The 288,358-nt window shown below is 37.3% G+C and overlaps 1 protein-coding gene across 1 annotated transcript; it reads left to right on the top strand.

Annotated features, from left to right (window-relative positions):
- The first annotated feature begins 59,861 nt into the window (after positions 1–59,861).
- TRDN (triadin) lies at positions 59,862–277,473 on the top strand. Its single transcript, XM_074151019.1, has 39 exons — positions 59,862–60,382; positions 90,313–90,522; positions 97,449–97,490; positions 103,936–104,073; positions 105,925–105,951; positions 119,738–119,788; positions 127,388–127,447; positions 130,011–130,070; positions 131,440–131,499; positions 134,030–134,089; positions 135,422–135,613; positions 140,363–140,422; positions 155,133–155,204; positions 166,621–166,683; positions 167,566–167,628; positions 186,829–186,864; positions 189,787–189,840; positions 202,615–202,647; positions 202,751–202,783; positions 204,009–204,035; positions 210,496–210,543; positions 213,461–213,484; positions 214,749–214,799; positions 215,305–215,355; positions 217,945–217,995; positions 219,765–219,815; positions 220,405–220,455; positions 230,042–230,071; positions 242,658–242,684; positions 244,154–244,201; positions 249,387–249,431; positions 251,488–251,505; positions 253,242–253,289; positions 254,161–254,181; positions 257,909–257,935; positions 258,998–259,033; positions 259,248–259,292; positions 260,020–260,067; positions 276,347–277,473. The coding sequence occupies exons 1-39, from the start codon at positions 60,361–60,363 to the stop codon at positions 276,487–276,489; spliced, it is 2,226 nt and encodes a 741-aa protein (XP_074007120.1). The 5' UTR covers positions 59,862–60,360; the 3' UTR covers positions 276,490–277,473.
- Positions 277,474–288,358: the final 10,885 nt, after the last annotated feature.

Below are 288,358 nucleotides of genomic sequence, written 5' to 3'. Positions count from 1 at the left end.
GTTATGACTCCTAAAATGCTTTATAATGTAATGAGCACTCCACAGGGAGCAAATCATACACAAAGGTGACACTGGTTGTCCTCAATTCCATAAGGACAACCTTCTGATTGTCAGCTTCTGTGCTATCCGAAACAGTTTTGGCCTGTCAAATCACTGGTCATGCAGAGCACCAAGCACAGGGAACACATTCCCTTTAGGACCTAAGGAGGCAACCACTTGGGAGAGCTGTATCTAAGAACAAAGCAAGCTGTGGAGCTGTTGAGGTTCAGAGAGCCGAGATGTCCAGCAAGTGGCAGAGAATAGCTCAGGTACCTCTGGACTCAAATAGTCTTTCTTGAATTGTTCAGCATGCCATGCGTGCATTTTATAGAAGTGACGTTGGTGTGCAGTTATTAGCTGGCATTATGGTTGTTTGAACTTCAGATTTGAACCAGACAAGATGTAGCAGTAGACTCTGCAGTTGCTGTATAATAACTTCTGTCTTATCCTAGGCACGTTAGCCTTTGCGTGCTGATGTCATCTAGTGTGGTGAATCCTGCCCAACTGAGCAGTCAGGGTGGTCAAAAACCAAGGGAGAACACTATTTATCCACGATGATTCTCTCCTGGTAAAACTTGCAAAGTGGCAAGAACAGTGTATCTGATTATCTGAGTCTAGGAGCTGGGAAGCTAACAGGAGAAAGGGCAACTTGTACTCATTTAGACTCTTGAGAGGAAGGTAACACTAATGCTCTCTGTGTCTCCATAACTGATATGGTTGTTTATTACAGTGAGAGGTTTCCTAAGAAAAACGTGGGCAGTAGTGACAGAGTCCAAAAGGATGATCTCCATGGACTCCTATAGCTTCCAGTAGCTCCCTGATCCTTTTATTTTCTCAACACCTTCTCCTATAGCTTTGCTTTTTAGTAAGAATCTTTACTTCTTTGCCTTCTCCTGAGCTTCAAAGTAATTGCATCTCTGCCACTGTTCTCCAGTTCCGCCTGGGCTATGGCTTACCTTTCCCAAAAGCTGCCTTTTTTCATGTGATTCTTATCTGTTCAACATCTCCTGGTGGATGAGGGAAAGGCTGTAGATGTTGTTTACCTGGACTTTATTAAGGCCTTGATACGATTTCCCACAGCATTGTCCTGGAGAAACTGGCTGCCCATGGCTTGGATGGGAGCACTATTCGCTGGGTAAAAAACTGGCTGGAGGGCCAGGCCCAGAGAGTGGTGGCGAATGGAGTTAGGTCCAGCTGGAGCCAGTCACAGGTGGTATTCCCCAGGGCTTGGTACTGGGGCCTGTTCTCTTTAACATCTTTAGCAAGATTAAGTGCACCCTCAGTAAGTTTTCAGGCAACACCAAGTTGGGTGGGAGTGTTGACCTGCTTGAGGGTAGGAAGGCTCTACAGAGGGATCTGGACAGGCTGGATCGATGGGCCAAGGCCTATGGTCTGAGGGTCAATAAGGCCCAGTGCCAGGTCCTGCACTTGGGTCACAAGAACCCCATGCAGCACTACTGGCCTGGGGAAGAGTGGCTGGAGAGCTGCCTGGTGGAAAATACCTGGGGGTGTTGGTTGACTGTCGGCTGAAGATGACTCAGCAGTGTGCCCAGGTGTCCAAGAAGGCTAACAGCATCCTGGCCTGTATCAGGAACAGTGTGGTGAGTAGGACTCAGGAGGTGGTTGTTCCCCTGTACTCAGCACTGGTGAGGCCCCACCTCAAGTACCGTGTTCAGTTTTGGGCCCCTTACCACAAAAAAGATATTGAGGTGCTGAAGTGTGTCCAGAGAAGGGCAACGAAGCTGGTGAGGGGTCTGGAGAATAAGTCTCATGAGGAGCGGCTGAGGGAACTGGGGTTGTTCAGCCTGGAGAAAAGGAGGCTGAGGGGAGACCTTGTTGCTCTCTACAGCTACCTGAAAGGAGGCTGCAGAGAGGTGGTGGTGGATCTCTTATCCCAAGTAACAGGCACTAGGACAAGAGGAAATGGCCCCGAGCTGTGCCAGGGGAGGTTTAGATTGGATATTAGGAAAAATTTCTTCACTGAAAGGGTTATTAAACATTGGAACAGGCTGCCCAGGGAAGTGGTTGAGTCACCATCCTTGGAGGTGTTTAAAAGACAGGTAGACATAATGCTTAGGGATATGGATTAGTGATGGTTTTTGTCAGTGTTAGGTTAATGGTTGGACTAGATGATCTGAAAGGTCCCTTCCAACCTGGACAATTCTATGGTTCTATGATTCCTTTAGGCTTCTCTGTGTTGTGTCTGCCCCATTTTTCAGCAGGAGCTGGGTAGCCTCTTTCGCTCTGTCCTACAATATTAGACATATGGGTATGGACTGAATTTTGTCCCGTCTCTGCTTTTGACCACAGCTGCTTGGGAAAGTCCCTCTTAGGAGCAGAATAAGGCCTCAGCAGAGGCACGTCAAGTCAAAGAAGTCAATTTTGTGAACTGCTCTGTTCCTTGACCTTTGTTTGAGCTCTGGTGCCACCTCTGTCTCTGTTTCCCTCTGCTGCTGTTCCAGTCTTTCCACCTTTCCGACCATGAACCTTCCCAAAAGCTGAGATGTAAAGAGAAAAGTATTCCTCCGTCTCTGTTAAATTTTGTTGACAACAGTGACATTTAGATTCTCTGTAAGAGTCTCCAGCCGTAACCTGCCGTTGAGGTGTCAAAGAGGATTCCTCCTCCCCGTATCCAACAGACTCACCACAGTTAAGTTTGCTGTGGGCTTGCCTTTGCTTGCTCAGTGCAATTAGAGAAGCTACAAATTATATATTGTGAGGGAAAAAAAAGTTATGTTTGATTAGGTAAAGCAGAGGGGGGAAGGATGACTAAAGCACTACCTCTAAACCCTTATTAGGCTGCTCCCTGAGCACTCGAGAAGAGCCACAGGAAAACTAGATTCAGCTCTCATTAGGTCAAACGCTCAGGGCCTTTCCCAGGCCAGTCTAAGCCTGTTTTTGGGGCCCTGCAGCTTCAGCATGCAGCAAGATCAGCTGTGTACATACAGTAATATTGTTTTGTAGGTTCCCAGCTAGACTTAACAAAAGGCCTGTTGTGTGTGCTCAGTGAGTAATTTCCAAATGTTCATAACTTTGTCAAAACAAAACCAATTTTCTGCAAAGCCAGGCTGTGCAGTGCTCTTCACTGAAGGTTATTCCATGCAAAATATTAACTTGCAGATTTCAGTGGTTTCACCAGTTGGTTTATAACCATAAAGAGGCCACAAGGAGAAAAAAAAACCCAAACATAAAAATAGGTTTCTCTGTTTCCCTTTGCTCTTCTCATATTCAAGTGTGATTTTATTCTTACTTCTATAACTCATCTCTGGGAAAGAGATCAGTTCTAAAATTTGTGACCATCACTAATGACTGGAAACAGGAGGCTATAGATTCATTTTATGGTCCCAGTTATAAGAGCTCATTGCTAGTGCCTGTATACCCACAATGTCTGCTCTTTTGAAGGAAGCGGGGAACATGCCTTGCAATGGCATAATGGTGAAAGCCTGTCCCCACTGCAGTGCCTTCCCTGTGATTTCACAGGACTTACTAATTGGTTGTAAGCATGTCCCTAGCCTGTTCCTTCCCTGAGCTCAGGGGATTGCCTGGGGGAGAGGGGACCCCAGGGAGGGCTGCAGCTGCCAGCCCACTGCATCAAACCTGCAGCCACAGGGGAGAACGAGGACTTCCGAGAACAAGCCGCAGGCCAAGCGAACCAGCATGAAGGGCCACAAGTGGCTCACAAACCGTAGCTTGTATATCCCATTCCCTTAACAAAACTTTTATTTGAACTCTGTCAAAGCCAGCACAGCACGGATTCGGCAGTGCTTCATCCCAAGCATTCTAGCCATGTAGGAGCTTGCCCTTCCCCACTGCCAGCACCCTGGCTGCCCAGGCTGTCACGGGCGCTGGTAAATCCGCATGGGCTCCTACCTACTGTATCTGTTCTAATATCAAACCAGTCTGAGAGTGATTGGCAACTGATAATGTTGTCATCAATAGTAAAGGGAAAATACTGTTTCAATTTAACCAACACCTTGTTAACAGAGCAGACCTTGCTGTGTGATATGCATATATATTATCTGGGGAAAAAATCAATTAGGGGGGAAAATACATGATCAAAACATAATACAAAATTATTGCAGGCTTAAGCACACTGCAGTAAGAATTCTATTCAAACCTGTAAGACTGTAGCAGTATTAAATTATTTTTTGAACCTCATCCCCACCATGAAGATTGAGTGTCAGGTACTTTTTTTTCCTCCTGCAGGATTTCAAGACTTGATTGCCCAAATGACAGTTTACTTATTTTACTGTCACATACTTTTGTGAAATGCCATAACAAGTTGATTACAGGTTTCACATTTTGCATAGTGACAAAATCATCTGTCATATAATAGTCTGATGCCTGAAAGCCATTTAACTAAGAAGCAGTTTCTACTGAAAATAATGATATTTGAAACATTAAGGTGGGTTTAAATGTGTAGATTTTCTAAGCAAGTCTTTGTTTTAACTGAATGAGAACACCAGTATTATCCCTTTCAGGCATGAATTTAAGACTTGTAAAAGTCACCAGACAACAACTAGCCAGAGGGTGAGGCGAGTTAGGAGGGGCATCGTTTCATGAATGAAATGAAGGACAGAAATAGGAAAGCTAGTGATACATCCCAGCTGCTGCAAAGACAAAAAAGTGCTTGGTTCCTATTTGGAAAACCCATTATTCCTAGCTATGCTGGGGATCTGAGGCCATGTCATCCACACTGGCTACTGGAGAGAAAAACAGGCTCCCTTTCCCCTCTGTGCAGAAATATTGGTTCACTGGAACTGGTGTGAAGAGAAGAATAAGATTTACCTTCCTTTATCAACAATATCCATACCTTAGATGAGGTATAAGTAATAAAAGTAATAAGGTTAATCCATTCATTCAATGTATTCCTTTTCTCAAGTGATTCTGAGTGTCTGGATTTTGTAAATAATGTGGTGTATCATTTCTAGCTAGCAATGCTTACCAGTAAAGGAATTTCCTGGGGATTTTATTATTGCTAATGAGTGGATGAAGTAGCAGTAGTAGCATTCTAACTTCTTGTATGTGGGCAAAGTGTAAGCTAGTTTTCAAAATGTGAAGGGAATAGAACGGGAAGCTCAACAAGCTGTTAGATGTAAGAAGAGAATGATGTGTCCCTGGCACTCTGTCATAGACGGACTTTGTAGACAATGTAGCCGTCACGTACCTGCCATTATGAATGCTAGTAGAAAATAATAGTAAATTTTACATTCGGCTGAATGCTGAACCTATCTTGAGGGGTGCTGCAGCCAGGTGCTCAGCTGACCTCCTGCAGTTGGATGCAGCACAGGGCTCCCATTATGTATGAGCAGAACAGTGCCCAAGGGTGTCCTTGACCTTCCTGCCACCAACTGCAGCACATCACAAGTGGCAAAAAACCTGCTCTGGGGCCACAGAACAATAGCAGCCAAGTGCTATCACTGCAGCCTCACTGCTGAGTTTGTTCTCCACCCAGGCTGGAGAGACAGTAAGGATACAACAGCTCCGGCAGTTCTCAGACAGCTCCACTGTCTGTGGGTGAATGGGGAAAAAGAGGAATTGGAGGGGAGGGGGGATCCTTGCCATGTTGTCTTGCTTCACGCAGGGGCAGGGTTAACACAATTGTCAACCTGGAGGCTTACCACTGCTCTCTGTGAACATCGTTTGTACAATGTTTTCCTTAACACCATAATTTTCTGTGCTTTTATTAGCCTTTCTGGGAGAAAAAAAAAAAAAAAGTCTAATAATTCTAACACTATTTTTAGTCAATGTTTTATCACCTGTGGATGTTAAAGCGTTGTATAGGTAAATGAATATTATTGATCCTACATTTCAGCAGATCTGAGCACAGTGTTTTGAAACACTTCATATGTTAGGTACTTTGGACATTGACATAGTAGATTTTTGTTATCTATTTCCTATAAACTTGTGTAACCTTTAGCAAGTTGCTTAAACATTCTGCTTCCTATATACCTCATCTGGAAAATAAATGTGTTCTCATTTTGCCTCAGGCAAGGTAACACAAGGGAGAAAAAATTTTCCTAGCATTGGAATTCCCTTTTGCTTTTAAAATTGGCCAACGTGGAGGTCGAATTGTTCTTTATGACCATTGTTTTTTCTATTTGCTTCATTGTCACAGAATCATTGATCTGTTTCCATTAGCAATATATTTTTAAGGATTCTACTATTCATATTCCTGAAAGTTGTCTTTTCCATAAGCCACTGTCAACTGTAATCAATTTATTAAATTTTTATTTATCATAATCTATTTAACAAAATATTTTAATGTATTTTAATTCTGAAATAAACAGGCTCTGTTTTCAGTGACTATTTTGATTACCATTGAAACTAGAATCCTGACATTTGAATAACACAAGGATATTTTCTTCTGTGGTGAAGCTGTGGCAGAAGCGTGATTGCTGTCTTAGAAATGGAGAAAAAAAAAAAAGTCCTATGGAAAAAGAGAAAAAAAAAAAAAAAGGCTTATCTTCAAAGAGGAAACTTGGTGGGCAAATAGAAAAACAGAAGGAACCCTCCTATTGCCTTTGTGGAGAGATCTCATCTGAGCATCTGGAAGAGCTGTAGTAGTTCTCATCCACAGCCGAACCTCGGTATGCTTTATAAACTGCAACCCGTCAAAAGAGGGCACTGTGCTCATGTATAGACACAGCACCCGAACTCGGAGGCGGCCGTTCCTGCGGATACCTGCGGGTGCACTGATTTCCAGCCAGCGAGCGCCCTTCCCCGCCCTGCCCGCCGCCGCCGCCGGCGCAGCCGCGCACCCCCTTCCCCCGGCCGCCGGGGAACGGAGGAAGCCGGTGCAGAGATACCAAGCTACAGAAGGCAGCTCGTTGCACTGGGTCACGCAAATCACGAATGGACTCCATGAAGAGGAAAGCATAAGAAGGAAATGTAAAAGAAATGCAGCAGATCTCATGGTCTCTTCTGGTCTCTGATCTTGGAAAACCCTTCTGTTTTCTTGAGAGCATGGGTGTGCTTGTAACTACACAACTGATCAGAGAGAAGAATACCCCAAATTGTGTTTGTTTATAACATTTTGATGTCTTTCTAGTTGAAATGGAGTCCCTATGTTGACTCAGAGTAGCCTTCTGCGAGAGGTCTTAAGTCTTCATGGGAGTGATTTCTGATTAAACTAAACTTTTGGGAAATGCTGATCCAGACATGATTTAAAATTTTCTCAAAATGAGGAATGCACAAATCTTTTTAAACTGAAAGATTAGATATTAGGAAGAAATGGGTCTTTGAGCAACCTGGTCTAGCACAATATGTCCCTGCCCATAGCAGGGGGGTTAGAACTAGATGATCTTCAAGGTCCCATCCAACTTTTACCATTCTGTGATTCTACGTAATACATCCTAGGGATTCAGTAGAAGCAATAATATTTAAAAATTGCATTTTAGTTCTTGCCTAAAGCTCATTTTTCAAGAACTGGTTCTTGCTCAACTTCTGTCTGCAACATTGAAGAGTTCACTTCAGAAATTAAAAAAAGTTAAAAGTTTTGTTCTCTCCATAAGCTTCTCTAGACTGCTACCATTTCAATATGTAATCTTTCTAGTGATAAGCTAAAGAGCTTGGTCTCCCTGTGTCTTATCCTAACAGGTAGGTTTTATAATCCTTTAATCATTCTCTCAGTATTTCTTGAAGTCCTCACTAGTTGTTAAACATTTTCTAGAAATGTGGATAGTGGAAAAGAATAGAGTAGGGAATGTGACGTTATCAAATGCAAAAGGTCTTGTAGCATTTTTGCTTGTGTCATCATGATGAGATGTCCTGTCCATTTTGTGCATCTCCCACGACGTCTAAGGCCTCTTCTCTTGTTCTGTTTCCTGGGACTGGCTCCCCCATGGGTTCCCTCTGATTCACCTCTGTTCTTGGCTATGGGACTTTGCATTCTGCTCTGCTCAGGCAGATATGTTTCTTTGTATTCAGCTTGCCAAGTTGCCCAAATTACATAGAAAGTAGCCAGTTCTCTTCATGACATGCCACTGAAGCTATTTTTCATCTTCAAACTTTATTCATCGGAATTTATTTTTTTTCTTTTTATGTAGAAATAATTAAAATGGAAAATAGTACAAGGTACTTTTGACATATTCAGTGGTTATTTGCCATTTAAAATTACAATTTAAGACTTATCAGTTAGCTACCTTTTTGACTAACATGATATGCTCTATGTTTACTTTTCATCATTCTAGTTTTCTTAATTGAATGGTCATCAAAATGAGCTCACCAAAATGTAAACTTTTTAAACCAACACAATTACCATCATCATCCAAACTTGTAATCTCATCAATAAAAGCCATCAAGTTAGCTTGACAAGATCTGTTTTCCATGAACTTGTGTTGATCAGCATTAATTATATTATCCTCCTTTAATTCTTTATTAATTGAGTGTTATATCAGCTGTTTCATCATTTTGCTTTGGATCAATGTTAGACTGACAGGTATATAATTGTCCAGGCCATCTCATTTACCCCTTTAAAATATTGGCACAACATTAGCTTTCCTCCTTTTCTCTGGGGCTTTTCTGGTGCTCCAACGCTTATTGAAAATCAACATTAATGGCCCAGAGAATTTCTTTGCCAGGTTTTTCAAAAACTCCTCAATGAAAATCACCTGGACCTTTTTCATTTCGAAATGTGTGCTGTTAGTAACTGCCTTTTAATTCTCGGGAGTGACCACTTGAATGGAAAGTACTTCACCATTACCTTATGATAAAATTTCTACTTTTTCCCCTCCTAAACACAGAATAGAGCTATGCACTGAGCACACGTGGCTTGCCTACATTACTATTCTTATTCTGTAATTCCCATCTGCTAGTACAAAGCCAATATTGTTCTTCTCATTTTATTTGCTTTTAATATCCTTTTAAAAAGCCCAAATAGTCTCTCTTCCTATTGACCTTAACAGCCATGGCAGGTCTTATTGCCTTTTCACTTTTGTAATTGATTCGTCTTGATTTACTTGGATCTGGAGAGGTCCATTATAAAATGATTGTGTATTCTTTTACTTTTGTTTCCTTTATCTATTTTCACCAGTTCCTGCTTCAATGTATGCTCATTATATTGTGATACTCTTCCCCCCTCCCCCCCCCCCCCCCATTTAATTTGACTCTTAATTGCTATCAACTCTCTGAAATCAACCCATTTAAAGCAAAACATAAACTGTGCTGGCTGGGCTTTGTTCTCTGTGCAAATAGCAAATCTAGGAATTTGCATAAATGTAACCATGATTTTTTTACCCAGTAATATGTTAGAAATTTTCACTTATAACTTTTTTTAATTCTAGAAAAGTTTTAACGTTGGCAGAAGTTCCTCTGCATGTGTCACTCAGGCTGAAGTCCCTTTGATAACACAGCCACTTACTCCTGCTGCATTATGGACAGGTAGTCCGCTGAGGACCTGGCTTCCTGCTGCGATACGGTAACTTGCAGCAAATCCCAGCTGGTACTTTGCATTTTGCCAGTTAAATATTCACCCATAAACCTTCAATATTGGTCGCTTCTACACTGTCAGCACTTGGAAAGAAGTAGTGCCATTTTTGACACGAAGTGTCATTTTCCATTTTTTTTCCCTGCTTCATCATTCCTAAATAGATTACAACCAGTGATTTCAACATTCTGGTCATGCAGATCACCTGATCAAGTCTCAGTAATGCCAGTGAGGACAAATTCATGTTCATAAATGACGCATTCTTGTTTACTAGCCAGGCTCCTAGCTTTGGAGTGTAGGCAATTAAAGATTTATTTTCTTCTTCACATCCCTTGGAGCTTTGATTAATCTTGCTTTTTGGGCCTTGATTTTGTGCTAAATGACTGCTCTATTCCTATTCCTCCTCCGTCCTACCCTTTTGTTATTAGTTTATCATCCTCAGGCAACGGTTGCAAAAGGACCCTCGTGCTTTGCTGCCTGGTAAAATGTGTAGTGGAAGTTAGATATTCCCAATGCAATGCATATCAAGAGGCTGAAAGGGAATTCCCAACAGCAAGAGCAGAGTGCAGCCAAAGTTAGGCAGCAGGAATGTCTCCAGAATCATCACCTTCTTCTGCCATGATTCACATCCATTAAACATCCTTTAGGATACAATTTCCCATTATATTTCTGCTAGTAGCGAGACTAGTTGAAGAAGTTCCTGCTTTCCCCTCTCACCAAGGCCTTGCCCATGATTGACTACCTCTCCAGAGATGTTGTACAACTCCACATGGAATCAGGCTGTAAATCAGAGCTGTGGAGAGATCCAGATTTCCAAAAGCCTTCCTCTGAGGCAGGCTGGGAGGTTGGGAAAGTCTGTGGGAGACAGGGACAGCAAGCATGCAGGCGGGAGCACGGACCCTGATAGTCCTTGCCCCAGCCCTGAGGTGGCAGGGTCAGCTGCCGAAAGTCCCTTGGTCAGAGCCACAGAGGCAGGAGCCGAGCCTTCCCCTCTGCACAGTGACAGCAGAACACTTCTGTGCTGGGGGAAAGCAACACTCAGTGATGCCGACTGAATTTGCAGGTCTTCCTGGCACTTAGGCAGGAGTCCTTGGCACTGTATGATGGGAAAGATATAGGAAAAGAGGTCTTTCTTGTGGTGGTGCTCCTCTCCTGTGCCCAGAAAGCTGGTATGACGAACACAGGAACAGCTTCCTATTCATAGAGAGTAGGGCAAAGGCTTTAATGGATCACGTTTTCCTCAGTGGCTTAAAAAGTTTATCAAATATAAACTTATATAAAAAGTTTATCAAATAAACTCATAAATAAAATATAACAGCAAATTATGCTGTGGTTTGTATGTGCTACTTGAAGAAGACCCTTTCCATTTATCTTTCATGAATGGTGATTTTCTTCAACCATATAACTGCCACAGAGATTTGGGATAGATTTAATATGTGGAGATGATAGTGGCAAGATGTTATTGTGCCAAAAGAAGATACATGTTGGAAGAATATTAACTTTTCAGACCACTAAATGTGTATTAGTTTAGTTATAATGATAACCCTGAAATAGTATTTTTTTTTTTTTCAGATTTATTTTCTTTTTCTGTCAGAGTGAAATAAGAAAAGTTTAGGTCAAACAATTCCTCAGAACAGGAATTAGATCTTTTAGTGGAAGGTAGCTATAACAAAGCTGTAAAAAACCCTATCATCTCATCATAAAAACTGTGAAGTAAACCTCTTCCCTGCTATCACCAACCTACCAGAGCCGTGAAAGTAGATTAAGCTTTGATCTTTATTATGATTCTTTTTTCTTTATAGTAATGGGCTCCTGAAGTTTTCACCAAGTGCATCATTTAGAAGTAACAGTGTCTGATTATTTTTAGAAATTTAGGGTCTATTTTGTTCGCTCTCACTCATCCCATAAGCTTCTCCTTCTTTAAACCTTTCTTTAAAATTAATCTCTGACATGCTTTTTCCAACATGAAACATGAATTTCACAAACCACTGAGACACACATAAGCTTAACAAGCAACCACCTGAATGGTGTAGCCTGATATTACCAATTTCAGTTCTTTTTGTGAAGTAGTTTTGTTCTAAGCTATGCTTTAAATCTAAATTGAATTCTTCAGAACAGAGATTGGGCCTTTAACTGTATCATAAAATGTGTAATACATTTGGGCATTTAAAAAATGAACATTAAAAAGGCTAGAACATTAAAGAGCTGTGTTCTTTAAGCTCCTGTTTTGTGTATACTGTTAAGATTTATTGCAGATTTCTTCAGTTGCTCTAAAATTCACTGAGTATTTCAAAGGGATTTCTTTTTTTTTTTTTTTTTCTTTAGCTGTGGCAGCTGTCTGGTCTCTCTTAGTTTTCTTGCAATTAATGCTTTTTCCAATTTTTCATGTTCTGCCTTGAGGTTAGATTTGAACAAGAAAGGTTTGTCAATTCCTGCAGCCACTAGATCTGGGACTTTATTGTAGCTTTCCTACATTTTGTACTTTTTCTTTAAGATTTTTTGTTGCTCCCTTCTCCCTACGCCTTTTACTGATGTTCTAGGGTCTTTATGTTGTCTCTGGAGAGAGCCATCCTCCTTGAGTGACCTGTTTCATTCTCTTTGCAGATGCAAGTCACCTGTCTCTAATTATTTTTTTTTTTTGGAAATTATGTGTGTTGTTTCTTGTTCAGTATTTAAGTTCTTGAGGTACATTTTAGTTCCTCATGCCCTCACCTAACAATACATATGCACCTCCCATGTGTTCCCCATCCATGCCTCCAGCCAGCTTCTGAATATTGCTATCCCATGTGCCTGTGCTCGAAGCACCACAAACCAAGGCAGACTAACTTGAAGACATCTCAGTAAATATGAATTTTACCAGCATTTTCCTAAAGTTCCCTGGAAATAATAAAAAAAAGCTTTCTCTTTTTGACTGACCCTCAAGAAATGGTGTGGTAAATGATATTGAATAAGATGGTTAATAATGTAAAAGAAAGAACCATTTCTTTCTGAGGATGAGAGTTCAGTACTATTTCTACCATTATATTCAGTAAAAGCCCAAAATGAACCTCCCCTTCAGTCTGTTTCTCAGGATTATTTTGTCTAAGATGGTTTAACCAGCCTGGAGTAATCTTTCACTACTTGTTAGGAAGATTTCACATAAATAAATCATCCATAGTAAAACTATATTCTCCAATCACATTTTATTCCTGTTCCTGTTCTTTTTTTTTCTTTATCACTTTTTCTTCAGCTGTTTTACTCCCTGACACAGTGCTTTTCACACATATTGACTCATTTTCTTTTTGCTCTCACTGCCTGTAGGTGTTGCTTCTATCACTGAGCTTTCTTCACGTCACTGAAGTTCTTTCTTCACTTGCTAAAATCCCTTCCATACCCCAAACTTTCTTAAGAACTCTGTGGTTCATTTGCAGATAATTCCTGCAGGAAACTCTCAAGGTGATCTTTTTGCTAGTCCTGGAGCTTTCTTTCCCATTTACTTGATTTTCTTGTCTCTCAAAACATTAGTTGGAGCATTCTGATCATTGCTTGAACAGCACTGGGGGACAAAAATAAATGCAGCTGTACATTCAACATGTGGCTACAGGCTAAAATAGAAGACTCAGAGATACTGGAAAATCTTCCCACTTCTGCTATTTTCCCATTGTATCAGTTTGATCAAAAAATATTGAAAATACAATCAAGAAATGAAGATACTTAAGTCATGCAGGTTTTGACATTGCCAAGGTTCCCTATTGTAAGTGAGTCTCCAACTTGATTCTATTTGTAGCTTTCTTTTTAATTATCTAAAAATGAGATGGGAAATGAAATGCAAGTGAGAAAACCCAAATATCACAAGTGAATACCCAAGCTATAAGCCTTCATTTTTCTCCTTATAGTAAGCAACTTCTCTTGCAAATGTGCAGAGTAATAAAGTTATAACATAAGAATAAACAATCTTGTTCTCCATGCCCTCTACAAACTATATTACTAAAGCGACTTTCATTTCATCAAACAAGATTCTAGGAGTGGATAGAGCTGACTGGGATAATGCAAATCATTGTGAATAAAGGAATATGATCAGTGTTACTTTTTTTTTTTTTGACACTGGCTTGTATGTGTTGAATTAATTTCTCTCCAAATTTTCCTGCTTTATCTCTCCTTAATGTGCTTATTTTGGATGATTCACTCAAGGTGATCTTTTTACAGCATACACATGGCAGCCACCATCTTGGTCAACATAGTGTTTAAAGAACCACTACCTAACCAGAAGCATATTCAGTCTGTAAGACCATAGGCTTCCCTTCTCTCCCTCGTATCTGCACATCCACCCCACACACCATGCAATCGGCTTACGGGTACATCAATTGCACAGCCATAATCCGCTCCCCCGTGGGCTGTGGCTTTTGCAAAGGAGTAAGGCCTTCTTTTTACATTTTACAGATGTAAATGGAGCTCAGCCTCCCACCCCTTTTCCGTCTTGATTATTCCTTTCATGCAGGCCCACACACTTTTTAACAACATTGCAGCCAACTGAAACTTCTGAATTAACAGTTCCGCCTTCGTGTGCCGGGAAGCAGAGAGCGGCTCTCTGCTTGCGGTGGCCGCGATGGGTTTCTGAGCTGGTGCCTGCAGCTGCACGGGGATCGCAGTTAGCACTGGCTTTTCCTTGGTTCACGGGCTTTTTGATTAGCTCAGATGAACAACCAGCAGAGGGGAAAAGTGACTTCTTGGTGGTATAGGCTAATATTTGATGTTAAACTGTACCACATGTGGATTCTAAGGCTGCACAGAGAAATGAGTAAAAAACTGGGTCTCAGAGAAGCACACTGTCTTCGGGGGCTATTCGTGGGATGTCTGGGTTTAAAAGGGGTACCTCGGCTGTTGTCTATATTGCCAATCCTAATCCTGCCTGCAATAATAACCTGTGCATGTTTCTTTTTTTTCCTTCTTGTTCACACAAATGGAGTAAATAGACACAGGCAGGGAAATAGACACACAGAGGAGCTGAGATGTGTAAGTATTAAAAAGCTACCTGGGCTTCTTCAGTTTGCAGAGCTGAGATGCATAGACATTTGAGATCTACTGCATTCATTGCCTAATATCCAGTTGGTATATTTTAAATATGGATGGTCAACAGAGCATAAATGTGTTGTGCATGTGCATTCTGACAGCACATATATCAGAAGAAAGTTTCACTAAAAAGCGCTTAAAACAATTGTCACAAAAATATTTTTTTATATCACAGCTAGTCATCTGCCAGCAAGATGCCAGAAAAAGTGTTAAAAATACTGTATATATTCAGCTCAAAGTGTGTTTACATTTGCAATATGTTCTTTTATGTGAAAGAACAGAGACAGAATGAAAGGAGAATCCTCCCCTTGGTAATGACTATTTTAATGTCTTCTCAAAGCTTTGTAAATAATGCAGCACTATAAAATTTAGTCATAAGAAGTAATCATTATCTCTCAATAAAAGAGAATAATTTTTCCATTTGACCTGCCATAGAAATGTCTATAAACATTTTATTTTTCTTGAAGAGTGTTCCTTCTATTCATTTCCTAATACAAGCAATGTGAAGATTTATAACATCTCGAAAATTACCCTATAGTATACCTGGTTCCCTGTTTTTCTCCAAAAACTGCAGTTCTCAACAGGGATTTTTAATCTTCCAACAGATTGGGTCAAAGTCACAGAACAAATAGGCTATGAATACTTATTTTGGTTACTTCTGTAAACTTTCTTCATTAATATATATTATATTATTAGAGATAGAGATATATTAGTGAAACATACTCCTGTTCAAGAGGCCAAAGAGGCCAAAACCTCTTTTCACAAGATTCTCAGATGTTTCCTTGAGGAAAAGGCATGATGAGAAAATCATGGAGGGGTACATTTTATCTTAAATGAGAAGATATAAGTGTGGCTTATTAAAAAAAAAAAAAAAAGGCAGCAGGTGATTGCTAAGCAATTTTATATTGCACTGTCTTGAGAGAGAGGTGGTAACTGATGACATATATTGCCAAGGAATTTTATCTTTTTGTTTATATGTAGTGTGCTGCTGTTATTTGGTCACAAGATATGACACATGCTCTGTGTGCCAAACTGGGAAATATTTGCATTCTATTTGTTGGCATAGTGAATAACAGTGCTTTTTGTGTGATAAATTACTTACAGTTGGGTGAGATCAAAAGATTTAATGTAGGAAAGGAAAAGAGTAGCAAACCTAGCATGATACAATACAGAATACCAACACAACAAAGCATTCTTCTGAGGCTTTCTCCACGTTTTTAATTCTCAGGTCAATCTTAAAATGAAATATATATTAAAAAGTTTAAAGGTTTCCATTTGCAGAAAGCAATGAATGATGAGGTGGAAGTCGTGAGTGGTGTGTCATGACTCAGGCTTGGCGTCCTGATTTACAGAAAGCAAAGCCCAAGCATGGATGCATCAGGTTATGCTGGTGGGGAAAAAGAAGGGCGTGCACCAGCTCTTCTCCAAGCTTTTTTTCTCCTCCCCACACTTCCACACAGGCTCCAGTTTCCCTGCAAAAGAAATCTGAGTGCATTTTCCAGATGGGATCCCTGATGCACTCCAAGCAATACCAGCCAGCACGTTGCAGGCCTCAGGGCTCAGCATGCTGTGCAGCAGAAGGCAGCAGAGATGCACCCTAGAGAAGTCATTAAGTCATGCCTGTGTAGGGGGTTTTAGGGAGTTGCAACTGTAGGTGAGACAGCATACTGAAAAGTCTTGCTTTACTGTTATTGTCTGAAGATTTTATGGGTATGGTTTTTGTTAACGTTGATAATTGGGGGGAACAACCAAGAGGTTTGATCTCCTGTGCCCTACCTCCAAGAGTAGGAAAACACTGACAGCTTCAAAAAGAACCTCAGTAAAAGGTCTGAAAGAGGTGGTCTGTGTACAGATCATGTAACATAGTTATAAGCAATAGTTTCTTAGATCTTTTGTGTGAATAAAAATCAACAGGAAATACTACAGAGAGAAGATTATCTGAAATCTTCCTAACAGCCACCTCCCTGCACTCTTCAGTTGCCATGTATATGAAGATGAAAACAGAGAATTAAAAAATATTCTTCTGCAATTAGTCTTGTATGAATTTAATTTAGAAAGGTATATCGGGTCGTCATCTTTTAAAGTGTGAGCTAATGATTGAATGTCTCTTGTATATAATGTGGAAAAATATATATGTATGTATATGGTATGGACAAAAAACTTTTTTTCCCGCTTTTAATCAAATAGTTGGTACTGTAGCTTGTAGCTACTAGATCTTATGTGACTAATCTGGAGAAACAGCTACATACTACTCTGTTGTCAAGGAAACTGTCCTAATCACCAGTTATACCATAGTAGTAAGATGTTTCTCAACTTCATGGTAAAAATGGGCCATTCTGCAAACAGAGAGCAGAAATGTGAAAACCAGCTGTAACAAACCATTTACAAGAGTCTTTATCTGAGAGGGAAGATATTTCCAGCTTCTGCTCCTAATACTGTTGGTGTATTTTATCCTATTATTATTAAATACACAGTCTTGGAGCAGGGAGGTCTAAATCTCCAACTCCGTCTTGAGGACTATGCTGGATTTCAACTACAGTGTTGCATTAGGGACTGCAAACCTATCAAAATAACTTGAAAATATCTTAAATATAATCACTTTTTTTTTCCTTAATAGATACAATACAATTACTTTTAAAACAAAGAAAGAGAAATAAAATCATATAATGATTTTATAAGAGAAAAATCATATAACCATGAATTGAAAAGGTTATTCACCTTGTCAACAGCTAAAGTTATTAAGATGGCTCCTACTGAATCAGTGGTAAGTCAGTCTTTTTTAATTTCTAAAGCAAAAGCTCAGAAGAAGTAGAATAAATGGCATATTCATGATATGGGAGACAATACATTACATTTTGCAGATACCACTGAAGACATATACAGTTTCATTTGGGGTACAGTATAAAACAATATAATCCATAGAAGGTAATGGCTTGATTTTCATTATTCTTCAAAGGAAAGATGAAGGGTGTCGGTAGGCAATTTTAATACTGGGTCTACGAAGGGAAACAAATACTTGCTTGGCATATGTAAAGAACATGCTTTAACAGGGACATAATTATTCTTGTACTGGCTACACTTGAAATACTGTGACCAGTTCTAGGCATCTCTATGATAGGAACATATTGCAAAAAATTGAAGGCAGCTCTGAGAAGAATCTTTAAAAGTTTTTAGACAGCTTTCAAAGAAAAGTCACCAAGAGAAAGTCAAAGATCATTGACAGTATGCGTGTAGAAATAAGGACATACAAATCATTCAGCAGCACTGAAAATCTGTCCAGTATAAATACCAAATTTAACTCAACATTAATTTTTCCTCCAAAATTCTTAAAGAATCTAAATATCTGGAACCTAATCCAGTGTGGACATCTATGTAAATCCTTCAACAGACTGCAGTAGGCTCTGTGTAAAACTCCAAAATGGAATTGAAAGTTTTAGATACTTGTAGAAAAAAGAAAAATGTTAAATTAGACCTGAGTCTAATACTCCAGCTCTGATTATCTCTGAGTTTCATGGATAAGAACTTTACCTCTTCACTTGTGTATGCTCTGATTTTGTAAATGAAGATCAAAATGAATTCAGAAAGTCACTTTGATATGCAAGAGTGAAAGAACTTATGCTTTAAAAAAGCAGCCCTTCAGACAAAAGTCAAAGGAATGAGATAAAGTTTTCAACTTTTTTTTCCAGCTGTAACTACACTGAGCAGTGCGTTATTATTAGTCAGATTGGGGTAATTCTGGGAGTCATCTGGCAAAAAAAGGATTTCTGAAAAACCATCACACAATATCACTGTAGTCAACAGAGACCTGGTAATTACAATGAAAAGAAGCTACAGATGCACTTCCTCCTCAAGTAGACTCCATGTTGACTACATAGACTAGCTTTCCATGAAGCCGTTATGTTTAGAGTGATTATTTCATATATAGACATCTACATTGTGGGCAGTTAAATTTTGGGTTGGGAAAAGATGCTGATTCTGAGCAAACAGCATTACTGAATTAGAGTTATGAATATGGGGTAAAGAAGGCAACCTTTTTCATGTTCTCTGCTGTAAAACTAGGAAAATAAAATGTCAGGAGAGAAATCACAGGGAAATTATCATGAATATGAATGCCTTTCAGTCAGTAGAGCATCAGTGGAACTAGCATAGGAGCCTGGACATTTTCCTTTCAGGTCAATTGGCTGCAATCTGGCTTCACTCAACTTCTCCCTATATGCTGAGATCAGATATTTTCTCTCTGAATAGAGTCAGGTCAGTCTTGTTGCTTTACTCTATGCAAGGGTATACCACAACAAGGGAGTCTTTGCATTACACTATTCTTGTAATAGGGGTGGTAAGTACAGGAATAAAATGCCTGTACAGGTCACACTTACTCAGATGTAGTGCCAAGCCCTGTAGTGTTTGTACTCCTGTAACATAGTCCAGAAGAAAATGTCTACTTCTTGAGAAAGCAGTAGGCTTTGCAGAAGCCAAATCGTAAAAGCCCTGTGGAGTTTCTGAGTCCAAAATCTGGAGAAATTGAATTTAAGCCGGAACAGATAACTACATAAGTAAATAAGTTATGCCATAATGGCCCATTACAGTATAACAATATGTTGCCTTTTAGATAACTTTTAGTTGCTAATTTGAAAATTGCAACCATATGAAAGCTTTCAGAGTGACAGCACATTTGTTTGTAGTTTGAATTTTGAATATGCCAAATATTGGTTCTATTAAGCTATTATAAAGCTAAACATCTACATCAGACACATTTTCTTTCTGCATGAACACAAAGGCATAATGTTCCATGTTTTGCTGATATCTGCATGATTAACTACATTTGTTTTCTATTTACTACAGAAAGCTGTGCTCTGGAAAACCTATTTGAAACATTCAAACTTTCACTCAGGGACATTTCTCCCCACATAATGACCAAAGAGCAATAGATGTCAGTAATCAGAAATCTCTAAGGACCCCGACTTTTACAGCCTCATTAGTAGTATCTTAATTAGTTGTCACCAGGTTAGCATTGACTTGTTAAGCTCATATGGAATGCACCGAAGGGCAACTGATGTGCTCTCAAAATGTCACATCCTGTATCCAGGCTCCATTATATGATACTTTTGTTTAAAAAGGTTGGTCTAAGTAAAAGACAAGTGGTCTTATCTTTTGACCTCTTAGCTTTCTTAGTAGGCTCTGGGGTTTTGCCTTTATTTAAGGAGGAAAAGAATATTATTTTAGAATTTTCATGTAAGCATATTCCGCTTTACAAATGCAATTTCTGCTACATATGTATATTTACACATCCTTTCATATGTCTTTCCAGCTTATCTGCTTGTATCTTTATATGTGATATGCATATATATATTTATATATGCATGTAAAGAGAAACATGTATATGTTAGGTAACTGAAAAATGGTGTTGCATTATGTACATAATTGCAACCTACCAGATTATTTTATCATTACCATGTGTCTTTTTTGTAGATGTCCTGATGCTAATATAAATAACTAACTTGCTGTTTCTAGCCTAATTAATGAATGTATGTCTGTCTTGAGCAGGGGGGCTGGGCAAGATGACCTGCAGAGGTCTCTTCCAATCTAATTTATTCTGTGACCCTGTTCACACACACAAAAATATACACACATGCACACAGATTTCCCAAGAAAAAATGGCTTACAAAAATGCCTTGAAGATAATTAATTGCATATTTACATGTCCCAGGTGTCTTGGTAAGGTGGAGATTAAAAACCACAGTCACATAAAGGGAAGATATATACAAGTGGAATATGTACCACAGGAATAGGGCAAAACTTTCTGGTGATCAGAGACACGGCGCCTTTTGTGACTCAATTTTGGCTTCCATGGTTTGGAAGAGGAAACTTTTGTACAGAGAGTAAGGTATTCCAAAAATCTGCACAACAGATGGAACAAACTGTTTTACTTCATATGAATGTTATACACAAGTTGTTTTTTATTATTATTATTATTATTATTATTATTATTATTATTATATCCTGTTAGACTTCTGAATGGCTTCAAGTCCTGATTTGCCTATGTCAGCAGGAATCTCTACATCTCTATGGTTGGATGACGAATTTGTCGGAAATGAAAGGCAAAATTTATAATATGTTTAAATGATGAGGTTTCTTATAAAAGAATTATGAGTGGCTTGACATCAACTATGCTAATTTTTCTCTTATAAATATAATCTAGAACAACTAAACGATGAAAGCTCAAAAATTTCTCTCAAGTATACTACAAATCTGATCCTTATAAATTACAAGCTATAGAGATACAATAGAAAAGCTACATTGGAGATCACAGGGCTATGATGAAAGGCTTTTTTTTTGCTTGCTTCTTCTAAATGATATTTGAACTTCACTGATCTAAAATTTCCCCAATGTGTTTTCTGACTGTGTGTCAGCTGCCCCTGAGATAGACCGGACATACATTCCTTTAAACCTTTAACCAGTAGTGGTAAAACTACTTGACAGATGAAAGAGCTACGCTACTGCAGACAGTGAAATAGCTCAGACCATTACCAGCGTATGACTCACACAAAAATATGCTATCCTATCTCTTCTTCACTGGTTTGGCAGACACGTGGAATGAAGTAGGTTACTGAGGCAAGGGAGAGAAGTTCTCAGTGAAAGAAAAGGTAAAGAATAAATTAAAACTCACTTGAAAGAAACTAATAGAAGAGGCCTCCACCTGCCCCATCATCTGCTGGAGTGACATAATGGGCAATAACGCCCAGTGATCAAAAGTAGTCTCCTGGGTTGTTGATCTTTTAGGTGGAATAGTAGCTGGCACTAAAACATGCATTTTCTAGTAAAAAAGATTTTTTTTTTCTTTCCTGGGAAATTCAGTGATGTGTTGCCAATATCTTGAAGGGATTCCACTCAAAAAAATATGCTCCTTACCCTGTGATAAATTCTTTCAGTAAGGATTTTTATTACTGAGAATAAAGGCAAGGTAGCGGGAGGTACGTTAGCTTATTTGCTTGCTTAGGCAGAAATACTTTATTAGAAAAAATAGGAAAAAAAGAAGGAAAGCAGTACTTGACAAACAACTAAGCAACGTTAAGTTGAAATTGTTTGTCATATGTCTTGTGTCTGAAAACACCTCTCATATATTTATCTTGTACAACAATTGTCAGCTGGTATGGCTTAAAAGGTCACATATGCTAGGACAATTCTTAGTACAATAAATCAAGATGATCTATTTGGACATAAGAGCCCAAACAAAAGTATTCAGTTGTTCCATGGTAGTGATCTGAGCCTGGGGCTGCAACAGGTTTCTGTCTTCCTGGATGATGGCGCTATGAAGTGATTTTATATAGTGACAGTGTGCTCTGCAAGTGAAAGCACATCATTATTGCTACGCCATCAATCAAACATTTCTCTGGGTAATGTTTTGGCCCCTCTTTGAGAGCAGTGCTGGCTGAGATGCTGTTTTGGGAACCCAGCTAACAACTCTTGAGGTAAATACCTTTTTGTCTTTAAGATTGCAGTAGGGCCAGCAGCTACCAGAAGAGCGGCTGCAGCTTCGCACACACAAACTCATTTCTGCTGTTGAACAACCATCTGCTGCATGTGCTGTTGCCACTGATTTTCACCAACTATTGCAACAGATTTTCTAAATCTAGTGGACTCCTGGGGCAGGATGAACTCTTGCACTCACTCCCGCATTTAGTCCTTTTAGCCTTCCTTTACAGTCATAAATTCAGCTAAGCAGGAAACTGTAGTGAGATACTTACTGAGAGTTATTGCTATTTTATAGCTTAATTAGTACAGTTAATTATATTTCGTAATTATACTATGTTTTGTTTCTATAAACATGGAGGTCACATTATGTGTAGTCAGATCTACTGTAGATTTTAAACTAATGGTTATTTAATTATGAAGACAATTTATTTTTGCAGTTTAAGGCAACATACTGTCAAAAAAATTTGGGATAATGTCCTGTATTGACCCAGTTTTTCATCCATTTTTTATACAGGCTCTGTCCTTTAATATTCATTACAGTGTTCCTCTTTTACTGAAGATGATTATATTCCATTTTTAAGTTTTCTACATGGTGGCTTAAATCCGACATGGGAATCCAAAGTTATGAAATAATTACACAGTATGAGTTATTTTATTTACTCACCTGCTTAAAAATGAAGAAAAAAAAAGCAAGAACTGTTGAGCAGATGACTGGGTTTTTTTACTATGTTAATGTCCTATTAAAGCAGTCTTTTTGTACATTATGTAGAGAGAGGTTTTTTATGCTCAAATGTTCAAGTTAATATTCATGGTACTTTGATAAAAGAAGTTGCAAAAACTAAACAACTTTTAAAATTATCTTTTATTTTATTAGTAGAACAAATCATGGTTTTGCATTTAAATGCACACTGATAAATATACCACCAAAAAAACATGCCTTCCTGAAAGAATCTCAGCATATGAATGTGAATTTGATTCAGTTTGGGGAGCAAGATTTTAATTATGCAGTTCTACAAATTCAGCTGACATTTTTGATTGCTATTTCAGTTCTATTCTCTTGATGATTTTGATCACGATAAAGTTTTTAATTTCATGACTGTATAGCATTGGTGAATATGACACTATTCTTTAATTAGAAGAATTTAGTAAAAAAGAAATGTATCTTCTCTGAAATCTCGTAACACTGAATTCATCATATATATTATGTAATCTTGTAAGAGAAGATGTTATGATAATGTACATTGATATAATCACATGAATGGATGTATCATGCAGAGAAACTCTGTCAGCATAATAGGTATAATATATTATAAGAATTGACAAAAAGATTGTAAGCAAATTTGCAGTCAGAATGGCTTCACACCACAGTTCAGTACACAGGTTTGCTGTAACAATGCTTCTCTAATTGCTTGCTTGTCTAATGTGAGAGCATCTCACATTGCTCATAATATTTTACAACCTTTTACAGTTTAATTCCTCTGAAGACATTAAATTTCACATGTAAAAGCAAAACCAAACCAAAACAAAAGAAATCACTGCCATGAAAGATAAGGAGTTAAATAATTGCAAACTTCTAGTTCTTTCTTGAAGCTCTTTTGGTGTTCTTACAACAGCATAGCCCATCAAATGTTCCATAACCAGGTACAGAGGAGAGTAACTACTACAGAGAAATTTCTAGTAAATATAGTAGATAATACCCTTGTTTCTTTTCAGTGACTATGGGATAATTTTTAACTGTTTTTCAAAGAAAATATTAACTTATATTCTGTATTTTATGCAATTAATGTTTGCATTTAATATATCCCATGTTAATAAATATTTTTTGCATAGTTTTGTTAATGTATAATGCAAAGAACTTTATTTTCCAGTCACACATGTTGGCTTCAGTCAACTGAAAATATTGTGATTCAAGCTTGTGACTCGTATGAACAACAGTGACCTCATGTGGCTATTGCTTCAGGGATACATATACCAGGCAGTACAAAAGGAACACATCTGTCTTCATGGCAGGAATATAAAAACAGTAAGTGATGCCTGTTGTGGTTCATTGTAGTTCGGTTTTTTGGTCTTAAGACAATATTAACTACAATAAGTTCACTACAATATTCCTTGAAAAAGGAGCTTGATGAATGCAGAGATGAAATTGGCAAACAAGCTCTGTTATACATAGTTAAGGTTTACCTAACATCATGCTCAAGAGTTTCTGACTACTTCCCTGATAGCCCTATATCAGCTAGAGATCAAAAAAGTTTTAACTTGTTATCTAGAAGTTTTGGGTTTTTTCCTTATGAGGAAGCTCTAACCAACTTGTGCTTTTGCAGACCCTCACAGACCAATATGGAACTGGTTAGACCTATCTCTGTCATGGTTCTCAGCTGTTGTGGTGCTGGGAAGGAGTATCACCTTGGGAGCTTTGCTACGCAGAGAGCAGAGTTCTTCTGGACCTAATGTGGCTCATTAAAAAGCCATCCCATAAGCTGGAACAGACAGAAGGAAGGTATAGATCTTCTGGAAGAGCAAGAAGTGGTAAGCTTGTGACCTCCCCTGTAAGGGGCTTTCTACCATTCTGGAATTTATAGAATGGTTTAGGTTGGAAGATACCTTAAAGATCATCTAGTTCCAGCCCCCTGCCACAAGCAGGGACACTTCCCACTAGACCAGGTTGCTCAAAGCCCCATCCAGTCTGGCCTTGAGTGCCTCCAGGGACAGGGCATCCACAGCTTCTCTGGGCAACCTGTTCCAGTGTCTCACCAGCCTCACACTAAAGAATTTCTTCCTAGTATCTAATCTAAATCTCCCCTCTTTCAGTTTAAAACCGTTACCCTTCATCCTATCACTACGCTACCTGACAGAGTCCCTCCCCATCTCTCCTATCCTACCCCTTTAGGTATTGGAAGGCCGCTATAAGGTCTCCCCAGAGCCTTCTCCAGGCTGAACAAGCCCAACTCTCTCAGCCTGTCTTCATAGGAGAGGTGCTCCAGCCCTCTGATCATCTTCCAACATGCTGCCAAAAAAGACATTGAGTAAATGTAATGAATTAATTTGAGGACCACCGAGATGATTAAAGGCTGGAGTTCATGATGTATGAAGGAAGATTGAGAGAACTGGCTTTGTTTAGTTTGGAGAAGACTAAGGGGGCTGTTACTGCTGTCTTCAAATACCTAATGAGGGTGAATAGGGAAAAGCAGCCAGACTACTCTTGGAAGTCAGCAATGAAAGGACAAGAAACAACAGGTACAAGTTACAAGAGAGGAAATTCTGAGTATATATTAGAAAGAACAACACCAGAGTGAGTGTAATCAAAAACTGGAGCAGGTTTCCAAGAAAAGCTGTGAAATCTTGCCCTGAACAACCTGCTCTACGCTGCCTGTACTTTGAGCAAAGATGATCTCCAGAGGTGGACAACCAAATGCAGAAATGTTTAAATTATATGTAGCAGATGACAGTTCCACCAAATTACCCTGATTTGAAGATCTCTATCAGCAGTATAAAAATATTGCATTTTTGAAGAACATTATTGAAACTGGTGAGTTTAATGGTTTTGTTTTACCAGGAATATTAGTGGGAGTGCTTTTATGGGAGACAGCTGAGTAAATAGCAATCTCCAAATCCCCAGTAAAAAGCATCCATTTTCACCCAGGTCAAAAATAGGACGACATTGCTAACTATTTTCTTGAATAGGTACAGAGAGAAAGAGAGGGGAAAAACGAACACTTGGAAACACAAGCAGCAAAATTAAAAAGGGAGTGAAAAGTATCATCCCAGCAGTGTAAGTGTACTTGAAAAGAAAGCTGTGCAGTCAGGACACTAGATGAAAGAGCCTTTGGATTGTGAAAACATAAACCTGCCGGTGCTTTAATTCTTCCTGTATTCAAGATAACATGATGATCGCATTCAGATTAATAGGATACTGTGAAAAATGCTTGATTCTGTCAATAGAGCATCCTCTGAAATAGAACTACCAGGTAGATATTTATTTTATGGGTAGTCAGGGAGGAAATAATAACATGTATTTATTAGAACTGAGAAAAAATATCTCCATACCTAAATTGTCCAACCAGCTGGATCCTCTGATCCAACTTGTTCAAGTGAATCCTGTCATTTTTATTCAAACTCTCTAATTTTAAGATTCTCACAGTATTTATTGAGAAAGTGTTTCCTTTATCAACACTCACAAAAGCAGTTGTGAGGCAATGGCCTAGATTATGCATCTGCTTCGGCAGACAGCTATGAGCTGCTGAATTCCAGCTGCAGAGGGAAAAATGTAAGTTGCCAAAAATATTAACCTGTCTTTATGGCCAAAAAAATCACTAAATTTGTTTCAGATGAATGCTTGCTTTCCTTTTCTCTCTCTGCTTCTTGAGCTAACGCTCTTAAGCTGGGAAGGAAAGACAGCGTGAGAGTGTCTGCAAAAAAAAAGGAATAATATTGCTTTTCTTTGTTCTTTCTGACTCACAGTACAAATCAGCCAAATCTGGCAACTATTTTTCTACTATTCTCCTAAATCGTGAGATTTTTGTCTAACAAGGATTCTTATAAAGTGGTGGAATTTGGCCTTGATTAAGCATTTGATTAATTGCAAATATGTGAGAAGTCTCACAAGCAAAAAACCTTTTATAGACCAGGGTTTTCTGCAGTTTTTTGCAGGTTTTCTTCCTCAGCTCAAAACCTTTCCTATATTTAGCACAACCTTTGCAACAAGGGAGCGATCTGAATTCTAAGATGACTGATATCAGTATACCTTGTTCTTTAAGTGGTGAAATCTTCTGCTCTCCAAGTTTTCCATTTCAAAGAAGAATTAGTAGTCACGTCCTTTACCCCTGAAGGATTCTACCTGATGATTAAGGGAAACAGGATTTCACCCCCTGTCATACAAAAGAGCTCCTACATACTTTTACTGGCTGCTATATTGCGCTTCAAATGTAAGAAATAAGTCTCAGCAGTACATGCACATAAAAGATATTTCTCTGAGAGAACATTAGTCTTATATCCATAACCATCCATCCTCTGCAAGACTATGGGTCTTTTCTAGATGTTGTGACAGTTTCAATTTTAAAATAAAGTAAAATATAAAATATAGACAATGAGTCATATCTAAGCAGGATAACAGGAGAATGGAACATCTAGGTTTCCTCTCCCTTTCCCATGGAAGTTTGCACCAGATGGTCTTTCGAGGTCCCTTCCAACCTGGGTTATTCTGTGATTCTACAATTCAGTGACCTTCATTATCCTTTAAAAACTACAGGGATGCTCTTTTCAAACTGAATTCAATTGCAAAATTCCTAGTGACTTCAAAAGGAATAGGACAATGTCTGCAAGTTATAAAATTACATTTTCAGACAGAATGGAATGTAAATTTAGGTAATGATTTGGAACTTCTCCAATTGCAGCTTAAGCCTTGAAAACAAGTGATTTCCTCTGAAAGTCGTTGTAGCTAAACATGAAAAATCTTGTTATAGTATAGCAAGTTGACATCACACAAGCATAAGTAATGACTTGTGCACCAAAGAAACAAAATACCTTCCATTTTTTAGTTCTAAAACAGGAAAAAAAGAAGAGGATAATCAGCTTTGCCTAAGTGAATTATGAATTAAGGTTTGGTTTGATATGCTTACTTCATTTTTTGTTTGCAATTTATTCCTTGACACATAAAATTACCTAAAGAAAAATTATCCACGCTGTTTTAGAACGGTATGCAAAAGTTACTCAAAAGACAGGTTGATGCTACCAATTAATAATTTGTTTGAAAATTAGGAAATAGTAACCCTGAATCCAGATAATCCCTAGTTTTCCTTTTTTCCTTCCAGTTTCATGGTAAAAAAGGAACGTTGGAGAGGAATAGATGTGAATGAATTACCCTACCTCTCCTTACTAGTGAAAGCAAATGTCATAGCATCAACGTGAATTTATCAGAAGTAAGAGCACAGAATTTACAATACTGAAAGAGACAATTTGTCCATCAGGTTCTATAAGTATATCTGGCTGAGCCCACTAACTGAAACATTACAGAAAAAAAGAATGTAGAGACATGGAATATCCAAATAGATAATGCTTTCCTTAATGCTGTCTATGCAGGTTTTATTTTAAATCTGGTGCTTGGAGATCGCCACTTAATATATTACAATAATCATATGCTGAAGAAGCCAGCTGCTTTCACAAGCAGCAGCCATAGCAACCAATCTCTTACTGGGTTGGGAGCCAATTCCACAATTTATAAGTAAATCCATGGGTTTTTTTTCCTGTATTATAAAGCCAGTAGCCATTCAGCAAAATCTTAAACTTCAAGTATATACATTTGGCTATGTTAAGGCAGTTTATACAAAAAGGAAATTCTGCATCTTCAGCATGACTAAAGTTGCAATACCTATGTATGAGGAAACTGTATTACTATTTTTTTTTAATCTTTACAATGATATCGCCTGATAGTATAATTGAGCAGTGATAGTCTTATGGTGCGTTTCTAAATTCAGTTTTGCAAAAGTTTAAAGGTGGAATCTGGTAAGATTATTATCAAGGCTGCATTGACGACATCAGTGAAGCTTATACATGACAATTTTGGCTCAGGAATCCGTGAGAATAATGTCCTTTTCATAGAAAATGAAAAGTGTTCAAAGGCTGATTTTGATTCCTAAGCATTGTATATAGTAGACATCCGAGGTGATTTTCAAGACAATAGTATCATGGCTTTGTTAAATAGTACTAGTCAAAGAACATATCATGACAATTCTTCATTTAATATTACATTATCAGGTTAATAGCTGTTGGGAAAAAACCTCTACATGTAGAGAAAATCACTTATTTTCCCTCAAATTCTTGGTATAATTAAACAGTTTTTCACTAATCTTTAGACAGCTCAGATACATCTTGGGGAGAGAGGAATTAAAAAAAAAAAAAAAAAGAAAAAAAAAGAGGTAACTCTCCATGTCATTGTTTTGGAAAGTCTCCTGCTAAAGAAAAATGTACAACAGGTAAATTCATCTCAGAGACAATGGTATTGCAAATCTCAAAGCTATTGAGTCAAATGCCCACTGTGAAGACACAGGTTCATAACTCCAGAGTAGAAGCTGCTCTCACCATCTATTATATTGTGTTCTGAGGCAGGGGCACAGTGCTCTTACTCATTTACTTACATTTGCTCTGTATGAATTGAAATTTTGCCTAGCTATTTGAGTCTGGAACCATGATCATCAAAACTCACAGTTGCAGAATATTTCTTTAAATTTTCCTTTCATAGTTTTAGCTAGGTTTATAAGCCTAGTAAAGAACTTGCATAATAATTTAGCCCAATTTCTAGTAAATTGTTATGACAGAGGGCAAGCCAAATCCAGACTTTTACTCAAGTAAGTCATTAGCAAAGATCTCTGAAACATATCAAGATGACTAGAATGTTTATATCTATGATATCCCTGCTTTACGCAAACAATTATTTTAATAAGTGCCTGCGATACAGCATACATTAATTTAATTAAGAGATAATACGAATTGAACAGAACATTGTCACAGGATAATAGTCTCTTGCTTCTACCTGAATGCTAAGGCATTTGAAGAAACAGTGAAGGCACACTGAAACATTTATATTCAAAGAAGACATAATAGTTGTTATGTGGTTCTTGTTACTTGGCTATAATAATTTCTACTGCAGCAATATTTTTATGTAAATCTGAAGCTTGAGCTACATCTAGCATAATTTGGTGCTTGCAAAGTAAGGATTTTAACCCTACTATTGTGCTAGAAAGAAAACACAGAATGCTTGCCTTGAGTGAACTCAAAGTTCTCATTTTTCAAAAAACCTATTGCCCATTTTTCCTTGATTTTCCACACTTGCAGAAATTACTCACTTGGGTCATTTCTATCTAATAAATGTGTTCATAGCCTCATCTCACTGACTTTGAACTTACCTCACTGGCAGATTTATTGAAATTTTCTATGGAAGACATTATAATAATTTTATATTTTCCCTAAAAAGCTCTCTTTAAATCTCAATGTTATTTTGTTATTATTTATACCATGTTAGCTGTATTTGATTGAGACTCTTCTTTGCTGTGTCCAAATATATAGAGAGAAGATAATTGCTGCTTAAAATTTAAGTATGTAATGATAAACAGCAGACCAAGTGAACAGTTGACAGGAGGGTTTGGTTTTTTTTTGTTTTGTTTTTTACTTTCTAATTGCTTCCCAGGATATGAAACCATCATGTTACTACCCTCATAATTTTCTCATGTTCCAGCATAAACTGGATTATTTTTCTGGGCCGCATGCTGAGCCTTTTAGAACCCTGCTCTCGAGATTGTTAGATAGCTTCTAATTTCCAGCCTGAATTCATTCCTCACAAATGTACACTGATTTTTTAATGCCATTTCTGTCCTTATTTTAATAGCAGTAGAGAGGTCTCTAGCGTGAAGGTAGATCATACCTGTAAAACCTTTTAAAACACCCTCCTCAAGGGAGTTTGACTCACATTGCTTCTGTCTCTTCTTGTCCCACTTATTTCTCTGCAGTCTCCCATGGCTTTAACATTCCCTGCGATGCCCTCTTACCTGCCCTTACTTCTACCTTTTCTGGTCAGCCTGTACCCTGCAGCATCTATGCTGCACCACGTTCAGATAATATTCAGCCTCAAATGAAGAAGTGGTACAGGATGTTACACTGAAAGAAGCACTGTTAGTTCAGTAAATAGCCTAACTATCATTACAGGGAGCTTTTTAAGAATTAAAAACCGCATGAAAACAGTTGACTCTGAGTGTTCTCCCTGGAGATGGAGTATACACATGGGAAAGCATAGTGTTGAATGAGGACAACCAGATTAATAAGTTAGGAAAGGTGACATTATGGGCCTAAGTTCTTTGCAGAATTAGAGCTGCTATACAGATGGTGTTATTCTGCATCTGCTCAGCTTGCAGGTACACACTAGCTCCTAATTACTCCTTGCAAAAAATTCCTTCTAGGCTGTTCTCCTAGGGAGGACTTTCAAAGGCACTTCCAGTGGGACTTTAACATCTAAATCCCTTGACTGTTTTTGAAAATTCAAAGCAGTGTATGCAGCAAGAAACTTTGGAGTAGAAATCTTCCAAAAGAGAGAGCTTATAACAATTCCCTCTTTTACTTGTGATTATTTGTCCATACTCTAGCAGATTTGTGTAACTACTTGATATCGTTATGTGAAATGTATAATTTCCTTTCATTTTATTTTATTTTTCAATATATTGCTCTTTGAAAAGTATCTAATTCTTTATGGCATTATGTCACCTTGAAATTCAGAATCATCTAAGAGTCATTTAATGGAACTTTCATATTCTCTGAGTACAAGGTGCCAAACAAATGACAAATCAATGCCTAAAATACTTAAGATCTGATATGCAAAAGTCATCATGTGGAATGAAAATGACTCAAGAATAATCTTGGTAGGGTTACTGTTCTGATAAAGAATATTATCGTGAAATAGCTACATTTTAGAAATGGAGATAAATAAAGATACTTCACCACATAAAATTTAAAACAACACAGAGTAATTAAAAAAGTAGTTTCCTACTGCAATTAGAGAAAAGTAGCTCCTGACACAGCATCAATTTTCCATTCTTGCTGCTTATCAGCCAGCTGCTGAATTGATTCTTTATGCTTTGGGTGATGCCCAGCCACGGAATAGAGACATGCTGCAATACAGTTGCAAGAATCTCATTCTACCTTCTCTTCTGCTCCTTTGTTCCCTGTCAAGTATCCCAAGGAGCAAATTGACTGTGCATTTTGGGGTATGCCAACACACCCACAAAGGAATATAGATCCAGCCAGGTTTACCCCGAGGGGATTTTTGAAAAATATGGATTAGCTTCTTATCTCAGATTCACTGTAAAATGTGAGAGATAACTCAGTTATCATCATCAGATTTAAACTAGTCTACATTGCCAAGATAGGTATCTCTACTCTGTATTCTTTCTAAGAATGCTCTATTACTTTTTGTTATCACCAAATTTGGCCCCAAAATATTGTCAGAAAGGCTTTGATTGTAACTTAAGTCTCTCTGTGTGTAGAGAAATGTGAAGTAAATAACGTAGGCAAAATGAAGTTAAGGATAAAACAAATGTTATTCTTCTCCCTCCATGCACACAGTAGATTAAAAAAAAAAACCAAAGATTTCTGATTTAATGTTAGTTCCTTCAAGCATTTGTGTTATTCAATTAAAATGCATTGATCAATAAAAAATGCATGGCATACACATGGCGTACACAATAAAAGTAGCTAAATAGGCTAATTGGAAACTTAGCAGTTGTAATGACAAATGGCTCCATCTCTTGCTTTTAATTCATATATCATTATATATCAATAGGGACTAATTTGTAAAATGCCTCACAGGCTTTGACTGACACTAACTGACTGGCTAGCTGTAGCTGCCTTAATGACAGACATTTGCAACAGTCTCAAGGGTAAAAAGATCAGTATTATGCAACTTGTGATATAGCTCACTTGCATGTTTGAGTCTATGAAAAATAATAAGTTACAGCAATGGAACTTAATGTGGATTACCATTCTCTTCCCAACTCACATGTCATTGGAAGGATTTGCTTTTGTCAGAAATATTTAACCTCATTATAATTAAAGGCATTATCTGCAAACACAGGTTCTTCAATTAATGGTTTTGGTTTGTCAATGTAATTATTGCAATTGGTTTACTATGCAAATTCTGTGACTTTCTGAATTCATCTCGTACTGAGATTGTTAAACCAGTATTATACTGACTGTGCCAAGCTGTTCTTTTCTTCCAAAAAAAAAAAAAAGAATTATCACAAAATTATCCACAGAGGACTGTGCTAAGATCATGTCTGACAGACAAGAGTGTGTGAACAAAAATTACTGCACTTTACTTGGTGGACAAAAAAAGCTGAAAGGATAGGATATTCACCTTTTCTTTACTGAAAGAACTGTGAAAATCCTGCACACAAGATTTTGGGGGTTCCATCATAACACCCAAAACTTTTACAGCCAGTTGTGAGAAATGCCATGAACATCCTAGACCAGATGGAGACAACTAAGTGCAAATGCCAGCTTCACAGTTATGAGCTAAAGCCCTAATACCACCACTCTTTCCCTCACATGTCTTTTTTAATCTTTTCTCCTGATATTTTTCTCTTTTGGACTTCTGAATAAATAAGAGCCTGGTTTTGCCAGCCACAGCTTCATCTCATAGAGGTTACTAAAGAAATTTTCTGAAATAATCTCCTGCTGGTAGAGGTTTTCCCAACCCCACACAGGGACTATCTGCTGAGAAATACTTCATCCTCTTTCGGATGATAAAAGTAACCTCATCAGGCAGCACAGCTGTGAGCAGAAAAGGACGTGTGTCTCTAGTTCAGTGACTGGACATTCTGGATTAGCTAAGGCAGCCTCTCAGTTCTCCCCGTATCCAAGTATGCTAATGAATTTGAGGAAAATTCATATTTTAGAAGGTTCACATCATCTTTCTGAAGGGCGGGTTAGAACAGCATGACCTCTGTTCAGACCACAGGATTCTCTTCTCATTATGGGCAAAAAAAACTTACCCATTCTCAAACACTTTGCAAAAAAACAATTAGGGAAGGGAAGCCCCAACCCAGGCCTTCAGTCTTACAATGGGTCATGCATGCCCGAAGGAGGAACGTGCCCTCTTCAGGTCAGCCAAAAGGAGAGCATGGCCTTCATCATAGTTAAAAACTTGTTAAACTCTAGTCCATAATTCAAAAGTGAGCTCAGAAGCAGAAGCTGCATTTTCCGTTTTTTGTTGCTCTTTTTATCTTCTTTTCGTCTGTGTTTATCTTCTTTTGTTCTGAAGGACACAGACTGCAACAACAGCATCTATCTAAACCGCTTTTCCTTTTTTTTCTCTATCCCAAATGGACAGCTATTACCATCTAAAAGCTGTGATATAAGAAGTCTATTTCTAAAAGCTTTAGAGCAAAAGCAGAGAGTAATAGAAAAAAATGCTGTTTAAAATTAGCCTTGTTTAGTTCCTTATATGTCATAAAGTTTAACTGTTTTCTCTTTTCATTTCTGTATCTTTAATAAAAGTTAAAAAGATTTTGGATAGCCTTTATTGTCATGGTACTCAAATTCTGAACTTAGCTGTTCACAGTATTTTAAAGTAACAAGGTTATGAGAACAACTTTGTAAAGCCCAGCCAACCTATTCCATGTGAATTAATGCAGCACTTCTATATTTTTCTAGGTTTTCTATTAGTACCTGTCATTGTAGTATCCAAGCTCCTAAACAGTCTTTTTAGAAAAAGAATGCCATTAAACAACTTTAATAACATGCTGGATATAAATTAACCTTATAAAATGGGTATTTTAAGGTTTTCAAATTGTAGTACCCTCTCTGATTTCAGAATCCTATTAATATACATTTTCCTTTATCTCTTCCTTGTAAGACTTAAAATTAATTCCTCTTCTAAAAAGCTATATTGATTTCAATCTCCCTGTCTCCATCTCTTTGTCCACCCTAGAAGAAAGCGTTTACGTTGGTTAGATGCACACATATCTTGTTCACACATCAACTTTTTATCTCCAGAACTAATTTAACTGATTTTCAGAAAGTAAAATGCTGATTTTAGGAAAGTTTCATTATTTGAAGCCATGTACCTAACATAAACCAAACTCAGTTAAGCTCAGAAAGATTAACTACCAGAATAATGTATAAAGAAGGATATACTCTGGAAAGCATCGAGCCATTTCCTTTCATAAACATTATTTGTGCTTCAGTTAACTTTTCACTTTTTTTTTTTTTTTTGGTGGTGTGTTTGGTCTCAAAAAGTTAAATTCTAATGAGAAATATTCCCCCCTGAAGATGACTTCCAGCAGCTGCTTCCAGCAGGACAACAGTGGCTCCAAGTTCTTGCCCAGCTGGTCTTGAGAGGAAGAAAATCCCAAGATGGGGAATGATGTAACCTGAACATTTGTGATGGCTTTTTAAATGAGAAAGACAAAGTTTGGTGATTTTGTCTTCAGTTAAATGAAAATGAAAGTACTTGGTGCAAAATGGCATGTTATATATGGGATGGAAGCTGAAAACTTCCCATATTATCTCTGAACTGGGATATCCTAGTCTGGGCTTTATTGTTTAAATCACTGAAGACTGGGGTTTAAAGTAAATCTTTACCTCATATGTCTTGGGGGAGTCTTTCAAGCATTGCAGTTCTGGGAAAGAGATGGCAACCACAACCACTTTTTACAAACCAGCCTTTTATTTCTTCTATATAAATTAACAAAGCACTATCTATTACTCTGCTGTTAACAATGAACATAATTAATAATAAAAATTATTATTTTACCTGAAGTGAATTTCTTCTGTTTTGCTTTTTGATTTAATGAAATCTAATTTTAATTTCTTGCATTCATTTCCGGGACAGCTAAAGTGGAAAAAACCTCTTATTTCCCAATCCCCACTTTGCCAGCCCAGCCTCCCCTTTGCCATCCTGAGAGAGCAACCTGGTAAGCTGTAGAAAGGAAGATATTGACAGGAACATAATCCTTAAGAGAGCAATCAGATTTAAAATATGTGTGCTCTAATTTAACACCATCAATCTTTCTGGAGTTCCATTTATGGGAATGGATTTTAGAGAACAAGAATTCAAAGCATGAACTTAAAAAATACTCATTTTGTAACGTAACTAGCAGTAAACACACATTCATTCATCATGTAAGTATTTACAGGAGTAAAGTGGCTCTTTTGAAGGCAATAAGAAGGCTTGGGGAGAATGCTTTGGCAAAAGCTATCAACACTCTCTGAATTCTCCTAACTGCTAGAATAACATAAAACTTCAAAGTTTGCCAAACATTTGCATGAAAGAATGAACACTACTCAGAGATAGGAAGCATTAATAAAATGAATGGATACAGCTAGTCATCTGAAGACTGGTTATTTGTAAGGTTCTCGGGAGATGTAGCAGGAGAAGCTTTACATATCCGAACTTTAGCTCTCGGATATATCAAGACTTGAAACTCGAAAGAGTGCTACAACAAAATTTAAAGGTTTTTACAATGCCAGATAACTTAGTACGTAGGGCCATTGTGTTTAATAAGAATGTTCGAGCCTTCTGGTGTGTCAGCCACTCCTCCCAGCTTTGTATCATCAGGAAACTTGCTGACGGTACACGCTGTCCCCTCGTCCAGGTCACTGATGAGTATATTAAACAAGACTGGACCCAGTACTGACCCCTGGGGAGCACTTTTATTTACAGGCTTCCAACTAGACTGCACTGCTGATCACAACCCTCTGAACTCTGCCATTCAGCCAGTTCTCAATCCATCTCACTGTCCGCTCATCTAACCTACACTTCCTAAGCTTACCTATGAGGATGTTATGGGAGACATTGTCAAAAGCCTTGCTGAAGTCAAGGTAGACAATGTCCACTGCTCTCCTCCCATCCACCCAGCCAGTCATTCCATCATAGAAGGCTATCAGGTTGGTCAAGCATGATTTCCTCCTGATGAATCCATGTTTACCAATCCATCCCCCGAGTTCTTCAGTTTAAAGTCCATCCCACCAAGTTAGCCAGCCTGCTGCCAAAGATTCCCTTACCTCTTCTAGACAGGTAGATTCCATCCCTCCCTAACAGGTCATAGTCATCAAAGGCTGTGCCATTGTCATAAAATCCAAAACCCTTGGGACAGTCCCAGCCACAATGCCAGAAGTTGATTTGCATTATATGTCTATTTCTACCTGCCCCCTTTCCTCCAGCTGGTAAAATGGAGGAAAAGATAACTTATTCACCAATGTTATCCACTTGCACCCTCAGGGCTTTATAGTCTTAATTCTGCCCAGGTTCTGGCTTGGGGTGTCATTTGTGCCCACATAAAAGAGTAGCAGTGGATAGTAGTCTGTGCTCTTGACAAGTTATGGCACCCTCTTGGCAACGTCTTGGACCTTATCTCCTGGAAGGCAGCACACGTCTCCTGACCCCCTGTCAGATTGGCAGATGGGCACCTCAGTGCCCTTTAACAGAAAGTCACCCACTCTGAGCACTCATTTCTTTTTACAGTATCCGCAGTGTGCTGCTGGTAGAGTTTCCCCTTGTAGATCTTGCTTGTGGGTGTCTATAGCTGTTAAAGCTTCATATGTGTTTATGGTTGTGATGCTGGAGGGTGGGGACTGCAGCAGAGACCTGCCTTTGTGGGTCACTAGGGTCCAAGGTGCCTCATTCTCAGTGGTGTCTGCTACAGGAACATGGTTATGGAACCATCGATCTACCTCTGTCTCAGCTCCTCAAATACTGCACAGCCTTTTACCTGTTTCCTGCAACTCATCCACTTGACGCGACAGACCATCAGCCTGTGCACGCCTTATGCAGGTACTTACCTTTTCACCAGGAGGAGGGTCTGGGCACTCATTGCCCAGAAATTTACTTCCACCAGTACCGCCTGGGTGAACACTTCAAGCATCTCAGTGGCTTTCTCTGTAGGAGCACTGGTTTTAGCACATAATACTTGTTTGTGGGTATTCGGGTATTAGTGTCACAAATGGTAGAATTGGCTTGACAAAGCAATCTTACAGGGGCAGAAGTCCCACCAGAGCATGAAAAATACTTGCAAAGACAGGCTTCTCAGAAAAATATTTTTTTCTCTAGGGTTACTGCCAAAATTGCCATGGCATCCTGTCACAAACACAGAAGAATAGTACAATTGCTTAAATAAGAAATTATGCAGTCTTAAGCCTACAATTTTTTCCAGGTCTGGAACGTTTCCAATTAGGAGCCAATGAATATAGGTTTCCATGGTGATTAGCTAAAATTTGGAATGAACTTCATTTCATGATAACTGCTACATATTTGCAGCTGAAATGCATCTTTCAGTTTCAGCTTAAGATTTTCAGGCCCTAATCACAGCTCTGGATCTGAATCTACTGATGAAACCTATAATAAAATGCAGGGCTATCCTGCATTTGTTTTGGAGGCAGGAGGGTTTACAGGAGACTGAATGTGATTTTTAGTAATATATTTCATTCTTTTGGCTTTTGTTTGATTGTTTGTGTAGTCTTTAAAGTAGCAGTACATACTCTACTTTTTTAAAAAAAGAGAAGCTTTAAGAGAAAATCCTTTCTTACAACACTTGTGAAAAGCGGCCAGCACTTTGATTATCTGTCAGTAACACAGAGCTGCATATTCCCATGTTCCTGTTACATTTTCCTCAAAGCTTATATGTATGCTACAGTAATTGAATTTCACTATAGTTCTCTCATACCCTATACTTCTGCACGTTTTACATCACAATACACTTGCCAGCAAAAAGTAACAGCATACCCTTTCACAATTTTATGGCATTGTGAATGTGTGCAGCAATTAGACTGTAATAATAGGATGTCAAATGCTTCTTTAATAGTGATTCTGAAAGCTATCTTTTCTTGGTGGAATGAATGACTATTTACAAATCCGTTTATCTTACAAATTCTGGTCGAAATTGAGGAGAAAGATTGACCTGCTCATTTAGGCCCTCCTGCTGGTTCAAAATTAAAAGGCCTGCTTCTCTGTTGAAGGAAGTTGACATACTCCTTAGATTAAATCATATCCCATTTTGGATCCACTGGCCTCTAAGCTGTGTAGCTGATTGCAGCGATTTCTTTTAACTGCTAAAAATTCTTCTCTGAACACAGCTTTTAAGGATTAATATCAGGGAATTCTTCAGTGACCCATTCATTGTCATGCTGAATCTGATTTCTGTAGACAAAGATGGTGGAAGAGTTGCAGATCCACCCTGGGCTAGTGAGAGATGCTGGCTGTGGGGTGGCCTTTGAGAAGGATGTTGGAGTCAACTGTGGGGCTGCTGATCTCCAAAATGCTCCAAAATGGCAAAATCATGACTGTATGTGAATACCAAAATGTTTTTTGTCTTTATATGCTGAATTATGTGAGTATAGTATAAAGCTGAAGATGTCTGGGAAGATAGGATGAATTTCACAGACTTCTGAATTTTTAAAATCTGAGGTATATGCTATTCACTAGAGGATTAAGTTTTGTATAATTTTTCTTTGTGTTATTTGTGTGGAAAACTTCTGAAATTTTTCATGCATAGCTCAAAAAATGGATGGTTTGTAATACCAACCAATACTTTAATTCTGACTATTAATAGCATTGCTTTAGTCTCTATAAACTTTGGGTTCCACTATGGAGTTAATTTCTTATTAGGACCCATTACAAAAAAATACTTAACTCCTCATGTCTATTCTCTTTACTTTGCATACATGGGCCACGAAACTGCAGCACAGTGCTTTTTAAAGTAGTTAACAAATAACAAAATAAAATATTCATCTGCATTGTTTTATCCTTTCTCTTTTCTTTTCTTTTTTTTTTTTAATATTAAAAAAAGAAAAAAATAATAGTTATTGCTCTAAAATGAAAGGCCCTTTACATGGAGATGGAAGAGTTGCTAGACTGGATTGGTTAGAACAATAACATTTTGCAGGCTGAAAGGCAAGAAAAGTGGTGATGCAGTTGAAATCACAATGCACAATTTTTGAAGCAAGCCTCTGGTACCCTTTTATCTATGACTAATGTGTCACAATGATCAGTAAAAGGATGCACTAATGAAATAACAGCGCTCTTAATCACTTGATTAAAGTTGCGATAGGGCTGTATGCAAGGGGTTGTGAGCCAAATTAACATCTGGCATGTTACAAGAAAAGGAAAATAATAACTGAAGGTAAGTGGATGTCTTTGCAACAGGAAATTATGTTCCTCCTGTGATTATTTAAATTTATTTTCTGAATATTTTTGAATTATTTTTCTTTAAAACTTACAAAGGAAAGTAAGCACGTGTTTTGAGGAAAAACAGAAATGAAAATAATTTATGAGTGGATTTGATACAGTGACAAGCTTAGCACTACAATGAAATATCAAATGCACCTAGTTTGTACTTAATAATCTGAACCATAGACAATAAAGCATTTCTCGTAACTGTTTATTGAAGAGTACGGAGGTGATCAGAGAAACAACTCGAAACAGTGTCATGGTATAAGACCCAAAAAATCTGGTTTGTATTCCAAATTCTATTGTTTAGTAATTGATGATCTTGATAAATATATATATATTCCTCTCTGTGGTTTCATTTCTCATGCCTGAAAATGGCAGTCAATAATGTCATCTCATGATACAGAGTTTTGAGAACCACTGATGAAAAGCAACCTGTAAGAGACATACAAATTATGGCCAATGTTTTCATATTATGCACACTTTATTTTTTGTTAATAATGAATTTTAAGTTTTATGTCTGGGCTGAGAAAACAAAAAGTGTCTTCATAAGTTATATGCGCTTCTGTTCTGGTGCAAAATTATAATTTTAGAGTAGGAAGAAGTAGTCTTTTCTGGCATCTTTGCTGAAAGAATAAACTTTAAGCAAGTAAGTGGGGCTACCTTTCATATCTCCATGCACGAGACACAAGATGAAACATGATAACAGGACCACTGGACCCTGTCAAACGTCTCTGAAAGCTACTGAGGCCATATATTAATCGGGATATATCAAGTTTGATCACCCATGGTACACTGTGCCTCTAAGGAGTTCCAGTTTGTCATGATGCCTTCCTCACTCATTTTTCTTGATTCAAGAATTCCCAAAGATTATAGACAGCCCGGTAAATAACTATTTAACACGTTTTTAATCTATATTCTTTCCAGCTGCTATACAATGTTCTTCTGTAATCTGGGTACAAAATATAAACCCCAGTGGAAATATGATGATGATTATTATTAGATTTCTGGTATTCTCATAAATATTATTCAGAGGTGGAAATACATTGTTTACACTTTGTATATGAAAGAAGGTGTGAGATTTTCCATAACAGCAGCTTCTTCTATTTCAAAAGTTGTTTTTAAAAAATCAGAATGTTTTTCTCTCTAAGACCTATTGTTCAGATCCCCATCTGAAATTCTACTCATTTTGCAGAAGGACATGATGGACATTGTCAGGCATGCATCCCTTAAGATCTGCACAGTGATAACATGGAAAATGAATGTGAAACTCAGCCGTTAGCATTTACTGTGATGCTATTTATATCTTGGATTGAAAACTGCTGGGAAGGCCTGGGGGAATTATTATGGGATAATCAAACTCCCTGTCGTGTGTCATCAATTAATTATTTTCCCTTTTTTGATATTTAAATTTAAGGAAGTTTCCTAAAAGTTATTTTAATTTTCTCTTCTTGCATTCTTATTTAGACATTTCTGCATACTTTTCAATATTTACCTATTTTACTAGATATAGATATTTATCTATTTTACCTTGTATTTTACTTGGTTTGATTTAATGTTAATTGATCATGAGAATAGTTAATACATTAACATATAGGAAATAAAACGAGACTGCTAATCTAACATAATTAATGATGATATAAATGGCATGTTCCAGTCTATGAATATTATTTCTTTTATGTATTATATATATTTTAAAAAAAAAAAAAGATAATCAAGAAAAATATAGAGAAGAAAAGTAAATCTTGGCTATTTGGCATGAGCTTACCCCAACTAGTTCCACGATTTCAAGCTCAAGACTGAGGTTAGTTCTTTATAAGGGCTATGAAAACTCCTTGCCCCAGCTGAGAAAAATTCCTGTGACTCAGAAACTAAGGAAAACAGAAACAGTCAGGATTTTACAAACTTTACAGCAGTCCTGTGGTATGTTGGGGACAGAGGTAGACAGAGTATGACAGGCACGTGATTGATCTGGGCCATCCCACTGCCCATGGTGGGGATCACTGGTGGTGGGCAGGCATCATTTTAGGCTATCTTCTAAGAGTGCCAAAGGTATTCAGGGGCTTATTACTAGCTATTACAAATCCCTAGATTAGTATGCAACTGTAAATAGAGTTGCCATGAATCTCTACAGAGATTTTTAGTCTTCCTCAGAATTTGGTCTTCAGTCATTAATTCCATACCATTTCTACTAGCCCTTGGAAAGATTTTCAGAACATATATACTAGTGCTGTTCTTTTGCAGTGCATATTACAATCACCGAGGAGAGCAAATCCTGCCTTCTCAGGCTCCTGCAGCATTTCTTGGATCCCGAGTCTTATTCCAATGAGGAGGTCAAGGGACACTGTTTTCTAAATTAAGTCAATTCCTTCTGTTACACAGCTGACAAGGACCACTCAGTATCAAGCTACCTGACAATACGGCATCCTGGCTTGTATTAGAAATAGCGTGACCAGCAGAAGTAGGGAGGTGATTGTGCCCCTGTACTCAGCACTGGTGAGGCCACACCTCGAGTATTGTGTCCAGTTTTGGGCACTTCAATACAAGAGAGATATCGAGGTGCTGGAGCGAGTGCAGAGGAGGGCAACGAAGCTGGTGAAGGGCCTGGAAAACAAATCATATGAAGAGCGGTTGAAGGAGCTGGGACTGTTTAGTATGAGGAAGAGGAGGCTGAGGGGAGACCTCATCACTCTCTACAACTACTTGAAAGGACACTGTAGAGAGGTTGGTGCTGGTCTCTTCGCACAGGTAACCAATGACAGAATGAGAGGGAATGGCTTCAAGCTCCAACAGGGTAGGTTTAGACTGAACATTAGGAAAGAATTTTTCACAGAAAGAGTGGTCGGGCATTGGAATAGGCTGCCCAGGGAGGTGGTTGAGTCACTATCCCTGGATGTGTTTAAGAGACGTTTAGATGTGGTGTTGGGGGATGTGGTATAGGGGAGAACTTTGTAGTGTAGGGTAGATGGTTGGACTCGATGATCCCAAGGGTCTTTTCCAACCTGGACGATTCTATGATTCTATGACATGGTTCCATAGTACTGACCCTCCTACTTGAGAATTACCACTCCAAGTTACTCTTTGTCCTACCCTTGGCTCAAAACAGAGAAATACAGTGGCCTATACCTGATTTTTCCTAGATTTCCCATTCACTGAGGATCTTTTAACATTCCTACCATAGGCTGATCTTTTGTGAAGGGCTAAGAGACAAGTTATACTGCATATCTACGGCATAGAGTTGGAAGTCCCGCCCCCATTTTCTCTAGTCTGTGTGCAGGACAGTGAGCAGATGCTGATGGCCAGTAATAGCCACTTCTGCGAAACTCCATCTCCATCAACAAACTCTTTGTACCAGCGCACTGTGAAATGGGTTGGCAGGGAGAAGAAATAATGAGTGATACAATCTGTTACCCAGTGTGAGTGAATAAATACAGTCACTTAAGGCTAACATATCTTCAATATTCTAGTCTGGAGCAGCTAATGGAAAATATGGAAAACTTTGATCTAGCATGGAAGAAATGTTCAGTACTGAAATATTCTCAAAGTTTAGAGCACTGAAAAGACCAAGTAGAGGTATTTGCCTCATTCATAGCAAAATATTCATCCCCTCTTTTTCATGTTTTACCTTTTCTTTAAACTGATTCTCTTCCTTTGGGATGTAAGGACAAGATTCTTATAGACTCGAAGCTATAGTTATTAATGAAAAATGATAGATCAACCATCTTTCTTATCTGTGCAAGAAATAGAAAAAGAATGCACTTCTGACATGGTTATTTAATGTTTTTGGGGAAAAGATAACAAAAATACTCTCTTTTATATCTATTGTTCTTGCATACTCAAAAAGCAATCACTCTTTCAAAGTCCCCAGGCTCAAATATATATCTAATATATTTTAGTAAATGTGACATAAGGTATTTCCTATTCTTTGCAGACTAAGTAATATATCATAGAAGTCTCTACATGGAATAGTGACAGTCTTGTAGAACAAGAGAAATTGGGGTGCTTGAAGATCTGAGGAAATGGTTTTTTTCATGTCTGCCATTGCTTCTCTTTCTTCTAGCTGTCTAGAACGGAACATCTGGTTGTCACTAACACATGAGAAATGAATTTCTTATTACTCAAGCTGTTTTCTGTTACTAGAAAAACTAAAAATATCATAAGAAATACCCAATGGGAAAAAAAATACAGTTTAATTCAGGATGCAATTTAGGTTGACTTTAGAAATGACATTGAGACACTTCTGCTGTATTTCAGGCACTGTAAACACTTCACTTTTTACTGACCCTAACAGGTTCTAACCCATCTTTCTTAGCCAGTGTTTACTGAACCTCTGGACATGCGGTACCTGTAGTAAACAACTTTAAGACGGCTTCCTCTAATGGAGAATATGCAGATGGAGGATACAGCAGCTTACCTCCAAAATGAATTCCCATCATTCCCTGTTATGACATTGCCTGCTGATATTTCCTACTGTTTTCTAAACTGCACTTTACTCCAATCTGATTTTAATAACTTTTAAGAAATTGTATTTAGTTAGTTCTTTCTTGGGGTCTTTCCCGACAATAAATGCCATGAAGTGCTTGCAATGGTGCTATTGCTTTACTTTCTCTAACGATTAGAAAGTGCAATGCCAGTCCTGATACATTGAAATAAATGGTTTCTAACCTCTTCGAAGTCTTTCTTTAAACCCACAGAAGTCAAGTTATGGAGTAGAGCTTGATGATGTCCTCTGCAACTCTAAACTTTAATGAGGTCAGGTGAAGTCCACTCCTCTTGATTTGTGACTAAATCCCGTTAGGGTAAAGTGAAAACTGGTGTGTGCCATTTAAAATTAATTGATCAGCCAGCAATTAGAGAGCCATACCATCTTTGGCTAGGTAGAAATGTTTGGTATTCACAGTTTCTTGCATGTCATTTAAATAAGGATACAAATGTGTTTTATTTCACTAGTGAACGATCACAAAAGCTGGTCTCCAAATAGAAGAATATCAGATTCTTCAAGAAAAGGTGAGCATGTGTAAGGAGGACAGTGTTTTAGTACCAGTCTTGCAATGCGTCCTTGCTTAGATCTATCAGTTTCCTTTTCTTATGCTATCTTTGTCCATAGTCAAGCTTAGAAATTCTACTCTGAAATAGGATTCTAGCCCTGGAGATTGCTCCAATGAAATATGTCTTAAAGTGGATTTTTTTTTTTTTTTTTTGGGGGGGGGGGGGGGGGGGCAGTTGTTTGTTTGTTTTTGCCAGAGTCAATGTTGCAGATGTATGTTATTTTCTCTCTTTTTTTCTTTACTGGGGATGAGAGCTTCCACTGTTTGTTCTCTCTGTACTTCTCTCATATTCTCTGAGAGGTCAGGGACGAAAAATGGGGGCTCTGTTGCAGGGTGGTGAAATCCACCTTTTTACCAAAATACTAGGCACTGTCCTCCTGGGTTTAGGTTTGGAGTAATACAAATATAATAAAGAAATCTCTTTAGGGTGTTTAACTTTGAGCTACTCAACAGTGACCTGATAGGAGACTGCTAAAAACTAATCCTTTGCCTTCAAACTTTCCTTTTCATCCCCTGTAACTTTTTATTTCCTTTTTAGTTGCACTAATAATTACAACAACAACAACAAAAAAGATATACTATCTATAAATTCAGTCAGTTTCTAACCACCAAAGATTAACATGGATAGGGGGTAGGAGGAGAACCCTATGATTTAGTCTTTAGTCAGTGAAAATGAATAGAATTATTTCTACTCAGTTCCCCGATATCCCAAGATGGTTTCAGCCAAGTGGTCTGTGCATATTTAAAGCAGAGAGTGTGAAAGAAAACTTACATGTTTTCATTTGATGAAGAAATACAGCAGAAGTAAATCAATTAATGAACTTGTTCTATCTTGGTGCAAAGAAACGCATGTCAAGCTGAAATCTTTGGTATTTCAGCAATAGGCAAACTATTAAAATAGTTAATACAACTTAAAAGGAATCATGTCAATATCAGAGGCATCTTCAGTATGCTCTGAGTTGTAAGGATAGTTTGAGTCAGGGGTAAACTCCATGTAAGAATCTGGAATTCTGAGAGAAGACTAAATGAAGGACAAAGCCAAAGGACTGCTTTTGAAGGGAGTATTTGTGTTTATCGCAATTCTCATGAAAGTTTTTTTCCCTTTTAGTTAGAGTGTTAGAATGCAATAAAGCGTGACATGGGTGCATTAATAGCACTACTCATCCATGTTAAAGTTAAAAACTGGCACATTTCAGATCCTTACAGTGAGAGCAGGAATAGGTTCATAGGCCCCTTTGGTCCTGATATGCAGTTACGTGTTTTGTTACCAGATTGTATTTAAATCTTTACAATGAAAGATCAGTATAGCTTTTAACAGTTGACTAGTGGTCTTATAGCAAAACTTTTCCATGGAATTTTTTGCTAGTCTCCACCGCTGATCATCAGTGCTCCAACACTTGGTTCAGAATGATAAATCTTTCCATCTTATGTGAATTTTAATTTGCTTTTTGACTTTCTCTTTTATTTAGTTTTCAGTCTCCACTTTAGGCTCAAATTTGAAATATAGAGATATCCTTATCTTGCATTCTGGGTTTTGTTTCTTAAGGAGATTTGACAGAGACCACTGAGGTGAGTGTGCTGAACCACTAAAATGGAAAGAGTGGAAACGGTGATGCAACTGTCTCATAAATTAGGCAAGCTATTGAATCAGCTTGAAGCAGGTAGGTGTGAGAAGGCGGCAAAGGTCTTAAAGGAGGGATGGAATTACAAGGCCCATAACTTTTTCTTTCAAAAAGACAAACCTGAAAATTGGGGGAACTGGTATTTTGTGGCCTCTGATTTTTGGCTGTTTCTTATATTAAACTTTATATCTCCAACTGTTACTGGAGACTGCAGTCACTAGAGAAACTGAGATCTCTATATGAGAACAATAAGCATAAAGACACTGCAGTGGACCTGCCATCTCCCTACCTGGTGCTGTGGTCACCCAGGGAGAAGCCGCTTGTTGGCAATTGGCTCTATATTCCCTGATACAGTGATATTCATAGAATCATAGAATGGCATTCAGAGCACTGGGCAGAAATCACATCGCGTCAACACCCGCCGCGGGCCTTCGCGATGCTTTGTTTTAATTAAACAGTCGGATTCCCCTGGTCCGCACCAGTTCTAAGCCGGCTGCTAGGCGCCGGCCGAGGCGGGGCGCCGGCCCGGGGACCCCCCCCGGGGACCCGCCCCCGCGGAGAACCGCGCGCCGACGCCGGCGGCCGCGGAAACCACCGCCGCCGCGCGAGACCGCCGCGCGCCGCGGGAACCCTCCGGTATATTATCCAAGTAACAAACAAAGTCTGCCTCAGGTGACAGATGGAAGCTCTATGTAGCAAGAAAGAGTACCTGGAGGCTCACAAGGGGAGAGAAGTGTTGTCTGTATCTGCTGAATGTCTGTAGCTGGAGTTTTGCTGATAGAGACTGAATGAACTGCATGAAATTAATTAATTTCTTCTGCCACCAAAAAAGAGTTAGCTTAGTTGAACTACTGATATACTTCTTTTTGTGTTGTGCTGATCATCTCCTGTCTAAGCTACCATGCCAAAGGTAATTGTACAGCTTATTTCTGAAGGCCCTTGCAAGACAAAGCAATCCATTGCTTAACCATCAGCCTGCCTATGTGGGAATCCACCTCCTTTCCATACAGTTAGGGAATAGTTTTTTAAGAGTAGTGGAGGGCTTTCACTGCAGCAACAGAGCTCAAGAGGGTACCAGTCTGAAAGTCTGGTATCAAGTGGCACTGGTGCTGATGCTCCCAAACAAGTAAGGGCAAAACCTCATGGGACCAGACAAAGCACGTCTGTAGAATCAGTCAGAATTGCTTGCCGGTCTCTTCTGACCTTGCAGCGTACTTAACTGCCAGAGGAGGACAGGGGTAGCTGTGTGAGAAATACTGGGGGAATATTTGTTCCAGTATTTCTTTTGTGCCAGATGATTTCTAAAGCTAAAGGAATAAATTATAAGCACAGGGGATTTTTAATAAAAACTTTGAGGTAGAATAGTGAAATAAGGATATCAAGAAGTGATTAATTTCATCTCAAACTCCATGACAGAATCAATCTGACATTGCAAAGATTCAGGAGATGTTTGAAAATCTGGAAGAAAAAAGCTCAAATTTGTGAATGCTAGATTTTCTGGAGGGAAATGAGAGAGAAAAGAGGCTGTCATTTTATACATAACTTTTAAAGGAAATCTTTGCAATCAAGTATGTGTGTGCCTGTTTTTGCAATAAAAAGGCAAATCCTTCTGATGACAAGTCAAGTGTAGTGACGGACTTTCTGATCCTCCAAAATATGGTGAAGGTTTTAAAATTTGCCAGGAAAGAAATGTAGATTAGATATTGGTCTGTGAAGTAGCTGAAGTTTATTGGTATACTCTGAACTGGCATTTTGGCTACAGAATGATTTTTCTAGAAGCAGTAGAAAAGCATCAGTCTGCTCACATCAAGTATCTTTTTTCTGCCATTCTCTTGGTGTTTCTTGGTGGATATGGCCAGACAACCTGTTTCTATACTGTGCTGGATTCATATGGTAGAGTTGCTTCCCCTCTTTGTTAGGCTATTCTTGAGAATGTTCTCTCTTTGCAAAATTGGTGTACGAGCTTCATAGCCGCCAAGGATTCAATATGCAAAGGAGGTGCATTTTTTCTGCTACCAGTGTGCCTTGGTCCATTGGGATCACAAGGGCTCTAACACTAGATTATCTTAAAATGGGTGGGTGGATAACAGAAATTTTCAAATTCTATATTTTCTTTGTCTTTTTTCAAGTAAGAAAGGATAAGAGAAAACGAAGTGTGCCGCCCTCATCTTGCATATACTGGTATATCCTGTCCTTTTGGTTTTGCACTTTGGCATTCACACTTTCTAAACATACTTTCCCATACAACCAAGTTTCTTTTGTTCTGAATTGAACGGGTACAAAATACTGGGCTTTCTCTCAGCAGTGATTAGGTGTGAGCAGCGGTCATATGCTGTAACAACCAGTAAAATTGCAATTGCCACTGTAATTCCTCCACATTAATGACACTATATTGTGTAGCTGTCAGAAGGCTCAGGCATAGTATTTCCATCAGCAGCGGCTCCTTCTGAACAGCCTCAAAATAATCTCTCTTATTCTCTGTGTAACATAAGTGTGGACAGTATAAAGAGCAAGACATATATATTTAATTATGCCCTACTGGTTGTGAATGCAAAAATAGCAGCTTGATTTGAAAGGAGAACCTTTAAAAACTCTTCCAAGACTAAAGTGTTCATACAAATCACTGTGTTAATTATATATCCTAAAAATTATGCAAATAATCTTTAGTGGTGAATTAATCAATGTTAATCACTTGAAAAATAGCTTTTAAGTGTTTTTTTTTTATAAAAATGTGTCAAAGTATTTAAAATTCTCGTGGTGAGCTTACATTTTAATAGTTCTGTTTTATTTCTTTTTAATAGTGACAGACGAATACTCCCTATGTTATTTTGGTGTTGAGCAACAGACACAGTAGGTGATCACAGGTGTAAACTTCCTACACTGGGTTTCAGATTCTTGCAAAGGTTTGTAAAATAATCATTTGGATTTCGTATCTTAAGGTTTCATTTTAGACACCTTTGGCACAACAGAAATCACTCTATTAGGAATGTAAAAAGTATATAAACTGAGACGCATTCAAATGAGGCACTTGACCTCTTTAGAGTTGTGGACATAAATTGCTGTCTAATCTGAAAATATGGCAGAAAACAGTTCTCAAGAGCAGGGTGTGGGAATGCACTTGGATCAGAACTTTTCATTCCTAAATTATTTGTTACACCCATATCTGTTTGCTGCCCCAAAGGTGTATTTATTTCAAATACCTCCACTGGTGAAGGCTAGCACAAGTCTAGAAAGTGAGGTGACCAGCTCTTGATCCTCACTGTGCCTCCCCCAGCTCTGCTGTAGCACTAGATCTGCTCTTTCAAGCCTGCCTAGCCACAGAGCCAGGAACCTCAACGCTGCTAATGTTCAACCTGGGGCTATATATACTTCTACGTCTGGGCCCCTGCTTGAACTCGAGTCCCAGAACTTTCCAGTATTTTGACTTGGGATTTGAATAACCCAAATCCCACACAGTTAGCTAGCCATCACAAGGCAGCCTCTCCCAGAACACATCCAGGAAGTGCCAGCAGAAGGCTTTAGGCATCCTCTCAGCCTGATCAATAGCTCTGACTAGATGTTTAGGCAGATTTGGAGGAATGTAACAGTTCCCATCCCCACAGTAACACAAGGCTTATATATTGGTTACATGCAACATGTCAGGATCTAGCCAAGAACTAAATCAAAATTATTAGTGTAATATTACTGTGAAAATAGAATCCCTATAAATTGTCTGGAAATGTATTTGGTGGTGGTGGGAATATATTTTGCACACTGTTGTTCATTTTCTTCCTATCAGTGACTATGATAAGGTAAGGTGCTGCCACTAGCTAACACTCTATTGATGAACTACAGGATTTTATACGGTATATCTGTAATGGTCCAAGGAAGTGCAAAACAAACTACTTAGAAAGTTTACAAAATTAAGTTGAAATCTGAGAGCCAATGTCTTGATACTCTCAGTTACAGAAATAGTTTCAATTCTGTTGAGTGTACTACAAGATTATTTTAGAAGTAAATAAAAGAGGACAGCAAGGTTTGCAAAGAAATGTAACAAATATTACATGTCCTTTTACATTGAGAATACCAACTAATAAAGGACTAGACCTTTAAAACATGTGGCTACTATTCATTCATTTACACGTTCCTTCCATGATCTGACTCAAATTAGCTGCTGTTGTCCATCTAATGAAAGACAATTGGTGAAGTGACTGGAAAACTTTGAATAACTTAATGAAATGATTGTTTTTCACTATGGTCACAGCATATGCAGTTTCAATTATATACTTACATTGCATCACAATCACTAATTGTAAACATAAGTATACATGCAATACAAGAACATAGCCTGCATTCTGTTTTAAAAATTTGCAGCATTTCTCACTTGCTTTAACTGAGATCTTTGACACTCTGAAAACTGGGCTCTAACTGATCAAGTTGGGTGAGCAAGACAAAGAGGTTCTTTGGCGCCAGAACTTCTACTGCAATGCACGAGCACCAGGTGATAAAAAAGCTTCTTCCATCCATTCTGTAGCAGGAAAGGAACTTCTTTCCTTGAAATGTTCTTGTACTTCACACCTGACTTCTGTCTGATGAACCACTGAGACAGCTACGCTTTTAAAGGGGTGCATGATTTGTTGTGTTGGTGCCGTTCCATTTGCAAGCAGCAGAATGAAAACCCAATGTCCTTCATTAATGCCTTAAAACAGAACCAGATAATTATCATAAATAACTTTCGTAGCCAAATATTCTCCATCTGGCATCATACACGTATCATGGGAGACAGGTAGACTGTGCCATAAATAAGGAACTAAAATTTGGTTTTCATACTTTTTAATGCCCGTTCTGTTTTCCTGCCAGTGATAATTCACTGCTGGTCTGCAAGTGAAGACTGTTTTAAATGAACCTGGCCACATTACCACCACCACAGGAGGGGTTTATTAACATAAACTGTAAAAACTTTTTTTTTTTTTTTTAGTTAGTAGATTGTATTCAGTGCAGTTCCTTGAGTTATTGCATTAGATATTATTGCTCTTCATCAGGCTCTGACAAACATTTTGTAGGATCAATTTCTGCCTTCTTGAAAGACTTATATCACATCAGACTGTTTAACTTACCTATGCCACAGTCTTTGGTGGTTAAAATAAATAGTTTATCAGAAATCTTTCTGAAATATTTTTGATCTTTTTATATGAGATTCTGCTCAGGAAGGAGACTCCATACCTTTGTCTGATTCATCACTGATCAAAAGGAACAATGTGAAGGAGCCTGTAGGCTGGGTTTTACATGGGAAGGTGAAGGAGAGCTGGTAACCTGGCAGAATCTTTTACACTCAGGACTTGGAAATACTGATAAATGTTAGCGATGAAATCCTAACTGCCCAGCAACGACCGATACAGACGTTATTTTTGCAGATAACAGCCTTATGGTACCTGAAGAATTAGTCATGTCTTTTAAGTAATTCAAGAAAATATTAGTATCCTCTAACTGCCTAGTACTTAAGAGTGACAGGTGTGTTTAAATGAACCTCTCAAAAAACCACCTGGACTATTCAAGACATGAATTCACTTTAGGACCATGAGCTTTAAGAGCCTGATCCTCCACTCCTTTTGACCCCAATGAAAAGGCTGATGGGCCTTGCATGGTCAGACAAGGCAAAAAGATCTTTTTTTCTTTTCCTAATATGTGTTGATGGCAGTCTTTCAGGGGGAAAAGATCAGGAGCAAATTTATTTCCCAGCCCATTTGTAGTATGGAATGGAAGAATTGGTAACATTATTCTGAGTGATTTAGAAAGACTGCTAGGATTTAGTCTGCCAGTAGCGTTTGCCGTTCACCGTCAGGGCACTACTGTGACAAGTGAAGAGTTGCCTTTTAACTAAGAAAAGAAATGTATTGATTGGGAAAGTAGGATAAGAAGGACTCATCTGACAAATGCTGTAAAGGAAGCAGGATGGTGTCATTTTCAGAGTAGGTCTGTCAAGACAGGAAGCAGAGAGGGATTGGGACCATAATCCTGCTTGTGGTGTGCACTTCTCCCTGCTTGTGGACATCCTGTTTTTCTGCTGGGTTTTCACACTGCCTCTGTGCATAATCTCTCCCAGGACTGCGCAGCACACAAATTTCTCTCAGGACCTCTTTTCAGTATGTGGGATGTAAACATGATCATGAACATTAACTTGCATTTGGTGATGAGTGAAAAGTGCACATTCTGGTTGGTTGTGCTTCCAGCCCTGCACCTGTGTAGTTTTGATGCTGTCTTGCTTTTGTTATTACTGCAGCTGAACCAAAGCATTGCTTTCTCCAACTGTCATGCTCTGTTTCTTACTTGCAAAACGGATAACATTTTTTTGTTGTTGCTCTGAGATGCGGGCGATAAGAGTATTGCTATATCTGCCTTCTGCAGAGATTAAGTAAAACTGTAGCTATCTTCCCTCTCTCAAACAAAAATAAACCCCTCTGCTCTCAATTGTCTGTTACCGAAGTAACAAGAAACATAGTTTTTCATTGTTCTTCATATGGTAGTGTTGTTAGGTGAGGCAGAATCCAAATATCCGGGTTACGTGTCCTTCAAAAAACCTTTTGCCAGTCACAAATTTGAGGACAAGTCTAAACTGTCCAGGTGGCTCAGGAAAGGGGAAGACTCACAAGTGATCAGAGAGGAAAATTTTTAAGACACCAGGGATGTAAAATGGGATTTTATAGCCAAATGCTCACTTTGAAAAGTGTCTATGAATTTCAAATACACAAGTGCAGATATAATAATTTCCAAGACCCACAAAATAAAATCAAGCATAAACCTTCATACTGGAGGTCAAATCCCCCTGATGCAGAAAACACTTGTGTCCCAGTCTGGATTGTTTTACGGTGGCACAACAGCTTGACGTCCTGCTCTGCTGAATCTGGCTCCCGAGCCCCTTCGCCCCACAGGGAACACCTGCCAACAGCTCCTTGGCAGCTGCAGTTTGTGCCAGTTGTACCAGAGCAGCACGGTTTCCTCAGGCCCTGGGAATGCAGCCGGGAACTTCCAAAAGTCCCCGATGTCCTTGCCTTGCCTTCCGAGCTCTGGGAACGCAGCTGAGGATCTTCTACTCTGTGTCTCTGGGGTAATACTTTTTATTTTTATTTAAACTGTGAATTTGAAAAAAAAAACACCATGGTTTAACTGTCCCTTTAGAATCATTGTATTCCTCTGCATTTGGTCTATCTCTGCTCTTTCAGGGAGAGAGGAGCAAGGAAGACTTAGCAAGTCTTTTCAGTAACTGCTTCTGAGACAAATATTCTTTATAGTTTGCACTAGGAAGTTGACTTTCGACATATGTTGGAGCTTGGACAGGAATCTAGTGTGATTGACAGTGACAAATGGTGATACGCTATTCAAGGAAAATTAGTATATATCTGCTATGATGAGTGGTAAAAATATTAATGCTCAAACTGATTTCTACTTTTAAAAGATCTGTTATTTTTTAGACATAACTTTTCCAGTGCAGTTGCAGCTGTCAGCACCGACAAGGTTGAATTTACTAATTCATATGTTCCACTTTCATCCTGTAAAGAGGCTAAATTGCCTAATGAGAAATCTTCCCATTTAGATTTTTTTTTAAAATAATAATAATAGTAAAATGGATTCTTCATCTGCAATTCTGACTTTGATCTGTCCAAGACACTGGCTAGAATGAGAGAGGAAGGAAAAAGGAAATGCAAAGAAAAATGATAGCTATTGTTGAAACAAACATATTTTTATAAATCTGGTTGCTGTCATGTAATTTCTTTCTTATAGCTGATAATTAATGAAATATTTTGCCTGCTTTATATTTTTTTTCTCCTTTCTTCTGTATCTGTCTCTCTGTATATTTGTGACAAATAACAGATGCCAGTTTTTCTTGAGTATTTCACATCAAAAGTTTGTGTTGCTGGGTGGGTGACTGACTGAGCAACTTGGTCTGGTGGGAGGTGTCCCTGCCCATGGCAGGGGAGTTGGAACTCTATGATCATTAAGGTCCCTTCCAACCCGAACCACTCTATGATGATTCTATGACGACGGTAGTAGACAAAGGGTTAGTTCTAGCTGCAGACTTCTGTATTACAGAAGTCAAAGAATGATTTATCCACTGCCAGGAGCTGATATTCATCCCATCTGTGGAAATGCATAAGTCAAGCAGGTCCTAATGTCCCAGGGCAAACAGAGACCTAGGAGTAACAGAGAAACCTGCTGTTAAAAACCCACAGGAGACACACACAGTCTGCAGGGCCCCTCTTAGAGATGCAACTGTATCTTATACACAGGGACATCCAGGACAAAAAGGCCTGCTTAACTGTGCAGGAAGTTTAAACTTGCAAGATTGAATAACCTTCTGCTGTCTTGAGCCTGTTTCCACACTACTATTGCATTTCAAAAAAAATGATGCTTAGCTTGGAAGTGGCTTTTAGTTCACTGTGCCTGGATCCTGAGAGCCTGCTCTCAGAAAAGTTAAGAAAGAGTCAAAATCCGGATGGGCCTCCTGAGGTTTTGACTGGAGTTACTTACAAGGAGAATCCTTTGCTAATGTCACTACGGGAAGTCCAGTCAAGTCTGAGTGTCTAAGAACACGTGGTACATAACGTAACATATCAAGCAGAAGAATAAGCCATTAAATGGAAAAGAAGGTGAATTTTCCCCGTGTGTGCGTGTGTGTGACCTTCACTCCCCTTGGCTGTGAAGGTCAGGCTGAGCCACTCTTTTTGAATGTTCCAAAAAGGGTTCACATTATTGAAGATACTTGCCTGTTAGTTTTACCCCATCTTTTTTCCAAAGCACTTGGCATAAGAATATATATTTGCCTGTCTTTTCACATCAGACCTTTGTCCAAAATTGTGTTTCTTTTCATCTTTTTTTGGCAATGGATCATATCTGAAAAAAAAATGTATTTTATATGCTGATTTCCATTGAAACTTTTTTAAGAGTAAGGTCTGAAGACAAACTTGAAATCTATCAGTGGAAATTTGGAGCTGGGTCTGAAATTTGAAGTTCAGGAACAATTTAGTTCTTTTGCTACATATATTTGTGTGATATATTTCTGATCCTTGTTCTTATTCAGTCACACGCCCAGACTGAGGTTACATCAGCAATTTTTCAGTGTGATGTCTAATCGGGAGTATTGTCTATGGTAAGGTGGAATGCTCAGTATCATAGATATTTTCTTTTGTACCTGCTGAGTTTCTCACACATAGCTTTGGAGTAATTTCCTTTTGTGAAACCTAACCTACCAAATGCCCCTTAATGAGCTCAGAGTGCCAAGGTGATGTACCCCTGTGTGCTTGTCAGCTGTCACCAGGCAGAGGCTGCTTTGCATTCAGACCAGTCTGCCTACAGAGACAGGGTTTCTTAACTGTCTGTCAGTTGTTCACATTAAATACAGGACAGATCTACTACAGAGTTCAACTGTCTCCTACATATTAAAGAAGAAATTGTTTAAAGGTACTATGTATGCAACTCTAACTGAAAAATGATGCAGACAGTTTTATGAGAATGTTTAAACATATACCAAGCTTTAACCTAAATCAGATACAACACCTAGGTCTGGTTTAGTTCTGTAATTTGGGTGTACTTTATGATATCCAAAATAAGTCTATAATTTAGTCATGCTGATTCCAAAAATCTTGCAACTGTTACTCATGAAATATCAATCACAAATGGAAAACAATTACTTTAGAGTTGTGTGATGGTCCATAGAAGGTCACAACTACATCTCTGATCAGGACTTCAAGGGCATCAGAATATGAATGTGTGCCCCTATTCATACTGAAAAACACAGGGTTTTACCACTGAGACTGAATGAAAATTTCATCTATAAGTAACAATATTCCTAAGCAAAAATCAAACAAAAAAAAAAAAACAGGAGTGGAAACGTCTGTTTCAGTGGAAACCAGCTGATGCCTCAAACAAATACTAGTATTTTTCCTCATATGCACGTCAAAGCTCAGTGACAGACATCACTCTAATCCTATATTTGCTTCTGCATGTGTCTTTACAATTCACTGGATTCAATACCATACACCCACTCCCTAGCGTTATATCTCTATCCTATATTTACTTCTTATCAGTTGATTACTTGCTGTTTCTGATAACTATGTACTCCCAGGATTCATCAGATAAATCAGAGTTAAGGTTAAGTTTCTTTTCCTTGACCCTGCTGTGCTGCTGAGCCTGCGCCGAGATACAAAGCCCTTTTCTTTCGCTTAGTTTGATTTTGTAGGACTGAACTCTGAGAATTCCTTGGTAATGTGTTAGCAGGCAGGCTCAAATATTGTTCTGCATTTTCTTGTTGACTGACGGTTTTACTCAATTCCTCAAATACTTCCTTGTATCAGTATGAAAGTCTCTGCTCTCATTACTTAGTAATTCAACATGATCTATTGTCTTTCCCTATTCCCTTTTTACTAATATCATCAAGGCAGTCCAGAAATCAGCTTATAAAGTATTTGTGTACTTATTCGATTATATGAACAACACAACTTTTCATCTAAAAGAAGAGTTCGTATTATATTCTGTAAAATAGTCAACCTCTGACATTTTCCTAAAAGAAAATGTTCAAATAATTGCTTTTCTTTGATTTATCAGTTAGGACTCTCACTGAAATACATGTTACCTGAGATCAAGGCACATGGTTACACACAGACATCTGTAGCAGCACAGTACTTCATTCTCCCCTCTTCATAAGATTGTTACTTATTCCCTATCCAGCCAACTACATAGCAAACAGAACCCTCATTTTTTATTTTCTTTAACACAAGCTTGTATATCTCAGGAATCTGGTGTAGGGAGGGACAATTATCCTGCTGCTACAACTCCCTCCATCACCACTGAATGTGAGATCTGATGCCAGGACACTTGAACCAAGAGCATTTTCACATTGTGCCTGAGACCTGATGGGAAGGAAACAAGGAGAAATTGTGTGTGTCCAGGTTTGGATATCACTTGCAAGAACCAAAGTAATTTTACATTTTTGAATTTTGTTTTTGTTTGGAATATGGACAAGGAGAGAGAAAGGGCATTTTACAAAAGAAGCTTTCTTATTGGGTTTGACAGAGAAGGCTCCCACCAAAATGCATTCTGGGTCAGGTTCAATATATAAGCTCGGTAAGGGAATTAATGTTTACTTTGTCAGATGAAGAGCTGTATAGATTTTGTGCTGGCCTTCTGCATAATATGAATTTCACAAATGAGTGTAGAAGAAATTCCTAAACTTAAGACAGCTGCTAAACTTCAATTTTAACAAAACTTCTAAGCAGCCCTAAAAAAAAAAAAAAAAAAAAAATTCCCCTTGCTTAGGCTCCCAAAGAAGAAATAAGATATTCTGTATAATTTTCAGGTGGTAATGTTCATTTTTCAATGTATGCGCAAATACACAGAAGCAGAATGTGGTTTACCTTAGTTCTGTATATTTTTGCAAATGCCATTATCTCCAGTAAAAATGACATCCAGCACCCTTGACTTTGCCCCCCTTAAAGGAGGCATCTGTGTAACTTCCAATGTAGTTGCCTAGAGCTATACCTGTAAGATAAGCAACCTGGTCTACTGGGAGGTGTCCCTGCCCATGGCAGGGGGGTTGCAACTCAATGATTTTTAAGGTCCCTTCCAACCTGACCCATTCTATGATTCTATCACAGTTGTGCATATGACAGCTTTTGCCTGCTTCCCAGAATGAATATTTTGCCTCTACAAGGGATGCAGAGACTACCAAGCAGTTCTCTTTCTGGCCACTAGGCTGATGTTGTGGAAAATTGATTTCCAGATGAATTCTCTCACTTCCTCTGCTCTTACATTTTGGTTTCAGAATATCAGCCCATGATTGAGGGTGAGCATAAATAGCAGCAAAGGAAGTAAGGCATGGAGGCGAGAGGGCAGGTGGTAGGAGCTGAAATGGAAACAGTGAGGGACAGACAACCATACAGATACAGTTATACAAGCAGATATGTGTGGGTATAATCTCCACATTCTCAGGAGCTTGCTACATAGAACAAGAACAAAATTCATACATTAATATCTTCCCCAGTTCTCCCTTCTCACATACTCATACTGAGCCTTTATTATTTTATTTTACTTTGAACGGTAATACAAGTGAAAGCCATCCTTGCTTCACAATATGCATTAGCTCTGTGCTTGGAGTATTCATCTGAGATGATGCCTCTCACATCTTAAGCAAGTAGCATAGCTGTCAAAATACAGATGACCAAAATATTTAACTGTTCACGTAAAATGGCACTGCTCCAGCAGAAAAGAGAGAAGTAATTACAAAGGACAAGGGCTTTGCCTTAGTATCACACATCCTAGCACCCTTTACTAACCACCGAGCCATTGTAGGCAACTGTTTTGTTGATGGGAATGTGATTCCACAGAATATTTCACTATTCAAGAAAGGGGTTTTTTTGAAGGACTAAGGTTTTGTCTAAAATCTTTTCAGCAGCTTTAGTGAGGAGGATCTTCTGAAGGACAGGGTAAAGGAGCAAATGGAGGGTTAAGAGGATGATCAGAAAAGCACTGACTACTGAGCACTGAGTAATCAAAACTTGTCAGTGCAAAAGATTTGGTCAGTGGAGCTGATGAAGAAAGGGGATGGAGCACTAATTGTAAGCTTTGGCTAGAAATGACTAACATTTCAGACGTGGCAGATCTGAAGCGTGTTAGAGTAGAGGGAAGAACTGTTCAGTGAGCATTCACTTCTGCATCTTGTGCACTGGATAAACAGATTCCTTTCCTTATACTTTGCCACAGAGCCAGGTGCTTCTATCTGCTGGGGGGAAGATGAGAAGTGCAAATGCCAGCCCATGTAGTGGAGACGAGCTGACTATAGGTTCCCTAGTAAGAACTGGTTAAGATGGTTTTTGATTTCATGTGACGATGACATTTATGTAGAGGTATGCTGGCTCAAAGGCACTTTTTTGCTAATTTAATTTTCAAGCTCTTGCCCACATACATAATTCCACAGCTGTGAAATTGCCAGCAATGCAATGAAAAGATTGGTCAGGTTTTAAAATTATTGATATTTAAATTGCTAATATTTTCGTTCTTCTAAATTTATTTAAAAGTCTACTTGTTTTCAGTTTGGTAAAACCTGATTTAAAATCACAGATTTTTTGCCCTGTTTGTTTCCATGAATTAGACCTGGAAAAAATCTTATCTGCTTAATATTTTCCATATATATATATATTTTCATGCATTCAGGGTATATCAACTATTACTATTTACATTTTTAACAGTGTTCTGTAATACTTAGATGAACTTCACAGGTATGCATGATAATTTTCAGCAAAACAGCAGAGTACCAAAAAAAATCCAAACTGAAGAAGTTACCAATTTAATAGGTTTAAAGTGGTGTCTTAATTGGCTCTGAACTGTGACTAAGAATCGAAGTGGAGAAAACCACCTAAATTTACCCTCCCCCTTAGTCAGCAGTAAGCTTCATAGGACCCTCCCCAAACCAAATAAGGCCAGGAAGAATGTGTGAAGCACTGAGTGTGCTAAGAATAAAGTTGAGCTGGGGTGGATAAGGTTACTTTGAACTCTATATTTCATGTTTCCTGACATACCCTCCAAAGAACTACAATTATGTTAGCAAGGCTGCAGGAGCATTAAACAGTTCTTTCCCAGTTCTTTTGCTTTTTGCTGCCTTTCCATGTGTTCCTGTCCTGTTTAGAGCTGGGCCTTTTTATTTGTAGCGTGCATGGTTCTTAGGATATTGGAAAAAAAACATGCTGAAGATTCACTGTGAGGCATGGCTATTTTTGTTAGAAGCTGATACTTTAGACTGAGCTTGAAGTGTTGCCTCTGGAAGGCCCTAGGTTGCTCAGGGAGGGCAGGAGTCTGCAGAGGAAACAAAGTTCAGAGGGGCGCAAAAGAAGAAGTAACAGAATTAGAAAAAGCAGAGGACCTCCCTCTTCTCATTCTGCAGCTCCTGCAAGAGCCAGCAACCCAGAAGTACTATCTAAGCTGCCACAGTAGATCTTGACCTTTTTTAACAGAGTATCTCTTACCATCATCATCATGGCCGAGATTACAGCAGAAGGTACGGTAACTATTTTCAAATATAATTAACCAAAAATTATACGTACTTTGACAGTGTAATTGAGCCAGTGTGTCAATATGATTTGTTGCTCTTAGAAAATAATGTTTTCACTCCAGGATCATTTCATTTCGGTGGCTAAATTGCTTTCTACTTTTCTTCCCTCTCTTTTCTTTTTTTCTTTTTTACTCCTATAGTCTGAGTTTCTACTAGTTACTGAAGCTAGATCTCTGTACACCTCTAAAAATAGCGGTAGAATCATTTGCAGAACACTGTTCAGGCAGCTCCATTAGAGTGATACAAGAAGGAGAACATCTGAATGTCAGGTGGTTCCACCCTCAAGCCTTTGCTCAGGTAAAAATTTGGTAGTCCGTTATAATCAGAGGTTTGCCAGAGTCAGAATAGCTTCATTTGGCGGCCCTGATTTTTCTATAAAGAGCACGGAGTATTTGTGAACTGTGGATGAAGTTACTGAAGGGTAAAAGCTATTCACTCTGCAGGTAAACTTCTAAAGGAGTCACTGAAAGTTGTGCTGAAATAAGTACGCCAGAGCTAGGCCTGCAAGAATGAAAACGAATTGTATTAACCAATAAATACATATTCTAAAATATGAATATTTCATGTACTTTAATATTTCCTGACCATTCATATTTAAATAACATTTTAGATGCATAACAATATTTTATCAGCCTCAGTCAGACAGGGGATATATTTAAAATGCAACTTTCTTTAAATTTAATCCTGAATATTTTAGTTAAGTTTCATTCCAATCTTTTTTTTTTTTTTTTCCCCCCCGGTGTGGATTACTCCACTGTTTATCAGAATTTAATAATGACACACCAAAAAAAAAAAGCTTTTAAACAGTCTTCTGAAAGTTATTTTTATTCTACTTGTCAAGGTTATGTGGCATTTCAGTGTATGAAAGTTGTACTTTTCATCTTCCATTTTTCATTGTTAATATTTGTGAGAGGATCTGCATTTAGCACTATTAGAGAGAGAGCGAGCCCGTTGTCTTCTAAAGTATTCATGTTAGGACTATGTCAAATTGTATGCTCCTTGCCTAATGTCTAGTTAGGCACAGCAAGGAGACGATGTGTGTATGATTTTTTTTAATCAGCAGTTGGACGGATCTATAATTCGCTTCTGGCAGGAAATACTGTCAAAACAGGTGGTTCAGCCTGACAGCCTGAACACAAATGCTAGCACTAGTTTATTTGTGTATTCTTAAACTAGGTTTGGTGGAAATAGTCATTATATTGTAGCTGCTATCAGAGAAATCTGTGAAATTATATTTGTTTTCCAAAATGCATGTATTAATAACATCAGTGTCAGAGGAGCAGTATGGAAGTACATCCAAGTGAAAAAAATCAGAATTAGCAATATTTTTAGTCCAAAATTAATAGCAAAACCAGAAGACTTCAATCAGTCTGCATCTGGCTTTTCAATCACTTAGCTTATTAAAGAAAGAAAATGAAAGACCCTAAAATAAAATAAAGAGTCTGAAAATGTTTTTATAGTGCTTTTATAGTGTTTCTACAGGTGTTCCTTAGCTGTCATATTCTGTGTCTGTCTTCTGTGTTTTTTCTGTGCAAAGCAATAGACTTCAGGTGACAAAGGGCATCAGCTCCACAGTAACCTGACCTTCAGCATGACAGGTAAATAAGCCATATAATTTAGGTTAGGTTAGGTTAGGTTTGGTTTGTTTTTATATTTGGAATGGACCTATGTTAATTGGCTGTTTTTGAAACTCTGGATCCACTAGATGGAAATTTTACTCATAGCAGAAAACTAAGAATTCAGCCTGGGGCTAATGTTTCACAGCAGTTTATTTTCCTCTGGGGCTACTGCGAGCATTCACAAGGCAATCTGAAAGTTCAAATCTAAACTTTAGCAACATATAGTTTGGACAAATAAAAGACAATTAAAATACCTCTTGCTTCACACAATTCCTTTTTGATTTTATTTTGTTTTATGCTGCATGCCAGCCCATGATTTGCTGGGGTCTTCTTGACTTTATTGGGATTAAATTATTTTCTCCTTTTGGTAGGTATTCTTAACTCTATTTTATGCTGTCAGCCACACACCAGCTACCCTGTTGGGCTCCTTGCCTTCTGGAGTGCCATGCTGACACGTCAAAGACCAACCAGCATGGCTGCTGGTTTAGAGAGACGGTCCAGCCCTGGCAGACTGATACTGTTGGTGCACATCTCAAGCTATCTTTTTCTGACAGCCCATGTCAATACTGTAGTCTGTTCAGAGACAGATCCATAGGGCTGGTGGGGTGCTCTTTCAGGTCAACATCACGGTAGTGACAACGAGACTAAGTAGCTTAAAAAAATAGCCAGCAAACAATGATCCTGGCCTGTCTACTGGCATCGCAAGCTACATGTGCTGCCTATTCATTTCCACAGCTACAAATTATTAGTTGTGGAAATACTGGTGAAGTGTACCCGGTGAAAGACAAAAGGAGATCTCTGAAGGCAGCAGTTTATAAATGTCATTAGAAAGTTGGCAGGACCTAGGTCTCCTGCTGGCAAATATTTAGGAGAAGATTCCAAAGGATTATCTTCAGCATCCTCATATTACATGTAATTGCAACCACAAAAATGTACTGTTAAAATGTGGAAGTCTTTGAGATTGTATACAAAAAAAAATCTTAGTACAGATACTAAGTACTCTGTCTTTGCAACATTCTCAGGATATTATTGTTATTGTTGTTGTTATTATTATTACATTTCAACTGTTACTGAGTATTCTGTAATCGTCAGGCACTTTACTGTGATCCACTTCAGAGCTTGCCTAGAAAGCCACAGGTAATCTAACTGTGCTACTCTGCTGTGTTCGTGAACACGGGGCTTGAACTGGACTCAACGGCAGATGTAGTTAGAGCTGCCACCACTGAAATACGAATACAAAGCCTGGCACCTCTTCTGCCAATGTACAGCTTAATCTGTGTGTACGCAATAGCTCCAGCAGCAGCCCTATAGTTGGTCCCTTCTAGTCCAATCTTCTGCAGGTCACAGTGCAAGGCTGATGGCTGTCCCCTGGCACTTTATCCTCCCACGCAGGGAGGAATGAACAGAGGCTTAGCTCTGCCTGATGCAGTGCACCGGAGACTGTACACTGATCTAATCTGGAGAGGTGAGGAGACAAGAAAGACAAGGTTTCTATATGCCAGCTGTTTGTCTGCCACAACTTATTTCCCCAGTGGAGCAAGAGGGAAGCAGGAGTCAAACAGAAATGTGACAATGAGTCATGATTTGGTCCTTATTTTGCTGCTGAGAGCTGTGCAACTGCTCTGTCTCGGAGCAGGCTGCAAGGAGACAGGCTAGCCCCGGGGCCACACACAGCTTGTCAGTGACAAAATCAAAATTAACTTCCGGATTTCAGTCTTTTTCTCAGGCTGTTTGGTAACTATGAAAAGTTTTAAGATGTAAACCTTTTCAAAAGGTAAATTTAACAAGGTCTGTATGCTTGAAGATTAATATACGTGGAACTGATAAAGTATGAGAAATAACGCATAAGAGCCAGAGGTTAAAATCATGACGGCTTCGCGAGCGTGATGGCCAGAAGCTATCAGCAGTCTCCAGTTGGCAAAAAGTTTAGCGAAGTCACACTTTGGGCAAGAGGGAGATGATAGCTATTTCTCATGGTAATTCATGAGTTGCTGCTAGAGGTGCTAGTTGTGCCGACTGCAAAAGGGGTCTAGATGAATAAATTGGATTAGATGATTCATTTTGATGGCTAAAGGTATGTGAAATATCTCCTAGTCTCCAGTCAGACTGCTGTTTAAGGGTTGAGTTAAGAGGTTTCTATAGAATTTATTTGCAACAAGTGAATTTGCAAAATGAAAAGATGTCGTCTTTTTCTGGCTTTCAATATTGATAGTATGCCTTTTGCATCAGGGTAAGGAAAATGTAACAATTTTGGCAATAATTTTTTGAAGTAAGCAGTCTGCTCTTGTTCAGGAGTACCAGGTAAAGTCAACAGCCTAATTGCCTAGAGAGACAAGAAGTCAGAAACTCCAGGACTGCCTTAATAAAGTCAGTCTTTGCGGGGAACAGAAGCTCCCAATTCTCACTGAAATTCTGCAAAACTTGGATTCCGCTCTGTCTGTGGACCTGGACACCCAAGGCTGACTGCAGCCTGGTGCTTTCTTGTAGCCTGTTGAGGCAAGTAAGTATGAAGCCAAATCTGTTAGCTTATGTTTTAGGTTTAAGAATTTGTGGACATTGCTACTCACAGCTGGTATGGTATCTGTGCGTGTTCGGTTGGTACAGAGAAACTCTTAACGTATCATTACCTTAGGTACACCATTAGAAAAGTCGACTTACTATGGACAGTAGGGATCCTTAAAACCTATAAATCAAAGGTTTAAGCTGATGAGTCATGATGCTAGTCCATCTAAAGTGCTAAAAGTGTGTGTGCAGTTAACAAGTGTTAACTTGTGTGCAAACAGCTGGGGCTGTGTGTCTGACCATCTATTCATGGTTTTTTAAAAGAACCTTGTTCTTATAAGTATTAGGAACATATTTTAAGTTTACTTGTATAATGAGAAATATATTTAAAAGCCTAGTAGCATTTTCAAGTTATTAGGGTGATCAGTTCCCACTGATGTAAAAATTAAGTCTGTGCAACTACTTACATTCTCTAAAGCCCTACTCTACAACTTCAGGTACCTACTCTGTGAAAAAAAAAATCTAGTCTATAGATATTTTGAGTACTTTTACCCATTGCCTACAAAGTAAGCACTGAGTAAGAGGTGGATTCATGATACTTTTACTGCTCTGCTCTAGAAAGCAGAAACCGGTTTAGTTTAAAACACGTTTCATAATGCAGGTGTGGCTTCAGTCCAGGACACACTGAGGACGGAGAAACCAGAGTTACCCTCTTTGAGACAGATCAGCTGCTTACAGAAATGCGGAAGCTTTCCTTTTCTTTCTGAGGCTGATATTGGCTGGTTTCTGCTCTGTTTAAGCAGACTGAGCTAGTGGACAGTGCTCGTTTTACGAGCTTAGACCATGCTTAAAGCAGTAGGAGATGGATTGCTTTAAATCAAAACGATTGAAAAACCTTTAAGTCACCAATCTTAATACTGATGTAAATCAACAAACAAGAAACCTAGATTTCAAAACAACAGTTTTAGTCTTTTTGGTTGTTTTTTTTTTTTTTTTTTTTTTGCATGAGTCCATCGTTCTTTTTCCCAAAAGAATGGAAAAGAGGCGCTGATTCCCATTGGCTGATTACTACTATGGTGACTGAATAGAGCCTTTCTCACTAAATTTGTGCCATTTACTCTTAGAGAGAAAGATAACCTAAATGTCTGTCTAGTAAACAATTCTATAATTCTGGAGCTATTTATCCAGATTCTTAGTCTTTACATGTTTTTTTTAAATGATAGAGAATGGTAAATGGTGCATTTCTTCTTTACTAGATAATGATTTCATTTTCACTTGTGATTTCTGTCAAGGCTCATTAGGATGGAAATTGGAATTCAATTAAAATGGTGCAAGCCCAGCATTTTAAAATTGTTTATTTGTGTACTGTAATTTTACTGGGTATGTAGGAAAAGTCAATTTTAAATAGAACCTGTTTTGATAAGCTAAGTGATTTATTAAGCAAATATAATACTATTTGTAATTTGGTTTCTGGCCATTGCATCCAACAGGAATGTATAACTGATAGACATCATTTTCTTTCATACAATGTTTATTCAAAGGTTAGAGAAAGAAAACATATTTTCTACTTAAAAAAAAAAACTAATTACTTCTTGACATAGAATAAAATAATAATTGAGTTCAAATAGTAAAATAAATTGAAATTAAAAACGTATTCTTTGCCTTTGTAAATAGATTATACTCTCAAAACCACAACTAGTTTAATTTGACTACATATGCTTAGCCAGTGATTTCCAACAGCTCAGTGATTTCTTTAACTTTCTTCGCAACTATAAGGACTTGATCATAGCTATTTGTTTACATAAAAGCGATTTCAATAAAGAGTAGTGTAAAAGTGTTGTCCTTAGCACAGGTTTTCTTAATTTCATATTATTTTTTAAAAGCATTTAAAGAAAACTTCAGCTTGTGATTCAAAACGGACCAACAATTATATTCCCTGCTTTCCCCCACTGCAGTATCACTTAAGTGGGGCTTAAATAGGAGAATTATTAAAGATTAATATTGAAATGTCTCCAGTAGTTGTAGATGTGTAGATAGGTGTAAAACACTAGCAATGTTTCTTTCTACAGTGCTTTGGCAATAATTTCAAACCAATGCAAAGGTATGGTCAAAGAGAATTTACAGTTACAGGCTTAATATCCTTACTCCTTTACATTAGCAGATCAGACTGGTAACAGGGAACATGAAGCAGATAAAGTCACTGTGAAGTCGCTGCATCTAAAGACTTAAAGCAGTGGACAACTAGCTATACTTCTTATCCGTATGATCCCACTGTCATGTTCTCTTGTCAGCTTTAAACATTTTTACCAGAAATTGTGATTATTTCATATTTTAGACTTATCCCTGTGTCTTTATATAAATCTTGCTTTGGTGCAGTGAGACGTGACCATTCAGACTTTAGATCCCTGAGTAGGAATGTGTTTAAGCAGTATGTGGTCAAAAGGGACCAGCAAGATTTAGCGTCTAGTTTTATTCCTAATATGTGCCTACAGCACAGTTGATTTATGTAAGTAAGTTTATTTTAGGAATTATGAAGCAAGTACATGGCTACCAAATATTTGACTAATAGAGATAGCAACACTAGTAGGTAGCAGCAGAGACACCAGATGACACTGCCAACGCATCTTGTCCCTATCCCACATTCTGCCCTTTTCTTCATAGCCTCTGGCACTTTTTTTGCTCTGTAATAGTTTTCCTTTTTATCTTCCCCTTCTTCTTCCAAGATCTGATAATACTGCAGGTAATATGCAGGAGATGAAACTCTGGTCCCTTCTCTAAATGCAAAACATAATTGCAGGAACATGGTAAAGCACACAGTAAACAGCTGTACTGTTCTTCAGACTAGTTAGAAAGAGCTGAGCTAACAAAACAGATGATATAATGCACAGGAGGCTAAACAAAAAAAAAAGCTGTAGAAGATACAATTTTGTGTTTTTTCACCCTGAATGGTCTCATATGCCAAGACCTATCTATGTTACAATTTCAGTCAAATCAGTTCAGGTGCTCAAAATCATGGTCAGTGCTGGCTTTTGCCCTTAGAAATCAGAATGAAAAGCTGTAGCGTTAAGTCCTGAATAAGCCTCACTTGAGTCCTGTGGCTGATTTGGGCTTTTTTTAGAATCAGTCCTACAGCACAGTATGAACTTGTCTCTGGCCTAAAAGTTCTGCTGAGTGCCATGCAAAGGCATTTACCATAAGAAAGGAAACTATAAAATGCCAGGCACAGAAAAGCTTTCTCACTGGAGAAGTCTCCTCTTCCTATCTTAAAGGTAGTTTTAAAAAATCCTCTACAAATATGTAATGAGTGAAGACCTGCTTCTCCCTGTACATACTTATGTTCTCACAGCTTCAAAAGTATCTCTGTACCTTTGCCTTGTCAAAAGCACAATGAACCCAAGCCTTTGTAGACTTCTTTGGTATGCAAATGAGCTCATTTTTTTCCTATATTCTTTTATGTAGATTTAAGTTGTAGTTCTCTGTGCATGTCAGGAAGGCTAAATCTTGTTTCAGTCTTTGCTGAGAGGTTATTCACAATTGACACAATTACCATAAATATAGTTTTCTGGTAACTCTTTTACTGTTTTTATATGCATAATTTAATACATCTGTTGAAACGTTAAGATCTTCATTTTGCTTTGACCTTTTCCTCCTATAACAGGTAGAACCTTTATTTGGGTTACAGGTCTATCTGTGTAACTCCTGCTGAAGTGAACTGAATTGGTACATGAGCATATATGATATAGGATACAACTTAGCATCCCAAAGAGGTGATATCATATGTATATGATAGAGTTTGGGATATATACATTTCATAGTTTTATAACACCAATATTTAAACTGTAATCATAACATGAATTCAGTATAATTGCAATTGCTTTTTTTTTTTTTAAGGGAAAACTTCAACTCCTCTTATTCCTAGAGATTTTGTTGCAACACAGTTCATCATACGATTAAAAAATGTGAGCATTTCACAAGGAGATATCCAAAGTTAGACTCACACCTTTAAATATTTACTATTCATTTGGTTTGGTTTTTCATCAGGACTAGTATTATAATACTATTTATAGGAGAAGATCCATGATAGAGGTTGAATGTGACCCCTGTCTGCCTGGGACAGCTACACGACTAGGTGGCTGACTACATCCTATCACTTGGAGCACTACATATTCTGCTCTTAGTTTGTGTCACAAGCTGTAAAGCCAATGAAGGTGTTCTTTTGATAGTAAAGAGTGAATTCTGACAATACAAGGTTTTCTCCTCCTTCAAAAAAAGGAATGGCTCAAAAAGCTTCTTTTCTCTTTTTTTTTTAATCTGTAAATATGTTTGATAACTTTATCACTTTAGTAAGAGGCATTTCAACTCAAAACTAAATACAAGCTCTTTTTTTTTTTTTTTCCCACAGCAAGAATAGCCTTGTTATCAGACACCCAAGCAGAATTAATCCATGTGGGATATGTTTATCCTAAAATGCATCTCTTGTTCTAAACATTGTAATTTGCATAAAAGCCACCTGAAATACTCTGGGGAATGTAATGCTTTATTCTGCTGTTAATAAACCAGATGAAGTGATGAATTTCCAGATCAGTAACAGCCAAAACTCTTCTTTCCCAACCTAGTCTCTCTTTCTGCCCTTTCCAAAACCAAGTGCAGCAGGACCCTCTGCCCAGAGACACACCTCCATGCCTAGTCCCTGCATTCATCACAAGTGAGAAAGCCATAGATTTTGCAATACAATTTATATTTTGCCTGAAAGTTGCTGTTGAAGGAGAGGTTTCCAGTGATTTGTTGTTTTCTTTTAGTGAATTATACAGAGCTCCTGTAAGAAAGATCACAAGGGAAACTGCTAGGTGGCTGTTATTTTGGAAAGAAGAAAACTTAGTAATTCTGAAATTACTACAAACATGCGACAAATATGTGAAAATGCAATTTCAGGAAAGCCTTTTTGCTTTCCAAAGTTAACTACAAATATTGACAAGGCTTCAGAACGTGCATATGCGGATATTAGTGTATTGGGGTGGAGGGGGGCAATGTGCAATTTTGCCTGAGTTAATGAATTAAGATAATTTCAACTATACAGGCAAAACAATGATGAGGGCCAGGTTTTTGTCTTAAAAACTAATTAGCGGGAAGTTTCTTTTAAGAATATATTTGCCATGGTTTCATTTGTTGCCCAGTATAGGCTAATGCATTTCACACTGTGAAGTGCTAAAGGCAGTTGCACAGAAGAGATGCAATGACTAAGTTAGTTTTGCAACATGGTTGCTCTCCTCTCTTCAGTGTGTCATGCTAAACGTAGGAAACCGGAAATAATACCGCATCTGCAGAGGCTGCCAGAGCTATAAAGTGGCAGTGGATCTACTTTTTTTTTTCTGTTGTTTATGTACTGTGGTAGTGCCTGGACGTCAGGACTACATTGAATTAATGACTTTACTTCATGTGGCAAGAAACAGTCTCTACACTAGAATCTTACAATAATTTTAACTTGTAAAGATTCTTTGATTTCTTTAATACTTCAGAGAATAAAGTCCTCCTGGTAATAATGTTAAGCTTTCATGTTCTAGTAAAGTAAAAATTAAGCTATACAACTCTCCAAAAGTTAACATTAAAATTCTTGAGAGAATTTTTAGTGCTTACCTGTGCTATTGTGGTATATAAATCATGTGTTGTATTTTCTGCTTCCTGGCTGGGTTTTTTAACATAAGTAACCCAAACAAGAAGAAAAGAGAATACTTCACTCTGCGTTCTGCTGGAGGTGGCCATATCTGGTGGGCTTCAGGACCTACGAGCTTCCTTACTGCCCCATGCCAGTGCCATTTGCAGTGGGACACCTCACCTCCCAGTGCTAGCCGGCTGTGGTGGCCCCACATCCCCAGCTGCAGGGAGGATGGCGGCTGAGCCCATGCTTCCCATAGGCACACACCTCTCCAACCTACCATCATTCTTCCCTTTCTCCACCTTTGGTTCTTCCCCTGATCATCCTGTCTACTAAATTATTAGTTTTGCTGTCTCAAATCACCGCTACTCCAAGCAGGACAGGCAGCAATAGTGCTTCTCAGTTCTTGTACGTACAGTGATTCTCGAGTCTCGGGAATCTTCATATTCTGAAAGAATTTTTCACCATAGCAGAAATTGCTCTTTAAATAAATGTTTTAACAGTAAGGCTTCAGACCCTGGAATATAGGTCCCTAAATTTAAGACTAGACAAGTCTTTTTGCAGGCCTAAAGCTCAAGATTTCTTTCATAATGTGATCTTTCTTTAGATACTGCATATAACCCATGTTTGCTGTTCTCTCTGTGGCCTTGAGCCGCTCTAAGGGATGTTGAATGCAACTTAATGTTTAGTTACAGGGAATCGATGATGTTTGTATCTGCAGATTCAGCCACTTTTTCCTTTATTCTTTCATTAAGCTGTTTACATTTTCTTGGCATTTCTCAAACATGAACACAATTTTAACTTCCAGATGTTCCTTCTTTCCCTGAAAATGCCCATGTACACAGATATGGATTGCATCTTCTCTTGAAAAAGGGATGTACATCAGTTTCATCGAAGCAATTCCAGTGTCAACTGTATCCCACTAGAGGAGGCAGCTGTTTGCCAGGTGAAATTATTTAAGTGGCTACAAAAACGACCTTCTAATGCTATTAGGTGTCTGTTTTCTAGCCCAGCAATCTCATTTTCAGACAATTCTATCTCTCCCTGGTTTTCAATGTTTATGTGAATAAGCAGGAAGGGAGATCTTTCCTCTTGTCCTGTAGGATGCCTGCAAAAATTATGCAGAAGTCTGAATTCCAGGTCACGTAGGCACACAGGACATAACAAATGGTTACGATTAATAAGAAGAATTAGAAATCAACAGTGAAATTATTGTCCCTAGAAAAAATCCCTAGATATTCTTCTGCAGTACTCATTTTCTCAGATACCTGGTGAACAGCCTGTAGTTTACTATGTACTATGATCAGTCTCTAAACTGAAAAAAAACCAACCAACCAACTGAAAAAAACCCCAGATATTTTTCTTTTTTGCAAAAGAATAGGTATCAAAAAAAAAAAAAATGTGTAAAGTGTGCTAAAAAAGAGAGTGTTTACAAAAGCCTGTGAAGTCCTGGTTGTACACCATGTTCCTCTTTCTTGTCTCAGTTCTTATCTTTGAATGTAAGTGATACCAAAGGTATGTACATTCCTTTTTAGTGCATGCGTTATTTAAGTAAATTTAAATTAAACACAAGATACAACATTAATGCACTTTAAAATATTGTGCAGACAGAGAAATGGAGATGTTAAAACCTTCAGGCTTAGTGGCCTTCATAAAGAACTGCACCTTGTCTTAAGTTCTGTGATTTTGCAGAATCGTACTGTAAACTTCAGAAACTTCAGAGTACTTTTTAAAGTTTATTTTATCATAATAGTTGTTTCAATAATTTCCTGACTAAACCAACTTTTGTCAGCTGTCTCTAAGGAATATACAAGTGAAAACAATCTTCCCACAGATTCACTGGCTTAAGTTAGTGTGAATGAAAACTCAGCTAGCACGTTTGTGCTTTTACAGGATACATTCTCTAGACTCATATTCTTGAAGATATCATTCCACCTTTTTCTCTGTCAGTCCTCTTTTTATTCCACTTCTTACGTTTACTGCAAACTCTTTTACATTTGTGGACTCATTGAATAAGTCCAGTCAATACCTTTGAAATCACTATTGTTGCTATTACAGCTAACACAATCCTTGTTATCTTTAAGGTTTTGTTGAGAATTATTTCACGTTGTCTAATTGAATAATTCTAAGTCTTCAAAAAGTAGGTGCACTTAGTCAGGTCTTTGATGCAAGTTGCCTACATGAAGTTTGCTAAATCTGAATTTGGGTTTGGAAAAGATTCTCTTGTTTTCAACTACAGTCAGGACTTCATATCTATGTTTGCTTTCAATCTTTCATCTTCTTTTATGCCTTTCATTCTTTCAATTGGAAGAAACAAGCTTTTCTGCTGCATTAAATGTAGAAATATTACCTTTTGTTGTCACAGTGATTGGAAATGATATTTTCAATGATTTTGGATAAAACTAGAACTACATTAGTGTCTCATCAGCTGAAAAAGAAGAGCACATTCTATGTGAAAGAGCATATATTTTTAGTCTATTATCACTTGATAAGTTGCTGATTGACTTTTGGTTGCAGAAACTTTTGTTTTTGTTTCTGACTTGCTTAGATGTTAGGGCAATGAAGTGGGAAGGTAAGGAAGTCATAAAATCAGTGAAGAATAAAATAATTTATAACCAGCATTTCATGAACACTTTTTTTGGACGTAGATACGAATAATGTGAACTTTCCAACACATGGACTATTAATTTTTTGTGGATCTCTTGTACTAATACCATTTTCATGGCTTGTGCCCTTCCAAAGTTATCACCTGAATTTATTCTATATGAAAGTTACCTGCCCCTAATTTCCACTCGATGTATCTGCAAGTGCTTCAGCACTCTAACTCTTTTTAATCTCAACTTCTTTCTGCAGAGAAGTAGCTGCTGACTAAAGGTGATACTTCAATTCACAGGGTCCTGCAATTAGTATCAGCTGGGACAGAACTACATTGTGCATAGTACAAATCCTAGCCATTTTTTTCCATGGCGAGAAGATCTTACACTTTCTTAGCTTGCAGCCTTAGTAATATTTTCAGTACTTGACCATTGGAATGGTCTTTAAGAAGCTCCTGACGTTTAATGGTCTTCCAAGTCTATTTGTGTAGTGGTTTGCTAAGGAACAGCACCCTCTGAGGAATGAATACCCAAGGGACTCTATCAGATTGTAGTCCACCAGGTCTGAGCATTCCTAGAAATGGAGGGAAGAAAATCTAGCCTGCACCTGCCTGTTTGGTCACAAGGAAAATGTTCTAGCTCTCTGCCCCAACAGATGTCTTATGAATATCCCTTAAAAGCTAACAGTACCACTCCTGCCCTGATCAGCAAGATGAGCAGGAGAGACCTGTTGATCTGGACTTGGAAACAGGCTTAGCTGTAAATAAGACTGATGTCATGTTTAAGTCTTATTTGCCTGGTTAGATAGTGTGAACCTTTTGTCACAGTTCCCAATGGTGGAAGAACCCTAAAGGCACTTTAGCTTTTCTCCACTTACCTGTCAAAAGTACCCTGCCTGCGCAGGTCCTGGGGAGCGTACAGGTTGCTTTGGAGTATGTGGGTAGAGTTCTTTAAGAATTACATCCTATAGAGTTTCTTTCACACTTCCTGTATGGCGCCTAGCCTGAGATTTAGATAAAGCACTACCTTAAATAAAAAGCCAAGAAAACTTATAGTAAGTATAGTACAATGTCTTATGGCCTACTTCTATTTCATATTGTGAATGTTATTCATTATTAGTCATTCAATAATTTTAAATACACTTTGAGTCTATTCTTGTCTTCCACCATAATACTTTAATAGCATTCTGAATGTATTGTACTTTTTTGGGAATGAATTGTGCTAGTAAGATTATTGGTTACGTGACCATAAGAATATATGTAAGCTGCAAGGCTGAAATATCGACTGTAATATAAATGTTCTTCTTCAATAAATGTGAAAGTACACATTTTTTATTTATTAGCACTTATCTAATTACAGCTGAAGCTGCATTCTATTGATATAATAGAAAAGGAAATTAATAAAGAAAGGTTAGATGATGAATAGGCCTTTGACCAGAATGTAACAGCCGGCAAAATCTTGCGAAGATGTATACAGAATAACTAAGTAGCTCTCAAGCTTTCTTAAAAATTTAGAAAGGACTATCAACTTATACATCTGCAGAGGACATCTCTATCTCTTTTCATTATACTGACAAAGTTATAAGTTGAGACTGCTGTATTAATATTAAAGCAACACCAGAGAATTGCTTGAAAGTTTTCTGAAATGAGAAAATAGCAGTAGTTTTAGTATTCTTAAAATCCAAGATGGAAATATTTCAAGAAACTTTATACTTATGCTGAATGTGTATAAATGGCTTTAAAAGATGTGCAAAGAAGACAAACTACACTCAGAGGAAGCCTGTGAAAAAATTAAGTTAAACATTATGCAATGTAGAGGAGCAATGAGCCAGAAGTTAGAACAGGAGACCCAGGTTCAGCTCTACCTCCTGCCAGACTTCCAGTATGGCCTTCATTCTTCACTTAATCACTCTGTCACTTCCTTTCTTTCAGATGAAAATAGTTTGGCCTTACATCAGAGGGTGAGCTGGGGGGAAGATAAATGTTAGAAGACTAGGTGCAAATAAATCCAGATTTGGAAAGCTATAAAAATACCCAGAATAGAATTGCACATTTTGAATATGACCTGAGACTATGTGAGGCTTTAGTAAATAGGAAAGCATTGTGTTTAAATGGATGCATTTGAGTTTACTAGATTTGTGAATACAGCACAGGGAGTTTTGAAAGCAATACCAGGCTGAAAAATGACCTTTCAGCTGCTCTCTCTGTTTCATTGCTAAGGAACAAAAGGGGTTTTCTGTTGGATGAAAAAGTGGGATGAAATCAGAACCGATATGCTGAGATATCGTTTTCAGGCATGCTGGTTGAACTTCAGGCATAGGTATGCAACTTTGTTCTTCTCTTTTCCTATCACCATGAGCGTCAGGAAGTGAAGCACAAAAGAACTAAGGTTGGGGCGAGATGCCAGGGACATCACAGAGGTCCTGCAAGTGTCTGATGAGTATGCAGGCGTTCAGGCTGGGTGGAAGCTTTGCAGCACCTGCTGTTGCTGTGGGCTAGGAATACTGGAGCTCCTGCTATTACAGAGTACATGGGGAGGTGTTACAGCTTGTGAATGAGAGCTGAATGGTTTTGTGATGACTTTGTGCATGTGTACAGCAGATGCTAAAGGTTATTTGATTTAGAATCCATGGGAGGAAATAAGGAAACTGTCATCCAACCAGGTCAAAATTTTTCCCTGGTGTAGCTCATTTTCTGTTCCAGTTAGCAAGAGCAACGTGGAGGGGCACCTTGAGATGGAGGCTCTCCTTAATTCAGAATAAAATCTGAGGTGAATCTTTAACATTATGAATGCTTTCTGGACTGATGCCATTAAAAGGTGGAAACATTCTCATCTGTTCTAAGATATGTCACTGAGATTTGAGGACTGCTCTTGTGAAGTTCGCTTAGATGTTAATCAGTCTTCCATGACCAAATAAGGTGGAAGTCTGTTTTGTCTCAGTGTCTAGTGTTTTAATGCAGACACAGGAATTCAGAGGGACTATGAACTTCAGAAAGATTCACATTCCAAAAATATAAGTAAATAGATGCCCCATCCATGCATAAGGCAGAGACGTGCCCAGAGAGTGCAACTAAGAGGTGTTTCAACACTTTTATTCCATTTCTATGCTAGTGCTGATTAGAAAAATCCAATGAGAGTGAATTAAAATTAATGATCATTTTGCAACATGCTATGCTCTGCACAAGCATGTGTAGTTTGAATTTGTTTTCTATAATTTTGAATCTTACATTGTTAAAATAATTTCACAAATATGTCTCTCAGTAGAGATTATTTTTGTTTCATGCATATTACAAAGGCACAGGGAATGCATTAATGCATTCTCCCTGTTTCGGGTTATATGCTTAGAAGCTTAATGTAAGTAGGATAAAAAATATTTTAGACATATTCTATATAAATAGATATTAAAAATAAATCCTCTTCTGATTTAGATATCTTTGAATTCAGAGAAGATTTTTATCTCATCTGTCACTGAATATGTTTAAAGGACTGTTACCCTACAAGTAAATCTTTCATATTAATAATTTTCAAGATTAAGATGTCACTTCTCTGAGTAACTTAACAATTAAACCATGGATCAAAATTCTTTTTTCCTTTCTAAGGCCTGAATCTTATACCAAAACCATGCTCCTCAGGTAATATAACTTTCATATGGATAAATATTTACATTTTCAAGGAGGTAGGGAAAAAGCCATTTTTACTTTTATGATTCAGCAAACTAATGCTGAAAAAATAGAGATATTTACATTAGGAACATGTACTAACATTGGCAATTTTTTGTTTAGTGAAAAAAAGTTGCTTCAAAATTATGTCATTATTGCTTTGTGCGGAAAACTAATACAGAATGTTGCGGCATATATACTTGAAAAAAGCATTCATTTAGGATGTGGATTTACTTTATCATGTGGGAAAATTACTTAGCGCTTTTTGTAGGAAACAGGAAAGTTTTGAGCTACGTTCATCAGTTGATAGTTCTGTCGATTCTTTCTCTGTAAATCACAAAAGTTGTATAATGCTATTATTGTACACCAGAAAAGACTAAACAAAGAAAATATCCTGCTCATATAATAACACTGATATAAGACACACACACAAAAATATACTTTAATAACCTTGTACTTCTTGGTGTCTTCCATGCATATTTCCATGGCTATCATACAACTTACATGACATTTCAAGTTATATTTGATGTAGAAACTGGAAGTTCACTTACAGTTTGGAAATAAAACAAGTAGCTTTTTTAAGTGTACACACCAAAATACTGCTTTTCATGCACTCAGTTTTGCAAGAAAAGTCATAGCTGACTCCCAAAAGCTGAAGTTGGATTCCATAGTTTCTTCAGACAAATAGTAGTGGAGAGGCATGGAACTGTACTTCCTCATGAATACATCTTAATCCAGGCTTGCCAACAATTTCAAGTTTCATTTTATATGCCACATGGATAGCTCAACACCTGGTGATGAATATTTCTAGGAATTGTTGTAGAGAATGTCTCAATTTCTGGAGCTAAATAGTGTAGCCAGGTAACCACTTCTTGGCGTTTATCTCTGGGATAAATTGGAGACCGTTCAGTCTTGTATCTGTTTGGTCAGTTGAGATCTTTATTATTTTATCTCATTTACTCTGCAGAAATCTGAAGAGGTGTGATAGGAAGATTTAAATTGCAGGTCAATCTCTGGTCCCTTATAGTAGATAAAATCAGATGGGGAGAGTTTGGGGCCTGATTTCCAGCTCACAAAAGCAAGAGTCCCTGAACCAATCTGTAGGCTACTCATTCTGCTCTTGAGCAACTCTCTTGGGTTTGTTTGTTCAGAATATGGTAGTGTGAAAATTAGCAATATGAGAAGTTCCCTAGGCTTAGCTATGGGTACAAGACAAACTCACTAATAGTCTCATTTGTTTTCAATTTACTTGTGGGTGAAAGTCAGTTATTGCTAGCAATTTCTCAGATATGGTCACAACCACTGACAGGTTTGGGCTGGCAGGAGGAAGGATGCAGAGTATGGATACAGTCACTGAAGTGATTTGGTTTTTTGGTTGGGTAACCTTCAAAGAATCCTGAATCTTCTTGGTTTTCCTTTTCACTGTGTAGATGGGGTGCCAAAAATATCTGCAAAGAGAGAAAAGATACCTGTACATGAGTACTATGTAGTGATCTTTTTTCATCAAACTCAAATTGACAAGTTTTTCTGACATTTCAAAACTTGGCCAGGGTATAATACCAAATAAGATGGATTAAGACATGGTAGCTGGTTCAGGAATGACTGTGAGTAAGGGAGGGCACAGTGACATTTTCCTACTTGGTCAAAGATTTTGCTACTTAGAATGGGTATTAATAGTCTCACATACCTCATTTTCACTAGATTACTTAATACTCATTCAAAACAAAATTTTCTTCTAAGATGTGAGTATCTGTCATTTGCTGCTATTAAAGAAACCTTTGTAAGATACTGTAAATATTTCCAAGCTCTTGAGAATCTCAGAACACGTTTTAGATGACAGATGTATTATGAATACGTACCCTCAACAAAGATCAACTGTTCTCACTGTGACAGCGTATCCTATGTGTCTCAGCTGCCCATAGACATCATGCCTGTTTCCAGATAAAGATCAGAGATGTCTGATAATATTAATTTAGTCTATCAAGGTTAAATTTCAACTTCAGATTACCATTTTTGGAATCAGTATTGCAAAAAGAAAATGAGAAGACACACCATTAACTTTTACCTAAACACTGAATTCTATTCCTCGGTGTCAGTTCGAGAGCCCTCTCACGCCCTAAAACTGAAGGGATATTTTCCAAAGGATTCTTTCAGGGCGAAAAAAAAAGAAAAGAAAAAACAAAACAAAACCTTCAGAGGACCCATTCCTATCATGACTACCACTGCTTCCTAGAATTCTTTTCTTTTGGGAACACACACAGAATCAAATAGTATATCAAAAAGCATTTTGGGAGTATATTTTGACAGTCCGATAAGTTTCAAAGCAAGCTTTAGAAAACTTTGTTTCCCTAGTGTTTTAGGTGCCTATGTGGTGGACTTGCCTTCAGCTGTTCTGTAAGTATACAGATGGAGAACTCTCATATTTATTAGAAAGTCAGTCCTTGACAGAAGATGGACCTTGATTCATCTGTTCCTGTTTACTACAGACTATAGCTAACTACTGTCTCTCATGAAATTGTTTATACTGTTTTGCAAGCCACACAACAGTTTTCTTCAGTAGATCTCTCTTCAGTTTTCTCCCCGACAGCACAACCTGTAACAGTTTCATAGCAAATTGTCATTTACAGATGATATATGTCAATGACATAGATGACTGACTTGCCACGAGCACTTAGTTTTCCCCTCTTGTCAGATGAGGAATTTTGTCTCTCCGTTTTTTTCACAAAGTCTTTTCAATATATATATATTTATTTTTTTTTTACAACATAACTCTTAGTATAGCAATTCCTGTTTTCTTGTTGGCCAAAAATGCCTTTTTCTTCTGCCTCTGGTCAGACAGCCAGGGACAGGTCTTTTAAATATGCTTATCCGTATGTGTATATATATATGCATATATATAACTGTATGCATGTGGTGATCTCTGTATTTGAGTGCTGTAATGACTGGATAGCTCAATATGGATGACCTGGCAAACTTGCAATGTGAGACACCACTTCCACTACAAGTTGTGGAGACTCTTGAACTACTTTCATTTTCAGAGTCTGTAGATATTAAGACGTTAAGACATATAAAGTTGGTCCTACGTCCAGTGTCAGGATAGCTTGGAATAAATGAAATCAAGCAAATGATCTTATTAATCATTCCTAGACACACTTATTTGAGAGATAGCAGTAGTTCCACCAGAAGATTCAAAGACCTGGAATTTTCTTTACAGAGTTTCTTTATACTGACACACTTGTCTGGAATGAAGACAGAGCTATTTGTAACCTACTATTTATCCTAGTGACTTTCAATATTTATTATGACTATCATTATTTTACAGATGGGAACAGATTTTTTTTTTTTTTTCATTTTTCCCATAACAAAAAAAAAAAGTGTTTTTCTCTAATCCCCTCTGAAGGCTGCAGGGATGTGTATGGCTGAGTTTCCAAAACAAATAACAAAGGGAATGCATACAGTGCTCGCTGCAGAAGGTTCATGCTATTTAAAGATAAATGGCAACCATTTTCCTCCAACCTTCATTTTGACATTTTAAAAGATAAGATGTACCTCTCAGCTTATATCAACTCACAAGTACATCTAAACACCCCTTTGGCATCTCTTTCAGAAATGTCAGATTTCTAAGACGAACAGGAAGGTAAAACTTTTTACTGTTTTAGAGCACCAATTTGTTTGCAAAGAAGGGAAGGTATTACTATTGATTAATAAAAAAAAATCAGGTGTGCAACCCAACAAATAATGGATTTCCAGGGTGCTGATAGTTTAGTATTCAGAATTCAGAATGTTTAGTGTTCAGAATCTAGTTACACTCTTACCTCATCTACATACTGAGAAGCTGGAAATAAAACAGTTGATTTTTAAACAAATCTCAGCATTTCTAAAAGAAAAGGTAAAAACTTATCAAACTGAATAGTTATTTAAAGAGAAAAATTTAATGCCCAACTTCTAGATCATGAAAAGGTGAAGTCTACTGCCTTTTGAAAAGGGAGCAGCTCAATGTCCCTTTACCATATTTTTTTGCTGCTTTAAAGTGCCGTAAATGGCATTTTTCTTGTTCTTATCAACTATACCTCCTCTAGCTTTGATTTTATAAAAGTATTTATTCTGTGTTGATTGTTGTTAACCCCTGAGGTCTTCTAAGTTCTCAAGAAATTACTACACAAAGTGGTATAGCTGTAAGTAAAATGATCCATAAAATTTCCCAATAAAACCTGCTATTTTTTAAGCCTGGTCCTCAGGGCTTCTCTTACTTTTCTTCCAAAGTCATTTCAGGTATGAGTTATTGCAGAGAGGCCCACAATAAAATCAGTCTTATAAGACCATTTCATCAGGCTCAACAACACAGATCTGTTAACTACTAACTAACCAGTAATTCCTTCTCTGTCTGTTGTACTTGAAAGCTCTTTGAAGTACATACAAACACAAGAAACAACTGCGCAGAGACAGAAGGTTAAAGATTATATCAGCATAATGTTCTTTATAAGCAATTTTGGAATGAAGTGAAAGTAGTTTTTACACTTCCTTGCAAAGGTGTATGAGACATTTTTCCTCCCCTTAATTTGAAGTATCAACTAATGCTCTACTAGACTATGAAATTCAAACATGTAAGGAAAAATGGAAATTCGGCTCCAGATCACTGAAGTTCAACTTTTCAAGTGATTTAGGACTCCTCTTGTTTGAATTTTCAATGGGATGTGGGCTCCTAAATCCTGCAGACATCTTCTGACCTAGCTGGGCTCTCTGAAGTCCAAGGTTAGAAGTATGTCAGCTGAATTGTATTTTACTGCTTATTTTACTGCTGATTGTATTTTAAAACACAGTGTAATTGGAATCTGACTGAAACTGGTTTCCACTTCCCCTCCTTGACGTTCTCATATTGCTTCAAGACATCTGTACAAATAGGTGGAATTCCTCTTCTTCATAGGTAATTTATCCAATACTACGGTTCATACCTTTGCCTATTCGGGAACAAGTAATAGCTAGTATTAGTACATCTCCAAGGGGATGCAATGATGCATTCCCCCAAATGCAGATGTTGCCTATTAGTTTTGCAAGTATCAAGGCTTTTTTTTTGGTGTTGGGAGGAAGTGTTTGGTAAAATTTTTTGTTCCCAGTCTTCTCTGCAGGGGAAATCTGTCTGAAGCAGAGAGCTTTTCTCAGTTATATATCCTTATTCCTTTTCAAAATCTTCTGAAGACCTTTTTTCTCAGTTACACTTGTTGATAGAGCAAATTGAATTTCCCAACTGTAGAAAACTGACTTCCCTACTATCCCATTCCACTCTCTGAGCTTTTCTAGACAAACCATCCTTAATTGCTACTACTTAGATTTGTCCCCTTAATCAGGAGGGCTCCCTGATGAGGGTGAAGACCACGTTGCCCTCGGGGGATTCTGACTTCTTTCATATAGCAGTGGTCCAAATCCACCATTTGAATCTGCATAGCAACAAGTTAACCACGTGTGCCAACCTGTTACATGAGGTACAACCAATCTTTATACACAAAAATATCTTCAAAGTAATCTTTGTAGCAGCCCTCAGGAAAAAAATAAAATAATAATAATAAAAATAATCAGATGCATGCATTCAAATAATTGTAGCCAGATGGAAAATGTGGGATTTGGAAGCATCTTGATTTGGTATTCCTGGAGCGTGATGAAGAACTGCTGTGCTTCAGCTGATTAATTATTTCAAAAAAATGATTCATACCAGGTATATGATGCATTATATAAGAAGGAATAAAATACAGTAAGGAACTTATTTAAAAACATTGGAGCTTAGTTTCTGAGTTTTCCATTTTTCTTTTATTGAGAGTCACTAGCTCTTCACAGCAGGTTTCAAAAAATTGTTCCATGCGAAAATAGATCCTCCCATACATTTTCTGTTTCTCCTTTTTATTATAAAGGACATTTGCATAAAAATAGTAGATTTGTTTCTTAAAAGTTCCTTTTCTCTCACCATTCCCTCCCACTTAGAGTCATCATAATCCTCACAATAGATTGACATGGAAATGGTTGTAATGTCACAATGGAAGAATTATGACTGCAAGCAGCAGGTTCTTAAAGTGAAAAGATCCTGTTCCCGTACAAGTAGTATTGCAAATAAAGAACAGTAGAGAAGTAGTAACCTAAATAAAATACTGTCTAAAATGGGCATTTATTTGACTTTGATATTTATTTGATATTTATTTGATGAAAATAAGGTCAGCAAGAACATGAGAACAACCAACCTGTCAGAGGATTGATCCATCTGGTGCGTTATCTTGTCTTCATCAGCAGCCACTGATGGAGGAAAAAGCGTAAGTTCAGGCATTAAGTCCTTAACCCCTGCCCTGCCAGAATACTTGCTCAGCATTTAGGGATATGAAATAAAGAAAATTCCTGAGTCAGAGATTATGCCTCTGTATTCAAAAGTCCTTTTTTCATTCAGGCAATTGCATGGTCTCTATCGTAATCTGGCCATACATCCCTGGAAAGTAATTTTCTGTTCATAGTGTTATGGGCATTTTATAATTAGTCTTAGTTAAACTATTCTCTTCAATTTGTTGTTTTGTTGGGTTTTGGAATTTTTTTCCACATAGCACATGACAGTGTACTGTATCCTAAGAAACAGTCATTATTACAATCCCAAAATATATATCACACCTCAGAATGCAGCATTAAAAACTTCTAGTTTTCAGCTCATAGTATTTATTATTAGTAGTACTGCTATTAGAATTATTTACTGATAGTGTATGAAGTACACATTTTCTTTGAACTAGATAATGAAATGGCTTGATAGAATGTATCTTTTATTCTACAAACTTCTTACTGAAATCGATGAGATCAAAAGATTAGTGAACATAATTTCTTGGAGAATGAATAGGAAAGATTAATACAATTTACTTCTCTAAATTATCAGATGCTCTCTATTGATCAAAAATAAAACCAATACAGATATAACAACAGAAAAGGAAATTAAAAAAATACACAGCACCACATGTAATTATAAGTGCCTCTTCTGAATTCAATTGTTCAGTTAATTTTCATGTACTATCCTCTCCATATTCCATGGTCTCTATTTGATTTCTTTTGTCATGTAGAATTGGTTGCTGCATAATCCCCAACCCTATTTTCCACATTTCATAAAGAATATTAAATTTTTATAACTATCAGTCACCAATAAATCTGCAAATGTTCCCTCACAGGCAGTCCCAGTCCCAGCTTTCTAAGACTCTAGTCTGCAGAAAGACCATCTTTTCATTTTAAGGAGTTTGCCAATATATACATGATAGGCATTGAGAGGTTTTTCTTTTTGCACTTTAATTACATAAACTGTAGAGCAACAGTTCAGTACTCTGTGTGATGAATTCTGAAGTCCATAAATTCTGGTATCAGTTGTGAACCTCCTTTTATATATTATTCACTTTTAGTTATTCCAGTTGCATTCATTCTTATGTACAGGGGTGTAATATGATACAAAAGAAAAGAAATAGCTGAATGTCAGCCATCTCAAGGGAAGATTTATGGTCTACATAAGCTAGCGTTTCATAAAATTGTCACATTTCTGCTCAACAGCTTGCAGAAGCTTGTTTGTACTCAGAAGACCTACACTAAGTGCCCACCACCCACTTCTGGGCTGAACTGTAGATTGCTGCCCTAATCACAAAGCCTGGTGCAGATAATGGTGAGAGAGAGAAGATTTCAAAGATAAGCTGAATTTGCCCATTTAAGGTTTTTTCCCTGTTTCCATCTGCCTCTCTATCAGTGCTAGGAAGAGTCTTGCCTTTATGTTTCCATGTATGTCCAGTAAAAAACATGATCCATATTAATGGATCTAACTAGGTTCCTAACCTATTGAAGGTTACCATGGCTGCAGATCCTCCATAGTAAGTAATTTTAAGTCCACTGTAATCACATGCTTTATCAGCATTTGGAGGAGAGAAAAAGGTTTTTCCCAGCTGGACTCCTCTTCTTTCTCTGAGCTGTTCTGCATTCTGGTACTCACTGTCCAGTACCTGCATCTCTTGGCCTCTGGTGCTGGCTGGATAAGATGGTGGAAACTCTCTGTTCAGGTGCATACAGTGGGTTCTGAGGTTCTCTCTTCTCTCTGCTCAGCATTTTGTTCTCACATAAATGTACAAAGGAGGCAAAAGGCATAAGTCCAGTAAGAGTTTCCAACTCCCTGTGCCTATAGAAGTGGCTGGGAATTGGCTACATACTTGATGAAGCAAAAGCTTTCTGGACAAAAGCCAGTAGACCACTTCAAGAAAGAATATTTCTACTGTTATTCTATTGCAAGCTACTGACTATTAACCACAGCAGAAATTCTGCCTTTTCCTTTCTACTTGTATAAACCAAGGGTGCAGAAACCACAACAGACAAATTAAAAGAGAGCAACTCCGTAGTCAGGCATCAGTATCACCCGAACAACAGGCGTAGGCATAGTCTTCCTGTGGTAAAAAGCATTTTCCCCGCATGGGAAAAGAGTGATTACTGTGAGAGCTGCAGAGGTCTGTGGACTCACTAAAGGTGATATGCTGGTCCTGAAAAAATGCAGCAGATTATTGCATATCCATTGCTCAGTCCTTCACTGAAGGGTTCTAATCCCTTGTCCTCTTCTCCCCAAGGTACCCTCCTTACCAAAGGCTGAGATGCCTGCCTGCCTGATTGCAACAGTGGTGGATTGATAAGGTCACCAGGTTAAAGCACAAGGCTCAAGCCAGTGCTTAATATACAGTGTCGATTTCTACAGTCATTCTTTCTCTTTTCTGCTCCCTTAATTAGTATTTAAATATTCCAAGTGAAGTGGAATAGGTCGAACAGGAGCCATTAATGACCTGAATCCAGAATACTCTATAGCCTATTTATTGGAGTGTTCATCTGGGGAGTGGAACAGACAAGTCAAAATCTACCAGCTCTTTCATTTAGAGCAGACTGTGCTGAGGCTTCTCACATCCCAGCTGAATTGCCCTAGCAACAATATTATTGTTTTAAAAGGAACAACTGCTCTTTTTTAATAACGTGACTAGCTCTCTGCTTTTAATATACTCAGCCTTAAAAAGGCATTTCACATTAAATATTTTACTTGACTTTTTTTTTTTTTTCTGCTATTGGCGGAACAAGGACTGTAATACATAAAATAACTGTGACATAACAGAAATACAGAAAATTACTATTTTACATTTTCATGAGTCTGAATGAAGTAGGGGTATTTTTTGTTTTGTTTTGTTTTGTTTTGCTTCTGGGGTAGTGGGATAGCTGCTGAACTGTAAAATCAAGTGCCTGTCCTTAACCATGGATTCCTATGCATTTTATGCCTTAAGGAGAGCTCAGCTCACAAATACAGAGTATTTTATCTAAGCTTCCAGGTCTGCAAACTCACCTTGGACTCTGAAAGTCACACAGTGTTCTCCTCAAAGTTGTCACCAATTGTCAAGGTTTATTTATACTTATGAGACTGTATGGGTCTTCAGATTGTATCCTAAGTGACAACTCTGAAAGCAGAGGAATAGTAGGAATCTCAGAGTTTGAGCTATTTGGAATTTAGTAAATCAATCTGTTGACATAAAGGTGACATTTGTGACCTGATGGGGCAGTTCTGTGAGCATGAGAAATTGTGATGTGGAGTCAGAGGTATATAACCCTACAGTAATCTTTTTATAGAAATGTATATATAACTTTTTAAAGTACCCATCCTCATTGAAATTCAATAGCAATCACAACCCAAAGTGCCAGGAGGGTCTAGTAGACATGTGGTTGTGGATTAAAATTGGATGGCTGAAACTGTAACAGCCTTCAGTTGCACCCTCCGCTCCTGTGACGGATGTTGCCTCCCCCAAAAGAGGGACAACTGATCTGCTCATGAATCTCCTGATCCACTGCAGTGTTCACCTAAGTATACTACAGTAAACTGACTTGGGTTCTGGTTGACTGTAATACAGACAGTGAAATTTGAGAAATGAGAAATGAGTGGAATAAGAGGAGGCTGAGGGGGGACCTCACTGCCCTCTACAACTACCTGAAAGGAGATTGTAGAGAGGTGGGTGTTGGCCTCTTCTCCCAAGTGAATACTGACAGCACCAGAGGAAATGGTCTGAAGTTGCGGCAGGGGAGGTTTAGATTAGATATTAGGAAGAATTACTTTACTGAGAGAGTGGTCAGGCACTGGAACAGCCTGCCCAGGGAGGTGGTGGAGTCGCCATCCCTGGAGGTATTTAAGAAACGTGTAGACATGGCACTTGAGGGCATGCTCTAGTGCCTGAGATTGTTGGTTTGTGTCTGTTTGTGGGTGGCTGTGGTGTGTGGTTTTTGGTTTTTTTGGTTTTTTTTTTTCAGTTGGGCTCGATGATCTCAAAGGTCCCTTCCAACCATGAAGATTCTGTGATTCTGTGAAATTTGCCTTGGGAGAGAAAATGTATACTATATGGGCGGCAAGAATGTCTGGAGAAGTTCAGGAAACTGATTTTAACCTGTTGCTGAAGGATCCCTGTCAATTTTACAAGTAAAAATTGATAGGCTTCATCAGGTGATTTCAAAGCACCAGAAATGCCTGTCTTTTTCATTCCCCCACTGGGCAGCTGAGGCCTCGCTGACCTCTTGGGTAGGAGCTTTGCAAACTCTGGCATTTTTCTAAGAAAGAAGAGAATTGCTGCTGGCTGAATTGATGGAAGCATTGCCCAAGCATAGGTCTCTTCTTTCTCTACTAGTCTAGCTGTGCAAATTGCATCACTGTAGATTTGGGGGGGAGGTTAACACTGGTAGGAGATGGACAAAAATGCACATAACAACTGGGAACTGCAAAGCAGGGACCAGGCACAGAAAAGCATCAGGACAGCACCATGGATACTGCAATAACAGAGTGGTTGTAGGGGGGAGGGCAATCATCTTGGTGTTATTGTCTCTTCTTTTTTAAGTTGTGAAATTACAATGGTATCAATATACAATCCTCCTCACATGATATAGTGTAACAGCAAACAGTCTTCCTCAGGAGCCCTCAAATAAACTCCTCCGGACAATTTTATTTATATTAGTAGCTATGCACATAAACATCTAATTTCTATTTTCAGTGGTTTAGGGCATCCTGTCTGGGTTTCTCCAGGCAGTTCAGAAGTTACCTTCCTGTAGATGATGCCTGCCAGTCCTGTGAGGATGTCTCTGATAGCATAAAACACTTAAAACAACACTGGAGATCTTTCTTCGGCACTTGAATCATACTGCAAGCATCTGCATTGGGAACCTCTAGCAGTTTAGCAACATTTTTCATTGCTTGTCTTCCAGGCAAATTTGCATCAATAGCTGTTCACTCCCATTTCAATGAACGTAATGATGGTGATTTTATTGTGTGACATCCTGAGTTTTTAAGGGGAAATCTGAGTTGGCTTCCTATACTAAATAGGAAGGAAATATCTTTTACATAGCATTAGACCTAGAGGAATGATCCTTTGAATGGTAATTACGTGTATATGTCTATACCTGTATACACACAAAGAGTTTTAATTGCTTGCGTTATAACAGTGCAAATATCTGCCATTAGTATGTCCTTTGAGGTATGCTGTGATACTAATCAGATTTGTCAAGATGAGGCAGTACTTTCTATTCTCTTTTACACATCATAAACTCTGACTGATATCCTCAAGGGAAAAAGATGCATAATGTGTCATTTATGACCTGTTGCATGCACAAATCACTTGTATTTTGTATGCAGTAGGATAACAAAATGCTATCGATTCTGAATTTGACTTTAGGAAACTGATCTTTATTGCTAGTTGTCACTTGGCAGATTTTTCCTCCTGCTGTGAAATGTTTGATTCAAAATTTATGTTTGGAGAAATGGAAGCAGTGATGGTTTTATAATATATAAAGAAAAGCATAAATTCTATCTTAGTAGATAGACATTATTCATAACCAGAATAAACATTCTATAAACAAGACTAAATTTCAAGTAAGTAACAAAAAACATGTAATATGCCAATCTTGTTCTGCTTATACAACCTTGCTGTTTAGCAGAGCAGCTTTCTAGGGCTTGAAGCAAGGCACTGATCAGTGTCAGGATGCTTGTGCAGAAGTGAACTTAAAAGGTAGAGCTAAGGGAAGTACACACAAATTCAATGCAGTACATAATAAACAAAAGAAATGTAGAATAATTCAGGGCATGAATTTGAACACTCTATGGATATGAAAGATTAAGAGTTAGGGAACCTCTGATACCAGAATTGTCCTTTCCTCTTCTTCATGTGAGATACATAAAGGTCATTTCAGTATCACTTTACAGTATTGTTCTCACTTTCTACAGGAAAAGAAACAGACTAAATATTCATTGCATGAGGATTGGAAGAATTATACCATCTTTTTTTTTTTTTTTTAGGGATAAATATATGTATGTATGTATGGGTAATGTCAAGGATCTAATTCTTCATTTATTTCTTTAACAATATCATTGTAGTGGTTTTCAAATAGAGGCCACATACATGTTTTGATGGCAAATACCTGAAAGTCTTCAACAGCCTTATACCTTAGCTCTAGCGATAAGTTTCCAATGGCATATTTACAATTTTATTTGTGAACAGTTAAACTAAATCTGTTTATCTTTGTATAGATAGATACATATATCTGTCACATTCCTTACCTCCATCATCCTAGAAAATTACCATCTTTATAGGTTGTATCAGCTGTGACAGAAGGTAGGTGATCTCAGAGTGAAAAGCAAAGGTATGAGCAAACCAGGCATCACCTGATTCCTTGAAATTTCAGTTGTCTGTGGGTAACGGTCCCTGAAATCACTGACGTTAATTTATGACTGGGTATCATCAACCAGCCCAGGAACATATCTTTTAATATTGTAACAGTAACTTACAAGCAGATATTGTAAACTAAGCTAAGTGGAGGTACCGTGCTCTTCTACTGTTGTTGACTGCGGAGTTATGAATATTTTTACTATTATTATTGTATATACTGAAAAGTAAATAACAACCAAGATTTTCTAGGCTATCACTTTCTTTTGCGAGGAAGGCTAATATGAGAATTTTCAAATGTTGTCAGGTTTCAGTTACCATAGTTTTGGTTTTTGTCCTGAATTAACATTTCTTAATACTCCAGGAAGTAGATTAAGCCACTACTGTTAACCGTCCATTAAACACTTTATGTGTGTCAACTGTTTACTTAGCTAACATACGTACTCACCTTCCTACCACCTTTCTAGTACCAAAGCTGTGCTTTCTGGAATTAAGTCTGTTTTGGCACTATAGCTCTTGTTTCTTAGGAGATTATTCCATTAAATAAAAAATGCCACAAAGAAAGATATTTAAAAATCAACTACAAGCCTCTTTGCAATTTATAAGGACATGGAACATGTAAATAATTTCTGTTCCTGTTACATGAAATGGAGTATGTATACATCCCTGTTGCCATTGATATGTATCCTTGACAGCAGAAGTCCAGCCAAACCTTGAGTGATGTAGACACATTAGCTCCATTACAGTCAATGGAAGTACACTTAATCAAATCACCTGAGACTCTGGCCTACAGCCCATAACAAGAGAGTCCTTTGGAGAGCAATAATATGTTATACTTTCATCAATCACTCTTCTAGGTTTGTAGCTATTTATGGCAGACTAAAAAATGTCATTTTATAATTATTGAGGCCAGTTGTGGCTATTTCATCATGTTTGCTCCCAAATCAACTTTACTAAAAGTGGCCGCAGCTCAGGAAAAACTCCTTCCAGAAAGCAAAAGAAACTGTCTTTCATAATGCAATATCTACATTTATTTTCAATACTCTGAGTACAGAAGTATTTCAAAACAACGTTCATATTCTTGATTTTTAGGCTCCAAGTGTTATATTCTATTTCCTCTGCTTTGACTATTTGCCTAGGACGTATGTCTACAACCACGACGATAATAGATGGTAAGAACGGATCCATTCCCTCATCATCCATGAAAGTGGGCAAGAAATCAGTTACAGAAGACCTCGTGACAACATTCAGCTCACCAGCAGCATGGCTTCTTGTTGTTGCTTTGATTGTTACCTGGTCAGCAGTAGCTATTGTAATGTTTGACTTGGTGGATTACAAAACCTTTGCAGGTAAGATTCAGCATATTCTGTTTGACGTCTTGTATATTAAAATTTAAAAATTTATTAAGGAGTGTGTATTATGTAAATTTGCATGTCTCTCACCTTCTTGGAGCCAGCACAGTGTCTCTGCTGAGTTTACTAAGAGAGGAGATATTGCGAAAAATGTCAGAACGTATTATTTTACACTTCATACATCTTTGTAATTTAAACCTCTCCATTTTGCAGCCCATTCTCATCCTGGAAAATGTGTATGTTGACAGTAATATAAGCATGTGTGGTCAGATTTCTGTTTTTCAATTTCTATATAAAATTATTTCAAGAAAAGTAAAATTAATTATTAATTCACATTTTCTGAAATATATTTTAAAATCTTTCATAGTTGCCTCGAGTCTTCTGACATCTGCTTACACAGTTCAATGACAAGAAAGACAATTTCTAAACATGCTAATCCTAAATTAATCTTCAAAACAATAAGCACTGAGGACTAGATTCTTAACATCAGCTAAGTCACACCCTTGTCTTCAATGAGACAATAATTCTAGCTTAGTTTAAGACTTGGCAAACTGATTGAACAAGAGAAAGTTTTGGGGTACATATTTGTTACTGAGGGCAAAGGTAAAAATGAAGCGTGTGGTACAAGGGCTGTGATTGTGGTTCAGGAATGGGAAGAAAGAAATGAGGAATAAAAATTACCTCATTGCTACTTGATTTTTATGCTTTGTATATGGCAATGATATACAATGGAGAATAAAATAAATTACCTATGTTTGTAAAGGGTGCATAACGTTCAGCAAGCCACTTCAGCAGCAAAACTTCTGGGACGTAACCAGCTGTAATGACTGGGAAACATCTAAGTGAAGCAGAAAACAAATGATTAGGGTCCTTTTCTTTCTTAAATAAGAACTCTAGATCTAAACTTATCACATGTCTCAGAATAATTAACTAGGAATTTAAATTCAGACTTCAGCCTTTTAATTCAAAACAAGTTGAGTTGATGGTTCAAAGTTAATTTCCTGGACTTTATTAGTTTACTGATAAATCCATAGTTTTTTGTTCTACTATATATCAATATTGACCTCAAGATTTACTTAAAAAGCTTTTGAGACAGAGACAGAGCTTGAGAGAAACTGACCAATCCTGGATCAGTGGATGACATAGAAGCTTGAAATGTGGAGAAAATGTAACGTAAACCTCTCTTAATTTTTTTGCTTCTCATTTGTCTTTGTTTTCAGAAGGAATTCACTTGAGTCACAGCAAAATATAAAGTTCCTTTTGAGTGATCCTCCCAAAACAGCCATCAGATTTTAATTTGTACACAACACACTTAATGTTACAACATAGATGTAAAGCAACAGGGAGAAGGCATACTCTGCTTTTAATTTTCCATATTTACTATCAATGAACCAGTGAATCAATCAAGTTCTTAATAAGTTTACAATTAGCAGGATGAACCAGGCCATAACTCAGGCAAAACTTCTAGACTAAGTGATTCCTGACCTGGTTGTCAGCTCACACATGCTCAATATACTAGTCAGGGTAATGTTAAGCAGTGAGAATGCATATTTGTACTGGAGGCTGAAGGAAACTTTCTAAGCAGATGGAAATCTGATGTTCATGTTGAGCTTAAATGAGCTTGAATCCCAAAGATGTTGATGGAAACCAACATTTTCAGACCAGGCTGTAGAAATAAAAAAATGTAAAATTTAATCTGCAGGATGAGTTCATATTTAGTGGAGATCTCTGAGAGATGATACTTTAGTATTTTGAGTTCATGAGTTCATTTATTTTCCTTCCCAAAGTTATTTCTGTCCCTAAGTGATTAATTAAGCCAGCATTTAAATCAGGTCTCAGTGGTGAAATATTAGAGAAGGAACTGCTGTGCTCCTTCAGACCAGGAATTATTAGGCTGTTTTCTGTATTGACATAATGTAACAATGGCTACATAGGTCTTATTTTGACCCCTGGGTTTCAACTCCTGAGTTCCTGCTCAGTATGATTTTTCTAGGTGAAACCCACTGATTTATAAAAATTTCATGGAAATAGCTGAAGATTTCACATAGGACCAGCTTGCTGGTGCTATTGATACTAGAATGATTTTCACTCTTTGACAGTTTGGCCCTTTGCCTCCAGTGGAGATAATGCCATCTTTACATATAGAAAGTAGAATTTGGAGCGTATTTTTAAGTGACTCCTTAATCTAAAACCTAGTGATATTTCTCTTGGGTTTGACACTGCTCTTTGAACAAGCAGAACAGCATAAAAAAAGTGAATAGTTATTTTCAGGACTGCAAGTTTAGTTTTGCAAGCATGATTAAAGTTAATTTCCTAGTTTTTAAATGTAAATTAAAGAAGCCAAAGAAATTGTATTCAACTGTATATTTTTTAACCTGTAAAACAGAATAATCAGTGTATTTTTTCCTTAAATAACACCTTCATAACTCAGTGCTTTCAATTTCTTTCCCATTTCTTTACCTGAAGTTCCATGAAGTTCAAGTTTAGAAAGTATGCACAGCATATGAATGAGGCAAGCTGAGAGAGCTGAACTCGGTTAGTCCAGAGAAGCGCAAACTAAGGGGTGACCTAAGAGCAGCTTGCAGCTTTTTGAAGGGCAGCTACAAAGGTGACAGGGGACAAACAGTTATCAAGATGAAGACCTTGTTGTATCTGGCAATATAATAAGGGAGATATGGCCAGAAATTGCTGCCTAAGTGGTTCATGTGGAACGCTGGAGGTGGGGAAGAATTCTTTACCAGGAGGGCAGTGCAGCACTGAAACAGGTTGCCTAGAGGGACTGCAGATTCTCCATCCTTGGTAGTGTTCAAGACTTGGCTAGATGGCCATGGCTGACCAGGTCCAGTGTTGGCAACAGTCCTTTACTGATTAGTCCTGCACTAGATGAACTTTAGAGATGCCTACTGATCAACATCTGCGTGATTGCAAGATTTCATTGAAGTGTCTGTTAGATTCACATAAGGCATCTAGAAAACACCTAGCCAGGGATCTCAGTGGAGACACAAAGATAACTAAGTGGCAGATTCTCCCATCCTCACATGTGAGGAATGGATCTGTGGACCTTTGTAGTCAGGATTTCACTCACTCATTCATACAGTTAGTCCTGTTAATTTTTGTGCAGGTTTTTCACAGTGATTCGTAGTGAGATGACTTAAAAGCGTACTGTGCACATCTGCAGAGCCAGCCCTTTGCCAGATTTGCAGGAAGTGAGGACCTGGGCTGGGAGAGCTCTGGGAGAGCTGGGTTAAGTGCCACACGCCTCCACACCATCTTCATAGCTGAGCCACTAGTGGTGACTGTACTGCACAGGGCTGACTGCAGCCAAAATCAGGAGAGGGTTGACATAATAAATCAGGCTGGAAACCGTGTGGCTGAGGAATATACACAGGTTTGTTACTCCTGATTACAGTGCAGAGCTGCTAGCCTCTAAAGGAAGTGCAACAGCCTACAGTATGAGTTTGGACCCTGAGATTACACAGAGATTCATGGAGCTAAGTGGAAACACAACAGAATTGACCTCAGCAGAGTAGGAAGCATTTTAGACTCAAGCGTTGTTTTCTTATTTGAACAATTAACAATTTTGCTGTCATTATCTTAAAAGCAAATAATTTAAAAAATTACATATACTACTAGTATATGTATTTTATCTTATGTATTCTTTTTATTTATAGACTTCACATTGCCTCTGTGATTACAGACTGCCAACATAAAGATTTTGCTTCTTGATTACTATGGTTTCGTGTTATTTTAGAAGTAACCTATCAAGGTCGGGAATTTTGACAATTTATACAAGATGAAATTGGCCCCATGAGTAACTATATGAAAATGAAGTGTTTGATTTCATCCCAAAATAGATGTGGTAAACTACTTTTTGGTGGGCCCTCTCTGCTCACTGTCTGAAAAGGAGCCTTTAGAACTGAGAGAGGCTGAGGGAGGATAATGCTTAGGTTTTAGGTAGCCTGAGTTAGATGACATGAATTCAAGCTCCACTCGCAGAAAGATTTATGATATATTTTGTGGAATTTTACACATCCAGAATATGATTATTGTAAATTCTATAGCACTACTATTACTACTACTATGTAGTATTTAGGAGATGCTTGTTATGATAGAAAATATTGCAGGAGGACCCTGTCTTATGGGGTGCACATATAAAGCTCTGCGTACTTGGTGATTATGTGTCAATTTGTTCAGAGGTTAGAACAGAGACGGGATCTGCAAGTCAGCTTTGGCCGTGGAATTTGAGGAAAGCATGAGCCAAGAATTAGATCAGTGCTGAATGATTTGCCCCTGTTCTATCTACCCAGAAGAAGGAAATTAAATTTTGCAGTGTTTGGCTTTAGTATGTTATGTCCCTTCTTTTGAGGAAAGAAATGAAAGCTTGCATTCCTATCATGTTGTAGGGTACAACTATAAACATGACTTAAATATTTTTAATGTGGTATGAAGGTGACATGCATCACAAAAGCCTGAGATAAGAAACTATGAATCTCATGCAGTATGTAGCGTGTATGAGTATGCAATAAGTAATATATTGCTTTAGAAGATCTCTACATTCTCAGAATTTTCAGAAATGCAAAAAAAATTTTTGTTTAATGTGTGCTTTGCAGCAGTTCGTTATTACTACCGTCCTTTGTGTTAGAAAATACACCTTGTTAATTGGCTTCATAATTCATGATTGTATTTCACGCATTTCTTGTACACATAACTGGATTATATATTTTAATTGGTAAATGTAACTAAATAATTTAAGATTATTTTAGGCCTAAAGATTGATTGCCCAGGAATCCACATTTGCTAATGGGGTAATAAAGTGTTTAGAATTCCCTGCCATTTCTGTGACCAATTACAGCTAATTAACACCACCCTAATTTCAGCTCCAGAGTGTTCAATATTTGGAGTAAATTGGTAGTGATTTAGCCAGTCACCTGAAGGCCAGACTAAATCAAACCTAATGAAATCTCACCAAATCTATGAAACCCCAAACTAGCCACAAAATAATCTAAGTGAAAATCCAGCAGAGCCACACAGCATGGTGAGCTTGCTGCCTTATTGTGACTGTTTTCATAAAAGAAAAAAGAGCAGGCTCTTTGTTGTGGATAATTCAGTTTGCTCAACCATAAAGAGGCTTTTTAGAGACCTGCAGCAAAGGCAGATCTCTGTGGAGGTAATGCCTGTCAATGTCAGGAATGGGGAACAAATAGGATATGTAGGCACGGAGCTCCCAGTTCCACAAGAAGCAGCAGGGATTCCAGTCAGATATTCTGGAACCATATATTCAGAAGAAAAAAAGGCATAAGAGGGTAAAGAACAGGACCCCAAACAACTTGTGCACTATAATCAACACACAGACGTTTGTTTTCCCGGTCTTCTGCATGAAAAAGCTGTAAGGTGCAAAACCTGTTAGGTGCAGGGTGTTTGTTTCGTCATTAAGGGAAATGGAAGTCAGCAATATATGGCTATTCTGCTAGGTTTATTTTGTGGGGTGTTTTGGTGAAATAATCATTATTAGGAATATACACATCCATTTCTCTCCAGGAATGATCATGCTGTAGTCATTCTGTTGGGCTCATGTTCACTGGAAATTTTTAAGAACTGTGAAAAGAATTATATTATATTTATAATATATTTATTCTTGTATTTTATGCCAATATATCCACCAGTTTTCAAACTGATAATACTTTTGCACTTATTCAGGAAAAAAAATAAACTTCTGGCTTTGTTTGCAGCACCAGCAAACTTAATGGAGCAAATCACTTTGTTTCCTGGTTCAAGAGGTGTTCCACAGTTTCACCAAACTGAAATAATTGGTAGAAGCTTTTTCATACATGCAAAACCCTAGATAAATCCCCCACAGAACAAAGGAGTGGGATGTAAAAAAAAGGTGTTGGCCTTGCTGTGCTTACTTTGGAACTCATCAAAACAGTGCTATAGTCTTTTGAAATACAATATTTACGTTATTTACAGGTGTAAGTACAGAGCATGAGTAAACAGCTTACATATTTTAAAGTTCTTAATGAAATTCTTAATTGAATTATATGGGACTTTCACTAATGTATCCAAAAGCTACAAAAGAATTTTTTTTCACTGTCTTCCATAATGATAAAAACAATTCAGGGATTTAAACACAATTGCAGTTCAAAGAAGGGCAGCCTAGTTGACATCTTTCTTCCCATGTTTCACTCTGCAACAAATCTTACAGCTGAGTTATAAACCCCTAGAAAATGAGTTTATACTGGAAAGAATGACAGTCTATGAAGTACTGTAGTGCTGCAAGTAGTGTGTTCATCGCAAATGGTCTAGCATATACAAGATGATAAATTGTGATAGATCAACTTCATGAGGTCATGAAGTTGAAAATATGAAATTTCAGAAACTGAATTAATAGGGAAGGATCTAAGAAAATAAGTCTTGCATGCATAAATGTGCTTCATGGGGTACAAAACAGAAACCAGATTTCTGGCCCATAATGGTATCTGTGAAATTGCTAATTTTAAACAAATAAACAAAACCAGTAATTCATTTCAGTAACAATTGCAGTAATGTAATTCTTTGGTTATTTGCTGTTGAAGCAATCAAAATAGTTCAACCAGAATAAACTATACGTAATACATTCTTTTCAGCAATAGAATATGTATGTAACTTGTGAAAATACCTGTGCCTTATTTAACCGTTTTTACGTTGCTCTGATTCATACTGTGCTATCTCACACGTACAGAGTATTGTTTTTCTTTTTAATGAACTCCAGTTTCTGCTGCATAACAGCAGCCCCACAGAGATGAAATAACTCCTCACTTCACTCTGTAACTGCTTCCTTTAGTCAAGCGACAACTGAGGATGTTCATTGTTGCTAACGGTGTTTCTTCCTTTTTTTTTTTATTGGCCTTTCTGGGGTTGGTTCATCCTGTTGCCATCCGCTATAGCCACCTATTCACAACATTGCGATGATCCCTGTTTACCACCTGGTAAAGATGTTCTGCCTGCAGTGTTCTGAACATGCGTGCGGTCTGCTGGCCAGAGATAACCAAGCACGGGCACCAGCAGAGTGCCAAAGATGTGGCAGCACTGCTTCTCTGCTAACCCCAACTCTGGCTGGCTGGGGCTGCAAAGCTCATTGCAATCGCCTCCTCCCCATTTTCACATCGTGCTTGAAATAGATCTGTCAGCTAAGAGATGCCCTCACTCAGGAGATTCCCAGGAAATGGTGGCAAGCTGAGATACACTCATTTTACCCCCATAAATGCCCTTTAAAAATGCCAATGTACAATTATTTAACAGCACTGGCTTTTTAATCTGAAGTTAAGATCTGTGTTCTTCATCAGATAACTGAATCCTTAGAATGAGAAAAAAATAAAGTTTCAAATTATCTTAGATAAAATATCTGGCTTTTTCAGAAGACACCACCTAATTAGGGTCTGATCCATCAAATCAGAAGCCTTTCAGCTGTTATCAAATCAAATTATATAAATTACATGTAAAGCCCATCCTAAATCTACATTCCTGTCCATGAGTATGGCTATATCAAAAGTACCTGAAATTACTGGATACTTTGTGACACTGTGAATTTCTTTCTAAATTTTGGCAAGTGGATTTTAGTTATACCTACTTTGTTCTCATTTTGGGTAAAATGCCTTTGTCCACTTTCAGGTGAGGTTTTCTCTTTGGACTTGACCTCAATATAATTGTTTAAGGCTGATATTATAAAGAGTCAGGGAAGATTTATACTACAGACTGTAGTCTTCATATCTACAGTTTAAGTACCGATAAAATGGAAATTACTGGGTAATGCTGAATCTGAGCTTTCTTTGGCATTGTTTTTGTACTTATAATTCAGTACACTTATAATTAAAAATTAAATTATTATTTTTATACTTATAATTCAATGATACCCACCAGAGTTTGTCCTGCAGCTTAGTGCTGTAACCATGACAAAAATGTTAGTCTATGAAATAGGAAGATAAGACCTAAGGACACCTATGCTGATAAACTGGAATATTAATAAAGGAAGACTTTATGTGTGCATTGAGTTTTATATGTTAGATACTACTCTTCAGAAGACTACAGAGTAGAAACAACCTTGTACTACTAATAAAAAATCTTAAAAATATATAAACTTTCAAATTAAAATGCAGCTGTGTATATTTATAAGATAATATTCTACTAAAATTAGGACATGTTTTATTATCACAAAGTAGTGTTAGGCTTTTGCATTTTATCAAAAATGACAGAAATTCTTTGTCTTCATCAGCTGTACCTTGTCAGTATCAATGAATTAGATTATATCTCATAGATCAATCTTTACACCGGATAATTACCGTCATTTGTAATTTAATTGCATTGAATTCACTGGAGTCAAAATATGTAACTGATGAAAATCCAGCAATTATTAACTAATTCACTGCAATTCATTAAAAAAACCCCAACCAACCCAAGTTTAAAATAGGTTGAACTCTGAGTATATATTTAACTATTTGACAAGCAAAAAAGATTGATAGGAGACTACATTCCTGGTAGAATTATTAAGACTGGAATAACGGCTGAAGTGATTTGCACAGATAAATCAATTAGTCACTTTTTGTTGTGCACTTCACAGGAATAAATGACACAGACCATGAAACATAACCAAATTTGCTTGAGGCACTACAACAAATCATACCGTGTGATTAATCAATCCCCATTTCCAGAAGCCACTGTTAAAGGACCCATTATCAGTCCTGATGAAAAAAAGGTTTCTTCTGTTCACAAAATACCACAATTTTCCTGAAGTTGAAGTGACTTTGTCACTTCATCAAAATTATTTTCTGCTCCATGAGCATACCTAATGCTGATTGAAGGACTTCAGCAGTCTGTCATTGGTTGATTTCAAAGAGCTGTGTTAAGCGTGAATTTTTAGTTACCATTAAAGGTATGAATTCTATTTTCAAATCAATTGGATTTAAAATTGTGAGCCAAGGAGAGTTCAAAACTGAAGAAATTAGTTGGTGAGAATTCCTGTTCTCACATTTTGAATTAAATTACCATTCTGTACCAATAATGCTGGAGAGCTACAAAGAATTGTAGCAGTTTAATTTTGATGTAATGATTGTGAAAGCAATTTTTCTTGCAGACATCTGCAACAGGTAATAAACATTTTCCAACCAAATTCAGTTGAGTTTTCCTACAATAAGGTTTTGTTGAAAGGTAATATACAAAGTCCTTTGATTTGACTGGGATTCTTTCTCCATCAGCTTTAAATCTTCCAAATTTCATCATTTGCCAGAAATTCTAGAAATTTTTATAGTAAAGCATTGTTGATGGTACCAGTGTTTTGGAATGCAAGTTATTTATTGAGGTGAATAGTTATATTGGCCTGGAATTAATTATGAATGTAAAGTTACAAATCTAAGTGCTTAGCCAAAGTGCACAATGGCAAGAAAAATTTAAATATGAAACAGTACCACTAATAGGGTCCATGTCACCTACCTCAGTCATGAAAATAAGGTGTCATGTCCATGCTAATTTCTCAGTCTTCGTTTCCTTCCTAGTTAATGAAAAGGGATGGGCATCTTTGGAAATTAATTCATATAACTCTAAAAATCATGTCAGAGGAAGGCAAGAGACTTGCCTTCTGAAGGTCACAGGATGTCTTTTTGTGTTGACTTTTGAGGGAGTCTAGAAACCACCAGCGGTTCAACACCTGGCTTTCAGGTACATTTGGCTAGATAGGATAATCTGAATTTAAGCTGTGATTAAATGAAATTACATACTGTCAACAAAAGGTCTTCAATATTAATTGCATGTTTCATCCCTGAGCTTAACCTATGAGTAACCATTCACTTCCTTTCCCCTCCTTCCTACTTCAACAGACATTTAGTATTTTTCCACTACATTATCTAAGAGGAACAATTGGCTCAGTCCCTATTTACAAGTTCAGCAAAAGGTAAAACTTCACAGCCTGTATCTGTCTGAGAAATACTCTGTATTCATAAAGGCTCTTTACAGTTTAAATTCAAGATCCCGCCTCTGCTACTCCCAGTACAATAGATGATATATGATATATCATCTATTAATTACAGTTTATAGTTATAGGTTAGTTACAAATTATATATTACATACTGTATAACATATGCTAGCAAGAGAAGTATATTTTGAGCTTAGTTTTAAAATAATTTGTGTTCTAACGTCTGCCAAGAAATGAAGTGTCAGACAGAGGACAGCTAATCCAGTCTGAATGTATTGAATCCAAGACTTCGAAAAAAATTCATCATACTGTACCCTTGCTGGGCATCTGTAAATAAAAAAATAATCAAAATTACATCAAAATATGAAGCTCAAACTTTGTTGTGAAAATCTGCATTCTCTCATCTTCAGTCTTGAAGCAAGAGTATGCAAATCCTCTGGAGATGGTTGTCTTTTTTTGCATGTGTGTGAGGCAAATGGCATTTTTCTCTCTACTTGTTACCCCCTGAATTGCTTTATTTCCGTTGTTTCTTGTGTGTTTCGTTCTATAAGGAAAGTACCTGCTATTGTCAAAGTTATGGGGAGAGCTAAAGCATGGATTTGATCAGTAGTAATTTTCACTTCAGCATTACCTGGTGTGATGCTTTTAAGCATTTTAGGACACTTTGTTACTGTTAGCACTACTGTTTAAAAACGTAGGAAATACAACAAACGAAGATCTATGCATAAGGAGACAACTTTTTAGGCCTGTGTCACTTGCATCAGACCTCAAGTGGATTTCACAGTATCTGTTTGTATACAAAATTTAATTTTTCAACTACCACTAAAGTGTCCTCTACACAGCCCCAAACTGATTTTTCTAAACTTTTTATGTTAAACAGGATTTGCAACTTGGGCCTGTTAGTGTAGGCGTGACTGGGGAATTTCGCCTCCGGACACTTAACAATTTCTAATCCTTTTTCATAGTTCGCTATGAAGTTGTTATGAATTAAAGACCAGGATATGACGTTGAGAGCTCTGATTCATCAGCAAAGATGGCTTGCCTTGGGGTGGTTGGAATAATTTCCTCTGCTCTTGATCATTTTCTTCTCTGAACATTTCCCTTGTCTGCCCGGGGGGACAGCTCTGCTACCTGTAAAGCAGTTCTTGAACTGCTAGTTGATAGACCAGTATATTAAAATAAATTGACACCAATTCTTGTTTAGTTTACAGCTGTAGTCCCTGTGGTTGTAAAAGCCTCTGGCTGTAAAAGCAACTGAGCCATCCCTAAGCAACTAGTGGGTAAAGGGTAGGTGGCAGCAAGAGTGGAAATCAAGTCAGCTGTCCGAAGCTAAACCATCCCTGCTTGTGAATCAAAACCTCAGTTATGCTAAGACCCCTCTGGCCATGTCCACTTGGACTTCTCAGTATCTCTAGATTCAAATGAAGTAAAAGTAACATCAAGGGTCGGGTTGCAGATTTACTTTTTAATAGCCTAAATATAGGTATTCATTCTCCTGGTAAACACTTGACAAAGAGTAAACGAATGTCAAATGACAAAAAATAAAATCTCTACATCTCAATGCATGAGGCCAATGCAAATAAATAAATGCCTTATAACAAGAAAAGTAAATATTCCCTGTTATGCTTCTCAGTCTTTCTGAATACAATAGTGCACACAATAGTACACTTAACAAATAGATCATGCATATTTATTTGCAATTATGTCATTTCATCATGGCACATGATTAATTTATTTGATGTGCCTGATTGTTCAGTAGCATATCTCTATATAATACAATCTTCATAAAAACATTAACCAAAATATTTCTTTGGTTTACATTATTTATAATCAGATCCAAACCAATAGAAAATCTGGTCTTTTCTGTTTCGGATTAGTTAATTAGAAATAAAAGGAACTATGTAGTGATACATTTAGATTTCAAATACAGTTACCTGTATATTTCATTACAGCACTTTAGAAAATAACTGTTCATACTGCTGCCATAAAAGAAATTGCTTCAAGCCTGCACTTTGCCTGTCTTTGTAACCTGCAAGTCCATATGAGACTACTTCTGATTACTGCTAAGATTTGGCTTGTGAGTCAGAACACTGCAACCAGAAGTAGTTCTGAAGAGACTTGTGTTCAACTTCCTACTAAAATATTTGCATACAGAAAGATCGTGGTAAACAGAGATATGGTTCCTATTTTGATACTGTTAAATTCAGTGTCTATATTTCTATTGAAACTCCTAGGAACAAGACTAGGCCAATAACTCAAATCATATTTGTGATCTATTTTCAATTGTCTACATTTGTGGGAAACCATCACACACACAGGGCAATTATTCTGTCTGCCATTTCAAGTACAGTGAACAATCTCATAGGCTGAAGGAGAGTTGTCCCTCTTCCTAAGCAGTGTTTGGTACAGATTTCAAGAAAATAGAATTCTGCTGGACATAAAGGTCAGAAGAAATATTCTGTCAGAGACTGAACAGTTACTCTGAAATACTGTGTCAGCATAAAGAGGGTAGGGAGAAATCTGGTGAAATGACAGTTGGAAACGCCATGAAGGGAGTAATTGTATTGGCCACTGGTGGTTGCTCTCCCTGGTGGATACTGTGGTGAGCAGGGGCCTCGCTTCCATCAGAGGTCCCAGGAAGGTGCAACACATTAAACTGCACAGCTTCCTTGTATGCCAGTTTACTTGCCTACAGCAGCAGCAAAACCAAAAAACTGGTTAAGTGTGCAGATGTGCACAAGTGTATGTGAAATACAGTCTGGGAAAGTTGTAAGAGAAGAACCAGATACACAGGAGTACCTGTTTGGAAGTAGCCATCTCTATGTCACAATTTGACTTTGCATCCCCCTTCATTCTGGACTCGGGATTATTTTGGCCCAAATATGCACAGCTTTCTTCTTTCCATCCTTTACATGTATTCCATGGCAATGACACAACCTATCTGTGGTTAAACCAGGGGTCAGAAATTTCCTCAGCCAGGGCTTGTGTGAAGGATGGGGCACAAGGGGAGATGTGACAAGAGGAGTGGGACACAGACGTCAGTGAATCCTAAACAGGCATCAAGAGGCAGAGCACCTGGACCAGAGAAAAAAACTGGTCTGAAGGGAAGAGATTATCTAAAAAGGATGAATATTAGGTAGAATCAAATATGTATTTATTCTTTGCCCAACCAAGCCTCAGAAGAGGCAGAACTTGGAGCCCAGTATCAGACCAAATTATCCACTGGGTTCTTAATCACTCTGCGAACAGCAAGTACAGTAGGATATAGTTTGTACTAGTCCCACACAGGAAGGAGAGCTGTCCTCAAACCCTTGAATAATAAGTATTAACAGTCACAGTCTTTGTTTCTGTGAAAGGAGGTAGTATAATTAGCCCTGTATAAAATGAAGATTAACTTTAATCACTGAAGGAGGTTTTTTTGTTTGTTTTTTTTTTTTTCAAACCGCTTTTGTTTTAAACTCTGCACTCAGGAAGATCTGTTAACAAGCTCAGCACAGAACCACTGAGAATCATTCATGAGACATTGGAAGAATCCACTGATTGGCTTTATGGCTTTATTTCTTTTCTGTCTGACATCGTATGGAGTGATGATGATGACAGTGATGAAGGTATTTGTAATGTAAAGACTTCTGTAACTGCTCTAGCTGCTGTTTTACATGCATTATGTTGGCTTCCTCAGCTTTTAACCTCACAGACAAGAAGGTCAAACAAAATGAAAAGTGAACGTTGTTGCTAATAAAGCATCTACTGGCTATTGCAATCAGTAAATTGGCCTCTTTGTTAGCTTTCATCTCATGTTTAATGTACCATTACAGAAAAGCTGTCAGAATTAAATATTACCATTAGTACATCTCGAAGTAAAGAGCGCTAATTTATACAAGACTTCAAAGCTGCAACCAAAATACGCGTCAGGATATTGCTTCAGAGAATGGCAATAGCTATTTTCTTTTAATCAGCAAGAATCTAAAGAACCCTGGTAAATATACAAGATAGACCAAGAAACTTATAACTTTTTTATTTGATATATTGATGACAGGGCAATTTATTGAAACACAAAATAAAAAAGGAAAGAAAAAAATAGCATTTTGGCTGAACTAAAGGGCTTTTGGATGGCGTATTGCAAATAATTCAGTTTACTATAAATTTTGGTTCTGCCATTATAGTAACATTCTTCATCTGACATCATCTGATAAATGAAAGTAAACTGCTAACGCTTCAAGTTTGGAAATAACTATCCTTCTGTTATAAAATAAAGTAGTTTCCTGGTATGAGCAGAGCAGTAGTGGATCATCATGTCACATCATATTGGTCATTGTGACAAGCAGTGAGTGTAGGAGTCACATCTTCATTTCACGGTAGTTCATTTTATATTCTATTTGGCTATACCAGAATATAATTAAAAAGCAACATGTACTGAAACTGGCTTCTACCCATTTGTTCATAAACTTGAGATATTGTCAAATTTCTACCTTTTAAATGTGTGCATGAGCTTTTTATATCAGCACCATAAATGAATACTAATAGATAGGCTGCTACATGTGAGTCTGTGAACTGGGCATCCTATTCTGAGATATGATTTACAACCAGCAGAAAGCCAGTCTCTCATATGGTTGAGAAACAGAAAATATGAAATACGGAGAGCTTGCTAAAGTTTGGAAAGTGTTCATTTTTACCGTTTCATAGCTCCCAAAGCACCTGCAAGCTCTCAAATACTTGAGTGGAAAAGTGTCAATGCAAGTAGGACATACAAAAATTCAAGATCTGAATGCTCACTATGAAGTGTTTGGAAACCTCAGGCCCACCAGCCTTTAGTCCAAGTGGAATTTCATCAATATCTACCAGAAGTGTGAAAAGGCAGTAGGCAACTTACTGCATTATTTCATAAAAAGTAAGTGCATGTGAACTCCCTGCCCACTGAGGCTGAACACTTGCCACAGTTGTTCAGGCTGACTCCTTTAAATTCCATGTCCTACGTGGAGGTGGAATAACGTGTTGCTGCACAATCAAGTGCTTGTAGTTCTGCTGAAGTTGAGCATTTTTTACCTTGGACTTCACTCAAAGTGTTGCTAGATTTACAACCTTGCTAACCTGCATATACATTTTATTATGTGGAGCTAAAATAGAATTGCTGGGCCTTTCCTTAAAACATGGAAACATGCATAAAATCAAGCAAATTGTAAATTGCAGTCACAAGCTAACATTCAGAAGCGCAAACACAGATTTGGATGTTTCCTTGGTTACTACTGCACATTGAATTTATCTACCCCAGACCCAGGAAAAACTCTATGGTAAGAGAGATATGCTATGAAAAATCCAAAATCTCAGAATAGGGTGCTTGCCATTTAGCATATAAAGAATAGAATAATTTTTTCTATTAAAATGAGCCAAGATGAGAAAAAAATATGATTTTTTAATGATGATATCTCTCCTCTGATGTTTGTTCTTTTCTCTTGGTTTAGGTGAAGTGGAACCTTCCCTGAAAAAAGGTTGGTCAGTTGCCTTACTATAGAGAGCAAATATTTTGCAACCATTTTAAGAATTAACTAGTATATCTGTGATGTTGATTCTGTCATTAGTTACATTGAAGTCTACTAACCATGTAAGCTGTGCTTTAACAAACTCATTAAATAAGAAACTTGAGTAATAATACTTGCTGTACTGTTTGCTGCTCTGTAAATTACAGAAATATTTTCTGTACCCCTGTCCTGCATGTGAGACTTTTATTCATACCAATACCAGTTATGTGTATGTCTGGGTAGAAGTAATATTTAGAAAGAATAGTATAGAAAGAATATTTAGTGAGAAATAATGGTGAGGTGATGTAAAAGCATTTTACCTTGTGCCAATGCAGAACCTTAAAATAAGGACTACTTCTGAATCTTCTGAAAAAAAATACTTATTTATCATTGAATTTTTAAAGCAGACAAGTGAAGCAAGTAGGATTTATAATATAAATCTTCTCAGACATGAAAATTGTTATGCTGAAACATAAAACTTAAGTTCAACTTAAATTAAATCAAAATGAAAATTTACTGGAAGGCTTGAGATATTGGTGGTAGGATCTAAAGCTTTTCAAAACAAGGGTGTGTTTTTTTTCTCCAAATTGAGAACAGCTTGATAATAACAAGATGTGTAACCAGCCCTCTGTGATCTGAATTTGGTATCCATCAAATTCTTAGTAGGCAAATGCCTGTATTGAAGAATCTATCAATCCAGTTGGTGCTGAGATTACAATACAGCTTTCTCTGAAGTTAATTGGAACTGGATCAGCCTTCTATTTAATGACACATTTTGTCAGTCTCAATAGGACATGCAAGGAATTAATAGGCTTGAAGACCAGAACCATTCATCTTTTTATGGATGATCCTTCATATTAGGACTGAAGGTAACTTATAGACAGTGTAGGAAAACATCTCTTTACTCCATCAGTAAGGATCACAAAAGGTTCAGCATTGCACTCTCTCTTCTCCCAAAGAGAGAAATGCATTGTTAATTTTACAGTGGGTGCAGAGCCTGAAGCTGTAGCACATTCTTATTAGGGTTGCTGGGTACATGCATGGAAGATGTCTACTCACCATGGGCCAGTGTAGCTGACCAGGCTGGGAGTACTGTGAAGGTACTTCACTGGTGGGAAGGCTTAATCCATAAAAACGTTATGGACATCACCATGCTTAGCATTGCAATCCCTGCTTCTTTGGAAATCAGCAACATACTCATGCCTTATACTTTGCATTGGGACACTCGGCTGTAGAAATAGAGTTCAGAGAAGCCATCAAAATAAGCTGAAAACTGATAAAACTAGTCAGTTGTAAGTGATGAGATGATTGTTTGGACCTAAAAGTCTTCCATCCAAGGAGCTGAGTATCTAACTGCCAACTTGAAATGTTTTCCTCGGTATTCAAAGCTCACAAGCCTGCTCGAGATAGATGCCTGAGATTCTTCTATCTTTGGTGTGAAGGAAATCGACAAGGAGCTGGTGGTCAAAGATGCTTTCTGGGTATAGCCTTAAGCTTTCACATAGCAACATCATCAGATAACTTGTTACCACCTCCAGATGACTAGACGTCTCCATTTCATCCTGGCAACTAGGATATGGCCTCGATTATACTTGATTTTGTCACCTCTTTTTCTGGGCTACAGAAATAAAACAAATGTGGCCTGAAGCTGCCAGTCCTTTAGAAATGCCAGTGTATTGTGGTTGTCTGCTCAGTGAGAGGCAGCTCTGAGCTTCTCAGAGCTGTTACTCACTCTCTTTGCAGACTTCTCTTAAAATTGTGTAAACATCAAGGAGCAGGGTCTAAGCCTATGCAGAAGTTTTCTGAGAGCTCTGTGATGAAGTCTAGAGTCAACAGCTTTTCTGCTTAGGCTTAGTGAAATTCAGTCCTGGGGCTAAAGCTCACGAGCGCAGAAGACAAAGCACTGGGAGGGGAGGGAAGGAGAGGGCTCAGACAAGCTCGTGTGGGCAGCACTCTCACAGACATCACAATCTGTTCCTCTGAGCACAAGGTGCACGTCTCTTTGAGTAGCTTTTCCTAACTTATGTGTGCTGTCATGACTGTGGCCCAGAAATAAGACTTCCAGAAGAAAAGCTTGCTAAAACAAAACAAGATATTGTGTCTGTGATTTTTCCCATGTGGCTGCTCTTAGGGCTGGACCCAAAGGAGGGCCAGCTATACAAATTGGGACACTTTTGGGGTATCAAAATGCTAGCAGTTAGATCCACAAAATCAGAACCAAATTTTTAGGCTGTGTAGCATTCTTTGCTTTCTTGTAAAGGACCATTTCTGCATCAAAGTCCCTTTCATTCTGCACAGCATTGTTATCTATAGCTTTGTGGATTTTCCTTCTTTAGGTGGCTCTTCTTATGCTTGTGGCATTTGAACATCGTAAACAAAAAAATGACCCAGTGAGATTGTGCAGTACACTACTGCCATCTCCAGAAGATGTATTCATTAGACTTTTTGCACATATTTACAGGAAATTTCACTCAAATTGCACCCTGGAAATATGCATTATGATTGCTGTGCCTGATTTTTACGTATTTATAATGGATCTAACCTACAGTTATTGTGATATTTGTTCATAGGCTGAGAGATTTTGAAAAATCTCCATACCTATTTTTTGGTGTATGGACAATCCTTCAATTGTTTGTTTTGTAGACTAGCAGATTTTATGAATGCTAAAATGATAGCACAAAATTTACTTTATAATGGAATATAGTAATAGTAACTGAAAAAATAAGAAGACTGCTAGTACCACAATACAGCTACATATTGAAAAATATTCAAGGGGAGTGGTAAGGACACTGTGTAGTGACGAAGGAAGCAGAGAAAAGTGTAATGATAATTACAAGCCCAAAGAAAGCAAAGATCACCTTCCTAGAGATGTAAATTGAAAGCAAAGATAATAAAAGTACAATAATGACAATGGGCTTGCACATGCAACAGGACTAATATCAGTTTCAGAATCCTTTAGAAAGGATGAAAATGCCTCTCAAGTGCGTTTTTTATTGCAATTATTTTTGCCAGTCTGAGTCTTATCACTAATATTTATCTTTAATAATTGGAAAAGAGTGAACATTTGATATTGTCTAAAAAAAAATGTGTTATTCAGTGAGGTAGTAAAAGATTATTCTGTAGAGGACTTTGCAGTCCTTAACAATGCATATTCTCAACATGCTAAAACTGCAGCGTATTTTCACAAAAGGTATTGAGAAGCCTAATAACAGTTTCTTGCAGGCTTAATATATTTTTGGCTTCATTTGTTTCTAGAACAATGGTTATGACTGATAGTCTTGTTCATTTTTTCAGGGTTAGTTTAACCTTTAGAGACAAATCCAATTATTTGGCAGGTGTATGTTTTCTCCTATTTTGGTCCTTTTTACTAGAAATTATTGTTATAGACAAATAGAAAAATATGATTTTTGGTGGACATTACTGACATCAGTTGTGAGTTTGGAGAAGCGCTGAGAAACTTGGTGCAAAAAATTGGAAATAATGATTTGTAAAATATAGGCAAGTGCACTCATTCCAGTGTTGTCAGTCAGGGCTGAAAAATATCAGCCCTGTAAAAAAAAAACCTGTTCTGTAACTTCTCTTCAGTTTACATATGGGTAACGGAAATTTAAAATCTGAACACGGATTCCTCATTTAGCTGGCCAGGGTACACCTGACAAGCTGTGCACACACAGCAGTGGCTTTTGTATGTTAAAGTAGCATCTTCTTCTGCTCCAAAACAGCTGACGCGTTCTGGTTGGGAAACATAAATCTGGTATGTGGTTTTAGGAGTAAGTTGTCCGAAACCTTTGAAAAAGATTCTGAGGGCAGAATTATTTCGTTTTTTACTTTATACTTTGAAGTTTAGGAAGTTATTTTTGTCAGATATCCTTCCTTGCTTTTATATTTGAGCTTAGATTAAATTCTCTCTCTGTCTTTCTCTTGCACTCTTCCTCTCTGTCTCCCTCACACAAGTCAGCCACTATGTAAATAATTTTAATTTCAATAAATACAATGAACCTCGAAAGCAGAGTAAGAAATAAAGCACTGTTAACCATCTTTGTATTACCAAATAGGTTTTTATTGGCATAAGGTTATTCTATGCTAACAGTCAAAATAAACTCGATTTCCTTGAGGTAGAGATGGATGTCTAAATTTCTGTGAGTTAACCTATGTATGAGATAGAAAGATTTATACAATAGTTATATGAAATTATTCTATTCTTCTTACTTGACTATAAAGCTCTTTTTTTTTAGAAAAATGCAGTTAAAAATCAAAAAGCTACAAACACCACACATTTCTGTTAAAGGTTGTAAGAAATTTTGTTAATTACAAATAAAATTTTCAGCCAAGCATCTTATCCTTCTGTCTTCAGCTTAAATGAGAATATTGTTTCCTGAGTATTGGACTGGTTATTAATATGCTGAAGACAGATACATCATGCTCTTCTTAAATGATGTGGCAACTTTTAAGGGTACAGTTGGTTACAACAATGGTTGTGCTAACAACAACAAAATTCTCCCAAAAGGAAAGGTTCTCAGACCAGATCATTTCCTACATCTCTTTTTAAAAGTGATCAAGCAAACATCTGTGACAGTTTTTTTGGCAAAGGTGAGAGGGAGGAACAACCTGCTTAGAGAAGACTGGTAGGGGATTTGCTAATTTGGATTTGAAAGTGGTTTTGATATTATGGCCTGTATTAGCCTAAAAAAACCCTGGATTGAGTAGTAAGATAGGGTAGAGAAAAACATACCAACAAATATTTAAGGTTTTAGTCCTGGAATTTATAATGTGTGTTAGATTGTTTTTATCTATTAAGTACCTAAGAATCATTATATATGATCAGACAAAAAAGTCCAGTTTACCCAGTGGATGGGACAGAAGTCCTTATTGTTGCCCAAGAGCGACCAGTGCAAAGGCCTCAGGAATGATATAAGAACTGTTAAAAATGCAGTGATGATTTTCCAAAACAGTTCTATGCTGTACTATAGTTTATATCAGAAGAATAACTGGAAAAATTCAAATAGCTAGCTGATATGGCAACTGACTTTATTTCTGGGCAGAATACTGAAATTAAAACATTGCCTTTTATCATTTAGAAGTCCTTTTTTCATACAGTAACAAATCTGCAAGAATGAAGAAAACAAGTGGGTTTTCTAGAGGTAATATTCAAGTTCAGAAAACTATTTCCAACCAAAAACTTTGACATGGACTAGAGAAAAGAAACAGATGCAACCTGAAAACTGAGTTGCTGGTGTGGTTGTTTTATGTGTGACTTAGAAATTAATTATGCAGTTCCATTCATCCCTAACGTATATATCTATTTGTACTGGTAATGCCTTCTGAATCCAGTTTCTTTTATGTTGCCATATGGTAATGTTCACTTTTCTGTGTATGAGCTGCTATTATAGATCTCTTTAAAAGGCTTTCACTGTCTCCCTAGGCTACACTTCACTACAAAGCATTTTGCATATCTTTGTGTAAAGTACACCCTGTGTTAAAAGATGAAAATCATTGATTGATTCAATTCTCAGATGTTAAACTGCTTTTCCAGATATCCATTTTTTGCATTTTGCATTTTTGTGGTGTCCATTTCTGTTATTAATGTTATTTTTAAAATCTCATCTTGTTTTACTTACTCTGATCAATACAGTAATAGCATATCCACTATAAAATAGCATTTTATAATATAAAGAAAATATTTTCTGTATTATCCAGATGAAACAAATCTATATACCACTAGAGAACAGGGATGTTCAATTATAGTTCTTTTGCCTATTGAAGAATAGTGATTGAGTTTCAATTTGAGTTTTAACATCTTAATCTAAACTTGTCAGCTGTCTTTTAAAAAGTACGGAGAGAACTTTGAGCGACAAGGCTATTAGGAGTCCTGGGCAGAAGTGTAGCAGCACAGAGGTTTGCAGCTGCTTAAGCCGTCCTCTCAAGTCAGGGAAAACCTTAAGCAGGGCTATCCCCTTTATCTCGGTGGAAATCTTCCTTTGCACCCCAGAAGTGGACCACTGAGGAGGTTCTCACCCTAAGAGAAGAGGAGAGTGTTAGGCAGATGCCCCCTTGTCTGGGAGCCTGCTGTGCCTGAGACAGAGCAAATGCCTGACCTGGTGAGACGGTCGTCCAAAACTCAGTTAAGCCCACAGCACCAAACTGAGGGTCCTGAATGCTTCTGGGAGAACTCAAACCCCCTCACAGCTACTGTGAGCTACTGCTGTGCCAAGGAGAGGATAAAGCAAGTGGAGCCACATGCTCATGACCCACAGAAACGGTATCTCTCTTCTGCGTACCAGGCCCCTAAAAAAAAAATCAATTGGATCTAGAAGTGATTGAATTTATAAGAATATGTATTTTCAGACTAATACATCAAGGTAGGATCTGCAGAGTTGACGTTTTTTAAAGCTGAGCAGAGCAGCTATGGTTAGTCTTGTGATTTCTTTATTCTATTTTTTCCTCCTTTCTCAAAAAAAACCCTATTGAATAGTTTTATATGCGAAAAGATTTCTTTGATGCTAATCAAGATTAGAGATTTTATGTATTACTGTATATATAATTTTGCTCTAGAGGTCTACAATTTTTGTCTACATTTTGTCTGCATACAATTACGTTCAATTAAATGCAGACTGATAAAATTGATTATGAAAAAAATAATTTAACATAAAAATAATGAAAAAATAGTCTTTGCAGGGTGGAATCCATAGAGAAACATGTCAAGACAATTTTACTTTCCACAGAAAGAAAAGAAAAACCTGTTTTTGATCACATGGCTCTATCTCTGATTCATTTGGATTGGGGTTTTTGGTGGCTATTTTTTGTTGCTGTTTTTTAATCAAAGTGTAATTAGCATTCCTTTTACATTTCAGAACCAAGCTACAGAACTGCAATCTGGGAATGAAAAATACAGTCTTAACATATTTATATACTTGGAATAAAAAATACTTTTATGTAAAAAAGGTTTAGGGCTGAAGATCTTATAGTAACTTCCACTTCTAACTCTTTCAAAAGCTCGGTCGTTAGAATTCCTCCATATAAAACAGTCTGTGTAAAGTCTTCCTGAAGGGTGCCAATGCTGCTTACAGGACAGTTAGTCAAAGATAATTGCAAGTACCCTCCTCCCCTTAAGAACCTTTCTGTTAAGATATTGCCTTTCTGCTGTAAATGGAAATCTTACCAGAGGGAAAAGTAAACCCAAAACATAAAATCAGTTAGGCTTTAGAAAGAAGAGAAAACAAGTGTTTGTGCACTGTGTCAAGCTCCATTTGCCTTGGAAAACTGAGGCTTTCAAGCTGTAATTAGCCAGAACAATTTCCTTTTTCCTGGTGGAGGATGTAGTACAACTTTTGGATTTATCTCAGAGAAACAAATCTTAAGAGAACTATATAACAGCTCCCATGTTTACAGCTAATTCTTCAGCCTTGGAGACTTCTGTCAAACTTTCCCTCTCATCTCAGCTCCTCAGGAAAAACAAAAATTTTCCTGTTTTGCTGAAAGACAATTTTGTATTGAAAGACTTTGCAAGATTTAGTTTTTGTGCAGCCCTGGTAGATATATGAAAGTTCCCAAATTAATAAAAAGCAAAGGGGAAGGGTCAACTACACCAATTATGGGTTTTCTGATAAAACTGTTTTAGTAAGTACCTAGTAATATACACTTTTACTCACCATTAATTGCTAGAGCTATTTTATTCTATAGCAAAAGAAATGCTATTATTTCAAACATAGTAATATGGAAAAATATATACATATTTAGTTGTCTTTAACATGATGAGAAAAGGAGGAGTAGAATAAGTCCATGCTAGAAAGCTGGAGATTATGAAAGAGTGGCTCATAATAAAATCTTTACACAGGCTGGGTTGTTTTCCTGTTCCTGCACACGGTTCTGAAAATGCCTTCCTCACAATGCATGTCCTTTGCTGTTTAGTCTTGTAAAAATAAAGATAAGATAAAACATCATCCTGGAATCACCCCTTAGCAAGATGATGATGTCAGGAGGTCACCTATAGTGAATGTCTATTATAGACCGGTGGAACTACAATAGTGTGGAAACAATTGAATATCTCTTGAACTGGAATCTAATCTATTTATTTTTGTTCTGTTCTGGGGTTATAAAGGAGGCTTAACATATATCTGGAAGGCCATGTTAAATCCCTGTATCCTTGCGGGAACATAAAGCCTACTTGTTTGCTGTATGCTACTCAAGATAGGTAAATTGTTCAGAAATATTTGAGGGTCATGTTCTCTGTATCACTGGCAGCTGTTTAGTGATGTCAAAGAAAGTATCAAGTGGAGAGAATAAAGGCAACTAAGGTAAAGTAGCTGACCTTTGCTTCATAGGTTGAGGACCAAACAACATCACTTCACAGCAACATTTACAGTTTAGAACATGTTGTTTTGGGTAAATATACACCAGAGCAGAGAGTTTTCACCAAGAAGAATGAGAAATGGTCTTCTGTGACCTCTGTCAAAAGTCGTCTTAGAAGAGCAAATGAAAGAGACACTGTATAATTCTGCAAAATACAAAAGGAAAATTGTGTGCTCTAAATGCTCTAAATTGTAGTTGTGATTTCCAAAGAGATGGATAAACAATTTTGAAGCCATACTTAAGAGGACTGTGGTCTGGTATCTCACTCATTGGATGAGCACACAAACCATTCAGCATTTTCATCGGTAAAAGGCAATTCAACTCCTGTCACATTTTCCAGAAAGATCTTAGACACATGACTTAGAAAAAGTTATTCTGTACCCCAACATGAAATTGCTATGAATCTCAGAATAGGACAAGATCTAAGAAAACACTGGGGATAAGACTGTGCTACTGGCAAGCTAGAAGGAAAGTCACGTAAATTAGTCATATGTGTCACTCAGAATTTCAAACACTGGATGCTGGTACTTAAAGCCTTCAGTTACACTGTCTTTTGTTCCTGAATATAGACATACTACACCAATTTAATTCCTCAACTAAATATTTCCTGCTCTTTTTTTTTTTTCCTCCGTGTTTTTTTCCTCTTGCAAAATTTGGGTTTGTTTTTTTCCTCTAGAGTACAGTTACACCATCTATTAGTAGTTAGCTGGAAGTTGCTCTAATGCACAAATTCCTTTATTCTCCTCCTAGCCCCACAAGGATAACTGTCACCCTAACCAGCTGGTACTATCTTGATTAAAAATAGACATCAGCTGCACAGTTGCAAATTTCTCCTGAGGATATCAGCAGCAAGAGAGTTGACTACAATTCTTCATACAGACAGCATCTAGAAACACATTAGAAATGACATCCCTCTCATCTTCTAAAGCTCTTAACGCCATTCACTCTTGCCTTGCCCTCAGTATCTGTTTCCACCAACTCTTCAGGCTAATCAGCTGCCTGCTACCAATTAGTCTTGTTAAACTAGCAAGGATATAGCCCCATTAAATTGCTGGCAATAGCTGTAAGGGTTTTGACTGCTCAAAAGCAAATTATTAACCTCTATTTCACCAGGCCTCTAAATAGAACTCATTTTCCTTTTCACTCTTAGATATTTATAAAGATATTTATAAAAGAAAGAATGTTAAAGCACTAAAGGTGTATATCGCTGTGTTACCTGTACGAGATTATGGAAAAGACAACCAACTGGTAAGATTTGCTTAGACAGAACAATGTACTATCATTTCAAGTGAAATTCCATGAGTTTAATTATACCTTTTAAAGAGTAGATACATAAAAACTACATTGCATCCTGACTACAATATTTAAGTAGAAACAGGATGGCTTTAAGCATGAGGGAATAATATTGAATGTCAGGGATCAGAGTTAAATTCCCAGTTGTCCTTCTGACTTTATGCGTTACCTTGAGTAAAGCATTCTTGTGTTTTAGATGGGGACAATAATCCCTTTTTTTCTCACTTTGCCTCTCATAACATTGATGGTTTCTATTTGGTCTGTTGGGTTTTCTTAAGGTATATTTCATCTGTAAGATGGAAACTCAGCACAAGGTGAGGTCTAGGAGCTGTTTTAGCAATGCCAAATTTCTACTTGCCACTTCATCCTCTAATGAAGCAAGATGCAGGGCTGTGCTTTCCCACCAAGAGAAGAAATACCGCCCTCCTTAAGTTTGAACCCTTATGTGACAGAGGTGGAATATCATGTGGTGTTACAACTCCATGTGGTACCTAAAGCAGTTCACGTGGACTGAGGCCCACAGGTGCTATCATAGCACAATACAGTTAAAATAGCTAAGAATAATGCTATATGTTTTACTGTGTTAAAAAAGGAGATAACAAAATATCAAGATCAGAAACAGGAGAGCAGACAAAGAAGGGAACTCCGTTTCAGGAACCAGGACAGTCTCCTCATGCCCTACCACGAGAGGCTGTGCCTCTGTGCTCTGGCTGATATAACCTTGTACTGCCCTGCACCACTGGCTCATGCTCATTCAGGGGACTGCAATTTTTTTCTCCCGGCCCGATATTCCTGAAGGTGGGACTTTGTAGTGCACAGTCAGTGCCGAGCTGTTGTTAGACACTGTGAACTGCTGTTAATGAAAATTGGGTGGGTGAGGTGGGGGCAGCCAGTGCCCAAACTGCACGTTGGGCAAGCAGGGATTTTCAGTAAAGCTGCCTTTGGGTCAACAGTACATGAATATACCAGCCTGCTAACAGCATAGTTGAACATATCTCCTCTCAGCCTCTTGAAATGGTCAGTGAGGAGACTACTAGCTTCCCTTCTTAGAGTTATTTAAAATAGTCACCCTGCATGTTCTCTATATCTGCAGAAGACTCGAGATCTAGAGAAGCTGGTGTCAAGCAGTATCCATATTTAAGGAAATAAAGTACTTATCCATTCAAAACCCAAGAAATGCAAGAGGAAAGATAATTTTTCATGTCTGCTTGATAACTGAAGAAAACAAACAATGAAATACAGCTTTTAAAATACGTACTCCCTTACAATAATTTAATAAACCGTACTGTCATCTCATAAAGAATCGGGATGGTTGCCGTGGTGACAAAGATTATCCTTGCTGCTCCTTGATTCTGTCATTTTTCTAAACATGAATTCATAATATTTAGGATTTATTAACAGTGTGTCACATTGATAGAGATAAATTACAGGCTTTAAACTGGCCATGTAAGTCTTTTATGATATTACAGCCACTCTGTCAACTCAGCAATAAGATATGATGCGATTACTAGAAAATTAAAGCTATTTGTCATAAAAGATGAAGCAGACAGTATCAAAACTCTCAGAACAGAAAAAAAAAATCTCCAATAATCTAATGTGTTTCCCTATTTTAAATATTTTGGAGTTAGCAAAGAGTCACTATTTTCTGTCTTGTAAATTGATCAAGATCAGCATATGTTGAGACTAGATTTATTTGTGCTGGGAAAATTTAGGTTATAGTGTATCAGAATTGAAGTGTTCCGGGCTGCAATTTTTTATGATAGTTCAAACTATAATGGGGAGCTTGTGAAGAGATCTTAATGATGGCACATTTTGTAGTATATAAAAACATATATACACACACTTATGTATTATGAAGATGTATTTAACTTCAAGGAATTTTTGTAGGGTTTTATGTGGTGTGCAGTGTCCTAATTGTAGCAGCAAGTTAGATGAGGTTCTCGGTGCAGCTGTCTAGAAAATATCTTTTTTATGTACCTTACTGAAGTATTTGTGTCAAGTAAGTTTTACCGCTGATACAGTGTGAGGTCGGTTTAGATGGGCAGCTCTACTGTCATTGCTTAGTATATATTTTGCAGTCAAACTAGCAATAAGAAATTCCCTAAAACCACAGTAATTTTAAAAGCCTTTTTTAGAAATAGCAAAGCTTTATACTTACTTTTTCAAGAAAAAGAGGCCTGTTTTCTGTAGTGAGACACCTAATAGATGGTGGGAACCCAGCAGAGCTGAGGCATCTTAATGCAAGCAAGGAATATGTGTTTGCATAGATGACTGCCTGAAGAATGTGATTAGTGGGCCACATTCATATCTGTGTGCAGGATGTCCTCTTCAGCTGGGTGAGGTATGTCTCTGCTGTACGTTGCAATGCAGAGGAGGTGACTCAGCTTTCTTGAAATGCATGAAGTCAGGGTTTGGAGGCAGTCTGGAGCAGCAGCATGGGAACTGCTCAGATGTGCTCAGAATCAGAGAGCAATCCTCCAGCTGTTCTTGTCTTGCACCATTTCCACCACTTACGCTACCTAAATTAGTTTATGCATCCTTTTAAGTAGAACAGGTGGGAAAAGTTTGAAAATCCAGTAACTAGATTCTCTCAGTTGATAGAAAAGAAATCCTCACATAGATGCAGAAAGAAAAATAATCCAGGTTCAGCTGAAATACAGTAAATCAATATGGCATGATTTCTTCCTAATCACAACCTTTGAGGTTTATGGAACAATGAATGAACTACACACCCAGGCTGCAAAGAGTAAGATGAAAAGAGAAGAGAAAGTCCTTTTAGCTTAATGACATCATGTAATTAGCTTAGTTATGCTGCCATACATAAGTGGCTAACAGTGATACGTATTTTGGCCTTTATTACCCTTTATCTCAGTGAAATATTCTCTCTATCTGAAGACAACACAGGCTGATGCCATAGGATAGCTATGTTTCTTGCAAACCAGACACAATCATTATTTCAGATGGCAAATACTAGCCAATAAAAACATTCTGTATTTATTTTCAAGGACCTATGCAAAGATCAGGGTCTGTATCTTTGAGAATGTGCATCCTGTTACAACCTGAGCAAATAACTAAGGGTATAAGTGGAATATTTGAGTTGTCTTCAATAGGCATTAAAGTTTAATTTTTTGTCAAAGGTGAATTTGATCCAGTAATTAATACCAGTTTCCCACTGCAGGAAATATATGCACAGTACCGTAAACCAGACACTCTATACAGTCTTAATGACTTTATTGCATATCTATAATAAATGCCCTTGAAATTTCTACCAATATGTGAAAACAGTGCTATGCAAGCTTGATTTAATTCTCATTTGCTTTTTCTCAAATTCAACATTTTGCGTTCTTTATGTTATCCTGGTTTTGGCACAATAGGGAGAGTAGGAAAAAATCGGTTACAGAGGTATATAGCAATAATTTAATATCAATGTTACAGGCAAGGAATTTTGTTTGAAAGAGATAGCATAGCAAGGGCAGGAAAATATTGTACCACTTGCCTCTTCTAACAAGGCAGATCTCAGTGCGTTGGTATACAGCATGATTAAAATGAGTCATTCTCTGAGACAACGATCCCTAACCTGAGAACTTTTATCTCTGTAATTGGTATACAGCATTGAGTCTACTTTTATTGTGTTGGAGCTACCAATCGAGCATTTGAGCTTTAAAAATTCGAGAAAATGAAGTAAAAAGAACATTTTTTTCCCTCCAAAGGTAATTTGAAAACCATAAAATACTAATCCCAGTAAACAACTCAAGATACATACAGGAAAAATGTTCAGTAAAAGCACGGTTTTTCTGATTCATGACAAACACATTACTGTATAGCTGTTACAGATCAGCAAAACCTATTCTTGACTTTAAAAGTAGCTGTGTTGCTCAATTAAAAACAGAATAAGTACTGAAGTCACTTAATGTTACGATTTTTCCCATACATATTGTCTGTATATATATGAAATTGAACTTCATTGTACATAATTATGAATATGAAGATAAAGGCATGGCTCTGCTAAAATGTTTGAAGCACTTAGGTGTTTTTTTATTATGAGAATGCATCTGATATTTTAGTGTGTGAAAATTATTTTAATATTGATAACTCTACATTGCTTTATTTCCAGAAATTCATAAACAGAAAGCAGAGAGACATGAAAAAAGAACAGCACCGAAGGGTAACTTTGGTTGTTTTTTTTTTGTTTAACTACATATATGTATGTAATATACAGTCTATTTGTTAACTACATACGTTACCACTGTTGAATTATGGAAGCGTTCAAAGATCAGTTGGCACAGACTGTAAATAATCAAAAATTCATATATACTTTAACATTAAGAAATAGTGTAATTTTATGTTTATGTGACTATATTGTAAATGCCATTCTCATGCCCAGACTTATCCAGGAATCTTTTTTGTAGCAAAGGTGCAGGAAAGTAGAGTGCTGATGAACTTCCTCTGGTGCAAAAGCCATGAAGTGTGCTGGGCAAGGACGAAAGCAAATTTATAGGCCAGTGGGTGCCAACCAAGTTAGGAAGTTGTAGCTAACAGTGAGACAGGTGTGTATCAGAGATAAAAAAGACTCCATTTTAAGAACCTACTCTTTTTCAGACTGTTTAATCTTCTCTAACTGGCACTTTTCAAAAATCCACAGAGGAACTGGTTTGGACTGGTTTTCAGAGGTCGTGTAAACAAAGACATTTCCTGGGATGTATGCAAATTTTTTTGCCTAAGAAAGCCTCCTCTGTAAAGGCTACGCCACATAAAATTTGATGAGCATCTCTCTGATGCACCAGTGCTGTGCTTAGTAATGGCAGGAGGAAGCAAGAAGGAAGCTTATTAAAAATAGTATGTATATACATACACTCTCCCTCATACAATTATATTCATTTCTGTATATATTCTTTATGTGGTTTTATAGTACTTTACACCTCTAGTGCTATCTTTCCAGTTCTGTGCTAATCAGGGTCATCTGGAGTGCCTAGAGCTGCTTCCCAACTACTTAATAAATCATGTTGTATGAAAATGAATTTTTTACGGTATCAGTGGGCTAGCCTGGCAATAATGAACTCAGATCCATTAGCCAGGGATCCCAGTTAAGGTCTTTTCAAGCACAGTATTCTAAAAACACAGATGATTAATAAGAAGTTATAAGAAGCCAGAAAAAAAGCATTCAGGTGTCGTTAGTTAAGTCCCTTTATGCTTATGTCTGATAATGTAGTCTTTTCTTATACAATCACTTACTGAAGCACAGGACAAATTTTTTTTCTGTTTTTCATTTTCATATTTAGTCCCAAAAATGCATCTTGTGGATAGGAGGAACAATTACAAGAAAACATTCTGTCTGGCCTCAAGCTAGAGCATAAAGGCATGAATCTTCAGGGAATTTTATTGTTACCTTCTAAAGAACCTCAAGGAAGCATGTGCAAATACAATCTTTTATTGTTTTTAATAGGAAAAATCTAGAGGTAAAATTAATGTTTTTAATAGAAGCAAACACCCTAAACAAATTTTAGTCCTCCACCCAAAAATATGGGGACACTCCAGTTTTAAAAGTAATTTAAAGTATATTTTTGAATAGTCAAACCTCCTGAATCCAAGTCCCATTACAAGGGAGTTCCATCCATAAGCTTCATTTTTAAAAGATTGAACTGAAATAGGAGGAACAGATACAATGAATGCAAATCCCAGATGGAAGTAGCTGAAATTGTAAGAAAGATTCTTACAGTATTAAGAGCCAGGCAAACTTGTGCCCTAAAATTTGCTTTTAATTAAATATTTTTATGAACTACTGGCAATTAAGTCCATTTCAATTATTGTTCTTAGTCAATTTAATCCTGAAAAGAGGAAATACTCTGAGAAATGATTCAACAGAGCATTTGCTCATGCTTAAGAGCACTGAAGTTAAATTATTTCATGATTACGTGTACACATGAGAACAAATTCAATACAAAACAGTAGTGTGGTACCAGTTTGGTATTTCATGTATTAGTACTTTCGCAAAGGGCCAACAGCACTTGAACTGCATGAGCAGGAGCTCGGCCAGTCAGTGGAGGTAAGGGATTAATTATGCCCCTGTACTCAGCTCTCTTGAGACCACACCTAAACACTGTGTCCAGTTCTGGGCTACCCAGTACAGGAAAGACATCAGTAAACTGGGGAGAGTTCTATGTGGGGCCACTGCAAGGGTGATGGCTGGAGCAGTTGCCCAGAGGGGAGAGGCTGAGGGGTGGGACAGCTGTCCTGCAAGTCTGTCATTTTGTGCCATACACAGACTTTGCAAGGCTCTGAGCTGCGGAAGCTGTTTAAGAAGTAGGTGTTATAATTCTTACTATTACTATCAATAAATATGAGGTAACTATGCAATACATTGACGACAAGGAAGAATAATGAAATATTTTGAGATAAAAGTAGATATAAGTATATAATTTCTGTCTAATAGAAGGTCCAAGGATAATCCAATGAACTGATCATTTCTGATTTTCATGGAAAACTGATGTTAACAGTGAAATGGATTGACCTGCATTTCTGGGAAATATCTCTTATTACAACAGGCCTTGAGAAGGAATGGGAAAAGGTTGATCTACTGTATGACGTTTCCCAAATACACTTCACTAATACATTTTTGTTGGAGTGAGGGATGGAAGAAGCCAATGTGATGATGAAACGCCACCCTGGACAGCCATAGATTAAACCACAGTGATTTTAGGACAGATATTTGCATGCCTCTGAATTAGCACTAGACTCTCTGGTTTTTTTCAGAAAGTATCTCTGAATTCAGCCTGATCTGAAAAATCAATTCCAAGCCTTTCAAAACTATTTCATTTGCTATGCGTAGCACATACCTGTCCCTCCCATCCCTACCAGCTTGCTATTAGGGCCGTACTGATAGTGCAAATATTAAACATCACAGATTAAATCTGCAGGTGTTTTAGCATATGGATAAATTATGAGATTATAAAACAAATATAGTGTATCCCCATAATTTAATTTGCTGTAGCCAAAAGATAAGGTATTTGGCAGAGCTAAATAGATACATAGAGCTGAACCATACAAATCCACAGTATACTAGAAACCCAAATAAGTTGACAAAATTAGCGAGTTAAATGGCATATTTACATTTGACACAGTCTACCCTGATTTCTAGAGGTACGGCTACAGATATACCTGAGTTAACTTTAAACTAGGTAACATGGTACAGATAGTGATGTAGCTGTAGTGGCTCAGGTATAGTCGTCAAGTATTTATTTAGCTGTATGGGCTTACAATAGCCAAGGGTGAAGCCAGTGCTGTGGGCAGTTTGACTATCACCAGTACCTGTCAAACCTAAGTCTCAGTTCAGATGGAGGTAACACTGTCTGACTGCTGCACTTAAATCTAATGTTAAATTGTACAAACACGTATCTCATGAGACATTGTTTCGCTCTAATAGGGGCATTTAAGTTTGGTATTGAAGGGCTAAACCCAGCACAGGGTTAGGCGCTGCAGTGAGCAGCGTGTGTGTCTGGTGCCAGCTGGGGAAGATCTGGGCAAGCTGAGAGACAAGCATCTTCCCCCTCCACAGGTAACTGAGGTGGTTTGCAATGAGTCCAGGTGCCTCCACAGTTCATTAATTACTAGGATTTCCTTAGTTTATTGGTATGGACCTGGAAGCCTGTGCCCCTCTCCAGATCAAGCCCTTTCCTTTCTTTCTTTGGTGTTGGGTTTGGGTTTTTTTGAGTGTTCCTTCAAGAAGAATTAAGTTACAGCCATCTAAGGTTGCTTTACTTTTGAATAAAAGCATCTACACAGAGATTTAACGCTCTCTGACTAATGCACTCTAACTTCATTGTATTAGTTCATTTATCTTAACTTTCCTGAGTGTTGCTCTGTAGACAAGCACTTAGTCAGTTAGCTGGAGCAAGCAATCTCTGCTTCACGCTTATTGCACTCATCACCTGGCTTTATACTAAGCAGCAGACTTAAGACTTACTCAGCTGGAAACTATTTTTACTTCCCTTAGGTATGGAATTAGTGCCTCCTTATTACATGTCTTCTTTTTGCACTTGCTTTATTGGGATGGGGAATGTCTCTGTCTCAAACAATTTAATGAAGAAAAGCTAAATCACATCCCCCTTCACTATGTCTTCCACTTGATGAAAATCAAATATACTATTAGATGACTGAAATTTGGAAAAATCCCTCACATGAATGCTATGCTTCTTGTTTTTTTTTAAGTTTATGTGAAGTAGATAACAATATTCTTATATGATTAAGTTTGGAATACATTGTTAAATTACCTTAAAATTTTCCATTATAAACTCCTATTTTAGATTATTTATAAATTTACCACACTCCAGTCATTGAGGATGAAATTTTTCATGCTCATCTTTTTGCCTCAGGCTGAATTTTCATTCAAAGTCATATAAAAATGTTTCAGCCATTTTCAAAATCTAGGTTAGTGAAAATGAGGTTGGGGTGTTACATTTTTGCCAGTGCTAATAACAGTTCATTCTGAGCTTATGCTTTCTTGGTATTTGCAAGGAAGTCCAAGAAAATTTCTTTAAGTTGTGGAAAAATTTAGCTTATGCAAGTGTCATAAAACTATTTTTACTTATTATTCTTAGTTTTTCTGGATGAATCCAGCATCCTATTAAAAAAAAAAAAAAAAAACCAAAAATGGTGATCTTTTAATTGCAAAGTATATCTTAAAGCAAATAAAATAGTTGAATTAAAGTTGAATAAGCAGTTTTAGTTCCAGCATTTTTCAGCTGAAGAATACTTGACTTTGCAGCCTTAAAAACATTTTTAAGTGCTTTCTCTTTCTTTTTTTTTTTTTATATATATGCAAAAAGAAAAACTTATTAACTCTAGTTTGTTTCACAGAAACATGGCAGCGTGGCCAGCATGGCTTATTTCTAAAACCTAATGCTTGCACCTAAGCGCTGTGGGCTTGAAAAAGGGCATATATTAAGTCCTTTACAAAGAAATTGATATCCAAGTGACTAAATCTGGAAAAGATCTGTGGACAGTGAAGTATTTTCTGTGACAGGGGTTTTGGACCACATATGAAGGTGAACATGAAAACATTTCAAGGGGAAAAAATAGAGTTAATATGCAAACGAAAAATCACATTTGTCGGATGAAATGTGGACTTTGGTCCCTTCTGTGGACTTTGGTGTCCCTGCTGCACTGTTACTGAAGAGTCAAAAATGGCCAGTCATCACACCCCTGAAACATGAACCCTTTAATTTTTGGCAACACCTGCCCTCCCCAGATAAGGTTCTACCCAAAAGGCTTAGCTCTGACAGTGTCTCCAAAAGAGGCAATGGTAAACATTACACTCTGAGATTAGCACACTCTGAGGCTATGGGGATATCAACACACAGGATAGGGTTTTTGGACTAAGCGGAGATCACCTTCAGCCTATCACGGGAAGAGAAAAATAGCTTATGCTTATACCAGCCTGGTCTCTGCTTATCCACATTCCAGGCTCCCTGCCCAGATACATGAAGTTACTTTTATTTCTCAAGGAGCCAACTGACCCCTGGTCCATGTTTTTAGCTTGGAGTCCACACAAATATTATTATTTCCCTGCATTTTAGCCCTTTATACCATTGTGATGATGTGAAGGACCCTTCAATTAGATTTTTCTGTCCACTTTAAGGTCTACTGACACTCAATTCAGTTAGTGTCATTCAAGGCTTGTTTTGTGTTTTTTTTTCCCAATGCATGAAACAGGGAAACGCTATGGAGAATCATAGAATCATAGAATAGTTTGGGTAGGAAGGGACATTTAAAGGTCATCTACGCCAATCTCCCCTGCAATGAGCAGGGACATCTTCAGGTAGATCAGGTTGCTCAGAGACCCTTTCAAACTGATCTTGGAAGTTTTCAGGGATGGGGCATCTACTACCTCTCTGAGCAACCTGTTCCAACGTTTCACCACCCTCATTGTAAAAAAATTTCTTCTTCATATCTAGTCTAAATCCTCTCTCTTTTAGTTTAAAGCCATTTACCCCCTGTCCTGTCACAGCAAGCCCTGCTAAAAAGTCTGTCCACATCTTTCCTGTAGGCCTCCTTTAAGTACTGAAAGTCCGCAATAAGGTCTCCCCAGAGCCTTCTCTCCTCCAGGCTGTACCACCCCAGCTCTCTCAGCCTGTCCTCATAGGAGAGGTGCTCCAGCCCTCTGATCATTTTTGTGGCCCTCCTCTGGACCCACTCCAACAGGTCCATGTCTTTCCTATGCTGAGGACTCCAGACCTGGATGCAGAATAGAATAAATTTTTAAAAAACCCACAACAGTCTCCCTTACACAAGTAAGATGTTCTGTGACTAAAAACAAGCTTTCTGATTGCCAGTCTGTTCTGCATAGTTCAGCTGTATTTTTTGGCATAGAGAGCACAAGGGCTTTTGTCTGATGTGCGGAAGTTCATGTTTCACTGCCATTGACCATCACAGAGCTATTGTTTGCAAAACTGTGCTATCGCCCCATCCAAAACTGACAACAAGCTGGCTCGAAGCGTTTTGCACAGAGCTAGCACCTGCTAATACAAATATAAGATGTAAAAGCATGCTACAGTTTCTGCAAAAATATTCAAAGTTCTCCACAGTATAGGGAGAGAGGAGACTGCTTTCCCTTGGTGTGCTACTAGATATCCTAAAGCAATTGAATGAGTTACAGTCTGTAATTCTTTCAATAATACATTGCTGGTGCTGCTGCATTCTTCACAACCTGTCTTTTTAGTCTAATTTGGTTGTCCACATTCCTTAAAGGCTTTGAAAAATCTCCCTTCACTCTCTTTCCACTGTACTGCTAATTGTTATCAACAATAATTTACCTGTTATGACTGGAAATGTATTTGGATAATGCAAACACATGCAAGACATAATGAAATTACCAAATGTTTGGAATAATTTTTCTTAAAGACATAGGCCTATTTTTTAATGAGGAAATATTTAGCCAACAAAAAAATGTTTGCACCTCTGTGAAATGACATTTGCTGCAAAGCTGGTGAAATGATTGTATGCAAAAACATTACTGTGCTTATGCATAAAACTCACAGTTGTCTTCTAGTCAGAGTTGTATTTTCTGAGGCTTACTTGTTGACAGGAACTTGACTACTGCAAAGAAAAAAAATTAGGTTGTGGAATAGAACCATGTCCAAAAAAATGGTCTGAAAGTTGGGTGGGCAACAGAGTCTGTAAGGATTCGTGGTTGCCTGCTTCTAGCAGGACGTATACTTGGTTATGTTTTGAACAGCTGCTCCCCCTGAAGTTGCACTCTGATTAAAAGACATGTTTTCTTGTTAATCCATCTTGTGGCTGAAGTAACAGCTAAAAATAAAGAAAAGAGAGCATGGAAAGCAATATGCTAGCCATTTTTGTTAAGAATAGAAAGCAATGCTGTCAGGGACTGAAAATAATTTCCTCTGTCAGAAATCTTAGAGTCAGAAATCTTAGAGTCAGGGTGCTTATGTAATGGGACCAAAAGAGATTCCACAGATTAGATTAAGGTTGCTGAATAATCACTTATTTGGCAAAAGTATGATCTAATATCTGAAGACATATTCAAGGAAAAATATTTCTCTTGGACCTGGAACTAAATATTGACGCTAAGAAGGTCTAGTGTCAATACATCATCTACTGCCTGCGACTCAGAGCTAGAAGCTATTATGTGATTTTACAAATATTTTTCCTTGATAACTTTGGTGAAATAATAAGCATGCATAATACGTCCAGATTACAGATTTATTGTGGGGTTTGTTTATTTGTTTGTTTGTTTTATTGTTTCTAGTAATTCACAGAGACAAACCTGAAAAACAAGAAAAGATTGAGAGGAAGGAACCCCTAAAGGGTATGTATTCAGCATTTGATGTTCTTTATCTTTTCACCAGGGTTTCAAAACAGTCTAATCTATTGACTCTTAGACCCTTCTTGTAAATCCCAATTATGTTTAAGGACGGAGGACGTATTGTGAAAGCCAACTGGAAGGAGAATGAGGATTTTAAAAGCACTTCGAATTCATCGCTCTGGAGAAAGGCTAAAATTATATTCAGAGATTAATGAATAAGTTTTTACTGTATTATTAGCTTATGTAAAAGATGCCCAGAGCATAAATAGGTGCCTTTTTTATTCTTCTTTAATAAATCCAAGCATAATATTTGTCTTTGGGAATACTTCTGAGCAAAACGTAATGAGTAAATTATAACATACAGGGCACGGTCCCTGGAGGCATTCTGCTTCAGAGACCTGCCTTAGAAAAAAAAATTCCCCAGACTCATTTCAGAGACGTTGGAGAGAGGGTGTTAGAGAGGATTTACTAATTTGCTGTTGGTGTACGCCAACAAGTTACAGATCCGCCTGTTGTAGGAGTCAGAATCAGGATAATGCTTCCTCTCCACCCACGACTCTGGGCTCCAAGAGCCATGATCTAGTTTGCCTCTTGTGAGGAATTTTTTGGCAAAATGGAATTTTGTTTGAACACACCTGCTTGTCAAAACACTTAAAGCCTTCTGAGAACATGTCCTTTACATAAAAATGTGATTAATGAAGTCTCAGACTGGAGGAAAAAACCCATTCTGAAAGAGCAAGTAGGCCAATGGTCCTAATAAATCACCCAAACAAAGGGAAGACCCAATATCCAGACACAGCTGATTTATTTCAGATCAAGAACATGAGTCTCCCAACCCAAGTGAACGTGCACCTTCCTGCCATCTGTGCTTGACTAGGCCTTTCTAATGGTCTGTGATTGGAGCTTTTCCATTCTGTATAAATAATTCAAAATACATTGAGTTGGCAAGACTGCCTCTAGAGGTTAATGGCAGACACATAAGTTCAGGTTTCTGTTTGAATGAATATTTATTACTAGAAAACGGAACAGTGGTAGGAAGAGAATTTTTTTCTGAGATTTGGAAAAATGACAAAGCAAAGACTATGATGCTCCATATTAAAACATGAATGTATCATTAAGACTTCTCTTTTTATTTTGTGGAATCTCTTCAATTTGATTGGATATGTTCTTAAAATTTTCTTAAAACAGGAAAAAATTATCCCAGTCAATCTCAGATAGCCAATGAATAAGAATAAGAATTGTTATACTGCCTTAACTTGTCATAACTCCTCCTAATATTCTGTCTAGCTACCTGTATTTTATCTTAAAATGAATGTATTACTTAGTTTTGTTTAGTGAACTATTGCTACAAATGCTACTAAAACTGTACTGCGTACAGAGATTCTCTGTATTCACCTTTTGAAAGTTTCACTGCATCCCTGTATTTTAACTGCTTATTTTGTCTTGTAAATAAATTACTTTTTCAAGATTTAGATAACAGAGAGAGTAAACAACATCCTATTCTAAGTTCTAATCAACTTCTATAATGAAGTTTAGGAGAGTTATCTAATGACACGGATAGTATTTAGAAATGTCTCAGTCACTTAGAAGTGACCCAGTCATCTATGTCATTCTCATGTATTTCTTCACTATATTGCTAAAAAAATGTGAAAGCCTAAATATTCCCCACCCATCTTCTTTTGCTTCCAGTTAGATATGGGATTCAAGATACTGTAAAAAAACTTCCTTATTTTTTCATGTTTGACAAAGGGAGCTTTACTAAACTGGGATGAAATCTCCCCAGGATTTAGAGTTAAAGCTAGCTTGCAGTTTCACAGCTGATTTTTCTGAAGTGCTCTAAAATCCACGTGCTTATTTCCCCTTGTGTAAAACCCTAAGAAAAGCGAGTGGAAAATGTTATGGGACTGAGTGGATAGCATAATACAGCTTCCACTGTCGTAATGTTAGCTTTTACTTTGCACATACTGAGCATCTAATTATGGCTCTGAGATCACGATTGCCAGGGACTGATCTCAGTTAGTGTCCATTACTAGCTATCTCTGTCCATTACTGGCTATCCATATCCATTACTGGTTATCCATTTCAAGCCAGCTGGCAAGTGACAGATGTGTCATTTGTCCATGTGATGCTCTTACGCTCCAGGATTGATTCGAGGGATTTTATGAGCCTTTGCCTGACACAGTATGGGGTGGCCCAGGTGATGTCCTCTTTCTAGTGCAGGCAGCAGCATTTACTGTGAGCTCTGCCTTAGTCCTTAACAGAGTTTCTGGAAATCTCTCTTCAGGAATGGACCTACAATTGCAAGCGATGGTGTTATTGTAGTAAACATCTGAGGCATGTTACCATGGCTTGGATGGTAAGCAGTATCTGGTCAGCCAGAGTTGTCTGCTCACACCCATCTCACATGATATATGCTGTACAGATAGGCACAGGATAGATCAAGAGGAGCACAGCTTGCCATTTTGTCTCTTAAGGCTTATCTTGGTAGAATTTTTTTTGGTTCTTAAGTTTTTCCACAGGTGTTTTGTTTTGTTTTTTAATAAACATGAACACATTTCTTTCCTAGTGATGCATAAAGACAAGCTGGAAAGACAAGAAAAATCTGAAAAAAGGGAAAGGCATGCAGGTAATGATTTAATGTCAGAATTTATTTTACATTTTGAGGTACCCCAGCACTAATTTCTTACTGTTTTTCCATTTGTCTATCCCCTTGATTGGAAAAAATGTTATAGAACTTTATGAATAAAAATCATGAAATCAGACATACAGACTGAGTAGCATTTTGTATTCCTTCTGCATGTTTTTTTTTTTTTTTTTTCTGAGGAAGGAAGTTAATATATTTTACGCTCTGGATGAGTATAATCTCCTAGTAATCTCTGAGTATTTCCAGCAGTCACAGTAAGTATGGTTGGTTAGAGAATATGGTCATCCAAGAAGAACAGCTGACAACCTGTAAATAAAGGCCATGCAAAAAAATCTTTTTAAATACAATACTGAGTGGGGTTGTTGTATAGGCATTGAATAGGACAGGACTAATTCTTTAAGTAGCTACTTGCAATAAATAGTTATCTAGCACTGCTTTATCTTCCACAATTCGTACTTTTTTTTGAAACACCAGCACAAGACTGGAGAGTACATGGCAATGCTCACGCATACATTTTTGTGCTCTTAGTATAAATTCAGATGCCAGACTCAAATAGGCAGCTGAGTGTTTTCACACGCCTGGTCTCTCTAGGCTACCTCAGGGGATATGGACACATACAAATATCAGTTCTGCACACCCGTGGACAAGTTACTGTGTGAACATTAATTGCAGAAATTTAGCAAATCAGAGCCCACATGAGAGAATATTCCAGACTACCCACCACTCAGTGACTATTGCACAATTCAGGTGTATTCTGAAACCTGAGCCAGAAGGATAGTCACTACAGTGTACTTTATTTCAATTTGTAAAGTGGAAATTAAAAGCAAACAAAAAGCCCCAAAGAGCATTAGTTATAATGCCATTGCAATTAGATTTGTAATTAATTATAGTGTTTAATCATTCATAGCTGGAAAAACTATTAGTTGTTATGTGGAGTTCAGAAAATACTTCAGAAATGAACCAAAGTAATAAACAAGATCAAAAATAACAATAAATCAAAATAAACCAATAAACAACAGTATAAACAAAACAAACAAAATGAACCAGTAAACAACATAAATAAGCATGACCGTTCTTGACTTCTTTTATGGGATTACAGTTGTGCAAGGAAGGCCATTCCTCCACTAGTCGATGGCGGAGACCTCAGGGATGGTAGATGAGTTTTTGAAAGTTCAAATTGTGTTTTGGCTTCAACAGCAGACAGCAGCAGCTAAATCAATCTTTCTAGTTCTTTGCATGGATAGCCATGGTGCCTAGTTGTGTTTCTTGATGTTATTTCCCCCTTTTCTCTCTTAAACCACGACATTTCTCCTTTTTAATAACTGTTAATGTTCTTGTTATTCATTTCTAGCTACTCACAAGGAGAAACCTGAAAAGCCAGAAAAACAGGAAAAGAAAGCACCTTCTAAAGGTAATTAGTATTAGATGTTGTATAGGTTTAGATTTTTACTGCTTATATAGTTTGGGAGAGTGTGGAGATGAGTACTTAAAGTATAAATCTCATGTAGTCCATGCTGTAAATTTTTTGGGTGCTCTCACTTTTGCTTGAGTATGTCTTGATCATACCCTGAGTGAAACCTTGCTCAGCATACATTTCTTGCTTAGTTCTCTTGTTTTGATGCACAGAGGTAATTATAAATCATTCTTGTGCAGCTAAAGAAATAAGCCTATGATTGTTACATTTCCATTCCTTGATGTCTTTTCCTCCACAATGGGATTCAGTAATTTCCCTGTAAAGAAGGCTTTCTCTTGTGTATCCTTCAGTCTGGCACAGACCTAATGCAAGAGTGTTTACTAACTCTCAGTCTGGGTCTTCATCATAAGCAAAAATACATTTTCATTTTCTTGCCTTTATTTTTTTGCAATAACATTTTCATTTCAATACATGATTTGTACTGCCCTCCATGGCAGAAGTGGCTTAGGTTAAGATTAACGTATCTACTAATTATCATATATATTCTGAAGCAATATCATGTATAAGAGATGATTTTCAGTATTCTTTTGACTGATAATTCCATCTTTAACCATGACTTGGACAGGGGGATTTAAAAATCCAATCATCTTGCCCTGTTATGCTTTTTTTTAAAGCCTAACACTTATTATTCCTTGGCATTTGAAGGCATTTGAATGCTTTGGCTCTGAAGTTTTCTTCTATAAAGAAGTTAGGTTTCAGTCTTTACCTCTTCTTACTTTTAGTCAGTTAACTATCGAAAAAAAACCCTATGCAATGTATCTTAATATCAGTCTACTATGGCATTCAGATTAATCTGATGATGGTGGGACATATGAATTAATTACGTTTAATGTGAATCTGTTCAGACAATACAGATTCAAATGTAGAACTCAGTCTTTATTGGACTCGACCTTACTCTAAGTAGAAATGTAAAATAGAAAGTAGGGAGTGAAGAAAAAGTGAAATGAAGATTTAAAGCCTTGAAAGACTTTGAAAGGTAGCCGTTGTCCAGTCTCTCTTTAAAAGGGATATTTGTTCATTTTTTCTACTTGAAAGTGTAGGATGTTTTTAACAAAGTGAAATCACACTGAAGTAATCTGGAGAAAATAAATGCCCACGGTCTGTGTAGATTTGAAAAGCAAATAACTTCCAAGAATCACTGAGATATTCCTAATGAGCAGCCAGCCTGTTTACCCATTTATCTTCCGCTAGCTAACCAAATAATCGCTTAGAGCTTTATTGTGTTTAATAGCAGCCATGACTCTAGTCACTGGCTGGAAAATTTTATGAAGAATTTGGCCACTTTGCAGCTCGGGAGATTTGCTGCTGCGGAGTGACATGCTACCCTCTCTTGAATAGTTTCCATGTCGTGTGTGTCCTGGTGGGTGGACTCAGTGCATTAGGGCACTCGTTGCCTTCAGCACTCCCTAAGGCAGATGGATGCCAGCAGTGTGCTGAGCTATCCATTGCCAGGCTCACCTCCTTTTTGTCTGGGGTCTGCTCTAAACTGCATCAGCTACCAGCAGTGCTGAGGGGCCATTTCAGCTGCTTGCGGTCCCTAGGAAATGAGGATGCTCAGCTCCAGGACAACTTGCCAGGGAACAGGCATACTGAAAATCGGGTAGCTGCTTCCCACACAGTCAGGAGGTTTTCTCTACACTCAATAAAAAGACTTAGGGTACTTTTTCAGCCTCCGTTAAAGGCTCCAGAAAGCTTCAGTGATATGAATGCTATTTAAACACGTCATCTACGAAATAGCTATCTTAAAAAAAAAAAAGAAAAAAAGAAAAAAGTCTAAATATCAATCATAGCTCATAAAGGCAGCAATTCCAGGCTGGAATTCAGTTAGAGAGGATGTTGCTATTATGCAGTTATCACTTGAAAGAAGTGTAATTAACTCTCAAGGCTGTTTTGTTCTGGCAATATGTCTGGATGGCAACCAAGAGAGGAAAGATAGAAGTCTCTGCGTAAAATTTCAACAGACTTTCTGGGACATAGGACTGTGTGTGTTTACACAGTGTATCCTGTACAGACATGAACTCACTCAAGCTGGGCTCTGAAGTGAGCACCAAGCTTGTGGCTGTGTTTTTATGACAGTGAGCCCAAGCTAAGAAAAAACCTTTCCTGTAAGATGAATGTAGCTGCACAGCTTCCCGTTGGCTGGAGCACAACAAGATCAAGCCCGTGTCTGCTCAGAGCTTGAGCAGAGCAAGTTTCTGTCACCTGGAATATGCAGTAAAAGCATTCCCTACAAAGCTTCAGATCTGTGTCATTGCCTCATGTCCTGGTTAACTGAGTCTCAACAGATATTTTGAAGCTTTTTACCTCAGTGTGTGTGAACCTGAGAGAAAAGAAGCAAGATTTTTGCAAACCAAAAAACAGGAATCATGAAGAAATGTGAAACTTCCAGTGATGATGTTGTATTTTAGCAATACTTTCTCATTCTTTGTTGGGTTTTTTCCTAATATGCAATTGTACTCATTTCTAGTAATTCAAAAAGACAAGCCTGAAAGACATGAAAAAGCTGAAAAGAAACCTCCTCCCAAAGGTATTTATTTATTTATGCTACATTTTTTACCAGAATTTACATTAAAATTCATAAACTTTATTTTATTGGAGCAGAGAATACAATATGTATGAAAAATCAGCTACATGACATTATAATGAAATTAAAATAAAATTCAGAAGATCCAGGGTTTAGTTCTATGCATGATCTCTTTTAAAATATGTGGAAATTTTGAAGATGAAAATTAAAGGTATGAACCAACACTTCCCTTAAAAAAAAGTAGGCCCATCTGTAAGTGATTTGACATACACATTTTCACTATAACTAGTTTAGGAAATTCTTTCTTCACTAGCCAGTAATATATTTGGTCATGCCATGGCTTTTTTTGAAAATAGGAATTGACCCTTATAAAAATATCTGTATTCTGTTTTAGAATAGGTTGGACTATTCAGTTTATATATTGATAAAATCAGTTTAGTCTTCCCAGTGTCTTAATAGAAATAGAGGTCCAAAGTCTTACAGAAGACATGGATTTTGTAGTATTCAGGTGTTACCTCAAGGATGGAGACCTTCAGAGCTCTGAAGAAAACAGGAGTGTGAACACCACACTAAACAGATTAATTTAAACTATATTCAGTGGCCTTTTAAACGACTGTTGTATTTTCTACTGAAGTGAACTAGAAACACAATTACTGACAGCACCCATGTCTCAGATGAGAAAAAGCTGCCGATACATATGAGCAGAAGGAATACTCCTTTATAGCTTCAGCCACTGGTATTTACAATTCAGTAATTCTGCTTGGAAATGTTCTCACTCTGCTGAGTTGGCCTGTCTCAGACTAGTCTTTCAGCACAGGGAATTGGTGTAGAGGGAGAATCAAGAACTCAAGAATTCTTGGGCAGAGACCTAGAGTTGGTGCATAAAAGCAACCCTTACAAATAGCCACACTTTAAATATACGACACTTACAACTTACAACAGAGCTTACCTCTGATCTCTGAAGTCTAAAGTTACTCAGATTTAACCTGGAAGCATCTCCCATATTTGTTTGCTCCGTGACCAATATTTGTCTCCCTAGTTTATGCCATAAAAGCTAAAACATTGTCATTATAAACATTGAATATTATTTGCCGTAGCCTACTATCCTTAGTATTAGCCAAATACTTGGTACAGGGCTGAAGACAAAACATACTTGCATCTCATATTTCTATCTGTCTGTCTGGTTTGGGGGGATTTTAGCTTTCATCAGTTCTGAAGAAGGTATCAATGGTGAAGAAATACTCATTAGTAATAGCACAAGATAAAATAAATGGTATTGTGTATTATTCTGGGGGGAAAGAATGATACTGAAAGCTTTTTCTTTATTACCTGCAGAGGAGAAGAAAGTAAAGAGCACTAAAGTGGAAGCAAAAGTTAAAAAGGAAGTGAAGGATGGAAAAGGAGAAGCAAAGACGACTGAGAAGGTCAAGCAGACAGAGACTAAAACAGAAGTTGGGCTAATAAAGGCCAAACCAAAAGTTAAGGAGGAGAAAGCACTTCAGACTGTAACTAAATCGGAAAAGAAAGGTAAACAAAACCAGGAGGAAACAGATGAAGATCTTAAAAAGGTAGTAGGGAAGAAGCAGAGAGAATGGAGTTGAAGATGGCAAGGACCTAAGTCCACACATCAAAAAGAAAAGTACAGTACAAATAAATTACAGATTAATCTTAGACCACTAGAAGGAGGCTATTAAGAATAAAATAAGTTTAATCTAAATAACCAGAATGTTCTAACTGTTTGTCATGGCTAAAAATTCATTTAAGTTTAAATTCCTCTTTATCAAGGACCAATATTTCTTCAGATAGGCCTGAGACTTCATGGATTTGCTCAGTAGATACTATGTAGTGTGAAAATACAGACTGTCCAATGACATGTTAGGAATTATGTTTTGTTTCTACATCTGCGTATGTCTTCAGTAAGATTAAGGAAAGTAGCAGCAGAGGAAAGGGAATGTAATAATTTGTATTACATCAGATTATATGAGGCATTGTCATGTTGTCAGGAATTGTAAGACATAATGATATACCTGCCTGGTGTAATTTGATGTGAACAGCTTCCAAATTTCTCCTAAAAAAGAAAGAAATGCCATCACCCTGGTGAAAGGAAGAAATTAAGTGATAAAACAAAGAATCAATATGCATCAACACCAAAGGGGGTTTTTAACTATATGCTTCTCTTTGTCAGAGCCAGCCTGGATTCTTCCATTCCCAAGATGCACTGACTGGTTCTCTGATTTCCCTGTGGCTATTCCATGGTGTTAGGTACAATTTTGTATGAGTGAAGGCGGCAGGACCTGTGAATTGCCACACTGCAGGCACAGGATTATTCTGACATCAATAGAGGCAGCTCAGCCTTGCGTGGTGCACCTATCTGATCCCTTCTGCTGATAACCACCGACAAATCGTTATGCCTGAGCATCAAAACAGCCATCCCTGCCTGGATATCTGAATCTGCCAGAGCAGATTCTGTCAGAATTTCATAGTCATGAGCTCTGAACTCCTTAGGAGTTGCCTAAATTATAAATTTCTATAAATCTGAGAGATTTGGAGACATGGTCTCCTTTCTGGCATACATAGTGTGCCGAACAAGTATTTTTTATCATTTATTTGTATTCTAGTTAATTTTGGTTCTTACTTGAAATACTGGAGCTTTTGAGGCATAAAATCAAGGGAGCATCTTTCATGCTGATTGCTGTGATCAAGGGGAAAGTTCAGCAAATTGTTGAGCTCCTCTTGTGAGGTGCAAATCTCTCTCAGTTTTTGTTTGCTCTGACAGTTTTCAGTGCACTGTGGGATCCAGTCCACATTGTTCAGGATAAGGCTCTCAAAAAGCAGTGGTGTGCAGATGAGGCACTTTACTCCCTGACAGCAAAGTATTTTAAGTATGTAGAGGTCAAAGATTACAGAGAGCAATAGAGAGGGGTGGTGGGTTTTTTCTATGTTTGGGTTTTTTTGTGGGTTCCCCCTCCCCACCCTTAACTAATAAGTATTAGCAAAATGATCCATCTTAGCATTAAATATTAACAGATCACTTTGTAAGTCCGCTTTAGAGTGTGACTGCAGTGACTGGGCACTGAACCGTGGCAGGTGAAAGTGGGAATGAGCAGCTGGAGTGGAGGAAGGAAGGAGCCTCTTAAACTGTCCTTATCGCTGGAGATAGGGCTGCACACATCCAGTGAACGATGCCTTGTCTACTTTCGTCCTTCCTTTTTCCACCATAAGCTGCTGCTGCCCAGCTGGGTGCTCTCAGAAAATTCAGTTCTGCATTTCAGTCCCACTGTGACCCAAGGGGAACATAATTTTGAAGTCAGTATGGTTTTGCCGAGATTTCCTGACCCTGCACTCCTTACTTTTCCTTGCTCAAGGGAGCAGTTCTGCCGACTTTTCTGCAGCAATGTTAAAAAATATAACAGTAATCACAGAGGGGTTGTTAGGATGTCCCTGCTGTTGCATCATTCCTTACTCAAGTTAAAATTAGAAAATATAGGTCATCTCCTAGGGTAAATCAGATGAGATCCAGTGACAGAAATACCTATGACAGTTTTTATCAATAATAATCTAGTCCCAAGCTTTGACATGATTTATTAGTACTTGGATGAATATCTTTGCCACTGTTAGAGAGTAATAGTAATAATAGTAATAGAGAATAAAAGTGAAAACTATAGTGTGAAATTTTCTTTTTAACAGGAGAGTTTAAATTAAAATTAATTTTTAGCCATGAAGAGACATTTGGAAATTCATATTAACTTAAAATTCCTTAGATTTCAATCTTTGCTGTTTGACAGAATTCCCATGAACTTCAATGGGAAGTTACCGTGCACCTTATTATGTCATATACAGTAGAAATGCTGCTTTTGTTATTCAGACTTTAACATTCTGCCTTCATTATTTTTGATAAATCCCAGTTTTCAGGGGTTGTTACTGAAGAAATCTTATGAGAAGAATATAAAATCTTTCTTCTTAGGCACAATCAAGATTAATGCTTTTTTTAAAAAAAAGTTTATTCAAATAGCATTTTAAAAAAACCACCAAACCACTAAAAAGAAACAAAACCAAAGCAAACAAATCAACCCCAAAAACAAACCAAACAAAAAAAAATACTACCAACAACCCAAAACCCCACAGTCTATTTTAATCCTGGTCTATTTTACTACGTTTTAAAAATCTATCATTTTAGTATCAATGAAATGGCGTGAGCTGCTAGGCCCTCAGGCCATGTCTATGTCAGAACCTAAATAGACCCATCATAGGGTTGTGCTCTGTCCTGTGAGCATCCACACAGGTTGTGCCCGCTGACGCAGTTTTGTCCCGTGCCATCCACCAGTCTTCCATACAATGCCCCAGGACAGTCCAGGGGCTCTTCCCAATAGGCAGCATGGATGAAGGCAGCTTGTTTTGGCAGAAGAGGGGTAAGGAAAACTCAGCTTTGTGGGCAAGAGCTATGCCCTGCCATTTCCTTTCTGGGCTGAAGAATTGGCATTAGTCCATTTTAATAATGAACACAGGCTCACTCACTGAGGCCCTATTTGCAAGTGCGTTGAAGTCAGTGCAAGCTGACTTCAGTGGCTTTAGATGGGCTTACTGAGACTGTGGATTTGTGCATACTTGTTTTCTCACATACACACTGCTACTTTCAGAAAATTAGCACATAGACTCAGGGGAGATATTGCAGCCAAATTTTTCAGATTCCTGAAGGATGGAATCCAAAGCTGGAGCCAGCCAGAATGATAAATTTGAATTCCTAAATACAAAAGTAGAAACTATATTGAATATTTATTGAAGGTTTTAAAAGCTGTGTTTATAGCCACAGCCCTGTGCACATCCTGAAAGGTTTGCCTCAGATTCTACAATACTGACTAGTATAACACTGGCCATCTCAGTAACAGGAAATAGCTGCATGGGCTCCTATTGACTAGAGAAGCAATTGGATATTTGCTGAGCTTGTAAACCCTTTCCTCATTTCTACAACTGCATAGGAAATCATGACATAAAAGCCGCAGTTCTCTACCCAAGGACTTCTATGGCAGTCAACATAACAGAGCAGCAACCACATAAATGCCTCAGGAACAACTAAACCAATGCTCCAGTGAACTATGTATGAAAGCAAATAATACAAGTGTTATATACTCGGGAACGTCATTTTGCATTTAAATGTAACAGTTATGACATTTAAAGAATCTTAAATATTCCAAAGTCTGCATAATTTTGTTCTGAAGTTGGCAAAGAGAAAGTAAATGCCTTTGTAGGTGAGTGGGAGACAGATGTAACGGGAGGTGGTGAGAGAAAGAGATGTAGCCGAGGAACTGTACTAGAATAGTCTAGGACAGATGGATGAATATGCTTAGATGGATGAATATTCCCAATTATTAATGGGAATTAACTTAGCTAACCAGAGTTGGCATTTAGTCATCAACATTAACTTTCAAAACTAATGTCCCTTAGAGTTCAGTGGGGCAACATGCTTTTTCCTGGCCAACTGGAGAATCCAGCAATAATATTGCAATTCTTTTGCACTCAGTGACAGCTGGTAACATTTCTTCACCATTCTTAATGTTAGAACTTTTTATTAAGGTCTTTAACTCTGCTTATGTATAGGAGAAATCAATAGACAATCAGCATTTCTGAAATCCGAGTTTCATTTAGATTCAGAAGCTTTAATTTCTGAATAGCATAGTTTTAATATATATACACAGATTTAATATATACATAGATATATATTTATAAGGATTAGTATTTTGAATATAATTCTGTAGTGAAATGATATTCCCATTCTCTTTATATTGCCATTCACTAAATGTACATATTGATTATACTGTTAAAACAATATTATCAAAATACTGTGATATAACATTTTTCTATCACCTGGCTGTGACGATTTGGAATAGATCTTCAAAGATAAGAAAAAGTCCTTGGGATCTGTGGCCTGGCAGCAGTTTGCACAGGACTTGTGCGTGGGGTCAGGATGTGTGCCAGAACCAAGGCTGCGTGCTGCTGACCTGGGGCACACGCTGTGCCCTGCTGGCCCAGGGGAAGAGTTGGTAGCTCTGGGGCAGTGGTAACTCTCAAGTTGTTGGCTGGGAGGCTTGAATTAGATCTGGACAATAAGCTGTCTCTTTCTGAACATGTGAATTACTTGAAGATCAGGAAAAAAACCCAAACATATAAGTAAGACTATCCCTGAAATGTGTCTTTGCACTGCCAAGTTTTGTCTTCACTGTTAAATAGAAACAACTTTTTAAATTTTCTTTCTGCATTACTCTTTTTTTCCTCTGTTAGATCAATATGCATTCTGTCGCTATGTGATTGACATGTTTGCGCAAGGGGATTTTTATCCAGGTACTTTCCTACATCATTGAACTCTGTTCTAATATTCTGTTTCCCTGAAAGTTTCTGCTCCTTTATGTATTAAAAGCGTGTTTTGTATTGTTGAAAGGTCTCACACGTGCAACAAAGAGTGTGCAAATAGTTTTAATAAAGCATAAGAGCTAATGGCTGTATTATTAAAGCTTTTAATTTTCTGTCTACAATGCATGAATTAAAATTAAAGTTATGTTAAAAGTAGAGTCAATGGAAGGCCACAGAAATTCCTAAAATTTTCCATGCTTTTTTTTGGCTGAGATGCAAGAGAAAAGAGCTTATTGGTAACAGCTTATTGTTTTTTTTTTCCCCACAAATAGCAAGCCTTAACCCCAGAATGCTTCAAAAATAGAACTGCCATTGTTGTTCTTAGTACATAAAATATCTTAGCTGATCCATCACTTCTGTGCTTCACCTTCTCTCTTCCCACATCTCCATGCTCATCTGTTCTAAGGCAGACATTTCTTAGCCAAAAAAAGAAGCTAGAGCTACTGATAATGTCTGAGCATCGTCTCATAATATTAAGTCAATCTACCTTGACCTTATTTAGCGGACACTCCTTCTGAAATCCAGTGCAAAAGGACATATTACAGAGAGGACATGAACCTAGGAATGATAAGCAATGATATTTATGAAAAGAGTCAAGGATAGAATATTTAAGGACACACTAAGTCTTACAAGCTTTCTTTAGTCAGTTATTTGCTCAAGAAGCTCTCCACTGATACTTCTCTGAATTGGATGTGTTTTTGTATCTCTACCTTGTGGCTTAGATTCTCTCTTAACGTGCCGAGGTCCAGTCAAAGCTGGGAAGTCTGAAGGATGTAGCTAAGAAACAGAGACTCCCAAAATGGGGAGAGGAGAGCACAGATTTTTGTGGAGGAAAAACGAACAAGATTGGGATTTTGGAGGGAGAGGTTCTGTATGGCCTGTTCTCAAAGAGTGACATGGAGAGACAGGGGGTTCCATTAAAAGAGAGAAAAGTATTATATCACCTCTAGGACTTCTAAAGACAGACAGTTACAAACAGAAGGACTGGTCTAGGCTCAGAGTGGGAGAAAGGTTGGCAAAACCTTCCAGAGACCTTCAGTTACGCTTTGATTTAAAAAATAACCCCCTGCGCCAGATGTGATTCACCCAGTTTCTGGCTTTACACAGCTGTACCATTAATAAATCACAACACCAAAACTTGCATAGAGATCTTCAAGATCTCTCTTATAGTTCTCCTGACATTTGCAAGCAGCTTTGATACACGTAGGAGTCCTTTTTTCCAGATGGCTCCCTGGACTCTTTTACATTCACCTAAGGCAGAACAGACATGCTGTGGCAAGGGAGTTTTGGAGAAGATTGCTTTTTGGTTTTGACTTTTTGAGCTATGAGGAAACTGGGAAGACCGTGAAGGGGAGCAGGGAGATAGAGAGGGAAGTTCATAGTGACTTGAATTTCAGAAGATAAAAGACATGACTGTCTGCCTCCCAGTGTTTTTCTTGTGTCATTTCAGTGTGCTATCACAGAGTTGTGCTAAGAAACCACAGATTAAACTGCTGAAAAATGTTCAACGGTCACTGAACTGTCACCTAGGTGAACAACTAGGGTAACAGCTTGAGGCCTTAGAAAGTGGAAATAAGTCATAAAGCAGGGTCTTAACTTAGGGTCTCCAGAAGTCCACCTGTAGCTCCGCCTTTAGAGCGATTGCTTTTTGACCTGCTAAGTCATTTGTCAACATCTGAAGTTGAATGCTGTGAATGGTTGTTTTGATGGAGCCTTATACATTTTGTAGGAGGTAAAATAAAACATTGCCTTCAAAACAAGCTGTAGTCAACCCACAAGCTGTGAAAGGCAATGCTGAAATATCCAGACTGTGTCTCTGAGGAGCAAGGTAAAGACCAGGTACACCCAGCTCTGTGCTCTTTACAGAAATCATTGAAGAGAATGCCACCAAACACTGCTCAGTTGGTGTTTGTTACTGCCTTTCTCAGGAAACGTGCTCATTTCACACTGGCCTTTGTGAACTGAAATATTACTGTAATTCATTTTCTTGAATAGATAAATGTGGGGGAAACACCAGCACGCTAAGTCCCTTTAATACCCCTAATATCCAATTAGCTTTAAAGTCTGCTATATTTTATCCTTTTATCAGTCTGTATATTTTATCGTAAATTACATTTTCTAAACAAAGAGATCTGAGTGCAATTCAGCTAAGGAATTTAATTACAGTTGCCCTGACACCACAATACTTTCAAACCAGGAATCATTTCTGTCAATCCCAATATTGCTATTTGTGAAAGAGAAAAAGCACATTTTTCTCATAGAAAATTCCTTCACATAGTTATATTGGCTTTTTGTAGGATTGTTTACACCAAATACGAATTTTTGTCTTCTTGACTTTGTAAGAGCAGTGTCCCACTCATTAGATTCTTTAGGAACAGTATATGGATTTGTGATGTCCGCAATAACAATACCGTTCAGTATTTATTCTTTGATAGTATTTTTGGAATATTCGTATTATTGAAAAATTCATGTTCATTACTGGCAACATTAGATTATTTTAGGTTTATCCTTGGGTTTCATTAATTACATACACTTTTCACAATGTTTGACAGTCTCCTGAACAATCTATTGGAGGTCGGTTAATGCTCTTGTGTCGATTTTAACAAATAAGGCTGAAATGTCATTCATTTACTCAAAGTTTTCTCATGTTACTGCAGTCTTATCTTTAAAAAAAATGAATAAAATTTATGTAAGAGGTTAATTCTTGGTAAGCTGCTTCATGAAGCATTAGCTAGTTTTCTTGTTTCTCTGGCCAGCATTTGTTGCTGATACTGACTATTTTAATGCAGGTCCTCCTGTAAATTGCAATAATTATATCAGTAAGTTTGTTTTTTAAGAAATGTTGAGATACATTGGTTCTGACTGGCACCTCTATTCTTCTACTGGCACTGGTATTTCTGAGGTCCCAGATAGCCTTTCTGATACAGAAGGCCACTGACTTTCTTTTGTCTAGTTTCATGGATATAGTCTATTCCATTTATTTGGTAATTTATTTGATATTCCTGAATTCTGTTCTGAGTAATATTTCTAGTATTCGTATTCATATTTTTATATATTATTGATAGGAGAAAAGTTTCTATTTTAGTAAAATCCTTTAACTTGATTTTCATAACTTTTGTTTTGCCCTTAGAAAGTTTGAAATCCTCACCCATGTGGACAGATTTCAGGGACACTAGCTGGTCAATCTTTTAGCATGTCACACATGCTTTCCTAAGTTAATTGGATCTGCTCTGTTTTATTCCCCCTGAGCCATACTCCTGTTTTACCACTCTTCCCCTGCTTTCCCTACAATATTTGCCAGCTTGCTTTACATTTACATTTCCAGAACCACTATGGCAGATCAAGAAGTTATTCCAAAGAAATACCTTTTTTATTTTGCAGCTACCTAAAGTGGATTCTTGCGTGTTTGTCTTTTTGCATGCCCACCTCAGCATGTGGTTGTGCATGCTGCGTACTGCTGAACTAAGAGTGATAAGCATCTCTTGGGTATTTGGTCATAACGTGGTATCCTTGTTTCCCGCAGCCATACTGTATATTTATGGTCAGATTTTGTTTTCATTTTAGTCACTTCAAAGTTTATTTTACTGCGTTCTATTTTGGGCTAAAGAACTTACATTTCAGAGTACACTGGACTCACTATTGGATGATTTACAGTTACTTGACAACAAAGACAGTGGGAACACAGATGTGATATTATTGTCAATTTAGCCTGTCTAAAATCTTTGCACCCAGTTACCTTATGTACCTTATACCAATACAGGACTGTTTCTAATAACAGCTAGACTGCAAAGGAATGTGGCCATACTATTTCCTTTCATCAATTTACCCTCATATGTTTATTGTGTATTTCCATGCCAGGATCTAAAAACCAAAGTGATATAGAAGATTTTGCTAATCTTATACTGTTGAAAAAATATTTACCTTGGAGAAATTCATCAGGATTTCTGGCATGTTGACATGACAAGAGTGTATCCTATAGGGTAAATCAGTCATCCTACCTTCTCATTAAAAAATCACCTCACCCTTTGTACATATGCTTATGAAAAATTAAAAAAATTAAAAAATTACAAACATAGTTAAGAAATTCAGGTAAATTGTGGCAAGAATCCATAGGAAACCCTACAATCTGCTTGCTCCCGGCGAGAAGTGGCAAACAGAATGTCCGTCATGTCTACAATGTTCTTCCTAGGCTTGTCCCTTCGCTTCCATTGCCGAGAAGTATTCAGTCAAACAGCAGGGATTATTGTTATTACACAATGTGGTAAGAGAGCTCCAAGGCATTGTCAGTATGATATCCAGAAAGAGTTATGGAGATACTGGTGTAAACGTACATCAGTATTACAGTATCATGGAATATATTGCTGGAAAAAACCTGAGAGCATTAAGTGCCTAATTTTGAAAGTAAAAATGCCTGTATTTGCTGTGGGTGGGCTGTAGCCATGGATTTAAATACTTGCCCTCTGCTGTTCAGATAGCAAAACACTTTAGGCTCTTGAACTATTTTTAAGTGTCACTCCTACTTGATTAAAGACTAGGATCTGTTGTGGATATATCAATGACAGGGTGTAACTTTTCACCTTGTTACTTTACATTTACATGGGGACAACTTTGATGCCAGTGTAGTTTCTCTGGGGACATATTTGACACAGTGCAATAAAAAAATCAGTCATAATAAATAAGAAAGTAACATGTTACTTGTTTCATGTTTGGAAAAATTCAGCAAGAAAAACTGTGGAACGAGTGATATGTTTTCTCGTTTGAGAAATGAGTATATAATTTTTTTCTATGGAGAGATGCTTTCTGATGTGTCCTACCCAGTAGCCCTCTTCCCTACAGTAGAAAACAAGCAAACCATATATATATATTTTTTTTAGTGAAATGGTAAAGGAAGAGTTTGAGAGCTGTGAAACTTTTCAAGTTTTACTTTTTAAACAGGAAGGGTACCTAAGAATGAACATGTCTTCTCCCTCTGAGGGCAGTACTGTAGCCCAAAATTTGCAGAGATTCATCTGAATTCCTTATCAGAGTTGATAGTTAATTGTCCATGAATTTATAAAAAAGGTGTTCATATGATGAAGCCCTTGTCAACACAGTTGTTCCTGCTAATGACATAAATGGAGATGATTGAATGACAGAAGCATTTATTCCTCTAGTGATCTCCTGGGAAAATTCTGAATACTTTTCAGCCTCAAAGGAAAGAAGTAATGAAGAGTAATTTTAAATATATGTATGAGAAACTGAAAATTAAGTTTTAATTATAGAAAAAATCTAATTAATTTGTTAATGTGCAATTCTTGCAATAGTTTTAAGCTGTCATTTGGAGTCTAAACATTGCTTCTTTACATTTCTATTCAGTCATGTAAAACTATTAGAAGACATCCACTGATGTCATTTTAACAAGGTTCTTGTCTATGACTCCCCTGTCACCCCAAAAGCTGTGTCTACTTGGTCAAACTCTGAAATGACATTGATCTCTTAATAGGGACATTATCAGCACACAAATCTGACACCATCCCACAGAGGCAAAACAGCTATCCATTATTCCCTGTTTATATCATCCCACCGTGGATCAGAGCCAGATGCTGGCACAGAAAGCTGCGTCTATCAACACTCTAATGACACTTTATTGTAACTTTGCCAAAAAAAATTTCAAACGATTTTCACTCTCTCAGAAGTTGCTACCCAGGGAATGTGTGGTATTCTGCTTCTACAGAGAGAAACGGATCTCTTTCTTTGGTAGGTCACTGCAAGCCACTCTGAGGAGTCAGACTTACACGATACAAAAGAAAGCCAAAACCTTTGCTGGTGTTAATGAGTCTAAATCCTCAGTTTTAATGAAGATTAAACAATCTAATCTGTGAAGGCAGAGAGACTAGACTAAGAAAAGTATCACACTAGTATTATATTCTATTACCACTATTTCATATTCTAACCATTCTAACCATCTCCCTGCCTTGCTTATGGCCACTTCCTTCTGCATCTAGCCCCCAGCCACTGTGGCAGGTTGCTGGGGCAGGTCCATTCCTTTCACCATTCTCTATTCAAGCACTTCTTTCTTTTGCCATCCACTTTCTTTCTGCATGTATCTGCTTTGTCAAAAAAGACATGCAACTTACTGACATATACCCAGAGTGAGTCAAGACTAATGTACTTTTTCTTCATCAGGAAACGCTGTTCTTCCCTCTGGTACTTCACTTTCTTTCCTCTTGTTTCCCTTTGTCCTTCAATACACTAGTACTATCTGACAGAGTAAATGGCACATAGAATTCAAAAGGCATTTGATGCCCACACACATTAAACCTAAACAATGCTTTTATTATTTTTTTTTAGTTAAGCTTGACACAAAATCCTTTCTCTCTATGTGACATTCATTCATATAATTGCTGGGGATTTGGGGAGCACTGTGTTACTAGGCAGCAGTTACAGTGTGAAAAATCATGCACAGCTCTTGATTTTAGTCCTGGAATATTTTGGTGGCACATAGTGTCATCTTTATGTAGAACTGCAAAATGAGATGTTTGCAATTCATTGCACCTCACTTAGACACCCAAAAGTTAATTGCCAAACTTTAACCTTTAGCTGTCTTTGTAGTCAATGGTATGAAATGGAGGCCTCCAGAGGACAATTTCATCCTAAAAAAGATGCCTAAGATAGAAAAGATGAATCACTCTTTTAAAGGTACCAATTTCTCTCCATTGACTATAAATGGATCCCTTGGGTGACTTATCTAGATTTGACTGTCTAAAAGTTAACTTTTAAATGTCTGGTTGAGAAAGAGCACACATACATTCAAGAAGCATGCTAAAAATGTGCAAGCAAGGATTTCACTCGAAGGCTTGAAATGACAAGCTTTCTATAATAATATTATCAGGAGCAGCTACTGGCTCAGCCAAGAAACCAGCAGTGTCACTCTGAAAAGTGTGAATAGCAATAATAGCATTGCTATAGCATTTTGGGAGTGACAGAAGGGGAAAGGGAAGGAATGTAGAAGGAAATATTTTCTTGAATAAATATGGAGGGCGTTCCCTGTCTCCAAATGTGCCAAATAAGAAATCTAAATAATTTTAGCATCAAAACAAAGCCTCAGTCTTTACAGCTTTCACCTTCATACAGGTTAACCTTTGGAATTTTTATTTGCTGTATGCTTGCAACATTATTTTTTTTTTTTAGAAAATTTTTGTATATCCATTTACAGGTGGAATTGAAAGGCATGCTAGGTTAAGTCAGTCAGAAGGAAGAATCAGAAGTTACCAAAATGTGGTTGTCTTAAAGTAATCATTATCTCCAGTATTGCAGGGTTTTTGTTCCAGTAGTTCTCCTAATTCTTCCTACCCTTTACACAAAACCAGAAGCTTTAGTTGGAATTGTTTCAGCCTGAAAGAGTTCAGGTCATGTGCTCTGTCTTGCTGTCAAAACCACAGCTGCTGAGAAGTATTGCATCAAACCTAGCATCACCATATGTTTTAAAGGGTGTAAATTTTAGCCTTGAATTTTAATATTTTTTTTTTTACTATCGCTATGTCATAATCTTGTAATTCCCAGCAATATTACAGCCATGGCACTTTTAGAAGAAAGAGAAAGCTCAGTGAGTTTCTTAATTACACAGAGCTTAACCTTCAAAGGTATTAGATACTTAATGCCTGCCTAATACTTAGTTCTCATTGATTTCAGTGGGAGTGAGAAACGGGAGTTAGTAGCCAACACCTCTGCACTTTTGGGCCCTACTCCTGATATTTGATCAAATAAAATCTCACATTTCTTCTCCCTCTAATTTCAAACTACATTATTGAAATTCTAACTTCAGAAAAATGGTTATAGAGTCACTCTCTTAGGTGCTTGTCAAGTATAAACAAAACATGCAATGTCATCATTAAATTCTCGTTTTTCTCATTCTTGCAAAAAGATTCAGAGAAGTGAAAAACTTCTTGGCTTGTGGTCACAGCTATTTGTATTCAGTTGGATTTCCAGTGACGTCTATGTTAAACATATTCATTATCTACAGATACCTCTAATTGTGAGAGACTACAGTGTTTGTAATTTGGTTTTTTTCAGTGCTAGGCTGTTTTTGTTTAGCAAGACCCAGCATATGCACTCTTTCTTGAAGACAACATAAAGTTTTATCATTCTTGAAGTAATGTCTAGATAGCTTTTCTGACCTTAGTACTGAATGTTTCTGTGATGTAGTTGGACTAATGACAGTTGAAACGATACTATGTACAGATAAACCAAATACAAATAGCTCATAAATTACTGAGCAGTGATCCCATGGCATAGTCAGTGTCTATTGCCTTTCATCATAACAGCTTATCAGTCCCTTCCATTCTGTTTAATTGTTAGCAGCAAGTATTTAATTGCACTGTTTTCTTTTCTCTGTTTTAATTATTTTCCTGTGAATACTTCATATTGTGAAAAGTACGCATCTATACCAACTCCCGATATTCATGTTAATTATGCTAGGGATAACTCTATATGATACCAATTTATTAAAGGTTATTTGGGGAGAGAGTGGAAGGCTGAATATGTCTTTTGATTTTATGATCTGCTTTTACAGTCCTTTTGCACTCCAGCATGTAGCAATAACTATAATAACCCATCATTTCCACACAATAACCCATCATTTTCACTGTCCTAGGACTTAGTTCTTTGAGATCCGTCTTTCATTATTTCTAAACATAACATGTAAGATTACTTTTACCTGCTAAATGCACACGATAAATAATAGGAGGAAGTGGAGACAATTCAATTTTCAGTTTTTTCAATTAAATTTTCTTCTAATGTCAGGAAAGGCTGAGTGACTTCTTGCTTAATGTGTAATGAAAAAACTGTGAAAACTTAGCTTTTAACTCCTTAATGACTTCAGTCCTCTGAACACAAAAATTAGAACATCTTTCACAAGATATGGATTGAGCTAAAGAGGTATTTTGGAGCCTCAATGTGGTAAAAATCTCTGGAAAAGAATTGTCAACAAATATATTGTTGTAAATGGATTAAACTACATAGCTCTGTTGTGCAGCTAAGGTACATTGCATAAATTTCCAGTTAGGACCAGTAGCATTGGCTGTAGGTTAAAACAGAATAAAAAACCTCACGCATAGCTCTACCCATGCCTCTCTTGCCTGCCTAATTTGTACACTAGTTATGCATACTTGCATTGTGTGAGATGCAAACCCACAGGGAAAAACAAACAAACAAACAAACAAACAGAAAAATCAAACAAATTCCCAGCTGTGACTTTAATTGGGTTTAGTGGCTCAGTGAAAACCTACCAACTGACTGGTGTTCACACAACCACCAGGAATCTGTGCCAATGGAATCTCACACCTGTTCTGTTACCAAATCAAGTAGGGCTACAAAAAGCATTTTCTGATCAGAAACATCACTAAATAAATATCTATATGTATTTGTGTATATACGTGCATGCATATGTACACACATTTGTGCATGCACATATATATGGTATATATTAAATAGGAATAAATGTGTACAAAGTTACCTAAGAATGCATCATCAAAAAAGAAAGGATAAACTCAAAACTCTGCATATTAAAAAATATATGTTACGTATGGTAGACATAAATTAGGCACTTCCACATAAGTTAGACACTACGTAGAGCTCCAATATTATCTGTGATATTTTTAATATATTTTAAACTGAAGTAGAACATATAGTCAGATTGGGCATTGTCCATGTAATCTCTCCTTTCTTCTTTTTTTATGCATCATGATAGTAACCGGGTGATAGACAGTGTAACAGAATATGAAAATGTCAAAGATAGTATTGCTACTGGTAATTGTTGCACATACTGTAGCAGTGTTTTTCCTTAAGTAATATCAGCCTCATGCAAAATGCGAGTTTTCCTGTATGTAATGAAGAGCCAGATCCTGAGTGTAATGGAAAAACTGAAATATATGTTGGCTGCTAGGACAGACCTCCTTAAAAGCCTCATTTTATTATCCATTAATTCCATCTACCAGTGTCAAAAATTGAGTTCCTGTTTAAACTTTTTTTTTTCCATTTGAGAATTTTATTATCACGTTTAAGACTTGTGAGCTACATCTAGATTAGTAAGTCAAGCTCAACTCAACTGTTCTCTAAATGTGATTCCTTCTGTCATAGAGTGATCTGCATCCATTACACTACCTCAAAGTCAAAATAGGTTGGCTGCATCCCTGATGTCTGCTGGGAGTGGTCTCTGGTCCTTGCTAACTCCTGAACAGAGCCAATGAATTGTTTGAGACATTACTACTTGGTTCGAGACAGGTCAAAATTGTCAGAGGCTATTCAAAAAATGTTGCAGGATATGTATGTGTGAATTCCAGAGCTCAGTAAGATTCGCAGGCACTGATTAATTTACTGGTGGACATAAACCATCATGTTATGATGTGTTCCTTAGAAAGATTGCCTATTTGGGGCAACTGTATTTCAATTCATTCCTTCCCCTAAATCAGTGTTTGCATTCTTCAAAACAGTTACACAATCTCACCTCTTGATCCTTATCTATTCTTTCTCAATGAAAAACAGTTTGCTCATAGTTTTTCATGCACGCATACTAAGCGGAGAAACCCTTCCTCAGAATAGTGACAGTCTAACGTCTGAAGAATAACTGCTGATAACAGGGGAGAGGCTCATCTTTAACTTCAAGCAATTACACATCAAAAGTGGAAGACTGGATAGAACGGTGGGACTCCATTAAAGTTTCAGTCCTCTAAAAGCACATTTGGCAATCTTACCTCACTCTGCCGATCCATGTCTTGTTCCGAGCTTCATGAAACATTTGTTTTGAATTTACTTTTCATAACAAATGACTCTGCAAAGAGCTCACTTACTTTATTTCAATTATTTCTACTATCATTAGGGAAAGATGTCACATCTTGGCAGAATGTGATTTACTGAAGACATTTTGCTGCGCTATTTGAGAGACACTGTAACAAAGTGTTGGTGCTACTGGACTGTAGGATTCCCAACTGTTGAGATAACAAATATATGGATATGAGGAAGAGTATAGTCATAGGAACTATGTTTCCACATATTGCTTTCTGTGGTGACATTATTTCTCCCCATATCCAATTGAAATGCTCAGCTGTCTACAATGCCTTTAGTTATATAATAATAATAATAATAATAATAGTAATAATAATAATATTTAGTAATAATGAATTTTAGAATAGTTTTAGATGTATTTTCTTTTATCCCACGATCTATTGATTTACAAAGATAAATTTAGAGACTTTATCTATGTCAATTAAGGTCACTGAAGACAAATTGAACCAGGCACATCGGGGAAGAAAGAAAACCCACATGATTTGTTGTTATCATAAGAAATCAATTTAGCCTCAATGCTTGGACATGACATTTTTGACACATGTAGAAAGACACTTCCTATATCGAGAAAAGTAAGGTAATTAAAGTTTGTCTTGTATTCCTTATCATGTAATATAAAATCTAAAATATTCATAACCAAGTCAGAATGAATTTCTTCATGAAATATCAAATGATTTAATAAACACCGATGACAGAAGTTTCATGGAGCTTGAGGATTCTATCTTATTTTCAATAAAGTGTTCATGTTACCATCTAGTGTCTTAAACCTTTTACTCATCTTTGCAGCATATTTCTTCCCTTTCAGGGAGTAGAGGAAGCTACTCATGTCTTAACTTGACACTTTTTCTCCTGGCGAGCACATTCCCATGAGCTTGAAGTCAAAACATTTCACTATTCCATTTTTCATCATCTGTAATTTGTTGTCAGATAGCTGTTTACAATATCTTATATGAAGGAGTTAGCTGTAGCACAACTGCATGGACCATTTAGGCATAGAAATGTATGCATATTTTTATGTTTGCAATTACTTTTGGAGCAATCAAAATCTCATAAAAAAACCCAACAAAATCAAGTCAAATGAACCTTTTAAGCTTATCTCATAGTAGAAAAATTAAGCCTACATTTGAAATGAGAAGCAAATAAATATGCAGACACTAAATTTCAGTGCTCTTCTGTGGCTGCATTTTTAAAGCAGCAAGATAACTGTATGTCCAATAATAATAGTGGTAATCTGGATAATGATTTCTCATGATTCATGAACTAATCTGGTTGTCCACTGGGATCATTAAAAACATCCTGCCTTCCTCTCATTTACATCATGGATATGTGTCCAACTGGCCACTGCTGGAGTCAAGATAGCAGACACCATTAATCCTAATGGTCTGATCTGCTGAGGCCAATTCCTCTTTTCTGTTTATGATTTCTGTGTACTGCAGAAAACCACTTGTGCTTTATAACTTACAGAGGAGAGAAAAAGCAAGAGAAAAGGAATTTGACTTAGGATATCCCCTTTAACATATTTCATCAAAAGAATGGATAAAATATTTATTCAGCTGCTGTCCTTTGCATTCCCATCAAAGTGAATAGAGAGGCATTTAATAACACATGGAAACATTAAAGAAGCTTTTTATCAGAGTGGATGGGAACCTGCTCAGAACAAACATTCTGGCCTAAGGGAAAGTTTTTGATCTGTGAAGCTTAAGCTTTTGGAGCTTAAAACACTCTCACATTGGATCATGTGGTCAATTTGCATGAAATAAATGATTTGCTTAAAACTTGTAAAACTATAAAATAGAACTTGACAAGTCATTAGCAATAAGTGGTATTGCACTGGCATTATACTAACTAACACTGGTGCAATCATTAGAAAACTGCTGCTACAGCAAAGAACAGGAAGATAATGGGGTCAGCCCATACTTTGACCTAGAGGTGTTAGATCATTGCCCCACACAGTAGATACCACACTACAGTCCAAATTATTGACTAGCCTTCTTAATTACTGATCTACTCAACATTCTGAGCCACTGCCCTTTATCATCTTTCACACAAAACAATTAGTCCATGTTACAAAACTTACCACTTCTTCCATCCAGGGATAGGTGGTCTAGTTTAGGTAAAAGCAAAGAAAAGAAAAAAAAAAAGAACTAAACTTTAGTTTAGGGCTTTAATTAAAACTAGCAGAAAGAATAAGATTATACACCTGTTCTTCATTAATTTTTATACTTTTTTTTTTTCATTCTGGACTAGGAGTTCAATTAATGAAGTTTATTGTCAGAGGTTGTGGATATAACTCTTCTGGTTGGCAACAAGTGGTATTCAGCATCTCATTAGCTCAATTTGCAACTTCAGCATGATTTTTTTAAAGACATAAAGTGTTTGGAAAATGATGGCTAGACATCTGGATTCCTGAGGCTTGCTTACTGTTCATTCTAAGGCTAGAGTGATTCTGTGATGAGATTGGTAAATATGCACTTGTGATTATTGCCAAGATAGGAGATATATGTGTAAAACCCAAGATTTTTACCATTTGTTGCACAGCACCTTCAATGCATTGATTTTGTCAATGTGTCGACATTTTGTCAGTGGCTCAGGCATGTGACTCAAGTTTGTGCAGCTCCACGTCTGATACTTTATACAAATCACAGGATGAACTAAACTACAAGCTTGCAAATTATTTGCCTGCAATCTGATGAGATGCAGTAACATTAAGACCATGGTGCTCAAATCCCAGTGCTGTCTTCAAGATGTTGTTTTTCTCCTGTGTTCCCCATGAGTATACATACCTTTGTAAAAGGAGAAGGGTAAGTATGATGCTGCAGTTTCCAAGGCACATTAAGATCTTAATTTATCTTCTCTATCACCAAGCATGAGGCATGGCTTTGGGTTTCTGATGTGGAGCTGGAGCTGAGATTTAACTGCCTGATTGCATGTGGACTCTGGTGCAGTGGATATATGCTGGCACATATGAATGAATTGATATTATATTTAACTACTTAATTTTATTTCACAGGTAACAACAAATTGTGCTTTCCAAATGACAATGACATGATAGTGATAGATACTGAGCATAAATGTCAGAGAAAGGAATTAAAGGGAAATAAGGAAACTGCAAACAGGTGTTATAAACCAGAAAAGAAGCCCAAGTAATATCAGTGCAATAAATCTGTGAATCTTTGGGGAAATGAAGTGAAAAATATTCTGGATAAAGCATGGTATCTGCACATAGGCTGGGGCACTACAGAAAGTCCCAGTTCAATACTATGAGCAAGTAGAGTTCAACACTCCAAGAGAGTGGAGATGTTTTAGTCAGCAGCTGGAATCAGAACCTTGACAGTGTTTACAGTGCATGACCTGGTTCGTATTGGCTAATTAAGAATAATCCTCAAGTATGAGCAACATTACTGGTGTTTCAAGAAGTTCATAATAAGTGGACTTGAGGGAACAACTGAAGTTCATTTTTTTGACAGAAGAAAATAAATTTTACTATAGAAGAGGCATCATGAATATGTAGCCTTATTATCACAGTATTATTCTTCAGAGTTTTTTAGTCTAATGAAGAAAAATAGAACTGTAAGCATTTCAGCATATGCTTGAATCACTTGGACTTCATTGATTTAAAATGTGTCTCTTAAAAATAAATTACTTAATTTGTTGAGAAATGCATTTCCTTCCTATGGTGTCTGGCAGATAATAGCTTTTATGCACAGTGTAATATTTTAGCCATGAACAGTTCTGAAAGGAGCTCAGCCTCCCAGTGAATCTACGCAGGCCGTTAGTAAATACATTTTCTATGCTTCTTAACCTGTATACTTACATGCAGGACATAAGGAAATGGTACCACCTCGTCTTCTTCTAGAACACAGTCCAAGAAAGAAACCAGCAGCTATTGAAGGCGAGTCTGAGTTTTTTCTTCCATTATTGGCTTCTACTCATTAACTTGGCTCTCTGTTCTAATGGATTTTGTTTATAAATATAACCTGTATTAAAAACTTGACCAAACAATTAGTCCTGGGACATGAATGGCGCAATTATATTTGCATGACAAGACCTAAATATTCCTAATAGTAGTCCCAGAGATGGCTCAGGGGATTTCCTGAGTGAGATAGCTTACGGGATCAAGGCCTTAACTGTAAAATGATTTGGATGGTATTCAGCTTTAAGTTGCCATCTAACTGTAAACATAATCATTATCCTCTTAATATACTTTGGATTATTCTTTCAGCTATTGTTATTCAGTAATGTTTCTGTGTATTATCTGTAGTAATGAACATAATATTTCTGGCTCTGCATTTATCAACCCTATTCCTACTCTTAGAACCACTGAAAGAAAAATACAGTCAGATCTTACCTTCAGAAGACTAAAACATAACCCCTGCAACTGCATTATATTGTTTACAGTCTAATCATATCAGTAAAATGGTTGAAATATGCATTTTAATTTTAAAATGGACGTTGTCTGGTGACTTAAAACTACTACTGCATTACACATTCTTGGTGTCTACACCATACAACTTCATAGTACAAAACATGTGAGTCTTTTAATGTAAATATATGGCAGATTTCATATAATACTTCGGAATCATTCAATCACATCGTGGCACTTGCAAATTGGTCTCATAGAGGTCTTAGTTCTATGTTATCCAGAAAGCAATTGCAATCTAAGAGAAAAACAGATGGGATGGCAGCAGAATAAGTAACAAGAGCTACAAGATTTGCTTGTATTTGGAAACAGAAAATGAGAGTTAATGATTTTGGCAGAACCTATGACTGAAACAAAGAGTTAAATTAATTAGATATTTCTGTAATGTGATTATTGTGAATCAGAACATATGGATAAAAATAATTATGTGACTTATTATCTCTTTACCCAAAATCTATTTTACCTCAAATGAGTATTTCTTTATAAACACACTGTGTAAGGGAGTACAAAATTGTGGTTTCTGAGACACAATATAGTATATAAATAGATTTGCAGTCCTGCTTATTTTAGGGAAATGTTTGAACTCTGCTTACCAGCAAAAAGAAGTCCCTGCAATGTTAAACACTGTTATCCACCAATTAACCATCATGGAAAAAAAGACATAATAGAAAATACTGCGGCATTTGCTGAGTGATAAACTTAATCTTTAAATATAACTGTTACACAACATGAACCAGCATCAAATTAACATTAAGTTCCTGATTTTCAAAATCATGAGGAGCATGCAATTACTGCAATTGCACATGGAAATTACTATTTATGACCAGTTACACATTTGTGTGTTTCATTAGCTCATTTATGCATGCAATTGAGGTAATTGTGAATGTAAATTAGACATCCATTTGGCAAACAAATTGGGGGGCCGATTATCTGCTCAGAATCATACAACTAAATTCCCTTTAAGTCTCAAGGCCAGTCACTAGGATACAATACTGTTCATGCAAGAGTTTTGGAGGAAATGAAGAAGGAAGAATTACTTGCAAAATGCCCCTGTGAAAAGCTGCTGAATTGTGCTACTGTGTCGTTTCCATATACAAGAAAATATGCCACAGTGCCTTTAGGAACCCTGAAGCTTTATTTCTGCCCTGGGGAAAATAATTAAGTAATTCATGGGAATATTTGCCACACTGTCAGAAGGGAAAAAGAGGAGTAGGCAGAGAAATTTAAATCTCTGAGACAGTTGCAGAGACATCGGTCTGTGACTTCTTAATACTTACATACCTTTATGACTGGTATGTCACTAAATATCACTGATCAGGTGAAGGGACAGGTGAAGGTGAAGATTGAAACAAAAGATTATTCGTATCATCAATATAGTTGAAGATAGTATAATAAGTTTTAAGAATAGGGAACAAGTACAAGAATTTCTTAATTGAGAAATGTACTTTATATAACATGGAAGGAACTGTCCCAGCCTTTGACAGAAGCAACCAGCTCTGAAAAAAGGTAAAACCGTAGGAAGTAACAGAATGGTTGTCACACAGAAAATTTATGAAACTGATCTGTTTAGACCCTAGGCTTTCCAACTCAGTGATATTCAGATACTAAATACAAAACAATGCAGCTGCGAAAGGCTGAAAAGATTTTACTCTTTTTCTAGATTGAGATGTTTTCACTATGTTTTGCCACTGCCTTCTTAGGTAATCTTGGATCATTGTTGGTTTCTGATAAGGTGGAAATAGTAGCAGCATTCATGCCAGATGTCTCAAACATTTTTAGATTATTTGATACTTTCAGATAGAAAGCTTTTCCTGGATAGTATCCAATGCCCAATAGAAACTATGCTGTGCTGAATTCATGAGGTCTTAGAAAAACAGAATATTGTTATTATGTATTAAATCTCAACCTTTCTCTCCTTGTCGTTGCTATTTTCTCTTCCTTAGTTGAAGGAAACTTTTGGAAAAGGGATAGTTATGTAAAACAATCCCAATTTGTGCACTATATTCTAGTAGTATGCAATAAATGGCATTGAAATGTGTGCATGTGAATCGAACTTTTCAGATATCACCTGGTTGGAAAGCAAAATTATTTGTACTCATCTGGTCAGAAGGGAAAAGAACAGTTCATTGCTCTCCTATTTCATGGTGGTTTAACTCTTTTCAAAAAGCACTGCTGTCTTGAGGTCTTACAGTCAATGAAGAGTTTGAAGTTTCAGGTCACCAACAGAAGAGAATAACAAAACAAAACAATAGATCCTGTAACAATAAACAAGAGAAAGAGGTAAAGGGAATTTGTGAAGAGAAAGACATCGATACCTAACTTCTATTTGTGTTCCAAGCTTGGAACCCTTGTTTGGCAAGCCATGAAGTAAAATAACTCATTTTAAATTCTTTATCTTATCTCTTTCTGGAGCTTTCACAAGGACTTGGAAGCAGCGTTCTCAGCTTGGCTGATACCTCTGGTGCTGAGATCTAGGGAGGACACTGGTGCTGGCTGTGATTTGAACAGATCTGTTCTCCATGGCTGTCTGAACTTTGACTTTAATATGCTTCTTCCTTGACTGTAGTCTTCTCCACCTCTTGCAACTCTATCTTTTTTGTATTTTGTTATCCACTGACATCCTAAAACTGCTCTGCAGTGTGCATTGATTCTCTGTGAATCTCTCTCTCAGGTCTTGACTTTTTTGCTCAGCTCACAGAGCTGAGCATTTCCCCATTCACCTGAGAAGGACTTCCCCTTCTGTTAGTCCTCCCAGTTGTGCCCCTGATATGGCAGGATAACCTCTCAGGAAGACGCTGCAGTTAGACAAGAAATGTAGAAACTAAGCTCAGAGGCTTACTTAGTTATTAGTAAGGCTTCATATTAATTGCTCCAGAATAGGATGTCTCTGCTTTCTGACAAGATCACAGCACCTTTGTGAGAAGCCTGTATCAAAATCCCTCTCTCAGTGGAAGATGTCTTAATGCATATTATGTTATGATCTCAGACGGTATACTTTGTACCACCTTGAAGATCATTGTATCACAAAAAAACTTTGAACAGCATTGTATCTGAATATGATTTTCCAGGCTATATTGTCCTAGAAATCAGTACGTGTATCTTGAGGTAAGAGAGTATTTATCATGGAAGAATCAACAGAATAACTGTTCTGATCTGTTAAAGGATCATAATGGGCTCTGAAATATCCCCTTCCCGTGACAGGAGTATACTGGCTATTCTTTGCCATCTTGCTGGTATTTGTAATATTAAATGAGGTAAGAAAGAAACATCTAAAATCTCTGTAATATCTTCAGAGGATCTTTTAGGAAAAAAAGTTATTTTCTCTCAATCACTGTTTGAATTCTCTAATTACAGATTTTGCAGAATGCAGTAAAGTGAGTTGCTGTGAAATATGTTTAACTTCCTCCAAAACTCCTGCGGAGGCTAAATTGGCACTGAAAAATAAATCTGTATCTATCTTTGTTGCTGTATCAAATGTACACTATCTGACTATCTGAAGAAGAATTTCTAGTCTATACCTCAGTTCATTAATATAACATTAGGGAACATAACCAAGAGCATCTAAATTACTAAAGCAAATACAAATTTTGACAAAGCTTCCTTGATGTATAGAAGTGTATAAATCTTGTACAAATCAATCTGCCTCTGTACAGTCTGTCAATGGCTTCCTTCTCTTCTGTACACAGATTGTTCTATAAAAAACTTTTTTTGTACTGTAAAATCAATTACCCTTAAAAAAATCCTTCTAGTGAAAGACAGTGATTCAAGATGCAATAGCAATCTTTCAAAAGTGCAGCATTTTGAAGTTTTCTCCACATTTAGAACATTTTTAGTAATATCAACATGATTTGTGAATGAAAATTCATTTTCTGATAAATTTTAATCCAAGAGAGACTAAAAAGAAGTAAGAAAAAGATTTCTGTCAGAAATATCATAATGCAATGGACTAGGTTGTAATCTAGTTTATTAGCAGAAACATTTTGGTAGCTTTATACAGGGTACTGTATACACAGTATAAAAAGAAAGGGTTTTCTGAGAAATACAGGCCCTACATCTCCGTGAGTCTATAGTGAAGACAGTAAAACCTTTGAAATAATATGCACAAAAAGTGAGTTATTTAGTGATTACATTAGGCATTTATGCAACAAACTCTAATGATTTAGCTATAATGAAAAAGCCTAAATCTTCACTGTTTCAGAAAGCTCTTGACATTTTACTAAATGACATGGGGCTCTTCTGTACTACTTTTGTTCTAGCATAAGGCAGAAAAAATTAAACAGACATTGGGAAAAAAGCTTACTAGAATGTAGAAAAAATATGTATAAATATATGTATTTTGATTAAACATATTACTATGTTTTCTCATTATTATTAATAATAATCCACATTACAATATTAGATTATGCATTTAAAAATAAATAATCACCAAAAATCCAACCAATAGAAAAAAACCAAATAACTCTGAAGATTATTTTAACCTTTAAAAATTATTTTTAACTGTTACAGAAGAGCAAGAATCTTTTGTGTATGTTGGAGCTACGAATGGAAAATACTTACTTGGATTAAGATTTTCTGGGTTTTCAAAGGCAGAAATTCCATGTTTCTTTCACAAGAAAAGGGAAACCCTTGCAGAAGAGGTTCTGCGTAACCTGGTCATCCTGTTTTCCTAAACCTGAGACAAACCTTGCCAAAAAGTGTGCCCCATAAAAAGTATCATCAAAACCCTTCCCACCACTGGTAACACAGTTGATGCTGCTGTTGATTCATGTCACCTAATAGGAGTGTCAGTCAAAAGGAAGAAGGCGGCTAATCCTGCTGCCTTAGCTGTGTTACTTTGACTCTAGCTAGGGAAGGTTGTACCACAAGTCAGTGTTCCCCTGGGAATTTAATTCTTCATCATAAGCATATTTGCATCATATTTGCCATTGACCATTGTCCGATGGATTTTCTGTTGCTGGTCTTTTCATGGAAGTTGGCACATCCTCTCTTTTTCCCTTTAGCATGCATACTCTTGTTTCATTACACTTCTATTTGCACTCCTTTGCTCCCCACTGTGTTGTTTAGTGAGGGCAACATATGGCCCCATGCTATTAACGAACAGTTTTGGTGTTGAATTCAACAGAGCCATGAAAAAGGAGCCTATAATCACTGCAGGAGGAAGTGAGGAACACTTATGTGGGTCACATGAAAGCACTAGGAATTTCAAGCATGATATTGCTATTACATACTTTCTGCAGACCTCAAAGATATCTCCATAAGCAATCTTCAAAGGTGCCAAGTAGTGTTTCAGATGGGGATTTGAAAACAGTGAAGCAGTTTCAAAATGCAAAATCAGGCTGGAGAGATTGCCTAGGACTTTAGGGTGTACTATATCTCCAGTGACCTTTGTGCCCCATTAGTCTTTCACGTGCTCAAAATGAGAACAAATTATATGGCATTATTCTTCTGAAGTGAAATGGTGCAGTTTAGACAGAGCTTTGCAAAAAAATGCACTTAATTTTGGCCTAAGCACTCACCTGTAAGTTAGAGAGAGTATGTGAGTGTGGTAGTGTACATGCACACACGCATTTATGTCTTTGTGTTTGAAAAGAAGCAATTCAAAGAACTTTAGATTGTCATGGTTTGGACAAATCAGGAGATAGATTAATACAATTTAGGTTTCTTTGATCTTTCTTGACTTGTCAGTAGTTTGACTGAGAAAAGATAGAATTATTTCTCATAGAGAAAATAACTGGACCAACAAGGACACTCTTACCCCAGAAAGGGATTTGTTTCATAGAGAGAGCTGAGGTAAATTTGTACCTGAAATGTAGATTTAATTTTAAAAGTATGATTTTCCATGGGATCCTAAACTAAGCAGAAATATTTTCTTGATTTTTTTTTTTTTAATTTATCCAAAATGTTGGTAACACTAAGGTGTCCTTAGTGTGTGAAGGTGTGTGAAATTGTTTAGAACCAAAAGTGCGACTGACCAGTCATTGTCAGTCTCCACCCTAAGCAAGATGCAAAGGGGAAAGAAATGTCATCAAAAACCGAAAGGTAATGAGTTATTTTAATATTTTAAAAGATATCCAGGTCCCACTGAAATCCACGGCAAAACTTTCATTGAGTTCCTGCTGAACTCAAGGAAAGGATTTCAGTCACCAATTAAAAGAAAGGAAGAACAACCATAACGTCTTCAAAACTAATAAGGAAATACAATTTTAAAAATACAATTGGGGTTTTTTTGAATGTTTTTTTTTTAAATTATGCTTGTGACAGCTTAAGGTGTACAGAAATGCCCGCAGAAAAAAATGGAATGAAATTTTACCTGGAATGAAGTTATTGCATTCAGTCTGAATTATAGTTTCTCATGAAAAGCTGAATTAGTGTTTGTTTTGTTCTGTTTTGTATGTAGGTGAGTATATACGTATCTCTGCTGCTCCTCATTTCTGCCAGAACCAGCAGAATCAGTAGGCAAGAAAAGTTGTTGTAGTATTTCACAAAGCCAGGCAATATCCCAAGTCTCTCACAAGGCCTTTTCTCCTGAGATTTCCTGACAACAGGGTTTTGGATAAATGCAGATAAGCCTTGTATAAGTATCTGAACTTTAGAAGGCTTATCTGAACCACATCATCTCCAAACTTCTTGCATTCAGTCCCACTAGTTAGTGTTTGTTATATGCATGCCTCTCCACAAGAAGGTACCGGTGGCTATATTTTGCTGCCCTCCTTACCTCAGTTTCTCAGAGGGGATGGGATGAGCTGACAGTTCCTTCCAGAGTCAGTGTTTCCATGAGCACATGGAGCGCCTGGAGCAGTACAGAGAAGAAACTCTTAGAGCACCTTCCTTTTCCAGTTCCCGGGCAGCATTCCCAAGACACTATGCCCAGTAACTCACATGCATCCCTAAATTTAGATTCCACTCAACACTGGCACAGTAGCACAATGGTCTTACCAGGTCTGTTTTCAAGTGCTGCATTGTCAGCATGTTTCTGTTATCTCCCCTCCCCCTATTATCCAAGAATTAGTTGACGTCCCACAAGGATAATACAATGACATTGTCAAAGCTGGTAAAGACAATTTAGATTGAAACACTGCTTTTTTGGTCGTTGTTGAATCTTACTTGGATTCCCACTGGTGTCCTCGGTTCCTCACCCCTTTTTCAGAAAGAAATAATTCCATCTCAGCTGTTTCTTTGTTTAGGGCTGTTCTCTTTGCTCGGTCACTCCTCAAGAAAACTATTCTATGCTCTTCTTTTATTTTCCACAGGAAAAAATTTTTACCTGAATTTCTCATTCAGTAGCACATAACTACTTTAATCCGTATTTCACATGCTCACTGGATTCCTCCTTATACTACATAAAGCTCCACTTCTGTGTAGGGTCTACAGAAGAAACTTGACTAAATGCAAAGTCCATTGCCGTCTTGTTGACTGATTCTATCTTTACTCTTCCATCTGTATATCACCATATTTCATTCATTTAAAAGCATGGCAGGCTGTTGAAGGTGAGGTATTTTTGTACGCATATCATAGAATCATAGAATGGTTTGGGTTGGAAGAGACCTTAAAGATCATTGTGTTCCAACCCACATATCTCTTACACCCTGTACGTAAAATGTGGTTCAGAACTAGTGCTCCTGGGAAAACAATAGCATTAATTACATTATCAAGAAATAGTAACAATAACAATAGATTTTTTAATAGTTGGTTGCACTTGAATTCCATCTTGTAGTCAACCCTGAATCATCAAAAACATCTTGTGTTTCCTTGTGTAGCCCACTTCTTGCCCATATTATGATCCCTCTTTATGCAGCTGATCATGGACATTTGTAGTCCTGTTATGGTTCCTAGCTAAAAAATACAAGCACTTTCAATTAACAGACAGGGTTCATATTTTGCAGTGCAGAAGATCTGTGTAAGTTCCTATTTAATTATTTTTTCTGCCTCTAAACTCAGCTGTATATATATCTGGAAAAAACCCACTGCCTTTACTGCTTCACAAATGACAGTTTTTTCTGGTGTTAAATATACACTTAATATGCAACAATCTAAATGTGAGCTACTCAAATTCAGAGGAAAGAAATTTATTCAAGAAATGGGGTTGCTTCCTTATATTGGAAATAGCTCTTTCCATAATATCCATTTACCAAGTCCATCATTCTCATTTACATAAACTTTTGTCAGTTGTAGCTGTGAGGGACATCAGTGGGGCCAGCTGCAGCTGAGATGTGAATAGAAGCACTGTGACTGTTTTTCTCAGACTTGATCAAGTGTGCACACCTTGCATTGGGCAGCTCTAATGGGAAATAGGGGCCACATTCCTTTAATACCTCTATGTAATCTTCCTCTAGAAAATTCATAATGAATATAGATGTCTCTAGGCTCCCTGGACACTCTGAATATTGCAGCTTGAGAGCTCGATGGAAGAAAATTATGTCAGCAGAATTAATTGGTGCAATGACTTAGCAATAAAAGCTCTGCAACCAGGGATGTAGTTTCCTTGTGCTTTACATTATTTGCAGTTGTCCTGCAGTGCAGCAGTCCTGCTACTACCTGTACATCCTCCATACAAAGCTCCACTTCTCAAAGATCCATGTCTCAGCACATGGCTCTCAAGACACATATGGCTCAAAACCTTGCTATGAAACTTGGAGCAGATTTCATGTGGCTTCGCTGGGCCTCAGAAGAATGCAAAATGCTACAGTTTCAAAGGCAGAAATGATCTCTGATTAAAGAGGATCCTGTTGGTTGAAAGGACCTTGGGCTTAACAAATTATCCCTGTGCATCACCTAGCACCAGAAGTATAAGGAAGCAAAAAAATTAATCTAACTGGAAGAGAAGAGCTCCATCAGAACTGAGGCACTCAGAAAAAAATGGAAATCACAGAAGTACCATCAGCACTTCAGTCTCGAGTTACTAGGAGTAAAGAATAGTGGAAAGAAGGAAGACAGTCAGAAGGAAGCTTTTTTCTGAGAGTAACTGATAGACTTGATATGTTTAACAGTTTCAGTTAAATCAGACAAAATAAGCAAACAAACTGTATTTTAGAAATGAGAAGAGATGTACATCACATTTGGAAATAAGAAAATGACAAGTCATAGGTGGCACAGGAAAGTGGAGCTGTGGAACAGCTTGTGTGGAATCTGAGGCTGAAGAGTCTTCTGTTTTGAGGAGGCAGCCATGGTCCATAGCATGAGTCTCTGGAACAGTACGTCAAAGAGAGAGAGACTCCTGGGAACCCTAGAGATAGACAACAAGAATACTAAAATATACAAGAAATTGAAGCTCCAAACAAGCTTGTGGAGGATGAGCACTACTCTGGTGCTCTACACGTGCTTAAGAAACCTGAGTATCATAAACCACGCTCACGACAAAAAGGAATTTGTAGCTTGAAGTCCAGTACACTCAGGGTTTCAGTGGGGAGAATTAAGCACAAAACACTGGGAGAAACATTCTGTTAAACATATGCAAGGATTTTCTGCTTCATTTTGTCAAGACAATAGCAACAGAAACACATTGAACAAACCTGTTTAAAACAAGAAAGAAGTGGAACACATCAAGACGTTAAACACTATTGTCAGAAAATCAGCAGAAGTACAGTTTGGGGAGACCCTGAATATTGGTAAATACATTGCCTCCATGACAGAAGAAATAACTTTATTTATGAAACCACCATGGACAGAGTGTGGAATTCATGTACTTTATGAAAATAGCAATTTTTCTATCAAACTTACACATATTTTGTTTTGGTTTAGGAAGTATACTGTGCAATATTTCAATTATTTTTTTTCATTCCTTGTTTGTATATATTTTTTCATGCAGAAGAAAAGTCTGTTGTGCTATCTAGAGAAGTGAAAAGTAAGTTTATCCAGTTTTCTTTTATCTTCATGTTATTTTATGCAAGGGATAACATCATATTTGCTTCTTGGATCTTCTGGCTTCAGAAAATACTCTACCTTAAATATTTTTCAAGTAAAGAACAGACTCTTGCTTCAAGGCTTATGGTCCTGTGTTTGTGCCATTTTGTATGGTAATAAAACTTGGTTTCTTATCCACATTCATAACAGTAAACATCACAAGAAGGAAACTATAGTTCCCCTAACTACATCAACAGACAAAGCCAGGCAGCACAAACAGAAGGTAACAAAATTGGCGTTTTGTGGATGAGCAGTTAAAAATATCATTTAGATTAGCTATCCTTGTACTCTTTTATTCTTCCCCATCAAAATGGGGATTCGTTTCCCAAAGGAAAAATAAGAATTATAGCTTCCTCATTTCCTCTACCGAACTCTCAATTTTCTAATTAATAACATTCATGGAATAAGTAATTAAATTGTTGTAGCTTTTTGTAAAATAAGAAAAAAAAATCCTTATTTCCACTGTTGTCCAATTAATTGACAAAATAGAGGCAGATGCTTTTTTAAAAGAACAAGATGATGCTTTAGCTGCAATTCTCCATGAATAACAGAAGTCCTGTAACGACAGTTTCAAAGGTTCAATTCATAAAAAGTGTTATAGAGATATATTATAAATGCAGGCTTTTCATGACATTCTTCACTTATTCCCAAGTACCACTTGCAAGTTTTGCTGCCATTCAGTCAGATTTTATAAAAGAAGCAGAACAGGTGCATGGCTACTGAATCACCACAATAAACCCTTAGTTATACCAGGTTAATGGGCATAATTTCTTGAATTAGTACTTATTTAAGTAATTATGTGGTGTACATAGTGGTTCCAGTTCTCTCCTTAGCGCCACATTTACTCTCTCAGTATTAAGCTGTATTTCTGAGCTGCTGATAGTAAATTCCTGCATAAGTGACCAGCTTATCAAATCTAGAACCCACTGCAGTTAGTCAAGGATTATATATAAAAGCAGTCAGCTGAACTTCCATTTCATTTCTTTAGAGAGAAAAGAGGAAAAGAAAAAGGCTGATGTAAAGAGGGCTACAACTGAAACTAAGAAGAAAGGTATGGTTTGGGAATGTTTCTTCTTGGCCTAATTCAGCTTTTACTCCCACTCCTGGCTCAAATCTCATTGCTTTTTGTTTGGGTAATCCTATACTTCTGGCTCTGTATTGATCTTCTCTTAGTTGCTTAGTCACTATTTGCATGTTACTGCTTCTTCGGTATCTGATGTCTGATGTGTTCGGTGTCTGGTATTTTCTTAACTCTTTTTCTGACAAATAAAAAGTCCTGTTTGGTGGCCATCTATGGGCTTGTTAAACAGTTTAATGGAGTCTCTATATATAGCAGGACATAGTGATACTGCCATACACAAAACTCATGGGAGATATCACTTGGTTCAGGGTACACCACTTTCTGAAGGTGGGGTGGGTAGATTGATTGATTGATTGATTGATTGATCAATTTATTTATTTATTTATTTTGTAGAATCACAACCAAAACTTGCAGTGACAAAACTGCAAAGCCTTGCTATCCATCTAAATAACCTTTTGGATCATTCATTCCCAGGAAGCATCTAAAATCCACTAAAGTCTTGCTTTCACGGGAAAATATTTATGTCATTCATTATTTTTTAATGATCTCATTGCTACTGGAGCTTAAGCTAAAAGGTACCACATTCATGCACTGATGATTTTTGCCTAGCCTTTGATGAATTATTAAGGGTCCAAATCATCCATAGTTGATGCATACTGATTAATTTTCATTTTCAGCTGATTGCTCTGTGGCTAGTTGGGTGCAAGGGCTATAAAGGAATAATCTGAACTAAACTCCCAAATAAGTCACATTTTTTTCAGCATGTGCCTACCAGGACTTGGCTGACTGCATATTTGAGTATATGATTCAGAGTTCTAGCATATCAAATTACTTTTTTTAATTAAATCATAGAAAAAGAAGGAAAAAAAGAGAAAGCTCATGAGAAGACAGCTGTCCCTGAAATTAAAAAAGCAGGTAAGAAATTGAAGTCTGTCTTTCTCTGCAGTAGATATCTGACTATTTAGTGTAAGCGCTTCCAGGTTTTACGCATTTGAGATAGGGGTATATGGAATTCATTATCACTTAAGAATCAGAGAGAGAGACATCACAATATAGTTATATATATGTGTGCATAATGTGTTTACACTATATTATGCATTTATAGTAATTTATGAATATTATTATATATGCATACATGTATTTTTACAAAATCATTAGAAACTGCTTTTTCTTATGCACTAAATCAATCAAGAGCATAAGTAGTTTCAAAGGGTGCGTGGTATGGAAAGACTGAATGGAGTGCATCAATTTTTGCATAAATTATTTCACAAGTTCAGCTCATTTTAAGTAATAAATAGAAGCATCAACTTATCAAACCACTTAATGTAGTAGAAAATAGATATCTTTCTGAGGCTTTATCCACACCCAGAAAGTAATTATTTTAAAAGTTACAAATAAAGTAAGTGAATGTCCTGAACCTCATTAATTGTGGGTTATGCTAATTAGCATAAAAAGATAATTTTTCCAATAAGATTAAAAATTAACATTTGTGTCTTGTCTACACTAAAATTGTTGTAACTTTTCTTTCCCGTTATTTCAGTAAATTTGCAAGTATGTTTAATGTACAAATGCAAACACATCTCCAGTAAGTGAGACAGTCTGTGAATGTCTCGTTAAAATCAAGGAGAAACAAAATGGTCAGTCTAATGGTTTGGTAATCATCTTAATTCCTAGAAACATTAGTTCTACTTGGTGCTTTGTTGGACAGTTTCTATATAACATTCTACAAGCCATCGAGTACTCAGATGAACCTTTCTGTAGACTAGAGTAATGCCTAAAACCATGGAGAAATGTTTAAAATAGGATTGAAAGATTCTGGGCTATAGTTACTATGTCATCAAGGCAAGCCTTGTGCTCTTTTATCTAATTATTCAAATCTGTTGAATTTTATCAAAAGCAGAAAGGTTATATATCCCATTGTTTACTAACATTGTGGATTAATTATGCAAATTTCAGTAAGCATCTGGCTGCTTTGCCATTGAGTTTAACGTGGTCTACATAAGCTTTCCTATTCAGGTGTTTATGCACAGGAAGAAAAATGTTAATTTATGTTTGGTACAATACAAAAATGCACAGAATGACACAGAATACCTTGGAGTACTATCCTGGTAGCCCTGTATTTAGATATGCTCCAGTCTTTTATAGTAGGGAGTGGCAGTCTGGCGAAGGGATGAGTTGAAAGGGAATACTCTTCTCCAAGTTAAATTGCATATTTAAATGTATAAACAGATTTAAAAAGAAAATAAGCTGACAATTCATATATCTTTTCTAATTCTGTTCTGGCTCTAAGCTTGTATTTCACTTGAGAATACAGAATTGTAAAAGATTACATTTTATGGCAAAGCTGCAGCATAAAGTTATTAATATGTTCATCTTCACAAGCTGTTGCTAAATCCAGTGACTCATCCTACCAATGCTAGAAAGACACAAATTAGACAAACCAAGACATCCGCACATTTCTGTCCCTTTTATTAGCTCCATAGGTTGCTGCATTTTGAAGAGTTTACTAGCCTTTGTGTTAAGAGGACGGTAATCCGTAATGTATTCTAGCTACACATGTTGCTGTTCTTCCTCATTCAGTTTGCTCTTTGAATGCATGTGTACTTTCTAGCTTTGATTGGCAGCACCTATTGTTATCCCTAAAAGGTTTTAAGCCTGAAATAATTGCCACATTTGACCAACAGAATAGTAGTGCATAGCCCAGTTTAGAAACGAGGCACCTCAATGTCTGATAGTATTTACATGCTTTGGGCAGACACAGCAAATGAACCTCAGAGCGCTTGAATCAGCAGCATCGATAAGCATCCACAAGCAAGAGTATAGGAACAGCCTCCAATTTTCTTGCCTTTTCCCATTAAAAAGCTAGGCAGAGGCCACTGCATTAAAAATAAATTCCTCACCCTGCTTTTCAAATCCTGGTGTTACCTCTGGATGCCTCTGATTTTGTCTTGTTTTGCTTCCCCCGACCTTTGCAATCCCTGAAGCCGAGGTGTGTGCGGGGCATGCTGCCTCCTCACCACCACCCGCACTCGTCCCTATGCCAGCACGCAGGTACTTCTTGTCAGGGGCTGGCTGCCTGGCACCCCAGTCCCACCTCTGCTCCTCTCCCTCACGTACCTCCTCCCAGAAGACTTGCCTCTGACAGGAGGCCCATTAACCAGGCTTTCCCCACAGAAGAAAGTTGGTGTGTACAGGCTGTCAGGCACAACAGAGAGAAGGAGGAGGAGATGCTCCATAAGCACTGGGTGACAAAAACATCTCTAGTATAATGCTCTGAGAGCAGCACTTCCCTCTATTCCTCTCCACCTCTCTAACACGGAATGCTTGTGATTGCAAACACTGAATATTTTTTGCTGATTAATATTTTAGATTAGCTCTTACATCCAGGAGACAATTTTATCTCTAGGGTTAACAGAATGGAGTTTTTTATTGTTCTCCATTAACTGCATCCCTGTGATGTATTTGTATATTTGCATGCCAGCTCACTCTTTCTTCCTTCCTTGCTCCTTTCATTCCTCTCTCTCTTTCTGCTGCTGCAGAGGAGCAAGAGTCTTCTATGTGAAATGTTCTCAGTCTTTAGCACAGAGTGAACTGAATGATTCTTAATTAGCTTTTAAAAATGCATTGTAGATAAAACCACATTAATCCTCTGACCTTCAGCTCATACAAAAACATTGTGTTAATTGTCCTGAAAAATAGATAATTCTATTGTTACAAATTCAGAGGTCTTGCTTAAACAAACATAATTGTCAGACAGAAGGGTCTGATACAGCCACACTTCAAAACATTTTACAAAAATCTATCCAGCGCTACTCTGGGTGAAAAAGGAGCTGCATCTCCAAATCTCCATGAAGGCGCTTGCTGATCCCCAGCAGAGACAAGCCTTTGCCAGACTCTCCCAAAACTCCCGGTGGCTGGGACGCATCGGCCCGGAGTGCTCCAGCCTGCAATCTGTCTGAGAAAGGGGACCCTCTTTGTTAAAGATTTAGCACCTAGCCCTACATGAAAATGAAAATGCAGAGATTGGTGTTTTCAGGTACTCATAGTTTGCTTGCAGAGTGTTTCCTGATGGTCTTTTTCCCAGAATCTCAGTAGTCTGGAGCTTCTCTGCTCCTTCTTGTATCAACTTTCCTAAAAATTCATGATGTTTATATGCTGCCTTTCTCTGTAAGTCTGATTGCTGCAAACTCCTTTCCCACTTTGCTTTGGTTCTCACAACAAATAACATAGGTAATAAATGGCTTGTAAAGCAATGAAAATGTCAGCCTGGATCATCACACCATTTCCTAACTAAAACTTTGCTCAGCTGTCATTGATGATCTTGCCTTCCTGTTATTGCTGCATAATTTCAAATAACGGTAATAAAAATACCTAAGTCTTGTGCAGCATTTTTTGATAGTAAATCTTAGAACCACTTTAGAAGGATAGTCAGTGCCTTTTCCTCCACTTTCCACACACAGAAATTCAGGTATAGACATGTCACCCAGGCCAGTTGTCCGTGGCCCTTATATATCTCCAAACTCCAAACCAACGTTAGCTGGATTAAAGATGCCAAACTCTTACATGCTTTCATTATTTCCCACTGAGGCCATTTCCTCTTGACCTGTCGCTTGTTACTTGGGAGAAGAGACCTACCACCACCTCGCTACAACCTCCTTTCAGGGAGTTGTAGAGAGTAACAAGGTCTCCCCTCAGCCTCCTTTTCTCCAGGCTGAACAACCCCAGTTCCCTCAGCCGCTCCTCATAAGGCTTGTGCTTCAGACCCCTCACCAGCTTCGTTGCCCTTCTCTGGACACGCTCCAGCACCTCAGTGTCTTTCTTGTAGTGAGGGGCCCAAAACTGAACACGGTACTTGAGGTGGGGCCTCACCAGTGCCGGGGACTGGGGAATGATCACTTCCCTAGTCCTGCTGGCCACAGTATTTCTGATACAGGCCATTGTATCAGATGCCATTGGCCTTCTTGGACACCTGGGCACACTGCTGGCTCATATTCAGCAGTCTGACGACCAACACCCCCAGGTATTTTCTGCCAGGCAGCTCTCCAGCCACTCTTCCCCAGGCCAGTAGCGCTGCATGGGGTTGTTGTGACCCAAGTGCAGGACCCGGCACTGGGCCGTGTTGAACCTCAGACCATAGGCCTCAGCCCATCGATCCAGCCTGTCCAGATCCCTCTGTAGAGCCTTCCTACCCTCAAGCTGGATGATGCTCCCGCCCAAACTTGGTGTCGTCTGCAAACTTGCTGAGGGTGCACTCAATCCCTGTGTCCAGGTAATTGATAAAGATATGACTATGATAAAGATACAGCTGTGACACACGATACTGTGTCATATGTTTCACACCAGGCAGTGTTAGCAGACAAGGGGACTGGTAATGTCTCTCTAGCTACCAAAGTAAATCTTTGCCTCCTGAATAGGAAAAGCCTCTGGGGGTTTAAAATTACAAACACTGAGGTACATTTTAATGATGTAACAATCAAGTGAACTCACTCTGCAGTCATGAAAAAATAAAAGTTAACCTTATAGGTAAAAATTGAAAACATTGCCTTATGACTGCCACAGAACCAAGTTAACCAGGTTATTCTTGCTACCTTGTCATCCAGTGAGGTCCCGTAGCTGGGGTAAAAGTCTATGTTTAATCACGCTTTGAAGGAGGGATGTTATAGGACTAGTCACGCAGAGCAGAGATGATCAAGCAAGAGCAAACAAGACCAACCAGGTCCCTGTGATTTTTTTTACATGGCTTGACCACAGATGCATTTTCATCAACAGTACTTTCTCTGCTTTAAAGGCCAGTCTTTGTAATTTGAAAAAAAAAGCAATGATTTAATATGAAATTGAGGGAAAAGGCCATTTTATACACGAGCAGTGTGTTCTTTGTTCTTGTGCTCTATACAGAGAGGAAGACAAAATCCTCTGATCATTTTTAAATTCCTGATCTGAACAACAACAAAAAATCAATTTAATTTTGTGGTTTCCTTGGATCAACCATTACCCTTGCAGGCTTGAGACCAAGCCTTCCATCACAATAAGAGAACAACTACTGACACCTGGTGGCCAATCACCTTTTTTCTGTCATTCTATGTGCTTGGTTTTTTGGTTGGTTGCTTTCAAATGCGGCTATTTAAAGAGTTTGCTGATGAAATTATGAACCTATTACTTATTTCCCTACACTCCTTATCCTATTGCTTTCATGGTTAGAAAGATGTTAGAAAGCCATCCAAATGTGACACCATTCTCAAAAGAAACATTTTGGAAAGACAGTACTTTCAGCCCTGCCAGAAAAGTAAAAGTAAATTAAAATGTACCTTATGACATAAGTTTATGCTCAGACAAAAAGCATACTTAGCATACCCACTGATCTAGAGGAGTAGATGCATATCACACTGCTCAAAATGCTTTGGGTTGATCCGTCTACAATGGACTGAATGCTTCATCTGGGATCCAAATGTTGATCCCTGATTTTTCTGATGAGCAAATGCGTTATGCTTGCACACATTTGTAGGAAGACATCTCTGTTGCCTCTCAAGAGCAGGATTTGAAACTCCTCACTCTGCCCTGCCCACTCCCAGAAGTGTATTTCCAGCTAAGAAATAACTGAAGTGCTGACAGCTTTCAGCAGCCCAGCTTGGGCACTGCTATGTGTCTCATGTTCCCTAATGTGATAGATGTCACACGATAGATGTCAGCAGATGGCAGGGTGATGGGTGTTTTCAGAAGAACCCCGATGTTCAGATCTGCAAGGGCCAGTGAGGTATAGAAGCTGTCTCAATTTAGGTTGCTTACAAGTGGAGTCGTGAAGCCAGACCAAGAGAGCATAAGATATTTTGAAAGTGGCTGGTCACATACAGAAAACAAAACCTGCTTATTTACGAATGTTCTTGTGCCTTATTAGACAAAGTATGAGGAAAAGGCAAAAACTGTAGTGGTAAGGAACTGGGGTACACGTATATGTGCTATTGTGCATTTTGGATTGTCCAGGCCTATTTTCAGAGTGGCTGATATAACATGGGGAAGGTAGGAGTTTTGAGGGGTAGAACCCCGTCTGACTGTTTCTTTACTTGATGTTTTTTTGTTAATGAAAAAAGGACACTGTAGTGGGTTGACCTTGGCCAGCAGCTAAACACCCACACGGCTGCTCACTCACTCCCCACCCACCAACAGGATGGGGGAGAGAACAGGAAGAGCAAAAGTGAGAAAACTCGTGGGTCGAGACAAAGATAGATCAATAAGTGAAAGAAAGAGCTAAAAAACAAGTGATGTAATGGCAATTGCTCACCACCTTCCACAAGCAGACCAATGCCCAACCAGTGTAAGCAGCAGCCACCCTTCCGCCTGTTCTTCCTTTACCCTCAGTTTTTATCGCTAAGCATGATATTATATGGTAGGGAATTGGTGAGTTTGGGTGAGCTGTCCCAACTGTGTCTCCTCTTAACCTCTTCCCAGCTTGGTGGGGGCAGGCAGAGTAGGAAAAAGAGAAAGCCTTGATGCTGTGCAAGCACTGTTCAGCAATAGCCAAAACACTGTTGTGTTAACATTTGAGCCACAAATCCAAAACACAGCTCCATACAGGCTGCTACGAAGAAAATTAACTCCATCTCAGCCAGATCCGGTACAGAAACCTATAATTCATGTTTATTTGCAGCTAGGTTTAAAGAGATTAGGAGGAGAGACCAATGTAAAAATTAAGTAACATAAATAATAAGCAATGAGTTGCCTTGTTATTCTTCATGCAGACAAAATAAAGTGTAACAGCGATAATTAAGGAAGCTTAGTGTATTACAAGTCGAGAGCAAATTTAGGAACAAAGCATGTTAAAGTACACACATAAAAAAAGGAAGATAAGTTACACACCTTAGAACTGTGTGACCCTTCTCGAGGGTATTACTTGTCAATATTCTTTTGACAGCTTTCTCTGCTAGACTGTTTGTCCACTTGCACATTTCTACAGGGCCATGGCTTGGCTTGCTGTGTGTTTGTACAGCCCTTAAGAAAGACCCTGGCTCTGGTCTCATCTTAACTATGATTCAAATTGGTAATATCATTATATGAATCAATGTCCATACACCAAAGTCTATAGAAAACATCTAGCTTTCCCAGCTGGCTGACTGGAGCTTCAGGTTTCATCTCCTGTACTACAGGCTGATTCATTGCTGACTAATAACTTGCTCATGACACTATTATGCATGTCAGGCCTTGATTTTTTCCTTCCTACTCCTCCTCTCCTGGATCCTATTCATAACTCACCTGCTGTTTTCTGACATTTTTGCACTAGTAGAGTCTTCTGCTTTCAGACACAAACTATGTATCCAGTCCTCAGCACTGGTTGTGTTTACTAGCCTGCAGAAATGCTGGATTAGGGTTCCTACACAGTTACCAGCAGGTGATGTTATTCACTGTTCTTTCTCTGACACAGACAGGGTTTATTACCATCTCTTGACTTTGATAATACTTTCCTGTTTGTGGGGCTTTGTATAAAATCACAGAAAGTGGAGATGGAAATGACCTACTAGGTCATCTAATCCTTCCCTCTGGCAATGCAGGATAATTCCTTACAGAATATCTTCAAGTGCTTTATCCAGTTTAGTTTTAAATGTCTGAAGTAACTAGGCCTCCATCAATTCCCACAGAGGATTATTCTACAACCTAATAGATCTCACAGTTAAAAAGTATTTCATTCCAGTCTGCCTAAATTTTCCCTTGCTTAATTTTATCCCATTACTCAGAGTTATATTATTTTGTGACACCCAAATATACTCTTTCTAACCTCAGGGTCCAATTCCCTACTGCCTCGTGTTATATTGCCATTTACATTTACATCTGCAAAGTAGCTTTAAAACTGAAAAGGTGAATGACAAGATGAGGGTGATATTTTTTCATACAGCTGTAAAATTATAGACCTTGCAACAGGGAACACAGACCACGTCCACACATCACCCGCATACAAGGCACTGGAGAGACTGCAACGTGCACGTCGATGTGGTGTCCAAGTTGGAGAAAGAACAGAAAAAAGTCACTCAAGCTATTTACAAATTAAGGATATACTTCACGAGAGGAATAAAGTATTCTATTCTTCTCTTCAGAAAAAGGTGACTGTTTTTGTGGATACTAAGTGCCTTCACAGAAAAAAAAAAAAAAAAAAGAATTCTGGTTACTGTAGCTCCCTTTAATTTAGTAGGAAGAGTTTAACAAGAATGAATGACTGGGAGCAGAAGCTAACTGAATCCAGACTGAAAATGAGGTGCATGTTCTTAACACTAAGAGTGATAAACTACCACAGCATAGGGTGGATATTGCTTTCCCTGATGTCTGCAGAAGATGATTGTTTACCTAATGGCAGATACACATCAGCTGAAAAAGTGCCTAGCTGAAATATAGGAGTCTCTGACAACAAAGTGTCAGACTAGATAACCTGGTGGTGTGTTCTAGCCTAGAACATTATGGAGTTATATCCTCAGAGATACACATGATAAGCTAAAAAAGAATGTAGTGGCGAGTCAGTGCAGGAATGCAGCTGGAGACAACTGTCTTGTAGGTTCATCGGAAAAACAGAAATTCCTCTTTTCATTGTTATTATAAGCCTTTGTAAACTGAGCACAGCTGATAGTCATTCTTAAAGTATTCAGTCTTCCATGGAAAATAGGAAAGCCTGCTTTTCTAATTGATATTTCTAGAAATCAACAAGAGATACAGCTATTTAGTAAAAATCAAATTGTATCTCCCCAAACAGATAAAAATCTGAAGAATAAAAATGGGGTCACAGTGAAGGACAAGGCAAAAAATCCGGCAAAAAATCCAGCAAAAAAGCAATTCCCCTGGTCACCTTGTGACTGGCTGTTAAGGGAGTCTGCTCCTGGAACAAAGGACTTCGAATTCTGTGCTCCATTGTCAGCAGTGATTGACAATATGATTTCAAAGATATTTAGGTACCTAAAGATGTAGCATGGCATCTGGTGGGATTTACAAGCATGGCAAAGTAGGCCAGGCACATAATTCCCATTGATTTTCTGTGAGAACTACTGAGATCCTAAGCACCTCTACCACTTTTGAAAAAAGTACAGGGGCTGCAAGATTAATGTGGTGTTTCTGAAAATATTGTCCTTTATTGCCCGTTGAAAGAGTTCTTCAGATGGGAACGGTAACATTATTTATACCAAAACCAAACCAAACTCTTATGCCCTTCCAGGATATGGTTAGGATTCAATCTTCAAGAGCTAGAAATGAGGTGAAATGCAAAGAGGTAATGAGAAACAAGTTTTTCCTGCCTTCCCCTTGTCTCTCCCTCACCTTGCAGTAACAACTGACTCTCCATTGCGTCTGAGGTGGAAGACTGGCCTTCTCTTTCATTCAGTATGTATTGGCTTTAAAGGAAACTCTGTCTCCCTTCCCATCTTTGCCTACCTCCATGTGTTGTGCAAAGAAAGCTCTAGAAGAGAAGAAAGTGGATATTCACAGTCTGAGGTGCCTGGTCTGTCCATGAAATGTTAGCAGCAGATGAATAAGCTTTAAGCACCTTTCAGTGACCCCTTTGCTAACTATTGTGAGTTGAGCACTTTCGAGGCTGAGTGCTGCTCAGCCGAGTCCTGTTTGTGTTAGTTCTTTTCCATCTTTGACTGCACAAAGCAGGGATTGATGTGAGAAAGGCAAATGGTGAATGATGGTGGTAAGATCTGGCTGGCAAATAATTAGAAATTTCAAGCCTTTAATAAATACAGAGAAAAGGGGGGAGGCTTGGGCTTGTACTACAAACTCACTTTTTGATGAGTTGGCAAGAGAATCTTCCTTGAGCAAAGCATAGGAGTCATTTTAGTGTCTGACAGGCAAACTCTTCTGACTGCATTGTCAGTCTTTCAAAGAACTTTTTGGCAAAATGTGATACTAGAAATAATCAAGATTGAAGGTGATACATATTCATTCTAAAGTCCACACAGGTAACCAAATAATCAGTTTGCCTTTGGACTTTCAGATATGTAGAATGAAGTACCTGCGCTGTGCAAGCAGCTGGGTGGCATAGCTTTAATTAAAGAATCTAATTTATTGCATCAACCCTGTTTATGTTGGTCTGGGGATTAATGCAACGTTTATTTTTCCAGTCACATCCAGAAATAACAGGATTAGAGTATGCCTATCCCTCAAACAACACAAAGTTAATCTTTTTAATGAAGGAAAACAGTTCTGTGCCCTCAAAATAAGATGTTCATCTGAGTCAGCAGGCCTGATATTTAGGATAATTATTCTGTGCAAAACATCCATGCACAGATACATCAGCCAGGTTGCAATGACATACCTACGCAGTGCTGTTTTCTGCTGTCACTCAATGGAAAAGTTGAAGGCTTGACCCCACACCTAAATAAAGTCAGTAGGAATCTTCAGAGGCTGGGGTCAGGCTGATTTTGCTTTACACTTAAAAAGAAAAAGTAAATTTTCCCTTGACCTTGAAATGAAGTCTTAAAAACTTTTAATGAATACATATTTGAGAAAGACTTTCATGTCACTTATTTGAAAGTATACTTCAGTGTCTTGGATGACTTTCCCCTAGGTAAGTTCATAGACCAGAGGTATTCCTGACTTATTATAAGGCATCCTTTACACTTCACTCTTAGTTATAATTGTTTAACCTCTCAGTAAATGTTCCCAATGGCCATGCTTATTCTCTTGATCTGTTTTTCAAGAAGCAGAGCCAACTTTGTGGCTTTGCTATACGTAACTGAGAGACTAAGTCGGATGAAGTATTATTGAATGATTAGAATAATAGAATGGGAAGATGTTCTTAAGCGGAAGAGCCATACATAGCTGTGGTTATAAGTGCATTGATTTTTAGCTTGATTGCAGTAGGTTCTGCATGAGGTTGTTTTCTCATAGATTTTGCTTCACTTACGGGAGTGTAATTAGAGTAGTGTGTCACCTATAAAGATGAATGGATGGACATTGCATTATTCAAGATCTCCCTTTTCGCAGAGTGAGAATGCTCACCGAATCCATGTTCAGAAGTACAAAAAATATCTCTTTATCCTAGTGACAATGTCTACAGACTCTATCTGTACATCCACCTATCCAACAGAAAGAAATTGAAATGTGTTGAGAAGCACAGAAAGACATATTGCAAGGATGCATAGCATACATCCACTTAACAAAGCCTATTCTGACTGTAAAAAGAAATCCTCTTGTGAATCATTCAAAAGGTATTGGTGCTGAGCTTTCTTAAGAAAAATGTAGAGAGCATATCCCCCATGCTGTTTCAAGAATAGGTAAAAAAAGCTAAGAAATTTTTCAGCTGTTATAATATTTACACTAATTCAAACGGCAGTTTATTCCAGGAAAAGATCTGATTCTTAAATTTTAGGAATTAATGTTATTACCTGCATTTGCTACACAAAAACCATTACCTTTTCCCTAAATGACTGCAGCTTGTGCAATTAACTGCACTTACAGCTTCCTGTGTGTAGTTGACTGTGATCTCACATAGTCCTCCAGAGTTTCACTTTTTTACGTCATTCCTGATGAGTACAAAAGGCAATGGGACATGTTTCCACCTGCTCTACAGTGGGGGAGATGGAATCCATTTCAGGAATTATAAAGTAAAAAGGAGAAATCACTAATTAGTGGAACCACGAATCACTGGTACAGTTGAAATTGGCCATTCCCAAAGTGCAGGCTGTTACTTACTACCAGAGTAGCTGAATCACTTGTTTGCTCACATCCTTCTCTACTTGCTTTATTTTTCACTCTATTGAGTGAACTTTTTTAATGATCTTGGGAAATCTGTTTGAGGTAACATTTCATATTTCAGAGACACACATTACCACACAACTCTCTGGAAAGCTCTGTGGGCTTTAGGCTACTACCTGCCTGTGATGCTGTGCTGCTCAGGGCTTGCCGGCACTCGGTGGCTGCGCAGAATATAGAGTTTCTTTGTAAATGGTGATGGGCATAGTGGTGTGAGGAGACAGTGCAGGGGGGCAGCAATATACACAAGAACTGGTGATCAGATGGGACTTGGAGACACCAAAGAAATTGAGAAATTATCAAAAAGCTTGTTACTGTGAGTGTGGAGGAAATAGAGACATTGGTGAGTAGAGAGGGCACCCCTCATAGAGAGTGGAAAGAAGGGCTTGAATATTTTTCCTTCAATGGAAAATGATCTGTCAAAATTTTAGAGTGCTATCAGCAATTTTCTATTGTAATCAGCAACAAAAGCACCCTAGTTAGTTAGCTAGTTTTTCATAGTCCTAAATTCTTCAAACCTCTTTACGTCCCACATTGGTTATCAGTACCTTTTGAGAATTCTTATAGTCAACTCTCATATCACTTGAGGAAACTTGATTTTACTTTCCAGAAGCTCCACTTCCTCCCATTTTTGCCCAGCAATATTAATGTCATCTAGAGTTTCCCCTCACTTTATGTCCTATAGCCTGGAGAGATTTAAATGCAAAACCTGCAATCTAGAATTCAAGGCTTGCTGGCCTCAGCCAATAAATTTCCCTGTTATTCTCAAGTTATTCTCAAAGGAAGCTGGTTAAACTTCAGTCTGGGAGTTTACTGCTATCACCAAATGGGTCAGGGAACAACTCTGAAGGAGCAGTGGCAAAATACCATGCTTTTCCTTGTGCACATCTTTAGCCTTCAGATACAGTGAGATGCATTTCTTATGCTCACCCAGAAATGATATTTTGGAAAGGCAAGAGGAGTTTTTGTCAGCAGTTGTCACAGAGCATATGGCAATATCATGCTCAGTGATTAAGATGGGGAACAAAATCAAGTGTTGGTCCAAACACAGAATTTTCCATGTGCGAGAAATGTTGGTATTTTTGAACAGCTCTTTTATGCCAATGTCAAATTCTAGGGGTTTGGAAAAGTACGTTAAAAAATGAATCTTACATTAGTATGAGCAGTTTTGATAGACCCTTCCTAGATTTTAAGCCCACTGAAAAGAAGAAACAATACTGTTTTAATTCCCTGTAATATGAAATTTTTTAAATCTTAATTGTAAAATGGAGACATTACGATAGAAATTGTAGGCACTCTGATAAAATGCCCCTAGACGCGGGCATCTGCTATTCCATAAGTGACTGAAATCAGAATAAAAAATACTACCAAAAGCTCTGAGATGTGGTAAGGTGATAATTACTTCATTAATGCCATACAATTAGTGTAAAATTATCAAAAATAATATAAATTAAAAAGCAACTGAGTAACAAATTCTTAAAGACTGTTCAGAATTGAGCACTTCTCAGAATGTTGGAATATTAGTTTAAATCATTATTATTTTATGGAAATAAGTTTTAAGAACACAGAGTAAACGAAAAAAGAAATGCTAGACCACAGTATATTTCAATAGGAGGTTTGAAAATTCTTGTTTAATTACTCTATGTTCAATAGCAGTTCATTTTTCTTAATGCTCAGCTATCTGGGGTGTCTTGCTTTTTTACCACTGTAAATCACATTAACTGCAAATCTTGCTACTTAATAAATTGTTTTTAAATTCTGGTACATCTGCTAGCTTGGGAGCAGGCTGTACCGAGACTGGTCTCTAGGCGACTTTAATTATGTTTTTCATTCACATGACGGAAACTCTCAGGCATCAGATGCCACCTGCTATCGTTTTTATTTCCACTCTTGTGAACTCTTGCTCAGGGCAGCAAAGGGAACATTAGCTGTCGTACTTGTAAGGTGCATTGTCTTAAAAGCTCTTCTGTTGTATTGCATTTGCAAAGCCAGAACCAAGCTCCCAAAGCGTGCTCTCAATCATGCCTTGGTCAGTAATAACAGCCAGAAACCTTTTTTTCTTTTTTTTTTTTTTTTTCTGGAGAACCAACACAACATTTTTTTGACTTCACAGCATTGAAAAATATCATTTCACTTTTCAACACAATTCTCTCTGATTCTTGAAGTTTCTGTTCAGTTTTCTGCCCTCTCCTCTTTTTTTTTTCTTGTACTTTTAATTACAAAATGAATTGAATACCTAAGTCATCTTAGAAACATTCTTTGAGTCTCTTGGTAGAGCTATCAAGCTCTGCAAGGCATCTTCATCACACAACTTATTTTCTGTGGGTCTGTGTAGATCATTAGCAAATCAGTGGGATTTGATTAAGTCCATTCTAGAACATGATCATCAGCTAAAAGATAGAGAAGGTAGATGGCCAGTACCAGCTGAGGTTTGCGATGAGAATTCCTCCTTTAGTAACTGCTTTATATTTTAAATGTCTCTTTAGCTTTTGATTCAGTGAATCATGTCTTTCAGAGGCGTCTAGTAATTCCCCAGGGTCTTGGTGCTTAGTGTAGATCAGCCAGTACAAAGGAATTCTTGCATCCTTAACATCCTTAACCTTAGATATTTGGTTATACAATGTTTGATTAGGATCATAGAATCATAGAATTGTCTAGGTTAGAAGGGACTTTTCAGATCATCTAGTCCAACCATCAACCTAACACTGAGAAAAACCATCACTAAACCGTATCGCTAGGTTATTAGCTACCTTTCAGTTTGAACACTGTGGTAGCCAAATGAAGCTGAAATTAGTTTCTGTTTGTAAATTTGATATTACCATCATGTTCTTTGATAAGCTTCCAAAGAGAAAGGTTGGTTTAGATACAACATATAAAATAATGTTTCCAATAGTAAAAGTGGGATTTGGCAGCTCTTTTAAACTGTGCATCATTAGCAGAGCTATCAATATATTGTCTCTAAAATATTAATTTATCTGAATAACAGTTTTAATTTAAGATTTTTTTATACACTGATATATATTTGAGTGACAGATTTCTATGAAGAAAAAGCACAGAGAAACCTTTCAAGAGAGTACAATTTGAGACCCATTTATTTCCCTGAACTACTTTTTTTTTTTTTATAAAAATTATAGGTTGTGTGGAGCTTCTAAAGATCTGCTGTTCTCAAATGTACAATGTACACTGTATTACAAATCCATTGCTAAAAAAGGTGTAAAAGTTTTGTGAACCCTAGATCTAGAATTCACCTCAGAGCAATGTTTGAAATATTCTGTTTTGGAAGTTTGTTTAAATTCAAACAACCACAGTCTATACTAGAGCACTGGGGCATCCTTGTCTAATGGCTTATTACCAACCTCCTAGGGACTCACTGGCATGAAAGGTGCTATATAAGCTCAGAGGGATTTTTTTTTTCCTTGCCCCATGTGTAGTTTAGATGTCATTTGCAGTTACTGTGTACTGCTGGTTTACTTCAAAAGAATGCTGATCGAGGCCTGAGGAAAAGATTGAGCTATGTGCTAAAAAGAAGCAAAAGAATAAAGTACTGCTTTGCTGTTTCACTTAGATACATCTGTGCTGGCTGCCAGATGCTCATTCCTAGTTTGAATTCAAAACTGATCTTTTTAGCCTGTACAGATAAGAACAAAGTCAGATCATATTTGTTTAAATATTTGGTGGTTTTTAATAAAACAATAATAATAATAAAAAAATTTTACTCTAATCTTTTCCAAGAGTCAGAAAAAAACCCCTGTTCATTCACCTGGGAAGAGGGGAGCTTGTACAACCATGCTTGATTTTTGAGAATATAGGCCAGAATACAACCTGTCTTCAAATCTCCTGAGAATAACTGTAAAAAGAAAAGGGTGCTTCACAGTCCTCCACAGCTGATGAATGATTTTGTTAGCTATGGTGCTTTGCCCGTTAAAGCCTGTTACAGGTGCTTTCAAAAAGCCCATGGCTAGGCTTGTGAGAGTGGTTTACATAAGCCGTTTAAGAAGACCTGAATATCAAAAGTGTCCTCAGCACTTCTGGAAAATTGACTGCTTCAGTTTGGGCACCAAAATACCTGAAGAATTAGATTTTTAAGTGTTATCTCTTATAGTAAGTCTGTTAAAGGTTTGGGTTTTTTATTACTTTATGTTGTTGTAGAAGCGGGCTTTTTCTTGAAAATAAAATGCATTCCCTGTTGTTGGATATCAACTAATTCTGTCATCAATCATAGAATCATAGAATCATAGAATTGTCTAGGTTGGAAGGGACCTTTAAGATTATCTAGTCCAACCATCAACCTAACTCTGATAAAAACCATCACTAAACCATGTCACTAAGCACAAGGACAGTCACGATGCATTTGACCATGCTGCTGGTCAAGGCTGCCAGAGCACCCAGACTGATGTTCATGTGTTACATGGGTCCGAATGAAGTAACATGGTTCCCAGGAAGTGTGGGTGTCATTGCTATGCTGTCCACTTGTCTTTCCTGTCCCCAGACTTCAGATGTAAAGTTTTAAAGAAAAAATAGCTTAAAGCTCTGGCGATCACACTTCCTAGGCTGATGTGTTTAGGATAATGTTCATATGTTGCCTAACACTGGTGTTTGAAAAAAAATTAATTTATTCTGGAAATTCCTCTTCTTAACTAACCTGAAAAAACAGACCCATCAAGAGGCCAGAGAGCTTGTTGTTATTGTTTTTAAGAAAAAGGACATCATGGCTATAAAAACCTGGTATAATATAAGCTGTGCTCTCCAACCACACTCCTATAGTTTAAAAGTTAAACCCTACACATGTACAAAACAAAAATGAATGAGGCAAAATGCTCACCAATAGTAGTTTTTCAATCAGTTTTTAGTACTATATTCCTTTGAGTTATTTAGTTACATGCTATTTGTGCCTTATAGCATGTAACTACATTTAGGGACTTCAGAAGTCCTGATCGACTTTCCTGCCTTCTGTGAGATCTGCTGATTACTCAGTTCTTTGTACTTACGTCAGTATTTATTTCATTCAAGTATGAGGTGTCTAGATGTAAACACTATATACCTTTGAAGGAACCTCCATGGTTCAAGATCCTACAAATCCTCTTCTGGACAATTTTCTGTAAATCATTCCAGCCTAGTTGCATAACTATGGCTTTAGAAATCAAACTTTAGGCACCTTGGCTTGAAAAGAATAGCCTAAGAGTAAAAATATTTATATTTTCATATCATCATGTGCTATTTGAATCAGCTAATGGTAATTTTTCCACTCTTAAAAACCAAACCAAAACAAAACTACACCAAAAAAAAAAGAAATTATAAGATTTTCTTACTGGAAAAATCGTCCAGATATTTACCGAGACTTTAATATATGTTATTTATTTCAGATGATGGAAAAATATGTTGATTCTTTTAACATAAATTATGGCTCTAAAATACGTTAAAGTATGTTGTCCTAATAAATGGTGACTTCTATGAAAAAAGGAAAGAAAGAACTTGAGGGCTTTATTTAGATCCAGTCTGTTATTCTAAATGATGCTGCCAATTTATTTATTTTTTTATAACCTCCAGCAATAGAAGATTATTGTGATAAATGATTCATATCACTGCAATATACACTTTTTAAAATTTCCATATCTGGCAACTAATAGGCACTTCTTGAAGGCTTCGATAGGCTCCTTAGCCAGATAACGTGGCTGAAAGCTGCCTCATGATTAATTTCATCTAAATGTGGCAATTATCATACTTTGAAGTAATGCCTGCAAAACATGCTTTCACAGAGAGTTAGTGGAAGCAGGGGATTAACCTAGAAACATTTCAGTTCAGAGCAGCATATCACCCAAATAGAAATATATTTTCCCCTGAATTTTTCAAGACTTTTTATTAGACTACTTGACAGTCATTTGCATTACCTTATCTCATATCAACTTTTTTACAGAAATTTAGAGAGCAACATGAACTGAAGCAACTTTGTATTATTATCAGTAAGGGGATAGTCAAATAAGCAAGCTACTTATTTTGGCAGCTTCTGCCCTGAAGTATTTCTTGTATTAGTGTTTAAGAGCACAAATAATTTATCATTCATGTATGTTGTGGACATAAGCATTATCCTGCCTATACTCTATGCACACTATAGATTATTAGAGAGGATGTTCATTTCCTCATGGGCACCCAGGGGAGTGAGTTCTATCACTACTCTGTGCATCTCTTTGCTTCCTGTCTCACAGGACCTCCATGAACCATTTTTTATTGTACAGGTGAGATTAGTGAAAAAGATACATAAGGCCGCAAGTATGGTTATCATCGTGGTTTCAGCCAAATTTACCAAAACCAGACTGACAGATGGCCCTCCTCCCCCGCCTCCCCCCCCCCCCCCAATTTAGATCAGTTATAAAAATGGCTGATTTTTGGAGCCAGACAAAAGCCCTGAGGTAGAATAGCACCAAAAATTGTAACAGAGAGAGAAGTTATCACTGAGTATTTCTGCCCACTTACATCTGCCTAGTAAATCTTCCCTCAGCCATTAGAAAAAAACCCTACAAAAAAGTGGCACAAAAATGGCACCCTAACTGAAGATGAGACCGAACAGCTTAGTTAAGTCTCTCTGGTAGGCTGCCTGGCCATGCTGTATTTTGATAGAGCTGAGCTATTTTAACTTTATTTAAATCAACCAGGGGACAGATTTTTCCTACTCTTATATGTAGGACTGACTGAATTTCTTTGGGTTCATAAGCTATTCCATGGTGGCTCAGTTTTAGTAAGAGTCACATGTGCTCTTTTCCACAAACATGAAAGAAATGCATTAGCTTGAACTTTAATGGAACACTGGGAAAAGTTTGGAGGAGCAGGGATCTTTCCTTCAGGCTGGACTGGAGGGATGGCTCAGATTCTCTCTCTCTTCTCTTTAGCTGTAAATCTTCCATTTGTTTTGGCACGTGGGAAGTATGTGGCAGCTGGAGTTTTGGCTAGGTGTTACGTGGAGCCTTCCAACTAGGCCTCAGTGGTATGGCTGTCAACAACTGTAGGAAGTTAAAGCCTTTCAATACACGTCTCTATTCTTGGGCTCCAAGTGCATCTTCCCGTGCATTTCTGCAACCTGACAATGTGTACATGGTGAGCAACCATGGCTGAGCTAGTACATGTAAGACCTGATAACTCAATCCCATGTCAAATCACACATATTAAAATACTGAAATTTAACAAAAATGTTCGTTTACACAGTTTTTGTTGTGTTTACACTTAAGGTTAAATTAGTGCAACTGTACCATGGAACAGAAGTGATCTGATTCACTACATCATTCAAACGCATGTTGCAGCAAATAAGTATTTCACCTCTAAAGCACACGCTGCAGTTTTCTATCTACCTATATCCTTCCTAACTATGTTTTTATGCATATGTGTCGTTTTATCTTACAGATAAAAAAGAAGCTGCTGTGTCCAAAGAACTCAAAAGTAAGAAACTACTGCGCCATAGGTTATGATCTCTTTTATATGTCATGTAGTTTCAAACAGCATGTTTCAATAATCCAAAATAATAGTTATTGAATTGTTGAAAATACAAAGAAAGTAGCTACATCATTTATAATTGAAAAATGACATGTTTAGACTTCATCTGCCTCCTACTTTCTAAATCCATTCTTATCCTACTTCTAATTCCACACTCCTCTTTGTGACTGACAGTTTTGCCTTCCCCTCTTTTCTATCACCGTCTTCAAAACCAAAGGTTTCATGGGGAAGGAAATGTCAAATGAGGTCTCAGCTGAACATGTTCTCAATGACAGCAAGTTTGGTAAATGGACTGAGTCCAACATGCTGAGGACCACCAAGTTTATCTTCACAAATGTGAATCAAGGTCCTTGCCTATCTGATTATTTCAGATTCAGACAGAGACTTCAGAGGTTGAAGAGAGGCAGGGGCTGGGATCTTCTGCATAAATAACTGAAAAATTATCTGGAAACATGGTACCATTAACAAGGGAACTCTTATACCTTCCTTTTCTACAAATTTGCAAGCATCAGTGCCTCAACACAGTAAGGATAGCAAGACAGTTTCACTGGTCAGACTTCATCTGCTCAGATCCCTGTTCTGAAAGTACAGTATATAAGAAAAATTAAGAAAGCTTTTGAAAGGTTTTTGAGGTTTTGAAATCTCATTCAAATTCATAATTAAAGAATGCACTGACTCCTGTCTCCATATGTGACCTTTCCAGACCTATATGGCAGAAGAATCCCCTGCCATCCTCAGTTTTGCATGACTATATTAAAACACTTCTTTTGGCAATCAAGAAAAGCTTATACAGTGGTTTCCTACTTAAATTTTGCAGAAACATTGAACAAAAGATTCAATGGACTTACTCTACAAGTAATGTCCTGTTAGTGTACTAACTGCCTTTTGCAAGAAGGTCTGAGAGAATCTATTGATTTAGGCACATGATCCCTCTCGTGGAAGGACTCCCCAGCAGCTGTCATGGCAAAACTTCCCAGCTCCATCACAAGAGTGAAATTTGCAGGGTGAAATTTTTGGCTGAAACTTGTTCATATAAAGGCGCAGTCATTAGCACTGAAATAATTTGTGACTTACAAACTAAAAAGCATATGCTTCCAAAAAAAAGTTTAAAGCATTTGGCACTTCTGTTTCAAAGCTGCTGAAAAGTTAAATAAGCAAATCAATTACAGGAGTTTTTGTTCAAATTTTTTTTTCCTCAATTAAAATTATTTTAGTTACTCAGGAATGAAATATTTCAAATGAAAATAAAAATCTTCGTAGAACAAAAAGAATTCTAACTAAACTTGTTTTCATGGATGTTGAAAAAAAAAGAAAAAAGAATATCTTGCTGGTGAGCAAGATCTAGCTGAGAGCTCAGAAGGGAATAAATGCAGGAGTTCTGCAGTTTCGCATTAAGTCCATCTTGTCACTTGTAGACTATGTGTTGTATTTCCTGCTTCTCCTGCAGGAACAGGCACTCAGGAAAGTAACAGTAAGGAAACTCTTCAAAATCTTCTATATATTTCCCTGAAGGAGGGGTGAGCACCCCAAGTAATTACAATGCTGTGACAATAACTAAGTTAGGATATAATTATCTGCTGCAGACTTTTAAATGGATGGAAACAAAACAATCCCACACATGCAAACTATATTTTGTTTTCATTCTGTTTCACAAGACAGTCTGATGCATCTTTTATGAACTTCTCAAAAGACTGGAGGGGAAGAGCTCAAAATTACATTCCTGATTTAGCCATATTCTTTTTCTTTGTAATAACACAGTGACAGATGTGAAGGATTAACTAACATTTTTTTGGCATTCTGTAATTCAGATTGTGATTAAAATGATTAATTATTTCCCCTCACTATATGGGAATGTGAATTTTAAGTTAGAGGATCTTCTAGTTGATTATGAAAGTCGGTGGAGTTTAGCTTATGGATGTTTGTTAAATTGTTGTGGTTTAAGTACAGTCTGTTTTAGTAGTTTCTGACGATAATAATGATCAACTAAACACTGGTAAAGAGTAAATAAATCCAGTAGGCTGGTTGGGTTCTTCTCTCCAGGGCTGAGATTCTCCAAGTCTGCTTGGGGAAGCATATAGCCTTTCTCATTTGGACATTCATTCTGCAAGGAAATGTCCTACCTCAGCAAAGAGAGGATAGTTCAAATGTTTCATGGAAAGACCAAGAACAGAACTACAGTTAAGCAGCCTGAGAGGGCCTGATTCTCTGCTAGGAGAACTCAGCAGTTGCTCTTTCAAATGCAGAATCAAACATGAAGTTGCTCTAATGCTCCTCTGTTCTTCGGAATGGAGAGAGAGTCCTGGTGTAGCAGTGTCTGTGAATGTACTTAACAGAAGAAGCCCAATTTCACTTTTTCTCATCAGGGACATTTGTATTAAAGGAAAGGATGCCACCCTGAATGACTGTGGGATCCCAAGAGGCACCACTGCTGAATTCACAGATACTCGCCAGCTGCCGTAGGCTGGTCAGGACCTTCTGCTTTCACAGCCGCAGGATCAAATGCGGAGGCTCCCAGCTCATCGCAGCTGCCTGAGCGGCGAGGCCATGTCCGAACCCCTAGATACCTGCTTTTCTCCGTTTTGCCAATAAATATTGAATTATTAGACAGAAATAGCTAGAAGTAGTGATTCAGTGCCTAACAGCAAGAGTTTACTAACCCTTCGCTGGCTATTTTGTTGATGCCTTTGAGTTTATTGAAGGCAACTCAGCTCTTTCCTCTTTAGGTAATCTCTTTGTCTAACTCTTCAGTGAAAAAACCTGCTAGAGGCTGTACCTCATTGGAAGCCTTTCCTCAGATTTCTGGGGTTTTTTTTAAGATAAAACACTTTTGTAGTAATTGGTTTAATTTGTTCTCTTTTTTCTTTTAAGAGCCAGCAAAAGCTCCTGCAGCCAAACCAGCTAACAAAAAAACAGCAGCACCAGGTAAAGGAATAAGATGTTCACATTCAATGTATTTCTTGTATTCTTGTTCATTGCATCATAGCACCATCTGCTGGATTATATAAAATCCATTGGTTTGGGGTCTTTTGTCTGTTTTCTCTAAATTATTGTGATAATTCACAGGTGCAATCTTTGTTAAGAAAAAAAGCATTTTGCATTGATCTCTAACATTATGGTTGCTTCTTGTCCTCTCAGAGCAGCTATGAGGTGGCATATTGGCCCATTCTGCAGCACTTGAAACCAAAAAATGAATGTGAATCTAAACACTGATTTAAAGAGCAATATTTACAGAAATGAGTTTCCATGTGAAGCTGTATTCGAGCACTTCAAGAAGGGGATCTGATTTTTCATAGTGTTGGTCTATGTAGGTTCTACAGAGATGAAGCTCTTAGATAAGCATAAATATGCACTGAAAAGACAAGTAAACTTTTTTAAAACAAAATAATGGCACAAATATATTTCTGAATTCAGATTGTATTGTAAAAATATACCACTTTGTATTGACTTCTGATCTCTTCTGCTTCCCAGTCATCTTCAAAAATGCCACGTCACATTTCTGCCTAATTTAATAAAACCCAGTATAATGAATAAGAATCTAAATATTCAAGATTTTTGTAATTTTACTACCTTTTAAATTAACTAACAAAAAAAGCAGGAATTTACAAGTGAAAATGTGATCAATATAAAACTATAATATTATTCTACTCTAAAATGGGGTGGCCAATGCTGTGCCAGGCTCTGTGCTGCTAAGTTGTGCCTTGTGCTGACATCACAGAAGCAACCAGCCCACTCCCTCTGCTGCTTCTTGCCTCCAGCTGATCCCACTGTATGTTGCTATGTGGATCTATGTGGATCTGGGATCTTTTTATTTTCTGGGGTTTTTTTTTGTTGTTTTTGCTTTTTCTTTAAGATTGTTCTCTAGCTGTCTTTCTCTAATTCAGACCTTTTTGGTGGTCTACCTCAGAGATCTTCTGTGCTGAATAAGGGAATAATAACTTGCATCAGTAGGGGAGACTGGGAACTGGTCAAGGATCAGTGCAAGCCAGGACCATCTTCAGTGTCCTCTACCACAAAAGGACTTGCAGACTGGAGTTGCAGTCGATATAGGCTATTGTAGGGCATATTGTACAGCTGCACAACCTACTGTGTGAATCTGGCCTGAGAAGCACCATTTCCCCATGCATGCTCCCCGTCCCTGCCTGCTGTGTTTTTTTGACGCTGTCTTCAGTTGTGCCAACACAACTGGGAGAACAACGTAAACCACACCATTGCCATGGCTTAGAGCTAAAAACTGTCTTAGAAATTGTGTGTGTGTGAGGGTGTTCAGTCTGGATCATTTCAGTAAGTCTAGCTCCATAAACATTTATATGCATGCAACTGATAATTTCTTAAAGCAGCTTTGTTGCCAAAGTGTGTTGTATAGCTAGACCCTTAGATGTCTCGGCAGTACACTGCATAAATCGTTATGTTAGTACCATATGCTTATAATTAATTCATTCCACCTGCTTGCATCCAATATTTGTGTTCATTTTTGAAAAATATTCCAATGAGTCTGCTTGTTGGCAAGAATGGTGATGACAGTAATCTGCTTAAGAAAAAGAAAAGGGGAAAACTGGCATGGCTTATGATGGAAAAAAAAAATTAGTTTGTCTGTTCTGACACATTTCTAAATATCTAGTTTGCCTTAAAAGTGATAAAGAGCAGTGGGCTTTGACTTCTACATTTTTATTTCCCCTCCCCAAATGGCACTTCTCTCTGAAAATTAATTTACCCCCAGAATAACTCACCATAGAAAAATATTAAATATGCTTGTTTGGCAACATCATAGTTAGACTGCTGCCTATTAGTACAGTAAATTAAATACATTATCCAATTTCATATTTCATTTTCTTCCACATATCTTATTACATTGCAACCTGTACCCCAGGATGCCTAAAGCTGAAGGTTTAGTCCTGTTAACAGACTGAACAGACTGAGAGCACAGCTGGTCATCTTCCAGCGCTTCTACATCACATATGTTCCTGGTCTTAATGTCACTGGTGAAGAAAACCCTGCCTAATACACTGTGCACTGTTTTCATCTCCATATATTTATACAGAGAAAGCAAAGAAAGTGAATGTGGAATTTGGAAATCTATCAGAGCGTCTGCTTTTGGAAACTGATGGCTGCTCTAGGAAACTAGCCTCAATGAGTGTCTGTTACTTGATTTTCAAAGTGGAAGTTTTCAAATGTAGTGTTTCTCTAACTGAAAAAAAATTACCTCTCTATCACCCATCTGAAGCCGGGCTGGAGAGCGTAGTATTTGGCTTTAAAGCAGAACAGTTTCATAGATATATGCAAATGATGATGTTCTGAAGGGGGAAACCAGAGCTAAAGATATTTCATGATGCTAGTCTTCTTCAGTTACACGGTCTCATGATATCCCCATCCCAAACCCAGCCTCCATTTCCTTTTCTTTCACCACGGCACATCACCTCCCTGGCTGGGCCAGCAGGGCAGGTCTGAGAATGACCTAGCCTTACAAAATATCTGTCTCTCCTTTTACCCTGAGGAGGGGACCAAGTTTCTGTCACAGGATTAACTCAGGCACTCACCGTGTCCTGAGCCCCGTGTGTCCTCTTGAGGGTTTCTCACAGCCAGGGCTGTAGGTGCTGAGCACCTGCCTCATCCTGCCATCCTCTGGCTGGGAGGGAAACCTCCTCCCTCACCCCCGTCCCTGCAGAGCCTCACCCGGGAAGAGCTCCCACACCGTGCTGTGTATCGCACCCCCAGATATCACGAACTCTGCCAGGTGAGCTGTCCAGGTGTCAGCGGTGGGGCAGGAGCACATCACACCTCCACTTGGAAAGTGTGCTGGATTTGGTTTGGCAGGGTGAGGAAGGCAAGGGCACGGCGGTGCAGGGCAGGGAAGGGAGCCCACGGACAGGTTCAAACCACACAGGGAGCACTTGCAAACAAATTAGTGGAAGGGTGACTGGGTTCCCTGGCAGGCAGCAAGGAGTCTCAGTACCACTGAGCCCCACATGCTCCCGCAGCCAGGGCCAGGGATAGGAACAGCTCATCCCTGAGTCCCTCTCATGGGATAACCTCATGTTATAGGCAACACACTTGCACCTTCTTTAAGCACCAGTGATAGTGCTTTCCCCTGATGATTTGCCTGATTTAAAAATCAGATCTAACTCTTTTCAACACTGTAAAAATTAAATCCTAATTGCAGTTTAGGATTTCCCTGGAATGGTCTTGCAATTTTTAATTTAATTTTACAGTATGTTTAACAGATTTTGTACTGTCACTTAACTGCCTAATTACTGATTTTTAATGCCTAATTTTTCCCATCTTCTTCTCCACACACATGCAAAAAAAAAAATCTTATTCATTGTTCCCTTTGGGTTCATAACAGAAACTCTTTTTGAGCACCATTTCCCCTTGAAAATCAGTGAAATTTAGGTCAGACCAGAAAGAATAAAATAAGTAAAGCAGACAAATAGCCAATTTTAAGTGCTCAGCTGTCAGCTGCATCCAGTCTCACAAACTGACTCTGTCAGTATTATTATTATTTTATTATGCCTCTGATTTTTCCACTGTTGGTGAGAAGCAGAAAGAAAAAAAAAAAGGGCATTGTATAGGAAATGAGTCATGAGGTAAGTACAGAATATTAGAACACAGACTATACTGAAAAAACTGTTCAGAGGATCAGTTGAAGAGGTGCAGATCCCTCTGCCTAATGCAGGAAGAACTACTGGTTCTACTGGTAACGGGCAGCATTTACTCAACAGACAATTATTTTAATTCTTGGTTCAAGGTGAACAACAACAACTAAAATGGCAGCAGGGAAGAATCATTGTACTTACCATATGGTAAAACCAGTGCTATTCTACTTAAAACAGAAGAAATAAACCAAAGTTTATGGGACAGCAGGTATACTTTGAAATGGAGGAAAGAATGACTAAGGAGCTGGGCTTGTTGGTTGTCTTTTAATGATCACCTATAGGACAAGTACATAGAAAGAATGCTAAAACCATATAAATGTTACAAAATATTAACAAAATTTGGCACCTCTATTGAATAATTTACCAGCACAGTGGAAAAGGCAAAATTATCATAGATTCTTTTTCAGGTTTCTCAGAGTCAGGTAGCTCTCTCGAGTCACATGTCAGGGATGCATTTTAATCACAACACCACATCCCCTCCGTCATCTGCCCATCTCCCTGTTCTCTTCTTGTGTAGATATATCACCCATCAGAAGAGACATAAACACCCAGTGTAAATTTTATGCTACACACCCTCATGCAATATTTTTGGAACGACAAAAAGGAGAGGAACAGTGTTTCTTTCTCTTTCTCTCTGACCATAGGTGGACATGGCCGTAGCAGAGTTTGCCATCCTGCAACCTCTTCAGGATCTTATGTCTCAGTGCCTCTGTGTGCCCTGAAATTTCTCTTTATAAGCAGCCACTGCCCCTGGTTAGCATCTCTGTATGTATTTCTGCAGTATAGGTGTTACCAAGAAAATTCTTCTGGTCGCTGGAATAGTCTGTTTCGTTTTCTAGTCCCTGGTGTTAAATCTTTCAGACTTTTTCATAACACACAGCCATTCTCAGGGTTTATTTTCTGGGTTTACAGCTTAACTCTTCAGAAACAAATGATAGAGATAACTTACTTCATGCATATAGATAGTCTTTGCCGGTTATTTCCAGACGAAATAAACCTTCAGTCAAGTAACAATTGAATATGCAGTGGTAAACAAAATAATAAAATGCTACTTGTGTCAATCCTGCTGCTCGGGGTCATTCTGTAGACCTCTTGAGTCACAGAGGCTTTCCTTCTGGTCCAGGTTAGTATAATTCTTCCTCTCTCCCACCTTAACTCTTTGAGTAGTTAAATATCATACCTTCTCTGACTTACTCACTTTCCTTCTGTTTTTAAAGAGAGAGTTGCAGGCTTGGCTGTCTTTGCACAGTAGGTGGAAATTATCTGATCTCAGTCGCTAGCAACCTGCAGGATAGGAGAAACTGTGCCTTGGTCCTTACCTGTTTGTCCCAGAGAACTTCCACTACTGTTAGTGAAGCCTCACAGCTGACTCTTCTCCTGGTTTGCCAGGAATTCATTATGTTTTCACCAGCTAAAACCTTACTGCTATTGCAGTCCATCACTCAGCCATTTCTTAATATCTGCAGGAATCTATTATGTGAATGGAGACAAATTCCACAAGTCATTCCAGCCCACTGACATTTTCATCCCAGCTCAAGTCTGAGAAACTATTGCAGACTAGGAAGTCTTAAACTGTCCACAGGATTATGCAAGCTGGACCATTATCTAACTCTGAATGGGAAAAGAAAAATATATTCTTCACAATATATGCCCTCAAAGGGAAGAATTTTCCAATGTTAGAAGATCCTTCTTTACACCCTTGAATTCTTTACATACAGGATTTATTTAAATGGAGCATGAAATAGCTTATTTTACAGTAAGCTTTCAAGTCTGAAATCCCATTTTTATTCACCAATTTTTTAAATATTTTCAGTAATGGCCTAGAATTCAGGATATTTTTGCTACTTTTGCTAGGATGTTGAAATGCCCAGTCTCATAGCCTGGCATACTACTGTTGCATTTATACATTCCTTACAGTATCATCTGTTTCAGGATCATATAGAGTTAAAATAATTTCCTGTACTTCCTTTCACACCATAGAAGACACTTGTAATAAAAATGCAGACTTGTTTCTTGTGTTATTACTAGATATTATTAAACGCCGCAGCCCATTCTATGCAATGCAGCAAAGTATTGATATATTACTAACACAAAAATGGTATTACTTAAAGAGCAAGGCAGGGGGAGCAAGTTAACTACAAAAAAGAAATTATTTAATACAGGAAAGTAACAGTAATGAGAATAAAAAGGGGTCAAAATCAAACGGTTTTTAAATACAAGTCAGAAGCTAAAGGGATTATTTAAGTGTCCACTCTTTATGCAAAAGGCATTTTAAAGTGTTTTCTTCTGAGGCTGGCAACCTTGCATAGCCCTTAAGTTGTTTTATGATTTAAGTGCACTTTTGACAAGAATTTGGCCCAATTTCAGCAAAGCATTTTAGCATATCTTTAACTCTATCTCAAGTCAACAAAGCATTTAAGCACATGCTTAAGTTTTGCTGAATCAAGACTATCACTGTGCATATGATTACATTCCAGGCATTAGTCTTTTGGAAGTGGTACCACCTTTGCTTTGCTTTGCTAGAAAGGGAATAAATGGTTCTCATTTTGATCACTGAGACCATTAGGAAAATAGCACTTGATTTTCAGGGGAGCAGTGTTGTGGATTAGAGATTCCTATACCATATATTATTATATTACAGCTACAATTTATGATGCTCTTGGATATGGCAGTGCTGTTCATGGGTGATACATCAGTTTTGCACACAGGCAATTCTCTAGTCAGAAATGTAGGATTAACCTAATTTCCTTTTTAAGAGTCCTAAATAAAAAGATTTTTTTATTTCAATCGGAAATTAGGCATCTGTAGTCTATGAATACATCTGCACTGTGTATTGGTTCTGCTCCTTCTGATGGGAAATCATAAGACCCGCATGTTCACCTTCTCATATGGCAAAAGTGATGAAAGTGTGTTGTTTTCCTTGGATTCATCAGATTTACTCTACATTTACATAAGTATGTACTTCAAGAGTGTTGACTTGAGCAACAGATTTGCCTGTGTTTTTCCTCTAACTGAGAGGAGCTTTGCCAGGCTGGCAGGACAGATGTTAGAATCTTTCCACTTCCCTCTTTACGATGACTCCTTTTCTCTTGATTATTGCAACTTTTGCAGAAACTAACAGAGCATTTCAGACTCTGGAGAGAAAAAAGCACCTATCTCTTTGCTGAGAGACAGCTTTGTCTTTAGGCTTCAGTAAAATTATACTGGAGCCTTGTGGAAAGAAGGTGTTTTCTTTCCCTCTGTGTTAATGCAAACTGATGTTCTAAAAAAAGAAGGTAGACTTCCTGCCTACTCAAGTAGGGGAAGATAAATCCCATCAGCTTCAAACAAGGATCTAAAATCTAAGAATGGCCCCAGTTTCTAAGTCTCACATCCTAGGGACAATGCTCAATGCATTTTGATTACCTTTTTTCTTTTTTTCCTTTTTTCTCTAGCTTGCTGATGAGTAAGAAAAGGTGTAGTAGACTTGAATGAAGGTTTCTAGCAATTTTATTCAAGTATGTCCATGTAACACGGAAGACCAAGTACTGTTACAGTTATTCTAGCTTCAAGATGGATTTTTTTGGTTGTGTACACATTCTGATAAAAAGGCAGAGCCTGTTGATTCCTTTAAAACATCAAGAGGGGTTTACCAAGGTATGATTGGTTCAGCCTCTTCCTCGTAACGACTTTTAATAGCAAAACTGATATACAGTGATGTGGGAGGATTTTGAAAACACAACTGTCTAGCTTGCTTTGCTGAGGACTGACATCATTCACCCAAAATTAGGGAACTTGGCTAATTTGGTGATGTCTATCCTAATGCTAGCTTCCTCTCTGAGTTTCAGTCATTCGTCCAGAATGATGCATGAGCTGCATTAACCAGGAAATGAGCTGTATTAAAATGAAGTTAAGGGAACTAGTGAAAGCAGGTGTTTAGATACAAGGCAGCATCTCCATCTCCTGCCCCCATTTATTTTTTTATTTTTTTTGTTAAGCGAAATCACCAAAGTATAACCCTCCAGTATCAAAAGCTTGAATAAAAGAATAATCCTCTGCAGATAAGTCTTTAAATCCTTTTGGCGGCTTCTACTTTATTGAGGGATCCTGAAACATTCCTCAGTGGTAAAGACTTCCATCCTCAGTTTTGATGCCATTGTTTTCTGCCCGTGAAGAAAAACTACAGACCCAATAGATTAGACTGAAAGCATTTGCATTTCATCCAGGCCCCTTTTCTTTCTTTCATTTGCACAATGGTTTTCCCATATATTATTATTCCAAGTATTATTCCAAACCTAGTAGCAGATTTCTAATACAAAGATACTGATACAGAGAACTGTCTCTTTCTTTCCTTTTCTTCACTTCTCTTCACAGAAATACTGTTTGTTACCCCCTCAAAAGATTTTCATTTATAGAGAAGCAGGTATATGTGTGGCATGATCTCACCAAGTAAGGGATTTACTTGGTGTATTCTTATTCCAGAAAGAAATATATTTTTCCAGTCCATTATCTTTATAAATCAAAGCGAATGGTGGCAGTGAGTTTTTCTACATTGATCCAATAAGTAAAATGGCAGGCAAATATAGCAGAATAAGTGCTTCTTGGGAGCAGGAGAACTGGAAAAATCTAGTTTCTTGCAAAACTTTCTCATGAGGATTATCTCAGGTCTAATAACGTGACTGAGCTCATATTGCAACCTTTCCCTTCAACAGGAGGGACTAAAGGGATCTTTTCTGTATCTAGCTGCTTATGTTCACAATATTCTTAATGAAAGGATGTCTTGGAGAGCTTTACCACCCTGTCTCATTTGGTTTTAATTAACCAACATGATATGAAGGTCTGAGAAGGGAAACGACAGGCATATAGCCTATAAAACCAAGATTACAAGACTGTAAGACCAGGCTAACTTTCTGCTCTCTAAGGATTTAAGTATTCAAGACACTACATGGAATATTACAACGGTAGGCTTTAACGAATATAAAACTAGATTCATTGACATACTTGTGGCAAAAGTTAAACAGCACAGAAAACACCATTTTTATGCAACTACTAAGTTCCAGCAGAATGGTGTTTGTTATTTAATATGTGGTGCATACTTCTGAATGGCAAATCCACTTGAAATGCCATTTATTTGAATTTTTCCCAGTCTGTGTTCCATATACAGTTTTTATTATTCTAAATGCTTCTTGGACATGAATGCTTTATCTGAATTAGGATAATACGCATGCACACACACATACACATACATGTGCACACATAGCTATACAAATTAGGATGGGATATCAATTGTTCTCTCCTGGTGGATGGCAAAAGATCATGGGTTGTGACTATACATTCTGGCAGTAAAGATTAAAGTGCACCCTGCAAATGTGACAGCCTAGATGCTTTTCAGCACTGTTTGTGCTTTAGAGAAAAATGTGGCTTAGGGAAGAGCTGCAGAGGCAGGTTCAGGTTCTCCTCTCCCATCTGCTCCAGGGGTATCTAGGAGTATTGTCACTAGTAATGAAACAAAAAATACATTTATGTGGTTTTACAGGCATGTTATACATAACTTTGCCAATTTTCATAAAAAAAGAAAAGCCATTTGTTCAAAGCACCAGAGCTTATAAAGATGGTGAAATGTCAAACTAAATCAAATCTGAGTTCCATGCATGGTAGTAAAATCATATATTACCAGCAAGTTTCCTGAATAAAATCATGGTGTATAGTCTCATATACATACAAAAATGGTTAAAGATAAAAAGAATTACAAATGTCATGGCAAATGCCTATTGTGTCCACAGTTGGCAATATCTTTTCATGTGTCATTACCCATTAGTAACAAAACAAAACACACAAAAAAAAGAAAGAAAAAAAAAAGACATTGAGATCAAGCAATGATGTGTGAGCCAATGCAGGCAGGACACAGGAACAACCACAAAACCATGGATTAAGAGCAAAGAACAAATTTAATCTCAACACCTCATGGATCAGGGAACCTCTGAAGCAGCACCTGGGCAGAGGCAGGCAAGCAGGGGACGCAGGCACCGCGCAGCGAGAGTCCTTATTAGCAAGACAGTCCTTGTTAGCAAGGGAGTGAGAGAGCAAGAGAGCTCCCACTTGCTGTTTGGGCCTGTATTTCAAGGATTCTGGCAGGCAGAGTTTTCCGCTGTGCTTTGATCTCTTCAACAGCAAGGCAGGAATCTCAGGCGTGTTTGATAAGGTGCCCCTGAGTCCATCCCAGGCCTGTGTTATCTAAGTGCAGATGTCCTACTTGTTGAGCACACAAAACTAAGCAACAATTAGTGTGATATATGTGTTTTCCAGCACCCCACATGCGAGTCACTTGAGCGTATTTACAGTCCTCCTCACCAGTCTTCCGTTACTTTCCCACAAATAATAACCTCTAGCAAAACAGAAAGATCTAGGTCTGAACTCTCCTGAAGTTTATGGCACATGTAACGAGAGGTTTCAGTTCATTCCATTAAAATATCAAATCAGGAATCACCTGAAATTTCATATCATGTCAGATTTCCCCAGAAATTCTTGATGTCAAATTCTATGTTATTATTTTTTTTTCCTTTTCCCCATAGAGAAGGATCTTATTTCATATGCTTCATATGGAAAGTAAAACCATTATAAAAGAAGCTCTATAGAACTTTCTTAATGTTTAGAGTTTTGAAAAACAGGAAACAAAGCTAAATAAATGGAAATTTTTATATTTTGCAAAAACACTTGCTGAGTGTTGTCATTGTCATACTGTTTCCTGGTCTAATGAGAACTGATGGATCTTAAAACGAGAGGGAAAAATAATTGCCTCAGAACCACTAAGGTCATAATTACATTTCCTTCAGTTTCCAGGAAGCAGTCCTGAGAAATAGCAAAACAGAAAACCCCGCAAAACCAATCAAAATTCTCATTTCACAGAATGACTCCTAAAATATCTATATGAAATTGGATATTCTGAAGAGCACTTGGGCTACACAAAACCAAAGATGCAGCTGTTGTTATGATTAAGCTCATTGAGTCAGCTGAGTCTCAAACTTCTGTCCTCTCACTTTTTTGATATATATCTCCATTTTGACCTATACCAGGGTTGCCACCCAAGATAGGATGCCATCAAGAAAATATAATATTTATTCAGGCAATAAACTATTTAATGCCAACTTGCTCTCTAGCTCCATCACTTTTCCGTATTGCTGGGAAAATCATATTCCTGGCTCATTGAGTTGCCCACATCAACCTGCTTCATGATAATTTCCACTGAATCTCACCTCTCATATACAATGTGATTACAAAACATCTATATTTTAAATGCATATATGTTATATAATAAATACATTAACATGTGCTTTATATAACAGTATTAAAGTCAATAATCAGCAGTTGACTGATTTCAGTCAACTAGTCTTGATGCTTTAAGGTATACATTTTAGCTGAAAGATATTGCTTATGAAATTGTGATGAAATTTCATCAATATTCTTGGTAAAAACCAGAAAAATAAAAATCTAATTTTTAAATTTTTTAAGAATATATTTTTCTTTAAAATATATAGAAGTTGACTCCTCAGATAGATTTAAAAACTCAGACAAAAATAAATATTTTGTTTCAGATAGAAATACATGTGTTCCTTGATATAAACTTATGGGAGTATGGAGCAATGACATATTTTGTTTAAAATTTAGCAATTGTGGGGTTTTTTCATATTTCAAGACTGCCCTTTCTAATATCAATTATTTTCATAGCTCTGCATGGAGTATACCTCTTTTAGATGTCCACTGTTCATTCAGTATTAATATTGATTATGAATTAATATTTAATGTGAATTTTACTCAATGTTATTTATCAACATATTTAGTTTTATATTGTTAGTTCTTGTTCCTTTTTGCTTATTCAGTCCAAGGATAGTTCAAATTTAAGGATAGGTTTGCTTTTAGTGAGGCAACAACATTCAGAATCACTTTGAACATGGAGCTTTATATCTTGATTTTAAAGTGGAAACAGTTTAAACATTAATATTCCTCAACTTTATACCACAACATTAATATAAATATATCCTATAATAAGCATGGAGAAAATATAATCATCAGATACCAGTAAACAACGAGCAAGGGCAAATGTATGTATTTAACAGAAACTGCATTTATCTTGCAATCAGTCAGCTTAGAAACTCTTGGAGTTGAGGTAATGTGTCTGTGTGAATCCAAACCTGCACACCAGAACATTCACCTATGCTGTCTAAAAGCATCTGCAGACATCCTCTGCAGACAGCGGAAGTTTATCTGTATTTTTGCTACTGTAAACATCAACCCTGGCCCGTAGATCCCTCTCACTTTCTGAGACACACGTCCAGTCTCTCCCTCTGGTAGGCCACTTACCTCTTCTCTGAGCGGGTTCTGAAGCACCTCCTGGCAAGATGGAAAGAGCTACCAGGAAAAATTTGTAAATCCCACTCATAGTTTGCCAGAGTGTACAGGGCTGGTTTAGGTGGGTAAAGCTTTTCAGCTTCAGGTCCTGTATCCCAATTTGGTGATTAGCTCCTGTGGGCCATGGCTCACCCTATGCCGCTCATTTGTGTAAAAGAGGCCATGCCACCCTTCTATGCCCCACTTCCGTGGCCCCCCTTCCCTTACCCTGTGGCTGTAGAGCTGCAGTGGCTGGACTGGATGTTCTGCTTATTCTCCAGTGAAGAAGGTTAAGGACCGTATCACAGGTGTCCTGAGGCACACACCCCTGGTTCACAGGCCTCCATTTAGACCATCCTGAAGTAAAATTGCAGATATTCTAACCTACACTGTTTCTAGACTTTCCTTTTAGCACCTTATTATAAGAGTTAAATCCTTTGGTGTCCATTATCCACAGCAAACCTGACCGTTTGCACAGTGTGAAAACCACTGAAGAGACTGATGACAAGTACAAAGGTTTTATTTTGACATGCAGGAAAGTAGGGAAGAGCTCGCCTGGACTAAGACTCCAGAAGAATGTGCCACATCCAACTGCTACTAGTAACATGAAAATGATTGTCCAAGGCAACTAAACAAAACGTTATAAAGAAAGAATTGTATACTTGATTTTTTTCTTTTTCAGAACAACACAAGAAAGAAAAAATGACGGAAACTGGTGAATATTCTCCCCTTTTTATCTTACTTTTCAACTACCCTACTGTTTTAAATTAATTCATGTCAGAAATCAATATTTGCTATTTCTTTGTTTGTTTTTACAGCCAAAACAGCAAAAAAAGAAGTAAAAGTACATGGTAAGAGCTGTGAAAGACAGTAAGTTTTAAAGTCTCATTTATCTGGTTTTAAGTTAAGACAGGATTAGGCAAAGGGATCAAAAAAGTGAAGCCAGAAATAAAGATTTTCTGGTTTAATCAAAGTTACTTAAGCAAATGAAAGGCTGTGGAGCAGCCATGCAACCATTTGGTCTTTTGGAACTCAGATCTGGTCAACTCTTGCTGAGAAGAACGAGAGTGATAATTTTTTATTTCAGCCGTCAACAGTTTTATTTTTTTCAAGCAGGAAGGGGGCCTGCTTGGAAGGTACAGTAGATGAATGGAGAATAAAACACAAAATAAGAGCTTCAGAGTGTGACAGGGAAGAAAAATGTAGGTTTTTTGGTTTTATTCCAAGCACCCATGCCCATGTATTTTATTGTTGTAGCTAGTGTTCTTATTACTGACTGGAATCTACTTCTCCAGTTTATCCTAATTTGGGAGAGCATAAAGATTTTAACTTCTTTTACAGCCAAGGTTGATGACTCATTCGTCAGATGACTGTATTTTCTGAGATATAAATTCTGAGCAAAAAATACCTATGGTAGACAGTCAATTTAGAGAAAAATGAAACTGTCCTTTTCTATAGCATGAAAACCTGTCACAGTGTTCAGACTGGAGGTGTGAATAATGGATAAAGAGAAATGTGGTAGTTCAATCAACTTGGATTTAGTTAATCCAATTATGAAAAATAATAAACAAATTGAAATTAAAATAATATACAATCAAGTAAGATTTTTGAGAATGGATCTTCCCCTGTATCACTACTAGAAGAGTTTTGTGCTTTGATTTTAAAAAAAAAAATAAAATTAAAAATCCTTAACTTCCCCAAAGTACCAAAATTACTAAAAGATTTCTATCACACACCCTCTACCTATATTTGATATGTGCCTATCTTGAAACCTGTTTTTACTCCTTCTCTAATCCTCATTACTTGAAAATAGTGGAACTATTGAAGCTCCATATTTACCTTCCATTTTGACCTTGTTTCCCATTGCTTTTAATCTGCAGGTCAATTAGTCATCTGCCATGAGACTATCCAAACAAGCAACATGTGTGTGTTTCAGTTTTCCTCTACATAAAAAAGAATGGCTGCTCTGCATAGATAGGCAGTATATTGATCAAGGGAAGAGGTGTTAGGGTCAACCTTGATTTATTTATTCTTTGGCAAAAGTTGTTTACTGGAATGTTTTCTTTTGTTTTACAGCATCCGTTGAAACTCCAAAGTCAAAAGGTGGGTAACTATTTGTTTGTAAAATTGAAATAGAAAAATGCTGTTGTTGGCTACTGCTAATGAAAAAGCTTCTCATGACAAAACTGCTAAAAAGTATGACTTGCATAAAACAAGGTGGACCTTTTAAATTATAATGGCTCCTTTCTTGCAGCACCTCAAAGCACCTCTAGAAAACAGGTGTCTTTTCCCCAAGTTGTCCATAGACTAACAAACTGTAAGCCTCCAACTATATCAAATTCAGTTTCTAACCCTAACTCAAACCATAAGCTTTTTGGTTAATTCTCCATTCTGCCTTTCACAATCTTTTATAGAGACATGACACAAAGAGTAATATTCCCCTTTTTGCTAGTCCAGCTGTGGCACAAGTCCAGTGACTGAGCAGTTGTTTTCTTTACCGTGTCTGGGAAGTTTTACAGGCAGGTTCAGTGAAACTGTTTTTTCCTTCCTTTCATACAAGAATTGCATGTGAGAAGGTGAGAGGTGTGAGAGCACCAGTGGTTGCTCCTCTCCTGAAGGCACAGGGAATTGGGACTAGTGAGAAATCTCAAGGGCTTAAGTTCAAGCCGAGCAAATACTTAATTGTTCGTGTCAGCATCTGACTTTTTACGTATATACAATGCAAGATACTAGCTCCAAATTGCCTTCAAGAACATTACACATGCCAGTTTTATTGTAGGCGCAAATGGAAAATGGGATGGCAAATTACAAGCTGCATTTCACTCTCAGTCCAGGTTTATTCATGTAATAGCCACCTTGCTTTACGTTCCCTTTCAAACAAATGGAACTGCATGCATCAGCTGCTCAGATTCATGGTCTCTGAGCTCTCCACCACAAGTCAAAAGCAGGGAAATGAGAATTTCCAGTTTTAAATGTTCAGATGTCTCCTTTTACTTTAGAGTTCATCTCCAAAGCCTTATTCGCCAGCAAATACTGACACAAGTAGTCAGGCTAAATTGCAAGGCAGTAGAGTGCTTTCCTGGAGCTTGAGAAAGGGTTGCAGAACTGCAGCTGTACAGATTAATGTAAGGAAATCAAAGCTGATACATTATTTCCTTTATTAGATGTTTTTAAGTTCCCTGCTTCATGGGCTAAATTCATAATGCTGTCATTGCTCTGCAGCTAATTGTATTGAGCAAAACAGAAACCAGAGTGATTTAGGCATTTGTTCTCTTTATACTCCCACCAGACAAAACAGAGAAACTAAAGGGGGAAAAAAAAGTATGTTGAGTTAAGCTTTTGCATTTTTAGCAAATTCTAGAGAACCAAAGCTGAAAATAAAGGTAGTCTTGCTGCACTGGGTGATTGAATAAAGCTTTCCCATATTGCTTGAAGCCTCGGAGCAATCTTTTTGTTACATTCTTATTTCTTCTCTAATGCTATATTATGCATATGAAGTCAACATTTCAACATCTGTGAACCCATTTTTGCCAAGACTGTGCCCATCAGGGTCTGAAAAGATGCAAAGCAGTTGTTTCTTGCAGAATTAAATCTCTTTCTGCAAACTTGAGGTTTTATTTGGCTGCTACTGGGAAATGTTGTCATATACCTTTTGAAATTGTTATTTCCACTGACTATATTTACCCTTTTATTTAAAGTTATTCTGTTTAGGTCAGTTGTAAAGTTTACAAATGGAATTATCAGGATTTTTGAAAAAATAGATTTTACCTCTATGCTTTATTGCTGTGAGTAGCCTCAAGTCTTTCTAGTGAATATCATATTTCATATTTATTTAGATAAGAAGCAAATATTTGTGTATGTAATAGGTCTTCATCATGTCTCAGTTATTTTTCAGCATGGGAGTGAACCCTTCCATATGAGTTATTGAATTAAAGCGTACTTGAAAAGATTTTATAGGGTGTTTACAGTTCATTAAGGATAAATAGAAATTGCATGTTCCTATTACATAAAACAAGAATCACTCTGTGTTGTCAAAAGAGCCGTTTCACAACTGAAAATGTTGGTCTCAGACATCTTAGTTTTACCATAGAATGGTGAACCTGAAATTATTCCCTAGTATTTAAGTAAATACAATTATGTTTTAGTCAGTCACCAGTCCTCATTAAAAAGAAGTAGGTGATGTTAGCTCTGGAGCAACTGATAATTTCTGAAAAATTACTTGTTAACAAGTGATCTAAATTTAACTTTATGTTGCTAATTTTGAAACTGAAACATAGCCTGTACTCCAGAGGAAAAATGATATTTCTAGTAAAATGTTAGTTGTTCCTTTTGCCTCTTGGTAAGAATCACAAAAGAATGCAGTTATTTTCTTCTAAATATATTTTTTCACAATGACAGAAAAATTCTAGTAGACTTTAATAGCTATACCTTTCACTAAGTCTGAATAAAATAATTGCTTTTCAATCTGTATTTGTTTGTTCTTTATTTACTTATTTCCCATTTTCCTGCTATTAATCCATTTAGACTTAGCAGCTCTCTAGGTGCAATGTGGTTTCCAATATTCTGTAGCTGCTGGCAAGTTTTAAAATTTTTAAGAATATTAATGGAAGGCAAACAGTCCTGTTCTGAAAACAAGAGAGTCTTTTGATGAAATTCTTGTCTTTGATAATTAAAAAAATTAATCTTCTGGCATAGAAGGAGGTCTGTTCCATTCCCACTAGCTTGTACTTCTGATAAACTATCTAGCTCATATGAATTTTTGTTGCATTTTCTCAGAAAAGGTTCTGTAATGCCTCTATAGCAGGGAATTTTTTCATTTCTCCATGTAACAGATAGGTTCCTAAATCATAATAGACACTTCTTAGGTTCATGTTTTCTTGGTATTAGTGATGTCCTGCCTCTCTGACCTCAGGGTTCAGTGAGTGAAGTGTTTGTTGTCTCAAGTCAGAGTGATTTCTTTTATCTTTCCTTCACACTGAGCAAACGTCTCAAAATAGCTTTAAAATCAGTGACATTTTGGAATGTATATTTCTAGTGTGGATGCTAGTTATGCAACCTGACTCTTTTGGGATAAAAATATTCTGACAAATTTGATTGTAGCCTACAACAATTGACACTGCAGAAATATTTGACTGATGAATTGCTCTCCTGGCTACTTGCAGCACAAAACAGCGTCTGCTAGGTTGTCTGTCATCTGATTCTGAAGAGCTCATGATGGAACCAGAGAAACAATTATCATAGAAATCACCCATCGGATCCAAATTATGCCAAGTGTTCAAGATTTTTGCTGAGGAATGAAAAAATATAAATTGGAGTCCAGATTCCATTTACTTAATCTACTGTTTTCAACTGTAACTTACTGAAAATATGGATCCCTGACAAATTCTTACTTTTTCCTTTATTTGCATTCATTTTATTTTGTATTATTTCAGGCAGAGGATTTTGGTGGTTTTGGTTTGGTTTTCTTGAGGTTTTTATTTGGTTTTCTTTTTTTAAAAAAAGAAAAGAAGAACTGGTGTTCTTCTGCTGAGGAAAAAATTTATAATGCATTATAATACATCCATGTTACTTAAGTCATACGGCTAAAGGATCAGCTTTTCAAATCAGGAACACCTGCTATAGAACCATTTTTCACAGAGATCATTTTTCAGGCTGCCACTCAGATGCGGCAAGAACTTTGAAAATGCTCAGTGGAAGGCATGAAATCTTGAGCTACTCGGAAAACTTGTCGCTGTTCTAATAGAAGCAAAACAAATCTTCTTTGGAATCTTATTCCAAATACTGAGACTCTATGTGCAGGCTTTCTGTTTATACAGACTGCTACCTTGATGATGAAAGACCTTTCAGCGTTAGCAAATTATTTCACATCTCCCTCCTCAAAAAACAAAGGGAATAATACAATGTCCTGTTTGTCCTTCCAAATAGTACGCTGCTGTGTCCAGATGATGCTGCTTGGCAGTTCCCAAAAGTTACTAGAGCTCTGATCTGTCTCAGCAAGTTGTTCCTTACACTCGTTCACAGAAACAACGTAGAATTACTGAACGCACTGATAACCAGAATACTATTAATAGTACTAGTTGTTATTTTAAAATAGCAGCCTCAATGCTTCTCAGGGATGGCTGGTTCCTTCATCATAACTGCACTCATGGTCTACCACTGCCACATGAATTTGATGACTCTAAATACCTGATTTTCTTAGAAAGCTGTATTGCTCTTCTAGTCTGCAGTTCAGTATCCAGAAAATACATTTAATTTTTCTTCCATCAGTATTCTGATTTTCAGAAATTGAACAAACAAAAACTGCTTTAGTTCTAGCTAAGAAGGATAAACATGCTTTGGAGAAAACAACAGTTCTCAAGAGTTCATTTCACCCTCATCATATCTGCTTTTGCAGATTTAGATGCTAAAAATATATTTTTGGAATGCATACAGGACTGGTTTCTGGTGCTCCTTTTCATATCCTTTTTTCCATATTAAAATAAACTTATTCTTCAAGATATTGACCTTTCCAGTGAGATTTTTAGAAACACTGTGATACTGGTTTGTTCAGTGGCAGGATACAATGCCCAGATTTATCTAGGCATGTAGATATCTAGTTTATTGCTGACGTAAGTAGCCCTGCTGATCTGGGTCTGAGTAACATGGATGTCAATAGCACAGATCTGCAATAAATATGAAGAGACTTTGCTCCTATTTGGCTTTCTCCATGTCCAGCAACACCAGTACAAAGTTAGGTACATGGATAGAAATGGAGTACTGACTTCTTTTTTTTTTTTTTTTTTTTTTTTTCTGTGGATCCAATCATTCATCCTTTCAGCCTAGACTTGATTTATGGGCAAACTGAAGATTATCTTCAATAAAATAAGTTACCTGAGGTAACAGAGGTGCTATATTTCCCTGTTTTCATGGAGCTTGCACACAAACACCCACTCAACCCACAACATTCTGGTAGAAATAAGAGTAAGTGGGAAGGGAGTGATTGATGTGTGTGAGTGGGTCCATCCCATTCAATGCAAAGTAGTTCATCTGTCCGAACCCGACATTTCACTGAATCTCAGGAACGGTTTCCTGCTGGGAAGAGAAGATCCTGCTGTTGACCTCCAGCCTACTTGCAAACATTGCAGACAGGCCATAGCTTACTAACTCAGCTGGCCTTCTTGGGCCATCATGCGCAGCAGCTTCAGTAGGCTTCTCTGCTGCCTGGGCTGCAAACTCAGCCCCAGTGGGGGCCACTAGGACATTCCTCCAAAAGCAGCAAACGCACATGGAGGCACTTTGTAGGTGCTTTGAATTCCCTGAATTTCTCAGAATAAGTAATAATAACAGAACATGACCCGCAGCATTTACCTTGGCTGCAAAAGTCAAGGCCTTAATTTACAACTGTGACAAAGGACTGTATTGAAAATATTTCTGTGCTTGACAGGTTGAAATAACAAGCTGAGGGGATGTTATGTGCTGATAAATAACTCGGTAGCTGCAAAGACATTTCTATACTTATCAGTCATTTGATGTAAATTAATTTTCACCATCCACTTTACATCCTGCCATTTATGCTGATTGTTTATTCTTTGCACAAGTTTTAAAGTAGACAATGACAGTGAAGCTTATTTTCTTAATGACTTATTTTTTGTCTCAAACAGTGTAAGAGGATACATTTTAAACTAAAGGAATGCTTCTCGTTCAGCATAATATTTATAAATTATGGCTGCAAAAGCTTGGGTTTACAAAAGTGAAGTGATGGCAGTGCAATTTATGGCTAAACACGTATGTTTACATATTTGCAAATATTAAATCGTTTAAACCTTAGTGTGGAGCCATGAACAAATTATCTCCATCCCTTGCCTCCCAAGCTCTGCAAATCAGTTTAGGAACTGTGCAAGCTAAAGCTTGGGAATGATCAGTTGGATATGTCCAGACATGCTGACCTGGGCTCTTACAGCTGCTTCCCCTGGTGTCGGTGAAGGTCCAGCAGCCCTGCTGCACGAGTGCTCACGTTCACTCCTCTCTCTTGCATGCGGAAACTGCAGTATTCACAGGGACCAAGTCAGGTGTCTCTAACATACAGTCTGACTGTGGCCCGCTGTCCTCAGTGAGACTAACTACTTGCTTAAATCGTGTGGAGGTATTCTGCTGTGTCAGGGATGAATCTCCACCTTGGGAGTGGAGGTTTTTGCTGGACCAAAGAGAAAACCACACTCGCACAGGGAATTCTCACGTGCCTGGGCAAAGTAGGGACCTGCTTGCTTTGCTCTCTCCTCCATTATGTGATACGCACTGCAGTTTAGCCTCTGTTCCACCCAAGATCAAGAAGACAATGCAGCTATTTATTTTCTGAAAGAAAGAAGTTTCCTGTTTGCTTTTCCTCTTTTGTTTTTAAGATAGGTAAAGAATACTTATTATGTAGTCATATATCGGGGCGGGGGGTGGTGGTGAAATTTCTCGTGGTTGAAAATCTTTGAAATCATTTGGCTCAAAGTAATCTGTAAGCATTTAAGAAAAGCTTTATCTGTGAAGGAACATTTCTGACTAGAAATCTTACTTAAACCTTATCTTTGTTTTGCAGCAGTACCTGAAAAGAAGGAAGAAAAAGCAACAAAAGCAACAGAGCAAGGTAAAAAGAAAACAAAGCATGTTGGCATTACTCAGACAGCTGGATGACAGCAACCTTTAAATCCATTGCTCTGCTAGTACTTGCCAGGGATCTGCTGTATTTATCAGAGCAACAGGGAATTTTCACCAGGAAACTGACTTTGTTCCACTTCCACAAAACTGTAACCCCCACAAAAAGCTTCAGACGAACCCGCTGCCTGCTTCAGCTTAAAGGTCCTGTGCTGGGACTTTGTGTCCCACAGATCTTGCGAGAGGCTTCCTGCCCCTGTAGCCTGGCCAGGGATCAGCCTTTACTATTCTGTCTTACAGAGTGAGTTGCAATGAGGCGAAGGGGCAGAGACCCCCTAAAATCAACTGACCTGCCTGTCTTATATCCAAAATGAAACATTTGCCCCATGAAGAGCCATGAAGGTCCACTGCAGACAAACCCAAAAGCTTTTAAGAGCAGAACTTTTAGATGTTTTTAGCAAAAAGCTTAGGATTAGTATGGATGAGGCATAAATGGGAATGTCTGGGAGGGGGAACACCCGAAGAAAGGATACAAGAACTGCACATGTTGATGGCACATAGTTCAGCAGTCCACAAAGTCTACATGCAGTCTCCCAAGCCAACCAGAGCAGGAACACCAAGGGACAGTCTACACCCAGGCTAAAACAAAACTCAAGCCACTGAGTGATGATGGTGAACATAAAAAGAAAAGGATTGGACCCTCAAAGCACCTAGATCAAGATGTGCCTTTTCCCATTATATACACTTATATTTATTGTTATTGTTATTTTCACCATTACATCCTGGATATCTGCTTCTTGTACACTTATTAAAGGCAATCCATACTTTTTTAGGTTAGTATGGTAAGGAGCAAAGTAGTAAAACACTGGCGTAAAGACCCAAAACTTATCAGCCCTGTTTTCTTTTGTATGATATGCATCCTAATCTATTGCATTTTGTTACTGTCTACCAAGGTGATTTTTGTATTTACTACTGCTCAAATTGGAAATTACAGCCCTGATGATGAATTTAGCATTTTCAGTCTTACTATATGGCGGTTTTTCCAAACTTACCAGTAACATTTAGAATAAAGTATAAGACATATTTACCGATGTAGCTTTGGTCAGTTGGGCTATTATCCCTTTCTTTTCTCCAGTTTCTCAGCCTCAGCCTTACCCAGCATTACTCAAGTCAGAGCAGGCGCCCTGCAGCAGCTGTCAGCTGCTAGTTAGTTGTCATGGAAGATGTTATAATTAGGTGGGCCTTGGCCTAGATTTCAGTCATTGTTAGTCTGGGTATCTCCACACCCTTTTCCATTGCTGTACAAGTGCTTCCCCAGCCATCTGCACTGCTTCCCCTCTGTTTGGCTCTCTCTTGGAGCAATGAGGTGGTGTTTGCAGTAAGACTTGTCCCTTCTACAATGTACCACCATTAGATGGGACTTCCTCTGCAAAATATTTTAACTGTGCCATAAAAAGCACAGACTGAGTGGTACAAACCATAGTTTCACATGGTTGGCATTGAGCAGGGATTTCTAAAGCATCAGTTGTGATACCCAGGGAGCTCAAAAGGGGGACAAACTATTTCCCGTGACAGCAGTCGGCACCAGCAGTGCTATATCCCTATGCCAACAGCCATCTCCTTCCTGCAAGTCAAAGGAATAAAAGCAACATGTAATGTCTGTCGCAACTACTTCTGCAGCTACTTCCAAGCACTGGCAGCTGCTCAGTTCCTCTGCTGCACAGACGTGAACATAAACACTTTCAGACAGTACTTGCTTCTGCTTCTTATTTCTACACCCTATTTGTACGGAGCTACTGCCAAGTCATTGAGCACTCAAAGACAAATGAACCAAGAAGACTTTCAGGAAGTTTTTGGAATATTAGCATGTACTGATATTTCTCATGGAAGAGTGGAATATAAGATGATAGAAGTATCTCTGAGTTATGTTTTAAGTTAAGAGAAAACTGTACTGATTCACTGATTCCAGGTATCTGAAAGACCTGAGGAAAAGTGAGGAGTCTTTATCAGAAAAGTATGAATGCACCAGGAAATAGTTTTTAAACTGAAAGGGATTTTAGCCTTTTAGACTGAGAAATGAAACAATTTACTCTGCTAGCTATTGTACACCAGGGTACATACCAAAAAGTACAGGGATTCAGACCTGGTTGAAGTTACGATTTGCAATTTAAGAGAAACACTAAATATAAGGAGACTTGCAGGAAAATCCGGAGTGTTTGCCACACTATTTGTTAGCAACCAGGACATTGCTTCATTGTTTCAAACCTGAAGGTTCCAGTGATCAAACATGCTATGGCAGCTTTGACCTCAAATGCCTATGGTCTGGAAGTAGGCTAAAAGGTTGTAGCAACATTTCAGTTCACTGATCTTTTATTAGTAGTAAAACAAAGTTGCACGTAAGATTTTTAACTGTTAAAAGAAGAGCAAGAAGGCAGAGAACTGCCAGAAGTGTCTAGAAAAAGTGCTTTAACTCTTTGCCCTATTTGTTTGAAAAATTACATGAGCAAGTGACAGACGGTTGCCAGGGAGTTACTGCCTGTTATTAAGGCCGCTGAGAATTAATGCTTAAAAGAAAAGAGGAAAAGGTAAATATTTTTTCTTGTGATGTCAAATAGTACTAAGAAAGGAGTTAATTACCATCAGTTAAAGCAGGTCATATGAGACTGGATTTTTTTATGCTCTTGTTGCACGTCTGCAAGGTACTAGGTGGGAAACATGAACGTTTTTCCCATACACTGTCAAGCAACAATGGAGTGGAAATCACTTCTGAGATATATTTAAGTACTTAGGGACAATATATATTTAAATACATTTTTATTAGCTGATTGTATTAAAAATAATTTCCAATGCTAGCATGTATTCTAATATTCTGTTTTCTTTTCACTTTTTCTTCCCTTCTCTTTCCTCAGATAAACCAAAGATGAAACAAGGAAGTAAGCTATAGTTTTACATATATATATAACTGATAACTCCCTATAACTGGTAAAGCAATATCAGATTTATAAATGAAATAAAAAATGAATAAAGGCTCCTGCTGCTAGTCAGAATTGCAAATTTTGGTTGATAAGACAGACTAGAACTGATACAACAAAGCTGATGATGGTAATAATGGATGTGTTGAGAAGTTCTAATCTGTTTAAGGTAAAGTTTCATCCCAAAGCTGTATATTCATCCTTGATAAAAGGAAGAGACTTGTGCAATGCCAGAACAAAAAAAAAAAAACAAAAACAAACAAACAAACAAAAAACCCCAAAACTATTTTTAAAGTTTATATTTCTTATTTTAAGCACAAAATTCTTCTCTCCACAGCTGCTAGGCTCACAACAGAGCTCAGTTATGTATTCTGGTGTCAATATAAGCTTAACGTGCAAATCAATACAGAGCAAGTAACACAAGGCTCTTGCCATGGGATTTGTGCTACAAGTTGTCATTTTTCCAAGTTATGGCAGACTGTCCAACAGACCTCAGTAAGTTCAGTCCTACAGAATATGGCCAGTGTTTATTTACACTTTAATTTCCCATTTCCAGGTCAGTCAGCTTTGGAGACCTTGGTTTCATCAGCCCAGACTGATGGTCTCACATTTTGTCTGAAACAGAATTCTTATTTTCTGTATGGTTCAAATTATTTTTTATGCCTTTTGCAGTGGACTGCCCTTCCTCGTACAGTATCCATCAAGGATGGTGTTGTCTAGCCATCTTCACTACTTGTCTGTAGGCAGAATAAAAAGGACTATTCATCTTCCTATTTGTCACTATTGTGTTGTGCTCTCAATCTGATACACACTTAGAAACGTTTCAATAAGGAGACTCTTGGACTTGCTCAGCAAGAATGTACAATCCCAGATGAGGGAAACAGGCCACAGACACTTCTGATGAGTCAAACTTTGCAAAGGGTCAGTTTTGTGCTTTCTTTTTAAGAAAGTTGAAAAACTATTCTTATTGCATATTAAATTGAGGCTTGCAAATTTTATAAGCTTCATAGTTAAATCGATAAAAACACATTTTGTGGACTGAACTCTCTGAATGGAGAATTCACCTGGAAACAACTCTTCCAATCACTCATTTTTTCATTCTTTCTTCTAATATAGTCTCTAATATGATCTGGATGCTTCATTCTCTCTTATGATTAAATCTCATAATTTCACTCAGTTATGGCTTCTGACTGCCACTTTATCCATCTGGATGCTTCTTTTACAGATCCTGGAAAAGAGAAAGCATTGAAATCTCCAGCTGCTACAAAAGATAAAGGTAACACAGCAGAATAAAATTGTCTAAAGCCCTAAGATCTATGTGCATCAAGAAAAAAAAGTCTTGTAATGTATTGGTCTTTTTGTTTTTATGGTATAGTTTAGTTAACAATTTATGAGCATAATACTATTTCAGCAAATTTATGATAAAACTTAATTGCTATTACCTTGATCAGAAGTGCGAGTCTTTGTAATATGGAGCATCTCTATGAAAACTTAGAAGTCGAAGCTCAGAATTTAGGAACACTTGTTAACATCTGGTATTACAAGCTGCAAAGTGAAACAAGTTTTGAGTGATCTCTGTTCTTTCATCACACTTAAGAAAATTTCATGGTTTCACTTTGTGAGCATGCTAAAACTGATGAAATACAGTTCTGTAATACACTTTTAATTGGTATCATGGCTCAGTTAGAAACTGCCAATTACTCAATCAATCATTATCCTAGAGGTATTAGATGTTAACCTTTTATCACTCTAGCTTAAAGATTAATAAATTATTTCTACAGAATCTGCTAAAGAAAAGGAAGGAAAGAATCCTACAACTTTAAAAGATAAAGGTAAGAATACACAATAGAATATAAAACTTGTGAAAACCACATAAAGTAGAATGAAGATCTTAATTTAAAAATAATTATTATAAATCTTTCCCATTATAAATCTTAACCAACCACCATTTCATTACTTACAATTTCTACAGGATTCATAGCATGAAAAAAGGGGGGAGAGGGACATAAATAGAATATGATGAGCCAATTAACATTCAGGAGTCTCAAAATTAATTAAATAAATATCACAGAACCACTTTGAGTAATGATTAAGAACTTTCCTAAGAACTTTCTCTCCAGAACAATGCAAAGTGTTTCACAGGAGCTAGTTAAAAAAGTCTGAACTGAACTCTTGCATAAATCTGTGGACATAATAGGACTAAAGTAAATTTATGAGCATATGAGTGGACAATGTGCTTTCTGGGCTCTGTAAAAACTATAGTTAAAAACTTCATCCAGTCAACCACCTGCAACATAACAGCTGATCTGAATCTCTTTCGTTCCTTATTTTTTATCACAGTTGTTATGTCTCTTTTAATTTGGTCAGAGTTGATGGTTAACTCAGCCGAATTTCCTTTCATCTGTTATTTTGCTGGATGCTTTTTACCCATCTTATTGCTTCCCTTCATTCTAGAGATAGCTGTATTTGAAAGGAGAAGTGATTTATGGATAAGTTTATTTGACATGTTCTTTAGGTTCTTCAGGAATAAAAAATCTACCATATGTATAGACACATTAATATTTATTCTAAATTATAGTCATTATATGCTATTTCAAAGAAAGATCTGAATGAAGAATTAACTGAAAGAACTGAATGGAGAATGAACTGAATAAAGTTCAAGCACTATGGAAAGATGGAAAGAAAATCTAAAACAAAATAACGAATAATCTTATAGCTAGACATATTTTCAAAATCCTGGATACTGTGTTCATTCACTCATGTTTAATTGGGCAATCACTAATTAATCATTTTTTTATAAACAAATTATAATAATCTGCAAATCCCGTGGTGGTTGCATTGTTCTTCTATGTGTGCTGCTGCTGCTGCATCTTTCTGTACCATCTTCCTAACCTGACCCAGCTTCACCCCTGGAGTAAGATGCAGGAGGAAGAGGCAAGGTGAATGTTGGCTTTAAGCCAACTTTATGTTTTTCTCCTTCTGGGACCAGCAGAAAAGTGGTCAGTCAAGAGCAGAAGTTTGAAAAGTCTTCAGTGAGTCCCTTTTTAAACCCCTAAAGATGAAAACCTGCTCCCTGGAAGGCAAGCAGGACTGGTGGTCTCGGTAGCCTTGGCTCAGAGGGTGGGGAGGTTAGTGCACCATGGAAAGCATCCTTCATTGATAGCTGCATCCAAAATTTATAAGAGTCAGAAATGCTGAACCTGCTTTAGGAGCTGCAAATCATAGGAAATCTCAGGGACTTCCTGCTATGTGGATGACAAAAAAAAAACCCTCATGGCCCGTGCCACCAAATCAACAAGGTCAAAGGCAGTGATTTGTGCCTGTGCCTGTACATCACAAATGTGCACACAGAGTGAAATGGTCAAGTTGGGGAGCTGTTGGCTCAGGCTTCCTATATAGTCCACACAGAGGCTCCTTCAAAGGGCTTCAGAGTCTTCGCACTTGAAGATATCCCTCGGTCCCCTGAAGAAGCCCACTTGCTGCTGTGAAGACCAGGATCCTAATTTAATTACCTGCCCCTGAATGGTGTGATTTCTCCAAAGGCTTCCACCACCTTGGAAACAAAGTTTTTCTGTTACAACTCACACTTAAAGCCAGACGGATAAGTGGGATCATTTCCTGGTACCCTGGCAGCCAGAAGGATGATCAGAGTCTTTAACTGCTTTTAACTAGCACTTTTCACTTTTTCTTTTTGAAAGTACCTTCTTTTAGCTTTATCTGGTTTTACTGAAGATTTGGTTAACTTTAATTTGGAATAAATGGCATATTTTTACCAGATGCTTAGGTGCTATATCCTGTCAGATGGAATGTAATTTGATCTACTCAGCATCCTGCAAGCTGTGATATTCTTTCACTTAAAGCACATACATTCATAAACCTATGAAATAACTTCCTCACTTCGGAAAAAATAATTTCCTCCTGATATTCCCTGATACATACACTTAAGAGGTCAAACGGCTATTGCATTAAAAAAATTAATTATATATTAGTTTTTTGTACACATAATATATGGTTTTCCTGTGCTTGCTGATCCTAAACACATGCTAAAATTAGGCTTCAGCCCCTCAGAGAAAACTGAATAATCTGTCTTCATGAAGTCTTGGATAAGACCCTAAGATTTTCAAATTCTGCACCTTTGCTTGCATTTTCCCCTTCTCCTTTACAGTTTCTCCCTTCTGTGAGGTGTCCACAGAGTGATCTATAGTAACTTCTACTGTTTCATTTGCTACTAACACTATTGCACCTTAAAAAATATACGATGGTCACTAGAGAGGATGTAATGACAGGTCAAGGTTGCATCCATTTTAGTTTTAATCCATCCAATTTTAGTCTTAATTTTTGAATATTTGTTGCATTTGCTTTTACATGTAGAAAGGCGGTCCTATCTTCTAACTCTCAAAAACTTAATTACCTCCCTACAGATTCTCTAAAAGGAAAAAATCCCAAGAATCCAGAGGAGTCAAAGGAAAAAGGTAAGTAAAGTAGTTAAGAAATTCAGAATTGAATATCAGAACAACTGTTCAATGCTACAAACAGGACTTGAAAGAATATACAAGGATGAAAACCAAACCCATCCTGGTTCTTGTTTAGATTATTTTATCCGTGATACCGTTTTTAGCATTTGTGCTGTACAGTTTCCCAGTAGGGTCCCTAGTAACTACCTGGGCTTCTTTTAAATGCAGAGGTTTGAATTTGCATCCTGGGGGAAATATTAAAATGTATTTTTATACCACCTTTTGATGTTAGTCTGTCAAAAACAAGTTATCTAACAGCCTTGGTGGGGACATTCCTGCAGGGAACTAGACTAAATCTTGTTCATATGGCTATGGCTCAATAGCGTGGTTGACTGAGGCTACTGACAGATGCAGGTGTTTGAGGGTGACTATTATGTCAGGGATTTTTCCTAATTTATTTGCAACATGGACACATGTATGTCTACTATTTTCAATTGCAGGAGGCTGGCCTGCTAGCTGTGCACACAGAGGTCACGGATTGTTTGATAGTGTCTGTTTGTTGCAAATGTGATGTGTATGGAATGCTAATGCAAAGAATTATAGGATTCATGGGGACTGATGACTTTCTGAAGAGTACTGAAACTCTGAAGAGTACTGAAAATTTCATGGAAACAGAATTTCAGGGCTAGAAGAACTGTGCATGGTTCCTGACCTATAAAGGCACATCTGAGGTCCAAATTGTAGCAAAGTCCCATTTTTTTGGAAGCTGGAGATATTCAGTGCGGTCCCAATAATGACTAGCACAATGCAGAGTACTGAATAGGTATACAGCAAAGTGATGTACTTCTGGGAAGAATGTATTATTCCTGGTGAAAGCTCCAGGGCAATGAAACCAGGGTACCACTTGGTGCTCAGGATTCTCCTCTTTGTCGCTGTTGTCGGTCCATGTATCTCACCTGGGCATGACAACAAGGTCATATTTTTCCTTTCTTTGTGTTTGGCCACCTTCTGGATTTTCTTTTGTCCTGCTTCTGTCTTGTCAGGTACAAGAAAAAGAGAATGAGAATATCAATGATTTTTCTCATCTCCTTTAATATTTTGTCATATACTGCAGAAAAATTAAAGATACAATTATGTTCTTGGACTATTCATTGTGACATAAAATATATGAATGTACGTTTGAAGGATGAGCACTGCTCTTATTTTATACCCAGCTTTTAAAAGGCTATATAATATATGCAGGGAGAAAAAACCTGTTCACAGGCAATACCCATATGGGCCTCTGATATTAAAAGAATAATGGAGTCCTAAATGAGTAACTGGTCCTTTTGTCACTCCTGAATAAAGAAAACTCCCACTTACCTTTATCAGCAGCCTCTGGCTTTCAAGACCAGTATTCCTAATATTTTAATTGCATCAGTGTGGATTAATTTTTCATTTGGGTTCAGCAAAAGAAAAACCCATTGATGCCAACTGCTCTACAGAACTGCTTTCGTCTTTCTAAGTTACTATTCTTCATTGCCTACTTGAGAGACAGCTTAAGAGTTTCCTCAAAATGCAAAACTAGTGACATATTGAAGGCATATTATTTTGCATATCCAAGTCTAAAAGGATGAATGAATGACCTCGTTGGTTCGTCCTGTTCTTTATTTCTGTGCTGTTAAATCGATTTAATTATCACATCTTTTCTGCTCTCTACATATCAAATTGTTTGACTTGCTTTCTTTCCAAGTGTCATCTTATTTCTCTAACCTGACTTGTGATAAATGTTAAATGTTTCTTTCTAGAGACTGGTAAAAGAAAAGATGTGAAGCCTCCAGCAGCCTTAAAGGAAAAGGGTAATGTCTTATCATTATGTGGTTGGGAAATAACCAGTTGTCCCCGTGAAAGAGTGTGCTGGTATCTCAGCGCAGTTTCAATATATTTTGAATTATAGGCTTTTGGTGAAAAGGAACTAAACCTAGCTTTTTCTCAATTCATAGATGTGATACATTGAAAGGAGCAGAGTTTGACACGACTCAGAAATAATAAAATCATAACCCTGATTGTGGTGTTCTTTAACTGCTGTCTGACCTGCACAGCTAATATTGCAGCTAGAATGCTGGTCTGTTCTGAGTGAATCAGTAACAGAGCTGTTACTGAATTTACACGACAGGCCAAAATGATAGGCTGCACAGGAATGAGTGCATGGTTTGAACTGCAGAAACTTTGCCAGCTAATTCAGTGGGAATTATTTTTGGTTTGCTTTCAAATCTTAAGTTGAGCCTCTTATTGAAGTAAACAGACATTCTAATTCTTAACATTTATCTCTTTTGCACATTTTGCTTATTCTGGTGTTATGCACGTTTGTTATAGTACTGATGGACATTGTGTATACTTATATTACTAACTTTCTGCTTCCATTTTTGTGTTTGATACCTTTTCCAGACTCTTCAAAAGGAAAAGAAATGAAAGTTTCAACTACATCTAAGGAAAAAGGTAACAATCCCAAGTTAAGCTGAGCCTTAGCATAAGATTCAGTTGAGAAAATAAATCTGTTGTGCAAGTATTCTCAAAAGAAATCCTATTTCTTCACTTCATCCATAAATATCCTTGATTGGCATCCTCTGTTGCTGGACTTTTTTTTTTTTTCATCTGGATGGTAAATGAGAGATACGTATGGGACATACAAGGAAGTTGTAGCAGTAGTACTTCATAGCCCCCAAAGTTATGAGGACTTGTTTCTTCTTTCTTAATTTTGCCTTATCTTTCTATTTAAATTTGTCATTTCAGATTGCATTTTACTTTTTTCTATAACACATTATTTGATTATGCTTTTCTCTCTCTTCTTACATTGAAATATCAGCACTAGCCACCAAATAAAGATTAATTATAATTTATAGTACATGACTTCTTAAATACTAGGCATTTTTAGGTAGTGGAAAAACTGTAATTGTAATTAATGAAGTACTTTCAGGTTTATTTATTCATATCAACTAAATTAAAACAAAACTTAGCTTTACTTTGACACTATTTGCATATTGATTAAATACCACTTGCTCATTAGAAAGCAGTCTCTCAGGTTAAATGTGTAAATAATTTAACATGGATAAGAATATGTAATAACTTGCTAACTAATAACAGTCTTCGAGCCATGGGAATATAGTAGTCAATCTTAAAAACTTCCAGTCAGTTTTGAAAACTACTTCAGATAATTGAATAATATTACTTCCTATCTTTAGATTTTCCTTAAGGGTCACTAGAAATAATGAGGCACTATTTTCTCTGACAAAGTTATGAAAGATAACATTTACAAGTTTTTAAGTGCATCTATTTCACATAGTGTATGTAGGTAGTATATATCAGAATTGTAGAAATCGGCTAACACTGCACAGTTGTATCATTGTGAAGCAGAGTGAAGGCTTAAGTCCTACAAAAGAGACCAGGGCTTAAATAGTCTGAAATTCTTTGAAGTAGTTGAAGTAGATGAACCTGGATTGTCAGTCCAAGGTCAAGGAAAAACAGGGATGCATTATTGTACCGTTTCTTTTAGTTCACTTGAGTCAATAGGGAGTACTGAAGTACTGGGGACTGGGGAGGGGCGGGGGGGTGTCTAGTGGCTATTGATTTAATAAAACTTGGCTTTTATGTTTTGAGCTTCAGGCAAGCAAGGCTTATGGGCTTCCTGCTAGGTTCTTGCAAACGTACCTGTGAAACATAGGTAGGTTAATGAAGAGTTAAACATTGATTAGACCCTTAAGTATTTGACTATTGAACTTCCCACTGAGTTTCTTACATAATTTTTTACTTCAGCTCTCCATAAATATTTCAGGTTTGAAGACTGATTTATTTAAATTTAAGTGATAATAAAAGTAAAATACTATTTATTACAAAAGATCAAATATTATAAAGAAGTAATCCATGTCTATAAGAGTTCTTTAGCTACACTGTTAATGGATTAGCTTCAGTGCAGTGTCAAACCCCCACCCAACTATACAGAAAAATAAGTATTTCTAAAGGAGTTAATTAACTCAGTTTGATCAGCCAGTGAAACAACTGGTGAATAACAGCTCCTTTCAAGTTCCAAAGCTGAGTTCTTTCAAGAAAGGACATGTTTAATTAAACGTTGTAGAATTTCACTGACTGCACATGAAGTGGTTTGTGCTCAGTATATTTGAGAATGAAACTCAGTACCCTGAGGTGATTAATTTCACTATCTCTACTTTTTTTATATAAAAAGAAGTTTTCTTCCCATAGTAGTTGATAGGACATAGGCAAGATTTTCCTTATGCTATAGTAGTAGAAAATACGAGCTATGTTCCCAGTGAACTTTCATATCACACAGAATTGTTCCACACAGGTTAACTTTTTTTACCTGTAGATTAAAACACTGTAAGAGATGTAAAAAATTCTGTATTGTTGTGTTACCTTGCAGTCTTATAGTTTTCTACTTGTCAAGACACAAGAACCAAGATTTGAATGTTTAGGGCAGAGTATGCTGAGTTTAACTGTACTGCAGTACAAGGTCACATTAGAGCACAAATAGCAATGGCTGGGATGAAGTTTGAACTAGAACTGATTGTTTTATAGTAACAGCAGGATATTTGGATGAGCAATACCGTAATTTAGTGGGTACTAATAGTGCTGAGTCTGCACAGCCTTTACCAGCTTCCCAAGTGAGATGAACACTACTCACTTTGTTTCCTCTTGTGGCCAGCATGCATCCCTGCACGTCACCTGTGGATGTGCTTGATGGCTTGCACAGCTCACTGAGAGCAACTGATGTCTCACAGCAGTGAGAGCATTTCTCTTTGACTCTAGCTGGCTCTATAAGAACTTAAAATATTTGGATTAGATGCTGTCAGACACATGATTAGGCCAACTGCTTTCTTTTTAAGTCTTATGTGTCTTAGTTAGGTCTGTAGAGTGACTGGTCTGAGCAGGACTGCAGATCCTTCAAGGAACCTGCAGCAAGACTGCAACAGAAGAGTGCAACTTGAGTGGGATGATCACAGGTTGTATACATGTGTACAGTGATGCCACCTTAGTGTCTACAATAGGATTCAGTCATTTTCTAGTCACTGAAGTTCATGACAAGGCAAATCTTATACAAGCTCACTTTGAAGGTAGTTCAGCTCAGTGGCTGCAGGTTTTTAAAAATTGTTTCTGTCTTTTTTGTTCCATGTGACAGACCTTCATATGCCATTTCTTAGCTTCTGGGATTCATACAAATGCAGGACTTCCAAAGCAAATACAACTAACTCAGTGACACTGAATATGTATGACAAGACATTGACATTTTGTCAGAAGAGTGTAACCCCAACGCACAAAGTGGCTTTAAGCATCCATGTGGGATGCTGTGCTTCACTAAACCTCTCTTTCTTAACAATGATAAGTGACATGTCACATAGATCAGGCAGACAGTTTGCGAAAAGCCTCTATAGGGAAAAGTGTTCCAGAAATTTTGTGGCCATTGCCCTGTAAAGAAGTGCAAACAGGAGGTCACCTTTATGAGCACTGGTGCTTTTTTTAGCCAAGTGAGAGTACACAAGGAACTTCTTCAGTGGACATCCCAGTTTAAACTAGCCAACCACAAAACACCTTGAGAAACAGCAGGGGTTTGATTAGCACTCCCACTTTACAGAGATCTGTCAAATCCAGTATAAATTGCTAAGACAAATACATTTTTGAAATGTGAAAGTTGAATTCACACAAGCTGGATATAAAATTGCAATAGAAAATCCCCAATAATAAAGAACCTAAGTGTAAGGTAGATATATTAGGTGTATAAAAATTGCAATATCAGCAGTTCAAATGGTCCCTCCATTACTGAACATTCATTACTGAACCAGAACCTCATTACTGAACATTGCTGGTAAGAAATACTTCAAGAAAACATCAGAGCTTTAAAAGTCAGACACTAAGATAATGACAAATATATAAATACCAAGACTGAATCGTAGTGGGAGGTATAAAATTCTCATTGTGAGTCAGCACTTCTCTGTAAAAAAATCTTCAACAGACAATAAAAATAGCAGAAAAAGAACAGAAATAATATGCATAATGTGAATGAACACCATTTTATAAAAGGAAGGAGATAAAATTTTTATTCCAAAACGAAATTTATATAAATTAAAGATGAGGCATATTTTATGGCAAACTATGAAGTGTAACATTGTCTTTATGGTTTGATACTTGATTTTTTTAATATTTTTTTAAGGAAAATATTAAAGCTGAATAAGTAGCACCTGCATATATATGTATAAAATACACATTCCACAGTCAAAACAGGTTTGTAAATGAAAGTACATCTACTGATACTTAAGTTATTTCCTGGAGGTAGGGACTACTACATGCTGGGACTCCCAGATCTCCATAATAGCATTCTGAAAAGTCCTCTGAATGCATACCTGTAACTTTTTATTTATACATGCTTATGCAATAAAACAAAATTCTCATTGCATAATATTATTGTTTCACATATTTGAGACGAGAAGTCAGGATTCTCTCTGACTGGGACAGTGAGCTTCTCAACAGCTCACAGAATCAGGATCTCTCTGTTTTATTGCCATTTTATGGCCCAATTACACCCTTTTCTGCACAGATCCAGAAAACTGTCCCTCTCCAAAAACTTTGCAATCTCTCTGAAAAGCAAGACTGGCAGGGAGAGATTTGCACCCTCTGACGTGGAGGGATCAGATCCCTGGGTAGCTCTGCCCCAATACTTTTGCAATATTTTCAAGCAGAGATTTGTGCCTGTCTTTGGGAGAGTGCTTGAATGAATCCTCACATGTGGGGAAACTTCCCCACAAGTTTCAAGGACTCAGGGATGGGAGAAATCAGTATTTCCCATTCCTTAGTTGTCAGTGAGAGACTGGACCAGATTCCACACACAGTCAAAGGGGTATCACTCAGGAATGTAACCCCTCTCTTACCGGCTCTACCCAGTGACTTTACAGGTGGCTGATGTAACTTGTGTTACTTTGACAATGTGCTTGTGTATTCTCATTAAGGCATCAATCGTACTAAAGAGAAAAACACTGTAAACTTTTTGGGGATTATCTAGTGAATTGAATTTTTCTCAGTAGGTCTGACAGCTATGTCTTACAAATTAAGACAAAAAGGATAGTCAGGTTATGCAGGGGAGTTCAACCACAACATCTTCCTTGCCCATTAATAATTAAATGCATTAGGATAATTGAATAAGAAGCTGTTTCTCCCAACTTGTTCATTAAAACTTGTAGCAGAGGAGGAAAAGGGAAGGAAAGGTGCTTCTTCTACTGAATGAGAATCATTCTAAACACAGATGCTCCAGCCAATTCAAAGGCTAAATTCTCCTCTCTGTTGCTCACTATACCGGTTCTTTCAACTGTGGTTTCTTAACATGATTAAAGTTTCTCTTGATATGAGTAAGAGAAATTCTGAACTCAGAAAGAATGGGAGAGAGATAAAATATCTGTTAGGAAGACCTGAGAGAGAAAGATCACATTATATAGCTCTTAAATATTTTAAATCCTTACCTACTTCTCAAGCTATGAACAGATGGACAATTTATGGTGAGACGGGCAAAGACAGTAGCAACTCAGTGAATGCCAGCTGCTTTGCTGTAGCTGCCTACATGAGGTGGGTTTCACTTCAGCATAACAGAATGCATATGAACGGTTATCACAGAGTACCTGACAGAGGGGATGAGTCTGCATTTGATCTTGTTTTACCATAACTTCCATGTCTACAACCAAAATAAATGTAAGAACTTAGACACTTCCACCAACTTCAGCTAAATCAGTAACTGTCTCAAAGTGTCAGGGCAAATACAATATTTCAAATTACTCTAGAGTTCTTCAGAGATTTAAAAATCAGTCAGAAAATTGGTGAAAACATGATTAAAGTCAGAACAAAACCAAATATCTGGGAAATCATGTGACAGAGAACTAGCCTGCATGGTTTCTGCAAAAGGAAATTATGCCTTAGTAATAAGTGTACTGAACATCTTAATAAAGTAATAAGCACAGCTTTTATGGGACAGTTTAAATAGGCCTTTGGAAAGTTCCAGTATAAGAATTACTGCAGAAACTAAGTAGCTGCTGCCTAAGAGGCCCAGTATTGAAGGAAATAAATATCTGATTAGGAAGCAGAGAGCAATTGATTAATTTTCATCTTGAAGCCCATTTACAGAATAATTGCTTATGATTCCATGTCTGGACTCGTGTTATATTCCTTAATTAACAGGAAAAGATAGAAATAGTAATGTAATTAAATTTTCAGAAGACATAATATTAGTTAAAGAATTCAGGATCAGAAGGGGCTGTGATACACTGAATTTACAAGATGAATGGACAGCATGACGGAAACAAACATTTAAGGTCAATAAATAGAATGTAATACATACTGGATGGAAAATATTAAAGAATAATTTATCTCTAAATTACCTATGTAAAAATTCAGGAAAGGACCTAAGTATTACTGCAGACAAGTCAGTGAAGAACTTTCTTCCATACGCAGATGCATTAGGAAAAATGCATATAGTCTTCTAAGGTCATTCTATAAATCAAAGATGCATCTTCTCTGGAGTGTTGTGTATAGAACTCCTACATGATAATGTGGTACTGGAGTAGGCTAGGAAAGAGCAACAAAAGTGTCATGGAAAGAGAAATAGGAAAGATTCAGATTACCTTTGAGATTAATTAACACTATCATGATAAGATGGAAAATCACAACTCTAAGTCAAGGACTCTTCAAAAACACCACAGAGGAACTGGGTATCTTTATGGAAATGTAGTTTTCATAGCCCAAATTTTCATAATTAATTATTGTAAATTTAGAAAAGAAGTTAAATTTCATATCTCAGGATGGAAACCAACTGCTTGTTATAAGAAAATAACAGGTAAATTTGTGTAAGAAATAACTTCTTTGACAATATTCAGACTAAATACCTGTTCCTGGCGACTGCTGGGTAATAAAACTACACAGAATGGACTATTGTTGAATAGAAAACTATGTTTTCAAGATTTTTGGTGGTTTTGAGACATTTTCAAGATTTCAGAAATGTTTCTGTTTGCTGAGCAGTCAGAAACAAGTCCCTTAGAACCATCACTATCTATGGGATTAAAGGGCTGCTTGTGACCTAGATTCAAGTTTCTGATACAAGTAAAAACAATACAGTCATCCTGAACCTGATGGGGTTTTTCCACTCTCATTAAATATTTACTTTATTGACACAGTTTTGTGACCTGTCCACCACTGGAAATTTACCTTTATTTTCCCACCCCACTGAAAAATTTTTGAAGAAGTCCTGCCATGGATCTGATTCATAAAGATTTTTCACCCCCCATTCTCAAACACAAAAGATGATGTTGCTCAATTCTGACTTCTGGGGTAGTTATCAATCTGGAATCAACACCTGGAAATGGGAGTAAACATCTGAGATAAATATATTTTGCTTCATATTTTATCTATATTAACTGGAAATGTATAATTGGATTTGGATAAGTCTAGGAAAAGAAGACAGGTGGTGAACTGGAATCATTGTGGTTTAAGGCTGTTGATATAGTCCTTTTTGAACAGGTTTGTAGGTACAAATTCCTAATTCAAGAACTAGATGATACCTCTCATCAGTCCAGTGCAAAAAAAGTTAGTTTAAGAATTTACTCTTTCCCCAAATAATCAAGGTAAAAAAGAACACAGCCAAGAGCATCTCTCATATCTGAGCATCACATTCTCTAGTACATCATTCTAATTTATTTCATGTCCTTCCTTGCTCAGCTACAATATATTACTCACATTTGTTCTCAACAGGTAATCTGGCTTTTTATCAGTTGTAGACCAAATTCCTTGGCTAATCTATTCATCTTTTTGCTGCATTTCAGATACAAACACATTTCTCGGCTTCTGAAAGAGCAATGTAAATGATGATGCTTGTGCTCTTTTTCATTTATTCCTTGTCATTTTAAGTTTGAATAACAGGATTTGATCAGAGCAGTGCTATTGGCAACAGTAGTCAGAATGAGGTCTCTTCTGTCTCTTAAGATTTGTCGAGTATTTACAGTTCATTCTATCGGATAAACTATGGCCAAGGTGAAAATTCAAACAGATGTCACAACAGGATATAATAGCATAATAACAGAAATTAGCAAGCCATAAGTGCAGTGGCAGGCACAGACAGACCTTGCTCCGCCTGTGCTTGCCTTGGGACCAGAAGCCACATCCCGTACGCTGGCAAGACAGAAGTCAGGAGGATCCCAGTGGTACAGTGCACGTTTGCTTATAAGCCCTACCCAGAGTCTTGGTATTTGGGGTTTCTGCTCATTTGGGAGTCCCTCCAACACGCTTGTGTGGAGCGGCAAGTAAGTATGCCCTTCAAAAGCCACTGAGGCTTCTACAGCAGCTTCTGGGGGAAAAATACTAAATCCTCTGTAATGAAAGCTTTGTGAAAGGTGCACTTCACAGCTTTGGTATGCACATTGCCTATGAAAGCAAAGTGATTGCAAAGAGGACCAGATCCTGGAAACCTTGTGCTGCATTTTCACTAATTCTAGGCATGAAACATTTTTTTTTCCACTGCTGGGCACATTCTTGAGATAGTAAAAATTTATTTCATTCTCAGAGGAGAGTAAGAGGCAGAAACCTTGGAAAATCCTTGAAATGAGAATGTCTTTTTTTTTCTGCAGGCCATTGATAGATAGCATTTCAGTAATTTCAAGTTTAACCTTTTCCTTTTTGATCTCTTTTATCCAAATTTACTAACAGTTTGAAATAAAAGGACTTTTCATTTTAAGGACAGGCTGAGAGTGTAGGGGTTGTTCAGCCTGGAAAAGAGAAGGCTCTGGGGAGACCTTTTAGTAGCTTTCCAGTATTTAAAGGAGGCCTACAGAAGAGATGGGGACAGACATCTTAGTAGACCCTGTTGTGACAGGACAAGGGATAATGGTTTTAAACTAGAAGAGACAAGATTTAGACTAGATATAAGGAAGACATTTTTTAGAAATTTTTTAGAGTGTGGTGAAACACTGGCACAGGTTGCCCAGTGAGGTGGTAGATGCCCCATCCCCGGAAACATTCAAGATCAGTTTGAAAGGGTCTCTGAGCAACCTGATCTAGTTGAAGATGTCCCTGCTCAAGGCAGAGGGGTTGGACTAGACGACCTTTAAAGGTCCCTTCCAACCCAAACTATTCTATGATTCTATGATCTTGGTTTCGTAGAATACTGTATTTTTACAACTAGGGTTTCAGCAGCCACCTGCAAATTCAGGTAACTCTTCCGTTTGAGACATCTCAGTCCTTTTAGTGAAATTTTGATAAGTTTTCACAGTAACCATTACAGGTACGTGCAATGTTTTATTGAAATCCCAGGCTGGACATTTGGGGTACATTTATTCTGTCTCCAGAGTTTGAATGCTGGTCACACAGCACAGCTTGCTCTGCAGAACTAGTTGCAGGTTGTTTAAACTGGGGAATACATGGAAGTTTTCTTCCAGTTTCTGTCCAATGTTCCTTCCCACAAAACTCATGCTATGAGATTTGGACATGGGATTGTTGCATTATCAGCTTTTGTAATTCCCCATGTCAGGCAGAGGCTTAGAAACCTGAACATGACTTCAAGTGGCTTTTTGCTTCATTTTATGTGTTTACCACTACAAGCTTTAATATCGAAAAAAGCACATATTTCTCTAAAACAGATGATGCTTCATAACCTTCCTCTAGCCTCCCCTTGCCCTTTCATGCCTTCCCATTCCAATCTATTCTCCTTCTTCATTGTTGATTTTGAAATATTCTCTCTGCATGTCTATATCCCAGTATTAGTGTCCGGGAGGAAGGACGACTGGGACTAAAGTTAAGTATGGGAATCTAGAGAGCTGGAATTTGCTCTCATCAATAGCAGAGCTGGGTATCTGTGAGAAAATACTTTATCTTTCTGATTATTAATTTTTTCATCTGGCAAAGAAATCTGTTCATATATTGCATAATATATGTATAGTTTGAGATACGTACACAAAAGGCTCATATATAGGTGTTTGAATTACTTTTTTCTGATATTACATGTTATAACTGTGGTTGTGAAAATACAGTATTTTTGTTTCCATTTCAGCTACGGTGAAAAAGGAAGGGGAGAAGAAAGGTAAATCATTTATTTTCCCTTGACTGAAGTGTCTTTCAGGCTGTGACTGCTGTGAGAAATGTCTCTTTCATTCAGTGATACAATTGCAATGACATACACCACCTCATGTGCTACCATCAGCCAGCTTTATCTACTCCTACTGTGATAACACAGTTGTCATTTCCAGTATTGTTAGCTCCTTTTTACCACAGGCCAAACCAGCCTAGTATCAGACACTTCATCGTTCTGATTGGGAAGAAAATGAAAGGCTTTTGTTACCATGTTAGGATTTGTCAAAGAGAACAAAACTTGCAGTGCACCGTGCATGCTGACCTGGCTGTTTGTTCTTGGCAGAAGGCGCTTTTCTAGGGACATTTAATTTCCTCTTTTCAGATATATATGTAGCATGAATGTAAGCTTTGCTGAAGTCATTCTTTGGTATTTTAACAGATTAGTAGAAAAATTTCTCCAGGATTGAAACCTAAAACAATACTTAAAATGTTTAAAGATAAATATACTGTATTTATCAGATTGTAAATATCTATTTATAGTGTTGTCTTTCAAAATAAGATTCGCTGAGTTGAAACATTTTTTTGTAATTTGACAATTTTATTTCAACTGCAAAAATAATGAAATATTAGCACAAAGGTGATACTTTTCTTTAATCTATTCAACTTTATTGGTTATTTGGTTTATAATCCATATCTTCCTCACTGAACTGGGAACATTTCCAAAACTTTTCCACAGATTTCAGAGGATTATTTGAGATTTAGTATTGAGTAAATCAGATAAAAAAGGGGACTCTATTTCTGAAGTTTACTGATGGGATGGTTAATTTTTGGGGGGCTGGGGGAAGTAACTTTTGTCATTTCAGAAAGGTTTGGAAATTCTGTGATTCACATAGTCAAGCAATGGAACCAACTTTTGCTGTCCATACATGAAGATATTTTCAATTCTGCTAATTTATTATTTTTTTCTGTTATCCCTATACAGAGTCATTAACTGAACTGGAAAAAAAAAAAAATGATAGTCTCAGTTATTTTAACAGCTCATGAGTGAAATCTTGGCTGTGTTAATGGTAGTGGCAAAATTCCCATTCACTCCACTGGAGCCAAAATTTCACCTCATGTGTTTAACAGAATAATAAAATTCATTTTGGTTATCAAAAACAACCATGCTTTATAGGTATCAAGCAGGATATTTTGTCCAAAGATTAATTTGCAGCAACTGAGGCATGAAAGGCAGCACATGAAGCAGGGACAATCAGAAAACTGGCAGCTACACTTACAGCCATTGGTTTTCAGACATCAAAATGCCTGCTGTGTTCACAGCCTTGAATTTATCACATGGACTCTTACATCCTTAATGGAAAGAAAGGAGTGAGGTAATTGCTAAGGGTGCTACTTCAGTCAGCCTTGCCACAGGTTATGGGTCCATTCATTTACAGAAGAACATCAAGGGAATTTGGCTGAAATACCTACTGCTTGCACTTGGTTCATTTTTTACGGGTTAGGATTTTTTTCCTCCTTAACCATAATCTTCTCAAAAAAAAAACCTGATTAAACAAAAGCATTTTTAATGAACATTCTTTGAAGTTGGATCAATTTTTCCATTTAATTTTCTTTTTTATATATTTTCTGCTAAAAAATAATTTCCTCTGATTTCTTAATTTGTTGAAGGGATTTTGCTAACAAGTATAGGTAGGATACTTTCAAGCACTTGGCTCAGGGCAGGGTATACCTCATCCTGCCAGTTACCACCAAACGTACTTCACGGAAACATGGAGGTGTGAACTGAAATTCAGCTTTGGTCATTCTTCTGATATAATAATTTTATTTATTTTCAACTAAACCTCACTTTTGTTTTCTGAGATCATAACCAACATTGTCAGCAATGAAGGTAGTGATCGTAGTGAAAAACATACTAGTCCAAAGAAATTTTCCAGTAACTAAGGAAAACTGGTTCAGCAATGTTATTGTCTTCAGTAGGTAAACACTAAACTGGACAACTGGAGAGAAGTGACATGGCCTCTTCCCAAAAATGAATGTGTCATGCTTTATCTTTCTCATCTAGCTTCACACTCTCTGCAGGCCCCACACAGAAAATATTGCATGTTACTAGCTAACTCCCCGAATCATCAGGTTTTATTTATTTCTACTTATTCTGTTATCGTTAAAAGTTGCTCCAGGCTACATGTGTATTCCTCTGACTTGCAGTAAAAAGGGACAATGTTTGCTAGTTTTGCTTAAGGAGACAGTATTTTTTTACCCAGCTGCAAAAACAATAGAAGTAGCCAGGCAGTGCTCTAAATTGACTGGCTCATTATCCAAAATATATTGTGGTAGGAGCATGCACAGTCCAAATACCACTTTATCATCTCTCATGCGAATCATGCAGCAGCACATATGCACTGTACTGTATACAAAGCTTTCTCCAATTATTCTGCTTATTCAAATACACATCCCTTTCTTAGAAAAAAAAGAATAATGAGCAATACAGAGTGACAAACCATCATAAAAAGGGAAGAGAAGATGGAATGACACTTTCTATCCATGGTACATTCTGTGTGTAGCATAAATCAGACAGGAAGCAGTTTGAAAAAGACAGAAAAGAGCAAAATTAAGATGGAGGTAGCTTACATATTTCACTGACTTCTCCAAATATGAATGATACTAACCAGAACGTTAAGGCACAATTTATACATTAACTGTTTCCATTTGAAAGGTTAGTTCTCTAAGACTTTGTGACTGTAGTCCTAAAAAATAGTCGGCTTCAGCTTCTAGCATCATGCTATGCCTTCTTTCAACATGTGTGGGATAGAGAAGCTGTCATAGAAATGTGTAAAAAAATTGTCAGTTCCTAAAGGGCAAAAGGTAGCAACCCTTTGCATGAGTAAAGCACTTCCTAAAATCCTCAAGAGCAAATCTGGTGGCTAGTACACTAAAATGTTTAATGCTTGATCATAATTCAAAGCACTGCAAGCAGGGATTCAAGTGAATTACAATAGACCCAGGTATTGGTGATGTGACATAAAGCCCATCAGATTCAGGGCACCTCCAGAAAACAATCAAGAGAGCTGTAACAGCAAAATATTTCAACATTTTTTCAGTTTTAAGTGCCCTCTTAAAAGGAAAGAAGTGTTAATATTTTTAAACCAAAACAGTACTTTTACATTTCAAAAATATTTCAGAATCACAGAGAATTAAAAAAATGCTTTGTGTGAAATTGAGCCAGATTAAAGCCAATTTCAAGGTTTCCTAGTTCTGCATAAAACTGAATTTCGTATTGATTCATTCTCATCTCCTTACTGATTTCTTACTAAAGAGGGCATGGACTGAGATGGGGATGTCAAGCAAGCGACTTTAACAAGCTTACTAAGTTCTCTCTTCAGGTCAGTCTCAGGAAAGCTTGCCTGAAGACTGGTTACTTCTGTGATTCTAGTGAACCCAAACAGTATTTAACCATCATATCATCCCTGTGGGTTACACATCCACATGCATAGGTGTAAGAAGAACCATCTCATTGTTTAAAGCGAATCACAAACCTGAGTTGCCAGGAAGATGGTTTCTCCAGACTCCCTACAGCTAATGAACAAGACGGAGAGAGAAAGCTCTGTCTTGGTTCTGAGAGCGTGCTCGAGTGAGCATCTAATTCAGGGTAATCGTCTTCTGGGAGTATCGTATCCTATATAGACTGCCTACAGTTAGAAGTTATGAGTACCTGTAAGCTAGTGAGATGCAGAAGCTAGTTCCCTGTTGATCACATCACTCCCGTTCTGATTTTCAGCATTATCACTCCAACAGCTTGCTCTTAAATTTATTTAACAGTTTTTAGAAAGCCAAAAACCACATTCATCTGACAAGTTTCAGCAATAGTAAATCAACAGGAAAGTATGTTTGATCACATTTTGGCCTTTCCCAATAAAAGCACCATGGTGTAAAAAGCTGCATATAGTCTGAGTGCAGCTAATATCAAACAAATGCAGAAAATGGGCACAGCATCTACACTCCAGCTCCAAACTACATAGTTTTGCCAATCCAGTAAAGGACCACGTCTTTCAATTACTCCTGGTAATGGTACCCTATGCATCGCTTGGAAACTGCTGCTCTGCCTACAGAGCGTGGTATAAACTGACCAAGGCACAGCAGTGTCCCTTTTCAATGTATATGAAAAGCAAGATGCTTTCCAAACTGGAGAAGAACTGAGCAATAGTGCATTTCAGAACTGCTTAGCTTTGGAGTTGACCAGAAGAAATGGAAAGCGATGTTTTTATTCATAAAGCAAATGGTCATGGCAGTGTGGGAGTTCTGCTCAGCTGCAAATGCCACTGGTGAAATATGTGCTACACCTTCATTATGTAGTTTTCTAACATGCCTCAAAGAATAGGAAAGTGGTCTACCTAATTCTGTAAATGCAAAGTGCATTACACAGCCCCCTAATAGAATGTGTATTCCTAAACAAAAAACAAAAAAACAAAAAAAAAAGAAAAGAAAAAGAGAGAAAAAAGAAAAAAAAGTAGAAATACTTTTTAAAAGAGTATCTTAAAATAGTGTCAAAAATTCAGTATTATGTATGAGAAAAAAATAAAAACAACCATATGCTACTATGCTTTTTAAACTAGCAGTGCTGTGATTGAAGGTAGGCATCTCCCTCAAGAGGTAACAGTCATTGAATTAGCCACAAGATGGAGCCCAAAGGATCTTCGAGACAGTAGTTAACGTCTCCTTTCTGAATCATGTTAAGAAATAAATAATGCAATTTTACTGAAGAACAGTTTATGGGAATCTTAAGCTGCAGACAACGTATTCTTCAATGTGAATCTACTCCTGCCTAAAGATATTTTTCATTTAATAGATGACTGGCCATACATCGGTGAACTTTGACTTGCCATGCTGAAGCAACAAAACCCCAGCATTTTCAAGGAATATTGATGAATGGAGAATTTGCATGAAATATGGAAAATGCTTTGAAAGTCTATAGGAGTTATCTGAAATTTGCTTCATCTCTGTTTACCTTGTCTCAACTATCTTGGGAGATATTAATAATTTATGTCCATTTTGCAGGGTTATGTGAGACTTAATGATCAGTACAACCTCTGTTAAGTGATGGCCAGATCTTGAGGGACCAGGCTCATGTACTTTCCATGTTGCAGATATTTCAGTTAGGATAAGACATGACCAGAAAGCACCCTCCAGGGTACCCATTCAATATAAGTAGAAAGCAGGCAGACAAAGGATGAGTGCAGTGGGCTCAACACTTTTCACTAAATTCATAAATTTAAATAACTTTTTTAGATCCTTAGATGAACTTAATCATTAAGAAACTATAACTCATACAAATTTAGATGTCTAAACCAGTCACCTACATTGAAGCTATTCACTGTAGTCTCACTTTAGAGTTAGTGGAGAGAAATAAGCATCTGCAGAGAGTGTTTCATCTGTTCATCCTATGTATCTGTAAGAAAACAAAGAATTACCCCCTGGAGATACCTGTATATCTGACTTGACTATAACAAGGAACATAGTTTAGGTTTAGTAACAAAAATAGAAAACAAACTGCAATGAACATCAGGATAGTTTGTTGTTAATTATTTTAACAACCCTCCCTAAACCTTGAATTAATTTTTGTCTTTTAAGAATCTGACATCAAAAGAGGAGAAAGGTGAGAAAATTCAGGAAGTCATTTATAGATCTTAACAGCTGATTGAATATCCACTTTCATTGTACTTAGATGGAGGGGCTAATGCGAATATTTAATCTAAGATTCTTAACATTAAGCTGCAAATTCCATGTTTATCTCCCTAGCACCTTGTCTTCAGTGTACTCATAGTTAACACCCATAAAACTAATGATGCTGACTTGCATCAACGTTTTTTTTTATCCACAATTTTAGTCTCAACAGGATTTAATCTAAACCTTGTCATTGATTACACCTTTGTAATCCATTCAAGGTAAAATTGGGAGAATACTTTTTTTTTTATGTCTTGTGTAACAACAAACCTGCAAAACAATTCATATTGATAAATCTGGCATAGCATTTCAATTGCAGTTATGATTACAATTTGTGTTAATCATTCTTACTTGCCCTAAAGTACAACAGTAATTTATTCAGCCCCTTCTACTGATAAATGGAGACAGTTAAACTAGTATTTTAATGATTATGAAACAGCTGTGATTTCTGAAGAAAGAGTGATCTGTGTAATTGGTGGTCTGTGTTGTTACTATAAGTTAGGTGTAATACATGTATATTTGCATCATGTCAGCAACACTCTCACCTGTCAATCAACATAATATGTTTAAACATCTGGATATCCATATAGCACATGGTTAATTGGCTAAAAATTTCCCCATGGGATAAACTAACACTTTATTGCTCTGTGCAAAGATGTCTGCAAATGAATGCTCAGAGGTACTCTGTTCAGATGCAATTCCAGAATTAACAGATCTTCTAGTGGCAATCTTCATTTCCTTCTTTATCTATGCAGACATGATTTTCAGAAATGTGCTCTTACAAAGTTGTAATTAAAGCAAAAACAGTGATCAGCAGCGTTTCATGAGGAAAGAAGATGGTTCAGGATGTTCTGCCTCTAGAAGCTAGTCATTAGCTCTCTGCTTTAATCACCGTATTAATTTGGGTAGCACACTGGGAAAAGTCCATCTTTTCAAAAGCTAATTATTTTTTATTGTTCTCCCCTCCAAATATCAACTAATGACTGCTCCAAAATTCTTCTTTTCTAGATTTTCTTAAGGTCATCCTATTCTTGTTTTAATGATGATTATTTTACATTTATTTAATAATGTATGTAAATGTATATTCAGCCACGATTGTTCTTTTACAAATCCAGTCATAGTTAAGGAGCTCATCAAAGAAGTATTTGCATGGAATCTGGACCCAGGGTGTTAGTTTGGCACCTTTCACAAAAAACAGGCATTATGAAACAGACTGATGAGTCAATAATTTATGTTGCAATAAAGCATGGCCTGAGCTTGGCTGTGTTTTGCCTTAGCTATATGCAAATGTAAAACTGATATTGCTAAAAATGAAAGTTTGTTAAGCATATTCTCCCTCATCTGTATGTTCCCATCCCATAATTCCAGGGAAGAGCACATGAAAACGTCAGAAGCTGAGGATGATATGAGAGGAAGCTCTTCAGGTCTTTCACCACACGTGCCTAAAGATGAAATGCATTAATGCAGCACATGTACCTCATCTACATTTGACTGAAATTTTATTCTTTCCAGCTCCGTCGATGGAAGATTTGTCCTCCTGGGATTTTAAGACTTATAGTACTTTAAAGACATTCACTTTCAGTGCTATCATACAAGATTGCTGTTTCAACAAGACTTACATTTCCCAGTGCATTTCTATTGTTTAACTGACAAACTGGGAAACAGAGAAAGATTGGGATCATTACTAATGCTCCCTACAGGCATGCATCTCAGATTCAAGTTGAAGCGATTCCTCTCATTAAAAATCATTTTTAAATGTTGGAAATGTCTGTACTTCTTTGCTGCTTCTACCATATTTAGCCCATGCTAAACTTTCTCCCTTCCCTCCTCTTTCTGAACTACTTTTTGTTTTTCCCGGTTATATAAAGTACTCTTGAATTGCCAGTTAAAAATAAGTCTCAAAAAACAAGTTGTTCTAGATAACAACAGCAAAATCCACCAAAACCAAGAGACAGCTCATTCTTCACTATACAGCCCTGAGGTGTAAGGCGAACCAAACAGCAAGAACACAAGCGTGCTAACTGTACTTCCAGATAGCCTCAGATAAATCGCTTAGCTTTTCATACCTGTCATGTTAATTTGGAATAATACTTCCTTAATGTGTAGAAACCTGGACAAATATCCTGGAAAATGGTAGGTTTAAAGTAAATCAGAAATGTAAAGTGGATGCTGTAGGGAATCAAGAGATCCGTAAAGGACAAGGCTTGCACAGCATGGACATTAAAATGCTCATACACCAGCTCCCTCTATTTGTGTGACCGGCACCTCCACACTCTTGTTTCTTTCTTTACTTTGACTTATCCATAGGGCAAACTATTGGCCATAAACTGTCAAGGCAATTTCCTAACACAGAGCAGGGGTCAGGGCAAGCACAAGCCATTCTCTTTATAGGAAGCTTTCTGCAGCTAGTCTGTTTTTTGAGGAAACATGCTCATTAGACTTTTTTCTGCACAATCAGTCTGCCAGCTGCTCAGCCAGTCAGCAGGACTTGAGGAGGACATAGGCAGATATGAGGGATCAGATCTGCTGATCTAGAAAACTTGCAGGAACATTAGACTTCTTTGAATGACAAATAGTACAGTCGATAACTTTACAAAGACGGGGAGTGGCTCTTGAACAGTGATAAATCCTAACAATTCCTTTTTTTTCCAAAGTTGTTATCATCTGAGACATTCTGAACTGGCCCAATGTTTTATTCTGGTTTACTTTTTGATAGCCCAGTTGCTCCACAGTCTGAAAAACCTTGCATTGACTGGAATAAAACTGTTTTATTCAACCTTAAATTAAAGCACATTGACGATTAGGCAGAATGATGTGGCATCTTAAGTTTTTGCAGACTACAGTATTCCCACTGAATTCTGAAGGAGGAATGTCAATCAGTTTGTCTAAGGGCCAAATTGTTAGTTTGTCTAGAGTTCATTTTCAGGGAGAATGGACTTACTTGAATCAAGGAAATAAAAGATTTATCCTTTGTCATGATATATAAACTGCAAGGTTAGGGCACAAATCTTGAGAATTCCATTAAAAGACTCCTGTTGATCTTGATTCCTCTTTTGGTCTGTAATGGTGTTACAGATAACCATCATGGGTGTGTTCATCTAATGCCCAGTCCAAATCCTATTAAAGAGTCTTTGTGCTCTCTTTAATGAGAGATGAACCAGGCTTTTACTTAGCCTAATGGAAAATAACTTTCTTATTTATAATACACGTGACTATCCAATTAGAAATAATTTTCTCACCTACATGTATTATTATTTTGTTATTCTTCACTAAAACAAATAGTTCTGGCATTGCTTTCATTTCCTGCATGACATATTCCTTTCTTATGCGCTGTGCACACTCACAAATATATTTGCTGTCTGAACAGCAAATGACTGTTATCCAGATGGAAAATAGACATGTTATAATCAAAAAGCATGTTCTGCTTTTAGCCTCACCAATTTATGGTTCAATAAACCAGAGGATTTCTTTTCTGCACCCATATCAGAAGCTAATTTACAAAAATATGCCGTATATAATTAATGCTCTTATGGCATTCAGAATAACAGGCAAGAGTCAAAGAAAATTTGAAGTGAATGTGGAAAACAGCAGGATAACTACCAAGCCCAGTTACCAAGTTTAATTTAGAGTGACACAAAAGAAATTTCAAAAACGTTTTTGCTGAGGGTAGAACTGGGTAATTTCATTGATCCAGTTGAGATCTTATGTTGCTTCAATTATTTCATCAAGAATCCATCTGTTTTCATTAGATTGGAATCTGACCCTTTTCCTCCTCTTAGTATCATTTAAGTGTTGAATAAATGAAGATAAAGTAGTTACTTAGGACTGACTTTCTTAACGTTGTGAACAACAAGCAGTTATTTACCCAACACGTAGTCCTGTTAGTTAATAACATCTGAACAGCTGTTTGAAGTGTTCATTTAACCCAACGTCCTCTCTCCACCAATGGCCAAACCAGCAAACGCCTAGGGAAGAGTACTGGAATGAAACAGCCACACAGAGATCGCCTTGTGACCTCCCACGATCTCAGCTAAGGAACTTCCTAAGCCAGAAACCTTCATGTTTAAGAGCACTTGGTAGATTTTTCCCTAATTTTCCCAGTCAGTTTTTGAAATTGTGAAAATTTTCAACATCCGCACATTTTGCAGCATGGATTTTCACAGCTTAGCTAGGCACTGTATAAAGAAATATTATTTAAACACAAAATTTGAATAGAGCTGTTTTACTTTCAGTGCAAGATACTACATGAAATGATTGAGAGCAGCAGAATACAGCCTTTCATTTCTCATTATATAAATATTAAATTATATATTATATAATATATATAAATATATATAAATTATATATTATATAATATATATTATATAAATTATATAAATACCATATAATATATCATGAAATATTCTGGAAAGTCTGACTAGCTCAGTCACATTTAGCTTTTATCTTCTTCCTGCTTTCACTAAGTAGACTAAAAATCAGGGTATCTCTGTTATTGACAATTACGATATTGTAAAAACGAAACTAAGGGTCTTGGGATTTCATTTTTCAATTTTCTGCTTGTTGTCTAAGTCATTTGAATTACATCTTTTATGAGAAAATATGACACGTAAGAAGAATAGTTTTAATATTGAATAGAATCATAGTTAGCAGATTTAGCAAAACACTAATGTTTCTTTATGGCCTAAATACCATCTAAAAATTTAACTTTTTTTTTTTTCCAAAAAAAATGCAGACGTGTTCTAGAATAACCAACACATCCTGTAAAAACTTTAGATGATCTTCATTATTTCATCAGAATATGCAGTAGAAATATTTCTGACTGTTACACCAGAAAAAAGAAGGCTGGGCTTTTAGGGAAAGCTCTGGTAGCAATAATCTCAGCGTTCAAGCTCTGGCTGGGTACTGACACCATATGAGTTTGATTAATTAATACCGCCACAGAAAATGTGGGCAAGGGCAACACAGATACCTTCCTAAACTTGAGGGACCAGATCTGGGCTGAGTTCCTATTGCTTTAAACATTCTCCGTGATTCATATTCACCAGCAGAAAAAGGGGAATAACTGCACTGGCTTCACTAGAAAGTTAAGGCGCAATGGTTTTGTTTGGATTTTTGTGTTCTAAAATGAATTGCAGATCTGAGATAAGAATGCTTTAACAAAAGGCTGTTTGTAAAATTCATTAAGCTGTGTCAGTTAGTAGTCTTTAAATGAATACTATTCTTATGTGGCCTAGCTCTGATCATTGTTGGTGGTCACTGAAAGTGTTACATGACACAAAACTTTGTGATAGTTATGTAACCCACTATGCCAGTCCCAAAAGTTGAGATTTTTTTAAATATGTGCCATGAATTTCCTTTTGCAAATTGAAATTCATAGCTAGATGAGCATATCTCACTATGTCTTTTGCCACAATACAAAATTAATTTCCTCTTCAAATTTCAGACATACTTCATGGATACTCAATTACAAAAGACTTTACCTAAGCTTCTGATGTTTAGGAAACTATATTTTGTTGGGTTTGTTGTGTTTAGGCAAAGCAATTGAGCCTAAATTTACAAGAAGATTTTCTTATGCCCTTAAAGATAACAAATGTGGCTTTTTCATAGCATGCCTCTTTTTCTGCTGTTTGTTATTTCTGATTCCTCAAGGATACTTTTAATTCGTATCTTTAGTCTCTATTACCCAAAAAACATTCTGTTATTTTTGCTTTGCTCTGCGCACCATCTCCAGTTGTTGTTGCCTTAAATACACAGCAAGAACTTGGATTAAATTGAGACTGGATATAAAATAGGATCGATTTGGGAAAACAAGCAGAACAAAAACCCAATTGCACAGCAGTTAGTTACTTTTTGTCCCAAGTGGGAGCTCAGGAGCTCAGTGAATCACAGCCCAGAAGCTCACAGCAGCAGAATTATTGCTTGTGGTGCTGGGCCTGCAAAGGCAGCTCATTCCCAGCACTGCTGCATCTCTCCATGGGATTATGCTCTTTCCCACACAGCAGAATGCTACATGCAGGTGGTAGAACCTTTACTCTCTTAAAAACAACAGCTGTCTTGCAAAAGACAAGAAGAAAGATCCAGCTGGTGAGCTGGGCCTTGGCATTTCATTTCCTTCCATAGCACCAGTAGTGACATTGGGTACAGCCCCCCGAGCTCTCACTTTACCTGAGAAATGTTCTCTTAAGGCCCATGGAAAGTATTAGCTCAGTTTTCAGTTTTGCCTCATCTGTCTTTTCTGGAAAAAAATATTGAAAATTAAATAGCTCAATGTTTAGGAGCTGCAGCACTGGAATACTGAGTCCTTTTGATTAGATGTACCTTAATTACATTAATTGCATTTTCAGATACGTCCTTCTGCTCCTTGGAGCATCACTGAATCCATCTGAAATTCATTGACTTCACTAGAGCAGGTGCAATTGTGAGGGACTCTTGCAATTAGGTGTCATTTCCTCACTCAACCCAAAAGTATTTATCTGGCTTTGTCCAGTATTGGACACCTCATGGTCTGAACTTGTGCTGTCTCTTAGTGGGGACTGAGCTGAGCACCTCCCTTAGCAGGGCAGTTGCCCTCGGTCACCATTTAGTGAGGGTGACTCAGCCCACCAAGGAGGAGCAGAGCTTTCCAGGGGTGGAAGGCTCTTCCAGAGGTTGTATCAAACATTGGATAAATGAGGAATTTAGGGTGCCTGTACTCCTTAACTAAGTGTCCCAATTGGGGTGGATAGTATAAGTAAAGCAATGCCAACTGCTGCACATCTTAATATAGATTTCACTGAACATTTATTTTACCTGTCTACAAATGTCATGAATAAATGCATTAAAACCTACATTACAGTTACAAAAATATTAAAATACACCTTTTTTTTGTTTACTTCTAGCTACCTCAGAGAAATCTCACAAACACAGTAAGTATCAAGTTGATAATATTGTTACTTCAGCTTTTAGGAGGAAGGTATTCCTTTCTGTTACCAAATTTTAGCAGCTAAAGATGAGATTCATCAACACAAGCTCACAGGAAATCTTGATGTATCAAAATGGTTTTCACTTACTTTGTAATGCAAGACCAGGCGTGTTTCACAGGTCTCGGTGTGTGTGGAAACTGTTTTCCAATCCAGGCTGGGGTTAGATCCAGCTGTGCACTCTGCCTCCATGACAGCTTCTCACTAGAAAAAATCAAAGGAGACACAGATGAGGATGGGTCATTGCAATTCTCTGGGTAGGGCTTGATCCAAGCAATGGAGAGATTTATCTCTTAGTATGCTACAGCTCTCACCTGCTACATAATTTAGACATAGCTGCTGTAAATCAGAATGAAACATATTTTTAACATTCCTCTGAAATTCCATAGTTTTCTTTTTTCTCTTTTTTCTCATAATGTTGGTTTTTGGATATCACACTGTTTTTAAATAACATAAAATTGCATACAGTTTATATTTTAATACAGTATAATATTTATTATCGTTAGAATCATAGAATGGTATAGGTTGGAAAGGGCCTTAAAGATCATCTTGTTCCAACCCCCCTGCCCTGGGCAGGGACACCTTCCACTAGAGCAGGTTGCTCAAAGCCCCATCCAGCCTGGCCTTGAACACATCCAGGGATGGGGAATCCACAGCTTCTGTGGGCAACCTGTTCCAGTGCCTCACCACCCTCACAGTAAAGATTTTTTTTCTGACACCTAATCTAAATCTACCCTCTTGCAGTTTGAAGCCATTATGCCTCATCCTATCACTACATGCCATTGTAAAAAGTTCCTCTCCAGCTTTCTTGTAGGCCCCCTTCTGATATTGGAAGGCTGCTATAAGGTCTCCCCAGAGCCTTCTCTTTTCCAGGCTGAACAACCCCAGCTCTCTCAGCCTCAAGAGTTACTGCTTCACAATATATCTATGGGATCCAAGCTAACAGAGAAATATGGAAAGTTGCTTTTGTTTTATGCAACATACTGAACTATTATTTGCCATTCTACATGAGACAACCCTACTTACTGTTGTAATAAAATACTTTCATGATTTCTATGTTAAACATCAAGGAGAAATTTTCTATATAGAAGATAGGTGATAGCAATAAAAATTAGTAGTGGAAGCATTTCACAATTTTAGAAATTGTATATTTCTAAAAAACACAGAACAGGATTTTGTGATCTCTTTAATCACGTTAAAAAGTAAGAATTTGTTTTTCTTTGGCATTGTTTTTATTTTTCTAGGAAAAAAATGAGTGCCTTTTCTCAAGAAAGATATTTATCAAAAAATTCTTCTCGTCTAGTGAGAATATGTAATGCAAAGTCATCTTTTAATATCACAAAGAGAATCTTTTATTTTTAAAATCTCCTAACAACTAAAAATCCCTCTAACATAGGGGTTCTTCTTATTTGCAGAGCACGAAAGCATTAAACATGAAAAAGCTATCTCTCAGACTAAGACAGGTAGGTTTGGTAATTTAATTTCCAGTTACTCCAGGCTCCATTTAATAAGGATTTGTGTGATTTGCAAAAATGGGAGGGTGAAATTCGGCAAAAAGGATTCAGCTTTCACAGTTTTTCATAGTTCCTGTGACTCTCATTGGGGCAGTATGGCTTATAAAGCATTAGCAAAACCCATTTTGCAGAGTTTGGGGGAGTTCTCTACTGCCTTTCAGTACATCAAAGAGGATTATTGGGAGTTACACCATCTCAGCCTTTTCTGTAAAACATTCATTATATTAAATGAGTCTGGCCCCCAGAAAGGAGGAGCTACAGTCTCACCAGGTACATGACAGCCTGCATAGAGGCAGCCTCCAGTTTCTGAATCTCAAAAAAAAGAAATCTTAGGCTGACTATGCACTCAGGTAAACTGCAAGTAATAACCAGCAACAACTGACTGTGGTCAGCAGAACAGGGGCCCCCCTTTCAGACCAGGACTTTTTGCCTCATCGTGCTTTTTGAGGAGGAAGACACTCAGGGATCCACAGTTGGTTCTGGTGTGAGGAAACAAGACTAAGAGGATATCCACATAGAAAACTCAGCTATCGGTACTCTGCTTACATTGCTCCTGAGTGGTCTTACCAGATGCAGCAGACACTGAAGAGCAAGTCTCAGCGTCCCATTAGCCTCTGCTGGTTGCGCTGCTGTTTAAACTTCACATAAAAATGAAGTCCTCATGAATAAGGGATTAGATAAACCACTTAAAACCTTATGTGCTCAGTGATAAGCAGGCAGCCTTTTTTTTTTTATTATTATTATTATGCTTCTTTTCCTGCCTTTTTTTTTTTGAAAGAAAACTATTTTCCCTATGCATTAACTGTTTTTCTCATTTGCTTTTATAATACAATATTCCACTTGTAAGTTAAGTATTTCCACAGACATTTTGAGGTTTTCTGCAAGCCTTGAGTAGCTGATTTAGTGAAGTTGTGTTACTGGGTTTGAGTCAACAGGGAAAAAAAGCAATGTTTCTCACTCCAGTCTTCAAAGACACAGAGGCCTAGCTTTTCGTTTTGCCTCGTTGACAACTTTTTGTGTATTAGCAGCTAGCAGAGGGCTTCAGCCAGCTGGTGGGTGCAGATGGGCTCAGCCACGGCAGGAACGGCTTAGTGAGGAGGCCACTCCGTCCAGCAATGTGCATCCTGAGGGGGGTCAGTAGTGGCCAAACAGTGGGCTGCCTGGCCAGGTGGTACAACTGCCCTCCTCTCCTGCAAAATGAAATCAGTCCAATCATCCTGAGCTCATCCAGATAGAAATAAATTTCCCTGGTGAGGCATCTGCAAACATCAGAGCATCATGTAACAAACCAGTACACTGGACTGATTAGGATCTCACTCTAGTATAGTATAGTATATACCTGACAAAAACTCCTGGAATTTAAATGCTTGAAGGAAGAAAAAAAAAAAAAAAACAAACCTAACTAAATTTCCTTTAGCATACGAGAGCTCTTTTCAGGTGATTAATGGTTGCTTTGGAGAGCAGTGGCTGTTTTGAGTTTCAGTTGATGACTGGAAATATTAATCTGCAAGCACCGGTGGTAATAGTGCTTCTGCCTGCTGTGTGCCAATGAGTGCTCTTGAGTTAGCAGACTGAATTATAAAAGCCTCATTCTCTACAAAGCAGTGCCCTCCTTTGTCACCTTGATTCAGAGTGGCTTCGAACTATTATTCCTATGCCTCCTGCCATCAGACTTATAAGTACCACACGACCGAGAAACTAGAGAATTTCAGAAAACATATTGATCCTGTAGGGAAACATTTAAATTAAAGAGTGTTTTCTGCTGTATGTGTGCAAGAGCAAGTAAAGCAAGAGATTCATTCCTGAAGTAATTCTTCTGAAACTGCCTGAAATACACAGAGAAATGTTTACAGCTTTATATTTTTCCATTGAAATTAGATGCATAAGGGTAAAAAATGAATATTAATGCTTCTAGTGTTGCAAAACTAGAGCTCTGCAGAGGAAAAAAATTCTCTTCAACGAAAGATTTCAGAACTTTAAACTCTGAGCTTATTCAAAATCAGAAAAAAATCTTATGTTTTCTAAAATATTCACAAAAAATTATTTTGGACTTTTTATAGCTTTATGAGGTCATCAAATTTTCCTTTTTTTTTTTTTTTTCTAGACTTCTCATGATATAGTAAACAAAAAGTACATGAGAAGTTGGAAATATTTCTTCTGTTTTTTTCCAAAATACTATGTATTATCCTCATCAGATTTTTTTTCACTGCTTTTCTTCACAGTGAATTCTGGTGAATAGAAATGATTTTATGAATCTTCCTGATGTCTTGAAGTGTGTTCCCTCATGGAGAGTTTTCTCCTTAAGTTTTGATAATCTGCTCCTTCAGTTTTCCTTCTGGTTACAACCAATAGCTAGAAACTCAGAGAAAAACCCCATAGAGTCACCTCCTGGAGAAATGGTTCAGGGTGTTCTCCAGTGGAATTAGCAGATCAATAGATGTTATATGGTTAGGTTGCTGAATAGGTAGGTGAATGAATACCAAAGAACTACTATATCTCTTCCCAGATGCGTGCAAGTCCACCCCTTCAAGACACTCTGTTTTCAGAAATGAATTAATTTTGAAAAGAAAATCTCTCCCATACTTTTAAATGGATCTGACATGCCGTCCTCTCACAGACTTGTCTGATTGACTCCTCGAGTTACAGAGCAGATGTTGCTGTAAATTCTCATCAGAATTAGAAAAAGCAAAAATACTCTATTCAAAAGAGCAGGGGTAATAGCCAAAGAAAGAGAAGCTCCAAACCTTTTGAGCTTTACTTGTCATTAATCTAGTGGATGGTACAGGGTCTATGTTTAAATTCAGTGTGCTGGGGGTTTTTGTGTATTGGTATATGGAAAACTTAATGCCCCAATTAAATTAGTGAAATGCACTGTTATATGGTAAAGCTCAACTTAGAGCAGAAAGAGGATACTTTATCTCAAAAAGTTGCATCTTCAAGCTGCTGGTTGTGCTATAAAAACATTTCTAGCTTCACAGACAGCAATGAAATGGAGATGAGATTTTTTAATTCACTGCTTTCAGAAGAAGCTGACAATAACAATAGCTGAGTAAGGGAGAAAATAGCCCTAAACTTAATACAAGTGAAGAGAAATTAAATCACCACCTATCAGATGACAACTGAAAAGCATAGCAATGCAGGGTTATATTTTGTTTCCAAAAAGTAGAAAAGAACAGTAACCATGGAGCTTTATGCCTCACTGTATTTTCCCCCATCAGTACTGATTTCCTTCCAGAAACAAACCCAAAGAAAGCAAAGCAAACAAACAAAACCCAAACCACCACAACTACTGCATGTTTCATGTCCATAATTGCACAGTAGCTTTGCTGGATATTGCCATGTTATGGATGAGAAACACAGACTGTACAACAATGAGGCTGTTTCTCCATCTCTTGACATATGATAAATGTCTTTTTAGGCCTCATCAGTAAGTGTATACCTCTGGGAATCTCAGAGAGATAAGTTAAAATAAATCAGCACAGAAAAGAAGATAAACCTTCTTTCTGCCCTCAGAAAAAAAATCCTGTGGAAGTTACATGTTAAATTCAAAGGAAATATCATGTGTGTTGAGACCACTCAACAGTTAGCTATCAATATATTTAGTCAGAGTGCAGAGTTAGGATTTAGCATCCAAACTTGGACATTTGGGTGCCAAAGAAATAGCCCCCACAAAAAAACCCAGCAGTTCTTGAGGCTGACTGTTTGAGGGTACCTAGGTACAGGGATGGATAAACCAGGGATCTGATAATCCATAGGTGGATCTAGCCACTCAACGCCTTCCTAGTGCCTCCCTCCGTCATCTTGTTTAACAACAAGTTAGACTGCCAGGCTGGAAACATTGCTCATATTCAGGAGCCAGGCAGCTTTCTGCATGCACAGACAGACTACCCAGGAGGGTTTCTAGCCAGCTAGTACTTGGATGAGTTGAATGGCTTCAGGGGACAAGACATCCGTGAACGACCTGGCCTCCACCCAGCCATTGTCAGCTTGAATCTGATGCCTTGCAGAGGTCTTGGGGAAAAGGAAGGGGCCAGAGGCATGTGACTGTAAACTGCTTCCATCAGGGAGAGGGAAGGGAAATACATTCTGAATGTGTCTTAAACATACTTAAAAAGAAAAGTAGTGATGTATGTGAATGTTGAAAGGTTTTAGGAGTGGGGTTTGAATTCAGGTATGGGAAAAGAGAGAAAATGGCAGCACAGCCATGAAAGGATCAGGAAGGGCTGATCAAACTGGGCTGAGTAGAGATCTGAAACCAAACATCCCAATTCCCACATGACTGGGTGATTGGGCACTTAAGACAAACCCCACCTGATCAGAAAGTGTAGTTCCTGCCTGCACCTGCCTGCAACTCTGCCTGAAGCTCCCTCCCCCAGCCTGCTTGGAGGCGAGGCAGCTCAGGTCTGGTGGCTGATGTTGACATTGGTCCACATCATTTGAGAACTGGGCAGAGCAAAGCCACAGGCGGCTCAAGAGCATGTGACTTGGGCAGCTTTTCTCATGAGATTAGCAGAAGCTCAGGGCTGCCCTAAGGTTTTGTGACAGATACCCAGCTGGGTTTAGGTAAGCTCATGGTATGAACTGGCATTCAGGCTGCGGCACTCTCCCATGTGGACATGGCTTTGCAAGTTACCGTGTGTTTGGGGGTCTCCTACCTTTCTCGTCTTCAGAGCGTAGATACACATGGATATGTCCATACATAATCGTGGTTAGGCAGTACCTGAGCAGAAGTTTTCAGCGTTGTATAATACCAAAGTGTTGAACTTAGACACTTAGCAAGGTGATGTCCACAAAGTTATAATTGTTGTGTTATTAGAATACAGTTTTCACCCGAGTGCCTACCTGAAAGACACTACCAGGTATGTAGCTGTTTTCTGGTGTTTGAGGCATTAGGCCCAGTAATTTATTTTTTCCATGGAGTATGACGTCATCATGCAGTCAGAACTCATAATCCATATGTGCTGTTTTACAGTGCCACAAAGGGATAGTGATGCTAAAGACATGCACTAATTTTGTCATTGTGAACCATATGTATAACATGTATAATATCACATACAGAAATATTTTTCCAGTTATATGCGCCTTCGCTAACACAGTGTGAATTTCTAATTTTAATGCTGCTTTCACAACACAGAGGAGAAAATTAAACAGCAAAAGGCAACTCCCACGGAGAAGTCAGGTAAGAACAAGTCATTCTCTCCAGATTTATGGGGGGTTAGTGGGGATGTTAAACACTATGCAGGACTCTTCTAATGTACTACATTTGCACTGCAATCATTTTGTTATGGTATGTTGAAATATGTGACTGATAAAGCTTTCTTAGAGGAAATCCTGCAGAGTGACAACTGCAGATACGATTCTAAGAACAGTCCTTCTAATGACAAAGCCAGGTCAAGACATTTCAGCTCTTGGGCTGCTTGTTCCAGCCTCTCTGACAGAGCTGAGCTAATGAAATGGGGTGAAGCTGTAAATCAGACCTCTGAAATGATCCAAATATCCTTGGAAGGCATTGCTGTTTGGTTGTTGGTGGCTTTTTTTAAAATTCAGATCTTTCAAGCAACTGAATTTACAGCATAGAGAACAGTGCCCAAGTAGAGTGTGATGCAGGAGGGTGAATCACAAGTTGGATTAGGAACCTGAATGGGCCTTAAACTGGCTTTCTCATGAGGAAAATGTTTTTGGAACTAACCTCTAAGTCTTTGGGTCTTTTCAATGATTTATATCTTGTAGGTTTTGTAGTAATAATACTGACAGAAAAGAGTCAAGTCATATTGACTGTGTTAGAAGCCCTGAAGGGTCACCCAAGGAATGAGAACATTCTCATCATCACTGGCATCCAACTATTTTGAAGGCTTCTTCTAGATATTAACCACTTGATTTTTACTGGGGGTAGCCTTGATCTAAACATAAAATGAAAGATGACAAATCTTAGAAAATTATGCCAACAATAGATTTTCATTTGATATGATGATGATGGTGATGATAATGAATATTTTCCATAAAATAAAATACTGGGGGGGTTTAAGCTGAATGGTGTTGTTTAATACCTCTTTTCTATTCTTATTTTGTATGTGTTTTTTCTTCTCTTCAGTAGCAGAATAGATGTTGTACAGAATAGTGTGGTTCTGTCTCTGTGAACATTCATATAATTTGTGAGTTTATATTGCTTTGTGTAAGAACTCTCATGATAATCTATGATTTTACAATGAAGTGATGTTTTACAGCACTCTATCCAATAGAATTATTGGTTTTGTAGTTTTTATCTGATCAAAAACTGCTGTAACTTGTTAAAAAACATATAAATATGATTCTGTTAATAGAATTGGAGAAATTGCTGTAAAATACTTCAATATATTGCTAACCTGAACTTTTAACGAGTTAGCAATTACTGACAGGCAAAGAAGTCTGGAGAAGGAAGAAATGACATCTTTGAATTTACAATATTTTCACACCTAAATTCACAATTTTTTTAGGGTCAGCTAAGCTTCACTCTTAGTTTGTGATAAAATCAGAAGGCTCAAGCTGTGGTTTAGCAGTGGTTGGAAAAAAAACTGCTAGAAATATCATGACGACCACTTTTTGAAAGATTTGTTTGAGTCAAGTGCTTGCCAAGTCTTTTTCCTGTTTGTTGGAACCAAACTTAAAATGCAGTATTTCAGGTTGGCCATCTTAACATAGGCCACTACAAAAGTAACTTGTAAGTTTTCAGATCAATACTTGTTGAGCTTGAAACAGGAAACTTCAAAGAGTGGGTGAGTCGTCCCATCTTTCCTTAACAAACATTTTGTAATTATATGAATTATCCTGGAGATGACTAGCGCTCTCCTGAATAAAAGTGTAGACAAACGTTTTCTTGATGTTGCAAATCAGTTGAATCTCGCCCAAAATTTCCAATCATCTGTCAGCTGGTCTGGAGCTACTTCTGATTTACACCGTGACACAGGGAGAAATGGTCTTGGAATATATAAATGTATTACAGTTCTAAATGACAGGATACTGTATAATTTCAGTAGGAGCTGATAGATGGTGGGACTTGCTAACGACTAAACAAGTTAGAGCCTAGCTGCATTTTAGGGGCCTGAATGCTGTGCGTCTTTAGATGAGTACAGGAAGATAAGAACAAGTGAAAACTGACTGCCATCAAAATATTTTCATATTAAAAAGAAAAAAAAAGGTAGAATCTCTTTTCTTGTTATATTTAAATACCACAATTTACCTTCTTTTGTCTTCTATAGTCCAGGCAAAGCCAGCAAGTACGTGGTACCTACCTTGATCAGAAAAATTCCTGTAATATAGCTGGATATGTGTGGCTTTTTTGACTTTAACATATGGAAATTATCCCTTAGCAATTTCTAGTTTTGCTTTAAGCTATAGTGTCTTTATCACCATGTCTTCCATTACTTTCATTTAACGTAATGTCTTGTCATTGCTATTTAAAAGTCTATTTGCCATAACCAATTTCATCAGTACAGGAGTCAACTCATTCTATGCTTCCCATATCACAAGTCTCAACAAAAAAATATTAATACAGAAGTGACAAGCTTTTTAAAAATCATAGTTAAAAATTAGTTGGGTGGAATAAATAATCCTCATGAATTAGAAAAAGAAAGATACCATCACATTTTCTTCATAATAATTTATTATTCTAGCATAACTGCATCTAGAATTTTTCTCAGTCAAAAAGAATTGAAAAGAGTCCATACCTTGACTTACCACCCAGCCTGCTTGTTAACTTTCTGTATCTTTCATGCCTTCAGCATGCAAGGTAAAGTTCAAAAGTAGAAAAACAAACAAACAAAAAAATTCTGTTAAGTTCCCAAATACTGTCATGCTCAAAAAAGCCCAGATGTGGGAAAAATATCACTCTTCACTGACATAAGTTTTAATTCACACCTCATAAAGCTGTTTCCCATTTGAAATTCCCTGTCATGTCTTCATCTCGGCATTTCCCAGCATATATCTTCACTTGAAGTCACAGCTCCTAGGAGTTCAATCGTTCATCTAAGTAGCAGAAGGGCTAAGGCATATTGCCCTTCTTTTCAGGGGCTACACACGTTTTGAACATTTTCCACTTTATAGCCCACCTTTGTGTCCTTCTGCTTGCTCAAAGAGATTTTTGCACAGATTTTTAGCTGTGGGAAGCATCACCTGTAAACAAGGCTAGTGTAGCTGTCCATTGATTCCTCAGCTCTAACACGCATCGTAGCCCCTATTCGCATGTGTTTGGCACAGCTGCTACTATGCTGTAAGATCTGTGGTGTGGAGTTTTTTCAATTCTGTTTAAGCATGTGCAACTTCTGTATGAATTATGTAGTGTTACACCTTGTTTTTAAAACAAAGATTCTTCATTTTTTCTGTTTTCAGCAACCTAACATAAATTATCTTTTTTATTTTTTTTCCTGGTAATAATTATGAAAGAACAGCAGGGGGTGGGGAGGAGGGAGAGTGTTACATTGCCTACCAATAAGTGCTGGTTCTCTAATTTTCCACAGTTAGATATAATTTATTCATATGGAATAGGATGTGTTTGAGACTTTGGGAATCCAGCTCAAGTATGTCTGACTCAACAATATAAAAGTCGAGTGAGTGGTTGCTGAGTTTATTCTGTACTTTCCTTTCAAACAACAAAAATGGAGAGTAGACACAAATTACATTTCAGAAAGTGAGGGAAGCCCCTATTAACTGACTTCTTCCTTAAGATACATGCATAACTCTTAATAACATTAATAGTTAGCTATATGTGTGGAGCTGTGGGCAGTACTACTGAACTTCATTATTTTGTGGCAGATCTCTCAGTGGATAATCTGTTAGTAACTGTGCATTTGGCTTTTTTCCAAAATAACAGCATGAAGCAACAGAATATGAATGTTTATTACGGAAAAATATACATGTAATCGCTCTTAGTTAAAAAAAAAAAAAAAAAAAAAGACATATAAAACATAACTTAGAAACATTATGGCAATTTTATTATGCTGTTTCTTTTATCTAGAGCACGAAGCAGTCAGACATGAAAAAGATGTTCCACCTACAAAACCAGGTAGGCACTCCTGCATTTTATGCATTCATTACTTTTACAGCTGTTACTTAAAGAAATTGCAATATACAATTGCTTTTGACAAATGCCAAAATCATGGCCCTTTGATCTATTTTCCTATATAGAATGGCCTTAACGTGTCATACCATAGCTAAGGTAGCACAGTACGTATTTGCAATGCCTGTTGTCATTTTCTGGAGAAATATATATCAAAGGTCAAATTTCTGCTTCTGTAATTCCACCGATACCAAAGACTCTATGCCAGCAAAGAATTTGAACCATTTTCTGAAAGTGGTTGCTTTAAATAGCTTCATTTTGTTAATTATTTGCGGGTATCTGCCATTTATTTGGATTTCACAGCCTTCCTGTATGAGTCAACTTCTCAGGACCAGCAACACTTTAATTTTCCTCCATAGCAGGTATTACATGATATACTACTCAGATCATGACCTGGCACGATCATTTTCTATGATAAGTGTCTCTGCATGTCATAACTTCTATGCAGCCTCCCTTGTACAAGGTAAAGCAAAATTACTGCCGGTGTAGGAAGGAGCACTCTTTGGCTTCACTGTGAAGCCATCACCATGGGTTTAAAAAATGTCTTCTCTGTGCTTCTTGGTGCAAAGAAGTGAAGAATTAAAATTCTTATTGTTAGCATTATTCGTTCTTAACTCTAGCACAGCAATCATGTGTAGATGAGAACATTCTTACTATTATTATCCATCATTAGATTGTTATTAACTGTGAGATTACTAAAAATTATACTTTGATATGGAGTAAATACGTAGAACAAATAAAGCCATTCTCCACCATAACAGTCTTATGCTGCACCTGACTGTTCTGACCATTTTTCTTTCCTCTTTTTACTTTCCAGTCAAACTGAAAAGCACTGCAAGTATGTGTCATGTCTTGTTTCCTACAGAATATGAGCCTTCTTTTCAGATGCATGTTGTCTCAATTTACATTTTTGCAATTGTCATATTAGATAATTCTATTTTCTTGCTTATACTACAGATACTCTTGTACTCAGTCTGCTTAGTAACAGCTGAACACACAAAAACTAAGTACATTTATAATTTAATATTGTGAAGCTGCAACATTCAAAGGCTGTTTGCAAATTTTACTTTTTATAAAAGTAAAGTAAATAACGCTAGTAACATAATTGATGCTCTGGTGATTTTAGGTAAGTGTAGACACATAATTTATCTTTATGCGAATAAGTTGTTTACTAAAAATAACAAAATGGCACGTAGCATAACTGAATTAGACAACCTTTTCCTTACTTCTTTTACCGTTTGGAAATGACTTATTGCATGAATTCACTAAGCATGTTCTTGGCCTTTTTTCAATATGCTTTTTTCTCCTACTTTAATAAAAAACTAAATCAAATTAAAGAAGACAAAGGAATATTTCCAATTTAAATCAGTTTTAAGAAGGATTCAACAGGAATCTCTTGCATAACAAAGACTTCCACTGAAGTCATTGAATAATGTCCTTGTTAAGGTCAGTAAGACTTCTGAACAGATAAAGACTGGGATTTATGTTTATTGTGGCAAGTCATTGCACGTTACATACTGCAAATCATGATCAAACAACAATCAGAAGGTCAGTGTTTACACAGTATGCTTTGAATTGTGAAAATGTTGAAGTATGGACCTTCACAGGTGAATTATTTGTAGCCTCTTTAGAGCAGGATTGTTGTTTTGGGTTTTTTTGTACTGTGCCGGCACATCAAAACCAAACCATGTGTTATTCTGATGCAAAGTAATCTACAAAAAGTACCCAAAACCAAGGTCAAGCCCCATGAGACATGGCCCTCTTCCTGCTCCAGGTCAGAAGCTGACAACAGGGCAAGGCAAACTGATTCCATCAAGCTTCCTAAATTAGTCTCCTGTGTTAGGTGCTTGAAGTTAGGCAAGATGAATATTCGCTCTTAAATGCCTCTCAGAAGACACATTGATATTCTGAACCCCAGCTCCAATGGGAAGGGGGAACACAAAGCATCTGAAATGTGCCAACACTGAAGGATCTCCTGCAATTCTGAATTGCAGTGCTCAGTTTTCAAGTCATCATTGCAAAATTATTACTTTATATGAAGCTATTGGTGGGTTTATTTCTGATTTTGCCAGTGTTTTATGTAAAATTTCCTCTATTTTACTCCATTATTCAGATTTGTTCACTCTTATATTCACTGGATCTGTTCACTGACATTTTATGTCTTCTGCACTGATTTATCTGAGACCCACTGATGGCACTCTCTTCTGCTAGAGAACCATCAGAGATTTAAGTGACTAATTCCTCATGCTTTCTGCAATAAGAATAATTTTAACTCAAAATCAGTCTACAATGCTTTTTTTATCAAGAGCTATATTACTTGATATATTGTGAATATAAGGAACAGCCAAGATATTTTCCCTTGACCTTTGCAGAGGGATATTTGTACCACATTCTTGAGCTTATACCCTGCTTCTTGAAATCATTATAAAGGTTAACAGTGCCTTTAGAAAAAGAAAAGGGGGAGTGGGGGAGTAACAGGCAGACCTATGGTCATATACACAAGTAATTCTGTTTACACTGCCTATTTTGAGCTAATCATCCTTGAATATATCTAGTTCAAGATTTTAAGCACCAGAGACATCTGTTTTAAATTACTTTTTTGCCACTCAAAGAAGAACACTTAGTTGGATCACTGCCGCCTTTATTTCTAGAGCTCTATATAGTTTTGCTTCATATATTTCTCAGCCAGGTGTACAGTATGCTTGCCATAGCATGAACATAGCTATCATGCAATTCAGCATGAGACGTAGCCATGGACACAAAATACTCACTGATTTTGAAGTTCACGTCTAGTAGGAATGTAAAACAAGTCCATACACTTTTCTTGGGACAAATCTATTCACACATTATACCCTATGCAATCTTACTAAAAAGTAAATGTGGTTTAAAACATTGGAGAAATTGTATCATTAAACAAATGACATGTTATAAACAGAAATACAATGTTGAGTTTGAAAAGTCCCCGGATTAACAACAAATACATTTTTATAGTAATCTGCTAAGTGAATTACCATGCAATCATTAAAATAATTAGGAAACTATCTTATTTTTCACTATTTCTGTTTTAGCATGCAGGAAGGTCTTTGACAGCAATTGATCCTATATCAAAATTGAATGTGTAATGAAACTCAGAATTTACTTCCTGTACACTGACTAAAGACTCTCAAATTGTGAGAGGTTATATTGAACAAAGGACAAAACCAATGGCTTTTCTTACTCATGCAAGAGGTAGTACCAAACCATGTTTTGCAACCAAGAGGAAGAACTCCTCAGTTAAGGAGTGAGGGCATGCACCCCTTCCTTAGATTTCATCCTTAGATTTGCTGAGACAAATCCTTTTTTTTCTTTTGTGAAAATGAGAAGAGTTGTTAATCCATGGGTCATGATGCAGTAGTGTATCAGCCGTTAGCAACTATGAGCATGATCATAAGCAGAAATGTAAATATTAAAGGACCTAAGCATGTTAACATTTAATAGCAGCAAAACTGGCCTTTGCTGAATGCCTGTGGTTCCTAAATATTGAGCACTGACATTTATGAGTCTCCTTATGAACGAAAACCTGAGTGAAAATTTCCAGGGATGTGTTAGTGAAAACCATGCCTAATTGCTCAGTCTTCCTGTTGAAAAAGCATTGACTCAAGCATTTTCACCTTGTTGTGAGCTGTACAACCTTATGTTCTTCTGAAGCCAAAATTTGGCATGAGGAAAATACAGAGATAATTCAATGAAATGAAATCTTGAAATGGTTTGTGAGCGTATTCCTATTTTATCCAGCTCTAGGTTCAAAGAAGAAAAGTTTTGCTTGGCTAGTGAGGTTATCCTCTTTCCTTCAAATTGGGTTCTAAAATAAAACTGAGACTAATGAACTAGCGATGTGGAAAAAATACTTGGAATCCAGATCACAATTTATTTCATTCCTTCGATTTAAAAAGAGTAATGATGGTTCATACCAGGGCATTTCCAACCCATTGTATTGATCAATTTTCATTAATTATTATGGGTATTATAATAGCACAGGAATATATGCTTCTTCTGTGCTAGCTGCTGTGCAAAGATGTAGTCAAAAATTTTCCAGCTCTCAAGAGATTTTACTCTTAAAAGGCCAGGCAAACTGATAATGCAGGAGTTATAGAGGGGTGAATGCCAGCAATTCAAGGTCAGTGTCAGTCTTTGGCTGGGATGTACAGATGACAAGAAAAGAGAGGTACCAATTAAACTGAATACATTTTTTTGAAAATAACATAGCTATAACCTTGAATGCACATTTAAAAAGAACTCTAAATATTTGCTTGACAGAAAGCTTTGATTGGCACAGTGTTTGCATTTGCAGGAACTATTGCATGCTGGATTATAGCACTTCAAAGAGTGGGACTCAGCTTTCAGTGTGAAATTCTGTGTACACACCCATTGTTAAGGCACATTTCTTCGAAAATTAATATCCTGCAGAAAAGTTGCAGATGAAAGAGATCTATTTAAATAGTTACTTGCCTTGAAAAAACATGGTACTGAACCTCATATTCTTTTCCTTCCCTCCTTCCTCTTCCTTTCTGATTATTTTCCTGGAGAACCAACAGGTGAAATCCCAACAGCAGGTAAATAATACATTTCTCTGGTATGTCTTATGGAAAGAATTAATGAACATACTAGTGTTGATGAATACATATTGTTCATCAACAATGAACAATGCTGACTGGTAAACTGACAGCATTGCAGCTACACAGTTCTCTATCAAAAACTGCTCTGATCAGCTGATTATGTTATTTTCACTGTCTTCTGCAGCAGGTTTTGGCAAGCTAGACACAGGTGATCAGCACTGAGCAAGCTAGTGTTAATCAGATAACACATGCACCAGAAGACATTGAAAAAAACGTTATTACAACTGGTTGGGCGATATGAAATGAAAATGAACAATTCAAAGGCAGCCTGCCAGTTTTCTGCTGTAGTCAACAGGGAATACTGAAATGGGCTCAGATGCCTGAAGCAATACACCTTACTTAATATCAGTCTGCCTTGTTGAATGGAGTCACAGACTAAATGTCTGTTTGCAGGCTGGGGAAAAGGATGCTGAAAGGAAAAAAAACACGTTCTAAGTGAATGTACAATCAGACAAAAATAAACTAAATAAAATAAATCAGAATCTACTGCTGCAGGACTTCAGAGTGGTCACATTTGGTGGTTCTAAAGGTCCGTCTAGCTCCATATCCTAGGGTTGGGGTTTTTTTTTTGTTTGCTTATTTGTTTCAGATGATTGAGATTCCTCCAGGAAAGAGGGTAAAAAGCAGGCAATAAGCAGAGGGCTCTTTCCCTGATGCATTTTGGAAACCAATAATTAGGGAATTCTGGCAGTAGTTAGAGAATTACAGAATTCTAGTGTCTGAAGCCTTTATCAGGAATTTTCAAACTACTCTGCAACCAGCAATATTCAGGCAATTTCCAGTGACTGTTCAGAAAGCTGAGAACTGCTACTACCACTAAGGGTAGCAGCTACTGTTGTAATATTAGATGCATTGTATACATGCCATAAGATACATTTACCACAGTTATTTTTCCAGGGAAATTACTAGGGCAATCTGTTTTGTGCAATGTACTTATGGCAAGAGCCCCATATTTCTGATGCCTGTCACTTAATATTGTTTCCTTGCAAACCTTTCTAGCCACGAAAAAAACAAGGACAGCTAAAGAAAAAGAAGGTACGAATTTACTCTGTGTGTGCATATATATGTAGAAGATCAAAATAAAAATAGTACGAGATTACAATTTTGCATGTATTGCTATTTGAAACAAGACCTAAAAGATCCGCGTTAATATTTAAAGAATAAATAGTATGTGAAAACTCTAGATAATGGTATACTCGGGATTCAGTCAATTTACCAGCCTTGAACTGTGTTACTTTTTCCTTGCTAGAAAAAACAACTGAGAAGAAACATCTGAAAGATGAAAAAAGCAAAGGTAATAAAGGGATGAAAATCTCTGCCAACAGCAATGAAAATGCAAACGTTAGTTTTTTTCATGGGATTGGAAAATGGAGCTTTGTTAGTTTTTCTATATATGTGCAAGTAAGCCAAAATGATGAAATTGTGTGCAAATCCCCAGTAATAGAATGTCTGATGTAGCATAAGTACATTGATAACAAGAAGCACTTTTTACATAAAATATACTTCACAGTCACTTACATTCCATCTTACCTGTGGGACACAACACTGCCTTGATTGTTTCCCTACAGTAATATGCAGTCAGGGAAATGGTTTCTGCTCTACCTCTGAAGGTAATTAATAGGAATAAGTTTCACTAATTTATTAAGTTAGTGGTTTAAGACATAAATGTCTTCTCTACTTTGGTTAAAGACAGTGACTTGCATATAAACATTGTATATTGAAGTCTTGGAATCTCAAAGGTTAACAGTTAGTTGTACTGGTGTAAGCTTGCTAACTACTGTCTAGAAGCAGTTTCCTTCTGAGAATTAGACATAAAATTAGACATTAGACATATTATTTATTAGACAAAATTTCTATGTTTAAATAATTTACTAGGAAAGTCATGCTTAAAAAAATCTGGTTTGTAGAGATTCCTGTCTGTGAGTTGTTTCCAAGAAACTAGCATGTTTCTTATTGAAATTTATTTAAATATTTTGGCCTGAAACTGAAGATTAACTTATCATCGATGTTTTGTTCTTTAGGAGTCCCGCCGGTAAAAGAAGCTTCACGACATCACAACCTGACAACAGGTACATGATTTTCCTTTACTGTAAAGGAACTTCCTTTTCCTTTCCAAAATTTTCCTTTTTATTTTTCATGCTTTGGTTGTGGTTTTTGTTTGGTTTTGATTTGGGTTTTTTTGTAAAGGAGATCACACTGCAATCTTTTCACATCTCTCATTCAAGTCTAGGGGCCAAGATGTGAGGCAAGCCAGGTAAATCGAACCCATAAATATTGTCCTTGTGGAGAATGATTTGCTCAAATGGTATTGCTTTACCACATTCCTAAACTCTTAAACATATATTCAGCTAATTACTTTATAAACCAAGTGGACTGTAATTAATTTGGCAGTGCATTGTTTATGGTCCTCATAGAAAATCTGTTCCATAATAAAACCAGATAAGGAGAAACATGTGGAATTTATTTTCTCACATTAATAAATATTGTCTCCCATCACAGTGTGCCCACGACCCCAAACACCCCTGAAAAAAAGTGAATAAAGTTAGGGCATCTTAGGAGGAGATTTCCCTTTATTGTATTATTGGTTAGCTCCATGTTTTTCATAGTTTATGGTAAAAATAAAAATATATTCCAGATTCTTGACTAGTATAAATTAATCTCCAGGACTTCAGTGGAACTGCACTGATTGATGACAGACAAGGACCAAAGTCTTTAATCTCAGCTATGAGGCATAACTGGTTTATACAGAAAATATGAAGTAAATATTAATATGGATCCTTCCAGTGCAATTTTGTTATCTTAAACTACTGAGGAAAAAATTTCACTCCTTATCATCTAGACTGTCTTGTATATGATTTTTTAACCTCTTTTACTATAAGTAGAATGCTTTATAGTCCTATATACATGATATAAAATGTGTAATATATGTGTAGTTATATGTATCTATGGATTTAGAAATATAGAATCATAGAATGGTTAGAGTTGGAAGGGAACTTAAAGATCATCGAGTTCCAACCCCCCTGCCGTGGGCAGGGATGCTTCCCACTACAGCAGGTTGCTCAAAGCCCCATCCAGCCTGGCCTTAAACACTTACAGGGATGGGGCATCCACAACTTCCCTGGGCATATCTATTTATCCATACATATAAACTCAAAATATCTGAATAATAATTTAAAAGTAGCGAAGTAGAAAACAAGTACAGAATAATCTGACATCAAGAAAGGCAAAATTCAAATTAAATGATAAGATCAAACATCCACACGTTAGCATATTTGTTTGTATGAAAATATTTGCACATGTGGCTCACAAGACTTTGTTGTGTAAGGGCAACTACATTTACATATAAGAATAGCTTAGCTTTTTTTTTTTTCACCTCTTTTATTAATCAGCAACACAGAGTTATAGAGTCAGATATAGTATTTAATTCCTCTTAATGATTCTGTTGCTAACTGACAGACACTGAAGGTAAAATCTATGCTAGCAAAAACTTATTACTAATTTATTAATATAGAACTCATATAGATCAAGTAGTGCTAATTACAATAAACAACCAGTAAGTTAAATCACATATTTTGCCAAGAGAGAAAAGAATTGTTTTATGGAGCAAAATTCCAAATTAATTGTAAAACGGGAATTCACTAAACTTGTCTGTCAGTGGACTTTTTCCTGCACAGCACACTCCTGCAAAGTTTACATCATTCAAAAATGTTACTGTAGCAGTACAGTACACTACAGTACAGTGTTACTGTAGCTTTCATTTACACTAATCGTTATGATTGGTTAATTTAATTCTACATTGTAATTGTACAATTATTCTTGACTGGATGTTTCCCAGATCATAAGCAGCTCTGTGCAAACAGTTCTTCATAACTGGCTCCGCAAACAGAACTTACTATGTAAATATTTTCAAACAATTTTTTGTCCACTAAAAAGAATAAGTTACTTTTCAGGTATCAAAGTGGTTTCTCTTTATGAATGTTATTCTTTGATATTTGCTTAAATTGATAATTTAAAAGTTGAGACCAAATCCTAGGTCACGTACACTTGAGTTGGAACTTGATAGCTTTTGCCCATTCTGTTTGCAGATGAAGCCAGTGCATTTTCCCCAGGGCATTGAATACTAATACTTTTTGCTGATAAATGGAAGTAGAAAAGGATTTACACATTCTGAGATAATCTAAAAATTTAAATAATAAATCTTCTTTCAGCTTTCAAAAGCTGAATAGAGTAGATTCCCGTGTTCTTAGATTTTGATCAGTCCTTCAACCTTTCCCTGATATTAAAGAGCAATCAGATAAAGAAAAATAAGCAGTTTAAAAAGCTGTATATATCTTCAATTTTAGAATGCTCCACATTTAAACAGAATTTTAAGCAGTACTGTACCTTTCATAAACAATGGTGATATATGCAGTAGACATTAAATGTCATTCCCCTGCAGTGCTGCAAGCAGTAACTTAGAATTCTTTCCCCTTCTTTCTCCTGTCCTAAATGTCAAAACTGACACTTGTACCCAGACTGAAACTTACCCCCACAAAAATGCGGAAATTCTTGGAACTCCTTTTTTTTTTTCCCTCTATCTTATAAAATAAATGTATTTGAAAACACACAGAAGCAGAGTTTTTGAGCCTTGGTGTAAAATTTGAGGAATGTACAAAATCAGCTCAGTGGTGAGCTGAATACCCTATATGAGCAGCAGGATGCTTTTATAAAAGTCCTAATTTGTTTCAAGGCTTATACTAGAGTATGAAAATCCAAATTAAGAAAAAGTTGATTATGTTTGTTGCAATTACCTTGTAACTGTACTCATAGCTGAAAACTCAGGAAACAATGTGTGTTGCATTTGTCATACTGCTGAAGAGGTTGCTGGTTTTAGTGTGCTGTTATCTAAGCCCACAGTTGTGCAAATGTGGCAGAAATACAGAGAGGGTGTGATGGAAGAGCATGAAAAGTGAGAAATAATGAGATTGATACTAATCCCATATCAATTTCTTTTTAAAATTAGAGAAACGTGTGGATTCTTCTCAAGGCCAAGAGAAATCAAACTAGTTATGCTAACTTCCATCTAAATAGATGTGTCCTGCATTCATCTACCCTCATACGTTATTAGAGGTGTAAAACTTTCTTGCACATGAGAGCTTCTATAATTACTGTCTAGTCAAAGAAGTTGTACCTCTGGGAAAACTAAAATAATTAATAAGCAGAGTTGGAACACCATTTATATGAACATACTCTGCTGGCACTTTTATGAAACAAAGCATTTCTCAGTTAGATTTCTCCTCTGCTTCCACAGTGATAGAGAGCAATACAGTTTCTCAGATTTTTTCTGGCATAAAGAGGAATCATTTCATCATATTATCAGCAAAGGATATTTAATGGAACATAGTGATCAGCACGTGAAAACCTCCATAACTTCAGTGTATGAATCCATTACACATCTGCATTAGCACATGGTGATTAGTTTATTACTGTAAAGTTGTTTTATTGCTTTGCACTTTCTATCTTCCTGTAATATATTTTCCAATGCAAAGGCGATTTCCAAATCTGCAAAAGCAGAAAGTTCTATTTAATGTGAGATTTGATATGAGCCATTTGAGACGCTATCAAGGATATTCCTCAGTGCTGGGAGAACATAAACTTGTTAGCAGTGCAGTATGTAAGACTTTTTCCTTGGATCATTATTTTGAAAGAGAATGAGACCACTTTCCTTTATTTTTCTCTTGGTTCCAAAGCATTTGAAGACTTTGGAGGAAAAGATGATCGTTTTCCTTTATTCTGAAGTTGTAGTTTTTGTCAGTTTCATTGAGTACAAACATATTGGTACTCTTCTATAAAACAGAAGCCTTGAACTACTTTAAAAGTAATGCACAACATTTAAAAGAGAAGGCAAGAGCTTCATCACTGCAGGACAGGTCGCTCTCATCTATAGATAGGTGAAGAACTGCAGATACTATATTTTCTACTCTCCCTGCTAACCAGACAGTCTGTGTATCCCAGATGTATGATGGTTCTAGCATTTTGTCAGCAATTTCTTCCAGAACTTTAGCTGCATGAGCTCATACTTCTGAAGCTGACTTTTTGAATGCAACTAGATCAAAGAAGCTGAACAATAACGTTGAGGAGATAAGATATTATGTCCTTTCTCAAAAATAGAAATATAGATCAAGGAAGGGACCATTAACTGTAACAGCTGTGTCTCTGAAAGTAATAATGAAAATAGTAGTAGAGATTCATCATTTTTTTCTCACCAGAATTCGACATTGAATCACTGATATTAATTTTATATTTTCTGAACATAAGGAAGTGTGCCATTAGCTGGAAAATAATAGAAGGAACTGGCACTCTGAGAAGTTTCAGAATCTTTTGTATAAGATCTGTGCTCATGCATGTACAAGATCTGTGTCTATGCGGGATATTCTCATTCAGTAAGATTTTCCAGGGTGCTCATCACTCTGCAGTACCAGCGCTCAGCATGAGAGCAGGATGAACTGTGCACTATTGGCTGCTTGCCGTGCACAACAGTCTCCCTTCTGTGGATACACGTGAATGTCTCAACATTTCATGTTTGTGAGAATTGTGAGGACCAAGACTGCACATGCAGGCTTTCCAACAACTTGGTGTTAATCACTCCGCTATTCTGAAGTTGACTTTTAAAGAAATACTTGGAGACTAAATCTCAGCAGGTTTGTCTAAGCAGAGACATGGAGGAATACTATGCATTAACAAGAGTTGTATGTTTAAAGAGCTCAGTTAAACAGTGCTAAATGCTCGAGTGGTCACTTATTAAGAACTAAGGTGACCTTGATTTAATTAATTTTAACCTATTTTGAAATTGAATTGATGAAAATTTTACTGAGGCTGCTTTAATTCTGAATGAGTGCCCACAATTTCATATGACTTAATTAATCCATTTTAAAGTTAACTTGAATTAATGTTCCTGATTGTTCCTAGATAGAAAAGCCATATAAGGGGAAAAGATTAGCCATATTGTGGTAGCTAGGTAAAACAAAAGCTTTATTGTCTGGTCTGTAGCTGATTAAATCTCACTGGAAAAATTCTTACAGATTGCAATAAGTCTTGAAAAGCAAACTGTAAATACACACCACAAATAAGAAAAATACATCAGATTTTATGTTAATTATAAGCTTATAGATAGCCTCTCAGCATAGTGACATTGTAATCTAAATTATGAATTACAGACATTCTATTTAAATACCCAAAGTGTAATTTTTATCTTTTGAAACAAAGAACTTTATGGGAGAATCTGGAAACACTTTGGGTTCCTGTTGCGTCTTCTATAGGAAGACATCTATCCTTAGCTCTAAACTAATCTTCTTTTTCACCTTTGGTTATATTTGGTAATTCCATTACCTTACCTTGAGTTTATTTGTTGTCAGGATTTGTTTACAATTAGGAATTATTCAATCAACTTTGCATTATGACAAGAGTCACTTGAACTCAAAGTCCACCTCCCCAGTAAGTAATCATACGTTTTCACAGTTACCCACACAGTGACAAAAGAAGGGTTGATTCAGTTCAGTTTCTAAGTAGCATCTAAATGTTACCTACATGTTAATAGCACTTGACTTTTACTAGCTCATTCTTCAAATTACTGAGAAACTTTTCTTATTATTATGCAAATCTTAGCTGTGCCACAACCATGAATAAACTTTACAGACCCAATTGACAGACTCTCATTTAAAAACTGTAAGTGATAAATCCTGAAGATTAACAAACAGAGAGAGTCCTTGCCAATCAACAGTGAAAACCACTATTACAAATACAAGGTCAGGCCCAAAACATTATTTTAGAAGATTTTAATGTCCCAAATAGTCTGTCAAAGAGGTTCCATAAAGCTTAAGTTTTCTACATCCATAATGCACCTTGCCATGCAAGCACAGAATTTTTTGCCCCCACATCCCTGTTTTTAAAACAGGGAAAACTGCTGGCCTACTGCCCAGTTCCTAAAAAAACTTCATTTGGATCCAGAAACTGGATTAAAAATTCATGTCTGCCAGACCTGCTTTGAGAACAATTAACTCATCAGCAACACCAAGCCCTTGACAAAATGCAGTTGTAATTACTTTGTTTTTAAAATGGAAGTGGCGGTGATATTTTCTCTATACCTGTGTAGCCATTGTGTACTCTCCAAGGGATTTAGCTGATGCTCTTTCAGAGCCCTCTTCACCTGGAAAGATTCAACTTTATACCTTCCACTTCCCAGGAGGGCACTAGGGCTACTGAGTTACAGAATAATATGGGTGGAACACCAGCTGCCTGTTCCTCTTGAATTTGCAGAATTCCAGACCCATTAATACAAGAGTCAATGGTACTGGAGATTAATAGACAAGCTTTATCAATTTGATATAAAGGTCTGTTTCTGCTTCAGAAGCCTCTTTAGATAAAAATACTTCAAAGTGATTACTGGGTAAAATTTAGAAATAATTATTGACTAATTCTTATGCTATGAGGCTCATCTAGTGGTGTACGTGGCTAGCTCTCGTGGCTCATGCACATGTAGAGCACTAAGTTTAATATCTGGACAGATTTGCAGTCCATAATGGAGGGATATTTCCTGATATCATTGGAGACCTGGTTTGTGAACATGACTTCAAATGTAGGCACTGTCATTCAGCCTAAATCTTTTTGAAACTGTGCAAAGTCCACTCTAAATCTTGGTCCACAAACATCTCCCATTGTACTTGATAATGTGCCCTCTGAGCTTAGAATTTACATCAAAAGGGAACAAGCAAAATTCTACCAGGGAATACTCTAAGGGAAAAACTCAAGAGTTCTGTGAGAGGTTCCAGACATAAAGAAGGATGTTCGGAAAAAAAGTTAATTGGAGGATGAGCAAAAGTTGAAAACGGACAAGGTAATCAAAAGTTGGGTTTTTTTATAATTAATTAATTCATTGATTACTTCTTATGTTAAGTCTAAAATTGGTTTGCCTAGCAAATTATTAGAGAAAAGCTTATTTGTCTATAAATATAGGGATAAATTGGTCTAACTAAACAACATATGAGGGTCACAGCATATGGAAAAGAAGACTATGAAAAAAATACATTATTGAGCATGCTGGTTTAGATCCAGTAATGAAAATCTGATTTGCCTAACTTTGCAAAATGAATCCAATTAGTAATGTTATTTATGCCTGTTGGACAATGATTTCATTCCCTTTCTCTTAACTGGGTCAAAACATTTTGCTAAAATTAAACTAAGTGGCTCCAGGCATTTATAAATGTGTACTAAATTTGTGCCAAGTCAAATGAAAAAAAAAAAAAATCTCAGTATAAAGCTCTGAATGATTTTGCCACAAATTAAATACAATATCTAGTATCTAAATACTTCTCATTGTTAAGTTGGTTTTGCCCTTTAGTTTGACTGGTATATCTTCTTAAATTTTTTTGCACACTGAAAAAAAAAGAAAAAAAAAAAAGAGAAGAAAAGTACATATTATGTATTTCCATGACATATCTTGTGGAAGCAAAGTTCTGTACAAAATGTAATTCTTCAATGGTTTTTTGACTCAGAGGTTATTTATCTTTGTTTCAGATAAATGACCATTTCTTAAAATCCCTCTTGAACTTTAGAAAAGTAATTCCTCCAGTGCTGTATTCCTTCTCTTCTTGTGGTGACATTGCTTAGAGGACAGAGCAACTGTCTTAATTTTTTATCAACATAGATTTTGTTTTTTAACATTTACCAACTGAAAAACAGGCAGCCTGATGTTGGAGTGAGTTCATGATTCCAGGCTGTCATCAGTATAGTAAAATCCAGCAGACAAATGGCAATTATGTGATGCAATTCTTAATTAGCGAGACCAGAACTGACAGCAGATGCTGTGAAATATTTTTAAGTAGCCAGCCTATTGAGCTCCTACGGTTTCTTTCTCTTTTTCCTTGTTCCTAGAACTGTGCAAATTCAGAGTGAGGAAGACATTCTAATTTAGCTTCACCTTTCATTGTAAGTAGCACACAGGCACAGATTTGATCCTCCTAATCATAGGGACTTAAATAAGGGCATATATTCACAAGTTCTATGGTGAGTGAGAGAGGAACTTCTCCAATGGGTTATTCATCCCTTCAAAATCTGAATTGCCTCCTAACATTACTTCATGTGGCTAGAGCTGAACTCAGAAGGTAGTGCCTCCAGTGTCTGATGTCAAGGAGGATGAATTTGGACCTATCAGGGCTTGTCGGTAGCATAGTTCAAGTACCCTCTCTTCCCTGAGATTTTACTGTCATAAAGAAGTGCTGCTGCTCCTAGCATAGAAGTTCTCACTGAAGAAGAGAAATGTGTACACAAAAAGCTACGTGCATCAAAAAAAACCCTTTATTTAATAAAGATTTCAGTTATAATGATAACCAAAATGAAGAAAGCACTGACATCATTCAAACATCAGCTTCACTTTCATTAGTTGCTTAACTGCCTTATCATTCACTGTTCCCGTCCCTTCTCTTCCCTTTCCCTCCCCTTCCCTCTTATCTCTATCCCATGCCTTCACAGCTGAATAAATATTTGGTATTAACTTCCAGTTATTTGGTATCCATTCTTGTTAACAGAATAAGATTGCTTTTACCTTCTTCAGCTTTTGTCTGCATTAATGTGTTCATATCTAAATTTTAAACCAATCTTTTAGTGTCAGTTCATTAGAAACAATGATTTTAATGCAATATGTTGTAATTACATTAGTTGAACATGCTGGCCGTAGGAATGAGTCGACAGAGACCATGTCACGTCAACATGCCTAAGGTACATGATCAGCACACAGCTCATCCTATCAAGATATTGTCATTGTTAAGCAATTGCAATAAGATACAATTCTATATTGCTGCCCACTAAATATCACTGTAGTCTCTACTTACCATTGCAGACCGTGAGAAAATCCAATGGACATTAACAGACTTTGGATCAGGTCTGCATTAATTTTTGGTCCCTCTTAAATATCATTCCTTGAATGATTCATTCGTTTGCTCCTATGTTTCACTAAGAAAATACATAATGCCAGTACCAGACTCCTTTGAAAGCTCAACGTTAGCAAAGTTGTAAAGCCTGTGTACCCTGATCATTGCTATGCTTTGCTGGGAGTGTCTGTATTACCACGTATGTGTCGCACTGTTACATCTTGCATGGTTTTACTGTTTAACAAAAAGAATATTTTAATGAATTTTGGGGGAATATCACACCTTGGAGATATTCTCAGTTATGTGAGAGTTACATGGTTTGTGTGCAGTGACCGTAATATGGAATATAACACTTTTCTCTAAACATACAGCTTATTTATCCATTAAGCCTTCTTACTAGACAATGCAAGAGCCAGTTAGCAAACTACAGATTTCTTTTTCTCCCTTAAATGATTGTTAGGTGTCATCCATCACATTCAAGCGAAAAGACAGAAATAATAAATTTCACGTTGTATTGCAGAAATCACTTTTATTAGAATGAAGATCTCACTCATTGAGCTTTGTTGTTATGTTTCAAAAAGAGCACTGATTTTGATAAGTAACGAATCATAACTGTTTTTTTTTTTAACCGTGTCTGGTCTTTGGATCTTACACGTTTTTTACTGTGATGGTTCTCTCCACTTTTAATGACAACAAATATGACCAGAGTGACCTTCTAGTACTATTGATTGAATACCTTTGCAATACATTTTATACTAAGAAAGTGTTATTAAAAACATGTACTACTGACTTTGTACTGATACTATTTTTGTCCCACTAATTTAAACAGCGATAAAGTCTGGGTTCTTTTGTGTAGTTAGCAACCTTTCTGAGTGAATTGGGACCACAGACAGTCAAGAAATGGAACAATCTTCTGGGTGATTTTTGCTCACTGTTGAACCTTATTTTTGAGAGAAGGTGTTTTATTCTTTTAAATTATAACTATTTTATGTTCTCCAGACCTTGCATTTCCACGATGCTTTAAAAGGAGCTGTTAAGGATAACATGCGATCTGAGTTTTCATGGCTGTAATAACAATGTTGCTACTAGTATTTAACTCTGTCAAACACCTTTAGTACTTTTTAATTAAATAACTTATTGTCTGACAGTTCCCCTGATAAAACGGATGTGAAAACTTTGGTGTTTGCAAAGATGAACAATTAATTACATTATATCACAGACAATTTGAAAGTAGCTTTAAGAGCCACTTTCTGACCATTCTTCATTTTCTTTCCTTATTCAAGACACAAAATAAGACGTGAAAGAAGCATCCTCATGGGACAATTCCTTTCTTCCCTTCACTGTCTACACATTGTATATACAATACTAGAAACATGTCATTTCAAAAGGATGGTTTAGATATATAGAATTGATTTAAAGTGATAGTGATATTTCTTGTAGATGTGTAATGGACATATAAGAATTTACTCCTCTTCCTTTCCTCCCTCCTCTTTCCTATTAAGAATTTTACTTCCTGAGAATGGCAGTAGTGTGACTGTACAGCATGCTAAATAATAAGAAAGGAGTTGAAAAATATATATATATATATATATAAAAAGAATTAAATTTTTGAAGCAAACTGTGTTGTTTTGAATAGCCAGTATCTAAACATGAACCATATCATGAATTCAAGAAAACAGGCCCTCAGCATTCAGCTTTGCTATTCAGAAAAATGGGATTTAATTAAATGTCAGCTACACAGTGCAGCTAAGCACAAAGACTTATATACTTGCATTAGAAAGTGTGAGGGCAAAATGTAATATTTAGCAAGGATTCCACACTACTTCTCTTCCCCATCTGCCCCTGTGCTTTCTCTGGTCAGTTTGTCATAGTGTAATTCTACTGAAAAGTTAAGGGAAAGAGTTCAAATTGTTTGACAAGGAAAGAAGCAGAGCAAGGGGGAAAATACCTGCTTCTCTTCCTCACCCTCTGTAAGTATAAAAAAGGTCAGCTCCCTTGTCATTGGAACAAGTTTTCTTTGGTCTTGCGTGGTTCAGTTTTGATTGCTGAACCAAAGCACAGTGTGTGCATTCCTGAGAAGCAATCAGAAAGAAATGAGTGAAATTGTTAATACTTTCCTCTTACTTATAATTTCTTAGTAATTAGTTGTTTCTAATGCTGTGATTGCTTGAATTTTTGTGCTTTGTTGCATTCTATTAGGAAAGCCTCTAAGTGAAGAAATTTTATTCAAACTAGAAAACATCAGTAATAAAAATTGTTTCCTTAAATATTCTCTGTAATTTTTCCCTAATAACCAAACTTTTATTGCTAAAAGCTATTGCTTTTTAATGAATATTTTATTTGGTAACTTGCCTTAAAAACAGCTATTGAGCCTTGTAGAAATGGGACTTTAGCCATTATGACAAATAAACAGGTTTACATTTACATTCTTTAGGATCAGTAAATTTTATTCCCCTCTGAATTTTCTACCCCTTCTCCTTACAAGATTAATTTTTTAAAAGCCTATAGTGCAAAAATACATTTATTTGTTTGTTTGGATCACCATAATTCCTTACACAAAACTCCCATTAATTGCTTGAGTAGACACTTGAATGGTAGTTTGGCACTCTGAATGGTAGAAAACTACGCCTAATTAGTGTTCTTTAAAATGATACTAAGTTATATTAACTCAGAGGAAGCTTTCCTGAAAATTATCACAAGGTCCCTGGACATCCTTGGATTTAAATATGTTCCCAATTAAACTGCATACATCTAAAGGAGGAAATGAAAAATTATTTTCCTCTTTAGCCCCTGAACTACCAGTTCCCAAACAGACATGCTGCTTAAGTGAAGCTAGACCCTGTCATCTTTTTGAAATTGTGGATCAATGCATTAGAAGCCAAACTCTTTTCCAGTGTCTCAGCACCTTGAATTTTACAGTCCATCACGTCTCTAAGGATGCAGTACTCTATATTCATCAGTTTTCTTGAAGAACTTCTTCAGCTAATTGAGCATCGAAACAATTCCAAAATAAGACTGCATAGCATATAAGGGTCTATTACAGCATAAATATGCAGGATGAGAATGAACAAGTCAGTGCTTACCTAGCGCTGAGTTTTATAGTGTCTCTTCCACTAGAAGGTTCATTTAATTAGCTGACAGAGGCTTAATAGTCTCTGTCCTGGTGACTGAGTTTCTCATGAAAATCTTTCCCCGTCCAGATTTGTCACAGAAGGGGACCCCGGTAGAGGATGCCTCTATTCCCTTTGTATGGAAGGTTCTTCTGGTGATGTATTCAGATTTAAAACTCCTCTCTTTCCCAGCAATTCCTTAATCCTTCTCTCAGCCACAAGAAGGTTTGGATCTTATTGTAACTTCATCAGTGTTTGCTTTCTCATGCTTTGGAAATGTAAATGGCTGAGTGTGAACCTTTCTGCTCAGATAGTAAATAAAGACTGTTAACCAATATAAGCCACCATAAGGCAAAAAACTGTAACCACCTGTTAAGCAATATTCAAACCTGAGAGTGAAGCTTTCTCACACATTGCTTCTAATGTTATATACAGATTCACAGAAATTGATGATTTATGCCATATACAGATGGAATTAACTCTTCACTGCCTTTGTCAGGGATGAGACACAGAGTAATCAATCCATTTGGGACGGTAAAGGACTTGTGGATGACACCATAATAGTATCTGTAGAGGATATGAGAGTTGTGGATGCTTTGAAAGTTAGACTTGATTCTGGGATGTGTTTGGACTTCAGTGTGCCGGTCTGCTGGTTCTCAGCCAAGTCAGTTCTGTTGGTATTTTTGCAATATGTAAATATGTGGAAATGGAACATTATCTAAAATCTCTGTTTTACTGTTCCAGCAATCTTATGGCTTTGGGGTTCTCTTTGTTCTCTAGTGTCTTGTCCTTTACTGGGACTTGTGTCAGCTAGTTGCCTTTTACCTGTTACCTGTTACCTTTTTCATTCGATACACTTAATGAGAACAACTAACAACAAATAGTATGTAATTTGCATTCTAGCTCTTTAAGTGATAAAAACAACCTCAAATCTTTGAACAACTATGGCAATTAGGAGAGATGCCCAAGGACTGGCAAAAAGCAAATGTTGCTCCTGTCTTGAAAAAGGTTGAGAAGAAGGACCCAGGGAAATACTACACCTTGGAATGTGATGGAGCAGCTAATCTTGGAAACCATTGACAGGCACATGAAGGACAAGAGGTTGACCAGGAATAGTCAGCATGGATTTACAAAGTCATGCTTGACCAACCTGATAACCTTCTTTGATGAAATGACTGGCTTTGTTGACAAGCGGAGAGCAGTGGATATTGTTGACCTTGACATCAGTAAGGTTTTTGGCACTGTCTCCCATAGGATGCTCATAGAGAAGCTGATGAAATATGGGCTAGATGAGCAGACAGTGAGGTGGATTGAAAACTGGCTAAACTGCCAGGCCCAGAGGGTGATGATCAGCAGCAGCAACTCTAGCTGGAGCTCAGTAACTGGTGGAGTAACCCAGGGGTCAATACTGGTTCCATTTATCATCTTCATTAGTGACCTGGATGATGCAGCAGTGTGTACCCCCCAGCAAGTTTACAGATGAATGCTAGGGTGAATGGCTGATACACAAGAGAGTAGTGTTGCCATCCAGAGGGACCTCGCTAGGCTGGTTTCACCCATCTACTAAAGAATTGAAAGAAAGAGGAGAACTCCTCACATTTCTTGAAACCTGCCCGCTGTGTGAGATGCATGTCACTTAGAGATCAAGAGCACACATAAACTCCATGGAATATCTGTATAATTTATTGCCAATCTATGGAATGTATTTAGCGTCTCCTCTTGACCAGCCCTAAACAGATTTACACAAACCTTGAATCCGGGGGTTTCATTTGTTTCTCTGCTTTCTGGAACTCATCTTGGCTTGACTGCTTTCTATCCAGGCAAAAAGATGTTTAAAAGATTTCTCTCTTTTTGTGATGGAAAAAAGTGTCCATTCCTTTCACAAAATGAAAAACAAAGAAGCAAATACCCCCTCCTCCAGCCTTTCAGAAATGAATTTGTCTCAGGTATCAGACGTCCTTATATAACAGTATTAGTTACAATTTGTTAAAAAACCATCTCTACGCTTTTCCAGCATTGACTTTTTTTGTTTGCTCAGTAGTAGTCATAAGGGAAATTTATGTAATTCTATGAATTCTCATAAACTACATCCTAAGCAAAAGCATAAGGCCAGGTATAAGGCTTTTTTTGTCTCAGCTAAGCTGACAAAAGACGTATAGTGTTAAACCACATATTTTGCTCTTAGTGTTCATCTTTTTTTGGTAACATTTGCCCTGAAGATATGAGACAATACATTCAAAGTGAGAAACCAGTTTAAAAGACACATTCTGTATTTGCATTGAATGTGGGAATTACAAGGGCAGAATGGGATGTATTTGTAGTCTTATTTGCATGCCAAAATTCAAATTGTTCTTCTGACTATAGTTTGTATCATAGCACTGCTGCAGACTCTGATACAGACACAGTTCCAAAGATGTTGGTATTTTTTGAATGAAGTTATCTGCATGTTTTACAGCTGAGGTTTGCATGATAAAGCAGCCTAAGAAGGGCAACCTGAAAGGGAAATGGTGAAAAAACACATAGCAAAAAGTGTCACTGTGAAAGCATTTCCTCCTCTATAGACTTACTATATGGGCAGCTGACTGTTTTGCTTAACAAGTTAGAATATGCTAAAGACAGACCATTCAGGTTACAGAAAGTTCAAATCTCATCAGCAATAAAGAAGAAAGACAACATATGAGATACTTACCAGAAAATAAATAATTAAATAATAAAAATAAAAAAGACAATCGGTGATTTTAGAATGATTATCAGATAACACCTCCAGAAAACACTGTGGTGTCAGGCATGTTATAATTACAAGACATAAGCATGTTTAAAATGCTTGTAAGTATGTAGCTATATAAACTAGTATGTATCAGGACTTTGTGAATGTATGTAAAGAAAAAGAGATAACTTTTTCATTCTGTTTGCATGTAATATGCAGGGGAGCTGAATCATTTTTATTACCCTTAAGTGAACTTATTTATTGGGGCTAGCAAGTGCATGGTGCTCTGCTTGCCTTCTTCACAAAAAAGAGAGAGCCATTGACTTTTTTATTTTCATTTTTATATTCATAAGAGGAATACGCAGAAATAATTTACATTTAAACAGAGAAAGGTGAGTTTTTAATTGGTAGATTTCTTCCTCTAAGGTATTTCTCTTTATCAAACTGGCACCCACAGAGAGTAAATTTAGGGGACTGTGTGTTCGGTTGTAGGTTTTTTTAGAAGAAGATCCGATTGAGAAATCTCTGACGTAGTACTTTTGTAGGAAAATATTGTTTTTAATCATAGCAGGTCTTGTGGAAATATACTCCACTTTCAAGTGTGTTTTTTAAATAACAAAGATTAACCTTTGCGTGAGTCAGTCAAGATGACCACAGAGGATAATAAAACTGGATTGAATATACAAGCATTGCTGAAACACTGCTCTGTGTTCCACCATTCACTGTGACTTGACAGTCAACAAATAAACCCTGCACCTCAGTTTATAACACAGGGAGCCCTGGAGTCCATCTCCATTTAGAACTGTCACAGGGAACAGCTAATTTTTTTTTAATATGGAATGAACAGCAGAGGAAAGAAAAAGGCATCAGAAAATCAATTGCATGAAAACAAACTTTTTTCAGATGCCAACATTCCTCCAATCATTTTCCCAAACACATAACTGACTAATAGTTATCTGTTAAAATCTTATCAATGTTAATCTCAGAGTGCAAAACTCAGCTTTTGGAACAAATTAGGTCAATTCCATATGTACTGAAGTACATTTTTCTGAAAGCTTTTAAAACATAATGGAAAAAATCTGTGACTACACAGGCTAGTGCTCAAAAATCAAAAGGGAGAAAAGCTCCCTGATTGTGAAAGACTATGAAAGAGGTACTGCCATTTATTCATTTATTCAGAATAAAAGATAATTAATTTGAAACCTAATAAAATATGTCATTATCACTATTAGATATGATTTCTTCTGGAACACCTCAATATATCTGAAAGTGGCTGTGAAATATAAAATCAGAAAAAATATATGTGAGTTCTAGGGACTTCCTTTCAGGTATCCCAAAATGCAAATATTCTGGAAGAAGTAGGACTATAACATCGAGAGGAATAATGGATTTAAATGTGAAATTGTCAATAATTTCTAATCTTATGCTACATATATGTCTCATTGAGTCTTTTAGCTAAAATCTTGTTGATATGTGGAACCTGGCTTGTGATCACACTAGAGATTCCTGGTATAACTCACTTAATGGAAATGAAATCACACAGATGTTTTCTGGAAGAACATGGAATAGACTCATGGCCCCAGTTTGGAAGCCATAAACATTAACCGCCTCTTCCTTGTTTTCCTAGCTCCTGTCCGCTACTTTCAATGTGTCTTCCTAAATGGACCTAATGGATTTGGACTGCAATTTCCCACTAATCACCCTTCAAACAAGGAAGAAAAGAATCACTCAAAGACTTCCAAGAGAAAGACAAGGAAACCAGGGCAGTAGAGAGACTAAATCCTGTGATTGCTCACATTTTGCACTTTATCTTTTCTACTAAGGTCCACAGTAGTTACAGTGGTACTTGTCATTGCAAGAATGTGATCCACTTGGAAACATGTACCTGGAAAAAGTTTCCATGGGGCAGAGGCAAAACAAGCAGTAATGAACTGTGTTTGACAAAGGTAGAAATATAAAAGTGCCCCATTCCTCATGGAAAGGTTGCAATGTTAACAGAGCATTGGCCTGATGGTGTGTGTGAGCATGTGCGTGTGTGTGTGTGTGTTTTCCTGCCTCTTTTGCTCTTCTTGTTTTTCTTTACCTACCTGCTCAGCATTGAAGTGAGTCTGTTTTCCATTTAATCTTATCTAGGGAGTGAAAGGTTGAATATAGCTCTTATATCAGCAAGATTGCAAGACTACCTGCAATCCTAAATCATTTCTTCTTAAGGTTCAATCAAACTGCTGACAGGAAAAAGCCTCGCTAAGTCATGAAAATGTGCTCTGTGACTGGTGCTGTTTTTATGTCTCATTGACCAGTGTAGCCTGAAGCTCACACTTGCGCTGAGCAGCTCAATATACTATCAGTACGTTGACTCCGCAAGTCATGTTAATGATGAATATTTCTATTTAACTCGAAGCAGTAGAAGCATGGTCTGTTTGCCCTGCCTGTTGGTGAAATACAATCTCTTCAGTTTCTAAAGCCCAAAGTGAGCAGAAAAAATGAAACAACACAGCAAAGGTGAGGAAAACCAGTGTTTCACCAACATGGAGGTCCCGAGAAATAAATTAAATCATTTTAGTACTTCTACTTTTCTTCTGTGAGTAAATCAGGTTGACTTGCAGTGAAGATGATGTAAATGGAGAATATATCAGCCAACCATTTTTTATTAGCATGTCAGATGAAAAGCTATGATGTTAGATGCCACTCATGAAACTAATGCAACCCAAATCTCCAGTAGGTAAACATGCCAATTTGATGCAATCTCAGATCAAAAAAAAAAAAACAAACCACCAACAAAAAAAACACCAAAACAACAACAACAACAACAAAACCAAAAAAAACCCAAAGCAAACAAACAAACCAACCAACAAACAGGAGCATATGAAATAATCCGGGTAGCTGATTTTACTAGATGAAACGAAAGGACTTCTCACAGCGCACTACTGTTGATATCTTATAGAGGAGAACTGGAAGTAGATGTGCCAATCCTCAACCTTGTTTTGTGCATTTCTGTAGAAATAATGGAATGGTTGCCTTAAGAAAGAGATGGGATAACATTTGACACATGTGAACGAACATGTTTGAAAACTGCTATCTCAGTTGTCTGTATGTCTGGCATTGTAAATAATCATATGTTTTTGCAAGCTGCTATTTGTTTGTATTTCATTACTATATTTTTGCATTTAATCTGTGAAAAGTACAGCAGTGATCTTAGTTATATAGTTACCTGGTGAAGTAGCATGGTGCTCTTTGTACAACCCGGCTACTTGTAGAGTCTGATCACACCAGTAACTATATACTGCTTTTTCATTTTTAGCATAGTTCAAGATAACATCAGCCCCTTTCCCCACTCTCTCTTCCTGCCAACCTATTCTTACCTTAATCAAATAATTGACTCACACGAGTTTTGGACAACTGGGTTTTTGACAGGTTAATGCAATTCAGAAAGTTTTGTTGTTACACTGCTGGGTCAGGTTGGTACTCTCTGATCATGGCCTAATGTGAACTGGATTTTTGGCCTTAATGCGCTCTCTAATTGCACACATCCTGTGCTGCGAAAACTGTCATTGGTTTCTGGAAAGAGGTAGGAATTGGTCCTGCCCTAGGACCTCTTACCACATAGGAGTACACTGCAGATAAATGTGTTCATGGTGAATGCCTCCATTGCCTCTGTGAAATCTGCTCTGGAGATAGAGCTGTCAACAGAGTAATAGAGTAACAGAGTTTCATGGTGAAATGACAATTTTTCATTTTCTTTCAGTGGGCCTTTTTATATTTCCAGTTACTTTTTTCCTTCCCAATTTGTGATTTTGTATATACTATTATGGATGTTATTCTCCTGGGTTTTTACTGTGAAACCTGTCTTAAAAGATTATAACTTTCTGAAAATCAGTTAATTTAATTCAAGACTATATCTAATTCTAATAATCTGCATAAAATTCTAATATACTAAAAACTGTTATTTTTTTCAGCTTCTTTTGGCAAAATAAATTTTGTTCATTATAGATAGCCTTAATCCTTTCTTCCCAATTGAGTTGGGAGATGACAAAAATATGTTCCAGATCTCATTTCCATAATGTTTCAACTAGATAGCTGAAAACTTTGGAAATATAAACAATTTATGTCATTGAATAAGTGATATAAAACCAGTCATTTATTGTTGTTTCCTAATCTCAGTCACTGCCTCTAAGAACAGAAGAAATAGATCCACTCTCAAAGTGGCAAGCATTTTTCTCTTTAAATCCACCTGGAAACTTTAAAAAAAATTACTTGAATTGCATGGGTTTACTCAAATTAGCCTGAAATATTGCAATATCATATGCTGATTGTTATCCATTTGGAAAATAAAGAATATAAACCTTGTTCCAATGGCTGTAGTATGTTTTCCTGTGAATCCAAAAGTGGAGGAAAAGTGTTTACAGACATAAGTTTTCTATCCCTGTTAAGTATATACAAATTTCTGAATATAAACATGCGGCATTTCTCACAATTAGGCTGGAAAAATGAATCATTTGGCATTGTATTTATTCCTAATGAGCTTTTTGCAATGCTTAGCTAGTCTTTTTACACACTTTGTGGATTACACTCTGACATATGAAAAGCTAAATGGTTACTGCAGTCATTCAAGTTAGGTTTTCATCTGTGCCAAAATCACCTATGTTCGTCTAAATGGTCACTTAAAATACAACGGCACAACCAGAACAGACAAACCTGTAATCTCCAATGACTAGTCTGTAGTCCAGACAATTGGGAAAATGACCACCAAGAAACTGAGAGAGTGAAAATGATTTCCTGCACTCCCCGCCCAGGATCTATGCCTTACCTATATCAGCAGTTGCTAGGACAGGTGAGCTGCTGCAGGAACCAGAGAGCAGCCTGAAGATGGCAGAGCTGCCATTGCACAGCTCTGCCTTAGGGCTCGTAGCCCTTTGCCCTGTGGAGTTTGGTGAACCTGCCCACGTGGGAGATTTGTCACTCAGCACTTAGATTGGGCAGGTAGATCGGCTTTTCTAATCCCTTCTTCCTGAGAAAGTCCACCTTTCCTGAAGTCAGCAGGAACAGAAAATTTCCAGCAACTCTGAAAATCAAGACTTGGCCAAGCCCAATGAGATCCATTTTGCACTGCTCAAGCAGGAGCTCTGCTTGCCCCAGAGCTGCCTGCTCTCACCAGTCCAGCCCATGGCCTCTGACTGAGCCCTCAGTCCACGCTGGGTGTTTCACACTCCTACCCACGCCGCAGCTGGGGTCCAGTTTTGTCCATCTTAAAACCTTCCAGCAAGCGGGACCTGTTCTCAATGGCTCATTCCTATAGCTCCAGTTGCTGACACATTTATGAGTAAATTTTGCCTGGGTTTGATTTATCCACGACAAGTAATCAGCCTGCCTGTCTTTTTCTCGACCCACAAGCTTTCTCGTTCCTATTCTTCCTACTTTCTTCCCCTGAGGGGCGAAGTGATCGAGCGGCTGGGTGGGAGTTCAACCATTAGCCAAGGCTAACCCACCACAGCTCTTGTTACACAGATCCTATACACCCCCCACTAAATGGCAACAAATTCCTATTTAGGGGTCCTACATTTAGGGGTCCTACATTTAGGGGTTCCACTTAGAACATACATAACTTGTACATTGCTGCAAAGATTTATCCCATCAATCCCCAACTCTAGAACTGCACTGTTATTTTTTTTATACACAGCCATTTACTACTTAATATAGTCTAGTTTAGATGCCAGATTCCCTACGGAAAAACTCTGTAACACTGTGCTTTAATCCAACATAATACGAGAAGAGCAATAAGCACAGTTGCAGAGGCATGTCTTTATCTACCAGGACATAGGCACTCAGGAGAGAAGCTGAAAGACTCTTCCCTTTCCTATCTTACTTAATGGTCTACTTCCACTTCAGCATCCCACTGTATAATCCATTCAGTATAGTGAGAAATGAGTGAAAGACTTACTCCCTTAGGGAGAACACTGGTTGTTTAAGCTGCTTTAGACTTAAGACAGTCAGCTGCTGACTGCCCGCAGTTAAATACCATCAATAGCACTTCTTTCCAAGGATTCAGGATTTTGGAAGCCAAGAAAAAAAGCTCGCATCTAAAGAATTGTGTTAGATATTGCTGTAAATACTTCTCAGGTGTTTTCTTCAATTTTCAGTCTTGCCTTTTATTATGACAGAAATGAGTAAAATTTTTAGAACGCAATTTTATTTTGCCTGGCCCAAAAGCCCAGCAATTTAATTTACCCAGCAATGTTTCCTTTTGGAGAAGTATTGCAAAAAATGCACTTTCCAGACATCATCTTTAGCATGTACAGGGAAAAAGAAGGTTTTGTTTTACTAATAGTCACTAGATAAAACCTGTTTACAACTTTGAGCCTGCTTCTTTGCACGAGTTGCTTATTTTCAAAGGGAAAAATATGTCCTTGCTCAAACGACCAATGTGACCCCTGTGATCCCTTTGGTTTGGTTCCTGTTCTGTGTTAGGAAAAACCTAGAGTAGTCAAATTTTCTATAGATTAAAGGATACTCTGCCCACAGGCAAACTTCTTTCCAGATTTGTTTTTACCTGAAATCTTCTCCTAATTTTATCTCAGAATATCTAATGGTAATAAGCATACCCATATCCTAAACCTTTGGGTTTTTTCTCAGTCACCAATAGGAAATTGTATTAGGTAATATTGTCTGGTGTCTGAACCAGCAAATCACAGAATGTCATTAGTAGCGGAGGTAGTAAGCAGCTTCTTCCTGATAAGTGTGATATTTCCTTTTATAATTCTAAAATTTTGTCTTTTTTTTTTTGTGATAAATTTTGCTCAGAAATACATTTATTCTCCCGTCTACCCCAAGCTAAGCTCCAGTAAGCAGAAAAAGCAAACATTGTTTGAAAACAAATCACCAAACTGAAAAATTGTAATTATGGTTAAGGGTAAATGGAAACACTTTAATCAGCTGCTTTTTTATTCTGCGGAGGGGCATTTCAAAATGAAGGTCTTCTCGGTTTTGGACCTGTCAAAGAAATGGTAAAATAAGGCTGCTGGCATTAATACTCCAACACACTTTCCAGCTCGATGACAAAGATATAAATGCACATTTATTGTGCAACCCACCTTCTGTGGTTTTTTGCGTTCAGAAGATGAACGATGCAAAGGAGGAGTCTTGAGTACCATGCTGTTAAATTAGAACTTAACTGTAGCATTTGAATCAAGGCAACATGAAGACAACTTGATGAGAACCTTACATATGCCTCTCTAAATATCAAATCTTCCTGTCAAAGTGATATGGCCACCCTTTGTCAAAACAACTGAGTCCCTTTGTTCTCTCCTTGACCTTGATGTGAGTGGGTGTAAGTGTGGCTCAAGAAAATCTGAATAAATCACTACTGTTTGGTGATTTTTTAGAGTGCGGAAGTCCATACAGTATTCTACTGTCATATGGATATATATATGTGAGTGCATACACAGATGTAATATACTTGCATATCTACCACTGACATTTTAATTTGAATGACAACATGTTCTCTGATAGGTCAAATTAGTAAACTAGAACAAGGAAGCTGGAGTGGTGAGTCAAATAATATTAGCTGTTCTTTTCAAATTCACAAAAAAAAATAAAAAAAAAAATTACAAAAGTAGAAGAGAAAAACTAATTAAAATATTTGCTTTTCTAAGATTTTAAGACCCTAACCATTTAAATCAAACAAATCTTCTTCCTTTTTGGTTAATTGTCAAGAGTGTTTTACCATTAATGCCTTGCCAACTTATTTATCATCTCTGGGCAGAAGTAATACAAGTTAATAGAATTCTATAGACTTTAAGGACGTTTGGATCCAACCCTGAATCCACTTTCTTTAACTGACTGATCATTTAGTTAATCATTTTGGAAGCTTCCTGAAAAAATAGAAAAGAACATTGAAGTACTAAAGCATTTTTTCACATCTTCATTTTCAAAACAGAATCAGAAAAAACACTTGGAAAATTAGTACCAATGGCAGTGAGGTTATTAAATGCTAAATGTCACTGAAAATGAAACATCTGGGTGCTTCAGCTTCCAGGAAATGAAACCAACAGCATGCCTCTAATTTGCCTGAAACTTAACGATTTAAGTTTATCATTAAGTCTAGCGTTTTCAGTTTATAGCAGCACTGTTGATGTCCTATAGTTTCAGCGTGTTACAATTAGTGAGAATGATAAATCCATGTAACCAAAGGCAGAAATATCATCAAATTCATCCAGGTATGGGAGATCAATTCACATTTTTCATCTGTTTCTGTGCAGCTCTATCATGGACGGTAGTGATTGGCACACTGCAATAAAAAGGGTTTCTGCAATTTAGCTGACATTGTAAATTCTCTGAAAAAAATCGCAGCAATAGAGCAGTAAATAAGGTTTGAGTATGACCCCATTTGACAGCTTTCACCCTTCATACTGAGACCCCTACTATGAAAAGCTTCTATAGCCTGTAACTATTGTCAGTCTTTTGCTTCCAAGATTGAACCATTCTCTGCTTTTGTTTAGATATATGCGTATTTTCAGTGTTAAAGCCATTCTCTAACATTTTTTCTCTAATTTTAATATGTTGAAAAATAAAATCATTGGCTAAGACGCAAAGACTTAGTTTTAGTATGGAGCTGAGTATTTTAGGCTTATAATGGAAGTATCAGCATAAGCAAGTTTTGCATTTTATTTTTAAATCAGCCACTTCCGTTCCTTTTTTTCCTTTTTTTCTTTTTTTTGTTATGTAACTGTCTTAATCAAAACATTTAAGTAAAAGAAAATTATTTAAATTAGGAGGCTGTTTGATACTTTTACTAAGATCACTGAGCAAAAGCATGGAAGACATTCCCCAGTATTTTTGTAGACTTTAAAGGTTGTTCTTAAAAAATAGCAATGAATAACTAAATCCAGAATCATGTGACATAGATGCTGTCTGCTGAGATGACAGCGATGAGTGCTTTTTACACTGGTGATGGCATCTTACCTGTTGATGGCTCAAATATGAATTGTTTGAAAAGTATTTAGTGGAGCTGCACCATATCAGCAATCATCTGCACAAACTTTCACAGTCATTGTGGAAATAGCGTGCAAAGACTGATGAGATGAAATGTCTGTGTATGTGTGGACACAACAAGGGACCTGCACTATTTCTGATACAAGTCAGGATGCTGTTGGCCTGAGAAGCAGGAGGACAGTGAAAGCAGATGAGAGCAAAGTCAAGGCTCAAGCGACACGAGGCCCTGGGCTATTTGGAGGTTATGGAACTCAAGAAACCATAAGGTCACTGCTACAAAGTTAAATTTCGGCACCCTCAAGCATTTACTATTCTTCCCTGGAACAGTAGCATTCAATTTTGCAAGTATTTCTGATGAGCTATCTTTGGATGTACAGTGCTCATGTTCCGTTTTATGAACAGGGAATTCAATCCATTTCCCTTGCAAACCACAGGCAGGCTGTGTCTGCTTTTGTTTAATTATTTTTTGATAATAGCTTTGACGGATATCAGTCTCTGATCAAATCAATTGGCCCAGCCAGCATAAATCTGCAGCTATGCATCTGAAGCTGCTGACCCTCCAAAAAATTAGCATTCTCTCTTCCTTCCCTCTCTGTGTCTGGCAAGCACCCAAATACATCAAGCTGTCTGTACCATCCTCTGCTGATGGACAAACATCACCCCAAACCACTTTGACTGTTAGTTCCTCTGGGGAAATAAAAATTGCCTCTACAATGTGATCCCAATGCTGTTTGGAAAACTGATGATCATGTGCTGGATAATTACTATGCAACACAGGCTTGCTTCTGTGATGTGTTGCAAACCTTGACTCTTCCTGCGGACTGAACTGCTGTCACCCCACAGCCAAGTAATTACCTCCCCCACCAGATACAGTCTCAAAAGTATTTACGGAGATCAGGCTCATCACACTTGTGAAGATGGGAGTCATTTGCTTCATGAGTTTGTCAGAACTAGGGTAGTTACCCCCAGCTCATGTCAAACACGGCACCCAGGCAGAGTCCTTCTGAACTCTTCTAGGCTGATTGCTCTGTTAATTGTCATTATTAGTAATCACCATTTGCTATATATTTGTACAGAGTTTGGCTCACATCTTAACATGAACATTAACATCATAATAGTACATATCAATAATTATATACTATTATAATGACAATTCAGCTAAAAAGTCATCTGATCTTTGACTGTCATGAGTCCAGTGTATTTATTTGTCTCAACCTGAAAATTGACAAAAGCAAAACAGTCACTGTTAAGTTCATTTAATTTAAAAATTTTAAAATATATGGGAATTCACAAAAAGTGTAATGAGTTCTATCCCCTTGTCCAATTTCAATGGGTAATAATTTATAGTATATCCTCACAGGTACAAGGAAGGAAAACAGAAGGCCCCAGATCTCATCACTCTGCCTGACAGAAAACCAACTGTTCATCCCAAAGTTAATTTTGCTCTTTTTTGCTCCTTTAATATGTCTAAAGGCATCTTCAGATGTTTAATTTTTGTTGCATTGGAACAAATATTAGATAATGCTTCTGTTCTTTTTTGATAAAGAAAAAAATAATCATTAATATCCCATGAGATAATGAAGTAGCTTCTATCTAAGCTATAACAAGAGATGTGCAGAGCCTGGTATCACACCAGTAAAACTTTTTCCCTTCCCACAGCTCCTGCCTCAGCCTTCCACAAGATTCTATGAAACAACATTTTTCCATTGCTTGCTTTTGCCAGTCTCTCATGACAGAACAGAAAACAGCTAACGCTGTTTTTAACCATTAAATTTTCTTGCAAATCACAGCCCTAGGTTTAATACCCTTTTGTGTTCAAAAGCATAACCTCATAAAAGGATACTAGGAGTTCTCTATGTAAAACAAATATTCATATACAATAAATCTTTTTTTCCTACAAAGTAGGCACTATCTCTTCTGGTATATATGGTGTATTACTTCAACAAAGGTGATTCTGGTTGCTGACTAAAATTCCAATGTGCAAGGATAAAAAGAAGAAAATGCACATATTCCTATCACTGCAGAAATAAAAGACAGGATTATAGAATCATAGACTCAATAGAATCATAGAATCATTTAGGTTGGAAAAGATGTTTAAGATCATCAAGTCCAACCATTAACCTAACACTGCTAAGTCCACCACTAAACCATGTCTCAAAGCAACACATCTACACGTCATTTAAATACCTTCAGGGATGGTGACTCAACCACTTCCGTGGGCAGCCTGTTCCAGTGCTTGACAACACTTTCAGTGAAGAAATTTTTCCTAATATCTAAACTTTCCCTGGATTAGATTCTCTGCCTACACTCTAACTATCAGAAATATTGAAGGGTTTGGTTAAACACCTTCTGGTTGTAAAGATAGTTAATCAGTGGAAAACAGGCAGACTCCAAAGAATTTTCAGAATTTTTTAAAAGATAGGTTGAATAAACATGTTAAAAGTGACAACATTATAGCTGATCCTGCCTAGAGGCACGAATGATCACATCACAATGTCCATTCTGGCCCCATGTGCTATGATTGAGTTAGCATATATTCTTAATATTTTTCTTGGTATAGCAATAAATTCTGAAATTCCAAAGAAATATATGCTCCTCCAAAGTTAAACAGCTTGCAAAACATCATTTAAGCTGCTTTCATTGAAATGGTTGCATTCTGACATTCAATACTATGGCATATTTTAAAAGATCTTTGAAAATTTTAGGCTATGTTAAATTTATTTCTGGTAACTCAGACATCACTTCAGTAGTAAAACCTTTGTGAATGCCGGTGACAAAACTGCTTTTCCAGGAATTTTGAGTAGCACCAACATCTAAAAATGAAATCCTGTTATTTAAGACTCCTGCAGCTGGACTAGCTTCTGCATCTGCAGCTGTCCTAATTTGTAGAGCCATAGAGGAATGAGAAAAAAAAAATCCAACTGTATTACATATTTCTATTACTTTAGACTTTATGAGAATAAATCTATAAAACAAGCTGTGAACAATCTCTGAGGCTATATTTCTGATTTCCCAATAGGTCACAGTGAAGATGAGCTGCTATACAAAAGGAGAACAGCTAAAGCTCAAAGTGAATACAGAACTGTATCATTCAAAGAACACTTTGAATGTGATTTGTCTCACTTAACTTTGTCTCTGGTTTGTCAGGTGTCCAGTCTAAAGTAGTTGCTCAGTCAGTGTTAAGTCTGTAGTCAATGAAGAGAAGCTAGTAACTCCTGATGACAGTTCACCTATTCTGCAATAAATATCTGATAGGTGGCATGAATCACCCAGGAGAGGAACACATCTTTCTTCGTTTGCAGTATTCTTAACTAGCTAAGAGCAGATCTCTGTAGCATTCATCAGGCTAAAGCTGTATGAGATTCAGCTATGATACTATGCTGCTATGTGCCTAGGACTAAAGCTGAAAATGGACATGCTTTCAGTATAAGACCATAATCTTGATGAATGAAAAAAAGTGCAATGCAGCATTTTCTGTATTTCTGTCAGTTTTTAGTTGCCAAAAGTAAATGTATTCACATTAGCTTGGGTACATTAGTGTCATTTCTCTCTTCTCACTCCCGCTTTTCTTTTAATTCCACATCACCTGCATGTCACAGGAGTAAGTTTCCACTAGACTTTCCAATTGTTGGGTTTTTTTCTCACCAAGTGAACAGGTGACATTTCGCAGAGGCCACCACTATTTACATAACTATATCTAGTGAATGAAAATGGAACAAGTATAACTTGGATTTGTAGACTTTGTCTTTTTGTTGTAAATGAGGTGGGAGAGTTCCAGTACAAGGGCTTACTGATGTTGAAAACATGTACTTTCATAACAGAGTTACTGCAGATCCAAACAAGGAAAGACATCCCTAAGCACCAATGTTCCTGCTAAGTTCCTGATCCTATAAACAACTGGCGGCTCTCCGTTTCCCTCCTGTTCTCTCTTCAGGAATGAAAGGAAGTAACATAGGAAATAGTCTAAAAGAAAGAACATAGCCCACAGCCAGGTGAGATTCAAACAACATGAGCATAAACCGGCTCAAACTCTGAAAAATATTTTTACAGTATCCCCTGACTGCCCCCATCCCCACAGAACTATGTAGAATGTAAGGATTGTTTGAATTGTTCGGGACATTATAAAAACCTAGGGAATTTTTCTTTTTTACTGCTATTACTTGTGCTGGGTTTTTTTGTTTTGTTTTCCTTTCTACAATTCCTTATTACAATTGCTTCAAATTTAGGGAGGTGTAAAACACTCATTTCCTAATCAGTGATTCATTCCTCTGCAGAGACACTGATGAAACCATGGCAGCCGCTAATACTCCTATTCAGGCATAAAACTTTGGCAAAGGCTTTCCTCTCAGCTTGAAAGCTTGAATTTGCACCGCTAAAGTCAACTGGAACATTTCCACTCTTCAAACTACTGGAAGGTCAGGTCCTTAAAGTACAGCTGGCAGTCAGGTGCGATACAAAAGGCAGTGTGCCTGCCACCATGTAAATACAGAATATTGGTCCCTGAATATCTTCTCCCTCAGTGGTGAGCTCCTCAATGACAACAATGGGAAGAGCAAGCCCATGTTGGGCTAGTCTTACTCAGCAACCGTCCAGAGTGCAAGATATTTCTGCTGTTTCAGCTGTGTACCAAACATGACAAACTTAGAGCTCT

Source organism: Numenius arquata, chromosome 7, assembly GCF_964106895.1.
Source record: "Numenius arquata chromosome 7, bNumArq3.hap1.1, whole genome shotgun sequence".
Lineage (NCBI taxonomy): Eukaryota > Metazoa > Chordata > Aves > Charadriiformes > Scolopacidae > Numenius > Numenius arquata.
Note: the sequence above shows the minus strand (reverse complement) of the source record. Positions and strands in the feature narration are given on the sequence as shown.

Coding starts and splice junctions, on each gene's coding strand:
- TRDN (XM_074151019.1), top strand. CDS start 60,361: ATGGCCGAGATTACAGCAGAAG. Junction 127,448..130,010: donor GAGGAAGGAACCCCTAAAGG/GTATGTATTCAG, acceptor TTTCTTTCCTAG/TGATGCATAAAGACAAGCTG. Junction 254,182..257,908: donor CAAACTGAAAAGCACTGCAA/GTATGTGTCATG, acceptor ATTTTCCTGGAG/AACCAACAGGTGAAATCCCA.